Here is a 288358-nt window from a genome sequence, read left to right on the forward strand (position 1 = left end):
TTGCTTACGGCCATACCACCCTGAACACGCCCGATCTCGTCCGATCTCGGAAGCTAAGCAGGGTCGGGCCTGGTTAGTACTTGGATGGGAGACCGCCTGGGAATACCAGGTGCTGTAAGCTTTTTCATTTTGCCAGACTGAAGGAGCAATCGTCGTTTATGAGTGGCCGTGACAGAAGCACACACGATAGCAAGGGCCTCTGCTGGCCCATTAAGGCCTACCGGCTGCGGTTGACTGTCGCTCATGGCCATACCACCCTGAACACGCCCAATCTCGTCCGATCTCGGAAGCTAAGCAGGGTCGGGCCTGGTTAGTACTTGGATGGGAGACCGCCTGGGAATACCAGGTGCTGTAAGCTTTTTCATTTTGCCAGACTGAAGGAGCAATCGGTGTTTATGAGTGGCCGTGACAGAAGCACACACGATAGCAAGGGCCTCTGCTGGCCCATTAAGGCCTACCGGCTGCGGTTCACTGTCGCTTACGGCCATACCACCCTGAACACGCCCGATCTCGTCCGATCTCGGAAGCTAAGCAGGGTCGGGCCTGGTTAGTACTTGGATGGGAGACCGCCTGGGAATACCAGGTGCTGTAAGCTTTTTTTGTCCTTCTTTTTTTCCTTGTGGCAGACTGTTGTCAATGTGAAATATTGGACAACTTAGAGAAGCACCAGGGGGCGCCCACAGCGAAGAAAGCCCCGTTGGGCAGCAGGACACAGACCTAGACTTTACTTTGGCTCCAACTGGCCGACTGGAGTCCCCTTAGGTTGCCCCATTTTGGCGTGGGGAGCTCCCCAAAACGGCCACAATGCTTTGCCAAAAAGCTGGATTCGTACCACCAGGTCCCCGGCCTCGGTGCGCCCGCAGCTATTGGTAAAGGTTCCGGGAGGGTGGCTTAATAGTGGGTACCCGGGTTCGGCTGGAGAGCCGGGTTGTGAGTTTGACTGGGTTGTGGGCGGGCACCCCGGCTGGGTGACAAGGCTCCCCGGGGCCCCGCGGAGAGCCGGGCAAAACGGCACAAGCAGGTTTTTTTTTTTTTTCAGCAGCCCACACTTTGAAGATTTTTCACCTGTACCCCGGAATTAGTCTACTCCTCCCGTCGCCCCAACCCCCAACCACTTTGGGGGCGTTGGTTAACACAAATGGGGGGCACGGCCTAGGGGGCGGGGCGTAAACCACCGGGCACGCCGTTCAGAACGATAAGGTGCCCTTGTGTATGCGAGTTTCTTTCGACAAAGCAGAAGGAGGCGCACCGTTCCCAGCGGCACTGCAATGCCGGGTCGATGCGTGGAGTGAACGGAGCAAGCCCCTGTTTCAACTCCCGAGTCCAAAAATCCGTTTAATATGTAGTCCCCGTATAGGGGACGTATCAGATATTAAACTGATAAGAACAGATACTACACTTGATCTTAGCCAAAAGGCCGAGAAGCGATAACCCCTCAACTGACTGCCTGAACGACCGCAGCCTCTGCTGATGCTTTTCTCATCCGGTCTGACACCCGCCAGTCCCCTCCGCGTTAGCCTGACACTGGCATATGAGGCCTAGCGGCTGCTGCCTTACTTGCTTACGGCCATACCACCCTGAACACGCCCGATCTCGTCCGATCTCGGAAGCTAAGCAGGGTCGGGCCTGGTTAGTACTTGGATGGGAGACCGCCTGGGAATACCAGGTGCTGTAAGCTTTTTCATTTTGCCAGACTGAAGGAGCAATCGTCGTTTATGAGTGGCCGTGACAGAAGCACACACGATAGCAAGGGCCTCTGCTGGCCCATTAAGGCCTACCGGCTGCGGTTGACTGTCGCTCATGGCCATACCACCCTGAACACGCCCAATCTCGTCCGATCTCGGAAGCTAAGCAGGGTCGGGCCTGGTTAGTACTTGGATGGGAGACCGCCTGGGAATACCAGGTGCTGTAAGCTTTTTCATTTTGCCAGACTGAAGGAGCAATCGGTGTTTATGAGTGGCCGTGACAGAAGCACACACGATAGCAAGGGCCTCTGCTGGCCCATTAAGGCCTACCGGCTGCGGTTCACTGTCGCTTACGGCCATACCACCCTGAACACGCCCGATCTCGTCCGATCTCGGAAGCTAAGCAGGGTCGGGCCTGGTTAGTACTTGGATGGGAGACCGCCTGGGAATACCAGGTGCTGTAAGCTTTTTTTGTCCTTCTTTTTTTCCTTGTGGCAGACTGTTGTCAATGTGAAATATTGGACAACTTAGAGAAGCACCAGGGGGCGCCCACAGCGAAGAAAGCCCCGTTGGGCAGCAGGACACAGACCTAGACTTTACTTTGGCTCCAACTGGCCGACTGGAGTCCCCTTAGGTTGCCCCATTTTGGCGTGGGGAGCTCCCCAAAACGGCCACAATGCTTTGCCAAAAAGCTGGATTCGCACCACCAGGTCCCCGGCCTCGGTGCGCCCGCAGCTATTGGTAAAGGTTCCGGGAGGGTGGCTTAATAGTGGGTACCCGGGTTCGGCTGGAGAGCCGGGTTGTGAGTTTGACTGGGTTGTGGGCGGGCACCCCGGCTGGGTGACAAGGCTCCCCGGGGCCCCGCGGAGAGCCGGGCAAAACGGCACATGCAGGTTTTTTTTTTTTTTCAGCAGCCCACACTTTGAAGATTTTTCACCTGTACCCCGGAATTAGTCTACTCCTCCCGTCGCCCCAACCCCCAACCACTTTGGGGGCGTTGGTTAACACAAATGGGGGGCACGGCCTAGGGGGCGGGGCGTAAACCACCGGGCACGCCGTTCAGAACGATAAGGTGCCCTTGTGTATGCGAGTTTCTTTCGACAAAGCAGAAGGAGGCGCACCGTTCCCAGCGGCACTGCAATGCCGGGTCGATGCGTGGAGTGAACGGAGCAAGCCCCTGTTTCAACTCCCGAGTCCAAAAAGCCGTTTAATATGTAGTCCCCGTATAGGGGACGTATCAGATATTAAACTGATAAGAACAGATACTACACTTGATCTTAGCCAAAAGGCCGAGAAGCGATAACCCCTTAACTGACTGCCTGAACGACCGCAGCCTCTGCTGATGCTTTTCTCATCCGGTCTGACACCCGCCAGTCCCCTCCGCGTTAGCCTGACACTGGCATATGAGGCCTAGCGGCTGCTGCCTTACTTGCTTACGGCCATACCACCCTGAACACGCCCGATCTCGTCCGATCTCGGAAGCTAAGCAGGGTCGGGCCTGGTTAGTACTTGGATGGGAGACCGCCTGGGAATACCAGGTGCTGTAAGCTTTTTCATTTTGCCAGACTGAAGGAGCAATCGTCGTTTATGAGTGGCCGTGACAGAAGCACACACGATAGCAAGGGCCTCTGCTGGCCCATTAAGGCCTACCGGCTGCGGTTGACTGTCGCTCATGGCCATACCACCCTGAACACGCCCAATCTCGTCCGATCTCGGAAGCTAAGCAGGGTCGGGCCTGGTTAGTACTTGGATGGGAGACCGCCTGGGAATACCAGGTGCTGTAAGCTTTTTCATTTTGCCAGACTGAAGGAGCAATCGGTGTTTATGAGTGGCCGTGACAGAAGCACACACGATAGCAAGGGCCTCTGCTGGCCCATTAAGGCCTACCGGCTGCGGTTCACTGTCGCTTACGGCCATACCACCCTGAACACGCCCGATCTCGTCCGATCTCGGAAGCTAAGCAGGGTCGGGCCTGGTTAGTACTTGGATGGGAGACCGCCTGGGAATACCAGGTGCTGTAAGCTTTTTTTGTCCTTCTTTTTTTCCTTGTGGCAGACTGTTGTCAATGTGAAATATTGGACAACTTAGAGAAGCACCAGGGGGCGCCCACAGCGAAGAAAGCCCCGTTGGGCAGCAGGACACAGACCTAGACTTTACTTTGGCTCCAACTGGCCGACTGGAGTCCCCTTAGGTTGCCCCATTTTGGCGTGGGGAGCTCCCCAAAACGGCCACAATGCTTTGCCAAAAAGCTGGATTCGCACCACCAGGTCCCCGGCCTCGGTGCGCCCGCAGCTATTGGTAAAGGTTCCGGGAGGGTGGCTTAATAGTGGGTACCCGGGTTCGGCTGGAGAGCCGGGTTGTGAGTTTGACTGGGTTGTGGGCGGGCACCCCGGCTGGGTGACAAGGCTCCCCGGGGCCCCGCGGAGAGCCGGGCAAAACGGCACATGCAGGTTTTTTTTTTTTTTCAGCAGCCCACACTTTGAAGATTTTTCACCTGTACCCCGGAATTAGTCTACTCCTCCCGTCGCCCCAACCCCCAACCACTTTGGGGGCGTTGGTTAACACAAATGGGGGGCACGGCCTAGGGGGCGGGGCGTAAACCACCGGGCACGCCGTTCAGAACGATAAGGTGCCCTTGTGTATGCGAGTTTCTTTCGACAAAGCAGAAGGAGGCGCACCGTTCCCAGCGGCACTGCAATGCCGGGTCGATGCGTGGAGTGAACGGAGCAAGCCCCTGTTTCAACTCCCGAGTCCAAAAAGCCGTTTAATATGTAGTCCCCGTATAGGGGACGTATCAGATATTAAACTGATAAGAACAGATACTACACTTGATCTTAGCCAAAAGGCCGAGAAGCGATAACCCCTTAACTGACTGCCTGAACGACCGCAGCCTCTGCTGATGCTTTTCTCATCCGGTCTGACACCCGCCAGTCCCCTCCGCGTTAGCCTGACACTGGCATATGAGGCCTAGCGGCTGCTGCCTTACTTGCTTACGGCCATACCACCCTGAACACGCCCGATCTCGTCCGATCTCGGAAGCTAAGCAGGGTCGGGCCTGGTTAGTACTTGGATGGGAGACCGCCTGGGAATACCAGGTGCTGTAAGCTTTTTCATTTTGCCAGACTGAAGGAGCAATCGTCGTTTATGAGTGGCCGTGACAGAAGCACACACGATAGCAAGGGCCTCTGCTGGCCCATTAAGGCCTACCGGCTGCGGTTGACTGTCGCTCATGGCCATACCACCCTGAACACGCCCAATCTCGTCCGATCTCGGAAGCTAAGCAGGGTCGGGCCTGGTTAGTACTTGGATGGGAGACCGCCTGGGAATACCAGGTGCTGTAAGCTTTTTCATTTTGCCAGACTGAAGGAGCAATCGGTGTTTATGAGTGGCCGTGACAGAAGCACACACGATAGCAAGGGCCTCTGCTGGCCCATTAAGGCCTACCGGCTGCGGTTCACTGTCGCTTACGTCCATACCACCCTGAACACGCCCGATCTCGTCCGATCTCGGAAGCTAAGCAGGGTCGGGCCTGGTTAGTACTTGGATGGGAGACCGCCTGGGAATACCAGGTGCTGTAAGCTTTTTTTGTCCTTCTTTTTTTCCTTGTGGCAGACTGTTGTCAATGTGAAATATTGGACAACTTAGAGAAGCACCAGGGGGCGCCCACAGCGAAGAAAGCCCCGTTGGGCAGCAGGACACAGACCTAGACTTTACTTTGGCTCCAACTGGCCGACTGGAGTCCCCTTAGGTTGCCCCATTTTGGCGTGGGGAGCTCCCCAAAACGGCCACAATGCTTTGCCAAAAAGCTGGATTCGTACCACCAGGTCCCCGGCCTCGGTGCGCCCGCAGCTATTGGTAAAGGTTCCGGGAGGGTGGCTTAATAGTGGGTACCCGGGTTCGGCTGGAGAGCCGGGTTGTGAGTTTGACTGGGTTGTGGGCGGGCACCCCGGCTGGGTGACAAGGCTCCCCGGGGCCCCGCGGAGAGCCGGGCAAAACGGCACATGCAGGTTTTTTTTTTTTTTCAGCAGCCCACACTTTGAAGATTTTTCACCTGTACCCCGGAATTAGTCTACTCCTCCCGTCGCCCCAACCCCCAACCACTTTGGGGGCGTTGGTTAACACAAATGGGGGGCACGGCCTAGGGGGCGGGGCGTAAACCACCGGGCACGCCGTTCAGAACGATAAGGTGCCCTTGTGTATGCGAGTTTCTTTCGACAAAGCAGAAGGAGGCGCACCGTTCCCAGCGGCACTGCAATGCCGGGTCGATGCGTGGAGTGAACGGAGCAAGCCCCTGTTTCAACTCCCGAGTCCAAAAATCCGTTTAATATGTAGTCCCCGTATAGGGGACGTATCAGATATTAAACTGATAAGAACAGATACTACACTTGATCTTAGCCAAAAGGCCGAGAAGCGATAACCCCTTAACTGACTGCCTGAACGACCGCAGCCTCTGCTGATGCTTTTCTCATCCGGTCTGACACCCGCCAGTCCCCTCCGCGTTAGCCTGACACTGGCATATGAGGCCTAGCGGCTGCTGCCTTACTTGCTTACGGCCATACCACCCTGAACACGCCCGATCTCGTCCGATCTCGGAAGCTAAGCAGGGTCGGGCCTGGTTAGTACTTGGATGGGAGACCGCCTGGGAATACCAGGTGCTGTAAGCTTTTTCATTTTGCCAGACTGAAGGAGCAATCGTCGTTTATGAGTGGCCGTGACAGAAGCACACACGATAGCAAGGGCCTCTGCTGGCCCATTAAGGCCTACCGGCTGCGGTTGACTGTCGCTCATGGCCATACCACCCTGAACACGCCCAATCTCGTCCGATCTCGGAAGCTAAGCAGGGTCGGGCCTGGTTAGTACTTGGATGGGAGACCGCCTGGGAATACCAGGTGCTGTAAGCTTTTTTTGTCCTTCTTTTTTTCCTTGTGGCAGACTGTTGTCAATGTGAAATATTGGACAACTTAGAGAAGCACCAGGGGGCGCCCACAGCGAAGAAAGCCCCGTTGGGCAGCAGGACACAGACCTAGACTTTACTTTGGCTCCAACTGGCCGACTGGAGTCCCCTTAGGTTGCCCCATTTTGGCGTGGGGAGCTCCCCAAAACGGCCACAATGCTTTGCCAAAAAGCTGGATTCGTACCACCAGGTCCCCGGCCTCGGTGCGCCCGCAGCTATTGGTAAAGGTTCCGGGAGGGTGGCTTAATAGTGGGTACCCGGGTTCGGCTGGAGAGCCGGGTTGTGAGTTTGACTGGGTTGTGGGCGGGCACCCCGGCTGGGTGACAAGGCTCCCCGGGGCCCCGCGGAGAGCCGGGCAAAACGGCACATGCAGGTTTTTTTTTTTTTTCAGCAGCCCACACTTTGAAGATTTTTCACCTGTACCCCGGAATTAGTCTACTCCTCCCGTCGCCCCAACCCCCAACCACTTTGGGGGCGTTGGTTAACACAAATGGGGGGCACGGCCTAGGGGGCGGGGCGTAAACCACCGGGCACGCCGTTCAGAACGATAAGGTGCCCTTGTGTATGCGAGTTTCTTTCGACAAAGCAGAAGGAGGCGCACCGTTCCCAGCGGCACTGCAATGCCGGGTCGATGCGTGGAGTGAACGGAGCAAGCCCCTGTTTCAACTCCCGAGTCCAAAAATCCGTTTAATATGTAGTCCCCGTATAGGGGACGTATCAGATATTAAACTGATAAGAACAGATACTACACTTGATCTTAGCCAAAAGGCCGAGAAGCGATAACCCCTTAACTGACTGCCTGAACGACCGCAGCCTCTGCTGATGCTTTTCTCATCCGGTCTGACACCCGCCAGTCCCCTCCGCGTTAGCCTGACACTGGCATATGAGGCCTAGCGGCTGCTGCCTTACTTGCTTACGGCCATACCACCCTGAACACGCCCGATCTCGTCCGATCTCGGAAGCTAAGCAGGGTCGGGCCTGGTTAGTACTTGGATGGGAGACCGCCTGGGAATACCAGGTGCTGTAAGCTTTTTCATTTTGCCAGACTGAAGGAGCAATCGTCGTTTATGAGTGGCCGTGACAGAAGCACACACGATAGCAAGGGCCTCTGCTGGCCCATTAAGGCCTACCGGCTGCGGTTGACTGTCGCTCATGGCCATACCACCCTGAACACGCCCAATCTCGTCCGATCTCGGAAGCTAAGCAGGGTCGGGCCTGGTTAGTACTTGGATGGGAGACCGCCTGGGAATACCAGGTGCTGTAAGCTTTTTCATTTTGCCAGACTGAAGGAGCAATCGGTGTTTATGAGTGGCCGTGACAGAAGCACACACGATAGCAAGGGCCTCTGCTGGCCCATTAAGGCCTACCGGCTGCGGTTCACTGTCGCTTACGGCCATACCACCCTGAACACGCCCGATCTCGTCCGATCTCGGAAGCTAAGCAGGGTCGGGCCTGGTTAGTACTTGGATGGGAGACCGCCTGGGAATACCAGGTGCTGTAAGCTTTTTTTGTCCTTCTTTTTTTCCTTGTGGCAGACTGTTGTCAATGTGAAATATTGGACAACTTAGAGAAGCACCAGGGGGCGCCCACAGCGAAGAAAGCCCCGTTGGGCAGCAGGACACAGACCTAGACTTTACTTTGGCTCCAACTGGCCGACTGGAGTCCCCTTAGGTTGCCCCATTTTGGCGTGGGGAGCTCCCCAAAACGGCCACAATGCTTTGCCAAAAAGCTGGATTCGTACCACCAGGTCCCCGGCCTCGGTGCGCCCGCAGCTATTGGTAAAGGTTCCGGGAGGGTGGCTTAATAGTGGGTACCCGGGTTCGGCTGGAGAGCCGGGTTGTGAGTTTGACTGGGTTGTGGGCGGGCACCCCGGCTGGGTGACAAGGCTCCCCGGGGCCCCGCGGAGAGCCGGGCAAAACGGCACAAGCAGGTTTTTTTTTTTTTTCAGCAGCCCACACTTTGAAGATTTTTCACCTGTACCCCGGAATTAGTCTACTCCTCCCGTCGCCCCAACCCCCAACCACTTTGGGGGCGTTGGTTAACACAAATGGGGGGCACGGCCTAGGGGGCGGGGCGTAAACCACCGGGCACGCCGTTCAGAACGATAAGGTGCCCTTGTGTATGCGAGTTTCTTTCGACAAAGCAGAAGGAGGCGCACCGTTCCCAGCGGCACTGCAATGCCGGGTCGATGCGTGGAGTGAACGGAGCAAGCCCCTGTTTCAACTCCCGAGTCCAAAAATCCGTTTAATATGTAGTCCCCGTATAGGGGACGTATCAGATATTAAACTGATAAGAACAGATACTACACTTGATCTTAGCCAAAAGGCCGAGAAGCGATAACCCCTCAACTGACTGCCTGAACGACCGCAGCCTCTGCTGATGCTTTTCTCATCCGGTCTGACACCCGCCAGTCCCCTCCGCGTTAGCCTGACACTGGCATATGAGGCCTAGCGGCTGCTGCCTTACTTGCTTACGGCCATACCACCCTGAACACGCCCGATCTCGTCCGATCTCGGAAGCTAAGCAGGGTCGGGCCTGGTTAGTACTTGGATGGGAGACCGCCTGGGAATACCAGGTGCTGTAAGCTTTTTCATTTTGCCAGACTGAAGGAGCAATCGTCGTTTATGAGTGGCCGTGACAGAAGCACACACGATAGCAAGGGCCTCTGCTGGCCCATTAAGGCCTACCGGCTGCGGTTGACTGTCGCTCATGGCCATACCACCCTGAACACGCCCAATCTCGTCCGATCTCGGAAGCTAAGCAGGGTCGGGCCTGGTTAGTACTTGGATGGGAGACCGCCTGGGAATACCAGGTGCTGTAAGCTTTTTCATTTTGCCAGACTGAAGGAGCAATCGGTGTTTATGAGTGGCCGTGACAGAAGCACACACGATAGCAAGGGCCTCTGCTGGCCCATTAAGGCCTACCGGCTGCGGTTCACTGTCGCTTACGGCCATACCACCCTGAACACGCCCGATCTCGTCCGATCTCGGAAGCTAAGCAGGGTCGGGCCTGGTTAGTACTTGGATGGGAGACCGCCTGGGAATACCAGGTGCTGTAAGCTTTTTTTGTCCTTCTTTTTTTCCTTGTGGCAGACTGTTGTCAATGTGAAATATTGGACAACTTAGAGAAGCACCAGGGGGCGCCCACAGCGAAGAAAGCCCCGTTGGGCAGCAGGACACAGACCTAGACTTTACTTTGGCTCCAACTGGCCGACTGGAGTCCCCTTAGGTTGCCCCATTTTGGCGTGGGGAGCTCCCCAAAACGGCCACAATGCTTTGCCAAAAAGCTGGATTCGCACCACCAGGTCCCCGGCCTCGGTGCGCCCGCAGCTATTGGTAAAGGTTCCGGGAGGGTGGCTTAATAGTGGGTACCCGGGTTCGGCTGGAGAGCCGGGTTGTGAGTTTGACTGGGTTGTGGGCGGGCACCCCGGCTGGGTGACAAGGCTCCCCGGGGCCCCGCGGAGAGCCGGGCAAAACGGCACATGCAGGTTTTTTTTTTTTTTCAGCAGCCCACACTTTGAAGATTTTTCACCTGTACCCCGGAATTAGTCTACTCCTCCCGTCGCCCCAACCCCCAACCACTTTGGGGGCGTTGGTTAACACAAATGGGGGGCACGGCCTAGGGGGCGGGGCGTAAACCACCGGGCACGCCGTTCAGAACGATAAGGTGCCCTTGTGTATGCGAGTTTCTTTCGACAAAGCAGAAGGAGGCGCACCGTTCCCAGCGGCACTGCAATGCCGGGTCGATGCGTGGAGTGAACGGAGCAAGCCCCTGTTTCAACTCCCGAGTCCAAAAAGCCGTTTAATATGTAGTCCCCGTATAGGGGACGTATCAGATATTAAACTGATAAGAACAGATACTACACTTGATCTTAGCCAAAAGGCCGAGAAGCGATAACCCCTTAACTGACTGCCTGAACGACCGCAGCCTCTGCTGATGCTTTTCTCATCCGGTCTGACACCCGCCAGTCCCCTCCGCGTTAGCCTGACACTGGCATATGAGGCCTAGCGGCTGCTGCCTTACTTGCTTACGGCCATACCACCCTGAACACGCCCGATCTCGTCCGATCTCGGAAGCTAAGCAGGGTCGGGCCTGGTTAGTACTTGGATGGGAGACCGCCTGGGAATACCAGGTGCTGTAAGCTTTTTCATTTTGCCAGACTGAAGGAGCAATCGTCGTTTATGAGTGGCCGTGACAGAAGCACACACGATAGCAAGGGCCTCTGCTGGCCCATTAAGGCCTACCGGCTGCGGTTGACTGTCGCTCATGGCCATACCACCCTGAACACGCCCAATCTCGTCCGATCTCGGAAGCTAAGCAGGGTCGGGCCTGGTTAGTACTTGGATGGGAGACCGCCTGGGAATACCAGGTGCTGTAAGCTTTTTCATTTTGCCAGACTGAAGGAGCAATCGGTGTTTATGAGTGGCCGTGACAGAAGCACACACGATAGCAAGGGCCTCTGCTGGCCCATTAAGGCCTACCGGCTGCGGTTCACTGTCGCTTACGGCCATACCACCCTGAACACGCCCGATCTCGTCCGATCTCGGAAGCTAAGCAGGGTCGGGCCTGGTTAGTACTTGGATGGGAGACCGCCTGGGAATACCAGGTGCTGTAAGCTTTTTTTGTCCTTCTTTTTTTCCTTGTGGCAGACTGTTGTCAATGTGAAATATTGGACAACTTAGAGAAGCACCAGGGGGCGCCCACAGCGAAGAAAGCCCCGTTGGGCAGCAGGACACAGACCTAGACTTTACTTTGGCTCCAACTGGCCGACTGGAGTCCCCTTAGGTTGCCCCATTTTGGCGTGGGGAGCTCCCCAAAACGGCCACAATGCTTTGCCAAAAAGCTGGATTCGTACCACCAGGTCCCCGGCCTCGGTGCGCCCGCAGCTATTGGTAAAGGTTCCGGGAGGGTGGCTTAATAGTGGGTACCCGGGTTCGGCTGGAGAGCCGGGTTGTGAGTTTGACTGGGTTGTGGGCGGGCACCCCGGCTGGGTGACAAGGCTCCCCGGGGCCCCGCGGAGAGCCGGGCAAAACGGCACAAGCAGGTTTTTTTTTTTTTTCAGCAGCCCACACTTTGAAGATTTTTCACCTGTACCCCGGAATTAGTCTACTCCTCCCGTCGCCCCAACCCCCAACCACTTTGGGGGCGTTGGTTAACACAAATGGGGGGCACGGCCTAGGGGGCGGGGCGTAAACCACCGGGCACGCCGTTCAGAACGATAAGGTGCCCTTGTGTATGCGAGTTTCTTTCGACAAAGCAGAAGGAGGCGCACCGTTCCCAGCGGCACTGCAATGCCGGGTCGATGCGTGGAGTGAACGGAGCAAGCCCCTGTTTCAACTCCCGAGTCCAAAAATCCGTTTAATATGTAGTCCCCGTATAGGGGACGTATCAGATATTAAACTGATAAGAACAGATACTACACTTGATCTTAGCCAAAAGGCCGAGAAGCGATAACCCCTCAACTGACTGCCTGAACGACCGCAGCCTCTGCTGATGCTTTTCTCATCCGGTCTGACACCCGCCAGTCCCCTCCGCGTTAGCCTGACACTGGCATATGAGGCCTAGCGGCTGCTGCCTTACTTGCTTACGGCCATACCACCCTGAACACGCCCGATCTCGTCCGATCTCGGAAGCTAAGCAGGGTCGGGCCTGGTTAGTACTTGGATGGGAGACCGCCTGGGAATACCAGGTGCTGTAAGCTTTTTCATTTTGCCAGACTGAAGGAGCAATCGTCGTTTATGAGTGGCCGTGACAGAAGCACACACGATAGCAAGGGCCTCTGCTGGCCCATTAAGGCCTACCGGCTGCGGTTGACTGTCGCTCATGGCCATACCACCCTGAACACGCCCAATCTCGTCCGATCTCGGAAGCTAAGCAGGGTCGGGCCTGGTTAGTACTTGGATGGGAGACCGCCTGGGAATACCAGGTGCTGTAAGCTTTTTCATTTTGCCAGACTGAAGGAGCAATCGGTGTTTATGAGTGGCCGTGACAGAAGCACACACGATAGCAAGGGCCTCTGCTGGCCCATTAAGGCCTACCGGCTGCGGTTCACTGTCGCTTACGGCCATACCACCCTGAACACGCCCGATCTCGTCCGATCTCGGAAGCTAAGCAGGGTCGGGCCTGGTTAGTACTTGGATGGGAGACCGCCTGGGAATACCAGGTGCTGTAAGCTTTTTTTGTCCTTCTTTTTTTCCTTGTGGCAGACTGTTGTCAATGTGAAATATTGGACAACTTAGAGAAGCACCAGGGGGCGCCCACAGCGAAGAAAGCCCCGTTGGGCAGCAGGACACAGACCTAGACTTTACTTTGGCTCCAACTGGCCGACTGGAGTCCCCTTAGGTTGCCCCATTTTGGCGTGGGGAGCTCCCCAAAACGGCCACAATGCTTTGCCAAAAAGCTGGATTCGCACCACCAGGTCCCCGGCCTCGGTGCGCCCGCAGCTATTGGTAAAGGTTCCGGGAGGGTGGCTTAATAGTGGGTACCCGGGTTCGGCTGGAGAGCCGGGTTGTGAGTTTGACTGGGTTGTGGGCGGGCACCCCGGCTGGGTGACAAGGCTCCCCGGGGCCCCGCGGAGAGCCGGGCAAAACGGCACATGCAGGTTTTTTTTTTTTTTCAGCAGCCCACACTTTGAAGATTTTTCACCTGTACCCCGGAATTAGTCTACTCCTCCCGTCGCCCCAACCCCCAACCACTTTGGGGGCGTTGGTTAACACAAATGGGGGGCACGGCCTAGGGGGCGGGGCGTAAACCACCGGGCACGCCGTTCAGAACGATAAGGTGCCCTTGTGTATGCGAGTTTCTTTCGACAAAGCAGAAGGAGGCGCACCGTTCCCAGCGGCACTGCAATGCCGGGTCGATGCGTGGAGTGAACGGAGCAAGCCCCTGTTTCAACTCCCGAGTCCAAAAAGCCGTTTAATATGTAGTCCCCGTATAGGGGACGTATCAGATATTAAACTGATAAGAACAGATACTACACTTGATCTTAGCCAAAAGGCCGAGAAGCGATAACCCCTTAACTGACTGCCTGAACGACCGCAGCCTCTGCTGATGCTTTTCTCATCCGGTCTGACACCCGCCAGTCCCCTCCGCGTTAGCCTGACACTGGCATATGAGGCCTAGCGGCTGCTGCCTTACTTGCTTACGGCCATACCACCCTGAACACGCCCGATCTCGTCCGATCTCGGAAGCTAAGCAGGGTCGGGCCTGGTTAGTACTTGGATGGGAGACCGCCTGGGAATACCAGGTGCTGTAAGCTTTTTCATTTTGCCAGACTGAAGGAGCAATCGTCGTTTATGAGTGGCCGTGACAGAAGCACACACGATAGCAAGGGCCTCTGCTGGCCCATTAAGGCCTACCGGCTGCGGTTGACTGTCGCTCATGGCCATACCACCCTGAACACGCCCAATCTCGTCCGATCTCGGAAGCTAAGCAGGGTCGGGCCTGGTTAGTACTTGGATGGGAGACCGCCTGGGAATACCAGGTGCTGTAAGCTTTTTCATTTTGCCAGACTGAAGGAGCAATCGGTGTTTATGAGTGGCCGTGACAGAAGCACACACGATAGCAAGGGCCTCTGCTGGCCCATTAAGGCCTACCGGCTGCGGTTCACTGTCGCTTACGGCCATACCACCCTGAACACGCCCGATCTCGTCCGATCTCGGAAGCTAAGCAGGGTCGGGCCTGGTTAGTACTTGGATGGGAGACCGCCTGGGAATACCAGGTGCTGTAAGCTTTTTTTGTCCTTCTTTTTTTCCTTGTGGCAGACTGTTGTCAATGTGAAATATTGGACAACTTAGAGAAGCACCAGGGGGCGCCCACAGCGAAGAAAGCCCCGTTGGGCAGCAGGACACAGACCTAGACTTTACTTTGGCTCCAACTGGCCGACTGGAGTCCCCTTAGGTTGCCCCATTTTGGCGTGGGGAGCTCCCCAAAACGGCCACAATGCTTTGCCAAAAAGCTGGATTCGTACCACCAGGTCCCCGGCCTCGGTGCGCCCGCAGCTATTGGTAAAGGTTCCGGGAGGGTGGCTTAATAGTGGGTACCCGGGTTCGGCTGGAGAGCCGGGTTTTGAGTTTGACTGGGTTGTGGGCGGGCACCCCGGCTGGGTGACAAGGCTCCCCGGGGCCCCGCGGAGAGCCGGGCAAAACGGCACATGCAGGTTTTTTTTTTTTTTCAGCAGCCCACACTTTGAAGATTTTTCACCTGTACCCCGGAATTAGTCTACTCCTCCCGTCGCCCCAACCCCCAACCACTTTGGGGGCGTTGGTTAACACAAATGGGGGGCACGGCCTAGGGGGCGGGGCGTAAACCACCGGGCACGCCGTTCAGAACGATAAGGTGCCCTTGTGTATGCGAGTTTCTTTCGACAAAGCAGAAGGAGGCGCACCGTTCCCAGCGGCACTGCAATGCCGGGTCGATGCGTGGAGTGAACGGAGCAAGCCCCTGTTTCAACTCCCGAGTCCAAAAATCCGTTTAATATGTAGTCCCCGTATAGGGGACGTATCAGATATTAAACTGATAAGAACAGATACTACACTTGATCTTAGCCAAAAGGCCGAGAAGCGATAACCCCTTAACTGACTGCCTGAACGACCGCAGCCTCTGCTGATGCTTTTCTCATCCGGTCTGACACCCGCCAGTCCCCTCCGCGTTAGCCTGACACTGGCATATGAGGCCTAGCGGCTGCTGCCTTACTTGCTTACGGCCATACCACCCTGAACACGCCCGATCTCGTCCGATCTCGGAAGCTAAGCAGGGTCGGGCCTGGTTAGTACTTGGATGGGAGACCGCCTGGGAATACCAGGTGCTGTAAGCTTTTTCATTTTGCCAGACTGAAGGAGCAATCGTCGTTTATGAGTGGCCGTGACAGAAGCACACACGATAGCAAGGGCCTCTGCTGGCCCATTAAGGCCTACCGGCTGCGGTTGACTGTCGCTCATGGCCATACCACCCTGAACACGCCCAATCTCGTCCGATCTCGGAAGCTAAGCAGGGTCGGGCCTGGTTAGTACTTGGATGGGAGACCGCCTGGGAATACCAGGTGCTGTAAGCTTTTTCATTTTGCCAGACTGAAGGAGCAATCGGTGTTTATGAGTGGCCGTGACAGAAGCACACACGATAGCAAGGGCCTCTGCTGGCCCATTAAGGCCTACCGGCTGCGGTTCACTGTCGCTTACGGCCATACCACCCTGAACACGCCCGATCTCGTCCGATCTCGGAAGCTAAGCAGGGTCGGGCCTGGTTAGTACTTGGATGGGAGACCGCCTGGGAATACCAGGTGCTGTAAGCTTTTTTTGTCCTTCTTTTTTTCCTTGTGGCAGACTGTTGTCAATGTGAAATATTGGACAACTTAGAGAAGCACCAGGGGGCGCCCACAGCGAAGAAAGCCCCGTTGGGCAGCAGGACACAGACCTAGACTTTACTTTGGCTCCAACTGGCCGACTGGAGTCCCCTTAGGTTGCCCCATTTTGGCGTGGGGAGCTCCCCAAAACGGCCACAATGCTTTGCCAAAAAGCTGGATTCGTACCACCAGGTCCCCGGCCTCGGTGCGCCCGCAGCTATTGGTAAAGGTTCCGGGAGGGTGGCTTAATAGTGGGTACCCGGGTTCGGCTGGAGAGCCGGGTTGTGAGTTTGACTGGGTTGTGGGCGGGCACCCCGGCTGGGTGACAAGGCTCCCCGGGGCCCCGCGGAGAGCCGGGCAAAACGGCACATGCAGGTTTTTTTTTTTTTTCAGCAGCCCACACTTTGAAGATTTTTCACCTGTACCCCGGAATTAGTCTACTCCTCCCGTCGCCCCAACCCCCAACCACTTTGGGGGCGTTGGTTAACACAAATGGGGGGCACGGCCTAGGGGGCGGGGCGTAAACCACCGGGCACGCCGTTCAGAACGATAAGGTGCCCTTGTGTATGCGAGTTTCTTTCGACAAAGCAGAAGGAGGCGCACCGTTCCCAGCGGCACTGCAATGCCGGGTCGATGCGTGGAGTGAACGGAGCAAGCCCCTGTTTCAACTCCCGAGTCCAAAAAGCCGTTTAATATGTAGTCCCCGTATAGGGGACGTATCAGATATTAAACTGATAAGAACAAATACTACACTTGATCTTAGCCAAAAGGCCGAGAAGCGATAACCCCTTAACTGACTGCCTGAACGACCGCAGCCTCTGCTGATGCTTTTCTCATCCGGTCTGACACCCGCCAGTCCCCTCCGCGTTAGCCTGACACTGGCATATGAGGCCTAGCGGCTGCTGCCTTACTTGCTTACGGCCATACCACCCTGAACACGCCCGATCTCGTCCGATCTCGGAAGCTAAGCAGGGTCGGGCCTGGTTAGTACTTGGATGGGAGACCGCCTGGGAATACCAGGTGCTGTAAGCTTTTTCATTTTGCCAGACTGAAGGAGCAATCGTCGTTTATGAGTGGCCGTGACAGAAGCACACACGATAGCAAGGGCCTCTGCTGGCCCATTAAGGCCTACCGGCTGCGGTTGACTGTCGCTCATGGCCATACCACCCTGAACACGCCCAATCTCGTCCGATCTCGGAAGCTAAGCAGGGTCGGGCCTGGTTAGTACTTGGATGGGAGACCGCCTGGGAATACCAGGTGCTGTAAGCTTTTTCATTTTGCCAGACTGAAGGAGCAATCGGTGTTTATGAGTGGCCGTGACAGAAGCACACACGATAGCAAGGGCCTCTGCTGGCCCATTAAGGCCTACCGGCTGCGGTTCACTGTCGCTTACGTCCATACCACCCTGAACACGCCCGATCTCGTCCGATCTCGGAAGCTAAGCAGGGTCGGGCCTGGTTAGTACTTGGATGGGAGACCGCCTGGGAATACCAGGTGCTGTAAGCTTTTTTTGTCCTTCTTTTTTTCCTTGTGGCAGACTGTTGTCAATGTGAAATATTGGACAACTTAGAGAAGCACCAGGGGGCGCCCACAGCGAAGAAAGCCCCGTTGGGCAGCAGGACACAGACCTAGACTTTACTTTGGCTCCAACTGGCCGACTGGAGTCCCCTTAGGTTGCCCCATTTTGGCGTGGGGAGCTCCCCAAAACGGCCACAATGCTTTGCCAAAAAGCTGGATTCGTACCACCAGGTCCCCGGCCTCGGTGCGCCCGCAGCTATTGGTAAAGGTTCCGGGAGGGTGGCTTAATAGTGGGTACCCGGGTTCGGCTGGAGAGCCGGGTTGTGAGTTTGACTGGGTTGTGGGCGGGCACCCCGGCTGGGTGACAAGGCTCCCCGGGGCCCCGCGGAGAGCCGGGCAAAACGGCACATGCAGGTTTTTTTTTCTTTTTTCAGCAGCCCACACTTTGAAGATTTTTCACCTGTACCCCGGAATTAGTCTACTCCTCCCGTCGCCCCAACCCCCAACCACTTTGGGGGCGTTGGTTAACACAAATGGGGGGCACGGCCTAGGGGGCGGGGCGTAAACCACCGGGCACGCCGTTCAGAACGATAAGGTGCCCTTGTGTATGCGAGTTTCTTTCGACAAAGCAGAAGGAGGCGCACCGTTCCCAGCGGCACTGCAATGCCGGGTCGATGCGTGGAGTGAACGGAGCAAGCCCCTGTTTCAACTCCCGAGTCCAAAAATCCGTTTAATATGTAGTCCCCGTATAGGGGACGTATCAGATATTAAACTGATAAGAACAGATACTACACTTGATCTTAGCCAAAAGGCCGAGAAGCGATAACCCCTTAACTGACTGCCTGAACGACCGCAGCCTCTGCTGATGCTTTTCTCATCCGGTCTGACACCCGCCAGTCCCCTCCGCGTTAGCCTGACACTGGCATATGAGGCCTAGCGGCTGCTGCCTTACTTGCTTACGGCCATACCACCCTGAACACGCCCGATCTCGTCCGATCTCGGAAGCTAAGCAGGGTCGGGCCTGGTTAGTACTTGGATGGGAGACCGCCTGGGAATACCAGGTGCTGTAAGCTTTTTCATTTTGCCAGACTGAAGGAGCAATCGTCGTTTATGAGTGGCCGTGACAGAAGCACACACGATAGCAAGGGCCTCTGCTGGCCCATTAAGGCCTACCGGCTGCGGTTGACTGTCGCTCATGGCCATACCACCCTGAACACGCCCAATCTCGTCCGATCTCGGAAGCTAAGCAGGGTCGGGCCTGGTTAGTACTTGGATGGGAGACCGCCTGGGAATACCAGGTGCTGTAAGCTTTTTCATTTTGCCAGACTGAAGGAGCAATCGGTGTTTATGAGTGGCCGTGACAGAAGCACACACGATAGCAAGGGCCTCTGCTGGCCCATTAAGGCCTACCGGCTGCGGTTCACTGTCGCTTACGGCCATACCACCCTGAACACGCCCGATCTCGTCCGATCTCGGAAGCTAAGCAGGGTCGGGCCTGGTTAGTACTTGGATGGGAGACCGCCTGGGAATACCAGGTGCTGTAAGCTTTTTTTGTCCTTCTTTTTTTCCTTGTGGCAGACTGTTGTCAATGTGAAATATTGGACAACTTAGAGAAGCACCAGGGGGCGCCCACAGCGAAGAAAGCCCCGTTGGGCAGCAGGACACAGACCTAGACTTTACTTTGGCTCCAACTGGCCGACTGGAGTCCCCTTAGGTTGCCCCATTTTGGCGTGGGGAGCTCCCCAAAACGGCCACAATGCTTTGCCAAAAAGCTGGATTCGTACCACCAGGTCCCCGGCCTCGGTGCGCCCGCAGCTATTGGTAAAGGTTCCGGGAGGGTGGCTTAATAGTGGGTACCCGGGTTCGGCTGGAGAGCCGGGTTGTGAGTTTGACTGGGTTGTGGGCGGGCACCCCGGCTGGGTGACAAGGCTCCCCGGGGCCCCGCGGAGAGCCGGGCAAAACGGCACAAGCAGGTTTTTTTTTTTTTCAGCAGCCCACACTTTGAAGATTTTTCACCTGTACCCCGGAATTAGTCTACTCCTCCCGTCGCCCCAACCCCCAACCACTTTGGGGGCGTTGGTTAACACAAATGGGGGGCACGGCCTAGGGGGCGGGGCGTAAACCACCGGGCACGCCGTTCAGAACGATAAGGTGCCCTTGTGTATGCGAGTTTCTTTCGACAAAGCAGAAGGAGGCGCACCGTTCCCAGCGGCACTGCAATGCCGGGTCGATGCGTGGAGTGAACGGAGCAAGCCCCTGTTTCAACTCCCGAGTCCAAAAATCCGTTTAATATGTAGTCCCCGTATAGGGGACGTATCAGATATTAAACTGATAAGAACAGATACTACACTTGATCTTAGCCAAAAGGCCGAGAAGCGATAACCCCTCAACTGACTGCCTGAACGACCGCAGCCTCTGCTGATGCTTTTCTCATCCGGTCTGACACCCGCCAGTCCCCTCCGCGTTAGCCTGACACTGGCATATGAGGCCTAGCGGCTGCTGCCTTACTTGCTTACGGCCATACCACCCTGAACACGCCCGATCTCGTCCGATCTCGGAAGCTAAGCAGGGTCGGGCCTGGTTAGTACTTGGATGGGAGACCGCCTGGGAATACCAGGTGCTGTAAGCTTTTTCATTTTGCCAGACTGAAGGAGCAATCGTCGTTTATGAGTGGCCGTGACAGAAGCACACACGATAGCAAGGGCCTCTGCTGGCCCATTAAGGCCTACCGGCTGCGGTTGACTGTCGCTCATGGCCATACCACCCTGAACACGCCCAATCTCGTCCGATCTCGGAAGCTAAGCAGGGTCGGGCCTGGTTAGTACTTGGATGGGAGACCGCCTGGGAATACCAGGTGCTGTAAGCTTTTTCATTTTGCCAGACTGAAGGAGCAATCGGTGTTTATGAGTGGCCGTGACAGAAGCACACACGATAGCAAGGGCCTCTGCTGGCCCATTAAGGCCTACCGGCTGCGGTTCACTGTCGCTTACGTCCATACCACCCTGAACACGCCCGATCTCGTCCGATCTCGGAAGCTAAGCAGGGTCGGGCCTGGTTAGTACTTGGATGGGAGACCGCCTGGGAATACCAGGTGCTGTAAGCTTTTTTTGTCCTTCTTTTTTTCCTTGTGGCAGACTGTTGTCAATGTGAAATATTGGACAACTTAGAGAAGCACCAGGGGGCGCCCACAGCGAAGAAAGCCCCGTTGGGCAGCAGGACACAGACCTAGACTTTACTTTGGCTCCAACTGGCCGACTGGAGTCCCCTTAGGTTGCCCCATTTTGGCGTGGGGAGCTCCCCAAAACGGCCACAATGCTTTGCCAAAAAGCTGGATTCGTACCACCAGGTCCCCGGCCTCGGTGCGCCCGCAGCTATTGGTAAAGGTTCCGGGAGGGTGGCTTAATAGTGGGTACCCGGGTTCGGCTGGAGAGCCGGGTTGTGAGTTTGACTGGGTTGTGGGCGGGCACCCCGGCTGGGTGACAAGGCTCCCCGGGGCCCCGCGGAGAGCCGGGCAAAACGGCACATGCAGGTTTTTTTTTCTTTTTTCAGCAGCCCACACTTTGAAGATTTTTCACCTGTACCCCGGAATTAGTCTACTCCTCCCGTCGCCCCAACCCCCAACCACTTTGGGGGCGTTGGTTAACACAAATGGGGGGCACGGCCTAGGGGGCGGGGCGTAAACCACCGGGCACGCCGTTCAGAACGATAAGGTGCCCTTGTGTATGCGAGTTTCTTTCGACAAAGCAGAAGGAGGCGCACCGTTCCCAGCGGCACTGCAATGCCGGGTCGATGCGTGGAGTGAACGGAGCAAGCCCCTGTTTCAACTCCCGAGTCCAAAAATCCGTTTAATATGTAGTCCCCGTATAGGGGACGTATCAGATATTAAACTGATAAGAACAGATACTACACTTGATCTTAGCCAAAAGGCCGAGAAGCGATAACCCCTTAACTGACTGCCTGAACGACCGCAGCCTCTGCTGATGCTTTTCTCATCCGGTCTGACACCCGCCAGTCCCCTCCGCGTTAGCCTGACACTGGCATATGAGGCCTAGCGGCTGCTGCCTTACTTGCTTACGGCCATACCACCCTGAACACGCCCGATCTCGTCCGATCTCGGAAGCTAAGCAGGGTCGGGCCTGGTTAGTACTTGGATGGGAGACCGCCTGGGAATACCAGGTGCTGTAAGCTTTTTCATTTTGCCAGACTGAAGGAGCAATCGTCGTTTATGAGTGGCCGTGACAGAAGCACACACGATAGCAAGGGCCTCTGCTGGCCCATTAAGGCCTACCGGCTGCGGTTGACTGTCGCTCATGGCCATACCACCCTGAACACGCCCAATCTCGTCCGATCTCGGAAGCTAAGCAGGGTCGGGCCTGGTTAGTACTTGGATGGGAGACCGCCTGGGAATACCAGGTGCTGTAAGCTTTTTCATTTTGCCAGACTGAAGGAGCAATCGGTGTTTATGAGTGGCCGTGACAGAAGCACACACGATAGCAAGGGCCTCTGCTGGCCCATTAAGGCCTACCGGCTGCGGTTCACTGTCGCTTACGGCCATACCACCCTGAACACGCCCGATCTCGTCCGATCTCGGAAGCTAAGCAGGGTCGGGCCTGGTTAGTACTTGGATGGGAGACCGCCTGGGAATACCAGGTGCTGTAAGCTTTTTTTGTCCTTCTTTTTTTCCTTGTGGCAGACTGTTGTCAATGTGAAATATTGGACAACTTAGAGAAGCACCAGGGGGCGCCCACAGCGAAGAAAGCCCCGTTGGGCAGCAGGACACAGACCTAGACTTTACTTTGGCTCCAACTGGCCGACTGGAGTCCCCTTAGGTTGCCCCATTTTGGCGTGGGGAGCTCCCCAAAACGGCCACAATGCTTTGCCAAAAAGCTGGATTCGTACCACCAGGTCCCCGGCCTCGGTGCGCCCGCAGCTATTGGTAAAGGTTCCGGGAGGGTGGCTTAATAGTGGGTACCCGGGTTCGGCTGGAGAGCCGGGTTGTGAGTTTGACTGGGTTGTGGGCGGGCACCCCGGCTGGGTGACAAGGCTCCCCGGGGCCCCGCGGAGAGCCGGGCAAAACGGCACAAGCAGGTTTTTTTTTTTTTCAGCAGCCCACACTTTGAAGATTTTTCACCTGTACCCCGGAATTAGTCTACTCCTCCCGTCGCCCCAACCCCCAACCACTTTGGGGGCGTTGGTTAACACAAATGGGGGGCACGGCCTAGGGGGCGGGGCGTAAACCACCGGGCACGCCGTTCAGAACGATAAGGTGCCCTTGTGTATGCGAGTTTCTTTCGACAAAGCAGAAGGAGGCGCACCGTTCCCAGCGGCACTGCAATGCCGGGTCGATGCGTGGAGTGAACGGAGCAAGCCCCTGTTTCAACTCCCGAGTCCAAAAATCCGTTTAATATGTAGTCCCCGTATAGGGGACGTATCAGATATTAAACTGATAAGAACAGATACTACACTTGATCTTAGCCAAAAGGCCGAGAAGCGATAACCCCTCAACTGACTGCCTGAACGACCGCAGCCTCTGCTGATGCTTTTCTCATCCGGTCTGACACCCGCCAGTCCCCTCCGCGTTAGCCTGACACTGGCATATGAGGCCTAGCGGCTGCTGCCTTACTTGCTTACGGCCATACCACCCTGAACACGCCCGATCTCGTCCGATCTCGGAAGCTAAGCAGGGTCGGGCCTGGTTAGTACTTGGATGGGAGACCGCCTGGGAATACCAGGTGCTGTAAGCTTTTTCATTTTGCCAGACTGAAGGAGCAATCGTCGTTTATGAGTGGCCGTGACAGAAGCACACACGATAGCAAGGGCCTCTGCTGGCCCATTAAGGCCTACCGGCTGCGGTTGACTGTCGCTCATGGCCATACCACCCTGAACACGCCCAATCTCGTCCGATCTCGGAAGCTAAGCAGGGTCGGGCCTGGTTAGTACTTGGATGGGAGACCGCCTGGGAATACCAGGTGCTGTAAGCTTTTTCATTTTGCCAGACTGAAGGAGCAATCGGTGTTTATGAGTGGCCGTGACAGAAGCACACACGATAGCAAGGGCCTCTGCTGGCCCATTAAGGCCTACCGGCTGCGGTTCACTGTCGCTTACGTCCATACCACCCTGAACACGCCCGATCTCGTCCGATCTCGGAAGCTAAGCAGGGTCGGGCCTGGTTAGTACTTGGATGGGAGACAGCCTGGGAATACCAGGTGCTGTAAGCTTTTTTTGTCCTTCTTTTTTTCCTTGTGGCAGACTGTTGTCAATGTGAAATATTGGACAACTTAGAGAAGCACCAGGGGGCGCCCACAGCGAAGAAAGCCCCGTTGGGCAGCAGGACACAGACCTAGACTTTACTTTGGCTCCAACTGGCCGACTGGAGTCCCCTTAGGTTGCCCCATTTTGGCGTGGGGAGCTCCCCAAAACGGCCACAATGCTTTGCCAAAAAGCTGGATTCGTACCACCAGGTCCCCGGCCTCGGTGCGCCCGCAGCTATTGGTAAAGGTTCCGGGAGGGTGGCTTAATAGTGGGTACCCGGGTTCGGCTGGAGAGCCGGGTTGTGAGTTTGACTGGGTTGTGGGCGGGCACCCCGGCTGGGTGACAAGGCTCCCCGGGGCCCCGCGGAGAGCCGGGCAAAACGGCACAAGCAGGTTTTTTTTTTTTTTCAGCAGCCCACACTTTGAAGATTTTTCACCTGTACCCCGGAATTAGTCTACTCCTCCCGTCGCCCCAACCCCCAACCACTTTGGGGGCGTTGGTTAACACAAATGGGGGGCACGGCCTAGGGGGCGGGGCGTAAACCACCGGGCACGCCGTTCAGAACGATAAGGTGCCCTTGTGTATGCGAGTTTCTTTCGACAAAGCAGAAGGAGGCGCACCGTTCCCAGCGGCACTGCAATGCCGGGTCGATGCGTGGAGTGAACGGAGCAAGCCCCTGTTTCAACTCCCGAGTCCAAAAATCCGTTTAATATGTAGTCCCCGTATAGGGGACGTATCAGATATTAAACTGATAAGAACAGATACTACACTTGATCTTAGCCAAAAGGCCGAGAAGCGATAACCCCTTAACTGACTGCCTGAACGACCGCAGCCTCTGCTGATGCTTTTCTCATCCGGTCTGACACCCGCCAGTCCCCTCCGCGTTAGCCTGACACTGGCATATGAGGCCTAGCGGCTGCTGCCTTACTTGCTTACGGCCATACCACCCTGAACACGCCCGATCTCGTCCGATCTCGGAAGCTAAGCAGGGTCGGGCCTGGTTAGTACTTGGATGGGAGACCGCCTGGGAATACCAGGTGCTGTAAGCTTTTTCATTTTGCCAGACTGAAGGAGCAATCGTCGTTTATGAGTGGCCGTGACAGAAGCACACACGATAGCAAGGGCCTCTGCTGGCCCATTAAGGCCTACCGGCTGCGGTTGACTGTCGCTCATGGCCATACCACCCTGAACACGCCCAATCTCGTCCGATCTCGGAAGCTAAGCAGGGTCGGGCCTGGTTAGTACTTGGATGGGAGACCGCCTGGGAATACCAGGTGCTGTAAGCTTTTTCATTTTGCCAGACTGAAGGAGCAATCGGTGTTTATGAGTGGCCGTGACAGAAGCACACACGATAGCAAGGGCCTCTGCTGGCCCATTAAGGCCTACCGGCTGCGGTTCACTGTCGCTTACGTCCATACCACCCTGAACACGCCCGATCTCGTCCGATCTCGGAAGCTAAGCAGGGTCGGGCCTGGTTAGTACTTGGATGGGAGACCGCCTGGGAATACCAGGTGCTGTAAGCTTTTTTTGTCCTTCTTTTTTTCCTTGTGGCAGACTGTTGTCAATGTGAAATATTGGACAACTTAGAGAAGCACCAGGGGGCGCCCACAGCGAAGAAAGCCCCGTTGGGCAGCAGGACACAGACCTAGACTTTACTTTGGCTCCAACTGGCCGACTGGAGTCCCCTTAGGTTGCCCCATTTTGGCGTGGGGAGCTCCCCAAAACGGCCACAATGCTTTGCCAAAAAGCTGGATTCGTACCACCAGGTCCCCGGCCTCGGTGCGCCCGCAGCTATTGGTAAAGGTTCCGGGAGGGTGGCTTAATAGTGGGTACCCGGGTTCGGCTGGAGAGCCGGGTTGTGAGTTTGACTGGGTTGTGGGCGGGCACCCCGGCTGGGTGACAAGGCTCCCCGGGGCCCCGCGGAGAGCCGGGCAAAACGGCACATGCAGGTTTTTTTTTTTTTTCAGCAGCCCACACTTTGAAGATTTTTCACCTGTACCCCGGAATTAGTCTACTCCTCCCGTCGCCCCAACCCCCAACCACTTTGGGGGCGTTGGTTAACACAAATGGGGGGCACGGCCTAGGGGGCGGGGCGTAAACCACCGGGCACGCCGTTCAGAACGATAAGGTGCCCTTGTGTATGCGAGTTTCTTTCGACAAAGCAGAAGGAGGCGCACCGTTCCCAGCGGCACTGCAATGCCGGGTCGATGCGTGGAGTGAACGGAGCAAGCCCCTGTTTCAACTCCCGAGTCCAAAAATCCGTTTAATATGTAGTCCCCGTATAGGGGACGTATCAGATATTAAACTGATAAGAACAGATACTACACTTGATCTTAGCCAAAAGGCCGAGAAGCGATAACCCCTTAACTGACTGCCTGAACGACCGCAGCCTCTGCTGATGCTTTTCTCATCCGGTCTGACACCCGCCAGTCCCCTCCGCGTTAGCCTGACACTGGCATATGAGGCCTAGCGGCTGCTGCCTTACTTGCTTACGGCCATACCACCCTGAACACGCCCGATCTCGTCCGATCTCGGAAGCTAAGCAGGGTCGGGCCTGGTTAGTACTTGGATGGGAGACCGCCTGGGAATACCAGGTGCTGTAAGCTTTTTCATTTTGCCAGACTGAAGGAGCAATCGTCGTTTATGAGTGGCCGTGACAGAAGCACACACGATAGCAAGGGCCTCTGCTGGCCCATTAAGGCCTACCGGCTGCGGTTGACTGTCGCTCATGGCCATACCACCCTGAACACGCCCAATCTCGTCCGATCTCGGAAGCTAAGCAGGGTCGGGCCTGGTTAGTCCTTGGATGGGAGACCGCCTGGGAATACCAGGTGCTGTAAGCTTTTTCATTTTGCCAGACTGAAGGAGCAATCGGTGTTTATGAGTGGCCGTGACAGAAGCACACACGATAGCAAGGGCCTCTGCTGGCCCATTAAGGCCTACCGGCTGCGGTTCACTGTCGCTTACGGCCATACCACCCTGAACACGCCCGATCTCGTCCGATCTCGGAAGCTAAGCAGGGTCGGGCCTGGTTAGTACTTGGATGGGAGACCGCCTGGGAATACCAGGTGCTGTAAGCTTTTTTTGTCCTTCTTTTTTTCCTTGTGGCAGACTGTTGTCAATGTGAAATATTGGACAACTTAGAGAAGCACCAGGGGGCGCCCACAGCGAAGAAAGCCCCGTTGGGCAGCAGGACACAGACCTAGACTTTACTTTGGCTCCAACTGGCCGACTGGAGTCCCCTTAGGTTGCCCCATTTTGGCGTGGGGAGCTCCCCAAAACGGCCACAATGCTTTGCCAAAAAGCTGGATTCGTACCACCAGGTCCCCGGCCTCGGTGCGCCCGCAGCTATTGGTAAAGGTTCCGGGAGGGTGGCTTAATAGTGGGTACCCGGGTTCGGCTGGAGAGCCGGGTTGTGAGTTTGACTGGGTTGTGGGCGGGCACCCCGGCTGGGTGACAAGGCTCCCCGGGGCCCCGCGGAGAGCCGGGCAAAACGGCACAAGCAGGTTTTTTTTTTTTTTCAGCAGCCCACACTTTGAAGATTTTTCACCTGTACCCCGGAATTAGTCTACTCCTCCCGTCGCCCCAACCCCCAACCACTTTGGGGGCGTTGGTTAACACAAATGGGGGGCACGGCCTAGGGGGCGGGGCGTAAACCACCGGGCACGCCGTTCAGAACGATAAGGTGCCCTTGTGTATGCGAGTTTCTTTCGACAAAGCAGAAGGAGGCACACCGTTCCCAGCGGCACTGCAATGCCGGGTCGATGCGTGGAGTGAACGGAGCAAGCCCCTGTTTCAACTCCCGAGTCCAAAAATCCGTTTAATATGTAGTCCCCGTATAGGGGACGTATCAGATATTAAACTGATAAGAACAGATACTACACTTGATCTTAGCCAAAAGGCCGAGAAGCGATAACCCCTCAACTGACTGCCTGAACGACCGCAGCCTCTGCTGATGCTTTTCTCATCCGGTCTGACACCCGCCAGTCCCCTCCGCGTTAGCCTGACACTGGCATATGAGGCCTAGCGGCTGCTGCCTTACTTGCTTACGGCCATACCACCCTGAACACGCCCGATCTCGTCCGATCTCGGAAGCTAAGCAGGGTCGGGCCTGGTTAGTACTTGGATGGGAGACCGCCTGGGAATACCAGGTGCTGTAAGCTTTTTCATTTTGCCAGACTGAAGGAGCAATCGTCGTTTATGAGTGGCCGTGACAGAAGCACACACGATAGCAAGGGCCTCTGCTGGCCCATTAAGGCCTACCGGCTGCGGTTGACTGTCGCTCATGGCCATACCACCCTGAACACGCCCAATCTCGTCCGATCTCGGAAGCTAAGCAGGGTCGGGCCTGGTTAGTACTTGGATGGGAGACCGCCTGGGAATACCAGGTGCTGTAAGCTTTTTCATTTTGCCAGACTGAAGGAGCAATCGGTGTTTATGAGTGGCCGTGACAGAAGCACACACGATAGCAAGGGCCTCTGCTGGCCCATTAAGGCCTACCGGCTGCGGTTCACTGTCGCTTACGTCCATACCACCCTGAACACGCCCGATCTCGTCCGATCTCGGAAGCTAAGCAGGGTCGGGCCTGGTTAGTACTTGGATGGGAGACCGCCTGGGAATACCAGGTGCTGTAAGCTTTTTTTGTCCTTCTTTTTTTCCTTGTGGCAGACTGTTGTCAATGTGAAATATTGGACAACTTAGAGAAGCACCAGGGGGCGCCCACAGCGAAGAAAGCCCCGTTGGGCAGCAGGACACAGACCTAGACTTTACTTTGGCTCCAACTGGCCGACTGGAGTCCCCTTAGGTTGCCCCATTTTGGCGTGGGGAGCTCCCCAAAACGGCCACAATGCTTTGCCAAAAAGCTGGATTCGTACCACCAGGTCCCCGGCCTCGGTGCGCCCGCAGCTATTGGTAAAGGTTCCGGGAGGGTGGCTTAATAGTGGGTACCCGGGTTCGGCTGGAGAGCCGGGTTGTGAGTTTGACTGGGTTGTGGGCGGGCACCCCGGCTGGGTGACAAGGCTCCCCGGGGCCCCGCGGAGAGCCGGGCAAAACGGCACATGCAGGTTTTTTTTTTTTTTCAGCAGCCCACACTTTGAAGATTTTTCACCTGTACCCCGGAATTAGTCTACTCCTCCCGTCGCCCCAACCCCCAACCACTTTGGGGGCGTTGGTTAACACAAATGGGGGGCACGGCCTAGGGGGCGGGGCGTAAACCACCGGGCACGCCGTTCAGAACGATAAGGTGCCCTTGTGTATGCGAGTTTCTTTCGACAAAGCAGAAGGAGGCGCACCGTTCCCAGCGGCACTGCAATGCCGGGTCGATGCGTGGAGTGAACGGAGCAAGCCCCTGTTTCAACTCCCGAGTCCAAAAATCCGTTTAATATGTAGTCCCCGTATAGGGGACGTATCAGATATTAAACTGATAAGAACAGATACTACACTTGATCTTAGCCAAAAGGCCGAGAAGCGATAACCCCTTAACTGACTGCCTGAACGACCGCAGCCTCTGCTGATGCTTTTCTCATCCGGTCTGACACCCGCCAGTCCCCTCCGCGTTAGCCTGACACTGGCATATGAGGCCTAGCGGCTGCTGCCTTACTTGCTTACGGCCATACCACCCTGAACACGCCCGATCTCGTCCGATCTCGGAAGCTAAGCAGGGTCGGGCCTGGTTAGTACTTGGATGGGAGACCGCCTGGGAATACCAGGTGCTGTAAGCTTTTTCATTTTGCCAGACTGAAGGAGCAATCGTCGTTTATGAGTGGCCGTGACAGAAGCACACACGATAGCAAGGGCCTCTGCTGGCCCATTAAGGCCTACCGGCTGCGGTTGACTGTCGCTCATGGCCATACCACCCTGAACACGCCCAATCTCGTCCGATCTCGGAAGCTAAGCAGGGTCGGGCCTGGTTAGTCCTTGGATGGGAGACCGCCTGGGAATACCAGGTGCTGTAAGCTTTTTCATTTTGCCAGACTGAAGGAGCAATCGGTGTTTATGAGTGGCCGTGACAGAAGCACACACGATAGCAAGGGCCTCTGCTGGCCCATTAAGGCCTACCGGCTGCGGTTCACTGTCGCTTACGGCCATACCACCCTGAACACGCCCGATCTCGTCCGATCTCGGAAGCTAAGCAGGGTCGGGCCTGGTTAGTACTTGGATGGGAGACCGCCTGGGAATACCAGGTGCTGTAAGCTTTTTTTGTCCTTCTTTTTTTCCTTGTGGCAGACTGTTGTCAATGTGAAATATTGGACAACTTAGAGAAGCACCAGGGGGCGCCCACAGCGAAGAAAGCCCCGTTGGGCAGCAGGACACAGACCTAGACTTTACTTTGGCTCCAACTGGCCGACTGGAGTCCCCTTAGGTTGCCCCATTTTGGCGTGGGGAGCTCCCCAAAACGGCCACAATGCTTTGCCAAAAAGCTGGATTCGTACCACCAGGTCCCCGGCCTCGGTGCGCCCGCAGCTATTGGTAAAGGTTCCGGGAGGGTGGCTTAATAGTGGGTACCCGGGTTCGGCTGGAGAGCCGGGTTGTGAGTTTGACTGGGTTGTGGGCGGGCACCCCGGCTGGGTGACAAGGCTCCCCGGGGCCCCGCGGAGAGCCGGGCAAAACGGCACAAGCAGGTTTTTTTTTTTTTTCAGCAGCCCACACTTTGAAGATTTTTCACCTGTACCCCGGAATTAGTCTACTCCTCCCGTCGCCCCAACCCCCAACCACTTTGGGGGCGTTGGTTAACACAAATGGGGGGCACGGCCTAGGGGGCGGGGCGTAAACCACCGGGCACGCCGTTCAGAACGATAAGGTGCCCTTGTGTATGCGAGTTTCTTTCGACAAAGCAGAAGGAGGCACACCGTTCCCAGCGGCACTGCAATGCCGGGTCGATGCGTGGAGTGAACGGAGCAAGCCCCTGTTTCAACTCCCGAGTCCAAAAATCCGTTTAATATGTAGTCCCCGTATAGGGGACGTATCAGATATTAAACTGATAAGAACAGATACTACACTTGATCTTAGCCAAAAGGCCGAGAAGCGATAACCCCTCAACTGACTGCCTGAACGACCGCAGCCTCTGCTGATGCTTTTCTCATCCGGTCTGACACCCGCCAGTCCCCTCCGCGTTAGCCTGACACTGGCATATGAGGCCTAGCGGCTGCTGCCTTACTTGCTTACGGCCATACCACCCTGAACACGCCCGATCTCGTCCGATCTCGGAAGCTAAGCAGGGTCGGGCCTGGTTAGTACTTGGATGGGAGACCGCCTGGGAATACCAGGTGCTGTAAGCTTTTTCATTTTGCCAGACTGAAGGAGCAATCGTCGTTTATGAGTGGCCGTGACAGAAGCACACACGATAGCAAGGGCCTCTGCTGGCCCATTAAGGCCTACCGGCTGCGGTTGACTGTCGCTCATGGCCATACCACCCTGAACACGCCCAATCTCGTCCGATCTCGGAAGCTAAGCAGGGTCGGGCCTGGTTAGTACTTGGATGGGAGACCGCCTGGGAATACCAGGTGCTGTAAGCTTTTTCATTTTGCCAGACTGAAGGAGCAATCGGTGTTTATGAGTGGCCGTGACAGAAGCACACACGATAGCAAGGGCCTCTGCTGGCCCATTAAGGCCTACCGGCTGCGGTTCACTGTCGCTTACGTCCATACCACCCTGAACACGCCCGATCTCGTCCGATCTCGGAAGCTAAGCAGGGTCGGGCCTGGTTAGTACTTGGATGGGAGACCGCCTGGGAATACCAGGTGCTGTAAGCTTTTTTTGTCCTTCTTTTTTTCCTTGTGGCAGACTGTTGTCAATGTGAAATATTGGACAACTTAGAGAAGCACCAGGGGGCGCCCACAGCGAAGAAAGCCCCGTTGGGCAGCAGGACACAGACCTAGACTTTACTTTGGCTCCAACTGGCCGACTGGAGTCCCCTTAGGTTGCCCCATTTTGGCGTGGGGAGCTCCCCAAAACGGCCACAATGCTTTGCCAAAAAGCTGGATTCGTACCACCAGGTCCCCGGCCTCGGTGCGCCCGCAGCTATTGGTAAAGGTTCCGGGAGGGTGGCTTAATAGTGGGTACCCGGGTTCGGCTGGAGAGCCGGGTTGTGAGTTTGACTGGGTTGTGGGCGGGCACCCCGGCTGGGTGACAAGGCTCCCCGGGGCCCCGCGGAGAGCCGGGCAAAACGGCACAAGCAGGTTTTTTTTTTTTTTCAGCAGCCCACACTTTGAAGATTTTTCACCTGTACCCCGGAATTAGTCTACTCCTCCCGTCGCCCCAACCCCCAACCACTTTGGGGGCGTTGGTTAACACAAATGGGGGGCACGGCCTAGGGGGCGGGGCGTAAACCACCGGGCACGCCGTTCAGAACGATAAGGTGCCCTTGTGTATGCGAGTTTCTTTCGACAAAGCAGAAGGAGGCGCACCGTTCCCAGCGGCACTGCAATGCCGGGTCGATGCGTGGAGTGAACGGAGCAAGCCCCTGTTTCAACTCCCGAGTCCAAAAATCCGTTTAATATGTAGTCCCCGTATAGGGGACGTATCAGATATTAAACTGATAAGAACAGATACTACACTTGATCTTAGCCAAAAGGCCGAGAAGCGATAACCCCTTAACTGACTGCCTGAACGACCGCAGCCTCTGCTGATGCTTTTCTCATCCGGTCTGACACCCGCCAGTCCCCTCCGCGTTAGCCTGACACTGGCATATGAGGCCTAGCGGCTGCTGCCTTACTTGCTTACGGCCATACCACCCTGAACACGCCCGATCTCGTCCGATCTCGGAAGCTAAGCAGGGTCGGGCCTGGTTAGTACTTGGATGGGAGACCGCCTGGGAATACCAGGTGCTGTAAGCTTTTTCATTTTGCCAGACTGAAGGAGCAATCGTCGTTTATGAGTGGCCGTGACAGAAGCACACACGATAGCAAGGGCCTCTGCTGGCCCATTAAGGCCTACCGGCTGCGGTTGACTGTCGCTCATGGCCATACCACCCTGAACACGCCCAATCTCGTCCGATCTCGGAAGCTAAGCAGGGTCGGGCCTGGTTAGTACTTGGATGGGAGACCGCCTGGGAATACCAGGTGCTGTAAGCTTTTTCATTTTGCCAGACTGAAGGAGCAATCGGTGTTTATGAGTGGCCGTGACAGAAGCACACACGATAGCAAGGGCCTCTGCTGGCCCATTAAGGCCTACCGGCTGCGGTTCACTGTCGCTTACGTCCATACCACCCTGAACACGCCCGATCTCGTCCGATCTCGGAAGCTAAGCAGGGTCGGGCCTGGTTAGTACTTGGATGGGAGACCGCCTGGGAATACCAGGTGCTGTAAGCTTTTTTTGTCCTTCTTTTTTTCCTTGTGGCAGACTGTTGTCAATGTGAAATATTGGACAACTTAGAGAAGCACCAGGGGGCGCCCACAGCGAAGAAAGCCCCGTTGGGCAGCAGGACACAGACCTAGACTTTACTTTGGCTCCAACTGGCCGACTGGAGTCCCCTTAGGTTGCCCCATTTTGGCGTGGGGAGCTCCCCAAAACGGCCACAATGCTTTGCCAAAAAGCTGGATTCGTACCACCAGGTCCCCGGCCTCGGTGCGCCCGCAGCTATTGGTAAAGGTTCCGGGAGGGTGGCTTAATAGTGGGTACCCGGGTTCGGCTGGAGAGCCGGGTTGTGAGTTTGACTGGGTTGTGGGCGGGCACCCCGGCTGGGTGACAAGGCTCCCCGGGGCCCCGCGGAGAGCCGGGCAAAACGGCACAAGCAGGTTTTTTTTTTTTTTCAGCAGCCCACACTTTGAAGATTTTTCACCTGTACCCCGGAATTAGTCTACTCCTCCCGTCGCCCCAACCCCCAACCACTTTGGGGGCGTTGGTTAACACAAATGGGGGGCACGGCCTAGGGGGCGGGGCGTAAACCACCGGGCACGCCGTTCAGAACGATAAGGTGCCCTTGTGTATGCGAGTTTCTTTCGACAAAGCAGAAGGAGGCGCACCGTTCCCAGCGGCACTGCAATGCCGGGTCGATGCGTGGAGTGAACGGAGCAAGCCCCTGTTTCAACTCCCGAGTCCAAAAATCCGTTTAATATGTAGTCCCCGTATAGGGGACGTATCAGATATTAAACTGATAAGAACAGATACTACACTTGATCTTAGCCAAAAGGCCGAGAAGCGATAACCCCTTAACTGACTGCCTGAACGACCGCAGCCTCTGCTGATGCTTTTCTCATCCGGTCTGACACCCGCCAGTCCCCTCCGCGTTAGCCTGACACTGGCATATGAGGCCTAGCGGCTGCTGCCTTACTTGCTTACGGCCATACCACCCTGAACACGCCCGATCTCGTCCGATCTCGGAAGCTAAGCAGGGTCGGGCCTGGTTAGTACTTGGATGGGAGACCGCCTGGGAATACCAGGTGCTGTAAGCTTTTTCATTTTGCCAGACTGAAGGAGCAATCGTCGTTTATGAGTGGCCGTGACAGAAGCACACACGATAGCAAGGGCCTCTGCTGGCCCATTAAGGCCTACCGGCTGCGGTTGACTGTCGCTCATGGCCATACCACCCTGAACACGCCCAATCTCGTCCGATCTCGGAAGCTAAGCAGGGTCGGGCCTGGTTAGTACTTGGATGGGAGACCGCCTGGGAATACCAGGTGCTGTAAGCTTTTTCATTTTGCCAGACTGAAGGAGCAATCGGTGTTTATGAGTGGCCGTGACAGAAGCACACACGATAGCAGGGGCCTCTGCTGGCCCATTAAGGCCTACCGGCTGCGGTTCACTGTCGCTTACGTCCATACCACCCTGAACACGCCCGATCTCGTCCGATCTCGGAAGCTAAGCAGGGTCGGGCCTGGTTAGTACTTGGATGGGAGACCGCCTGGGAATACCAGGTGCTGTAAGCTTTTTTTGTCCTTCTTTTTTTCCTTGTGGCAGACTGTTGTCAATGTGAAATATTGGACAACTTAGAGAAGCACCAGGGGGCGCCCACAGCGAAGAAAGCCCCGTTGGGCAGCAGGACACAGACCTAGACTTTACTTTGGCTCCAACTGGCCGACTGGAGTCCCCTTAGGTTGCCCCATTTTGGCGTGGGGAGCTCCCCAAAACGGCCACAATGCTTTGCCAAAAAGCTGGATTCGTACCACCAGGTCCCCGGCCTCGGTGCGCCCGCAGCTATTGGTAAAGGTTCCGGGAGGGTGGCTTAATAGTGGGTACCCGGGTTCGGCTGGAGAGCCGGGTTGTGAGTTTGACTGGGTTGTGGGCGGGCACCCCGGCTGGGTGACAAGGCTCCCCGGGGCCCCGCGGAGAGCCGGGCAAAACGGCACAAGCAGGTTTTTTTTTTTTTTCAGCAGCCCACACTTTGAAGATTTTTCACCTGTACCCCGGAATTAGTCTACTCCTCCCGTCGCCCCAACCCCCAACCACTTTGGGGGCGTTGGTTAACACAAATGGGGGGCACGGCCTAGGGGGCGGGGCGTAAACCACCGGGCACGCCGTTCAGAACGATAAGGTGCCCTTGTGTATGCGAGTTTCTTTCGACAAAGCAGAAGGAGGCGCACCGTTCCCAGCGGCACTGCAATGCCGGGTCGATGCGTGGAGTGAACGGAGCAAGCCCCTGTTTCAACTCCCGAGTCCAAAAATCCGTTTAATATGTAGTCCCCGTATAGGGGACGTATCAGATATTAAACTGATAAGAACAGATACTACACTTGATCTTAGCCAAAAGGCCGAGAAGCGATAACCCCTTAACTGACTGCCTGAACGACCGCAGCCTCTGCTGATGCTTTTCTCATCCGGTCTGACACCCGCCAGTCCCCTCCGCGTTAGCCTGACACTGGCATATGAGGCCTAGCGGCTGCTGCCTTACTTGCTTACGGCCATACCACCCTGAACACGCCCGATCTCGTCCGATCTCGGAAGCTAAGCAGGGTCGGGCCTGGTTAGTACTTGGATGGGAGACCGCCTGGGAATACCAGGTGCTGTAAGCTTTTTCATTTTGCCAGACTGAAGGAGCAATCGTCGTTTATGAGTGGCCGTGACAGAAGCACACACGATAGCAAGGGCCTCTGCTGGCCCATTAAGGCCTACCGGCTGCGGTTGACTGTCGCTCATGGCCATACCACCCTGAACACGCCCAATCTCGTCCGATCTCGGAAGCTAAGCAGGGTCGGGCCTGGTTAGTACTTGGATGGGAGACCGCCTGGGAATACCAGGTGCTGTAAGCTTTTTCATTTTGCCAGACTGAAGGAGCAATCGGTGTTTATGAGTGGCCGTGACAGAAGCACACACGATAGCAAGGGCCTCTGCTGGCCCATTAAGGCCTACCGGCTGCGGTTCACTGTCGCTTACGGCCATACCACCCTGAACACGCCCGATCTCGTCCGATCTCGGAAGCTAAGCAGGGTCGGGCCTGGTTAGTACTTGGATGGGAGACCGCCTGGGAATACCAGGTGCTGTAAGCTTTTTTTGTCCTTCTTTTTTTCCTTGTGGCAGACTGTTGTCAATGTGAAATATTGGACAACTTAGAGAAGCACCAGGGGGCGCCCACAGCGAAGAAAGCCCCGTTGGGCAGCAGGACACAGACCTAGACTTTACTTTGGCTCCAACTGGCCGACTGGAGTCCCCTTAGGTTGCCCCATTTTGGCGTGGGGAGCTCCCCAAAACGGCCACAATGCTTTGCCAAAAAGCTGGATTCGTACCACCAGGTCCCCGGCCTCGGTGCGCCCGCAGCTATTGGTAAAGGTTCCGGGAGGGTGGCTTAATAGTGGGTACCCGGGTTCGGCTGGAGAGCCGGGTTGTGAGTTTGACTGGGTTGTGGGCGGGCACCCCGGCTGGGTGACAAGGCTCCCCGGGGCCCCGCGGAGAGCCGGGCAAAACGGCACAAGCAGGTTTTTTTTTTTTTTCAGCAGCCCACACTTTGAAGATTTTTCACCTGTACCCCGGAATTAGTCTACTCCTCCCGTCGCCCCAACCCCCAACCACTTTGGGGGCGTTGGTTAACACAAATGGGGGGCACGGCCTAGGGGGCGGGGCGTAAACCACCGGGCACGCCGTTCAGAACGATAAGGTGCCCTTGTGTATGCGAGTTTCTTTCGACAAAGCAGAAGGAGGCGCACCGTTCCCAGCGGCACTGCAATGCCGGGTCGATGCGTGGAGTGAACGGAGCAAGCCCCTGTTTCAACTCCCGAGTCCAAAAATCCGTTTAATATGTAGTCCCCGTATAGGGGACGTATCAGATATTAAACTGATAAGAACAGATACTACACTTGATCTTAGCCAAAAGGCCGAGAAGCGATAACCCCTCAACTGACTGCCTGAACGACCGCAGCCTCTGCTGATGCTTTTCTCATCCGGTCTGACACCCGCCAGTCCCCTCCGCGTTAGCCTGACACTGGCATATGAGGCCTAGCGGCTGCTGCCTTACTTGCTTACGGCCATACCACCCTGAACACGCCCGATCTCGTCCGATCTCGGAAGCTAAGCAGGGTCGGGCCTGGTTAGTACTTGGATGGGAGACCGCCTGGGAATACCAGGTGCTGTAAGCTTTTTCATTTTGCCAGACTGAAGGAGCAATCGTCGTTTATGAGTGGCCGTGACAGAAGCACACACGATAGCAAGGGCCTCTGCTGGCCCATTAAGGCCTACCGGCTGCGGTTGACTGTCGCTCATGGCCATACCACCCTGAACACGCCCAATCTCGTCCGATCTCGGAAGCTAAGCAGGGTCGGGCCTGGTTAGTACTTGGATGGGAGACCGCCTGGGAATACCAGGTGCTGTAAGCTTTTTCATTTTGCCAGACTGAAGGAGCAATCGGTGTTTATGAGTGGCCGTGACAGAAGCACACACGATAGCAAGGGCCTCTGCTGGCCCATTAAGGCCTACCGGCTGCGGTTCACTGTCGCTTACGGCCATACCACCCTGAACACGCCCGATCTCGTCCGATCTCGGAAGCTAAGCAGGGTCGGGCCTGGTTAGTACTTGGATGGGAGACCGCCTGGGAATACCAGGTGCTGTAAGCTTTTTTTGTCCTTCTTTTTTTCCTTGTGGCAGACTGTTGTCAATGTGAAATATTGGACAACTTAGAGAAGCACCAGGGGGCGCCCACAGCGAAGAAAGCCCCGTTGGGCAGCAGGACACAGACCTAGACTTTACTTTGGCTCCAACTGGCCGACTGGAGTCCCCTTAGGTTGCCCCATTTTGGCGTGGGGAGCTCCCCAAAACGGCCACAATGCTTTGCCAAAAAGCTGGATTCGTACCACCAGGTCCCCGGCCTCGGTGCGCCCGCAGCTATTGGTAAAGGTTCCGGGAGGGTGGCTTAATAGTGGGTACCCGGGTTCGGCTGGAGAGCCGGGTTGTGAGTTTGACTGGGTTGTGGGCGGGCACCCCGGCTGGGTGACAAGGCTCCCCGGGGCCCCGCGGAGAGCCGGGCAAAACGGCACAAGCAGGTTTTTTTTTTTTTTCAGCAGCCCACACTTTGAAGATTTTTCACCTGTACCCCGGAATTAGTCTACTCCTCCCGTTGCCCCAACCCCCAACCACTTTGGGGGCGTTGGTTAACACAAATGGGGGGCACGGCCTAGGGGGCGGGGCGTAAACCACCGGGCACGCCGTTCAGAACGATAAGGTGCCCTTGTGTATGCGAGTTTCTTTCGACAAAGCAGAAGGAGGCGCACCGTTCCCAGCAGCACTGCAATGCCGGGTCGATGCGTGGAGTGAACGGAGCAAGCCCCTGTTTCAACTCCCGAGTCCAAAAATCCGTTTAATATGTAGTCCCCGTATAGGGGACGTATCAGATATTAAACTGATAAGAACAGATACTACACTTGATCTTAGCCAAAAGGCCGAGAAGCGATAACCCCTCAACTGACTGCCTGAACGACCGCAGCCTCTGCTGATGCTTTTCTCATCCGGTCTGACACCCGCCAGTCCCCTCCGCGTTAGCCTGACACTGGCATATGAGGCCTAGCGGCTGCTGCCTTACTTGCTTACGGCCATACCACCCTGAACACGCCCGATCTCGTCCGATCTCGGAAGCTAAGCAGGGTCGGGCCTGGTTAGTACTTGGATGGGAGACCGCCTGGGAATACCAGGTGCTGTAAGCTTTTTCATTTTGCCAGACTGAAGGAGCAATCGTCGTTTATGAGTGGCCGTGACAGAAGCACACACGATAGCAAGGGCCTCTGCTGGCCCATTAAGGCCTACCGGCTGCGGTTGACTGTCGCTCATGGCCATACCACCCTGAACACGCCCAATCTCGTCCGATCTCGGAAGCTAAGCAGGGTCGGGCCTGGTTAGTACTTGGATGGGAGACCGCCTGGGAATACCAGGTGCTGTAAGCTTTTTCATTTTGCCAGACTGAAGGAGCAATCGGTGTTTATGAGTGGCCGTGACAGAAGCACACACGATAGCAAGGGCCTCTGCTGGCCCATTAAGGCCTACCGGCTGCGGTTCACTGTCGCTTACAGCCATACCACCCTGAACACGCCCGATCTCGTCCGATCTCGGAAGCTAAGCAGGGTCGGGCCTGGTTAGTACTTGGATGGGAGACCGCCTGGGAATACCAGGTGCTGTAAGCTTTTTTTGTCCTTCTTTTTTTCCTTGTGGCAGACTGTTGTCAATGTGAAATATTGGACAACTTAGAGAAGCACCAGGGGGCGCCCACAGCGAAGAAAGCCCCGTTGGGCAGCAGGACACAGACCTAGACTTTACTTTGGCTCCAACTGGCCGACTGGAGTCCCCTTAGGTTGCCCCATTTTGGCGTGGGGAGCTCCCCAAAACGGCCACAATGCTTTGCCAAAAAGCTGGATTCGTACCACCAGGTCCCCGGCCTCGGTGCGCCCGCAGCTATTGGTAAAGGTTCCGGGAGGGTGGCTTAATAGTGGGTACCCGGGTTCGGCTGGAGAGCCGGGTTGTGAGTTTGACTGGGTTGTGGGCGGGCACCCCGGCTGGGTGACAAGGCTCCCCGGGGCCCCGCGGAGAGCCGGGCAAAACGGCACAAGCAGGTTTTTTTTTTTTTTCAGCAGCCCACACTTTGAAGATTTTTCACCTGTACCCCGGAATTAGTCTACTCCTCCCGTCGCCCCAACCCCCAACCACTTTGGGGGCGTTGGTTAACACAAATGGGGGGCACGGCCTAGGGGGCGGGGCGTAAACCACCGGGCACGCCGTTCAGAACGATAAGGTGCCCTTGTGTATGCGAGTTTCTTTCGACAAAGCAGAAGGAGGCGCACCGTTCCCAGCGGCACTGCAATGCCGGGTCGATGCGTGGAGTGAACGGAGCAAGCCCCTGTTTCAACTCCCGAGTCCAAAAATCCGTTTAATATGTAGTCCCCGTATAGGGGACGTATCAGATATTAAACTGATAAGAACAGATACTACACTTGATCTTAGCCAAAAGGCCGAGAAGCGATAACCCCTTAACTGACTGCCTGAACGACCGCAGCCTCTGCTGATGCTTTTCTCATCCGGTCTGACACCCGCCAGTCCCCTCCGCGTTAGCCTGACACTGGCATATGAGGCCTAGCGGCTGCTGCCTTACTTGCTTACGGCCATACCACCCTGAACACGCCCGATCTCGTCCGATCTCGGAAGCTAAGCAGGGTCGGGCCTGGTTAGTACTTGGATGGGAGACCGCCTGGGAATACCAGGTGCTGTAAGCTTTTTCATTTTGCCAGACTGAAGGAGCAATCGTCGTTTATGAGTGGCCGTGACAGAAGCACACACGATAGCAAGGGCCTCTGCTGGCCCATTAAGGCCTACCGGCTGCGGTTGACTGTCGCTCATGGCCATACCACCCTGAACACGCCCAATCTCGTCCGATCTCGGAAGCTAAGCAGGGTCGGGCCTGGTTAGTACTTGGATGGGAGACCGCCTGGGAATACCAGGTGCTGTAAGCTTTTTCATTTTGCCAGACTGAAGGAGCAATCGGTGTTTATGAGTGGCCGTGACAGAAGCACACACGATAGCAGGGGCCTCTGCTGGCCCATTAAGGCCTACCGGCTGCGGTTCACTGTCGCTTACGTCCATACCACCCTGAACACGCCCGATCTCGTCCGATCTCGGAAGCTAAGCAGGGTCGGGCCTGGTTAGTACTTGGATGGGAGACCGCCTGGGAATACCAGGTGCTGTAAGCTTTTTTTGTCCTTCTTTTTTTCCTTGTGGCAGACTGTTGTCAATGTGAAATATTGGACAACTTAGAGAAGCACCAGGGGGCGCCCACAGCGAAGAAAGCCCCGTTGGGCAGCAGGACACAGACCTAGACTTTACTTTGGCTCCAACTGGCCGACTGGAGTCCCCTTAGGTTGCCCCATTTTGGCGTGGGGAGCTCCCCAAAACGGCCACAATGCTTTGCCAAAAAGCTGGATTCGTACCACCAGGTCCCCGGCCTCGGTGCGCCCGCAGCTATTGGTAAAGGTTCCGGGAGGGTGGCTTAATAGTGGGTACCCGGGTTCGGCTGGAGAGCCGGGTTGTGAGTTTGACTGGGTTGTGGGCGGGCACCCCGGCTGGGTGACAAGGCTCCCCGGGGCCCCGCGGAGAGCCGGGCAAAACGGCACAAGCAGGTTTTTTTTTTTTTTCAGCAGCCCACACTTTGAAGATTTTTCACCTGTACCCCGGAATTAGTCTACTCCTCCCGTCGCCCCAACCCCCAACCACTTTGGGGGCGTTGGTTAACACAAATGGGGGGCACGGCCTAGGGGGCGGGGCGTAAACCACCGGGCACGCCGTTCAGAACGATAAGGTGCCCTTGTGTATGCGAGTTTCTTTCGACAAAGCAGAAGGAGGCGCACCGTTCCCAGCGGCACTGCAATGCCGGGTCGATGCGTGGAGTGAACGGAGCAAGCCCCTGTTTCAACTCCCGAGTCCAAAAATCCGTTTAATATGTAGTCCCCGTATAGGGGACGTATCAGATATTAAACTGATAAGAACAGATACTACACTTGATCTTAGCCAAAAGGCCGAGAAGCGATAACCCCTCAACTGACTGCCTGAACGACCGCAGCCTCTGCTGATGCTTTTCTCATCCGGTCTGACACCCGCCAGTCCCCTCCGCGTTAGCCTGACACTGGCATATGAGGCCTAGCGGCTGCTGCCTTACTTGCTTACGGCCATACCACCCTGAACACGCCCGATCTCGTCCGATCTCGGAAGCTAAGCAGGGTCGGGCCTGGTTAGTACTTGGATGGGAGACCGCCTGGGAATACCAGGTGCTGTAAGCTTTTTCATTTTGCCAGACTGAAGGAGCAATCGTCGTTTATGAGTGGCCGTGACAGAAGCACACACGATAGCAAGGGCCTCTGCTGGCCCATTAAGGCCTACCGGCTGCGGTTGACTGTCGCTCATGGCCATACCACCCTGAACACGCCCAATCTCGTCCGATCTCGGAAGCTAAGCAGGGTCGGGCCTGGTTAGTACTTGGATGGGAGGCCGCCTGGGAATACCAGGTGCTGTAAGCTTTTTCATTTTGCCAGACTGAAGGAGCAATCGGTGTTTATGAGTGGCCGTGACAGAAGCACACACGATAGCAAGGGCCTCTGCTGGCCCATTAAGGCCTACCGGCTGCGGTTCACTGTCGCTTACGGCCATACCACCCTGAACACGCCCGATCTCGTCCGATCTCGGAAGCTAAGCAGGGTCGGGCCTGGTTAGTACTTGGATGGGAGACCGCCTGGGAATACCAGGTGCTGTAAGCTTTTTTTGTCCTTCTTTTTTTCCTTGTGGCAGACTGTTGTCAATGTGAAATATTGGACAACTTAGAGAAGCACCAGGGGGCGCCCACAGCGAAGAAAGCCCCGTTGGGCAGCAGGACACAGACCTAGACTTTACTTTGGCTCCAACTGGCCGACTGGAGTCCCCTTAGGTTGCCCCATTTTGGCGTGGGGAGCTCCCCAAAACGGCCACAATGCTTTGCCAAAAAGCTGGATTCGTACCACCAGGTCCCCGGCCTCGGTGCGCCCGCAGCTATTGGTAAAGGTTCCGGGAGGGTGGCTTAATAGTGGGTCCCCGGGTTCGGCTGGAGAGCCGGGTTGTGAGTTTGACTGGGTTGTGGGCGGGCACCCCGGCTGGGTGACAAGGCTCCCCGGGGCCCCGCGGAGAGCCGGGCAAAACGGCACAAGCAGGTTTTTTTTTTTTTTCAGCAGCCCACACTTTGAAGATTTTTCACCTGTACCCCGGAATTAGTCTACTCCTCCCGTCGCCCCAACCCCCAACCACTTTGGGGGCGTTGGTTAACACAAATGGGGGGCACGGCCTAGGGGGCGGGGCGTAAACCACCGGGCACGCCGTTCAGAACGATAAGGTGCCCTTGTGTATGCGAGTTTCTTTCGACAAAGCAGAAGGAGGCGCACCGTTCCCAGCAGCACTGCAATGCCGGGTCGATGCGTGGAGTGAACGGAGCAAGCCCCTGTTTCAACTCCCGAGTCCAAAAATCCGTTTAATATGTAGTCCCCGTATAGGGGACGTATCAGATATTAAACTGATAAGAACAGATACTACACTTGATCTTAGCCAAAAGGCAGAGAAGCGATAACTCCTCAACTGACTGCCTGAACGACCGCAGCCTCTGCTGATGCTTTTCTCATCCGGTCTGACACCCGCCAGTCCCCTCCGCGTTAGCCTGACACTGGCATATGAGGCCTAGCGGCTGCTGCCTTACTTGCTTACGGCCATACCACCCTGAACACGCCCGATCTCGTCCGATCTCGGAAGCTAAGCAGGGTCGGGCCTGGTTAGTACTTGGATGGGAGACCGCCTGGGAATACCAGGTGCTGTAAGCTTTTTCATTTTGCCAGACTGAAGGAGCAATCGTCGTTTATGAGTGGCCGTGACAGAAGCACACACGATAGCAAGGGCCTCTGCTGGCCCATTAAGGCCTACCGGCTGCGGTTGACTGTCGCTCATGGCCATACCACCCTGAACACGCCCAATCTCGTCCGATCTCGGAAGCTAAGCAGGGTCGGGCCTGGTTAGTACTTGGATGGGAGACCGCCTGGGAATACCAGGTGCTGTAAGCTTTTTCATTTTGCCAGACTGAAGGAGCAATCGGTGTTTATGAGTGGCCGTGACAGAAGCACACACGATAGCAAGGGCCTCTGCTGGCCCATTAAGGCCTACCGGCTGCGGTTCACTGTCGCTTACAGCCATACCACCCTGAACACGCCCGATCTCGTCCGATCTCGGAAGCTAAGCAGGGTCGGGCCTGGTTAGTACTTGGATGGGAGACCGCCTGGGAATACCAGGTGCTGTAAGCTTTTTTTGTCCTTCTTTTTTTCCTTGTGGCAGACTGTTGTCAATGTGAAATATTGGACAACTTAGAGAAGCACCAGGGGGCGCCCACAGCGAAGAAAGCCCCGTTGGGCAGCAGGACACAGACCTAGACTTTACTTTGGCTCCAACTGGCCGACTGGAGTCCCCTTAGGTTGCCCCATTTTGGCGTGGGGAGCTCCCCAAAACGGCCACAATGCTTTGCCAAAAAGCTGGATTCGTACCACCAGGTCCCCGGCCTCGGTGCGCCCGCAGCTATTGGTAAAGGTTCCGGGAGGGTGGCTTAATAGTGGGTACCCGGGTTCGGCTGGAGAGCCGGGTTGTGAGTTTGACTGGGTTGTGGGCGGGCACCCCGGCTGGGTGACAAGGCTCCCCGGGGCCCCGCGGAGAGCCGGGCAAAACGGCACAAGCAGGTTTTTTTTTTTTTTCAGCAGCCCACACTTTGAAGATTTTTCACCTGTACCCCGGAATTAGTCTACTCCTCCCGTCGCCCCAACCCCCAACCACTTTGGGGGCGTTGGTTAACACAAATGGGGGGCACGGCCTAGGGGGCGGGGCGTAAACCACCGGGCACGCCGTTCAGAACGATAAGGTGCCCTTGTGTATGCGAGTTTCTTTCGACAAAGCAGAAGGAGGCGCACCGTTCCCAGCGGCACTGCAATGCCGGGTCGATGCGTGGAGTGAACGGAGCAAGCCCCTGTTTCAACTCCCGAGTCCAAAAATCCGTTTAATATGTAGTCCCCGTATAGGGGACGTATCAGATATTAAACTGATAAGAACAGATACTACACTTGATCTTAGCCAAAAGGCCGAGAAGCGATAACCCCTTAACTGACTGCCTGAACGACCGCAGCCTCTGCTGATGCTTTTCTCATCCGGTCTGACACCCGCCAGTCCCCTCCGCGTTAGCCTGACACTGGCATATGAGGCCTAGCGGCTGCTGCCTTACTTGCTTACGGCCATACCACCCTGAACACGCCCGATCTCGTCCGATCTCGGAAGCTAAGCAGGGTCGGGCCTGGTTAGTACTTGGATGGGAGACCGCCTGGGAATACCAGGTGCTGTAAGCTTTTTCATTTTGCCAGACTGAAGGAGCAATCGTCGTTTATGAGTGGCCGTGACAGAAGCACACACGATAGCAAGGGCCTCTGCTGGCCCATTAAGGCCTACCGGCTGCGGTTGACTGTCGCTCATGGCCATACCACCCTGAACACGCCCAATCTCGTCCGATCTCGGAAGCTAAGCAGGGTCGGGCCTGGTTAGTACTTGGATGGGAGACCGCCTGGGAATACCAGGTGCTGTAAGCTTTTTCATTTTGCCAGACTGAAGGAGCAATCGGTGTTTATGAGTGGCCGTGACAGAAGCACACACGATAGCAAGGGCCTCTGCTGGCCCATTAAGGCCTACCGGCTGCGGTTCACTGTCGCTTACGGCCATACCACCCTGAACACGCCCGATCTCGTCCGATCTCGGAAGCTAAGCAGGGTCGGGCCTGGTTAGTACTTGGATGGGAGACCGCCTGGGAATACCAGGTGCTGTAAGCTTTTTTTGTCCTTCTTTTTTTCCTTGTGGCAGACTGTTGTCAATGTGAAATATTGGACAACTTAGAGAAGCACCAGGGGGCGCCCACAGCGAAGAAAGCCCCGTTGGGCAGCAGGACACAGACCTAGACTTTACTTTGGCTCCAACTGGCCGACTGGAGTCCCCTTAGGTTGCCCCATTTTGGCGTGGGGAGCTCCCCAAAACGGCCACAATGCTTTGCCAAAAAGCTGGATTCGTACCACCAGGTCCCCGGCCTCGGTGCGCCCGCAGCTATTGGTAAAGGTTCCGGGAGGGTGGCTTAATAGTGGGTACCCGGGTTCGGCTGGAGAGCCGGGTTGTGAGTTTGACTGGGTTGTGGGCGGGCACCCCGGCTGGGTGACAAGGCTCCCCGGGGCCCCGCGGAGAGCCGGGCAAAACGGCACAAGCAGGTTTTTTTTTTTTTTCAGCAGCCCACACTTTGAAGATTTTTCACCTGTACCCCGGAATTAGTCTACTCCTCCCGTCGCCCCAACCCCCAACCACTTTGGGGGCGTTGGTTAACACAAATGGGGGGCACGGCCTAGGGGGCGGGGCGTAAACCACCGGGCACGCCGTTCAGAACGATAAGGTGCCCTTGTGTATGCGAGTTTCTTTCGACAAAGCAGAAGGAGGCGCACCGTTCCCAGCGGCACTGCAATGCCGGGTCGATGCGTGGAGTGAACGGAGCAAGCCCCTGTTTCAACTCCCGAGTCCAAAAATCCGTTTAATATGTAGTCCCCGTATAGGGGACGTATCAGATATTAAACTGATAAGAACAGATACTACACTTGATCTTAGCCAAAAGGCCGAGAAGCGATAACCCCTCAACTGACTGCCTGAACGACCGCAGCCTCTGCTGATGCTTTTCTCATCCGGTCTGACACCCGCCAGTCCCCTCCGCGTTAGCCTGACACTGGCATATGAGGCCTAGCGGCTGCTGCCTTACTTGCTTACGGCCATACCACCCTGAACACGCCCGATCTCGTCCGATCTCGGAAGCTAAGCAGGGTCGGGCCTGGTTAGTACTTGGATGGGAGACCGCCTGGGAATACCAGGTGCTGTAAGCTTTTTCATTTTGCCAGACTGAAGGAGCAATCGTCGTTTATGAGTGGCCGTGACAGAAGCACACACGATAGCAAGGGCCTCTGCTGGCCCATTAAGGCCTACCGGCTGCGGTTGACTGTCGCTCATGGCCATACCACCCTGAACACGCCCAATCTCGTCCGATCTCGGAAGCTAAGCAGGGTCGGGCCTGGTTAGTACTTGGATGGGAGACCGCCTGGGAATACCAGGTGCTGTAAGCTTTTTCATTTTGCCAGACTGAAGGAGCAATCGGTGTTTATGAGTGGCCGTGACAGAAGCACACACGATAGCAAGGGCCTCTGCTGGCCCATTAAGGCCTACCGGCTGCGGTTCACTGTCGCTTACGGCCATACCACCCTGAACACGCCCGATCTCGTCCGATCTCGGAAGCTAAGCAGGGTCGGGCCTGGTTAGTACTTGGATGGGAGACCGCCTGGGAATACCAGGTGCTGTAAGCTTTTTTTGTCCTTCTTTTTTTCCTTGTGGCAGACTGTTGTCAATGTGAAATATTGGACAACTTAGAGAAGCACCAGGGGGCGCCCACAGCGAAGAAAGCCCCGTTGGGCAGCAGGACACAGACCTAGACTTTACTTTGGCTCCAACTGGCCGACTGGAGTCCCCTTAGGTTGCCCCATTTTGGCGTGGGGAGCTCCCCAAAACGGCCACAATGCTTTGCCAAAAAGCTGGATTCGTACCACCAGGTCCCCGGCCTCGGTGCGCCCGCAGCTATTGGTAAAGGTTCCGGGAGGGTGGCTTAATAGTGGGTACCCGGGTTCGGCTGGAGAGCCGGGTTGTGAGTTTGACTGGGTTGTGGGCGGGCACCCCGGCTGGGTGACAAGGCTCCCCGGGGCCCCGCGGAGAGCCGGGCAAAACGGCACATGCAGGTTTTTTTTTTTTTTCAGCAGCCCACACTTTGAAGATTTTTCACCTGTACCCCGGAATTAGTCTACTCCTCCCGTCGCCCCAACCCCCAACCACTTTGGGGGCGTTGGTTAACACAAATGGGGGGCACGGCCTAGGGGGCGGGGCGTAAACCACCGGGCACGCCGTTCAGAACGATAAGGTGCCCTTGTGTATGCGAGTTTCTTTCGACAAAGCAGAAGGAGGCGCACCGTTCCCAGCGGCACTGCAATGCCGGGTCGATGCGTGGAGTGAACGGAGCAAGCCCCTGTTTCAACTCCCGAGTCCAAAAATCCGTTTAATATGTAGTCCCCGTATAGGGGACGTATCAGATATTAAACTGATAAGAACAGATACTACACTTGATCTTAGCCAAAAGGCCGAGAAGCGATAACCCCTCAACTGACTGCCTGAACGACCGCAGCCTCTGCTGATGCTTTTCTCATCCGGTCTGACACCCGCCAGTCCCCTCCGCGTTAGCCTGACACTGGCATATGAGGCCTAGCGGCTGCTGCCTTACTTGCTTACGGCCATACCACCCTGAACACGCCCGATCTCGTCCGATCTCGGAAGCTAAGCAGGGTCGGGCCTGGTTAGTACTTGGATGGGAGACCGCCTGGGAATACCAGGTGCTGTAAGCTTTTTCATTTTGCCAGACTGAAGGAGCAATCGTCGTTTATGAGTGGCCGTGACAGAAGCACACACGATAGCAAGGGCCTCTGCTGGCCCATTAAGGCCTACCGGCTGCGGTTGACTGTCGCTCATGGCCATACCACCCTGAACACGCCCAATCTCGTCCGATCTCGGAAGCTAAGCAGGGTCGGGCCTGGTTAGTACTTGGATGGGAGACCGCCTGGGAATACCAGGTGCTGTAAGCTTTTTCATTTTGCCAGACTGAAGGAGCAATCGGTGTTTATGAGTGGCCGTGACAGAAGCACACACGATAGCAAGGGCCTCTGCTGGCCCATTAAGGCCTACCGGCTGCGGTTCACTGTCGCTTACGGCCATACCACCCTGAACACGCCCGATCTCGTCCGATCTCGGAAGCTAAGCAGGGTCGGGCCTGGTTAGTACTTGGATGAGAGACCGCCTGGGAATACCAGGTGCTGTAAGCTTTTTTTGTCCTTCTTTTTTTCCTTGTGGCAGACTGTTGTCAATGTGAAATATTGGACAACTTAGAGAAGCACCAGGGGGCGCCCACAGCGAAGAAAGCCCCGTTGGGCAGCAGGACACAGACCTAGACTTTACTTTGGCTCCAACTGGCCGACTGGAGTCCCCTTAGGTTGCCCCATTTTGGCGTGGGGAGCTCCCCAAAACGGCCACAATGCTTTGCCAAAAAGCTGGATTCGTACCACCAGGTCCCCGGCCTCGGTGCGCCCGCAGCTATTGGTAAAGGTTCCGGGAGGGTGGCTTAATAGTGGGTACCCGGGTTCGGCTGGAGAGCCGGGTTGTGAGTTTGACTGGGTTGTGGGCGGGCACCCCGGCTGGGTGACAAGGCTCCCCGGGGCCCCGCGGAGAGCCGGGCAAAACGGCACAAGCAGGTTTTTTTTTTTTTTCAGCAGCCCACACTTTGAAGATTTTTCACCTGTACCCCGGAATTAGTCTACTCCTCCCGTCGCCCCAACCCCCAACCACTTTGGGGGCGTTGGTTAACACAAATGGGGGGCACGGCCTAGGGGGCGGGGCGTAAACCACCGGGCACGCCGTTCAGAACGATAAGGTGCCCTTGTGTATGCGAGTTTCTTTAGACAAAGCAGAAGGAGGCGCACCGTTCCCAGCGGCACTGCAATGCCGGGTCGATGCGTGGAGTGAACGGAGCAAGCCCCTGTTTCAACTCCCGAGTCCAAAAATCCGTTTAATATGTAGTCCCCGTATAGGGGACGTATCAGATATTAAACTGATAAGAACAGATACTACACTTGATCTTAGCCAAAAGGCCGAGAAGCGATAACCCCTTAACTGACTGCCTGAACGACCGCAGCCTCTGCTGATGCTTTTCTCATCCGGTCTGACACCCGCCAGTCCCCTCCGCGTTAGCCTGACACTGGCATATGAGGCCTAGCGGCTGCTGCCTTACTTGCTTACGGCCATACCACCCTGAACACGCCCGATCTCGTCCGATCTCGGAAGCTAAGCAGGGTCGGGCCTGGTTAGTACTTGGATGGGAGACCGCCTGGGAATACCAGGTGCTGTAAGCTTTTTCATTTTGCCAGACTGAAGGAGCAATCGTCGTTTATGAGTGGCCGTGACAGAAGCACACACGATAGCAAGGGCCTCTGCTGGCCCATTAAGGCCTACCGGCTGCGGTTGACTGTCGCTCATGGCCATACCACCCTGAACACGCCCAATCTCGTCCGATCTCGGAAGCTAAGCAGGGTCGGGCCTGGTTAGTACTTGGATGGGAGACCGCCTGGGAATACCAGGTGCTGTAAGCTTTTTCATTTTGCCAGACTGAAGGAGCAATCGGTGTTTATGAGTGGCCGTGACAGAAGCACACACGATAGCAAGGGCCTCTGCTGGCCCATTAAGGCCTACCGGCTGCGGTTCACTGTCGCTTACGGCCATACCACCCTGAACACGCCCGATCTCGTCCGATCTCGGAAGCTAAGCAGGGTCGGGCCTGGTTAGTACTTGGATGGGAGACCGCCTGGGAATACCAGGTGCTGTAAGCTTTTTTTGTCCTTCTTTTTTTCCTTGTGGCAGACTGTTGTCAATGTGAAATATTGGACAACTTAGAGAAGCACCAGGGGGCGCCCACAGCGAAGAAAGCCCCGTTGGGCAGCAGGACACAGACCTAGACTTTACTTTGGCTCCAACTGGCCGACTGGAGTCCCCTTAGGTTGCCCCATTTTGGCGTGGGGAGCTTCCCAAAACGGCCACAATGCTTTGCCAAAAAGCTGGATTCGTACCACCAGGTCCCCGGCCTCGGTGCGCCCGCAGCTATTGGTAAAGGTTCCGGGAGGGTGGCTTAATAGTGGGTACCCGGGTTCGGCTGGAGAGCCGGGTTGTGAGTTTGACTGGGTTGTGGGCGGGCACCCCGGCTGGGTGACAAGGCTCCCCGGGGCCCCGCGGAGAGCCGGGCAAAACGGCACATGCAGGTTTTTTTTTTTTTTCAGCAGCCCACACTTTGAAGATTTTTCACCTGTACCCCGGAATTAGTCTACTCCTCCCGTCGCCCCAACCCCCAACCACTTTGGGGGCGTTGGTTAACACAAATGGGGGGCACGGCCTAGGGGGCGGGGCGTAAACCACCGGGCACGCCGTTCAGAACGATAAGGTGCCCTTGTGTATGCGAGTTTCTTTCGACAAAGCAGAAGGAGGCGCACCGTTCCCAGCGGCACTGCAATGCCGGGTCGATGCGTGGAGTGAACGGAGCAAGCCCCTGTTTCAACTCCCGAGTCCAAAAATCCGTTTAATATGTAGTCCCCGTATAGGGGACGTATCAGATATTAAACTGATAAGAACAGATACTACACTTGATCTTAGCCAAAAGGCCGAGAAGCGATAACCCCTCAACTGACTGCCTGAACGACCGCAGCCTCTGCTGATGCTTTTCTCATCCGGTCTGACACCCGCCAGTCCCCTCCGCGTTAGCCTGACACTGGCATATGAGGCCTAGCGGCTGCTGCCTTACTTGCTTACGGCCATACCACCCTGAACACGCCCGATCTCGTCCGATCTCGGAAGCTAAGCAGGGTCGGGCCTGGTTAGTACTTGGATGGGAGACCGCCTGGGAATACCAGGTGCTGTAAGCTTTTTCATTTTGCCAGACTGAAGGAGCAATCGTCGTTTATGAGTGGCCGTGACAGAAGCACACACGATAGCAAGGGCCTCTGCTGGCCCATTAAGGCCTACCGGCTGCGGTTGACTGTCGCTCATGGCCATACCACCCTGAACACGCCCAATCTCGTCCGATCTCGGAAGCTAAGCAGGGTCGGGCCTGGTTAGTACTTGGATGGGAGACCGCCTGGGAATACCAGGTGCTGTAAGCTTTTTCATTTTGCCAGACTGAAGGAGCAATCGGTGTTTATGAGTGGCCGTGACAGAAGCACACACGATAGCAAGGGCCTCTGCTGGCCCATTAAGGCCTACCGGCTGCGGTTCACTGTCGCTTACGGCCATACCACCCTGAACACGCCCGATCTCGTCCGATCTCGGAAGCTAAGCAGGGTCGGGCCTGGTTAGTACTTGGATGGGAGACCGCCTGGGAATACCAGGTGCTGTAAGCTTTTTTTGTCCTTCTTTTTTTCCTTGTGGCAGACTGTTGTCAATGTGAAATATTGGACAACTTAGAGAAGCACCAGGGGGCGCCCACAGCGAAGAAAGCCCCGTTGGGCAGCAGGACACAGACCTAGACTTTACTTTGGCTCCAACTGGCCGACTGGAGTCCCCTTAGGTTGCCCCATTTTGGCGTGGGGAGCTCCCCAAAACGGCCACAATGCTTTGCCAAAAAGCTGGATTCGTACCACCAGGTCCCCGGCCTCGGTGCGCCCGCAGCTATTGGTAAAGGTTCCGGGAGGGTGGCTTAATAGTGGGTACCCGGGTTCGGCTGGAGAGCCGGGTTGTGAGTTTGACTGGGTTGTGGGCGGGCACCCCGGCTGGGTGACAAGGCTCCCCGGGGCCCCGCGGAGAGCCGGGCAAAACGGCACATGCAGGTTTTTTTTTTTTTTCAGCAGCCCACACTTTGAAGATTTTTCACCTGTACCCCGGAATTAGTCTACTCCTCCCGTCGCCCCAACCCCCAACCACTTTGGGGGCGTTGGTTAACACAAATGGGGGGCACGGCCTAGGGGGCGGGGCGTAAACCACCGGGCACGCCGTTCAGAACGATAAGGTGCCCTTGTGTATGCGAGTTTCTTTCGACAAAGCAGAAGGAGGCGCACCGTTCCCAGCGGCACTGCAATGCCGGGTCGATGCGTGGAGTGAACGGAGCAAGCCCCTGTTTCAACTCCCGAGTCCAAAAATCCGTTTAATATGTAGTCCCCGTATAGGGGACGTATCAGATATTAAACTGATAAGAACAGATACTACACTTGATCTTAGCCAAAAGGCCGAGAAGCGATAACCCCTCAACTGACTGCCTGAACGACCGCAGCCTCTGCTGATGCTTTTCTCATCCGGTCTGACACCCGCCAGTCCCCTCCGCGTTAGCCTGACACTGGCATATGAGGCCTAGCGGCTGCTGCCTTACTTGCTTACGGCCATACCACCCTGAACACGCCCGATCTCGTCCGATCTCGGAAGCTAAGCAGGGTCGGGCCTGGTTAGTACTTGGATGGGAGACCGCCTGGGAATACCAGGTGCTGTAAGCTTTTTCATTTTGCCAGACTGAAGGAGCAATCGTCGTTTATGAGTGGCCGTGACAGAAGCACACACGATAGCAAGGGCCTCTGCTGGCCCATTAAGGCCTACCGGCTGCGGTTGACTGTCGCTCATGGCCATACCACCCTGAACACGCCCAATCTCGTCCGATCTCGGAAGCTAAGCAGGGTCGGGCCTGGTTAGTACTTGGATGGGAGACCGCCTGGGAATACCAGGTGCTGTAAGCTTTTTCATTTTGCCAGACTGAAGGAGCAATCGGTGTTTATGAGTGGCCGTGACAGAAGCACACACGATAGCAAGGGCCTCTGCTGGCCCATTAAGGCCTACCGGCTGCGGTTCACTGTCGCTTACGGCCATACCACCCTGAACACGCCCGATCTCGTCCGATCTCGGAAGCTAAGCAGGGTCGGGCCTGGTTAGTACTTGGATGAGAGACCGCCTGGGAATACCAGGTGCTGTAAGCTTTTTTTGTCCTTCTTTTTTTCCTTGTGGCAGACTGTTGTCAATGTGAAATATTGGACAACTTAGAGAAGCACCAGGGGGCGCCCACAGCGAAGAAAGCCCCGTTGGGCAGCAGGACACAGACCTAGACTTTACTTTGGCTCCAACTGGCCGACTGGAGTCCCCTTAGGTTGCCCCATTTTGGCGTGGGGAGCTCCCCAAAACGGCCACAATGCTTTGCCAAAAAGCTGGATTCGTACCACCAGGTCCCCGGCCTCGGTGCGCCCGCAGCTATTGGTAAAGGTTCCGGGAGGGTGGCTTAATAGTGGGTACCCGGGTTCGGCTGGAGAGCCGGGTTGTGAGTTTGACTGGGTTGTGGGCGGGCACCCCGGCTGGGTGACAAGGCTCCCCGGGGCCCCGCGGAGAGCCGGGCAAAACGGCACAAGCAGGTTTTTTTTTTTTTTCAGCAGCCCACACTTTGAAGATTTTTCACCTGTACCCCGGAATTAGTCTACTCCTCCCGTCGCCCCAACCCCCAACCACTTTGGGGGCGTTGGTTAACACAAATGGGGGGCACGGCCTAGGGGGCGGGGCGTAAACCACCGGGCACGCCGTTCAGAACGATAAGGTGCCCTTGTGTATGCGAGTTTCTTTCGACAAAGCAGAAGGAGGCGCACCGTTCCCAGCGGCACTGCAATGCCGGGTCGATGCGTGGAGTGAACGGAGCAAGCCCCTGTTTCAACTCCCGAGTCCAAAAATCCGTTTAATATGTAGTCCCCGTATAGGGGACGTATCAGATATTAAACTGATAAGAACAGATACTACACTTGATCTTAGCCAAAAGGCCGAGAAGCGATAACCCCTTAACTGACTGCCTGAACGACCGCAGCCTCTGCTGATGCTTTTCTCATCCGGTCTGACACCCGCCAGTCCCCTCCGCGTTAGCCTGACACTGGCATATGAGGCCTAGCGGCTGCTGCCTTACTTGCTTACGGCCATACCACCCTGAACACGCCCGATCTCGTCCGATCTCGGAAGCTAAGCAGGGTCGGGCCTGGTTAGTACTTGGATGGGAGACCGCCTGGGAATACCAGGTGCTGTAAGCTTTTTCATTTTGCCAGACTGAAGGAGCAATCGTCGTTTATGAGTGGCCGTGACAGAAGCACACACGATAGCAAGGGCCTCTGCTGGCCCATTAAGGCCTACCGGCTGCGGTTGACTGTCGCTCATGGCCATACCACCCTGAACACGCCCAATCTCGTCCGATCTCGGAAGCTAAGCAGGGTCGGGCCTGGTTAGTACTTGGATGGGAGACCGCCTGGGAATACCAGGTGCTGTAAGCTTTTTCATTTTGCCAGACTGAAGGAGCAATCGGTGTTTATGAGTGGCCGTGACAGAAGCACACACGATAGCAAGGGCCTCTGCTGGCCCATTAAGGCCTACCGGCTGCGGTTCACTGTCGCTTACGGCCATACCACCCTGAACACGCCCGATCTCGTCCGATCTCGGAAGCTAAGCAGGGTCGGGCCTGGTTAGTACTTGGATGGGAGACCGCCTGGGAATACCAGGTGCTGTAAGCTTTTTTTGTCCTTCTTTTTTTCCTTGTGGCAGACTGTTGTCAATGTGAAATATTGGACAACTTAGAGAAGCACCAGGGGGCGCCCACAGCGAAGAAAGCCCCGTTGGGCAGCAGGACACAGACCTAGACTTTACTTTGGCTCCAACTGGCCGACTGGAGTCCCCTTAGGTTGCCCCATTTTGGCGTGGGGAGCTTCCCAAAACGGCCACAATGCTTTGCCAAAAAGCTGGATTCGTACCACCAGGTCCCCGGCCTCGGTGCGCCCGCAGCTATTGGTAAAGGTTCCGGGAGGGTGGCTTAATAGTGGGTACCCGGGTTCGGCTGGAGAGCCGGGTTGTGAGTTTGACTGGGTTGTGGGCGGGCACCCCGGCTGGGTGACAAGGCTCCCCGGGGCCCCGCGGAGAGCCGGGCAAAACGGCACATGCAGGTTTTTTTTTTTTTTCAGCAGCCCACACTTTGAAGATTTTTCACCTGTACCCCGGAATTAGTCTACTCCTCCCGTCGCCCCAACCCCCAACCACTTTGGGGGCGTTGGTTAACACAAATGGGGGGCACGGCCTAGGGGGCGGGGCGTAAACCACCGGGCACGCCGTTCAGAACGATAAGGTGCCCTTGTGTATGCGAGTTTCTTTCGACAAAGCAGAAGGAGGCGCACCGTTCCCAGCGGCACTGCAATGCCGGGTCGATGCGTGGAGTGAACGGAGCAAGCCCCTGTTTCAACTCCCGAGTCCAAAAATCCGTTTAATATGTAGTCCCCGTATAGGGGACGTATCAGATATTAAACTGATAAGAACAGATACTACACTTGATCTTAGCCAAAAGGCCGAGAAGCGATAACCCCTCAACTGACTGCCTGAACGACCGCAGCCTCTGCTGATGCTTTTCTCATCCGGTCTGACACCCGCCAGTCCCCTCCGCGTTAGCCTGACACTGGCATATGAGGCCTAGCGGCTGCTGCCTTACTTGCTTACGGCCATACCACCCTGAACACGCCCGATCTCGTCCGATCTCGGAAGCTAAGCAGGGTCGGGCCTGGTTAGTACTTGGATGGGAGACCGCCTGGGAATACCAGGTGCTGTAAGCTTTTTCATTTTGCCAGACTGAAGGAGCAATCGTCGTTTATGAGTGGCCGTGACAGAAGCACACACGATAGCAAGGGCCTCTGCTGGCCCATTAAGGCCTACCGGCTGCGGTTGACTGTCGCTCATGGCCATACCACCCTGAACACGCCCAATCTCGTCCGATCTCGGAAGCTAAGCAGGGTCGGGCCTGGTTAGTACTTGGATGGGAGACCGCCTGGGAATACCAGGTGCTGTAAGCTTTTTCATTTTGCCAGACTGAAGGAGCAATCGGTGTTTATGAGTGGCCGTGACAGAAGCACACACGATAGCAAGGGCCTCTGCTGGCCCATTAAGGCCTACCGGCTGCGGTTCACTGTCGCTTACGGCCATACCACCCTGAACACGCCCGATCTCGTCCGATCTCGGAAGCTAAGCAGGGTCGGGCCTGGTTAGTACTTGGATGGGAGACCGCCTGGGAATACCAGGTGCTGTAAGCTTTTTTTGTCCTTCTTTTTTTCCTTGTGGCAGACTGTTGTCAATGTGAAATATTGGACAACTTAGAGAAGCACCAGGGGGCGCCCACAGCGAAGAAAGCCCCGTTGGGCAGCAGGACACAGACCTAGACTTTACTATGGCTCCAACTGGCCGACTGGAGTCCCCTTAGGTTGCCCCATTTTGGCGTGGGGAGCTCCCCAAAACGGCCACAATGCTTTGCCAAAAAGCTGGATTCGTACCACCAGGTCCCCGGCCTCGGTGCGCCCGCAGCTATTGGTAAAGGTTCCGGGAGGGTGGCTTAATAGTGGGTACCCGGGTTCGGCTGGAGAGCCGGGTTGTGAGTTTGACTGGGTTGTGGGCGGGCACCCCGGCTGGGTGACAAGGCTCCCCGGGGCCCCGCGGAGAGCCGGGCAAAACGGCACATGCAGGTTTTTTTTTTTTTTCAGCAGCCCACACTTTGAAGATTTTTCACCTGTACCCCGGAATTAGTCTACTCCTCCCGTCGCCCCAACCCCCAACCACTTTGGGGGCGTTGGTTAACACAAATGGGGGGCACGGCCTAGGGGGCGGGGCGTAAACCACCGGGCACGCCGTTCAGAACGATAAGGTGCCCTTGTGTATGCGAGTTTCTTTCGACAAAGCAGAAGGAGGCGCACCGTTCCCAGCGGCACTGCAATGCCGGGTCGATGCGTGGAGTGAACGGAGCAAGCCCCTGTTTCAACTCCCGAGTCCAAAAATCCGTTTAATATGTAGTCCCCGTATAGGGGACGTATCAGATATTAAACTGATAAGAACAGATACTACACTTGATCTTAGCCAAAAGGCCGAGAAGCGATAACCCCTTAACTGACTGCCTGAACGACCGCAGCCTCTGCTGATGCTTTTCTCATCCGGTCTGACACCCGCCAGTCCCCTCCGCGTTAGCCTGACACTGGCATATGAGGCCTAGCGGCTGCTGCCTTACTTGCTTACGGCCATACCACCCTGAACACGCCCGATCTCGTCCGATCTCGGAAGCTAAGCAGGGTCGGGCCTGGTTAGTACTTGGATGGGAGACCGCCTGGGAATACCAGGTGCTGTAAGCTTTTTCATTTTGCCAGACTGAAGGAGCAATCGTCGTTTATGAGTGGCCGTGACAGAAGCACACACGATAGCAAGGGCCTCTGCTGGCCCATTAAGGCCTACCGGCTGCGGTTGACTGTCGCTCATGGCCATACCACCCTGAACACGCCCAATCTCGTCCGATCTCGGAAGCTAAGCAGGGTCGGGCCTGGTTAGTACTTGGATGGGAGACCGCCTGGGAATACCAGGTGCTGTAAGCTTTTTCATTTTGCCAGACTGAAGGAGCAATCGGTGTTTATGAGTGGCCGTGACAGAAGCACACACGATAGCAAGGGCCTCTGCTGGCCCATTAAGGCCTACCGGCTGCGGTTCACTGTCGCTTACGGCCATACCACCCTGAACACGCCCGATCTCGTCCGATCTCGGAAGCTAAGCAGGGTCGGGCCTGGTTAGTACTTGGATGGGAGACCGCCTGGGAATACCAGGTGCTGTAAGCTTTTTTTGTCCTTCTTTTTTTCCTTGTGGCAGACTGTTGTCAATGTGAAATATTGGACAACTTAGAGAAGCACCAGGGGGCGCCCACAGCGAAGAAAGCCCCGTTGGGCAGCAGGACACAGACCTAGACTTTACTTTGGCTCCAACTGGCCGACTGGAGTCCCCTTAGGTTGCCCCATTTTGGCGTGGGGAGCTCCCCAAAACGGCCACAATGCTTTGCCAAAAAGCTGGATTCGTACCACCAGGTCCCCGGCCTCGGTGCGCCCGCAGCTATTGGTAAAGGTTCCGGGAGGGTGGCTTAATAGTGGGTACCCGGGTTCGGCTGGAGAGCCGGGTTGTGAGTTTGACTGGGTTGTGGGCGGGCACCCCGGCTGGGTGACAAGGCTCCCCGGGGCCCCGCGGAGAGCCGGGCAAAACGGCACAAGCAGGTTTTTTTTTTTTTTCAGCAGCCCACACTTTGAAGATTTTTCACCTGTACCCCGGAATTAGTCTACTCCTCCCGTCGCCCCAACCCCCAACCACTTTGGGGGCGTTGGTTAACACAAATGGGGGGCACGGCCTAGGGGGCGGGGCGTAAACCACCGGGCACGCCGTTCAGAACGATAAGGTGCCCTTGTGTATGCGAGTTTCTTTCGACAAAGCAGAAGGAGGCGCACCGTTCCCAGCGGCACTGCAATGCCGGGTCGATGCGTGGAGTGAACGGAGCAAGCCCCTGTTTCAACTCCCGAGTCCAAAAATCTGTTTAATATGTAGTCCCCGTATAGGGGACGTATCAGATATTAAACTGATAAGAACAGATACTACACTTGATCTTAGCCAAAAGGCCGAGAAGCGATAACCCCTCAACTGACTGCCTGAACGACCGCAGCCTCTGCTGATGCTTTTCTCATCCGGTCTGACACCCGCCAGTCCCCTCCGCGTTAGCCTGACACTGGCATATGAGGCCTAGCGGCTGCTGCCTTACTTGCTTACGGCCATACCACCCTGAACACGCCCGATCTCGTCCGATCTCGGAAGCTAAGCAGGGTCGGGCCTGGTTAGTACTTGGATGGGAGACCGCCTGGGAATACCAGGTGCTGTAAGCTTTTTCATTTTGCCAGACTGAAGGAGCAATCGTCGTTTATGAGTGGCCGTGACAGAAGCACACACGATAGCAAGGGCCTCTGCTGGCCCATTAAGGCCTACCGGCTGCGGTTGACTGTCGCTCATGGCCATACCACCCTGAACACGCCCAATCTCGTCCGATCTCGGAAGCTAAGCAGGGTCGGGCCTGGTTAGTACTTGGATGGGAGACCGCCTGGGAATACCAGGTGCTGTAAGCTTTTTCATTTTGCCAGACTGAAGGAGCAATCGGTGTTTATGAGTGGCCGTGACAGAAGCACACACGATAGCAAGGGCCTCTGCTGGCCCATTAAGGCCTACCGGCTGCGGTTCACTGTCGCTTACGGCCATACCACCCTGAACACGCCCGATCTCGTCCGATCTCGGAAGCTAAGCAGGGTCGGGCCTGGTTAGTACTTGGATGGGAGACCGCCTGGGAATACCAGGTGCTGTAAGCTTTTTTTGTCCTTCTTTTTTTCCTTGTGGCAGACTGTTGTCAATGTGAAATATTGGACAACTTAGAGAAGCACCAGGGGGCGCCCACAGCGAAGAAAGCCCCGTTGGGCAGCAGGACACAGACCTAGACTTTACTTTGGCTCCAACTGGCCGACTGGAGTCCCCTTAGGTTGCCCCATTTTGGCGTGGGGAGCTCCCCAAAACGGCCACAATGCTTTGCCAAAAAGCTGGATTCGTACCACCAGGTCCCCGGCCTCGGTGCGCCCGCAGCTATTGGTAAAGGTTCCGGGAGGGTGGCTTAATAGTGGGTACCCGGGTTCGGCTGGAGAGCCGGGTTGTGAGTTTGACTGGGTTGTGGGCGGGCACCCCGGCTGGGTGACAAGGCTCCCCGGGGCCCCGCGGAGAGCCGGGCAAAACGGCACAAGCAGGTTTTTTTTTTTTTCAGCAGCCCACACTTTGAAGATTTTTCACCTGTACCCCGGAATTAGTCTACTCCTCCCGTCGCCCCAACCCCCAACCACTTTGGGGGCGTTGGTTAACACAAATGGGGGGCACGGCCTAGGGGGCGGGGCGTAAACCACCGGGCACGCCGTTCAGAACGATAAGGTGCCCTTGTGTATGCGAGTTTCTTTCGACAAAGCAGAAGGAGGCGCACCGTTCCCAGCGGCACTGCAATGCCGGGTCGATGCGTGGAGTGAACGGAGCAAGCCCCTGTTTCAACTCCCGAGTCCAAAAATCCGTTTAATATGTAGTCCCCGTATAGGGGACGTATCAGATATTAAACTGATAAGAACAGATACTACACTTGATCTTAGCCAAAAGGCCGAGAAGCGATAACCCCTCAACTGACTGCCTGAACGACCGCAGCCTCTGCTGATGCTTTTCTCATCCGGTCTGACACCCGCCAGTCCCCTCCGCGTTAGCCTGACACTGGCATATGAGGCCTAGCGGCTGCTGCCTTACTTGCTTACGGCCATACCACCCTGAACACGCCCGATCTCGTCCGATCTCGGAAGCTAAGCAGGGTCGGGCCTGGTTAGTACTTGGATGGGAGACCGCCTGGGAATACCAGGTGCTGTAAGCTTTTTCATTTTGCCAGACTGAAGGAGCAATCGTCGTTTATGAGTGGCCGTGACAGAAGCACACACGATAGCAAGGGCCTCTGCTGGCCCATTAAGGCCTACCGGCTGCGGTTGACTGTCGCTCATGGCCATACCACCCTGAACACGCCCAATCTCGTCCGATCTCGGAAGCTAAGCAGGGTCGGGCCTGGTTAGTACTTGGATGGGAGACCGCCTGGGAATACCAGGTGCTGTAAGCTTTTTCATTTTGCCAGACTGAAGGAGCAATCGGTGTTTATGAGTGGCCGTGACAGAAGCACACACGATAGCAAGGGCCTCTGCTGGCCCATTAAGGCCTACCGGCTGCGGTTCACTGTCGCTTACGGCCATACCACCCTGAACACGCCCGATCTCGTCCGATCTCGGAAGCTAAGCAGGGTCGGGCCTGGTTAGTACTTGGATGGGAGACCGCCTGGGAATACCAGGTGCTGTAAGCTTTTTTTGTCCTTCTTTTTTTCCTTGTGGCAGACTGTTGTCAATGTGAAATATTGGACAACTTAGAGAAGCACCAGGGGGCGCCCACAGCGAAGAAAGCCCCGTTGGGCAGCAGGACACAGACCTAGACTTTACTTTGGCTCCAACTGGCCGACTGGAGTCCCCTTAGGTTGCCCCATTTTGGCGTGGGGAGCTCCCCAAAACGGCCACAATGCTTTGCCAAAAAGCTGGATTCGTACCACCAGGTCCCCGGCCTCGGTGCGCCCGCAGCTATTGGTAAAGGTTCCGGGAGGGTGGCTTAATAGTGGGTACCCGGGTTCGGCTGGAGAGCCGGGTTGTGAGTTTGACTGGGTTGTGGGCGGGCACCCCGGCTGGTTGACAAGGCTCCCCGGGGCCCCGCGGAGAGCCGGGCAAAACGGCACAAGCAGGTTTTTTTTTTTTTTCAGCAGCCCACACTTTGAAGATTTTTCACCTGTACCCCGGAATTAGTCTACTCCTCCCGTCGCCCCAACCCCCAACCACTTTGGGGGCGTTGGTTAACACAAATGGGGGGCACGGCCTAGGGGGCGGGGCGTAAACCACCGGGCACGCCGTTCAGAACGATAAGGTGCCCTTGTGTATGCGAGTTTCTTTCGACAAAGCAGAAGGAGGCGCACCGTTCCCAGCGGCACTGCAATGCCGGGTCGATGCGTGGAGTGAACGGAGCAAGCCCCTGTTTCAACTCCCGAGTCCAAAAATCTGTTTAATATGTAGTCCCCGTATAGGGGACGTATCAGATATTAAACTGATAAGAACAGATACTACACTTGATCTTAGCCAAAAGGCCGAGAAGCGATAACCCCTCAACTGACTGCCTGAACGACCGCAGCCTCTGCTGATGCTTTTCTCATCCGGTCTGACACCCGCCAGTCCCCTCCGCGTTAGCCTGACACTGGCATATGAGGCCTAGCGGCTGCTGCCTTACTTGCTTACGGCCATACCACCCTGAACACGCCCGATCTCGTCCGATCTCGGAAGCTAAGCAGGGTCGGGCCTGGTTAGTACTTGGATGGGAGACCGCCTGGGAATACCAGGTGCTGTAAGCTTTTTCATTTTGCCAGACTGAAGGAGCAATCGTCGTTTATGAGTGGCCGTGACAGAAGCACACACGATAGCAAGGGCCTCTGCTGGCCCATTAAGGCCTACCGGCTGCGGTTGACTGTCGCTCATGGCCATACCACCCTGAACACGCCCAATCTCGTCCGATCTCGGAAGCTAAGCAGGGTCGGGCCTGGTTAGTACTTGGATGGGAGACCGCCTGGGAATACCAGGTGCTGTAAGCTTTTTCATTTTGCCAGACTGAAGGAGCAATCGGTGTTTATGAGTGGCCGTGACAGAAGCACACACGATAGCAAGGGCCTCTGCTGGCCCATTAAGGCCTACCGGCTGCGGTTCACTGTCGCTTACGGCCATACCACCCTGAACACGCCCGATCTCGTCCGATCTCGGAAGCTAAGCAGGGTCGGGCCTGGTTAGTACTTGGATGGGAGACCGCCTGGGAATACCAGGTGCTGTAAGCTTTTTTTGTCCTTCTTTTTTTCCTTGTGGCAGACTGTTGTCAATGTGAAATATTGGACAACTTAGAGAAGCACCAGGGGGCGCCCACAGCGAAGAAAGCCCCGTTGGGCAGCAGGACACAGACCTAGACTTTACTTTGGCTCCAACTGGCCGACTGGAGTCCCCTTAGGTTGCCCCATTTTGGCGTGGGGAGCTCCCCAAAACGGCCACAATGCTTTGCCAAAAAGCTGGATTCGTACCACCAGGTCCCCGGCCTCGGTGCGCCCGCAGCTATTGGTAAAGGTTCCGGGAGGGTGGCTTAATAGTGGGTACCCGGGTTCGGCTGGAGAGCCGGGTTGTGAGTTTGACTGGGTTGTGGGCGGGCACCCCGGCTGGGTGACAAGGCTCCCCGGGGCCCCGCGGAGAGCCGGGCAAAACGGCACAAGCAGGTTTTTTTTTTTTTTCAGCAGCCCACACTTTGAAGATTTTTCACCTGTACCCCGGAATTAGTCTACTCCTCCCGTCGCCCCAACCCCCAACCACTTTGGGGGCGTTGGTTAACACAAATGGGGGGCACGGCCTAGGGGGCGGGGCGTAAACCACCGGGCACGCCGTTCAGAACGATAAGGTGCCCTTGTGTATGCGAGTTTCTTTCGACAAAGCAGAAGGAGGCGCACCGTTCCCAGCGGCACTGCAATGCCGGGTCGATGCGTGGAGTGAACGGAGCAAGCCCCTGTTTCAACTCCCGAGTCCAAAAATCTGTTTAATATGTAGTCCCCGTATAGGGGACGTATCAGATATTAAACTGATAAGAACAGATACTACACTTGATCTTAGCCAAAAGGCCGAGAAGCGATAACCCCTCAACTGACTGCCTGAACGACCGCAGCCTCTGCTGATGCTTTTCTCATCCGGTCTGACACCCGCCAGTCCCCTCCGCGTTAGCCTGACACTGGCATATGAGGCCTAGCGGCTGCTGCCTTACTTGCTTACGGCCATACCACCCTGAACACGCCCGATCTCGTCCGATCTCGGAAGCTAAGCAGGGTCGGGCCTGGTTAGTACTTGGATGGGAGACCGCCTGGGAATACCAGGTGCTGTAAGCTTTTTCATTTTGCCAGACTGAAGGAGCAATCGTCGTTTATGAGTGGCCGTGACAGAAGCACACACGATAGCAAGGGCCTCTGCTGGCCCATTAAGGCCTACCGGCTGCGGTTGACTGTCGCTCATGGCCATACCACCCTGAACACGCCCAATCTCGTCCGATCTCGGAAGCTAAGCAGGGTCGGGCCTGGTTAGTACTTGGATGGGAGACCGCCTGGGAATACCAGGTGCTGTAAGCTTTTTCATTTTGCCAGACTGAAGGAGCAATCGGTGTTTATGAGTGGCCGTGACAGAAGCACACACGATAGCAAGGGCCTCTGCTGGCCCATTAAGGCCTACCGGCTGCGGTTCACTGTCGCTTACGGCCATACCACCCTGAACACGCCCGATCTCGTCCGATCTCGGAAGCTAAGCAGGGTCGGGCCTGGTTAGTACTTGGATGGGAGACCGCCTGGGAATACCAGGTGCTGTAAGCTTTTTTTGTCCTTCTTTTTTTCCTTGTGGCAGACTGTTGTCAATGTGAAATATTGGACAACTTAGAGAAGCACCAGGGGGCGCCCACAGCGAAGAAAGCCCCGTTGGGCAGCAGGACACAGACCTAGACTTTACTTTGGCTCCAACTGGCCGACTGGAGTCCCCTTAGGTTGCCCCATTTTGGCGTGGGGAGCTCCCCAAAACGGCCACAATGCTTTGCCAAAAAGCTGGATTCGTACCACCAGGTCCCCGGCCTCGGTGCGCCCGCAGCTATTGGTAAAGGTTCCGGGAGGGTGGCTTAATAGTGGGTACCCGGGTTCGGCTGGAGAGCCGGGTTGTGAGTTTGACTGGGTTGTGGGCGGGCACCCCGGCTGGGTGACAAGGCTCCCCGGGGCCCCGCGGAGAGCCGGGCAAAACGGCACAAGCAGGTTTTTTTTTTTTTCAGCAGCCCACACTTTGAAGATTTTTCACCTGTACCCCGGAATTAGTCTACTCCTCCCGTCGCCCCAACCCCCAACCACTTTGGGGGCGTTGGTTAACACAAATGGGGGGCACGGCCTAGGGGGCGGGGCGTAAACCACCGGGCACGCCGTTCAGAACGATAAGGTGCCCTTGTGTATGCGAGTTTCTTTCGACAAAGCAGAAGGAGGCGCACCGTTCCCAGCGGCACTGCAATGCCGGGTCGATGCGTGGAGTGAACGGAGCAAGCCCCTGTTTCAACTCCCGAGTCCAAAAATCCGTTTAATATGTAGTCCCCGTATAGGGGACGTATCAGATATTAAACTGATAAGAACAGATACTACACTTGATCTTAGCCAAAAGGCCGAGAAGCGATAACCCCTCAACTGACTGCCTGAACGACCGCAGCCTCTGCTGATGCTTTTCTCATCCGGTCTGACACCCGCCAGTCCCCTCCGCGTTAGCCTGACACTGGCATATGAGGCCTAGCGGCTGCTGCCTTACTTGCTTACGGCCATACCACCCTGAACACGCCCGATCTCGTCCGATCTCGGAAGCTAAGCAGGGTCGGGCCTGGTTAGTACTTGGATGGGAGACCGCCTGGGAATACCAGGTGCTGTAAGCTTTTTCATTTTGCCAGACTGAAGGAGCAATCGTCGTTTATGAGTGGCCGTGACAGAAGCACACACGATAGCAAGGGCCTCTGCTGGCCCATTAAGGCCTACCGGCTGCGGTTGACTGTCGCTCATGGCCATACCACCCTGAACACGCCCAATCTCGTCCGATCTCGGAAGCTAAGCAGGGTCGGGCCTGGTTAGTACTTGGATGGGAGACCGCCTGGGAATACCAGGTGCTGTAAGCTTTTTCATTTTGCCAGACTGAAGGAGCAATCGGTGTTTATGAGTGGCCGTGACAGAAGCACACACGATAGCAAGGGCCTCTGCTGGCCCATTAAGGCCTACCGGCTGCGGTTCACTGTCGCTTACGGCCATACCACCCTGAACACGCCCGATCTCGTCCGATCTCGGAAGCTAAGCAGGGTCGGGCCTGGTTAGTACTTGGATGGGAGACCGCCTGGGAATACCAGGTGCTGTAAGCTTTTTTTGTCCTTCTTTTTTTCCTTGTGGCAGACTGTTGTCAATGTGAAATATTGGACAACTTAGAGAAGCACCAGGGGGCGCCCACAGCGAAGAAAGCCCCGTTGGGCAGCAGGACACAGACCTAGACTTTACTTTGGCTCCAACTGGCCGACTGGAGTCCCCTTAGGTTGCCCCATTTTGGCGTGGGGAGCTCCCCAAAACGGCCACAATGCTTTGCCAAAAAGCTGGATTCGTACCACCAGGTCCCCGGCCTCGGTGCGCCCGCAGCTATTGGTAAAGGTTCCGGGAGGGTGGCTTAATAGTGGGTACCCGGGTTCGGCTGGAGAGCCGGGTTGTGAGTTTGACTGGGTTGTGGGCGGGCACCCCGGCTGGTTGACAAGGCTCCCCGGGGCCCCGCGGAGAGCCGGGCAAAACGGCACAAGCAGGTTTTTTTTTTTTTTCAGCAGCCCACACTTTGAAGATTTTTCACCTGTACCCCGGAATTAGTCTACTCCTCCCGTCGCCCCAACCCCCAACCACTTTGGGGGCGTTGGTTAACACAAATGGGGGGCACGGCCTAGGGGGCGGGGCGTAAACCACCGGGCACGCCGTTCAGAACGATAAGGTGCCCTTGTGTATGCGAGTTTCTTTCGACAAAGCAGAAGGAGGCGCACCGTTCCCAGCGGCACTGCAATGCCGGGTCGATGCGTGGAGTGAACGGAGCAAGCCCCTGTTTCAACTCCCGAGTCCAAAAATCTGTTTAATATGTAGTCCCCGTATAGGGGACGTATCAGATATTAAACTGATAAGAACAGATACTACACTTGATCTTAGCCAAAAGGCCGAGAAGCGATAACCCCTCAACTGACTGCCTGAACGACCGCAGCCTCTGCTGATGCTTTTCTCATCCGGTCTGACACCCGCCAGTCCCCTCCGCGTTAGCCTGACACTGGCATATGAGGCCTAGCGGCTGCTGCCTTACTTGCTTACGGCCATACCACCCTGAACACGCCCGATCTCGTCCGATCTCGGAAGCTAAGCAGGGTCGGGCCTGGTTAGTACTTGGATGGGAGACCGCCTGGGAATACCAGGTGCTGTAAGCTTTTTCATTTTGCCAGACTGAAGGAGCAATCGTCGTTTATGAGTGGCCGTGACAGAAGCACACACGATAGCAAGGGCCTCTGCTGGCCCATTAAGGCCTACCGGCTGCGGTTGACTGTCGCTCATGGCCATACCACCCTGAACACGCCCAATCTCGTCCGATCTCGGAAGCTAAGCAGGGTCGGGCCTGGTTAGTACTTGGATGGGAGACCGCCTGGGAATACCAGGTGCTGTAAGCTTTTTCATTTTGCCAGACTGAAGGAGCAATCGGTGTTTATGAGTGGCCGTGACAGAAGCACACACGATAGCAAGGGCCTCTGCTGGCCCATTAAGGCCTACCGGCTGCGGTTCACTGTCGCTTACGGCCATACCACCCTGAACACGCCCGATCTCGTCCGATCTCGGAAGCTAAGCAGGGTCGGGCCTGGTTAGTACTTGGATGGGAGACCGCCTGGGAATACCAGGTGCTGTAAGCTTTTTTTGTCCTTCTTTTTTTCCTTGTGGCAGACTGTTGTCAATGTGAAATATTGGACAACTTAGAGAAGCACCAGGGGGCGCCCACAGCGAAGAAAGCCCCGTTGGGCAGCAGGACACAGACCTAGACTTTACTTTGGCTCCAACTGGCCGACTGGAGTCCCCTTAGGTTGCCCCATTTTGGCGTGGGGAGCTCCCCAAAACGGCCACAATGCTTTGCCAAAAAGCTGGATTCGTACCACCAGGTCCCCGGCCTCGGTGCGCCCGCAGCTATTGGTAAAGGTTCCGGGAGGGTGGCTTAATAGTGGGTACCCGGGTTCGGCTGGAGAGCCGGGTTGTGAGTTTGACTGGGTTGTGGGCGGGCACCCCGGCTGGGTGACAAGGCTCCCCGGGGCCCCGCGGAGAGCCGGGCAAAACGGCACAAGCAGGTTTTTTTTTTTTTCAGCAGCCCACACTTTGAAGATTTTTCACCTGTACCCCGGAATTAGTCTACTCCTCCCGTCGCCCCAACCCCCAACCACTTTGGGGGCGTTGGTTAACACAAATGGGGGGCACGGCCTAGGGGGCGGGGCGTAAACCACCGGGCACGCCGTTCAGAACGATAAGGTGCCCTTGTGTATGCGAGTTTCTTTCGACAAAGCAGAAGGAGGCGCACCGTTCCCAGCGGCACTGCAATGCCGGGTCGATGCGTGGAGTGAACGGAGCAAGCCCCTGTTTCAACTCCCGAGTCCAAAAATCCGTTTAATATGTAGTCCCCGTATAGGGGACGTATCAGATATTAAACTGATAAGAACAGATACTACACTTGATCTTAGCCAAAAGGCCGAGAAGCGATAACCCCTCAACTGACTGCCTGAACGACCGCAGCCTCTGCTGATGCTTTTCTCATCCGGTCTGACACCCGCCAGTCCCCTCCGCGTTAGCCTGACACTGGCATATGAGGCCTAGCGGCTGCTGCCTTACTTGCTTACGGCCATACCACCCTGAACACGCCCGATCTCGTCCGATCTCGGAAGCTAAGCAGGGTCGGGCCTGGTTAGTACTTGGATGGGAGACCGCCTGGGAATACCAGGTGCTGTAAGCTTTTTCATTTTGCCAGACTGAAGGAGCAATCGTCGTTTATGAGTGGCCGTGACAGAAGCACACACGATAGCAAGGGCCTCTGCTGGCCCATTAAGGCCTACCGGCTGCGGTTGACTGTCGCTCATGGCCATACCACCCTGAACACGCCCAATCTCGTCCGATCTCGGAAGCTAAGCAGGGTCGGGCCTGGTTAGTACTTGGATGGGAGACCGCCTGGGAATACCAGGTGCTGTAAGCTTTTTCATTTTGCCAGACTGAAGGAGCAATCGGTGTTTATGAGTGGCCGTGACAGAAGCACACACGATAGCAAGGGCCTCTGCTGGCCCATTAAGGCCTACCGGCTGCGGTTCACTGTCGCTTACGGCCATACCACCCTGAACACGCCCGATCTCGTCCGATCTCGGAAGCTAAGCAGGGTCGGGCCTGGTTAGTACTTGGATGGGAGACCGCCTGGGAATACCAGGTGCTGTAAGCTTTTTTTGTCCTTCTTTTTTTCCTTGTGGCAGACTGTTGTCAATGTGAAATATTGGACAACTTAGAGAAGCACCAGGGGGCGCCCACAGCGAAGAAAGCCCCGTTGGGCAGCAGGACACAGACCTAGACTTTACTTTGGCTCCAACTGGCCGACTGGAGTCCCCTTAGGTTGCCCCATTTTGGCGTGGGGAGCTCCCCAAAACGGCCACAATGCTTTGCCAAAAAGCTGGATTCGTACCACCAGGTCCCCGGCCTCGGTGCGCCCGCAGCTATTGGTAAAGGTTCCGGGAGGGTGGCTTAATAGTGGGTACCCGGGTTCGGCTGGAGAGCCGGGTTGTGAGTTTGACTGGGTTGTGGGCGGGCACCCCGGCTGGGTGACAAGGCTCCCCGGGGCCCCGCGGAGAGCCGGGCAAAACGGCACATGCAGGTTTTTTTTTTTTTCAGCAGCCCACACTTTGAAGATTTTTCACCTGTACCCCGGAATTAGTCTACTCCTCCCGTCGCCCCAACCCCCAACCACTTTGGGGGCGTTGGTTAACACAAATGGGGGGCACGGCCTAGGGGGCGGGGCGTAAACCACCGGGCACGCCGTTCAGAACGATAAGGTGCCCTTGTGTATGCGAGTTTCTTTCGACAAAGCAGAAGGAGGCGCACCGTTCCCAGCGGCACTGCAATGCCGGGTCGATGCGTGGAGTGAACGGAGCAAGCCCCTGTTTCAACTCCCGAGTCCAAAAATCCGTTTAATATGTAGTCCCCGTATAGGGGACGTATCAGATATTAAACTGATAAGAACAGATACTACACTTGATCTTAGCCAAAAGGCCGAGAAGCGATAACCCCTCAACTGACTGCCTGAACGACCGCAGCCTCTGCTGATGCTTTTCTCATCCGGTCTGACACCCGCCAGTCCCCTCCGCGTTAGCCTGACACTGGCATATGAGGCCTAGCGGCTGCTGCCTTACTTGCTTACGGCCATACCACCCTGAACACGCCCGATCTCGTCCGATCTCGGAAGCTAAGCAGGGTCGGGCCTGGTTAGTACTTGGATGGGAGACCGCCTGGGAATACCAGGTGCTGTAAGCTTTTTCATTTTGCCAGACTGAAGGAGCAATCGTCGTTTATGAGTGGCCGTGACAGAAGCACACACGATAGCAAGGGCCTCTGCTGGCCCATTAAGGCCTACCGGCTGCGGTTGACTGTCGCTCATGGCCATACCACCCTGAACACGCCCAATCTCGTCCGATCTCGGAAGCTAAGCAGGGTCGGGCCTGGTTAGTACTTGGATGGGAGACCGCCTGGGAATACCAGGTGCTGTAAGCTTTTTCATTTTGCCAGACTGAAGGAGCAATCGGTGTTTATGAGTGGCCGTGACAGAAGCACACACGATAGCAAGGGCCTCTGCTGGCCCATTAAGGCCTACCGGCTGCGGTTCACTGTCGCTTACGGCCATACCACCCTGAACACGCCCGATCTCGTCCGATCTCGGAAGCTAAGCAGGGTCGGGCCTGGTTAGTACTTGGATGGGAGACCGCCTGGGAATACCAGGTGCTGTAAGCTTTTTTTGTCCTTCTTTTTTTCCTTGTGGCAGACTGTTGTCAATGTGAAATATTGGACAACTTAGAGAAGCACCAGGGGGCGCCCACAGCGAAGAAAGCCCCGTTGGGCAGCAGGACACAGACCTAGACTTTACTTTGGCTCCAACTGGCCGACTGGAGTCCCCTTAGGTTGCCCCATTTTGGCGTGGGGAGCTCCCCAAAACGGCCACAATGCTTTGCCAAAAAGCTGGATTCGTACCACCAGGTCCCCGGCCTCGGTGCGCCCGCAGCTATTGGTAAAGGTTCCGGGAGGGTGGCTTAATAGTGGGTACCCGGGTTCGGCTGGAGAGCCGGGTTGTGAGTTTGACTGGGTTGTGGGCGGGCACCCCGGCTGGGTGACAAGGCTCCCCGGGGCCCCGCGGAGAGCCGGGCAAAACGGCACATGCAGGTTTTTTTTTTTTTTCAGCAGCCCACACTTTGAAGATTTTTCACCTGTACCCCGGAATTAGTCTACTCCTCCCGTCGCCCCAACCCCCAACCACTTTGGGGGCGTTGGTTAACACAAATGGGGGGCACGGCCTAGGGGGCGGGGCGTAAACCACCGGGCACGCCGTTCAGAACGATAAGGTGCCCTTGTGTATGCGAGTTTCTTTCGACAAAGCAGAAGGAGGCGCACCGTTCCCAGCGGCACTGCAATGCCGGGTCGATGCGTGGAGTGAACGGAGCAAGCCCCTGTTTCAACTCCCGAGTCCAAAAATCCGTTTAATATGTAGTCCCCGTATAGGGGACGTATCAGATATTAAACTGATAAGAACAGATACTACACTTGATCTTAGCCAAAAGGCCGAGAAGCGATAACCCCTTAACTGACTGCCTGAACGACCGCAGCCTCTGCTGATGCTTTTCTCATCCGGTCTGACACCCGCCAGTCCCCTCCGCGTTAGCCTGACACTGGCATATGAGGCCTAGCGGCTGCTGCCTTACTTGCTTACGGCCATACCACCCTGAACACGCCCGATCTCGTCCGATCTCGGAAGCTAAGCAGGGTCGGGCCTGGTTAGTACTTGGATGGGAGACCGCCTGGGAATACCAGGTGCTGTAAGCTTTTTCATTTTGCCAGACTGAAGGAGCAATCGTCGTTTATGAGTGGCCGTGACAGAAGCACACACGATAGCAAGGGCCTCTGCTGGCCCATTAAGGCCTACCGGCTGCGGTTGACTGTCGCTCATGGCCATACCACCCTGAACACGCCCAATCTCGTCCGATCTCGGAAGCTAAGCAGGGTCGGGCCTGGTTAGTACTTGGATGGGAGACCGCCTGGGAATACCAGGTGCTGTAAGCTTTTTCATTTTGCCAGACTGAAGGAGCAATCGGTGTTTATGAGTGGCCGTGACAGAAGCACACACGATAGCAAGGGCCTCTGCTGGCCCATTAAGGCCTACCGGCTGCGGTTCACTGTCGCTTACGGCCATACCACCCTGAACACGCCCGATCTCGTCCGATCTCGGAAGCTAAGCAGGGTCGGGCCTGGTTAGTACTTGGATGGGAGACCGCCTGGGAATACCAAGTGCTGTAAGCTTTTTTTGTCCTTCTTTTTTTCCTTGTGGCAGACTGTTGTCAATGTGAAATATTGGACAACTTAGAGAAGCACCAGGGGGCGCCCACAGCGAAGAAAGCCCCGTTGGGCAGCAGGACACAGACCTAGACTTTACTTTGGCTCCAACTGGCCGACTGGAGTCCCCTTAGGTTGCCCCATTTTGGCGTGGGGAGCTCCCCAAAACGGCCACAATGCTTTGCCAAAAAGCTGGATTCGTACCACCAGGTCCCCGGCCTCGGTGCGCCCGCAGCTATTGGTAAAGGTTCCGGGAGGGTGGCTTAATAGTGGGTACCCGGGTTCGGCTGGAGAGCCGGGTTGTGAGTTTGACTGGGTTGTGGGCGGGCACCCCGGCTGGGTGACAAGGCTCCCCGGGGCCCCGCGGAGAGCCGGGCAAAACGGCACAAGCAGGTTTTTTTTTTTTTTCAGCAGCCCACACTTTGAAGATTTTTCACCTGTACCCCGGAATTAGTCTACTCCTCCCGTCGCCCCAACCCCCAACCACTTTGGGGGCGTTGGTTAACACAAATGGGGGGCACGGCCTAGGGGGCGGGGCGTAAACCACCGGGCACGCCGTTCAGAACGATAAGGTGCCCTTGTGTATGCGAGTTTCTTTCGACAAAGCAGAAGGAGGCGCACCGTTCCCAGCGGCACTGCAATGCCGGGTCGATGCGTGGAGTGAACGGAGCAAGCCCCTGTTTCAACTCCCGAGTCCAAAAATCCGTTTAATATGTAGTCCCCGTATAGGGGACGTATCAGATATTAAACTGATAAGAACAGATACTACACTTGATCTTAGCCAAAAGGCCGAGAAGCGATAACCCCTCAACTGACTGCCTGAACGACCGCAGCCTCTGCTGATGCTTTTCTCATCCGGTCTGACACCCGCCAGTCCCCTCCGCGTTAGCCTGACACTGGCATATGAGGCCTAGCGGCTGCTGCCTTACTTGCTTACGGCCATACCACCCTGAACACGCCCGATCTCGTCCGATCTCGGAAGCTAAGCAGGGTCGGGCCTGGTTAGTACTTGGATGGGAGACCGCCTGGGAATACCAGGTGCTGTAAGCTTTTTCATTTTGCCAGACTGAAGGAGCAATCGTCGTTTATGAGTGGCCGTGACAGAAGCACACACGATAGCAAGGGCCTCTGCTGGCCCATTAAGGCCTACCGGCTGCGGTTGACTGTCGCTCATGGCCATACCACCCTGAACACGCCCAATCTCGTCCGATCTCGGAAGCTAAGCAGGGTCGGGCCTGGTTAGTACTTGGATGGGAGACCGCCTGGGAATACCAGGTGCTGTAAGCTTTTTCATTTTGCCAGACTGAAGGAGCAATCGGTGTTTATGAGTGGCCGTGACAGAAGCACACACGATAGCAAGGGCCTCTGCTGGCCCATTAAGGCCTACCGGCTGCGGTTCACTGTCGCTTACGGCCATACCACCCTGAACACGCCCGATCTCGTCCGATCTCGGAAGCTAAGCAGGGTCGGGCCTGGTTAGTACTTGGATGGGAGACCGCCTGGGAATACCAGGTGCTGTAAGCTTTTTTTGTCCTTCTTTTTTTCCTTGTGGCAGACTGTTGTCAATGTGAAATATTGGACAACTTAGAGAAGCACCAGGGGGCGCCCACAGCGAAGAAAGCCCCGTTGGGCAGCAGGACACAGACCTAGACTTTACTTTGGCTCCAACTGGCCGACTGGAGTCCCCTTAGGTTGCCCCATTTTGGCGTGGGGAGCTCCCCAAAACGGCCACAATGCTTTGCCAAAAAGCTGGATTCGTACCACCAGGTCCCCGGCCTCGGTGCGCCCGCAGCTATTGGTAAAGGTTCCGGGAGGGTGGCTTAATAGTGGGTACCCGGGTTCGGCTGGAGAGCCGGGTTGTGAGTTTGACTGGGTTGTGGGCGGGCACCCCGGCTGGGTGACAAGGCTCCCCGGGGCCCCGCGGAGAGCCGGGCAAAACGGCACATGCAGGTTTTTTTTTTTTTTCAGCAGCCCACACTTTGAAGATTTTTCACCTGTACCCCGGAATTAGTCTACTCCTCCCGTCGCCCCAACCCCCAACCACTTTGGGGGCGTTGGTTAACACAAATGGGGGGCACGGCCTAGGGGGCGGGGCGTAAACCACCGGGCACGCCGTTCAGAACGATAAGGTGCCCTTGTGTATGCGAGTTTCTTTCGACAAAGCAGAAGGAGGCGCACCGTTCCCAGCGGCACTGCAATGCCGGGTCGATGCGTGGAGTGAACGGAGCAAGCCCCTGTTTCAACTCCCGAGTCCAAAAATCCGTTTAATATGTAGTCCCCGTATAGGGGACGTATCAGATATTAAACTGATAAGAACAGATACTACACTTGATCTTAGCCAAAAGGCCGAGAAGCGATAACCCCTTAACTGACTGCCTGAACGACCGCAGCCTCTGCTGATGCTTTTCTCATCCGGTCTGACACCCGCCAGTCCCCTCCGCGTTAGCCTGACACTGGCATATGAGGCCTAGCGGCTGCTGCCTTACTTGCTTACGGCCATACCACCCTGAACACGCCCGATCTCGTCCGATCTCGGAAGCTAAGCAGGGTCGGGCCTGGTTAGTACTTGGATGGGAGACCGCCTGGGAATACCAGGTGCTGTAAGCTTTTTCATTTTGCCAGACTGAAGGAGCAATCGTCGTTTATGAGTGGCCGTGACAGAAGCACACACGATAGCAAGGGCCTCTGCTGGCCCATTAAGGCCTACCGGCTGCGGTTGACTGTCGCTCATGGCCATACCACCCTGAACACGCCCAATCTCGTCCGATCTCGGAAGCTAAGCAGGGTCGGGCCTGGTTAGTACTTGGATGGGAGACCGCCTGGGAATACCAGGTGCTGTAAGCTTTTTCATTTTGCCAGACTGAAGGAGCAATCGGTGTTTATGAGTGGCCGTGACAGAAGCACACACGATAGCAAGGGCCTCTGCTGGCCCATTAAGGCCTACCGGCTGCGGTTCACTGTCGCTTACGGCCATACCACCCTGAACACGCCCGATCTCGTCCGATCTCGGAAGCTAAGCAGGGTCGGGCCTGGTTAGTACTTGGATGGGAGACCGCCTGGGAATACCAGGTGCTGTAAGCTTTTTTTGTCCTTCTTTTTTTCCTTGTGGCAGACTGTTGTCAATGTGAAATATTGGACAACTTAGAGAAGCACCAGGGGGCGCCCACAGCGAAGAAAGCCCCGTTGGGCAGCAGGACACAGACCTAGACTTTACTTTGGCTCCAACTGGCCGACTGGAGTCCCCTTAGGTTGCCCCATTTTGGCGTGGGGAGCTCCCCAAAACGGCCACAATGCTTTGCCAAAAAGCTGGATTCGTACCACCAGGTCCCCGGCCTCGGTGCGCCCGCAGCTATTGGTAAAGGTTCCGGGAGGGTGGCTTAATAGTGGGTACCCGGGTTCGGCTGGAGAGCCGGGTTGTGAGTTTGACTGGGTTGTGGGCGGGCACCCCGGCTGGGTGACAAGGCTCCCCGGGGCCCCGCGGAGAGCCGGGCAAAACGGCACATGCAGGTTTTTTTTTTTTTTCAGCAGCCCACACTTTGAAGATTTTTCACCTGTACCCCGGAATTAGTCTACTCCTCCCGTCGCCCCAACCCCCAACCACTTTGGGGGCGTTGGTTAACACAAATGGGGGGCACGGCCTAGGGGGCGGGGCGTAAACCACCGGGCACGCCGTTCAGAACGATAAGGTGCCCTTGTGTATGCGAGTTTCTTTCGACAAAGCAGAAGGAGGCGCACCGTTCCCAGCGGCACTGCAATGCCGGGTCGATGCGTGGAGTGAACGGAGCAAGCCCCTGTTTCAACTCCCGAGTCCAAAAATCCGTTTAATATGTAGTCCCCGTATAGGGGACGTATCAGATATTAAACTGATAAGAACAGATACTACACTTGATCTTAGCCAAAAGGCCGAGAAGCGATAACCCCTTAACTGACTGCCTGAACGACCGCAGCCTCTGCTGATGCTTTTCTCATCCGGTCTGACACCCGCCAGTCCCCTCCGCGTTAGCCTGACACTGGCATATGAGGCCTAGCGGCTGCTGCCTTACTTGCTTACGGCCATACCACCCTGAACACGCCCGATCTCGTCCGATCTCGGAAGCTAAGCAGGGTCGGGCCTGGTTAGTACTTGGATGGGAGACCGCCTGGGAATACCAGGTGCTGTAAGCTTTTTCATTTTGCCAGACTGAAGGAGCAATCGTCGTTTATGAGTGGCCGTGACAGAAGCACACACGATAGCAAGGGCCTCTGCTGGCCCATTAAGGCCTACCGGCTGCGGTTGACTGTCGCTCATGGCCATACCACCCTGAACACGCCCAATCTCGTCCGATCTCGGAAGCTAAGCAGGGTCGGGCCTGGTTAGTACTTGGATGGGAGGCCGCCTGGGAATACCAGGTGCTGTAAGCTTTTTCATTTTGCCAGACTGAAGGAGCAATCGGTGTTTATGAGTGGCCGTGACAGAAGCACACACGATAGCAAGGGCCTCTGCTGGCCCATTAAGGCCTACCGGCTGCGGTTCACTGTCGCTTACGGCCATACCACCCTGAACACGCCCGATCTCGTCCGATCTCGGAAGCTAAGCAGGGTCGGGCCTGGTTAGTACTTGGATGGGAGACCGCCTGGGAATACCAGGTGCTGTAAGCTTTTTTTGTCCTTCTTTTTTTCCTTGTGGCAGACTGTTGTCAATGTGAAATATTGGACAACTTAGAGAAGCACCAGGGGGCGCCCACAGCGAAGAAAGCCCCGTTGGGCAGCAGGACACAGACCTAGACTTTACTTTGGCTCCAACTGGCCGACTGGAGTCCCCTTAGGTTGCCCCATTTTGGCGTGGGGAGCTCCCCAAAACGGCCACAATGCTTTGCCAAAAAGCTGGATTCGTACCACCAGGTCCCCGGCCTCGGTGCGCCCGCAGCTATTGGTAAAGGTTCCGGGAGGGTGGCTTAATAGTGGGTACCCGGGTTCGGCTGGAGAGCCGGGTTGTGAGTTTGACTGGGTTGTGGGCGGGCACCCCGGCTGGGTGACAAGGCTCCCCGGGGCCCCGCGGAGAGCCGGGCAAAACGGCACATGCAGGTTTTTTTTTTTTTTCAGCAGCCCACACTTTGAAGATTTTTCACCTGTACCCCGGAATTAGTCTACTCCTCCCGTCGCCCCAACCCCCAACCACTTTGGGGGCGTTGGTTAACACAAATGGGGGGCACGGCCTAGGGGGCGGGGCGTAAACCACCGGGCACGCCGTTCAGAACGATAAGGTGCCCTTGTGTATGCGAGTTTCTTTCGACAAAGCAGAAGGAGGCGCACCGTTCCCAGCGGCACTGCAATGCCGGGTCGATGCGTGGAGTGAACGGAGCAAGCCCCTGTTTCAACTCCCGAGTCCAAAAATCCGTTTAATATGTAGTCCCCGTATAGGGGACGTATCAGATATTAAACTGATAAGAACAGATACTACACTTGATCTTAGCCAAAAGGCCGAGAAGCGATAACCCCTTAACTGACTGCCTGAACGACCGCAGCCTCTGCTGATGCTTTTCTCATCCGGTCTGACACCCGCCAGTCCCCTCCGCGTTAGCCTGACACTGGCATATGAGGCCTAGCGGCTGCTGCCTTACTTGCTTACGGCCATACCACCCTGAACACGCCCGATCTCGTCCGATCTCGGAAGCTAAGCAGGGTCGGGCCTGGTTAGTACTTGGATGGGAGACCGCCTGGGAATACCAGGTGCTGTAAGCTTTTTCATTTTGCCAGACTGAAGGAGCAATCGTCGTTTATGAGTGGCCGTGACAGAAGCACACACGATAGCAAGGGCCTCTGCTGGCCCATTAAGGCCTACCGGCTGCGGTTGACTGTCGCTCATGGCCATACCACCCTGAACACGCCCAATCTCGTCCGATCTCGGAAGCTAAGCAGGGTCGGGCCTGGTTAGTACTTGGATGGGAGACCGCCTGGGAATACCAGGTGCTGTAAGCTTTTTCATTTTGCCAGACTGAAGGAGCAATCGGTGTTTATGAGTGGCCGTGACAGAAGCACACACGATAGCAAGGGCCTCTGCTGGCCCATTAAGGCCTACCGGCTGCGGTTCACTGTCGCTTACGGCCATACCACCCTGAACACGCCCGATCTCGTCCGATCTCGGAAGCTAAGCAGGGTCGGGCCTGGTTAGTACTTGGATGGGAGACCGCCTGGGAATACCAGGTGCTGTAAGCTTTTTTTGTCCTTCTTTTTTTCCTTGTGGCAGACTGTTGTCAATGTGAAATATTGGACAACTTAGAGAAGCACCAGGGGGCGCCCACAGCGAAGAAAGCCCCGTTGGGCAGCAGGACACAGACCTAGACTTTACTTTGGCTCCAACTGGCCGACTGGAGTCCCCTTAGGTTGCCCCATTTTGGCGTGGGGAGCTCCCCAAAACGGCCACAATGCTTTGCCAAAAAGCTGGATTCGTACCACCAGGTCCCCGGCCTCGGTGCGCCCGCAGCTATTGGTAAAGGTTCCGGGAGGGTGGCTTAATAGTGGGTACCCGGGTTCGGCTGGAGAGCCGGGTTGTGAGTTTGACTGGGTTGTGGGCGGGCACCCCGGCTGGGTGACAAGGCTCCCCGGGGCCCCGCGGAGAGCCGGGCAAAACGGCACAAGCAGGTTTTTTTTTTTTTTCAGCAGCCCACACTTTGAAGATTTTTCACCTGTACCCCGGAATTAGTCTACTCCTCCCGTCGCCCCAACCCCCAACCACTTTGGGGGCGTTGGTTAACACAAATGGGGGGCACGGCCTAGGGGGCGGGGCGTAAACCACCGGGCACGCCGTTCAGAACGATAAGGTGCCCTTGTGTATGCGAGTTTCTTTCGACAAAGCAGAAGGAGGCGCACCGTTCCCAGCGGCACTGCAATGCCGGGTCGATGCGTGGAGTGAACGGAGCAAGCCCCTGTTTCAACTCCCGAGTCCAAAAATCCGTTTAATATGTAGTCCCCGTATAGGGGACGTATCAGATATTAAACTGATAAGAACAGATACTACACTTGATCTTAGCCAAAAGGCCGAGAAGCGATAACCCCTTAACTGACTGCCTGAACGACCGCAGCCTCTGCTGATGCTTTTCTCATCCGGTCTGACACCCGCCAGTCCCCTCCGCGTTAGCCTGACACTGGCATATGAGGCCTAGCGGCTGCTGCCTTACTTGCTTACGGCCATACCACCCTGAACACGCCCGATCTCGTCCGATCTCGGAAGCTAAGCAGGGTCGGGCCTGGTTAGTACTTGGATGGGAGACCGCCTGGGAATACCAGGTGCTGTAAGCTTTTTCATTTTGCCAGACTGAAGGAGCAATCGTCGTTTATGAGTGGCCGTGACAGAAGCACACACGATAGCAAGGGCCTCTGCTGGCCCATTAAGGCCTACCGGCTGCGGTTGACTGTCGCTCATGGCCATACCACCCTGAACACGCCCAATCTCGTCCGATCTCGGAAGCTAAGCAGGGTCGGGCCTGGTTAGTACTTGGATGGGAGACCGCCTGGGAATACCAGGTGCTGTAAGCTTTTTCATTTTGCCAGACTGAAGGAGCAATCGGTGTTTATGAGTGGCCGTGACAGAAGCACACACGATAGCAAGGGCCTCTGCTGGCCCATTAAGGCCTACCGGCTGCGGTTCACTGTCGCTTACGGCCATACCACCCTGAACACGCCCGATCTCGTCCGATCTCGGAAGCTAAGCAGGGTCGGGCCTGGTTAGTACTTGGATGGGAGACCGCCTGGGAATACCAGGTGCTGTAAGCTTTTTTTGTCCTTCTTTTTTTCCTTGTGGCAGACTGTTGTCAATGTGAAATATTGGACAACTTAGAGAAGCACCAGGGGGCGCCCACAGCGAAGAAAGCCCCGTTGGGCAGCAGGACACAGACCTAGACTTTACTTTGGCTCCAACTGGCCGACTGGAGTCCCCTTAGGTTGCCCCATTTTGGCGTGGGGAGCTCCCCAAAACGGCCACAATGCTTTGCCAAAAAGCTGGATTCGTACCACCAGGTCCCCGGCCTCGGTGCGCCCGCAGCTATTGGTAAAGGTTCCGGGAGGGTGGCTTAATAGTGGGTACCCGGGTTCGGCTGGAGAGCCGGGTTGTGAGTTTGACTGGGTTGTGGGCGGGCACCCCGGCTGGGTGACAAGGCTCCCCGGGGCCCCGCGGAGAGCCGGGCAAAACGGCACAAGCAGGTTTTTTTTTTTTTTCAGCAGCCCACACTTTGAAGATTTTTCACCTGTACCCCGGAATTAGTCTACTCCTCCCGTCGCCCCAACCCCCAACCACTTTGGGGGCGTTGGTTAACACAAATGGGGGGCACGGCCTAGGGGGCGGGGCGTAAACCACCGGGCACGCCGTTCAGAACGATAAGGTGCCCTTGTGTATGCGAGTTTCTTTCGACAAAGCAGAAGGAGGCGCACCGTTCCCAGCGGCACTGCAATGCCGGGTCGATGCGTGGAGTGAACGGAGCAAGCCCCTGTTTCAACTCCCGAGTCCAAAAATCCGTTTAATATGTAGTCCCCGTATAGGGGACGTATCAGATATTAAACTGATAAGAACAGATACTACACTTGATCTTAGCCAAAAGGCCGAGAAGCGATAACCCCTTAACTGACTGCCTGAACGACCGCAGCCTCTGCTGATGCTTTTCTCATCCGGTCTGACACCCGCCAGTCCCCTCCGCGTTAGCCTGACACTGGCATATGAGGCCTAGCGGCTGCTGCCTTACTTGCTTACGGCCATACCACCCTGAACACGCCCGATCTCGTCCGATCTCGGAAGCTAAGCAGGGTCGGGCCTGGTTAGTACTTGGATGGGAGACCGCCTGGGAATACCAGGTGCTGTAAGCTTTTTCATTTTGCCAGACTGAAGGAGCAATCGTCGTTTATGAGTGGCCGTGACAGAAGCACACACGATAGCAAGGGCCTCTGCTGGCCCATTAAGGCCTACCGGCTGCGGTTGACTGTCGCTCATGGCCATACCACCCTGAACACGCCCAATCTCGTCCGATCTCGGAAGCTAAGCAGGGTCGGGCCTGGTTAGTACTTGGATGGGAGACCGCCTGGGAATACCAGGTGCTGTAAGCTTTTTCATTTTGCCAGACTGAAGGAGCAATCGGTGTTTATGAGTGGCCGTGACAGAAGCACACACGATAGCAAGGGCCTCTGCTGGCCCATTAAGGCCTACCGGCTGCGGTTCACTGTCGCTTACGGCCATACCACCCTGAACACGCCCGATCTCGTCCGATCTCGGAAGCTAAGCAGGGTCGGGCCTGGTTAGTACTTGGATGGGAGACCGCCTGGGAATACCAGGTGCTGTAAGCTTTTTTTGTCCTTCTTTTTTTCCTTGTGGCAGACTGTTGTCAATGTGAAATATTGGACAACTTAGAGAAGCACCAGGGGGCGCCCACAGCGAAGAAAGCCCCGTTGGGCAGCAGGACACAGACCTAGACTTTACTTTGGCTCCAACTGGCCGACTGGAGTCCCCTTAGGTTGCCCCATTTTGGCGTGGGGAGCTCCCCAAAACGGCCACAATGCTTTGCCAAAAAGCTGGATTCGTACCACCAGGTCCCCGGCCTCGGTGCGCCCGCAGCTATTGGTAAAGGTTCCGGGAGGGTGGCTTAATAGTGGGTACCCGGGTTCGGCTGGAGAGCCGGGTTGTGAGTTTGACTGGGTTGTGGGCGGGCACCCCGGCTGGGTGACAAGGCTCCCCGGGGCCCCGCGGAGAGCCGGGCAAAACGGCACAAGCAGGTTTTTTTTTTTTTTCAGCAGCCCACACTTTGAAGATTTTTCACCTGTACCCCGGAATTAGTCTACTCCTCCCGTCGCCCCAACCCCCAACCACTTTGGGGGCGTTGGTTAACACAAATGGGGGGCACGGCCTAGGGGGCGGGGCGTAAACCACCGGGCACGCCGTTCAGAACGATAAGGTGCCCTTGTGTATGCGAGTTTCTTTCGACAAAGCAGAAGGAGGCGCACCGTTCCCAGCGGCACTGCAATGCCGGGTCGATGCGTGGAGTGAACGGAGCAAGCCCCTGTTTCAACTCCCGAGTCCAAAAATCCGTTTAATATGTAGTCCCCGTATAGGGGACGTATCAGATATTAAACTGATAAGAACAGATACTACACTTGATCTTAGCCAAAAGGCCGAGAAGCGATAACCCCTCAACTGACTGCCTGAACGACCGCAGCCTCTGCTGATGCTTTTCTCATCCGGTCTGACACCCGCCAGTCCCCTCCGCGTTAGCCTGACACTGGCATATGAGGCCTAGCGGCTGCTGCCTTACTTGCTTACGGCCATACCACCCTGAACACGCCCGATCTCGTCCGATCTCGGAAGCTAAGCAGCGTCGGGCCTGGTTAGTACTTGGATGGGAGACCGCCTGGGAATACCAGGTGCTGTAAGCTTTTTCATTTTGCCAGACTGAAGGAGCAATCGTCGTTTATGAGTGGCCGTGACAGAAGCACACACGATAGCAAGGGCCTCTGCTGGCCCATTAAGGCCTACCGGCTGCGGTTGACTGTCGCTCATGGCCATACCACCCTGAACACGCCCAATCTCGTCCGATCTCGGAAGCTAAGCAGGGTCGGGCCTGGTTAGTACTTGGATGGGAGACCGCCTGGGAATACCAGGTGCTGTAAGCTTTTTCATTTTGCCAGACTGAAGGAGCAATCGGTGTTTATGAGTGGCCGTGACAGAAGCACACACGATAGCAAGGGCCTCTGCTGGCCCATTAAGGCCTACCGGCTGCGGTTCACTGTCGCTTACGGCCATACCACCCTGAACACGCCCGATCTCGTCCGATCTCGGAAGCTAAGCAGGGTCGGGCCTGGTTAGTACTTGGATGGGAGACCGCCTGGGAATACCAGGTGCTGTAAGCTTTTTTTGTCCTTCTTTTTTTCCTTGTGGCAGACTGTTGTCAATGTGAAATATTGGACAACTTAGAGAAGCACCAGGGGGCGCCCACAGCGAAGAAAGCCCCGTTGGGCAGCAGGACACAGACCTAGACTTTACTTTGGCTCCAACTGGCCGACTGGAGTCCCCTTAGGTTGCCCCATTTTGGCGTGGGGAGCTCCCCAAAACGGCCACAATGCTTTGCCAAAAAGCTGGATTCGTACCACCAGGTCCCCGGCCTCGGTGCGCCCGCAGCTATTGGTAAAGGTTCCGGGAGGGTGGCTTAATAGTGGGTACCCGGGTTCGGCTGGAGAGCCGGGTTGTGAGTTTGACTGGGTTGTGGGCGGGCACCCCGGCTGGGTGACAAGGCTCCCCGGGGCCCCGCGGAGAGCCGGGCAAAACGGCACAAGCAGGTTTTTTTTTTTTTTCAGCAGCCCACACTTTGAAGATTTTTCACCTGTACCCCGGAATTAGTCTACTCCTCCCGTCGCCCCAACCCCCAACCACTTTGGGGGCGTTGGTTAACACAAATGGGGGGCACGGCCTAGGGGGCGGGGCGTAAACCACCGGGCACGCCGTTCAGAACGATAAGGTGCCCTTGTGTATGCGAGTTTCTTTCGACAAAGCAGAAGGAGGCGCACCGTTCCCAGCGGCACTGCAATGCCGGGTCGATGCGTGGAGTGAACGGAGCAAGCCCCTGTTTCAACTCCCGAGTCCAAAAATCCGTTTAATATGTAGTCCCCGTATAGGGGACGTATCAGATATTAAACTGATAAGAACAGATACTACACTTGATCTTAGCCAAAAGGCCGAGAAGCGATAACCCCTCAACTGACTGCCTGAACGACCGCAGCCTCTGCTGATGCTTTTCTCATCCGGTCTGACACCCGCCAGTCCCCTCCGCGTTAGCCTGACACTGGCATATGAGGCCTAGCGGCTGCTGCCTTACTTGCTTACGGCCATACCACCCTGAACACGCCCGATCTCGTCCGATCTCGGAAGCTAAGCAGGGTCGGGCCTGGTTAGTACTTGGATGGGAGACCGCCTGGGAATACCAGGTGCTGTAAGCTTTTTCATTTTGCCAGACTGAAGGAGCAATCGTCGTTTATGAGTGGCCGTGACAGAAGCACACACGATAGCAAGGGCCTCTGCTGGCCCATTAAGGCCTACCGGCTGCGGTTGACTGTCGCTCATGGCCATACCACCCTGAACACGCCCAATCTCGTCCGATCTCGGAAGCTAAGCAGGGTCGGGCCTGGTTAGTACTTGGATGGGAGGCCGCCTGGGAATACCAGGTGCTGTAAGCTTTTTCATTTTGCCAGACTGAAGGAGCAATCGGTGTTTATGAGTGGCCGTGACAGAAGCACACACGATAGCAAGGGCCTCTGCTGGCCCATTAAGGCCTACCGGCTGCGGTTCACTGTCGCTTACGGCCATACCACCCTGAACACGCCCGATCTCGTCCGATCTCGGAAGCTAAGCAGGGTCGGGCCTGGTTAGTACTTGGATGGGAGACCGCCTGGGAATACCAGGTGCTGTAAGCTTTTTTTGTCCTTCTTTTTTTCCTTGTGGCAGACTGTTGTCAATGTGAAATATTGGACAACTTAGAGAAGCACCAGGGGGCGCCCACAGCGAAGAAAGCCCCGTTGGGCAGCAGGACACAGACCTAGACTTTACTTTGGCTCCAACTGGCCGACTGGAGTCCCCTTAGGTTGCCCCATTTTGGCGTGGGGAGCTCCCCAAAACGGCCACAATGCTTTGCCAAAAAGCTGGATTCGTACCACCAGGTCCCCGGCCTCGGTGCGCCCGCAGCTATTGGTAAAGGTTCCGGGAGGGTGGCTTAATAGTGGGTACCCGGGTTCGGCTGGAGAGCCGGGTTGTGAGTTTGACTGGGTTGTGGGCGGGCACCCCGGCTGGGTGACAAGGCTCCCCGGGGCCCCGCGGAGAGCCGGGCAAAACGGCACAAGCAGGTTTTTTTTTTTTTTCAGCAGCCCACACTTTGAAGATTTTTCACCTGTACCCCGGAATTAGTCTACTCCTCCCGTCGCCCCAACCCCCAACCACTTTGGGGGCGTTGGTTAACACAAATGGGGGGCACGGCCTAGGGGGCGGGGCGTAAACCACCGGGCACGCCGTTCAGAACGATAAGGTGCCCTTGTGTATGCGAGTTTCTTTCGACAAAGCAGAAGGAGGCGCACCGTTCCCAGCGGCACTGCAATGCCGGGTCGATGCGTGGAGTGAACGGAGCAAGCCCCTGTTTCAACTCCCGAGTCCAAAAATCCGTTTAATATGTAGTCCCCGTATAGGGGACGTATCAGATATTAAACTGATAAGAACAGATACTACACTTGATCTTAGCCAAAAGGCCGAGAAGCGATAACCCCTCAACTGACTGCCTGAACGACCGCAGCCTCTGCTGATGCTTTTCTCATCCGGTCTGACACCCGCCAGTCCCCTCCGCGTTAGCCTGACACTGGCATATGAGGCCTAGCGGCTGCTGCCTTACTTGCTTACGGCCATACCACCCTGAACACGCCCGATCTCGTCCGATCTCGGAAGCTAAGCAGGGTCGGGCCTGGTTAGTACTTGGATGGGAGACCGCCTGGGAATACCAGGTGCTGTAAGCTTTTTCATTTTGCCAGACTGAAGGAGCAATCGTCGTTTATGAGTGGCCGTGACAGAAGCACACACGATAGCAAGGGCCTCTGCTGGCCCATTAAGGCCTACCGGCTGCGGTTGACTGTCGCTCATGGCCATACCACCCTGAACACGCCCAATCTCGTCCGATCTCGGAAGCTAAGCAGGGTCGGGCCTGGTTAGTACTTGGATGGGAGACCGCCTGGGAATACCAGGTGCTGTAAGCTTTTTCATTTTGCCAGACTGAAGGAGCAATCGGTGTTTATGAGTGGCCGTGACAGAAGCACACACGATAGCAAGGGCCTCTGCTGGCCCATTAAGGCCTACCGGCTGCGGTTCACTGTCGCTTACGGCCATACCACCCTGAACACGCCCGATCTCGTCCGATCTCGGAAGCTAAGCAGGGTCGGGCCTGGTTAGTACTTGGATGGGAGACCGCCTGGGAATACCAGGTGCTGTAAGCTTTTTTTGTCCTTCTTTTTTTCCTTGTGGCAGACTGTTGTCAATGTGAAATATTGGACAACTTAGAGAAGCACCAGGGGGCGCCCACAGCGAAGAAAGCCCCGTTGGGCAGCAGGACACAGACCTAGACTTTACTTTGGCTCCAACTGGCCGACTGGAGTCCCCTTAGGTTGCCCCATTTTGGCGTGGGGAGCTCCCCAAAACGGCCACAATGCTTTGCCAAAAAGCTGGATTCGTACCACCAGGTCCCCGGCCTCGGTGCGCCCGCAGCTATTGGTAAAGGTTCCGGGAGGGTGGCTTAATAGTGGGTACCCGGGTTCGGCTGGAGAGCCGGGTTGTGAGTTTGACTGGGTTGTGGGCGGGCACCCCGGCTGGGTGACAAGGCTCCCCGGGGCCCCGCGGAGAGCCGGGCAAAACGGCACAAGCAGGTTTTTTTTTTTTTTCAGCAGCCCACACTTTGAAGATTTTTCACCTGTACCCCGGAATTAGTCTACTCCTCCCGTCGCCCCAACCCCCAACCACTTTGGGGGCGTTGGTTAACACAAATGGGGGGCACGGCCTAGGGGGCGGGGCGTAAACCACCGGGCACGCCGTTCAGAACGATAAGGTGCCCTTGTGTATGCGAGTTTCTTTCGACAAAGCAGAAGGAGGCGCACCGTTCCCAGCGGCACTGCAATGCCGGGTCGATGCGTGGAGTGAACGGAGCAAGCCCCTGTTTCAACTCCCGAGTCCAAAAATCCGTTTAATATGTAGTCCCCGTATAGGGGACGTATCAGATATTAAACTGATAAGAACAGATACTACACTTGATCTTAGCCAAAAGGCCGAGAAGCGATAACCCCTCAACTGACTGCCTGAACGACCGCAGCCTCTGCTGATGCTTTTCTCATCCGGTCTGACACCCGCCAGTCCCCTCCGCGTTAGCCTGACACTGGCATATGAGGCCTAGCGGCTGCTGCCTTACTTGCTTACGGCCATACCACCCTGAACACGCCCGATCTCGTCCGATCTCGGAAGCTAAGCAGGGTCGGGCCTGGTTAGTACTTGGATGGGAGACCGCCTGGGAATACCAGGTGCTGTAAGCTTTTTCATTTTGCCAGACTGAAGGAGCAATCGTCGTTTATGAGTGGCCGTGACAGAAGCACACACGATAGCAAGGGCCTCTGCTGGCCCATTAAGGCCTACCGGCTGCGGTTGACTGTCGCTCATGGCCATACCACCCTGAACACGCCCAATCTCGTCCGATCTCGGAAGCTAAGCAGGGTCGGGCCTGGTTAGTACTTGGATGGGAGGCCGCCTGGGAATACCAGGTGCTGTAAGCTTTTTCATTTTGCCAGACTGAAGGAGCAATCGGTGTTTATGAGTGGCCGTGACAGAAGCACACACGATAGCAAGGGCCTCTGCTGGCCCATTAAGGCCTACCGGCTGCGGTTCACTGTCGCTTACGGCCATACCACCCTGAACACGCCCGATCTCGTCCGATCTCGGAAGCTAAGCAGGGTCGGGCCTGGTTAGTACTTGGATGGGAGACCGCCTGGGAATACCAGGTGCTGTAAGCTTTTTTTGTCCTTCTTTTTTTCCTTGTGGCAGACTGTTGTCAATGTGAAATATTGGACAACTTAGAGAAGCACCAGGGGGCGCCCACAGCGAAGAAAGCCCCGTTGGGCAGCAGGACACAGACCTAGACTTTACTTTGGCTCCAACTGGCCGACTGGAGTCCCCTTAGGTTGCCCCATTTTGGCGTGGGGAGCTCCCCAAAACGGCCACAATGCTTTGCCAAAAAGCTGGATTCGTACCACCAGGTCCCCGGCCTCGGTGCGCCCGCAGCTATTGGTAAAGGTTCCGGGAGGGTGGCTTAATAGTGGGTACCCGGGTTCGGCTGGAGAGCCGGGTTGTGAGTTTGACTGGGTTGTGGGCGGGCACCCCGGCTGGGTGACAAGGCTCCCCGGGGCCCCGCGGAGAGCCGGGCAAAACGGCACAAGCAGGTTTTTTTTTTTTTTCAGCAGCCCACACTTTGAAGATTTTTCACCTGTACCCCGGAATTAGTCTACTCCTCCCGTCGCCCCAACCCCCAACCACTTTGGGGGCGTTGGTTAACACAAATGGGGGGCACGGCCTAGGGGGCGGGGCGTAAACCACCGGGCACGCCGTTCAGAACGATAAGGTGCCCTTGTGTATGCGAGTTTCTTTCGACAAAGCAGAAGGAGGCGCACCGTTCCCAGCGGCACTGCAATGCCGGGTCGATGCGTGGAGTGAACGGAGCAAGCCCCTGTTTCAACTCCCGAGTCCAAAAATCCGTTTAATATGTAGTCCCCGTATAGGGGACGTATCAGATATTAAACTGATAAGAACAGATACTACACTTGATCTTAGCCAAAAGGCCGAGAAGCGATAACCCCTTAACTGACTGCCTGAACGACCGCAGCCTCTGCTGATGCTTTTCTCATCCGGTCTGACACCCGCCAGTCCCCTCCGCGTTAGCCTGACACTGGCATATGAGGCCTAGCGGCTGCTGCCTTACTTGCTTACGGCCATACCACCCTGAACACGCCCGATCTCGTCCGATCTCGGAAGCTAAGCAGGGTCGGGCCTGGTTAGTACTTGGATGGGAGACCGCCTGGGAATACCAGGTGCTGTAAGCTTTTTCATTTTGCCAGACTGAAGGAGCAATCGTCGTTTATGAGTGGCCGTGACAGAAGCACACACGATAGCAAGGGCCTCTGCTGGCCCATTAAGGCCTACCGGCTGCGGTTGACTGTCGCTCATGGCCATACCACCCTGAACACGCCCAATCTCGTCCGATCTCGGAAGCTAAGCAGGGTCGGGCCTGGTTAGTACTTGGATGGGAGGCCGCCTGGGAATACCAGGTGCTGTAAGCTTTTTCATTTTGCCAGACTGAAGGAGCAATCGGTGTTTATGAGTGGCCGTGACAGAAGCACACACGATAGCAAGGGCCTCTGCTGGCCCATTAAGGCCTACCGGCTGCGGTTCACTGTCGCTTACGGCCATACCACCCTGAACACGCCCGATCTCGTCCGATCTCGGAAGCTAAGCAGGGTCGGGCCTGGTTAGTACTTGGATGGGAGACCGCCTGGGAATACCAGGTGCTGTAAGCTTTTTTTGTCCTTCTTTTTTTCCTTGTGGCAGACTGTTGTCAATGTGAAATATTGGACAACTTAGAGAAGCACCAGGGGGCGCCCACAGCGAAGAAAGCCCCGTTGGGCAGCAGGACACAGACCTAGACTTTACTTTGGCTCCAACTGGCCGACTGGAGTCCCCTTAGGTTGCCCCATTTTGGCGTGGGGAGCTCCCCAAAACGGCCACAATGCTTTGCCAAAAAGCTGGATTCGTACCACCAGGTCCCCGGCCTCGGTGCGCCCGCAGCTATTGGTAAAGGTTCCGGGAGGGTGGCTTAATAGTGGGTACCCGGGTTCGGCTGGAGAGCCGGGTTGTGAGTTTGACTGGGTTGTGGGCGGGCACCCCGGCTGGGTGACAAGGCTCCCCGGGGCCCCGCGGAGAGCCGGGCAAAACGGCACAAGCAGGTTTTTTTTTTTTTTCAGCAGCCCACACTTTGAAGATTTTTCACCTGTACCCCGGAATTAGTCTACTCCTCCCGTCGCCCCAACCCCCAACCACTTTGGGGGCGTTGGTTAACACAAATGGGGGGCACGGCCTAGGGGGCGGGGCGTAAACCACCGGGCACGCCGTTCAGAACGATAAGGTGCCCTTGTGTATGCGAGTTTCTTTCGACAAAGCAGAAGGAGGCGCACCGTTCCCAGCGGCACTGCAATGCCGGGTCGATGCGTGGAGTGAACGGAGCAAGCCCCTGTTTCAACTCCCGAGTCCAAAAATCCGTTTAATATGTAGTCCCCGTATAGGGGACGTATCAGATATTAAACTGATAAGAACAGATACTACACTTGATCTTAGCCAAAAGGCCGAGAAGCGATAACCCCTTAACTGACTGCCTGAACGACCGCAGCCTCTGCTGATGCTTTTCTCATCCGGTCTGACACCCGCCAGTCCCCTCCGCGTTAGCCTGACACTGGCATATGAGGCCTAGCGGCTGCTGCCTTACTTGCTTACGGCCATACCACCCTGAACACGCCCGATCTCGTCCGATCTCGGAAGCTAAGCAGGGTCGGGCCTGGTTAGTACTTGGATGGGAGACCGCCTGGGAATACCAGGTGCTGTAAGCTTTTTCATTTTGCCAGACTGAAGGAGCAATCGTCGTTTATGAGTGGCCGTGACAGAAGCACACACGATAGCAAGGGCCTCTGCTGGCCCATTAAGGCCTACCGGCTGCGGTTGACTGTCGCTCATGGCCATACCACCCTGAACACGCCCAATCTCGTCCGATCTCGGAAGCTAAGCAGGGTCGGGCCTGGTTAGTACTTGGATGGGAGACCGCCTGGGAATACCAGGTGCTGTAAGCTTTTTCATTTTGCCAGACTGAAGGAGCAATCGGTGTTTATGAGTGGCCGTGACAGAAGCACACACGATAGCAAGGGCCTCTGCTGGCCCATTAAGGCCTACCGGCTGCGGTTCACTGTCGCTTACGGCCATACCACCCTGAACACGCCCGATCTCGTCCGATCTCGGAAGCTAAGCAGGGTCGGGCCTGGTTAGTACTTGGATGGGAGACCGCCTGGGAATACCAGGTGCTGTAAGCTTTTTTTGTCCTTCTTTTTTTCCTTGTGGCAGACTGTTGTCAATGTGAAATATTGGACAACTTAGAGAAGCACCAGGGGGCGCCCACAGCGAAGAAAGCCCCGTTGGGCAGCAGGACACAGACCTAGACTTTACTTTGGCTCCAACTGGCCGACTGGAGTCCCCTTAGGTTGCCCCATTTTGGCGTGGGGAGCTCCCCAAAACGGCCACAATGCTTTGCCAAAAAGCTGGATTCGTACCACCAGGTCCCCGGCCTCGGTGCGCCCGCAGCTATTGGTAAAGGTTCCGGGAGGGTGGCTTAATAGTGGGTACCCGGGTTCGGCTGGAGAGCCGGGTTGTGAGTTTGACTGGGTTGTGGGCGGGCACCCCGGCTGGGTGACAAGGCTCCCCGGGGCCCCGCGGAGAGCCGGGCAAAACGGCACAAGCAGGTTTTTTTTTTTTTTCAGCAGCCCACACTTTGAAGATTTTTCACCTGTACCCCGGAATTAGTCTACTCCTCCCGTCGCCCCAACCCCCAACCACTTTGGGGGCGTTGGTTAACACAAATGGGGGGCACGGCCTAGGGGGCGGGGCGTAAACCACCGGGCACGCCGTTCAGAACGATAAGGTGCCCTTGTGTATGCGAGTTTCTTTCGACAAAGCAGAAGGAGGCGCACCGTTCCCAGCGGCACTGCAATGCCGGGTCGATGCGTGGAGTGAACGGAGCAAGCCCCTGTTTCAACTCCCGAGTCCAAAAATCCGTTTAATATGTAGTCCCCGTATAGGGGACGTATCAGATATTAAACTGATAAGAACAGATACTACACTTGATCTTAGCCAAAAGGCCGAGAAGCGATAACCCCTCAACTGACTGCCTGAACGACCGCAGCCTCTGCTGATGCTTTTCTCATCCGGTCTGACACCCGCCAGTCCCCTCCGCGTTAGCCTGACACTGGCATATGAGGCCTAGCGGCTGCTGCCTTACTTGCTTACGGCCATACCACCCTGAACACGCCCGATCTCGTCCGATCTCGGAAGCTAAGCAGGGTCGGGCCTGGTTAGTACTTGGATGGGAGACCGCCTGGGAATACCAGGTGCTGTAAGCTTTTTCATTTTGCCAGACTGAAGGAGCAATCGTCGTTTATGAGTGGCCGTGACAGAAGCACACACGATAGCAAGGGCCTCTGCTGGCCCATTAAGGCCTACCGGCTGCGGTTGACTGTCGCTCATGGCCATACCACCCTGAACACGCCCAATCTCGTCCGATCTCGGAAGCTAAGCAGGGTCGGGCCTGGTTAGTACTTGGATGGGAGACCGCCTGGGAATACCAGGTGCTGTAAGCTTTTTCATTTTGCCAGACTGAAGGAGCAATCGGTGTTTATGAGTGGCCGTGACAGAAGCACACACGATAGCAAGGGCCTCTGCTGGCCCATTAAGGCCTACCGGCTGCGGTTCACTGTCGCTTACGGCCATACCACCCTGAACACGCCCGATCTCGTCCGATCTCGGAAGCTAAGCAGGGTCGGGCCTGGTTAGTACTTGGATGGGAGACCGCCTGGGAATACCAGGTGCTGTAAGCTTTTTTTGTCCTTCTTTTTTTCCTTGTGGCAGACTGTTGTCAATGTGAAATATTGGACAACTTAGAGAAGCACCAGGGGGCGCCCACAGCGAAGAAAGCCCCGTTGGGCAGCAGGACACAGACCTAGACTTTACTTTGGCTCCAACTGGCCGACTGGAGTCCCCTTAGGTTGCCCCATTTTGGCGTGGGGAGCTCCCCAAAACGGCCACAATGCTTTGCCAAAAAGCTGGATTCGTACCACCAGGTCCCCGGCCTCGGTGCGCCCGCAGCTATTGGTAAAGGTTCCGGGAGGGTGGCTTAATAGTGGGTACCCGGGTTCGGCTGGAGAGCCGGGTTGTGAGTTTGACTGGGTTGTGGGCGGGCACCCCGGCTGGGTGACAAGGCTCCCCGGGGCCCCGCGGAGAGCCGGGCAAAACGGCACAAGCAGGTTTTTTTTTTTTTTCAGCAGCCCACACTTTGAAGATTTTTCACCTGTACCCCGGAATTAGTCTACTCCTCCCGTCGCCCCAACCCCCAACCACTTTGGGGGCGTTGGTTAACACAAATGGGGGGCACGGCCTAGGGGGCGGGGCGTAAACCACCGGGCACGCCGTTCAGAACGATAAGGTGCCCTTGTGTATGCGAGTTTCTTTCGACAAAGCAGAAGGAGGCGCACCGTTCCCAGCGGCACTGCAATGCCGGGTCGATGCGTGGAGTGAACGGAGCAAGCCCCTGTTTCAACTCCCGAGTCCAAAAATCCGTTTAATATGTAGTCCCCGTATAGGGGACGTATCAGATATTAAACTGATAAGAACAGATACTACACTTGATCTTAGCCAAAAGGCCGAGAAGCGATAACCCCTTAACTGACTGCCTGAACGACCGCAGCCTCTGCTGATGCTTTTCTCATCCGGTCTGACACCCGCCAGTCCCCTCCGCGTTAGCCTGACACTGGCATATGAGGCCTAGCGGCTGCTGCCTTACTTGCTTACGGCCATACCACCCTGAACACGCCCGATCTCGTCCGATCTCGGAAGCTAAGCAGGGTCGGGCCTGGTTAGTACTTGGATGGGAGACCGCCTGGGAATACCAGGTGCTGTAAGCTTTTTCATTTTGCCAGACTGAAGGAGCAATCGTCGTTTATGAGTGGCCGTGACAGAAGCACACACGATAGCAAGGGCCTCTGCTGGCCCATTAAGGCCTACCGGCTGCGGTTGACTGTCGCTCATGGCCATACCACCCTGAACACGCCCAATCTCGTCCGATCTCGGAAGCTAAGCAGGGTCGGGCCTGGTTAGTACTTGGATGGGAGACCGCCTGGGAATACCAGGTGCTGTAAGCTTTTTCATTTTGCCAGACTGAAGGAGCAATCGGTGTTTATGAGTGGCCGTGACAGAAGCACACACGATAGCAAGGGCCTCTGCTGGCCCATTAAGGCCTACCGGCTGCGGTTCACTGTCGCTTACGGCCATACCACCCTGAACACGCCCGATCTCGTCCGATCTCGGAAGCTAAGCAGGGTCGGGCCTGGTTAGTACTTGGATGGGAGACCGCCTGGGAATACCAGGTGCTGTAAGCTTTTTTTGTCCTTCTTTTTTTCCTTGTGGCAGACTGTTGTCAATGTGAAATATTGGACAACTTAGAGAAGCACCAGGGGGCGCCCACAGCGAAGAAAGCCCCGTTGGGCAGCAGGACACAGACCTAGACTTTACTTTGGCTCCAACTGGCCGACTGGAGTCCCCTTAGGTTGCCCCATTTTGGCGTGGGGAGCTCCCCAAAACGGCCACAATGCTTTGCCAAAAAGCTGGATTCGTACCACCAGGTCCCCGGCCTCGGTGCGCCCGCAGCTATTGGTAAAGGTTCCGGGAGGGTGGCTTAATAGTGGGTACCCGGGTTCGGCTGGAGAGCCGGGTTGTGAGTTTGACTGGGTTGTGGGCGGGCACCCCGGCTGGGTGACAAGGCTCCCCGGGGCCCCGCGGAGAGCCGGGCAAAACGGCACAAGCAGGTTTTTTTTTTTTTTCAGCAGCCCACACTTTGAAGATTTTTCACCTGTACCCCGGAATTAGTCTACTCCTCCCGTCGCCCCAACCCCCAACCACTTTGGGGGCGTTGGTTAACACAAATGGGGGGCACGGCCTAGGGGGCGGGGCGTAAACCACCGGGCACGCCGTTCAGAACGATAAGGTGCCCTTGTGTATGCGAGTTTCTTTCGACAAAGCAGAAGGAGGCGCACCGTTCCCAGCGGCACTGCAATGCCGGGTCGATGCGTGGAGTGAACGGAGCAAGCCCCTGTTTCAACTCCCGAGTCCAAAAATCCGTTTAATATGTAGTCCCCGTATAGGGGACGTATCAGATATTAAACTGATAAGAACAGATACTACACTTGATCTTAGCCAAAAGGCCGAGAAGCGATAACCCCTTAACTGACTGCCTGAACGACCGCAGCCTCTGCTGATGCTTTTCTCATCCGGTCTGACACCCGCCAGTCCCCTCCGCGTTAGCCTGACACTGGCATATGAGGCCTAGCGGCTGCTGCCTTACTTGCTTACGGCCATACCACCCTGAACACGCCCGATCTCGTCCGATCTCGGAAGCTAAGCAGGGTCGGGCCTGGTTAGTACTTGGATGGGAGACCGCCTGGGAATACCAGGTGCTGTAAGCTTTTTCATTTTGCCAGACTGAAGGAGCAATCGTCGTTTATGAGTGGCCGTGACAGAAGCACACACGATAGCAAGGGCCTCTGCTGGCCCATTAAGGCCTACCGGCTGCGGTTGACTGTCGCTCATGGCCATACCACCCTGAACACGCCCAATCTCGTCCGATCTCGGAAGCTAAGCAGGGTCGGGCCTGGTTAGTACTTGGATGGGAGGCCGCCTGGGAATACCAGGTGCTGTAAGCTTTTTCATTTTGCCAGACTGAAGGAGCAATCGGTGTTTATGAGTGGCCGTGATAGAAGCACACACGATAGCAAGGGCCTCTGCTGGCCCATTAAGGCCTACCGGCTGCGGTTCACTGTCGCTTACGGCCATACCACCCTGAACACGCCCGATCTCGTCCGATCTCGGAAGCTAAGCAGGGTCGGGCCTGGTTAGTACTTGGATGGGAGACCGCCTGGGAATACCAGGTGCTGTAAGCTTTTTTTGTCCTTCTTTTTTTCCTTGTGGCAGACTGTTGTCAATGTGAAATATTGGACAACTTAGAGAAGCACCAGGGGGCGCCCACAGCGAAGAAAGCCCCGTTGGGCAGCAGGACACAGACCTAGACTTTACTTTGGCTCCAACTGGCCGACTGGAGTCCCCTTAGGTTGCCCCATTTTGGCGTGGGGAGCTCCCCAAAACGGCCACAATGCTTTGCCAAAAAGCTGGATTCGTACCACCAGGTCCCCGGCCTCGGTGCGCCCGCAGCTATTGGTAAAGGTTCCGGGAGGGTGGCTTAATAGTGGGTACCCGGGTTCGGCTGGAGAGCCGGGTTGTGAGTTTGACTGGGTTGTGGGCGGGCACCCCGGCTGGGTGACAAGGCTCCCCGGGGCCCCGCGGAGAGCCGGGCAAAACGGCACAAGCAGGTTTTTTTTTTTTTTCAGCAGCCCACACTTTGAAGATTTTTCACCTGTACCCCGGAATTAGTCTACTCCTCCCGTCGCCCCAACCCCCAACCACTTTGGGGGCGTTGGTTAACACAAATGGGGGGCACGGCCTAGGGGGCGGGGCGTAAACCACCGGGCACGCCGTTCAGAACGATAAGGTGCCCTTGTGTATGCGAGTTTCTTTCGACAAAGCAGAAGGAGGCGCACCGTTCCCAGCGGCACTGCAATGCCGGGTCGATGCGTGGAGTGAACGGAGCAAGCCCCTGTTTCAACTCCCGAGTCCAAAAATCCGTTTAATATGTAGTCCCCGTATAGGGGACGTATCAGATATTAAACTGATAAGAACAGATTTTTTTTTTTTTTTTTTTTTTTTTTTTATTATTTAATACTTCAAACACACAATAATCACCATCAATCCAAAACATCTTCAACAAATGCCTCAAAACCAAAATCAAACAAAATCATTATGATTCATTTTCAACACCAAAATAATAAATCCATATCAATCATCATTTTTCAAAACCAAAAATATATGTCCATTTCAAACCAAAAATATATATAAGTACTTACTTGTAAAGAAAAACTTAAAAACAAAGCAATAACAAAAAAAACAAGCTCAAAAAAACATTTTTCAGCTGTACAATGAATCTATAACCTCCTTATCTAGTGGAGGAACTTCTTCTAGTGGAGGATCTGACTCACCCCAAGCCCCAGTCTTCTCCCCCCCACTCTTCTCCTCCTGACGAATACGTTCAATCACCTCCTCAAGTTCCGGCACAGGGGAAACCATAGGAGGCAACTCCATGTCCTGCCCCAGTGCCAGAACAGTGTCCATCTCCTGTCCCCCAGAGTCCCTCTGCGTTTCTTCCACCATCTCCTCAGCCCCCCCTCCCCCTGAAAATTCCAGCCCCTCCCCCAAAACCTCAACCCCCTTCCCCTCCCCATCCTTCAACCTTTTACTTGCCCTTGCCTCCTCACCTTGATTGTGTCCATTCCCCCCAGAAGTCCCCATCTTCTTCAGTTTCCTCGCCCCCCCTTTCTTTCTTCCAGTTGTCTTTTCCTTCAGTGCTGGGGGAACCTGCTCCTCCTTCCCATTGCCATCCTGACAAGGGTAATAAACATCCTGTGAGGGTTCCGTCTCCACACTCTGCTCCCCCTCTTCACTCTGCTGCTGACTCCTTGCAGACGTCTCCTCCTCAACCTCCACCTGAAAATCGACGTCAGGCAGATCTTCGGGAAGCCCTTCCTCCTCCTCACCTCCTGGGCTGGCCACCTCGGCGTAGGTTTGTGCCCTTTCCGGGCAGACCTTGATCATGTGGCCCATTTTCCCACAACCGCTGCATGCTTTGGGGAAGGGGCATTCCCTTGTCTCATGTCCATAACACCTGCAGACATTGCACCAGACGAAGCCGCATGCCCCCTCACTGTGTCCATGCTTCTTGCATTTCCTACAGAAAGGGGGCTGTCTGCTATAGAACAGGAACCCCCGATCCGCAGCCAGGCTGAAAAAGGCTGGGGGATGTTTCATTCCATCTATCCCACGTGGATCTTCCTTCAGAAGGACATGAAACTGGGTCCTCCCCGTCCAGAAACCCAAAGGATCCATGAGCCTCCTACTTCCAGGAAAAACTTCTCCATAGAAGGACAAAAACGCAACAATTTGCTCTCGTGTTACGTAGGGGTTGTACATATGTACAGTGATAACCCTAAAATTCGGTCTGTCCAAATTCAGCACTTCAAAGTCATCAAAGGGCCTCTCACCAGCTCTTGCTCCCGTAATCCTGAGTACATCATCAGCAACTCCTTGAGAACTGAAGGTGACGTCGTAGCTCTTTTCCTGCATGTTCGTCTGTAGGCAGAAGACGTGCTCCACTTTGAGCTTCAGCTGCCCCATCAGCATCAAACGTCCAAACACCTCCCTCTGCATCAGTGGGGTGTTCTTCTTTGTCCACCGGAAACGTACAGTGTTCCTCAGTCCGGCCTTTGGTGTTGTTGGTGCCGCCATGGAAGCCATTTTCTCCTGCCTCCACGACGGACAAAACGTCCTTTTTTCTAAATTGCTTATAGCTATCTGTGCCTCCTACAGCGCTTGACTCCAGATAGGTTTGATCTTAGCCAAAAGGCCGAGAAGCGATAACCCCTTAACTGACTGCCTGAACGACCGCAGCCTCTGCTGATGCTTTTCTCATCCGGTCTGACACCCGCCAGTCCCCTCCGCGTTAGCCTGACACTGGCATATGAGGCCTAGCGGCTGCTGCCTTACTTGCTTACGGCCATACCACCCTGAACACGCCCGATCTCGTCCGATCTCGGAAGCTAAGCAGGGTCGGGCCTGGTTAGTACTTGGATGGGAGACCGCCTGGGAATACCAGGTGCTGTAAGCTTTTTCATTTTGCCAGACTGAAGGAGCAATCGTCGTTTATGAGTGGCCGTGACAGAAGCACACACGATAGCAAGGGCCTCTGCTGGCCCATTAAGGCCTACCGGCTGCGGTTGACTGTCGCTCATGGCCATACCACCCTGAACACGCCCAATCTCGTCCGATCTCGGAAGCTAAGCAGGGTCGGGCCTGGTTAGTACTTGGATGGGAGGCCGCCTGGGAATACCAGGTGCTGTAAGCTTTTTCATTTTGCCAGACTGAAGGAGCAATCGGTGTTTATGAGTGGCCGTGACAGAAGCACACACGATAGCAAGGGCCTCTGCTGGCCCATTAAGGCCTACCGGCTGCGGTTCACTGTCGCTTACGGCCATACCACCCTGAACACGCCCGATCTCGTCCGATCTCGGAAGCTAAGCAGGGTCGGGCCTGGTTAGTACTTGGATGGGAGACCGCCTGGGAATACCAGGTGCTGTAAGCTTTTTTTGTCCTTCTTTTTTTCCTTGTGGCAGACTGTTGTCAATGTGAAATATTGGACAACTTAGAGAAGCACCAGGGGGCGCCCACAGCGAAGAAAGCCCCGTTGGGCAGCAGGACACAGACCTAGACTTTACTTTGGCTCCAACTGGCCGACTGGAGTCCCCTTAGGTTGCCCCATTTTGGCGTGGGGAGCTCCCCAAAACGGCCACAATGCTTTGCCAAAAAGCTGGATTCGTACCACCAGGTCCCCGGCCTCGGTGCGCCCGCAGCTATTGGTAAAGGTTCCGGGAGGGTGGCTTAATAGTGGGTACCCGGGTTCGGCTGGAGAGCCGGGTTGTGAGTTTGACTGGGTTGTGGGCGGGCACCCCGGCTGGGTGACAAGGCTCCCCGGGGCCCCGCGGAGAGCCGGGCAAAACGGCACAAGCAGGTTTTTTTTTTTTTTCAGCAGCCCACACTTTGAAGATTTTTCACCTGTACCCCGGAATTAGTCTACTCCTCCCGTCGCCCCAACCCCCAACCACTTTGGGGGCGTTGGTTAACACAAATGGGGGGCACGGCCTAGGGGGCGGGGCGTAAACCACCGGGCACGCCGTTCAGAACGATAAGGTGCCCTTGTGTATGCGAGTTTCTTTCGACAAAGCAGAAGGAGGCGCACCGTTCCCAGCGGCACTGCAATGCCGGGTCGATGCGTGGAGTGAACGGAGCAAGCCCCTGTTTCAACTCCCGAGTCCAAAAATCCGTTTAATATGTAGTCCCCGTATAGGGGACGTATCAGATATTAAACTGATAAGAACAGATACTACACTTGATCTTAGCCAAAAGGCCGAGAAGCGATAACCCCTTAACTGACTGCCTGAACGACCGCAGCCTCTGCTGATGCTTTTCTCATCCGGTCTGACACCCGCCAGTCCCCTCCGCGTTAGCCTGACACTGGCATATGAGGCCTAGCGGCTGCTGCCTTACTTGCTTACGGCCATACCACCCTGAACACGCCCGATCTCGTCCGATCTCGGAAGCTAAGCAGGGTCGGGCCTGGTTAGTACTTGGATGGGAGACCGCCTGGGAATACCAGGTGCTGTAAGCTTTTTCATTTTGCCAGACTGAAGGAGCAATCGTCGTTTATGAGTGGCCGTGACAGAAGCACACACGATAGCAAGGGCCTCTGCTGGCCCATTAAGGCCTACCGGCTGCGGTTGACTGTCGCTCATGGCCATACCACCCTGAACACGCCCAATCTCGTCCGATCTCGGAAGCTAAGCAGGGTCGGGCCTGGTTAGTACTTGGATGGGAGACCGCCTGGGAATACCAGGTGCTGTAAGCTTTTTCATTTTGCCAGACTGAAGGAGCAATCGGTGTTTATGAGTGGCCGTGACAGAAGCACACACGATAGCAAGGGCCTCTGCTGGCCCATTAAGGCCTACCGGCTGCGGTTCACTGTCGCTTACGGCCATACCACCCTGAACACGCCCGATCTCGTCCGATCTCGGAAGCTAAGCAGGGTCGGGCCTGGTTAGTACTTGGATGGGAGACCGCCTGGGAATACCAGGTGCTGTAAGCTTTTTTTGTCCTTCTTTTTTTCCTTGTGGCAGACTGTTGTCAATGTGAAATATTGGACAACTTAGAGAAGCACCAGGGGGCGCCCACAGCGAAGAAAGCCCCGTTGGGCAGCAGGACACAGACCTAGACTTTACTTTGGCTCCAACTGGCCGACTGGAGTCCCCTTAGGTTGCCCCATTTTGGCGTGGGGAGCTCCCCAAAACGGCCACAATGCTTTGCCAAAAAGCTGGATTCGTACCACCAGGTCCCCGGCCTCGGTGCGCCCGCAGCTATTGGTAAAGGTTCCGGGAGGGTGGCTTAATAGTGGGTACCCGGGTTCGGCTGGAGAGCCGGGTTGTGAGTTTGACTGGGTTGTGGGCGGGCACCCCGGCTGGGTGACAAGGCTCCCCGGGGCCCCGCGGAGAGCCGGGCAAAACGGCACAAGCAGGTTTTTTTTTTTTTTCAGCAGCCCACACTTTGAAGATTTTTCACCTGTACCCCGGAATTAGTCTACTCCTCCCGTCGCCCCAACCCCCAACCACTTTGGGGGCGTTGGTTAACACAAATGGGGGGCACGGCCTAGGGGGCGGGGCGTAAACCACCGGGCACGCCGTTCAGAACGATAAGGTGCCCTTGTGTATGCGAGTTTCTTTCGACAAAGCAGAAGGAGGCGCACCGTTCCCAGCGGCACTGCAATGCCGGGTCGATGCGTGGAGTGAACGGAGCAAGCCCCTGTTTCAACTCCCGAGTCCAAAAATCCGTTTAATATGTAGTCCCCGTATAGGGGACGTATCAGATATTAAACTGATAAGAACAGATACTACACTTGATCTTAGCCAAAAGGCCGAGAAGCGATAACCCCTTAACTGACTGCCTGAACGACCGCAGCCTCTGCTGATGCTTTTCTCATCCGGTCTGACACCCGCCAGTCCCCTCCGCGTTAGCCTGACACTGGCATATGAGGCCTAGCGGCTGCTGCCTTACTTGCTTACGGCCATACCACCCTGAACACGCCCGATCTCGTCCGATCTCGGAAGCTAAGCAGGGTCGGGCCTGGTTAGTACTTGGATGGGAGACCGCCTGGGAATACCAGGTGCTGTAAGCTTTTTCATTTTGCCAGACTGAAGGAGCAATCGTCGTTTATGAGTGGCCGTGACAGAAGCACACACGATAGCAAGGGCCTCTGCTGGCCCATTAAGGCCTACCGGCTGCGGTTGACTGTCGCTCATGGCCATACCACCCTGAACACGCCCAATCTCGTCCGATCTCGGAAGCTAAGCAGGGTCGGGCCTGGTTAGTACTTGGATGGGAGACCGCCTGGGAATACCAGGTGCTGTAAGCTTTTTCATTTTGCCAGACTGAAGGAGCAATCGGTGTTTATGAGTGGCCGTGACAGAAGCACACACGATAGCAAGGGCCTCTGCTGGCCCATTAAGGCCTACCGGCTGCGGTTCACTGTCGCTTACGGCCATACCACCCTGAACACGCCCGATCTCGTCCGATCTCGGAAGCTAAGCAGGGTCGGGCCTGGTTAGTACTTGGATGGGAGACCGCCTGGGAATACCAGGTGCTGTAAGCTTTTTTTGTCCTTCTTTTTTTCCTTGTGGCAGACTGTTGTCAATGTGAAATATTGGACAACTTAGAGAAGCACCAGGGGGCGCCCACAGCGAAGAAAGCCCCGTTGGGCAGCAGGACACAGACCTAGACTTTACTTTGGCTCCAACTGGCCGACTGGAGTCCCCTTAGGTTGCCCCATTTTGGCGTGGGGAGCTCCCCAAAACGGCCACAATGCTTTGCCAAAAAGCTGGATTCGTACCACCAGGTCCCCGGCCTCGGTGCGCCCGCAGCTATTGGTAAAGGTTCCGGGAGGGTGGCTTAATAGTGGGTACCCGGGTTCGGCTGGAGAGCCGGGTTGTGAGTTTGACTGGGTTGTGGGCGGGCACCCCGGCTGGGTGACAAGGCTCCCCGGGGCCCCGCGGAGAGCCGGGCAAAACGGCACATGCAGGTTTTTTTTTTTTTTCAGCAGCCCACACTTTGAAGATTTTTCACCTGTACCCCGGAATTAGTCTACTCCTCCCGTCGCCCCAACCCCCAACCACTTTGGGGGCGTTGGTTAACACAAATGGGGGGCACGGCCTAGGGGGCGGGGCGTAAACCACCGGGCACGCCGTTCAGAACGATAAGGTGCCCTTGTGTATGCGAGTTTCTTTCGACAAAGCAGAAGGAGGCGCACCGTTCCCAGCGGCACTGCAATGCCGGGTCGATGCGTGGAGTGAACGGAGCAAGCCCCTGTTTCAACTCCCGAGTCCAAAAATCCGTTTAATATGTAGTCCCCGTATAGGGGACGTATCAGATATTAAACTGATAAGAACAGATACTACACTTGATCTTAGCCAAAAGGCCGAGAAGCGATAACCCCTCAACTGACTGCCTGAACGACCGCAGCCTCTGCTGATGCTTTTCTCATCCGGTCTGACACCCGCCAGTCCCCTCCGCGTTAGCCTGACACTGGCATATGAGGCCTAGCGGCTGCTGCCTTACTTGCTTACGGCCATACCACCCTGAACACGCCCGATCTCGTCCGATCTCGGAAGCTAAGCAGGGTCGGGCCTGGTTAGTACTTGGATGGGAGACCGCCTGGGAATACCAGGTGCTGTAAGCTTTTTCATTTTGCCAGACTGAAGGAGCAATCGTCGTTTATGAGTGGCCGTGACAGAAGCACACACGATAGCAAGGGCCTCTGCTGGCCCATTAAGGCCTACCGGCTGCGGTTGACTGTCGCTCATGGCCATACCACCCTGAACACGCCCAATCTCGTCCGATCTCGGAAGCTAAGCAGGGTCGGGCCTGGTTAGTACTTGGATGGGAGACCGCCTGGGAATACCAGGTGCTGTAAGCTTTTTCATTTTGCCAGACTGAAGGAGCAATCGGTGTTTATGAGTGGCCGTGACAGAAGCACACACGATAGCAAGGGCCTCTGCTGGCCCATTAAGGCCTACCGGCTGCGGTTCACTGTCGCTTACGGCCATACCACCCTGAACACGCCCGATCTCGTCCGATCTCGGAAGCTAAGCAGGGTCGGGCCTGGTTAGTACTTGGATTGGAGACCGCCTGGGAATACCAGGTGCTGTAAGCTTTTTTTGTCCTTCTTTTTTTCCTTGTGGCAGACTGTTGTCAATGTGAAATATTGGACAACTTAGAGAAGCACCAGGGGGCGCCCACAGCGAAGAAAGCCCCGTTGGGCAGCAGGACACAGACCTAGACTTTACTTTGGCTCCAACTGGCCGACTGGAGTCCCCTTAGGTTGCCCCATTTTGGCGTGGGGAGCTCCCCAAAACGGCCACAATGCTTTGCCAAAAAGCTGGATTCGTACCACCAGGTCCCCGGCCTCGGTGCGCCCGCAGCTATTGGTAAAGGTTCCGGGAGGGTGGCTTAATAGTGGGTACCCGGGTTCGGCTGGAGAGCCGGGTTGTGAGTTTGACTGGGTTGTGGGCGGGCACCCCGGCTGGGTGACAAGGCTCCCCGGGGCCCCGCGGAGAGCCGGGCAAAACGGCACATGCAGGTTTTTTTTTTTTTTCAGCAGCCCACACTTTGAAGATTTTTCACCTGTACCCCGGAATTAGTCTACTCCTCCCGTCGCCCCAACCCCCAACCACTTTGGGGGCGTTGGTTAACACAAATGGGGGGCACGGCCTAGGGGGCGGGGCGTAAACCACCGGGCACGCCGTTCAGAACGATAAGGTGCCCTTGTGTATGCGAGTTTCTTTCGACAAAGCAGAAGGAGGCGCACCGTTCCCAGCGGCACTGCAATGCCGGGTCGATGCGTGGAGTGAACAGAGCAAGCCCCTGTTTCAACTCCCGAGTCCAAAAATCCGTTTAATATGTAGTCCCCGTATAGGGGACGTATCAGATATTAAACTGATAAGAACAGATACTACACTTGATCTTAGCCAAAAGGCCGAGAAGCGATAACCCCTTAACTGACTGCCTGAACGACCGCAGCCTCTGCTGATGCTTTTCTCATCCGGTCTGACACCCGCCAGTCCCCTCCGCGTTAGCCTGACACTGGCATATGAGGCCTAGCGGCTGCTGCCTTACTTGCTTACGGCCATACCACCCTGAACACGCCCGATCTCGTCCGATCTCGGAAGCTAAGCAGGGTCGGGCCTGGTTAGTACTTGGATGGGAGACCGCCTGGGAATACCAGGTGCTGTAAGCTTTTTCATTTTGCCAGACTGAAGGAGCAATCGTCGTTTATGAGTGGCCGTGACAGAAGCACACACGATAGCAAGGGCCTCTGCTGGCCCATTAAGGCCTACCGGCTGCGGTTGACTGTCGCTCATGGCCATACCACCCTGAACACGCCCAATCTCGTCCGATCTCGGAAGCTAAGCAGGGTCGGGCCTGGTTAGTACTTGGATGGGAGACCGCCTGGGAATACCAGGTGCTGTAAGCTTTTTCATTTTGCCAGACTGAAGGAGCAATCGGTGTTTATGAGTGGCCGTGACAGAAGCACACACGATAGCAAGGGCCTCTGCTGGCCCATTAAGGCCTACCGGCTGCGGTTCACTGTCGCTTACGGCCATACCACCCTGAACACGCCCGATCTCGTCCGATCTCGGAAGCTAAGCAGGGTCGGGCCTGGTTAGTACTTGGATGGGAGACCGCCTGGGAATACCAGGTGCTGTAAGCTTTTTTTGTCCTTCTTTTTTTCCTTGTGGCAGACTGTTGTCAATGTGAAATATTGGACAACTTAGAGAAGCACCAGGGGGCGCCCACAGCGAAGAAAGCCCCGTTGGGCAGCAGGACACAGACCTAGACTTTACTTTGGCTCCAACTGGCCGACTGGAGTCCCCTTAGGTTGCCCCATTTTGGCGTGGGGAGCTCCCCAAAACGGCCACAATGCTTTGCCAAAAAGCTGGATTCGTACCACCAGGTCCCCGGCCTCGGTGCGCCCGCAGCTATTGGTAAAGGTTCCGGGAGGGTGGCTTAATAGTGGGTACCCGGGTTCGGCTGGAGAGCCGGGTTGTGAGTTTGACTGGGTTGTGGGCGGGCACCCCGGCTGGGTGACAAGGCTCCCCGGGGCCCCGCGGAGAGCCGGGCAAAACGGCACATGCAGGTTTTTTTTTTTTTTCAGCAGCCCACACTTTGAAGATTTTTCACCTGTACCCCGGAATTAGTCTACTCCTCCCGTCGCCCCAACCCCCAACCACTTTGGGGGCGTTGGTTAACACAAATGGGGGGCACGGCCTAGGGGGCGGGGCGTAAACCACCGGGCACGCCGTTCAGAACGATAAGGTGCCCTTGTGTATGCGAGTTTCTTTCGACAAAGCAGAAGGAGGCGCACCGTTCCCAGCGGCACTGCAATGCCGGGTCGATGCGTGGAGTGAACGGAGCAAGCCCCTGTTTCAACTCCGGAGTCCAAAAATCCGTTTAATATGTAGTCCCCGTATAGGGGACGTATCAGATATTAAACTGATAAGAACAGATACTACACTTGATCTTAGCCAAAAGGCCGAGAAGCGATAACCCCTCAACTGACTGCCTGAACGACCGCAGCCTCTGCTGATGCTTTTCTCATCCGGTCTGACACCCGCCAGTCCCCTCCGCGTTAGCCTGACACTGGCATATGAGGCCTAGCGGCTGCTGCCTTACTTGCTTACGGCCATACCACCCTGAACACGCCCGATCTCGTCCGATCTCGGAAGCTAAGCAGGGTCGGGCCTGGTTAGTACTTGGATGGGAGACCGCCTGGGAATACCAGGTGCTGTAAGCTTTTTCATTTTGCCAGACTGAAGGAGCAATCGTCGTTTATGAGTGGCCGTGACAGAAGCACACACGATAGCAAGGGCCTCTGCTGGCCCATTAAGGCCTACCGGCTGCGGTTGACTGTCGCTCATGGCCATACCACCCTGAACACGCCCAATCTCGTCCGATCTCGGAAGCTAAGCAGGGTCGGGCCTGGTTAGTACTTGGATGGGAGACCGCCTGGGAATACCAGGTGCTGTAAGCTTTTTCATTTTGCCAGACTGAAGGAGCAATCGGTGTTTATGAGTGGCCGTGACAGAAGCACACACGATAGCAAGGGCCTCTGCTGGCCCATTAATGCCTACCGGCTGCGGTTCACTGTCGCTTACGGCCATACCACCCTGAACACGCCCGATCTCGTCCGATCTCGGAAGCTAAGCAGGGTCGGGCCTGGTTAGTACTTGGATGGGAGACCGCCTGGGAATACCAGGTGCTGTAAGCTTTTTCATTTTGCCAGACTGAAGGAGCAATCGTCGTTTATGAGTGGCCGTGACAGAAGCACACACGATAGCAAGGGCCTCTGCTGGCCCATTAAGGCCTACCGGCTGCGGTTGACTGTCGCTCATGGCCATACCACCCTGAACACGCCCAATCTCGTCCGATCTCGGAAGCTAAGCAGGGTCGGGCCTGGTTAGTACTTGGATGGGAGACCGCCTGGGAATACCAGGTGCTGTAAGCTTTTTCATTTTGCCAGACTGAAGGAGCAATCGGTGTTTATGAGTGGCCGTGACAGAAGCACACACGATAGCAAGGGCCTCTGCTGGCCCATTAAGGCCTACCGGCTGCGGTTCACTGTCGCTTACGGCCATACCACCCTGAACACGCCCGATCTCGTCCGATCTCGGAAGCTAAGCAGGGTCGGGCCTGGTTAGTACTTGGATGGGAGACCGCCTGGGAATACCAGGTGCTGTAAGCTTTTTTTGTCCTTCTTTTTTTCCTTGTGGCAGACTGTTGTCAATGTGAAATATTGGACAACTTAGAGAAGCACCAGGGGGCGCCCACAGCGAAGAAAGCCCCGTTGGGCAGCAGGACACAGACCTAGACTTTACTTTGGCTCCAACTGGCCGACTGGAGTCCCCTTAGGTTGCCCCATTTTGGCGTGGGGAGCTCCCCAAAACGGCCACAATGCTTTGCCAAAAAGCTGGATTCGTACCACCAGGTCCCCGGCCTCGGTGCGCCCGCAGCTATTGGTAAAGGTTCCGGGAGGGTGGCTTAATAGTGGGTACCCGGGTTCGGCTGGAGAGCCGGGTTGTGAGTTTGACTGGGTTGTGGGCGGGCACCCCGGCTGGGTGACAAGGCTCCCCGGGGCCCCGCGGAGAGCCGGGCAAAACGGCACAAGCAGGTTTTTTTTTTTTTTCAGCAGCCCACACTTTGAAGATTTTTCACCTGTACCCCGGAATTAGTCTACTCCTCCCGTCGCCCCAACCCCCAACCACTTTGGGGGCGTTGGTTAACACAAATGGGGGGCACGGCCTAGGGGGCGGGGCGTAAACCACCGGGCACGCCGTTCAGAACGATAAGGTGCCCTTGTGTATGCGAGTTTCTTTCGACAAAGCAGAAGGAGGCGCACCGTTCCCAGCGGCACTGCAATGCCGGGTCGATGCGTGGAGTGAACGGAGCAAGCCCCTGTTTCAACTCCGGAGTCCAAAAATCCGTTTAATATGTAGTCCCCGTATAGGGGACGTATCAGATATTAAACTGATAAGAACAGATACTACACTTGATCTTAGCCAAAAGGCCGAGAAGCGATAACCCCTCAACTGACTGCCTGAACGACCGCAGCCTCTGCTGATGCTTTTCTCATCCGGTCTGACACCCGCCAGTCCCCTCCGCGTTAGCCTGACACTGGCATATGAGGCCTAGCGGCTGCTGCCTTACTTGCTTACGGCCATACCACCCTGAACACGCCCGATCTCGTCCGATCTCGGAAGCTAAGCAGGGTCGGGCCTGGTTAGTACTTGGATGGGAGACCGCCTGGGAATACCAGGTGCTGTAAGCTTTTTCATTTTGCCAGACTGAAGGAGCAATCGTCGTTTATGAGTGGCCGTGACAGAAGCACACACGATAGCAAGGGCCTCTGCTGGCCCATTAAGGCCTACCGGCTGCGGTTGACTGTCGCTCATGGCCATACCACCCTGAACACGCCCAATCTCGTCCGATCTCGGAAGCTAAGCAGGGTCGGGCCTGGTTAGTACTTGGATGGGAGACCGCCTGGGAATACCAGGTGCTGTAAGCTTTTTCATTTTGCCAGACTGAAGGAGCAATCGGTGTTTATGAGTGGCCGTGACAGAAGCACACACGATAGCAAGGGCCTCTGCTGGCCCATTAATGCCTACCGGCTGCGGTTCACTGTCGCTTACGGCCATACCACCCTGAACACGCCCGATCTCGTCCGATCTCGGAAGCTAAGCAGGGTCGGGCCTGGTTAGTACTTGGATGGGAGACCGCCTGGGAATACCAGGTGCTGTAAGCTTTTTCATTTTGCCAGACTGAAGGAGCAATCGTCGTTTATGAGTGGCCGTGACAGAAGCACACACGATAGCAAGGGCCTCTGCTGGCCCATTAAGGCCTACCGGCTGCGGTTGACTGTCGCTCATGGCCATACCACCCTGAACACGCCCAATCTCGTCCGATCTCGGAAGCTAAGCAGGATCGGGCCTGGTTAGTACTTGGATGGGAGACCGCCTGGGAATACCAGGTGCTGTAAGCTTTTTCATTTTGCCAGACTGAAGGAGCAATCGGTGTTTATGAGTGGCCGTGACAGAAGCACACACGATAGCAAGGGCCTCTGCTGGCCCATTAAGGCCTACCGGCTGCGGTTCACTGTCGCTTACGGCCATACCACCCTGAACACGCCCGATCTCGTCCGATCTCGGAAGCTAAGCAGGGTCGGGCCTGGTTAGTACTTGGATGGGAGACCGCCTGGGAATACCAGGTGCTGTAAGCTTTTTTTGTCCTTCTTTTTTTCCTTGTGGCAGACTGTTGTCAATGTGAAATATTGGACAACTTAGAGAAGCACCAGGGGGCGCCCACAGCGAAGAAAGCCCCGTTGGGCAGCAGGACACAGACCTAGACTTTACTTTGGCTCCAACTGGCCGACTGGAGTCCCCTTAGGTTGCCCCATTTTGGCGTGGGGAGCTCCCCAAAACGGCCACAATGCTTTGCCAAAAAGCTGGATTCGTACCACCAGGTCCCCGGCCTCGGTGCGCCCGCAGCTATTGGTAAAGGTTCCGGGAGGGTGGCTTAATAGTGGGTACCCGGGTTCGGCTGGAGAGCCGGGTTGTGAGTTTGACTGGGTTGTGGGCGGGCACCCCGGCTGGGTGACAAGGCTCCCCGGGGCCCCGCGGAGAGCCGGGCAAAACGGCACAAGCAGGTTTTTTTTTTTTTTCAGCAGCCCACACTTTGAAGATTTTTCACCTGTACCCCGGAATTAGTCTACTCCTCCCGTCGCCCCAACCCCCAACCACTTTGGGGGCGTTGGTTAACACAAATGGGGGGCACGGCCTAGGGGGCGGGGCGTAAACCACCGGGCACGCCGTTCAGAACGATAAGGTGCCCTTGTGTATGCGAGTTTCTTTCGACAAAGCAGAAGGAGGCGCACCGTTCCCAGCGGCACTGCAATGCCGGGTCGATGCGTGGAGTGAACGGAGCAAGCCCCTGTTTCAACTCCCGAGTCCAAAAATCCGTTTAATATGTAGTCCCCGTATAGGGGACGTATCAGATATTAAACTGATAAGAACAGATACTACACTTGATCTTAGCCAAAAGGCCGAGAAGCGATAACCCCTTAACTGACTGCCTGAACGACCGCAGCCTCTGCTGATGCTTTTCTCATCCGGTCTGACACCCGCCAGTCCCCTCCGCGTTAGCCTGACACTGGCATATGAGGCCTAGCGGCTGCTGCCTTACTTGCTTACGGCCATACCACCCTGAACACGCCCGATCTCGTCCGATCTCGGAAGCTAAGCAGGGTCGGGCCTGGTTAGTACTTGGATGGGAGACCGCCTGGGAATACCAGGTGCTGTAAGCTTTTTCATTTTGCCAGACTGAAGGAGCAATCGTCGTTTATGAGTGGCCGTGACAGAAGCACACACGATAGCAAGGGCCTCTGCTGGCCCATTAAGGCCTACCGGCTGCGGTTGACTGTCGCTCATGGCCATACCACCCTGAACACGCCCAATCTCGTCCGATCTCGGAAGCTAAGCAGGGTCGGGCCTGGTTAGTACTTGGATGGGAGACCGCCTGGGAATACCAGGTGCTGTAAGCTTTTTCATTTTGCCAGACTGAAGGAGCAATCGGTGTTTATGAGTGGCCGTGACAGAAGCACACACGATAGCAAGGGCCTCTGCTGGCCCATTAAGGCCTACCGGCTGCGGTTCACTGTCGCTTACGGCCATACCACCCTGAACACGCCCGATCTCGTCCGATCTCGGAAGCTAAGCAGGGTCGGGCCTGGTTAGTACTTGGATGGGAGACCGCCTGGGAATACCAGGTGCTGTAAGCTTTTTTTGTCCTTCTTTTTTTCCTTGTGGCAGACTGTTGTCAATGTGAAATATTGGACAACTTAGAGAAGCACCAGGGGGCGCCCACAGCGAAGAAAGCCCCGTTGGGCAGCAGGACACAGACCTAGACTTTACTTTGGCTCCAACTGGCCGACTGGAGTCCCCTTAGGTTGCCCCATTTTGGCGTGGGGAGCTCCCCAAAACGGCCACAATGCTTTGCCAAAAAGCTGGATTCGTACCACCAGGTCCCCGGCCTCGGTGCGCCCGCAGCTATTGGTAAAGGTTCCGGGAGGGTGGCTTAATAGTGGGTACCCGGGTTCGGCTGGAGAGCCGGGTTGTGAGTTTGACTGGGTTGTGGGCGGGCACCCCGGCTGGGTGACAAGGCTCCCCGGGGCCCCGCGGAGAGCCGGGCAAAACGGCACAAGCAGGTTTTTTTTTTTTTTCAGCAGCCCACACTTTGAAGATTTTTCACCTGTACCCCGGAATTAGTCTACTCCTCCCGTCGCCCCAACCCCCAACCACTTTGGGGGCGTTGGTTAACACAAATGGGGGGCACGGCCTAGGGGGCGGGGCGTAAACCACCGGGCACGCCGTTCAGAACGATAAGGTGCCCTTGTGTATGCGAGTTTCTTTCGACAAAGCAGAAGGAGGCGCACCGTTCCCAGCGGCACTGCAATGCCGGGTCGATGCGTGGAGTGAACGGAGCAAGCCCCTGTTTCAACTCCCGAGTCCAAAAATCCGTTTAATATGTAGTCCCCGTATAGGGGACGTATCAGATATTAAACTGATAAGAACAGATACTACACTTGATCTTAGCCAAAAGGCCGAGAAGCGATAACCCCTTAACTGACTGCCTGAACGACCGCAGCCTCTGCTGATGCTTTTCTCATCCGGTCTGACACCCGCCAGTCCCCTCCGCGTTAGCCTGACACTGGCATATGAGGCCTAGCGGCTGCTGCCTTACTTGCTTACGGCCATACCACCCTGAACACGCCCGATCTCGTCCGATCTCGGAAGCTAAGCAGGGTCGGGCCTGGTTAGTACTTGGATGGGAGACCGCCTGGGAATACCAGGTGCTGTAAGCTTTTTCATTTTGCCAGACTGAAGGAGCAATCGTCGTTTATGAGTGGCCGTGACAGAAGCACACACGATAGCAAGGGCCTCTGCTGGCCCATTAAGGCCTACCGGCTGCGGTTGACTGTCGCTCATGGCCATACCACCCTGAACACGCCCAATCTCGTCCGATCTCGGAAGCTAAGCAGGGTCGGGCCTGGTTAGTACTTGGATGGGAGACCGCCTGGGAATACCAGGTGCTGTAAGCTTTTTCATTTTGCCAGACTGAAGGAGCAATCGGTGTTTATGAGTGGCCGTGACAGAAGCACACACGATAGCAAGGGCCTCTGCTGGCCCATTAAGGCCTACCGGCTGCGGTTCACTGTCGCTTACGGCCATACCACCCTGAACACGCCCGATCTCGTCCGATCTCGGAAGCTAAGCAGGGTCGGGCCTGGTTAGTACTTGGATGGGAGACCGCCTGGGAATACCAGGTGCTGTAAGCTTTTTTTGTCCTTCTTTTTTTCCTTGTGGCAGACTGTTGTCAATGTGAAATATTGGACAACTTAGAGAAGCACCAGGGGGCGCCCACAGCGAAGAAAGCCCCGTTGGGCAGCAGGACACAGACCTAGACTTTACTTTGGCTCCAACTGGCCGACTGGAGTCCCCTTAGGTTGCCCCATTTTGGCGTGGGGAGCTCCCCAAAACGGCCACAATGCTTTGCCAAAAAGCTGGATTCGTACCACCAGGTCCCCGGCCTCGGTGCGCCCGCAGCTATTGGTAAAGGTTCCGGGAGGGTGGCTTAATAGTGGGTACCCGGGTTCGGCTGGAGAGCCGGGTTGTGAGTTTGACTGGGTTGTGGGCGGGCACCCCGGCTGGGTGACAAGGCTCCCCGGGGCCCCGCGGAGAGCCGGGCAAAACGGCACATGCAGGTTTTTTTTTTTTTTCAGCAGCCCACACTTTGAAGATTTTTCACCTGTACCCCGGAATTAGTCTACTCCTCCCGTCGCCCCAACCCCCAACCACTTTGGGGGCGTTGGTTAACACAAATGGGGGGCACGGCCTAGGGGGCGGGGCGTAAACCACCGGGCACGCCGTTCAGAACGATAAGGTGCCCTTGTGTATGCGAGTTTCTTTCGACAAAGCAGAAGGAGGCGCACCGTTCCCAGCGGCACTGCAATGCCGGGTCGATGCGTGGAGTGAACGGAGCAAGCCCCTGTTTCAACTCCGGAGTCCAAAAATCCGTTTAATATGTAGTCCCCGTATAGGGGACGTATCAGATATTAAACTGATAAGAACAGATACTACACTTGATCTTAGCCAAAAGGCCGAGAAGCGATAACCCCTCAACTGACTGCCTGAACGACCGCAGCCTCTGCTGATGCTTTTCTCATCCGGTCTGACACCCGCCAGTCCCCTCCGCGTTAGCCTGACACTGGCATATGAGGCCTAGCGGCTGCTGCCTTACTTGCTTACGGCCATACCACCCTGAACACGCCCGATCTCGTCCGATCTCGGAAGCTAAGCAGGGTCGGGCCTGGTTAGTACTTGGATGGGAGACCGCCTGGGAATACCAGGTGCTGTAAGCTTTTTCATTTTGCCAGACTGAAGGAGCAATCGTCGTTTATGAGTGGCCATGACAGAAGCACACACGATAGCAAGGGCCTCTGCTGGCCCATTAAGGCCTACCGGCTGCGGTTGACTGTCGCTCATGGCCATACCACCCTGAACACGCCCAATCTCGTCCGATCTCGGAAGCTAAGCAGGGTCGGGCCTGGTTAGTACTTGGATGGGAGACCGCCTGGGAATACCAGGTGCTGTAAGCTTTTTCATTTTGCCAGACTGAAGGAGCAATCGGTGTTTATGAGTGGCCGTGACAGAAGCACACACGATAGCAAGGGCCTCTGCTGGCCCATTAATGCCTACCGGCTGCGGTTCACTGTCGCTTACGGCCATACCACCCTGAACACGCCCGATCTCGTCCGATCTCGGAAGCTAAGCAGGGTCGGGCCTGGTTAGTACTTGGATGGGAGACCGCCTGGGAATACCAGGTGCTGTAAGCTTTTTCATTTTGCCAGACTGAAGGAGCAATCGTCGTTTATGAGTGGCCGTGACAGAAGCACACACGATAGCAAGGGCCTCTGCTGGCCCATTAAGGCCTACCGGCTGCGGTTGACTGTCGCTCATGGCCATACCACCCTGAACACGCCCAATCTCGTCCGATCTCGGAAGCTAAGCAGGGTCGGGCCTGGTTAGTACTTGGATGGGAGACCGCCTGGGAATACCAGGTGCTGTAAGCTTTTTCATTTTGCCAGACTGAAGGAGCAATCGGTGTTTATGAGTGGCCGTGACAGAAGCACACACGATAGCAAGGGCCTCTGCTGGCCCATTAAGGCCTACCGGCTGCGGTTCACTGTCGCTTACGGCCATACCACCCTGAACACGCCCGATCTCGTCCGATCTCGGAAGCTAAGCAGGGTCGGGCCTGGTTAGTACTTGGATGGGAGACCGCCTGGGAATACCAGGTGCTGTAAGCTTTTTTTGTCCTTCTTTTTTTCCTTGTGGCAGACTGTTGTCAATGTGAAATATTGGACAACTTAGAGAAGCACCAGGGGGCGCCCACAGCGAAGAAAGCCCCGTTGGGCAGCAGGACACAGACCTAGACTTTACTTTGGCTCCAACTGGCCGACTGGAGTCCCCTTAGGTTGCCCCATTTTGGCGTGGGGAGCTCCCCAAAACGGCCACAATGCTTTGCCAAAAAGCTGGATTCGTACCACCAGGTCCCCGGCCTCGGTGCGCCCGCAGCTATTGGTAAAGGTTCCGGGAGGGTGGCTTAATAGTGGGTACCCGGGTTCGGCTGGAGAGCCGGGTTGTGAGTTTGACTGGGTTGTGGGCGGGCACCCCGGCTGGGTGACAAGGCTCCCCGGGGCCCCGCGGAGAGCCGGGCAAAACGGCACAAGCAGGTTTTTTTTTTTTTTCAGCAGCCCACACTTTGAAGATTTTTCACCTGTACCCCGGAATTAGTCTACTCCTCCCGTCGCCCCAACCCCCAACCACTTTGGGGGCGTTGGTTAACACAAATGGGGGGCACGGCCTAGGGGGCGGGGCGTAAACCACCGGGCACGCCGTTCAGAACGATAAGGTGCCCTTGTGTATGCGAGTTTCTTTCGACAAAGCAGAAGGAGGCGCACCGTTCCCAGCGGCACTGCAATGCCGGGTCGATGCGTGGAGTGAACGGAGCAAGCCCCTGTTTCAACTCCCGAGTCCAAAAATCCGTTTAATATGTAGTCCCCGTATAGGGGACGTATCAGATATTAAACTGATAAGAACAGATACTACACTTGATCTTAGCCAAAAGGCCGAGAAGCGATAACCCCTTAACTGACTGCCTGAACGACCGCAGCCTCTGCTGATGCTTTTCTCATCCGGTCTGACACCCGCCAGTCCCCTCCGCGTTAGCCTGACACTGGCATATGAGGCCTAGCGGCTGCTGCCTTACTTGCTTACGGCCATACCACCCTGAACACGCCCGATCTCGTCCGATCTCGGAAGCTAAGCAGGGTCGGGCCTGGTTAGTACTTGGATGGGAGACCGCCTGGGAATACCAGGTGCTGTAAGCTTTTTCATTTTGCCAGACTGAAGGAGCAATCGTCGTTTATGAGTGGCCGTGACAGAAGCACACACGATAGCAAGGGCCTCTGCTGGCCCATTAAGGCCTACCGGCTGCGGTTGACTGTCGCTCATGGCCATACCACCCTGAACACGCCCAATCTCGTCCGATCTCGGAAGCTAAGCAGGGTCGGGCCTGGTTAGTACTTGGATGGGAGACCGCCTGGGAATACCAGGTGCTGTAAGCTTTTTCATTTTGCCAGACTGAAGGAGCAATCGGTGTTTATGAGTGGCCGTGACAGAAGCACACACGATAGCAAGGGCCTCTGCTGGCCCATTAAGGTCTACCGGCTGCGGTTCACTGTCGCTTACGGCCATACCACCCTGAACACGCCCGATCTCGTCCGATCTCGGAAGCTAAGCAGGGTCGGGCCTGGTTAGTACTTGGATGGGAGACCGCCTGGGAATACCAGGTGCTGTAAGCTTTTTTTGTCCTTCTTTTTTTCCTTGTGGCAGACTGTTGTCAATGTGAAATATTGGACAACTTAGAGAAGCACCAGGGGGCGCCCACAGCGAAGAAAGCCCCGTTGGGCAGCAGGACACAGACCTAGACTTTACTTTGGCTCCAACTGGCCGACTGGAGTCCCCTTAGGTTGCCCCATTTTGGCGTGGGGAGCTCCCCAAAACGGCCACAATGCTTTGCCAAAAAGCTGGATTCGTACCACCAGGTCCCCGGCCTCGGTGCGCCCGCAGCTATTGGTAAAGGTTCCGGGAGGGTGGCTTAATAGTGGGTACCCGGGTTCGGCTGGAGAGCCGGGTTGTGAGTTTGACTGGGTTGTGGGCGGGCACCCCGGCTGGGTGACAAGGCTCCCCGGGGCCCCGCGGAGAGCCGGGCAAAACGGCACAAGCAGGTTTTTTTTTTTTTTCAGCAGCCCACACTTTGAAGATTTTTCACCTGTACCCCGGAATTAGTCTACTCCTCCCGTCGCCCCAACCCCCAACCACTTTGGGGGCGTTGGTTAACACAAATGGGGGGCACGGCCTAGGGGGCGGGGCGTAAACCACCGGGCACGCCGTTCAGAACGATAAGGTGCCCTTGTGTATGCGAGTTTCTTTCGACAAAGCAGAAGGAGGCGCACCGTTCCCAGCGGCACTGCAATGCCGGGTCGATGCGTGGAGTGAACGGAGCAAGCCCCTGTTTCAACTCCCGAGTCCAAAAATCCGTTTAATATGTAGTCCCCGTATAGGGGACGTATCAGATATTAAACTGATAAGAACAGATACTACACTTGATCTTAGCCAAAAGGCCGAGAAGCGATAACCCCTTAACTGACTGCCTGAACGACCGCAGCCTCTGCTGATGCTTTTCTCATCCGGTCTGACACCCGCCAGTCCCCTCCGCGTTAGCCTGACACTGGCATATGAGGCCTAGCGGCTGCTGCCTTACTTGCTTACGGCCATACCACCCTGAACACGCCCGATCTCGTCCGATCTCGGAAGCTAAGCAGGGTCGGGCCTGGTTAGTACTTGGATGGGAGACCGCCTGGGAATACCAGGTGCTGTAAGCTTTTTCATTTTGCCAGACTGAAGGAGCAATCGTCGTTTATGAGTGGCCGTGACAGAAGCACACACGATAGCAAGGGCCTCTGCTGGCCCATTAAGGCCTACCGGCTGCGGTTGACTGTCGCTCATGGCCATACCACCCTGAACACGCCCAATCTCGTCCGATCTCGGAAGCTAAGCAGGGTCGGGCCTGGTTAGTACTTGGATGGGAGACCGCCTGGGAATACCAGGTGCTGTAAGCTTTTTCATTTTGCCAGACTGAAGGAGCAATCGGTGTTTATGAGTGGCCGTGACAGAAGCACACACGATAGCAAGGGCCTCTGCTGCCCCATTAAGGCCTACCGGCTGCGGTTCACTGTCGCTTACGGCCATACCACCCTGAACACGCCCGATCTCGTCCGATCTCGGAAGCTAAGCAGGGTCGGGCCTGGTTAGTACTTGGATGGGAGACCGCCTGGGAATACCAGGTGCTGTAAGCTTTTTTTGTCCTTCTTTTTTTCCTTGTGGCAGACTGTTGTCAATGTGAAATATTGGACAACTTAGAGAAGCACCAGGGGGCGCCCACAGCGAAGAAAGCCCCGTTGGGCAGCAGGACACAGACCTAGACTTTACTTTGGCTCCAACTGGCCGACTGGAGTCCCCTTAGGTTGCCCCATTTTGGCGTGGGGAGCTCCCCAAAACGGCCACAATGCTTTGCCAAAAAGCTGGATTCGTACCACCAGGTCCCCGGCCTCGGTGCGCCCGCAGCTATTGGTAAAGGTTCCGGGAGGGTGGCTTAATAGTGGGTACCCGGGTTCGGCTGGAGAGCCGGGTTGTGAGTTTGACTGGGTTGTGGGCGGGCACCCCGGCTGGGTGACAAGGCTCCCCGGGGCCCCGCGGAGAGCCGGGCAAAACGGCACATGCAGGTTTTTTTTTTTTTTCAGCAGCCCACACTTTGAAGATTTTTCACCTGTACCCCGGAATTAGTCTACTCCTCCCGTCGCCCCAACCCCCAACCACTTTGGGGGCGTTGGTTAACACAAATGGGGGGCACGGCCTAGGGGGCGGGGCGTAAACCACCGGGCACGCCGTTCAGAACGATAAGGTGCCCTTGTGTATGCGAGTTTCTTTCGACAAAGCAGAAGGAGGCGCACCGTTCCCAGCGGCACTGCAATGCCGGGTCGATGCGTGGAGTGAACGGAGCAAGCCCCTGTTTCAACTCCCGAGTCCAAAAATCCGTTTAATATGTAGTCCCCGTATAGGGGACGTATCAGATATTAAACTGATAAGAACAGATACTACACTTGATCTTAGCCAAAAGGCCGAGAAGCGATAACCCCTTAACTGACTGCCTGAACGACCGCAGCCTCTGCTGATGCTTTTCTCATCCGGTCTGACACCCGCCAGTCCCCTCCGCGTTAGCCTGACACTGGCATATGAGGCCTGGCGGCTGCTGCCTTACTTGCTTACGGCCATACCACCCTGAACACGCCCGATCTCGTCCGATCTCGGAAGCTAAGCAGGGTCGGGCCTGGTTAGTACTTGGATGGGAGACCGCCTGGGAATACCAGGTGCTGTAAGCTTTTTCATTTTGCCAGACTGAAGGAGCAATCGTCGTTTATGAGTGGCCGTGACAGAAGCACACACGATAGCAAGGGCCTCTGCTGGCCCATTAAGGCCTACCGGCTGCGGTTGACTGTCGCTCATGGCCATACCACCCTGAACACGCCCAATCTCGTCCGATCTCGGAAGCTAAGCAGGGTCGGGCCTGGTTAGTACTTGGATGGGAGACCGCCTGGGAATACCAGGTGCTGTAAGCTTTTTCATTTTGCCAGACTGAAGGAGCAATCGGTGTTTATGAGTGGCCGTGACAGAAGCACACACGATAGCAAGGGCCTCTGCTGGCCCATTAAGGTCTACCGGCTGCGGTTCACTGTCGCTTACGGCCATACCACCCTGAACACGCCCGATCTCGTCCGATCTCGGAAGCTAAGCAGGGTCGGGCCTGGTTAGTACTTGGATGGGAGACCGCCTGGGAATACCAGGTGCTGTAAGCTTTTTTTGTCCTTCTTTTTTTCCTTGTGGCAGACTGTTGTCAATGTGAAATATTGGACAACTTAGAGAAGCACCAGGGGGCGCCCACAGCGAAGAAAGCCCCGTTGGGCAGCAGGACACAGACCTAGACTTTACTTTGGCTCCAACTGGCCGACTGGAGTCCCCTTAGGTTGCCCCATTTTGGCGTGGGGAGCTCCCCAAAACGGCCACAATGCTTTGCCAAAAAGCTGGATTCGTACCACCAGGTCCCCGGCCTCGGTGCGCCCGCAGCTATTGGTAAAGGTTCCGGGAGGGTGGCTTAATAGTGGGTACCCGGGTTCGGCTGGAGAGCCGGGTTGTGAGTTTGACTGGGTTGTGGGCGGGCACCCCGGCTGGGTGACAAGGCTCCCCGGGGCCCCGCGGAGAGCCGGGCAAAACGGCACATGCAGGTTTTTTTTTTTTTTCAGCAGCCCACACTTTGAAGATTTTTCACCTGTACCCCGGAATTAGTCTACTCCTCCCGTCGCCCCAACCCCCAACCACTTTGGGGGCGTTGGTTAACACAAATGGGGGGCACGGCCTAGGGGGCGGGGCGTAAACCACCGGGCACGCCGTTCAGAACGATAAGGTGCCCTTGTGTATGCGAGTTTCTTTCGACAAAGCAGAAGGAGGCGCACCGTTCCCAGCGGCACTGCAATGCCGGGTCGATGCGTGGAGTGAACGGAGCAAGCCCCTGTTTCAACTCCCGAGTCCAAAAATCCGTTTAATATGTAGTCCCCGTATAGGGGACGTATCAGATATTAAACTGATAAGAACAGATACTACACTTGATCTTAGCCAAAAGGCCGAGAAGCGATAACCCCTCAACTGACTGCCTGAACGACCGCAGCCTCTGCTGATGCTTTTCTCATCCGGTCTGACACCCGCCAGTCCCCTCCGCGTTAGCCTGACACTGGCATATGAGGCCTAGCGGCTGCTGCCTTACTTGCTTACGGCCATACCACCCTGAACACGCCCGATCTCGTCCGATCTCGGAAGCTAAGCAGGGTCGGGCCTGGTTAGTACTTGGATGGGAGACCGCCTGGGAATACCAGGTGCTGTAAGCTTTTTCATTTTGCCAGACTGAAGGAGCAATCGTCGTTTATGAGTGGCCGTGACAGAAGCACACACGATAGCAAGGGCCTCTGCTGGCCCATTAAGGCCTACCGGCTGCGGTTGACTGTCGCTCATGGCCATACCACCCTGAACACGCCCAATCTCGTCCGATCTCGGAAGCTAAGCAGGGTCGGGCCTGGTTAGTACTTGGATGGGAGACCGCCTGGGAATACCAGGTGCTGTAAGCTTTTTCATTTTGCCAGACTGAAGGAGCAATCGGTGTTTATGAGTGGCCGTGACAGAAGCACACACGATAGCAAGGGCCTCTGCTGGCCCATTAAGGCCTACCGGCTGCGGTTCACTGTCGCTTACGGCCATACCACCCTGAACACGCCCGATCTCGTCCGATCTCGGAAGCTAAGCAGGGTCGGGCCTGGTTAGTACTTGGATGGGAGACCGCCTGGGAATACCAGGTGCTGTAAGCTTTTTTTGTCCTTCTTTTTTTCCTTGTGGCAGACTGTTGTCAATGTGAAATATTGGACAACTTAGAGAAGCACCAGGGGGCGCCCACAGCGAAGAAAGCCCCGTTGGGCAGCAGGACACAGACCTAGACTTTACTTTGGCTCCAACTGGCCGACTGGAGTCCCCTTAGGTTGCCCCATTTTGGCGTGGGGAGCTCCCCAAAACGGCCACAATGCTTTGCCAAAAAGCTGGATTCGTACCACCAGGTCCCCGGCCTCGGTGCGCCCGCAGCTATTGGTAAAGGTTCCGGGAGGGTGGCTTAATAGTGGGTACCCGGGTTCGGCTGGAGAGCCGGGTTGTGAGTTTGACTGGGTTGTGGGCGGGCACCCCGGCTGGGTGACAAGGCTCCCCGGGGCCCCGCGGAGAGCCGGGCAAAACGGCACAAGCAGGTTTTTTTTTTTTTTCAGCAGCCCACACTTTGAAGATTTTTCACCTGTACCCCGGAATTAGTCTACTCCTCCCGTCGCCCCAACCCCCAACCACTTTGGGGGCGTTGGTTAACACAAATGGGGGGCACGGCCTAGGGGGCGGGGCGTAAACCACCGGGCACGCCGTTCAGAACGATAAGGTGCCCTTGTGTATGCGAGTTTCTTTCGACAAAGCAGAAGGAGGCGCACCGTTCCCAGCGGCACTGCAATGCCGGGTCGATGCGTGGAGTGAACGGAGCAAGCCCCTGTTTCAACTCCCGAGTCCAAAAATCCGTTTAATATGTAGTCCCCGTATAGGGGACGTATCAGATATTAAACTGATAAGAACAGATACTACACTTGATCTTAGCCAAAAGGCCGAGAAGCGATAACCCCTTAACTGACTGCCTGAACGACCGCAGCCTCTGCTGATGCTTTTCTCATCCGGTCTGACACCCGCCAGTCCCCTCCGCGTTAGCCTGACACTGGCATATGAGGCCTAGCGGCTGCTGCCTTACTTGCTTACGGCCATACCACCCTGAACACGCCCGATCTCGTCCGATCTCGGAAGCTAAGCAGGGTCGGGCCTGGTTAGTACTTGGATGGGAGACCGCCTGGGAATACCAGGTGCTGTAAGCTTTTTCATTTTGCCAGACTGAAGGAGCAATCGTCGTTTATGAGTGGCCGTGACAGAAGCACACACGATAGCAAGGGCCTCTGCTGGCCCATTAAGGCCTACCGGCTGCGGTTGACTGTCGCTCATGGCCATACCACCCTGAACACGCCCAATCTCGTCCGATCTCGGAAGCTAAGCAGGGTCGGGCCTGGTTAGTACTTGGATGGGAGACCGCCTGGGAATACCAGGTGCTGTAAGCTTTTTCATTTTGCCAGACTGAAGGAGCAATCGGTGTTTATGAGTGGCCGTGACAGAAGCACACACGATAGCAAGGGCCTCTGCTGCCCCATTAAGGCCTACCGGCTGCGGTTCACTGTCGCTTACGGCCATACCACCCTGAACACGCCCGATCTCGTCCGATCTCGGAAGCTAAGCAGGGTCGGGCCTGGTTAGTACTTGGATGGGAGACCGCCTGGGAATACCAGGTGCTGTAAGCTTTTTTTGTCCTTCTTTTTTTCCTTGTGGCAGACTGTTGTCAATGTGAAATATTGGACAACTTAGAGAAGCACCAGGGGGCGCCCACAGCGAAGAAAGCCCCGTTGGGCAGCAGGACACAGACCTAGACTTTACTTTGGCTCCAACTGGCCGACTGGAGTCCCCTTAGGTTGCCCCATTTTGGCGTGGGGAGCTCCCCAAAACGGCCACAATGCTTTGCCAAAAAGCTGGATTCGTACCACCAGGTCCCCGGCCTCGGTGCGCCCGCAGCTATTGGTAAAGGTTCCGGGAGGGTGGCTTAATAGTGGGTACCCGGGTTCGGCTGGAGAGCCGGGTTGTGAGTTTGACTGGGTTGTGGGCGGGCACCCCGGCTGGGTGACAAGGCTCCCCGGGGCCCCGCGGAGAGCCGGGCAAAACGGCACATGCAGGTTTTTTTTTTTTTTCAGCAGCCCACACTTTGAAGATTTTTCACCTGTACCCCGGAATTAGTCTACTCCTCCCGTCGCCCCAACCCCCAACCACTTTGGGGGCGTTGGTTAACACAAATGGGGGGCACGGCCTAGGGGGCGGGGCGTAAACCACCGGGCACGCCGTTCAGAACGATAAGGTGCCCTTGTGTATGCGAGTTTCTTTCGACAAAGCAGAAGGAGGCGCACCGTTCCCAGCGGCACTGCAATGCCGGGTCGATGCGTGGAGTGAACGGAGCAAGCCCCTGTTTCAACTCCCGAGTCCAAAAATCCGTTTAATATGTAGTCCCCGTATAGGGGACGTATCAGATATTAAACTGATAAGAACAGATACTACACTTGATCTTAGCCAAAAGGCCGAGAAGCGATAACCCCTCAACTGACTGCCTGAACGACCGCAGCCTCTGCTGATGCTTTTCTCATCCGGTCTGACACCCGCCAGTCCCCTCCGCGTTAGCCTGACACTGGCATATGAGGCCTAGCGGCTGCTGCCTTACTTGCTTACGGCCATACCACCCTGAACACGCCCGATCTCGTCCGATCTCGGAAGCTAAGCAGGGTCGGGCCTGGTTAGTACTTGGATGGGAGACCGCCTGGGAATACCAGGTGCTGTAAGCTTTTTCATTTTGCCAGACTGAAGGAGCAATCGTCGTTTATGAGTGGCCGTGACAGAAGCACACACGATAGCAAGGGCCTCTGCTGGCCCATTAAGGCCTACCGGCTGCGGTTGACTGTCGCTCATGGCCATACCACCCTGAACACGCCCAATCTCGTCCGATCTCGGAAGCTAAGCAGGGTCGGGCCTGGTTAGTACTTGGATGGGAGACCGCCTGGGAATACCAGGTGCTGTAAGCTTTTTCATTTTGCCAGACTGAAGGAGCAATCGGTGTTTATGAGTGGCCGTGACAGAAGCACACACGATAGCAAGGGCCTCTGCTGGCCCATTAAGGCCTACCGGCTGCGGTTCACTGTCGCTTACGGCCATACCACCCTGAACACGCCCGATCTCGTCCGATCTCGGAAGCTAAGCAGGGTCGGGCCTGGTTAGTACTTGGATGGGAGACCGCCTGGGAATACCAGGTGCTGTAAGCTTTTTTTGTCCTTCTTTTTTTCCTTGTGGCAGACTGTTGTCAATGTGAAATATTGGACAACTTAGAGAAGCACCAGGGGGCGCCCACAGCGAAGAAAGCCCCGTTGGGCAGCAGGACACAGACCTAGACTTTACTTTGGCTCCAACTGGCCGACTGGAGTCCCCTTAGGTTGCCCCATTTTGGCGTGGGGAGCTCCCCAAAACGGCCACAATGCTTTGCCAAAAAGCTGGATTCGTACCACCAGGTCCCCGGCCTCGGTGCGCCCGCAGCTATTGGTAAAGGTTCCGGGAGGGTGGCTTAATAGTGGGTACCCGGGTTCGGCTGGAGAGCCGGGTTGTGAGTTTGACTGGGTTGTGGGCGGGCACCCCGGCTGGGTGACAAGGCTCCCCGGGGCCCCGCGGAGAGCCGGGCAAAACGGCACAAGCAGGTTTTTTTTTTTTTTCAGCAGCCCACACTTTGAAGATTTTTCACCTGTACCCCGGAATTAGTCTACTCCTCCCGTCGCCCCAACCCCCAACCACTTTGGGGGCGTTGGTTAACACAAATGGGGGGCACGGCCTAGGGGGCGGGGCGTAAACCACCGGGCACGCCGTTCAGAACGATAAGGTGCCCTTGTGTATGCGAGTTTCTTTCGACAAAGCAGAAGGAGGCGCACCGTTCCCAGCGGCACTGCAATGCCGGGTCGATGCGTGGAGTGAACGGAGCAAGCCCCTGTTTCAACTCCCGAGTCCAAAAATCCGTTTAATATGTAGTCCCCGTATAGGGGACGTATCAGATATTAAACTGATAAGAACAGATACTACACTTGATCTTAGCCAAAAGGCCGAGAAGCGATAACCCCTTAACTGACTGCCTGAACGACCGCAGCCTCTGCTGATGCTTTTCTCATCCGGTCTGACACCCGCCAGTCCCCTCCGCGTTAGCCTGACACTGGCATATGAGGCCTAGCGGCTGCTGCCTTACTTGCTTACGGCCATACCACCCTGAACACGCCCGATCTCGTCCGATCTCGGAAGCTAAGCAGGGTCGGGCCTGGTTAGTACTTGGATGGGAGACCGCCTGGGAATACCAGGTGCTGTAAGCTTTTTCATTTTGCCAGACTGAAGGAGCAATCGTCGTTTATGAGTGGCCGTGACAGAAGCACACACGATAGCAAGGGCCTCTGCTGGCCCATTAAGGCCTACCGGCTGCGGTTGACTGTCGCTCATGGCCATACCACCCTGAACACGCCCAATCTCGTCCGATCTCGGAAGCTAAGCAGGGTCGGGCCTGGTTAGTACTTGGATGGGAGACCGCCTGGGAATACCAGGTGCTGTAAGCTTTTTCATTTTGCCAGACTGAAGGAGCAATCGGTGTTTATGAGTGGCCGTGACAGAAGCACACACGATAGCAAGGGCCTCTGCTGCCCCATTAAGGCCTACCGGCTGCGGTTCACTGTCGCTTACGGCCATACCACCCTGAACACGCCCGATCTCGTCCGATCTCGGAAGCTAAGCAGGGTCGGGCCTGGTTAGTACTTGGATGGGAGACCGCCTGGGAATACCAGGTGCTGTAAGCTTTTTTTGTCCTTCTTTTTTTCCTTGTGGCAGACTGTTGTCAATGTGAAATATTGGACAACTTAGAGAAGCACCAGGGGGCGCCCACAGCAAAGAAAGCCCCGTTGGGCAGCAGGACACAGACCTAGACTTTACTTTGGCTCCAACTGGCCGACTGGAGTCCCCTTAGGTTGCCCCATTTTGGCGTGGGGAGCTCCCCAAAACGGCCACAATGCTTTGCCAAAAAGCTGGATTCGTACCACCAGGTCCCCGGCCTCGGTGCGCCCGCAGCTATTGGTAAAGGTTCCGGGAGGGTGGCTTAATAGTGGGTACCCGGGTTCGGCTGGAGAGCCGGGTTGTGAGTTTGACTGGGTTGTGGGCGGGCACCCCGGCTGGGTGACAAGGCTCCCCGGGGCCCCGCGGAGAGCCGGGCAAAACGGCACATGCAGGTTTTTTTTTTTTTTCAGCAGCCCACACTTTGAAGATTTTTCACCTGTACCCCGGAATTAGTCTACTCCTCCCGTCGCCCCAACCCCCAACCACTTTGGGGGCGTTGGTTAACACAAATGGGGGGCACGGCCTAGGGGGCGGGGCGTAAACCACCGGGCACGCCGTTCAGAACGATAAGGTGCCCTTGTGTATGCGAGTTTCTTTCGACAAAGCAGAAGGAGGCGCACCGTTCCCAGCGGCACTGCAATGCCGGGTCGATGCGTGGAGTGAACGGAGCAAGCCCCTGTTTCAACTCCCGAGTCCAAAAATCCGTTTAATATGTAGTCCCCGTATAGGGGACGTATCAGATATTAAACTGATAAGAACAGATACTACACTTGATCTTAGCCAAAAGGCCGAGAAGCGATAACCCCTTAACTGACTGCCTGAACGACCGCAGCCTCTGCTGATGCTTTTCTCATCCGGTCTGACACCCGCCAGTCCCCTCCGCGTTAGCCTGACACTGGCATATGAGGCCTAGCGGCTGCTGCCTTACTTGCTTACGGCCATACCACCCTGAACACGCCCGATCTCGTCCGATCTCGGAAGCTAAGCAGGGTCGGGCCTGGTTAGTACTTGGATGGGAGACCGCCTGGGAATACCAGGTGCTGTAAGCTTTTTCATTTTGCCAGACTGAAGGAGCAATCGTCGTTTATGAGTGGCCGTGACAGAAGCACACACGATAGCAAGGGCCTCTGCTGGCCCATTAAGGCCTACCGGCTGCGGTTGACTGTCGCTCATGGCCATACCACCCTGAACACGCCCAATCTCGTCCGATCTCGGAAGCTAAGCAGGGTCGGGCCTGGTTAGTACTTGGATGGGAGACCGCCTGGGAATACCAGGTGCTGTAAGCTTTTTCATTTTGCCAGACTGAAGGAGCAATCGGTGTTTATGAGTGGCCGTGACAGAAGCACACACGATAGCAAGGGCCTCTGCTGGCCCATTAAGGCCTACCGGCTGCGGTTCACTGTCGCTTACGGCCATACCACCCTGAACACGCCCGATCTCGTCCGATCTCGGAAGCTAAGCAGGGTCGGGCCTGGTTAGTACTTGGATGGGAGACCGCCTGGGAATACCAGGTGCTGTAAGCTTTTTTTGTCCTTCTTTTTTTCCTTGTGGCAGACTGTTGTCAATGTGAAATATTGGACAACTTAGAGAAGCAACAGGGGGCGCCCACAGCGAAGAAAGCCCCGTTGGGCAGCAGGACACAGACCTAGACTTTACTTTGGCTCCAACTGGCCGACTGGAGTCCCCTTAGGTTGCCCCATTTTGGCGTGGGGAGCTCCCCAAAACGGCCACAATGCTTTGCCAAAAAGCTGGATTCGTACCACCAGGTCCCCGGCCTCGGTGCGCCCGCAGCTATTGGTAAAGGTTCCGGGAGGGTGGCTTAATAGTGGGTACCCGGGTTCGGCTGGAGAGCCGGGTTGTGAGTTTGACTGGGTTGTGGGCGGGCACCCCGGCTGGGTGACAAGGCTCCCCGGGGCCCCGCGGAGAGCCGGGCAAAACGGCACAAGCAGGTTTTTTTTTTTTTTCAGCAGCCCACACTTTGAAGATTTTTCACCTGTACCCCGGAATTAGTCTACTCCTCCCGTCGCCCCAACCCCCAACCACTTTGGGGGCGTTGGTTAACACAAATGGGGGGCACGGCCTAGGGGGCGGGGCGTAAACCACCGGGCACGCCGTTCAGAACGATAAGGTGCCCTTGTGTATGCGAGTTTCTTTCGACAAAGCAGAAGGAGGCGCACCGTTCCCAGCGGCACTGCAATGCCGGGTCGATGCGTGGAGTGAACGGAGCAAGCCCCTGTTTCAACTCCCGAGTCCAAAAATCCGTTTAATATGTAGTCCCCGTATAGGGGACGTATCAGATATTAAACTGATAAGAACAGATACTACACTTGATCTTAGCCAAAAGGCCGAGAAGCGATAACCCCTTAACTGACTGCCTGAACGACCGCAGCCTCTGCTGATGCTTTTCTCATCCGGTCTGACACCCGCCAGTCCCCTCCGCGTTAGCCTGACACTGGCATATGAGGCCTAGCGGCTGCTGCCTTACTTGCTTACGGCCATACCACCCTGAACACGCCCGATCTCGTCCGATCTCGGAAGCTAAGCAGGGTCGGGCCTGGTTAGTACTTGGATGGGAGACCGCCTGGGAATACCAGGTGCTGTAAGCTTTTTCATTTTGCCAGACTGAAGGAGCAATCGTCGTTTATGAGTGGCCGTGACAGAAGCACACACGATAGCAAGGGCCTCTGCTGGCCCATTAAGGCCTACCGGCTGCGGTTGACTGTCGCTCATGGCCATACCACCCTGAACACGCCCAATCTCGTCCGATCTCGGAAGCTAAGCAGGGTCGGGCCTGGTTAGTACTTGGATGGGAGACCGCCTGGGAATACCAGGTGCTGTAAGCTTTTTCATTTTGCCAGACTGAAGGAGCAATCGGTGTTTATGAGTGGCCGTGACAGAAGCACACACGATAGCAAGGGCCTCTGCTGGCCCATTAAGGCCTACCGGCTGCGGTTCACTGTCGCTTACGGCCATACCACCCTGAACACGCCCGATCTCGTCCGATCTCGGAAGCTAAGCAGGGTCGGGCCTGGTTAGTACTTGGATGGGAGACCGCCTGGGAATACCAGGTGCTGTAAGCTTTTTTTGTCCTTCTTTTTTTCCTTGTGGCAGACTGTTGTCAATGTGAAATATTGGACAACTTAGAGAAGCACCAGGGGGCGCCCACAGCGAAGAAAGCCCCGTTGGGCAGCAGGACACAGACCTAGACTTTACTTTGGCTCCAACTGGCCGACTGGAGTCCACTTAGGTTGCCCCATTTTGGCGTGGGGAGCTCCCCAAAACGGCCACAATGCTTTGCCAAAAAGCTGGATTCGTACCACCAGGTCCCCGGCCTCGGTGCGCCCGCAGCTATTGGTAAAGGTTCCGGGAGGGTGGCTTAATAGTGGGTACCCGGGTTCGGCTGGAGAGCCGGGTTGTGAGTTTGACTGGGTTGTGGGCGGGCACCCCGGCTGGGTGACAAGGCTCCCCGGGGCCCCGCGGAGAGCCGGGCAAAACGGCACATGCAGGTTTTTTTTTTTTTTCAGCAGCCCACACTTTGAAGATTTTTCACCTGTACCCCGGAATTAGTCTACTCCTCCCGTCGCCCCAACCCCCAACCACTTTGGGGGCGTTGGTTAACACAAATGGGGGGCACGGCCTAGGGGGCGGGGCGTAAACCACCGGGCACGCCGTTCAGAACGATAAGGTGCCCTTGTGTATGCGAGTTTCTTTCGACAAAGCAGAAGGAGGCGCACCGTTCCCAGCGGCACTGCAATGCCGGGTCGATGCGTGGAGTGAACGGAGCAAGCCCCTGTTTCAACTCCCGAGTCCAAAAATCCGTTTAATATGTAGTCCCCGTATAGGGGACGTATCAGATATTAAACTGATAAGAACAGATACTACACTTGATCTTAGCCAAAAGGCCGAGAAGCGATAACCCCTTAACTGACTGCCTGAACGACCGCAGCCTCTGCTGATGCTTTTCTCATCCGGTCTGACACCCGCCAGTCCCCTCCGCGTTAGCCTGACACTGGCATATGAGGCCTAGCGGCTGCTGCCTTACTTGCTTACGGCCATACCACCCTGAACACGCCCGATCTCGGAAGCTAAGCAGGGTCGGGCCTGGTTAGTACTTGGATGGGAGACCGCCTGGGAATACCAGGTGCTGTAAGCTTTTTCATTTTGCCAGACTGAAGGAGCAATCGTCGTTTATGAGTGGCCGTGACAGAAGCACACACGATAGCAAGGGCCTCTGCTGGCCCATTAAGGCCTACCGGCTGCGGTTGACTGTCGCTCATGGCCATACCACCCTGAACACGCCCAATCTCGTCCGATCTCGGAAGCTAAGCAGGGTCGGGCCTGGTTAGTACTTGGATGGGAGACCGCCTGGGAATACCAGGTGCTGTAAGCTTTTTCATTTTGCCAGACTGAAGGAGCAATCGGTGTTTATGAGTGGCCGTGACAGAAGCACACACGATAGCAAGGGCCTCTGCTGGCCCATTAAGGCCTACCGGCTGCGGTTAACTGTCGCTTACGGCCATACCACCCTGAACACGCCCGATCTCGTCCGATCTCGGAAGCTAAGCAGGGTCGGGCCTGGTTAGTACTTGGATGGGAGACCGCCTGGGAATACCAGGTGCTGTAAGCTTTTTTTGTCCTTCTTTTTTTCCTTGTGGCAGACTGTTGTCAATGTGAAATATTGGACAACTTAGAGAAGCACCAGGGGGCGCCCACAGCGAAGAAAGCCCCGTTGGGCAGCAGGACACAGACCTAGACTTTACTTTGGCTCCAACTGGCCGACTGGAGTCCCCTTAGGTTGCCCCATTTTGGCGTGGGGAGCTCCCCAAAACGGCCACAATGCTTTGCCAAAAAGCTGGATTCGTACCACCAGGTCCCCGGCCTCGGTGCGCCCGCAGCTATTGGTAAAGGTTCCGGGAGGGTGGCTTAATAGTGGGTACCCGGGTTCGGCTGGAGAGCCGGGTTGTGAGTTTGACTGGGTTGTGGGCGGGCACCCCGGCTGGGTGACAAGGCTCCCCGGGGCCCCGCGGAGAGCCGGGCAAAACGGCACATGCAGGTTTTTTTTTTTTTTCAGCAGCCCACACTTTGAAGATTTTTCACCTGTACCCCGGAATTAGTCTACTCCTCCCGTCGCCCCAACCCCCAACCACTTTGGGGGCGTTGGTTAACACAAATGGGGGGCACGGCCTAGGGGGCGGGGCGTAAACCACCGGGCACGCCGTTCAGAACGATAAGGTGCCCTTGTGTATGCGAGTTTCTTTCGACAAAGCAGAAGGAGGCGCACCGTTCCCAGCGGCACTGCAATGCCGGGTCGATGCGTGGAGTGAACGGAGCAAGCCCCTGTTTCAACTCCCGAGTCCAAAAATCCGTTTAATATGTAGTCCCCGTATAGGGGACGTATCAGATATTAAACTGATAAGAACAGATACTACACTTGATCTTAGCCAAAAGGCCGAGAAGCGATAACCCCTTAACTGACTGCCTGAACGACCGCAGCCTCTGCTGATGCTTTTCTCATCCGGTCTGACACCCGCCAGTCCCCTCCGCGTTAGCCTGACACTGGCATATGAGGCCTAGCGGCTGCTGCCTTACTTGCTTACGGCCATACCACCCTGAACACGCCCGATCTCGTCCGATCTCGGAAGCTAAGCAGGGTCGGGCCTGGTTAGTACTTGGATGGGAGACCGCCTGGGAATACCAGGTGCTGTAAGCTTTTTCATTTTGCCAGACTGAAGGAGCAATCGTCGTTTATGAGTGGCCGTGACAGAAGCACACACGATAGCAAGGGCCTCTGCTGGCCCATTAAGGCCTACCGGCTGCGGTTGACTGTCGCTCATGGCCATACCACCCTGAACACGCCCAATCTCGTCCGATCTCGGAAGCTAAGCAGGGTCGGGCCTGGTTAGTACTTGGATGGGAGACCGCCTGGGAATACCAGGTGCTGTAAGCTTTTTCATTTTGCCAGACTGAAGGAGCAATCGGTGTTTATGAGTGGCCGTGACAGAAGCACACACGATAGCAAGGGCCTCTGCTGGCCCATTAAGGCCTACCGGCTGCGGTTCACTGTCGCTTACGGCCATACCACCCTGAACACGCCCGATCTCGTCCGATCTCGGAAGCTAAGCAGGGTCGGGCCTGGTTAGTACTTGGATGGGAGACCGCCTGGGAATACCAGGTGCTGTAAGCTTTTTTTGTCCTTTTTTTCCTTGTGGCAGACTGTTGTCAATGTGAAATATTGGACAACTTAGAGAAGCACCAGGGGGCGCCCACAGCGAAGAAAGCCCCGTTGGGCAGCAGGACACAGACCTAGACTTTACTTTGGCTCCAACTGGCCGACTGGAGTCCCCTTAGGTTGCCCCATTTTGGCGTGGGGAGCTCCCCAAAACGGCCACAATGCTTTGCCAAAAAGCTGGATTCGTACCACCAGGTCCCCGGCCTCGGTGCGCCCGCAGCTATTGGTAAAGGTTCCGGGAGGGTGGCTTAATAGTGGGTACCCGGGTTCGGCTGGAGAGCCGGGTTGTGAGTTTGACTGGGTTGTGGGCGGGCACCCCGGCTGGGTGACAAGGCTCCCCGGGGCCCCGCGGAGAGCCGGGCAAAACGGCACATGCAGGTTTTTTTTTTTTTTCAGCAGCCCACACTTTGAAGATTTTTCACCTGTACCCCGGAATTAGTCTACTCCTCCCGTCGCCCCAACCCCCAACCACTTTGGGGGCGTTGGTTAACACAAATGGGGGGCACGGCCTAGGGGGCGGGGCGTAAACCACCGGGCACGCCGTTCAGAACGATAAGGTGCCCTTGTGTATGCGAGTTTCTTTCGACAAAGCAGAAGGAGGCGCACCGTTCCCAGCGGCACTGCAATGCCGGGTCGATGCGTGGAGTGAAGGGAGCAAGCCCCTGTTTCAACTCCCGAGTCCAAAAATCCGTTTAATATGTAGTCCCCGTATAGGGGACGTATCAGATATTAAACTGATAAGAACAGATACTACACTTGATCTTAGCCAAAAGGCCGAGAAGCGATAACCCCTTAACTGACTGCCTGAACGACCGCAGCCTCTGCTGATGCTTTTCTCATCCGGTCTGACACCCGCCAGTCCCCTCCGCGTTAGCCTGACACTGGCATATGAGGCCTAGCGGCTGCTGCCTTACTTGCTTACGGCCATACCACCCTGAACACGCCCGATCTCGTCCGATCTCGGAAGCTAAGCAGGGTCGGGCCTGGTTAGTACTTGGATGGGAGACCGCCTGGGAATACCAGGTGCTGTAAGCTTTTTCATTTTGCCAGACTGAAGGAGCAATCGTCGTTTATGAGTGGCCGTGACAGAAGCACACACGATAGCAAGGGCCTCTGCTGGCCCATTAAGGCCTACCGGCTGCGGTTGACTGTCGCTCATGGCCATACCACCCTGAACACGCCCAATCTCGTCCGATCTCGGAAGCTAAGCAGGGTCGGGCCTGGTTAGTACTTGGATGGGAGACCGCCTGGGAATACCAGGTGCTGTAAGCTTTTTCATTTTGCCAGACTGAAGGAGCAATCGGTGTTTATGAGTGGCCGTGACAGAAGCACACACGATAGCAAGGGCCTCTGCTGGCCCATTAAGGCCTACCGGCTGCGGTTCACTGTCGCTTACGGCCATACCACCCTGAACACGCCCGATCTCGTCCGATCTCGGAAGCTAAGCAGGGTCGGGCCTGGTTAGTACTTGGATGGGAGACCGCCTGGGAATACCAGGTGCTGTAAGCTTTTTTTGTCCTTCTTTTTTTCCTTGTGGCAGACTGTTGTCAATGTGAAATATTGGACAACTTAGAGAAGCACCAGGGGGCGCCCACAGCAAAGAAAGCCCCGTTGGGCAGCAGGACACAGACCTAGACTTTACTTTGGCTCCAACTGGCCGACTGGAGTCCCCTTAGGTTGCCCCATTTTGGCGTGGGGAGCTCCCCAAAACGGCCACAATGCTTTGCCAAAAAGCTGGATTCGTACCACCAGGTCCCCGGCCTCGGTGCGCCCGCAGCTATTGGTAAAGGTTCCGGGAGGGTGGCTTAATAGTGGGTACCCGGGTTCGGCTGGAGAGCCGGGTTGTGAGTTTGACTGGGTTGTGGGCGGGCACCCCGGCTGGGTGACAAGGCTCCCCGGGGCCCCGCGGAGAGCCGGGCAAAACGGCACATGCAGGTTTTTTTTTTTTTTCAGCAGCCCACACTTTGAAGATTTTTCACCTGTACCCCGGAATTAGTCTACTCCTCCCGTCGCCCCAACCCCCAACCACTTTGGGGGCGTTGGTTAACACAAATGGGGGGCACGGCCTAGGGGGCGGGGCGTAAACCACCGGGCACGCCGTTCAGAACGATAAGGTGCCCTTGTGTATGCGAGTTTCTTTCGACAAAGCAGAAGGAGGCGCACCGTTCCCAGCGGCACTGCAATGCCGGGTCGATGGGTGGAGTGAACGGAGCAAGCCCCTGTTTCAACTCCCGAGTCCAAAAATCCGTTTAATATGTAGTCCCCGTATAGGGGACGTATCAGATATTAAACTGATAAGAACAGATACTACACTTGATCTTAGCCAAAAGGCCGAGAAGCGATAACCCCTTAACTGACTGCCTGAACGACCGCAGCCTCTGCTGATGCTTTTCTCATCCGGTCTGACACCCGCCAGTCCCCTCCGCGTTAGCCTGACACTGGCATATGAGGCCTAGCGGCTGCTGCCTTACTTGCTTACGGCCATACCACCCTGAACACGCCCGATCTCGTCCGATCTCGGAAGCTAAGCAGGGTCGGGCCTGGTTAGTACTTGGATGGGAGACCGCCTGGGAATACCAGGTGCTGTAAGCTTTTTCATTTTGCCAGACTGAAGGAGCAATCGTCGTTTATGAGTGGCCGTGACAGAAGCACACACGATAGCAAGGGCCTCTGCTGGCCCATTAAGGCCTACCGGCTGCGGTTGACTGTCGCTCATGGCCATACCACCCTGAACACGCCCAATCTCGTCCGATCTCGGAAGCTAAGCAGGGTCGGGCCTGGTTAGTACTTGGATGGGAGACCGCCTGGGAATACCAGGTGCTGTAAGCTTTTTCATTTTGCCAGACTGAAGGAGCAATCGGTGTTTATGAGTGGCCGTGACAGAAGCACACACGATAGCAAGGGCCTCTGCTGGCCCATTAAGGCCTACCGGCTGCGGTTCACTGTCGCTTACGGCCATACCACCCTGAACACGCCCGATCTCGTCCGATCTCGGAAGCTAAGCAGGGTCGGGCCTGGTTAGTACTTGGATGGGAGACCGCCTGGGAATACCAGGTGCTGTAAGCTTTTTTTGTCCTTCTTTTTTTCCTTGTGGCAGACTGTTGTCAATGTGAAATATTGGACAACTTAGAGAAGCACCAGGGGGCGCCCACAGCGAAGAAAGCCCCGTTGGGCAGCAGGACACAGACCTAGACTTTACTTTGGCTCCAACTGGCCGACTGGAGTCCCCTTAGGTTGCCCCATTTTGGCGTGGGGAGCTCCCCAAAACGGCCACAATGCTTTGCCAAAAAGCTGGATTCGTACCACCAGGTCCCCGGCCTCGGTGCGCCCGCAGCTATTGGTAAAGGTTCCGGGAGGGTGGCTTAATAGTGGGTACCCGGGTTCGGCTGGAGAGCCGGGTTGTGAGTTTGACTGGGTTGTGGGCGGGCACCCCGGCTGGGTGACAAGGCTCCCCGGGGCCCCGCGGAGAGCCGGGCAAAACGGCACATGCAGGTTTTTTTTTTTTTTCAGCAGCCCACACTTTGAAGATTTTTCACCTGTACCCCGGAATTAGTCTACTCCTCCCGTCGCCCCAACCCCCAACCACTTTGGGGGCGTTGGTTAACACAAATGGGGGGCACGGCCTAGGGGGCGGGGCGTAAACCACCGGGCACGCCGTTCAGAACGATAAGGTGCCCTTGTGTATGCGAGTTTCTTTCGACAAAGCAGAAGGAGGCGCACCGTTCCCAGCGGCACTGCAATGCCGGGTCGATGCGTGGAGTGAACGGAGCAAGCCCCTGTTTCAACTCCCGAGTCCAAAAATCCGTTTAATATGTAGTCCCCGTATAGGGGACGTATCAGATATTAAACTGATAAGAACAGATACTACACTTGATCTTAGCCAAAAGGCCGAGAAGCGATAACCCCTTAACTGACTGCCTGAACGACCGCAGCCTCTGCTGATGCTTTTCTCATCCGGTCTGACACCCGCCAGTCCCCTCCGCGTTAGCCTGACACTGGCATATGAGGCCTAGCGGCTGCTGCCTTACTTGCTTACGGCCATACCACCCTGAACACGCCCGATCTCGTCCGATCTCGGAAGCTAAGCAGGGTCGGGCCTGGTTAGTACTTGGATGGGAGACCGCCTGGGAATACCAGGTGCTGTAAGCTTTTTCATTTTGCCAGACTGAAGGAGCAATCGTCGTTTATGAGTGGCCGTGACAGAAGCACACACGATAGCAAGGGCCTCTGCTGGCCCATTAAGGCCTACCGGCTGCGGTTGACTGTCGCTCATGGCCATACCACCCTGAACACGCCCAATCTCGTCCGATCTCGGAAGCTAAGCAGGGTCGGGCCTGGTTAGTACTTGGATGGGAGACCGCCTGGGAATACCAGGTGCTGTAAGCTTTTTCATTTTGCCAGACTGAAGGAGCAATCGGTGTTTATGAGTGGCCGTGACAGAAGCACACACGATAGCAAGGGCCTCTGCTGGCCCATTAAGGCCTACCGGCTGCGGTTCACTGTCGCTTACGGCCATACCACCCTGAACACGCCCGATCTCGTCCGATCTCGGAAGCTAAGCAGGGTCGGGCCTGGTTAGTACTTGGATGGGAGACCGCCTGGGAATACCAGGTGCTGTAAGCTTTTTTTGTCCTTCTTTTTTTCCTTGTGGCAGACTGTTGTCAATGTGAAATATTGGACAACTTAGAGAAGCACCAGGGGGCGCCCACAGCGAAGAAAGCCCCGTTGGGCAGCAGGACACAGACCTAGACTTTACTTTGGCTCCAACTGGCCGACTGGAGTCCCCTTAGGTTGCCCCATTTTGGCGTGGGGAGCTCCCCAAAACGGCCACAATGCTTTGCCAAAAAGCTGGATTCGTACCACCAGGTCCCCGGCCTCGGTGCGCCCGCAGCTATTGGTAAAGGTTCCGGGAGGGTGGCTTAATAGTGGGTACCCGGGTTCGGCTGGAGAGCCGGGTTGTGAGTTTGACTGGGTTGTGGGCGGGCACCCCGGCTGGGTGACAAGGCTCCCCGGGGCCCCGCGGAGAGCCGGGCAAAACGGCACATGCAGGTTTTTTTTTTTTTTCAGCAGCCCACACTTTGAAGATTTTTCACCTGTACCCCGGAATTAGTCTACTCCTCCCGTCGCCCCAACCCCCAACCACTTTGGGGGCGTTGGTTAACACAAATGGGGGGCACGGCCTAGGGGGCGGGGCGTAAACCACCGGGCACGCCGTTCAGAACGATAAGGTGCCCTTGTGTATGCGAGTTTCTTTCGACAAAGCAGAAGGAGGCGCACCGTTCCCAGCGGCACTGCAATGCCGGGTCGATGCGTGGAGTGAACGGAGCAAGCCCCTGTTTCAACTCCCGAGTCCAAAAATCCGTTTAATATGTAGTCCCCGTATAGGGGACGTATCAGATATTAAACTGATAAGAACAGATACTACACTTGATCTTAGCCAAAAGGCCGAGAAGCGATAACCCCTTAACTGACTGCCTGAACGACCGCAGCCTCTGCTGATGCTTTTCTCATCCGGTCTGACACCCGCCAGTCCCCTCCGCGTTAGCCTGACACTGGCATATGAGGCCTAGCGGCTGCTGCCTTACTTGCTTACGGCCATACCACCCTGAACACGCCCGATCTCGTCCGATCTCGGAAGCTAAGCAGGGTCGGGCCTGGTTAGTACTTGGATGGGAGACCGCCTGGGAATACCAGGTGCTGTAAGCTTTTTCATTTTGCCAGACTGAAGGAGCAATCGTCGTTTATGAGTGGCCGTGACAGAAGCACACACGATAGCAAGGGCCTCTGCTGGCCCATTAAGGCCTACCGGCTGCGGTTGACTGTCGCTCATGGCCATACCACCCTGAACACGCCCAATCTCGTCCGATCTCGGAAGCTAAGCAGGGTCGGGCCTGGTTAGTACTTGGATGGGAGACCGCCTGGGAATACCAGGTGCTGTAAGCTTTTTCATTTTGCCAGACTGAAGGAGCAATCGGTGTTTATGAGTGGCCGTGACAGAAGCACACACGATAGCAAGGGCCTCTGCTGGCCCATTAAGGCCTACCGGCTGCGGTTCACTGTCGCTTACGGCCATACCACCCTGAACACGCCCGATCTCGTCCGATCTCGGAAGCTAAGCAGGGTCGGGCCTGGTTAGTACTTGGATGGGAGACCGCCTGGGAATACCAGGTGCTGTAAGCTTTTTTTGTCCTTCTTTTTTTCCTTGTGGCAGACTGTTGTCAATGTGAAATATTGGACAACTTAGAGAAGCACCAGGGGGCGCCCACAGCAAAGAAAGCCCCGTTGGGCAGCAGGACACAGACCTAGACTTTACTTTGGCTCCAACTGGCCGACTGGAGTCCCCTTAGGTTGCCCCATTTTGGCGTGGGGAGCTCCCCAAAACGGCCACAATGCTTTGCCAAAAAGCTGGATTCGTACCACCAGGTCCCCGGCCTCGGTGCGCCCGCAGCTATTGGTAAAGGTTCCGGGAGGGTGGCTTAATAGTGGGTACCCGGGTTCGGCTGGAGAGCCGGGTTGTGAGTTTGACTGGGTTGTGGGCGGGCACCCCGGCTGGGTGACAAGGCTCCCCGGGGCCCCGCGGAGAGCCGGGCAAAACGGCACATGCAGGTTTTTTTTTTTTTTCAGCAGCCCACACTTTGAAGATTTTTCACCTGTACCCCGGAATTAGTCTACTCCTCCCGTCGCCCCAACCCCCAACCACTTTGGGGGCGTTGGTTAACACAAATGGGGGGCACGGCCTAGGGGGCGGGGCGTAAACCACCGGGCACGCCGTTCAGAACGAAAAGGTGCCCTTGTGTATGCGAGTTTCTTTCGACAAAGCAGAAGGAGGCGCACCGTTCCCAGCGGCACTGCAATGCCGGGTCGATGCGTGGAGTGAACGGAGCAAGCCCCTGTTTCAACTCCCGAGTCCAAAAATCCGTTTAATATGTAGTCCCCGTATAGGGGACGTATCAGATATTAAACTGATAAGAACAGATACTACACTTGATCTTAGCCAAAAGGCCGAGAAGCGATAACCCCTTAACTGACTGCCTGAACGACCGCAGCCTCTGCTGATGCTTTTCTCATCCGGTCTGACACCCGCCAGTCCCCTCCGCGTTAGCCTGACACTGGCATATGAGGCCTAGCGGCTGCTGCCTTACTTGCTTACGGCCATACCACCCTGAACACGCCCGATCTCGTCCGATCTCGGAAGCTAAGCAGGGTCGGGCCTGGTTAGTACTTGGATGGGAGACCGCCTGGGAATACCAGGTGCTGTAAGCTTTTTCATTTTGCCAGACTGAAGGAGCAATCGTCGTTTATGAGTGGCCGTGACAGAAGCACACACGATAGCAAGGGCCTCTGCTGGCCCATTAAGGCCTACCGGCTGCGGTTGACTGTCGCTCATGGCCATACCACCCTGAACACGCCCAATCTCGTCCGATCTCGGAAGCTATGCAGGGTCGGGCCTGGTTAGTACTTGGATGGGAGACCGCCTGGGAATACCAGGTGCTGTAAGCTTTTTCATTTTGCCAGACTGAAGGAGCAATCGGTGTTTATGAGTGGCCGTGACAGAAGCACACACGATAGCAAGGGCCTCTGCTGGCCCATTAAGGCCTACCGGCTGCGGTTCACTGTCGCTTACGGCCATACCACCCTGAACACGCCCGATCTCGTCCGATCTCGGAAGCTAAGCAGGGTCGGGCCTGGTTAGTACTTGGATGGGAGACCGCCTGGGAATACCAGGTGCTGTAAGCTTTTTTTGTCCTTCTTTTTTTCCTTGTGGCAGACTGTTGTCAATGTGAAATATTGGACAACTTAGAGAAGCACCAGGGGGCGCCCACAGCGAAGAAAGCCCCGTTGGGCAGCAGGACACAGACCTAGACTTTACTTTGGCTCCAACTGGCCGACTGGAGTCCCCTTAGGTTGCCCCATTTTGGCGTGGGGAGCTCCCCAAAACGGCCACAATGCTTTGCCAAAAAGCTGGATTCGTACCACCAGGTCCCCGGCCTCGGTGCGCCCGCAGCTATTGGTAAAGGTTCCGGGAGGGTGGCTTAATAGTGGGTACCCGGGTTCGGCTGGAGAGCCGGGTTGTGAGTTTGACTGGGTTGTGGGCGGGCACCCCGGCTGGGTGACAAGGCTCCCCGGGGCCCCGCGGAGAGCCGGGCAAAACGGCACATGCAGGTTTTTTTTTTTTTTCAGCAGCCCACACTTTGAAGATTTTTCACCTGTACCCCGGAATTAGTCTACTCCTCCCGTCGCCCCAACCCCCAACCACTTTGGGGGCGTTGGTTAACACAAATGGGGGGCACGGCCTAGGGGGCGGGGCGTAAACCACCGGGCACGCCGTTCAGAACGAAAAGGTGCCCTTGTGTATGCGAGTTTCTTTCGACAAAGCAGAAGGAGGCGCACCGTTCCCAGCGGCACTGCAATGCCGGGTCGATGCGTGGAGTGAACGGAGCAAGCCCCTGTTTCAACTCCCGAGTCCAAAAATCCGTTTAATATGTAGTCCCCGTATAGGGGACGTATCAGATATTAAACTGATAAGAACAGATACTACACTTGATCTTAGCCAAAAGGCCGAGAAGCGATAACCCCTTAACTGACTGCCTGAACGACCGCAGCCTCTGCTGATGCTTTTCTCATCCGGTCTGACACCCGCCAGTCCCCTCCGCGTTAGCCTGACACTGGCATATGAGGCCTAGCGGCTGCTGCCTTACTTGCTTACGGCCATACCACCCTGAACACGCCCGATCTCGTCCGATCTCGGAAGCTAAGCAGGGTCGGGCCTGGTTAGTACTTGGATGGGAGACCGCCTGGGAATACCAGGTGCTGTAAGCTTTTTCATTTTGCCAGACTGAAGGAGCAATCGTCGTTTATGAGTGGCCGTGACAGAAGCACACACGATAGCAAGGGCCTCTGCTGGCCCATTAAGGCCTACCGGCTGCGGTTGACTGTCGCTCATGGCCATACCACCCTGAACACGCCCAATCTCGTCCGATCTCGGAAGCTAAGCAGGGTCGGGCCTGGTTAGTACTTGGATGGGAGACCGCCTGGGAATACCAGGTGCTGTAAGCTTTTTCATTTTGCCAGACTGAAGGAGCAATCGGTGTTTATGAGTGGCCGTGACAGAAGCACACACGATAGCAAGGGCCTCTGCTGGCCCATTAAGGCCTACCGGCTGCGGTTCACTGTCGCTTACGGCCATACCACCCTGAACACGCCCGATCTCGTCCGATCTCGGAAGCTAAGCAGGGTCGGGCCTGGTTAGTACTTGGATGGGAGACCGCCTGGGAATACCAGGTGCTGTAAGCTTTTTTTGTCCTTCTTTTTTTCCTTGTGGCAGACTGTTGTCAATGTGAAATATTGGACAACTTAGAGAAGCACCAGGGGGCGCCCACAGCGAAGAAAGCCCCGTTGGGCAGCAGGACACAGACCTAGACTTTACTTTGGCTCCAACTGGCCGACTGGAGTCCCCTTAGGTTGCCCCATTTTGGCGTGGGGAGCTCCCCAAAACGGCCACAATGCTTTGCCAAAAAGCTGGATTCGTACCACCAGGTCCCCGGCCTCGGTGCGCCCGCAGCTATTGGTAAAGGTTCCGGGAGGGTGGCTTAATAGTGGGTACCCGGGTTCGGCTGGAGAGCCGGGTTGTGAGTTTGACTGGGTTGTGGGCGGGCACCCCGGCTGGGTGACAAGGCTCCCCGGGGCCCCGCGGAGAGCCGGGCAAAACGGCACATGCAGGTTTTTTTTTTTTTTCAGCAGCCCACACTTTGAAGATTTTTCACCTGTACCCCGGAATTAGTCTACTCCTCCCGTCGCCCCAACCCCCAACCACTTTGGGGGCGTTGGTTAACACAAATGGGGGGCACGGCCTAGGGGGCGGGGCGTAAACCACCGGGCACGCCGTTCAGAACGATAAGGTGCCCTTGTGTATGCGAGTTTCTTTCGACAAAGCAGAAGGAGGCAAACCGTTCCCAGCGGCACTGCAATGCCGGGTCGATGCGTGGAGTGAACGGAGCAAGCCCCTGTTTCAACTCCCGAGTCCAAAAATCCGTTTAATATGTAGTCCCCGTATAGGGGACGTATCAGATATTAAACTGATAAGAACAGATACTACACTTGATCTTAGCCAAAAGGCCGAGAAGCGATAACCCCTTAACTGACTGCCTGAACGACCGCAGCCTCTGCTGATGCTTTTCTCATCCGGTCTGACACCCGCCAGTCCCCTCCGCGTTAGCCTGACACTGGCATATGAGGCCTAGCGGCTGCTGCCTTACTTGCTTACGGCCATACCACCCTGAACACGCCCGATCTCGTCCGATCTCGGAAGCTAAGCAGGGTCGGGCCTGGTTAGTACTTGGATGGGAGACCGCCTGGGAATACCAGGTGCTGTAAGCTTTTTCATTTTGCCAGACTGAAGGAGCAATCGTCGTTTATGAGTGGCCGTGACAGAAGCACACACGATAGCAAGGGCCTCTGCTGGCCCATTAAGGCCTACCGGCTGCGGTTGACTGTCGCTCATGGCCATACCACCCTGAACACGCCCGATCTCGTCCGATCTCGGAAGCTAAGCAGGGTCGGGCCTGGTTAGTACTTGGATGGGAGACCGCCTGGGAATACCAGGTGCTGTAAGCTTTTTTTGTCCTTCTTTTTTTCCTTGTGGCAGACTGTTGTCAATGTGAAATATTGGACAACTTAGAGAAGCACCAGGGGGCGCCCACAGCAAAGAAAGCCCCGTTGGGCAGCAGGACACAGACCTAGACTTTACTTTGGCTCCAACTGGCCGACTGGAGTCCCCTTAGGTTGCCCCATTTTGGCGTGGGGAGCTCCCCAAAACGGCCACAATGCTTTGCCAAAAAGCTGGATTCGTACCACCAGGTCCCCGGCCTCGGTGCGCCCGCAGCTATTGGTAAAGGTTCCGGGAGGGTGGCTTAATAGTGGGTACCCGGGTTCGGCTGGAGAGCCGGGTTGTGAGTTTGACTGGGTTGTGGGCGGGCACCCCGGCTGGGTGACAAGGCTCCCCGGGGCCCCGCGGAGAGCCGGGCAAAACGGCACATGCAGGTTTTTTTTTTTTTTCAGCAGCCCACACTTTGAAGATTTTTCACCTGTACCCCGGAATTAGTCTACTCCTCCCGTCGCCCCAACCCCCAACCACTTTGGGGGCGTTGGTTAACACAAATGGGGGGCACGGCCTAGGGGGCGGGGCGTAAACCACCGGGCACGCCGTTCAGAACGATAAGGTGCCCTTGTGTATGCGAGTTTCTTTCGACAAAGCAGAAGGAGGCGCACCGTTCCCAGCGGCACTGCAATGCCGGGTCGATGCGTGGAGTGAACGGAGCAAGCCCCTGTTTCAACTCCCGAGTCCAAAAATCCGTTTAATATGTAGTCCCCGTATAGGGGACGTATCAGATATTAAACTGATAAGAACAGATACTACACTTGATCTTAGCCAAAAGGCCGAGAAGCGATAATCCCTTAACTGACTGCCTGAACGACCGCAGCCTCTGCTGATGCTTTTCTCATCCGGTCTGACACCCGCCAGTCCCCTCCGCGTTAGCCTGACACTGGCATATGAGGCCTAGCGGCTGCTGCCTTACTTGCTTACGGCCATACCACCCTGAACACGCCCGATCTCGTCCGATCTCGGAAGCTAAGCAGGGTCGGGCCTGGTTAGTACTTGGATGGGAGACCGCCTGGGAATACCAGGTGCTGTAAGCTTTTTCATTTTGCCAGACTGAAGGAGCAATCGTCGTTTATGAGTGGCCGTGACAGAAGCACACACGATAGCAAGGGCCTCTGCTGGCCCATTAAGGCCTACCGGCTGCGGTTGACTGTCGCTCATGGCCATACCACCCTGAACACGCCCAATCTCGTCCGATCTCGGAAGCTAAGCAGGGTCGGGCCTGGTTAGTACTTGGATGGGAGACCGCCTGGGAATACCAGGTGCTGTAAGCTTTTTCATTTTGCCAGACTGAAGGAGCAATCGGTGTTTATGAGTGGCCGTGACAGAAGCACACACGATAGCAAGGGCCTCTGCTGGCCCATTAAGGCCTACCGGCTGCGGTTCACTGTCGCTTACGGCCATACCACCCTGAACACGCCCGATCTCGTCCGATCTCGGAAGCTAAGCAGGGTCGGGCCTGGTTAGTACTTGGATGGGAGACCGCCTGGGAATACCAGGTGCTGTAAGCTTTTTTTGTCCTTTTTTTCCTTGTGGCAGACTGTTGTCAATGTGAAATATTGGACAACTTAGAGAAGCACCAGGGGGCGCCCACAGCGAAGAAAGCCCCGTTGGGCAGCAGGACACAGACCTAGACTTTACTTTGGCTCCAACTGGCCGACTGGAGTCCCCTTAGGTTGCCCCATTTTGGCGTGGGGAGCTCCCCAAAACGGCCACAATGCTTTGCCAAAAAGCTGGATTCGTACCACCAGGTCCCCGGCCTCGGTGCGCCCGCAGCTATTGGTAAAGGTTCCGGGAGGGTGGCTTAATAGTGGGTACCCGGGTTCGGCTGGAGAGCCGGGTTGTGAGTTTGACTGGGTTGTGGGCGGGCACCCCGGCTGGGTGACAAGGCTCCCCGGGGCCCCGCGGAGAGCCGGGCAAAACGGCACAAGCAGGTTTTTTTTTTTTTTCAGCAGCCCACACTTTGAAGATTTTTCACCTGTACCCCGGAATTAGTCTACTCCTCCCGTCGCCCCAACCCCCAACCACTTTGGGGGCGTTGGTTAACACAAATGGGGGGCACGGCCTAGGGGGCGGGGCGTAAACCACCGGGCACGCCGTTCAGAACGATAAGGTGCCCTTGTGTATGCGAGTTTCTTTCGACAAAGCAGAAGGAGGCGCACCGTTCCCAGCGGCACTGCAATGCCGGGTCGATGCGTGGAGTGAACGGAGCAAGCCCCTGTTTCAACTCCCGAGTCCAAAAATCCGTTTAATATGTAGTCCCCGTATAGGGGACGTATCAGATATTAAACTGATAAGAACAGATACTACACTTGATCTTAGCCAAAAGGCCGAGAAGCGATAACCCCTCAACTGACTGCCTGAACGACCGCAGCCTCTGCTGATGCTTTTCTCATCCGGTCTGACACCCGCCAGTCCCCTCCGCGTTAGCCTGACACTGGCATATGAGGCCTAGCGGCTGCTGCCTTACTTGCTTACGGCCATACCACCCTGAACACGCCCGATCTCGTCCGATCTCGGAAGCTAAGCAGGGTCGGGCCTGGTTAGTACTTGGATGGGAGACCGCCTGGGAATACCAGGTGCTGTAAGCTTTTTCATTTTGCCAGACTGAAGGAGCAATCGTCGTTTATGAGTGGCCGTGACAGAAGCACACACGATAGCAAGGGCCTCTGCTGGCCCATTAAGGCCTACCGGCTGCAGTTGACTGTCGCTCATGGCCATACCACCCTGAACACGCCCAATCTCGTCCGATCTCGGAAGCTAAGCAGGGTCGGGCCTGGTTAGTACTTGGATGGGAGACCGCCTGGGAATACCAGGTGCTGTAAGCTTTTTCATTTTGCCAGACTGAAGGAGCAATCGGTGTTTATGAGTGGCCGTGACAGAAGCACACACGATAGCAAGGGCCTCTGCTGGCCCATTAAGGCCTACCGGCTGCGGTTCACTGTCGCTTACGGCCATACCACCCTGAACACGCCCGATCTCGTCCGATCTCGGAAGCTAAGCAGGGTCGGGCCTGGTTAGTACTTGGATGGGAGACCGCCTGGGAATACCAGGTGCTGTAAGCTTTTTTTGTCCTTCTTTTTTTCCTTGTGGCAGACTGTTGTCAATGTGAAATATTGGACAACTTAGAGAAGCACCAGGGGGCGCCCACAGCGAAGAAAGCCCCGTTGGGCAGCAGGACACAGACCTAGACTTTACTTTGGCTCCAACTGGCCGACTGGAGTCCCCTTAGGTTGCCCCATTTTGGCGTGGGGAGCTCCCCAAAACGGCCACAATGCTTTGCCAAAAAGCTGGATTCGTACCACCAGGTCCCCGGCCTCGGTGCGCCCGCAGCTATTGGTAAAGGTTCCGGGAGGGTGGCTTAATAGTGGGTACCCGGGTTCGGCTGGAGAGCCGGGTTGTGAGTTTGACTGGGTTGTGGGCGGGCACCCCGGCTGGGTGACAAGGCTCCCCGGGGCCCCGCGGAGAGCCGGGCAAAACGGCACAAGCAGGTTTTTTTTTTTTTTCAGCAGCCCACACTTTGAAGATTTTTCACCTGTACCCCGGAATTAGTCTACTCCTCCCGTCGCCCCAACCCCCAACCACTTTGGGGGCGTTGGTTAACACAAATGGGGGGCACGGCCTAGGGGGCGGGGCGTAAACCACCGGGCACGCCGTTCAGAACGATAAGGTGCCCTTGTGTATGCGAGTTTCTTTCGACAAAGCAGAAGGAGGCGCACCGTTCCCAGCGGCACTGCAATGCCGGGTCGATGCGTGGAGTGAACGGAGCAAGCCCCTGTTTCAACTCCCGAGTCCAAAAATCCGTTTAATATGTAGTCCCCGTATAGGGGACGTATCAGATATTAAACTGATAAGAACAGATACTACACTTGATCTTAGCCAAAAGGCCGAGAAGCGATAACCCCTTAACTGACTGCCTGAACGACCGCAGCCTCTGCTGATGCTTTTCTCATCCGGTCTGACACCCGCCAGTCCCCTCCGCGTTAGCCTGACACTGGCATATGAGGCCTAGCGGCTGCTGCCTTACTTGCTTACGGCCATACCACCCTGAACACGCCCGATCTCGTCCGATCTCGGAAGCTAAGCAGGGTCGGGCCTGGTTAGTACTTGGATGGGAGACCGCCTGGGAATACCAGGTGCTGTAAGCTTTTTCATTTTGCCAGACTGAAGGAGCAATCGTCGTTTATGAGTGGCCGTGACAGAAGCACACACGATAGCAAGGGCCTCTGCTGGCCCATTAAGGCCTACCGGCTGCGGTTGACTGTCGCTCATGGCCATACCACCCTGAACACGCCCAATCTCGTCTGATCTCGGAAGCTAAGCAGGGTCGGGCCTGGTTAGTACTTGGATGGGAGACCGCCTGGGAATACCAGGTGCTGTAAGCTTTTTCATTTTGCCAGACTGAAGGAGCAATCGGTGTTTATGAGTGGCCGTGACAGAAGCACACACGATAGCAAGGGCCTCTGCTGGCCCATTAAGGCCTACCGGCTGCGGTTCACTGTCGCTTACGGCCATACCACCCTGAACACGCCCGATCTCGTCCGATCTCGGAAGCTAAGCAGGGTCGGGCCTGGTTAGTACTTGGATGGGAGACCGCCTGGGAATACCAGGTGCTGTAAGCTTTTTTTGTCCTTCTTTTTTTCCTTGTGGCAGACTGTTGTCAATGTGAAATATTGGACAACTTAGAGAAGCACCAGGGGGCGCCCACAGCGAAGAAAGCCCCGTTGGGCAGCAGGACACAGACCTAGACTTTACTTTGGCTCCAACTGGCCGACTGGAGTCCCCTCAGGTTGCCCCATTTTGGCGTGGGGAGCTCCCCAAAACGGCCACAATGCTTTGCCAAAAAGCTGGATTCGTACCACCAGGTCCCCGGCCTCGGTGCGCCCGCAGCTATTGGTAAAGGTTCCGGGAGGGTGGCTTAATAGTGGGTACCCGGGTTCGGCTGGAGAGCCGGGTTGTGAGTTTGACTGGGTTGTGGGCGGGCACCCCGGCTGGGTGACAAGGCTCCCCGGGGCCCCGCGGAGAGCCGGGCAAAACGGCACATGCAGGTTTTTTTTTTTTTCAGCAGCCCACACTTTGAAGATTTTTCACCTGTACCCCGGAATTAGTCTACTCCTCCCGTCGCCCCAACCCCCAACCACTTTGGGGGCGTTGGTTAACACAAATGGGGGGCACGGCCTAGGGGGCGGGGCGTAAACCACCGGGCACGCCGTTCAGAACGATAAGGTGCCCTTGTGTATGCGAGTTTCTTTCGACAAAGCAGAAGGAGGCGCACCGTTCCCAGCGGCACTGCAATGCCGGGTCGATGCGTGGAGTGAACGGAGCAAGCCCCTGTTTCAACTCCCGAGTCCAAAAATCCGTTTAATATGTAGTCCCCGTATAGGGGACGTATCAGATATTAAACTGATAAGAACAGATACTACACTTGATCTTAGCCAAAAGGCCGAGAAGCGATAACCCCTTAACTGACTGCCTGAACGACCGCAGCCTCTGCTGATGCTTTTCTCATCCGGTCTGACACCCGCCAGTCCCCTCCGCGTTAGCCTGACACTGGCATATGAGGCCTAGCGGCTGCTGCCTTACTTGCTTACGGCCATACCACCCTGAACACGCCCGATCTCGTCCGATCTCGGAAGCTAAGCAGGGTCGGGCCTGGTTAGTACTTGGATGGGAGACCGCCTGGGAATACCAGGTGCTGTAAGCTTTTTCATTTTGCCAGACTGAAGGAGCAATCGTCGTTTATGAGTGGCCGTGACAGAAGCACACACGATAGCAAGGGCCTCTGCTGGCCCATTAAGGCCTACCGGCTGCGGTTGACTGTCGCTCATGGCCATACCACCCTGAACACGCCCAATCTCGTCCGATCTCGGAAGCTAAGCAGGGTCGGGCCTGGTTAGTACTTGGATGGGAGACCGCCTGGGAATACCAGGTGCTGTAAGCTTTTTCATTTTGCCAGACTGAAGGAGCAATCGGTGTTTATGAGTGGCCGTGACAGAAGCACACACGATAGCAAGGGCCTCTGCTGGCCCATTAAGGCCTACCGGCTGCGGTTCACTGTCGCTTACGGCCATACCACCCTGAACACGCCCGATCTCGTCCGATCTCGGAAGCTAAGCAGGGTCGGGCCTGGTTAGTACTTGGATGGGAGACCGCCTGGGAATACCAGGTGCTGTAAGCTTTTTTTGTCCTTCTTTTTTTCCTTGTGGCAGACTGTTGTCAATGTGAAATATTGGACAACTTAGAGAAGCACCAGGGGGCGCCCACAGCGAAGAAAGCCCCGTTGGGCAGCAGGACACAGACCTAGACTTTACTTTGGCTCCAACTGGCCGACTGGAGTCCCCTTAGGTTGCCCCATTTTGGCGTGGGGAGCTCCCCAAAACGGCCACAATGCTTTGCCAAAAAGCTGGATTCGTACCACCAGGTCCCCGGCCTCGGTGCGCCCGCAGCTATTGGTAAAGGTTCCGGGAGGGTGGCTTAATAGTGGGTACCCGGGTTCGGCTGGAGAGCCGGGTTGTGAGTTTGACTGGGTTGTGGGCGGGCACCCCGGCTGGGTGACAAGGCTCCCCGGGGCCCCGCGGAGAGCCGGGCAAAACGGCACATGCAGGTTTTTTTTTTTTTTCAGCAGCCCACACTTTGAAGATTTTTCACCTGTACCCCGGAATTAGTCTACTCCTCCCGTCGCCCCAACCCCCAACCACTTTGGGGGCGTTGGTTAACACAAATGGGGGGCACGGCCTAGGGGGCGGGGCGTAAACCACCGGGCACGCCGTTCAGAACGATAAGGTGCCCTTGTGTATGCGAGTTTCTTTCGACAAAGCAGAAGGAGGCGCACCGTTCCCAGCGGCACTGCAATGCCGGGTCGATGCGTGGAGTGAACGGAGCAAGCCCCTGTTTCAACTCCCGAGTCCAAAAATCCGTTTAATATGTAGTCCCCGTATAGGGGACGTATCAGATATTAAACTGATAAGAACAGATACTACACTTGATCTTAGCCAAAAGGCCGAGAAGCGATAACCCCTTAACTGACTGCCTGAACGACCGCAGCCTCTGCTGATGCTTTTCTCATCCGGTCTGACACCCGCCAGTCCCCTCCGCGTTAGCCTGACACTGGCATATGAGGCCTAGCGGCTGCTGCCTTACTTGCTTACGGCCATACCACCCTGAACACGCCCGATCTCGTCCGATCTCGGAAGCTAAGCAGGGTCGGGCCTGGTTAGTACTTGGATGGGAGACCGCCTGGGAATACCAGGTGCTGTAAGCTTTTTCATTTTGCCAGACTGAAGGAGCAATCGTCGTTTATGAGTGGCCGTGACAGAAGCACACACGATAGCAAGGGCCTCTGCTGGCCCATTAAGGCCTACCGGCTGCGGTTGACTGTCGCTCATGGCCATACCACCCTGAACACGCCCAATCTCGTCCGATCTCGGAAGCTAAGCAGGGTCGGGCCTGGTTAGTACTTGGATGGGAGACCGCCTGGGAATACCAGGTGCTGTAAGCTTTTTCATTTTGCCAGACTGAAGGAGCAATCGGTGTTTATGAGTGGCCGTGACAGAAGCACACACGATAGCAAGGGCCTCTGCTGGCCCATTAAGGCCTACCGGCTGCGGTTCACTGTCGCTTACGGCCATACCACCCTGAACACGCCCGATCTCGTCCGATCTCGGAAGCTAAGCAGGGTCGGGCCTGGTTAGTACTTGGATGGGAGACCGCCTGGGAATACCAGGTGCTGTAAGCTTTTTTTGTCCTTCTTTTTTTCCTTGTGGCAGACTGTTGTCAATGTGAAATATTGGACAACTTAGAGAAGCACCAGGGGGCGCCCACAGCGAAGAAAGCCCCGTTGGGCAGCAGGACACAGACCTAGACTTTACTTTGGCTCCAACTGGCCGACTGGAGTCCCCTCAGGTTGCCCCATTTTGGCGTGGGGAGCTCCCCAAAACGGCCACAATGCTTTGCCAAAAAGCTGGATTCGTACCACCAGGTCCCCGGCCTCGGTGCGCCCGCAGCTATTGGTAAAGGTTCCGGGAGGGTGGCTTAATAGTGGGTACCCGGGTTCGGCTGGAGAGCCGGGTTGTGAGTTTGACTGGGTTGTGGGCGGGCACCCCGGCTGGGTGACAAGGCTCCCCGGGGCCCCGCGGAGAGCCGGGCAAAACGGCACATGCAGGTTTTTTTTTTTTTTCAGCAGCCCACACTTTGAAGATTTTTCACCTGTACCCCGGAATTTGTCTACTCCTCCCGTCGCCCCAACCCCCAACCACTTTGGGGGCGTTGGTTAACACAAATGGGGGGCACGGCCTAGGGGGCGGGGCGTAAACCACCTGGCACGCCGTTCAGAACGATAAGGTGCCCTTGTGTATGCGAGTTTCTTTCGACAAAGCAGAAGGAGGCGCACCGTTCCCAGCGGCACTGCAATGCCGGGTCGATGCGTGGAGTGAACGGAGCAAGCCCCTGTTTCAACTCCCGAGTCCAAAAATCCGTTTAATATGTAGTCCCCGTATAGGGGACGTATCAGATATTAAACTGATAAGAACAGATACTACACTTGATCTTAGCCAAAAGGCCGAGAAGCGATAACCCCTTAACTGACTGCCTGAACGACCGCAGCCTCTGCTGATGCTTTTCTCATCCGGTCTGACACCCGCCAGTCCCCTCCGCGTTAGCCTGACACTGGCATATGAGGCCTAGCGGCTGCTGCCTTACTTGCTTACGGCCATACCACCCTGAACACGCCCGATCTCGTCCGATCTCGGAAGCTAAGCAGGGTCGGGCCTGGTTAATACTTGGATGGGAGACCGCCTGGGAATACCAGGTGCTGTAAGCTTTTTCATTTTGCCAGACTGAAGGAGCAATCGTCGTTTATGAGTGGCCGTGACAGAAGCACACACGATAGCAAGGGCCTCTGCTGGCCCATTAAGGCCTACCGGCTGCGGTTGACTGTCGCTCATGGCCATACCACCCTGAACACGCCCAATCTCGTCCGATCTCGGAAGCTAAGCAGGGTCGGGCCTGGTTAGTACTTGGATGGGAGACCGCCTGGGAATACCAGGTGCTGTAAGCTTTTTCATTTTGCCAGACTGAAGGAGCAATCGGTGTTTATGAGTGGCCGTGACAGAAGCACACACGATAGCAAGGGCCTCTGCTGGCCCATTAAGGCCTACCGGCTGCGGTTCACTGTCGCTTACGGCCATACCACCCTGAACACGCCCGATCTCGTCCGATCTCGGAAGCTAAGCAGGGTCGGGCCTGGTTAGTACTTGGATGGGAGACCGCCTGGGAATACCAGGTGCTGTAAGCTTTTTTTGTCCTTCTTTTTTTCCTTGTGGCAGACTGTTGTCAATGTGAAATATTGGACAACTTAGAGAAGCACCAGGGGGCGCCCACAGCGAAGAAAGCCCCGTTGGGCAGCAGGACACAGACCTAGACTTTACTTTGGCTCCAACTGGCCGACTGGAGTCCCCTCAGGTTGCCCCATTTTGGCGTGGGGAGCTCCCCAAAACGGCCACAATGCTTTGCCAAAAAGCTGGATTCGTACCACCAGGTCCCCGGCCTCGGTGCGCCCGCAGCTATTGGTAAAGGTTCCGGGAGGGTGGCTTAATAGTGGGTACCCGGGTTCGGCTGGAGAGCCGGGTTGTGAGTTTGACTGGGTTGTGGGCGGGCACCCCGGCTGGGTGACAAGGCTCCCCGGGGCCCCGCGGAGAGCCGGGCAAAACGGCACATGCAGGTTTTTTTTTTTTTTCAGCAGCCCACACTTTGAAGATTTTTCACCTGTACCCCGGAATTAGTCTACTCCTCCCGTCGCCCCAACCCCCAACCACTTTGGGGGCGTTGGTTAACACAAATGGGGGGCACGGCCTAGGGGGCGGGGCGTAAACCACCGGGCACGCCGTTCAGAACGATAAGGTGCCCTTGTGTATGCGAGTTTCTTTCGACAAAGCAGAAGGAGGCGCACCGTTCCCAGCGGCACTGCAATGCCGGGTCGATGCGTGGAGTGAACGGAGCAAGCCCCTGTTTCAACTCCCGAGTCCAAAAATCCGTTTAATATGTAGTCCCCGTATAGGGGACGTATCAGATATTAAACTGATAAGAACAGATACTACACTTGATCTTAGCCAAAAGGCCGAGAAGCGATAACCCCTTAACTGACTGCCTGAACGACCGCAGCCTCTGCTGATGCTTTTCTCATCCGGTCTGACACCCGCCAGTCCCCTCCGCGTTAGCCTGACACTGGCATATGAGGCCTAGCGGCTGCTGCCTTACTTGCTTACGGCCATACCACCCTGAACACGCCCGATCTCGTCCGATCTCGGAAGCTAAGCAGGGTCGGGCCTGGTTAGTACTTGGATGGGAGACCGCCTGGGAATACCAGGTGCTGTAAGCTTTTTCATTTTGCCAGACTGAAGGAGCAATCGTCGTTTATGAGTGGCCGTGACAGAAGCACACACGATAGCAAGGGCCTCTGCTGGCCCATTAAGGCCTACCGGCTGCGGTTGACTGTCGCTCATGGCCATACCACCCTGAACACGCCCAATCTCGTCCGATCTCGGAAGCTAAGCAGGGTCGGGCCTGGTTAGTACTTGGATGGGAGACCGCCTGGGAATACCAGGTGCTGTAAGCTTTTTCATTTTGCCAGACTGAAGGAGCAATCGGTGTTTATGAGTGGCCGTGACAGAAGCACACACGATAGCAAGGGCCTCTGCTGGCCCATTAAGGCCTACCGGCTGCGGTTCACTGTCGCTTACGGCCATACCACCCTGAACACGCCCGATCTCGTCCGATCTCGGAAGCTAAGCAGGGTCGGGCCTGGTTAGTACTTGGATGGGAGACCGCCTGGGAATACCAGGTGCTGTAAGCTTTTTTTGTCCTTCTTTTTTTCCTTGTGGCAGACTGTTGTCAATGTGAAATATTGGACAACTTAGAGAAGCACCAGGGGGCGCCCACAGCGAAGAAAGCCCCGTTGGGCAGCAGGACACAGACCTAGACTTTACTTTGGCTCCAACTGGCCGACTGGAGTCCCCTCAGGTTGCCCCATTTTGGCGTGGGGAGCTCCCCAAAACGGCCACAATGCTTTGCCAAAAAGCTGGATTCGTACCACCAGGTCCCCGGCCTCGGTGCGCCCGCAGCTATTGGTAAAGGTTCCGGGAGGGTGGCTTAATAGTGGGTACCCGGGTTCGGCTGGAGAGCCGGGTTGTGAGTTTGACTGGGTTGTGGGCGGGCACCCCGGCTGGGTGACAAGGCTCCCCGGGGCCCCGCGGAGAGCCGGGCAAAACGGCACATGCAGGTTTTTTTTTTTTTTCAGCAGCCCACACTTTGAAGATTTTTCACCTGTACCCCGGAATTTGTCTACTCCTCCCGTCGCCCCAACCCCCAACCACTTTGGGGGCGTTGGTTAACACAAATGGGGGGCACGGCCTAGGGGGCGGGGCGTAAACCACCTGGCACGCCGTTCAGAACGATAAGGTGCCCTTGTGTATGCGAGTTTCTTTCGACAAAGCAGAAGGAGGCGCACCGTTCCCAGCGGCACTGCAATGCCGGGTCGATGCGTGGAGTGAACGGAGCAAGCCCCTGTTTCAACTCCCGAGTCCAAAAATCCGTTTAATATGTAGTCCCCGTATAGGGGACGTATCAGATATTAAACTGATAAGAACAGATACTACACTTGATCTTAGCCAAAAGGCCGAGAAGCGATAACCCCTTAACTGACTGCCTGAACGACCGCAGCCTCTGCTGATGCTTTTCTCATCCGGTCTGACACCCGCCAGTCCCCTCCGCGTTAGCCTGACACTGGCATATGAGGCCTAGCGGCTGCTGCCTTACTTGCTTACGGCCATACCACCCTGAACACGCCCGATCTCGTCCGATCTCGGAAGCTAAGCAGGGTCGGGCCTGGTTAATACTTGGATGGGAGACCGCCTGGGAATACCAGGTGCTGTAAGCTTTTTCATTTTGCCAGACTGAAGGAGCAATCGTCGTTTATGAGTGGCCGTGACAGAAGCACACACGATAGCAAGGGCCTCTGCTGGCCCATTAAGGCCTACCGGCTGCGGTTGACTGTCGCTCATGGCCATACCACCCTGAACACGCCCAATCTCGTCCGATCTCGGAAGCTAAGCAGGGTCGGGCCTGGTTAGTACTTGGATGGGAGACCGCCTGGGAATACCAGGTGCTGTAAGCTTTTTCATTTTGCCAGACTGAAGGAGCAATCGGTGTTTATGAGTGGCCGTGACAGAAGCACACACGATAGCAAGGGCCTCTGCTGGCCCATTAAGGCCTACCGGCTGCGGTTCACTGTCGCTTACGGCCATACCACCCTGAACACGCCCGATCTCGTCCGATCTCGGAAGCTAAGCAGGGTCGGGCCTGGTTAGTACTTGGATGGGAGACCGCCTGGGAATACCAGGTGCTGTAAGCTTTTTTTGTCCTTCTTTTTTTCCTTGTGGCAGACTGTTGTCAATGTGAAATATTGGACAACTTAGAGAAGCACCAGGGGGCGCCCACAGCGAAGAAAGCCCCGTTGGGCAGCAGGACACAGACCTAGACTTTACTTTGGCTCCAACTGGCCGACTGGAGTCCCCTCAGGTTGCCCCATTTTGGCGTGGGGAGCTCCCCAAAACGGCCACAATGCTTTGCCAAAAAGCTGGATTCGTACCACCAGGTCCCCGGCCTCGGTGCGCCCGCAGCTATTGGTAAAGGTTCCGGGAGGGTGGCTTAATAGTGGGTACCCGGGTTCGGCTGGAGAGCCGGGTTGTGAGTTTGACTGGGTTGTGGGCGGGCACCCCGGCTGGGTGACAAGGCTCCCCGGGGCCCCGCGGAGAGCCGGGCAAAACGGCACATGCAGGTTTTTTTTTTTTTTCAGCAGCCCACACTTTGAAGATTTTTCACCTGTACCCCGGAATTAGTCTACTCCTCCCGTCGCCCCAACCCCCAACCACTTTGGGGGCGTTGGTTAACACAAATGGGGGGCACGGCCTAGGGGGCGGGGCGTAAACCACCGGGCACGCCGTTCAGAACGATAAGGTGCCCTTGTGTATGCGAGTTTCTTTCGACAAAGCAGAAGGAGGCGCACCGTTCCCAGCGGCACTGCAATGCCGGGTCGATGCGTGGAGTGAACGGAGCAAGCCCCTGTTTCAACTCCCGAGTCCAAAAATCCGTTTAATATGTAGTCCCCGTATAGGGGACGTATCAGATATTAAACTGATAAGAACAGATACTACACTTGATCTTAGCCAAAAGGCCGAGAAGCGATAACCCCTTAACTGACTGCCTGAACGACCGCAGCCTCTGCTGATGCTTTTCTCATCCGGTCTGACACCCGCCAGTCCCCTCCGCGTTAGCCTGACACTGGCATATGAGGCCTAGCGGCTGCTGCCTTACTTGCTTACGGCCATACCACCCTGAACACGCCCGATCTCGTCCGATCTCGGAAGCTAAGCAGGGTCGGGCCTGGTTAGTACTTGGATGGGAGACCGCCTGGGAATACCAGGTGCTGTAAGCTTTTTCATTTTGCCAGACTGAAGGAGCAATCGTCGTTTATGAGTGGCCGTGACAGAAGCACACACGATAGCAAGGGCCTCTGCTGGCCCATTAAGGCCTACCGGCTGCGGTTGACTGTCGCTCATGGCCATACCACCCTGAACACGCCCAATCTCGTCCGATCTCGGAAGCTAAGCAGGGTCGGGCCTGGTTAGTACTTGGATGGGAGACCGCCTGGGAATACCAGGTGCTGTAAGCTTTTTCATTTTGCCAGACTGAAGGAGCAATCGGTGTTTATGAGTGGCCGTGACAGAAGCACACACGATAGCAAGGGCCTCTGCTGGCCCATTAAGGCCTACCGGCTGCGGTTCACTGTCGCTTACGGCCATACCACCCTGAACACGCCCGATCTCGTCCGATCTCCGAAGCTAAGCAGGGTCGGGCCTGGTTAGTACTTGGATGGGAGACCGCCTGGGAATACCAGGTGCTGTAAGCTTTTTTTGTCCTTCTTTTTTTCCTTGTGGCAGACTGTTGTCAATGTGAAATATTGGACAACTTAGAGAAGCACCAGGGGGCGCCCACAGCGAAGAAAGCCCCGTTGGGCAGCAGGACACAGACCTAGACTTTACTTTGGCTCCAACTGGCCGACTGGAGTCCCCTTAGGTTGCCCCATTTTGGCGTGGGGAGCTCCCCAAAACGGCCACAATGCTTTGCCAAAAAGCTGGATTCGTACCACCAGGTCCCCGGCCTCGGTGCGCCCGCAGCTATTGGTAAAGGTTCCGGGAGGGTGGCTTAATAGTGGGTACCCGGGTTCGGCTGGAGAGCCGGGTTGTGAGTTTGACTGGGTTGTGGGCGGGCACCCCGGCTGGGTGACAAGGCTCCCCGGGGCCCCGCGGAGAGCCGGGCAAAACGGCACATGCAGGTTTTTTTTTTTTTTCAGCAGCCCACACTTTGAAGATTTTTCACCTGTACCCCGGAATTAGTCTACTCCTCCCGTCGCCCCAACCCCCAACCACTTTGGGGGCGTTGGTTAACACAAATGGGGGGCACGGCCTAGGGGGCGGGGCGTAAACCACCGGGCACGCCGTTCAGAACGATAAGGTGCCCTTGTGTATGCGAGTTTCTTTCGACAAAGCAGAAGGAGGCGCACCGTTCCCAGCGGCACTGCAATGCCGGGTCGATGCGTGGAGTGAACGGAGCAAGCCCCTGTTTCAACTCCCGAGTCCAAAAATCCGTTTAATATGTAGTCCCCGTATAGGGGACGTATCAGATATTAAACTGATAAGAACAGATACTACACTTGATCTTAGCCAAAAGGCCGAGAAGCGATAACCCCTTAACTGACTGCCTGAACGACCGCAGCCTCTGCTGATGCTTTTCTCATCCGGTCTGACACCCGCCAGTCCCCTCCGCGTTAGCCTGACACTGGCATATGAGGCCTAGCGGCTGCTGCCTTACTTGCTTACGGCCATACCACCCTGAACACGCCCGATCTCGTCCGATCTCGGAAGCTAAGCAGGGTCGGGCCTGGTTAGTACTTGGATGGGAGACCGCCTGGGAATACCAGGTGCTGTAAGCTTTTTCATTTTGCCAGACTGAAGGAGCAATCGTCGTTTATGAGTGGCCGTGACAGAAGCACACACGATAGCAAGGGCCTCTGCTGGCCCATTAAGGCCTACCGGCTGCGGTTGACTGTCGCTCATGGCCATACCACCCTGAACACGCCCAATCTCGTCCGATCTCGGAAGCTAAGCAGGGTCGGGCCTGGTTAGTACTTGGATGGGAGACCGCCTGGGAATACCAGGTGCTGTAAGCTTTTTCATTTTGCCAGACTGAAGGAGCAATCGGTGTTTATGAGTGGCCGTGACAGAAGCACACACGATAGCAAGGGCCTCTGCTGGCCCATTAAGGCCTACCGGCTGCGGTTCACTGTCGCTTACGGCCATACCACCCTGAACACGCCCGATCTCGTCCGATCTCGGAAGCTAAGCAGGGTCGGGCCTGGTTAGTACTTGGATGGGAGACCGCCTGGGAATACCAGGTGCTGTAAGCTTTTTTTGTCCTTCTTTTTTTCCTTGTGGCAGACTGTTGTCAATGTGAAATATTGGACAACTTAGAGAAGCACCAGGGGGCGCCCACAGCGAAGAAAGCCCCGTTGGGCAGCAGGACACAGACCTAGACTTTACTTTGGCTCCAACTGGCCGACTGGAGTCCCCTTATGTTGCCCCATTTTGGCGTGGGGAGCTCCCCAAAACGGCCACAATGCTTTGCCAAAAAGCTGGATTCGTACCACCAGGTCCCCGGCCTCGGTGCGCCCGCAGCTATTGGTAAAGGTTCCGGGAGGGTGGCTTAATAGTGGGTACCCGGGTTCGGCTGGAGAGCCGGGTTGTGAGTTTGACTGGGTTGTGGGCGGGCACCCCGGCTGGGTGACAAGGCTCCCCGGGGCCCCGCGGAGAGCCGGGCAAAACGGCACATGCAGGTTTTTTTTTTTTTTCAGCAGCCCACACTTTGAAGATTTTTCACCTGTACCCCGGAATTAGTCTACTCCTCCCGTCGCCCCAACCCCCAACCACTTTGGGGGCGTTGGTTAACACAAATGGGGGGCACGGCCTAGGGGGCGGGGCGTAAACCACCGGGCACGCCGTTCAGAACGATAAGGTGCCCTTGTGTATGCGAGTTTCTTTCGACAAAGCAGAAGGAGGCGCACCGTTCCCAGCGGCACTGCAATGCCGGGTCGATGCGTGGAGTGAACGGAGCAAGCCCCTGTTTCAACTCCCGAGTCCAAAAATCCGTTTAATATGTAGTCCCCGTATAGGGGACGTATCAGATATTAAACTGATAAGAACAGATACTACACTTGATCTTAGCCAAAAGGCCGAGAAGCGATAACCCCTTAACTGACTGCCTGAACGACCGCAGCCTCTGCTGATGCTTTTCTCATCCGGTCTGACACCCGCCAGTCCCCTCCGCGTTAGCCTGACACTGGCATATGAGGCCTAGCGGCTGCTGCCTTACTTGCTTACGGCCATACCACCCTGAACACGCCCAATCTCGTCCGATCTCGGAAGCTAAGCAGGGTCGGGCCTGGTTAGTACTTGGATGGGAGACCGCCTGGGAATACCAGGTGCTGTAAGCTTTTTCATTTTGCCAGACTGAAGGAGCAATCGGTGTTTATGAGTGGCCGTGACAGAAGCACACACGATAGCAAGGGCCTCTGCTGGCCCATTAAGGCCTACCGGCTGCGGTTCACTGTCGCTTACGGCCATACCACCCTGAACACGCCCGATCTCGTCCGATCTCGGAAGCTAAGCAGGGTCGGGCCTGGTTAGTACTTGGATGGGAGACCGCCTGGGAATACCAGGTGCTGTAAGCTTTTTTTGTCCTTCTTTTTTTCCTTGTGGCAGACTGTTGTCAATGTGAAATATTGGACAACTTAGAGAAGCACCAGGGGGCGCCCACAGCGAAGAAAGCCCCGTTGGGCAGCAGGACACAGACCTAGACTTTACTTTGGCTCCAACTGGCCGACTGGAGTCCCCTTAGGTTGCCCCATTTTGGCGTGGGGAGCTCCCCAAAACGGCCACAATGCTTTGCCAAAAAGCTGGATTCGTACCACCAGGTCCCCGGCCTCGGTGCGCCCGCAGCTATTGGTAAAGGTTCCGGGAGGGTGGCTTAATAGTGGGTACCCGGGTTCGGCTGGAGAGCCGGGTTGTGAGTTTGACTGGGTTGTGGGCGGGCACCCCGGCTGGGTGACAAGGCTCCCCGGGGCCCCGCGGAGAGCCGGGCAAAACGGCACATGCAGGTTTTTTTTTTTTTTCAGCAGCCCACACTTTGAAGATTTTTCACCTGTACCCCGGAATTAGTCTACTCCTCCCGTCGCCCCAACCCCCAACCACTTTGGGGGCGTTGGTTAACACAAATGGGGGGCACGGCCTAGGGGGCAGGGCGTAAACCACCGGGCACGCCGTTCAGAACGATAAGGTGCCCTTGTGTATGCGAGTTTCTTTCGACAAAGCAGAAGGAGGCGCACCGTTCCCAGCGGCACTGCAATGCCGGGTCGATGCGTGGAGTGAACGGAGCAAGCCCCTGTTTCAACTCCCGAGTCCAAAAATCCGTTTAATATGTAGTCCCCGTATAGGGGACGTATCAGATATTAAACTGATAAGAACAGATACTACACTTGATCTTAGCCAAAAGGCCGAGAAGCGATAACCCCTTAACTGACTGCCTGAACGACCGCAGCCTCTGCTGATGCTTTTCTCATCCGGTCTGACACCCGCCAGTCCCCTCCGCGTTAGCCTGACACTGGCATATGAGGCCTAGCGGCTGCTGCCTTACTTGCTTACGGCCATACCACCCTGAACACGCCCGATCTCGTCCGATCTCGGAAGCTAAGCAGGGTCGGGCCTGGTTAGTACTTGGATGGGAGACCGCCTGGGAATACCAGGTGCTGTAAGCTTTTTCATTTTGCCAGACTGAAGGAGCAATCGTCGTTTATGAGTGGCCGTGACAGAAGCACACACGATAGCAAGGGCCTCTGCTGGCCCATTAAGGCCTACCGGCTGCGGTTGACTGTCGCTCATGGCCATACCACCCTGAACACGCCCAATCTCGTCCGATCTCGGAAGCTAAGCAGGGTCGGGCCTGGTTAGTACTTGGATGGGAGACCGCCTGGGAATACCAGGTGCTGTAAGCTTTTTCATTTTGCCAGACTGAAGGAGCAATCGGTGTTTATGAGTGGCCGTGACAGAAGCACACACGATAGCAAGGGCCTCTGCTGGCCCATTAAGGCCTACCGGCTGCGGTTCACTGTCGCTTACGGCCATACCACCCTGAACACGCCCGATCTCGTCCGATCTCGGAAGCTAAGCAGGGTCGGGCCTGGTTAGTACTTGGATGGGAGACCGCCTGGGAATACCAGGTGCTGTAAGCTTTTTTTGTCCTTCTTTTTTTCCTTGTGGCAGACTGTTGTCAATGTGAAATATTGGACAACTTAGAGAAGCACCAGGGGGCGCCCACAGCGAAGAAAGCCCCGTTGGGCAGCAGGACACAGACCTAGACTTTACTTTGGCTCCAACTGGCCGACTGGAGTCCCCTTAGGTTGCCCCATTTTGGCGTGGGGAGCTCCCCAAAACGGCCACAATGCTTTGCCAAAAAGCTGGATTCGTACCACCAGGTCCCCGGCCTCGGTGCGCCCGCAGCTATTGGTAAAGGTTCCGGGAGGGTGGCTTAATAGTGGGTACCCGGGTTCGGCTGGAGAGCCGGGTTGTGAGTTTGACTGGGTTGTGGGCGGGCACCCCGGCTGGGTGACAAGGCTCCCCGGGGCCCCGCGGAGAGCCGGGCAAAACGGCACATGCAGGTTTTTTTTTTTTTTCAGCAGCCCACACTTTGAAGATTTTTCACCTGTACCCCGGAATTAGTCTACTCCTCCCGTCGCCCCAACCCCCAACCACTTTGGGGGCGTTGGTTAACACAAATGGGGGGCACGGCCTAGGGGGCGGGGCGTAAACCACCGGGCACGCCGTTCAGAACGATAAGGTGCCCTTGTGTATGCGAGTTTCTTTCGACAAAGCAGAAGGAGGCGCACCGTTCCCAGCGGCACTGCAATGCCGGGTCGATGCGTGGAGTGAACGGAGCAAGCCCCTGTTTCAACTCCCGAGTCCAAAAATCCGTTTAATATGTAGTCCCCGTATAGGGGACGTATCAGATATTAAACTGATAAGAACAGATACTACACTTGATCTTAGCCAAAAGGCCGAGAAGCGATAACCCCTTAACTGACTGCCTGAACGACCGCAGCCTCTGCTGATGCTTTTCTCATCCGGTCTGACACCCGCCAGTCCCCTCCGCGTTAGCCTGACACTGGCATATGAGGCCTAGCGGCTGCTGCCTTACTTGCTTACGGCCATACCACCCTGAACACGCCCAATCTCGTCCGATCTCGGAAGCTAAGCAGGGTCGGGCCTGGTTAGTACTTGGATGGGAGACCGCCTGGGAATACCAGGTGCTGTAAGCTTTTTCATTTTGCCAGACTGAAGGAGCAATCGGTGTTTATGAGTGGCCGTGACAGAAGCACACACGATAGCAAGGGCCTCTGCTGGCCCATTAAGGCCTACCGGCTGCGGTTCACTGTCGCTTACGGCCATACCACCCTGAACACGCCCGATCTCGTCCGATCTCGGAAGCTAAGCAGGGTCGGGCCTGGTTAGTACTTGGATGGGAGACCGCCTGGGAATACCAGGTGCTGTAAGCTTTTTTTGTCCTTCTTTTTTTCCTTGTGGCAGACTGTTGTCAATGTGAAATATTGGACAACTTAGAGAAGCACCAGGGGGCGCCCACAGCGAAGAAAGCCCCGTTGGGCAGCAGGACACAGACCTAGACTTTACTTTGGCTCCAACTGGCCGACTGGAGTCCCCTTAGGTTGCCCCATTTTGGCGTGGGGAGCTCCCCAAAACGGCCACAATGCTTTGCCAAAAAGCTGGATTCGTACCACCAGGTCCCCGGCCTCGGTGCGCCCGCAGCTATTGGTAAAGGTTCCGGGAGGGTGGCTTAATAGTGGGTACCCGGGTTCGGCTGGAGAGCCGGGTTGTGAGTTTGACTGGGTTGTGGGCGGGCACCCCGGCTGGGTGACAAGGCTCCCCGGGGCCCCGCGGAGAGCCGGGCAAAACGGCACATGCAGGTTTTTTTTTTTTTTCAGCAGCCCACACTTTGAAGATTTTTCACCTGTACCCCGGAATTAGTCTACTCCTCCCGTCGCCCCAACCCCCAACCACTTTGGGGGCGTTGGTTAACACAAATGGGGGGCACGGCCTAGGGGGCGGGGCGTAAACCACCGGGCACGCCGTTCAGAACGATAAGGTGCCCTTGTGTATGCGAGTTTCTTTCGACAAAGCAGAAGGAGGCGCACCGTTCCCAGCGGCACTGCAATGCCGGGTCGATGCGTGGAGTGAACGGAGCAAGCCCCTGTTTCAACTCCCGAGTCCAAAAATCCGTTTAATATGTAGTCCCCGTATAGGGGACGTATCAGATATTAAACTGATAAGAACAGATACTACACTTGATCTTAGCCAAAAGGCCGAGAAGCGATAACCCCTTAACTGACTGCCTGAACGACCGCAGCCTCTGCTGATGCTTTTCTCATCCGGTCTGACACCCGCCAGTCCCCTCCGCGTTAGCCTGACACTGGCATATGAGGCCTAGCGGCTGCTGCCTTACTTGCTTACGGCCATACCACCCTGAACACGCCCGATCTCGTCCGATCTCGGAAGCTAAGCAGGGTCGGGCCTGGTTAGTACTTGGATGGGAGACCGCCTGGGAATACCAGGTGCTGTAAGCTTTTTCATTTTGCCAGACTGAAGGAGCAATCGTCGTTTATGAGTGGCCGTGACAGAAGCACACACGATAGCAAGGGCCTCTGCTGGCCCATTAAGGCCTACCGGCTGCGGTTGACTGTCGCTCATGGCCATACCACCCTGAACACGCCCAATCTCGTCCGATCTCGGAAGCTAAGCAGGGTCGGGCCTGGTTAGTACTTGGATGGGAGACCGCCTGGGAATACCAGGTGCTGTAAGCTTTTTCATTTTGCCAGACTGAAGGAGCAATCGGTGTTTATGAGTGGCCGTGACAGAAGCACACACGATAGCAAGGGCCTCTGCTGGCCCATTAAGGCCTACCGGCTGCGGTTCACTGTCGCTTACGGCCATACCACCCTGAACACGCCCGATCTCGTCCGATCTCGGAAGCTAAGCAGGGTCGGGCCTGGTTAGTACTTGGATGGGAGACCGCCTGGGAATACCAGGTGCTGTAAGCTTTTTTTGTCCTTCTTTTTTTCCTTGTGGCAGACTGTTGTCAATGTGAAATATTGGACAACTTAGAGAAGCACCAGGGGGCGCCCACAGCGAAGAAAGCCCCGTTGGGCAGCAGGACACAGACCTAGACTTTACTTTGGCTCCAACTGGCCGACTGGAGTCCCCTTATGTTGCCCCATTTTGGCGTGGGGAGCTCCCCAAAACGGCCACAATGCTTTGCCAAAAAGCTGGATTCGTACCACCAGGTCCCCGGCCTCGGTGCGCCCGCAGCTATTGGTAAAGGTTCCGGGAGGGTGGCTTAATAGTGGGTACCCGGGTTCGGCTGGAGAGCCGGGTTGTGAGTTTGACTGGGTTGTGGGCGGGCACCCCGGCTGGGTGACAAGGCTCCCCGGGGCCCCGCGGAGAGCCGGGCAAAACGGCACATGCAGGTTTTTTTTTTTTTTCAGCAGCCCACACTTTGAAGATTTTTCACCTGTACCCCGGAATTAGTCTACTCCTCCCGTCGCCCCAACCCCCAACCACTTTGGGGGCGTTGGTTAACACAAATGGGGGGCACGGCCTAGGGGGCGGGGCGTAAACCACCGGGCACGCCGTTCAGAACGATAAGGTGCCCTTGTGTATGCGAGTTTCTTTCGACAAAGCAGAAGGAGGCGCACCGTTCCCAGCGGCACTGCAATGCCGGGTCGATGCGTGGAGTGAACGGAGCAAGCCCCTGTTTCAACTCCCGAGTCCAAAAATCCGTTTAATATGTAGTCCCCGTATAGGGGACGTATCAGATATTAAACTGATAAGAACAGATACTACACTTGATCTTAGCCAAAAGGCCGAGAAGCGATAACCCCTTAACTGACTGCCTGAACGACCGCAGCCTCTGCTGATGCTTTTCTCATCCGGTCTGACACCCGCCAGTCCCCTCCGCGTTAGCCTGACACTGGCATATGAGGCCTAGCGGCTGCTGCCTTACTTGCTTACGGCCATACCACCCTGAACACGCCCAATCTCGTCCGATCTCGGAAGCTAAGCAGGGTCGGGCCTGGTTAGTACTTGGATGGGAGACCGCCTGGGAATACCAGGTGCTGTAAGCTTTTTCATTTTGCCAGACTGAAGGAGCAATCGGTGTTTATGAGTGGCCGTGACAGAAGCACACACGATAGCAAGGGCCTCTGCTGGCCCATTAAGGCCTACCGGCTGCGGTTCACTGTCGCTTACGGCCATACCACCCTGAACACGCCCGATCTCGTCCGATCTCGGAAGCTAAGCAGGGTCGGGCCTGGTTAGTACTTGGATGGGAGACCGCCTGGGAATACCAGGTGCTGTAAGCTTTTTTTGTCCTTCTTTTTTTCCTTGTGGCAGACTGTTGTCAATGTGAAATATTGGACAACTTAGAGAAGCACCAGGGGGCGCCCACAGCGAAGAAAGCCCCGTTGGGCAGCAGGACACAGACCTAGACTTTACTTTGGCTCCAACTGGCCGACTGGAGTCCCCTTAGGTTGCCCCATTTTGGCGTGGGGAGCTCCCCAAAACGGCCACAATGCTTTGCCAAAAAGCTGGATTCGTACCACCAGGTCCCCGGCCTCGGTGCGCCCGCAGCTATTGGTAAAGGTTCCGGGAGGGTGGCTTAATAGTGGGTACCCGGGTTCGGCTGGAGAGCCGGGTTGTGAGTTTGACTGGGTTGTGGGCGGGCACCCCGGCTGGGTGACAAGGCTCCCCGGGGCCCCGCGGAGAGCCGGGCAAAACGGCACATGCAGGTTTTTTTTTTTTTTCAGCAGCCCACACTTTGAAGATTTTTCACCTGTACCCCGGAATTAGTCTACTCCTCCCGTCGCCCCAACCCCCAACCACTTTGGGGGCGTTGGTTAACACAAATGGGGGGCACGGCCTAGGGGGCAGGGCGTAAACCACCGGGCACGCCGTTCAGAACGATAAGGTGCCCTTGTGTATGCGAGTTTCTTTCGACAAAGCAGAAGGAGGCGCACCGTTCCCAGCGGCACTGCAATGCCGGGTCGATGCGTGGAGTGAACGGAGCAAGCCCCTGTTTCAACTCCCGAGTCCAAAAATCCGTTTAATATGTAGTCCCCGTATAGGGGACGTATCAGATATTAAACTGATAAGAACAGATACTACACTTGATCTTAGCCAAAAGGCCGAGAAGCGATAACCCCTTAACTGACTGCCTGAACGACCGCAGCCTCTGCTGATGCTTTTCTCATCCGGTCTGACACCCGCCAGTCCCCTCCGCGTTAGCCTGACACTGGCATATGAGGCCTAGCGGCTGCTGCCTTACTTGCTTACGGCCATACCACCCTGAACACGCCCGATCTCGTCCGATCTCGGAAGCTAAGCAGGGTCGGGCCTGGTTAGTACTTGGATGGGAGACCGCCTGGGAATACCAGGTGCTGTAAGCTTTTTCATTTTGCCAGACTGAAGGAGCAATCGTCGTTTATGAGTGGCCGTGACAGAAGCACACACGATAGCAAGGGCCTCTGCTGGCCCATTAAGGCCTACCGGCTGCGGTTGACTGTCGCTCATGGCCATACCACCCTGAACACGCCCAATCTCGTCCGATCTCGGAAGCTAAGCAGGGTCGGGCCTGGTTAGTACTTGGATGGGAGACCGCCTGGGAATACCAGGTGCTGTAAGCTTTTTCATTTTGCCAGACTGAAGGAGCAATCGGTGTTTATGAGTGGCCGTGACAGAAGCACACACGATAGCAAGGGCCTCTGCTGGCCCATTAAGGCCTACCGGCTGCGGTTCACTGTCGCTTACGGCCATACCACCCTGAACACGCCCGATCTCGTCCGATCTCGGAAGCTAAGCAGGGTCGGGCCTGGTTAGTACTTGGATGGGAGACCGCCTGGGAATACCAGGTGCTGTAAGCTTTTTTTGTCCTTCTTTTTTTCCTTGTGGCAGACTGTTGTCAATGTGAAATATTGGACAACTTAGAGAAGCACCAGGGGGCGCCCACAGCGAAGAAAGCCCCGTTGGGCAGCAGGACACAGACCTAGACTTTACTTTGGCTCCAACTGGCCGACTGGAGTCCCCTTAGGTTGCCCCATTTTGGCGTGGGGAGCTCCCCAAAACGGCCACAATGCTTTGCCAAAAAGCTGGATTCGTACCACCAGGTCCCCGGCCTCGGTGCGCCCGCAGCTATTGGTAAAGGTTCCGGGAGGGTGGCTTAATAGTGGGTACCCGGGTTCGGCTGGAGAGCCGGGTTGTGAGTTTGACTGGGTTGTGGGCGGGCACCCCGGCTGGGTGACAAGGCTCCCCGGGGCCCCGCGGAGAGCCGGGCAAAACGGCACATGCAGGTTTTTTTTTTTTTTCAGCAGCCCACACTTTGAAGATTTTTCACCTGTACCCCGGAATTTCCCGTCGCCCCAACCCCCAACCACTTTGGGGGCGTTGGTTAACACAAATGGGGGGCACGGCCTAGGGGGCGGGGCGTAAACCACCGGGCACGCCGTTCAGAACGATAAGGTGCCCTTGTGTATGCGAGTTTCTTTCGACAAAGCAGAAGGAGGCGCACCGTTCCCAGCGGCACTGCAATGCCGGGTCGATGCGTGGAGTGAACGGAGCAAGCCCCTGTTTCAACTCCCGAGTCCAAAAATCCGTTTAATATGTAGTCCCCGTATAGGGGACGTATCAGATATTAAACTGATAAGAACAGATACTACACTTGATCTTAGCCAAAAGGCCGAGAAGCGATAACCCCTTAACTGACTGCCTGAACGACCGCAGCCTCTGCTGATGCTTTTCTCATCCGGTCTGACACCCGCCAGTCCCCTCCGCGTTAGCCTGACACTGGCATATGAGGCCTAGCGGCTGCTGCCTTACTTGCTTACGGCCATACCACCCTGAACACGCCCAATCTCGTCCGATCTCGGAAGCTAAGCAGGGTCGGGCCTGGTTAGTACTTGGATGGGAGACCGCCTGGGAATACCAGGTGCTGTAAGCTTTTTCATTTTGCCAGACTGAAGGAGCAATCGGTGTTTATGAGTGGCCGTGACAGAAGCACACACGATAGCAAGGGCCTCTGCTGGCCCATTAAGGCCTACCGGCTGCGGTTCACTGTCGCTTACGGCCATACCACCCTGAACACGCCCGATCTCGTCCGATCTCGGAAGCTAAGCAGGGTCGGGCCTGGTTAGTACTTGGATGGGAGACCGCCTGGGAATACCAGGTGCTGTAAGCTTTTTTTGTCCTTCTTTTTTTCCTTGTGGCAGACTGTTGTCAATGTGAAATATTGGACAACTTAGAGAAGCACCAGGGGGCGCCCACAGCGAAGAAAGCCCCGTTGGGCAGCAGGACACAGACCTAGACTTTACTTTGGCTCCAACTGGCCGACTGGAGTCCCCTTAGGTTGCCCCATTTTGGCGTGGGGAGCTCCCCAAAACGGCCACAATGCTTTGCCAAAAAGCTGGATTCGTACCACCAGGTCCCCGGCCTCGGTGCGCCCGCAGCTATTGGTAAAGGTTCCGGGAGGGTGGCTTAATAGTGGGTACCCGGGTTCGGCTGGAGAGCCGGGTTGTGAGTTTGACTGGGTTGTGGGCGGGCACCCCGGCTGGGTGACAAGGCTCCCCGGGGCCCCGCGGAGAGCCGGGCAAAACGGCACATGCAGGTTTTTTTTTTTTTTCAGCAGCCCACACTTTGAAGATTTTTCACCTGTACCCCGGAATTAGTCTACTCCTCCCGTCGCCCCAACCCCCAACCACTTTGGGGGCGTTGGTTAACACAAATGGGGGGCACGGCCTAGGGGGCGGGGCGTAAACCACCGGGCACGCCGTTCAGAACGATAAGGTGCCCTTGTGTATGCGAGTTTCTTTCGACAAAGCAGAAGGAGGCGCACCGTTCCCAGCGGCACTGCAATGCCGGGTCGATGCGTGGAGTGAACGGAGCAAGCCCCTGTTTCAACTCCCGAGTCCAAAAATCCGTTTAATATGTAGTCCCCGTATAGGGGACGTATCAGATATTAAACTGATAAGAACAGATACTACACTTGATCTTAGCCAAAAGGCCGAGAAGCGATAACCCCTTAACTGACTGCCTGAACGACCGCAGCCTCTGCTGATGCTTTTCTCATCCGGTCTGACACCCGCCAGTCCCCTCCGCGTTAGCCTGACACTGGCATATGAGGCCTAGCGGCTGCTGCCTTACTTGCTTACGGCCATACCACCCTGAACACGCCCGATCTCGTCCGATCTCGGAAGCTAAGCAGGGTCGGGCCTGGTTAGTACTTGGATGGGAGACCGCCTGGGAATACCAGGTGCTGTAAGCTTTTTCATTTTGCCAGACTGAAGGAGCAATCGTCGTTTATGAGTGGCCGTGACAGAAGCACACACGATAGCAAGGGCCTCTGCTGGCCCATTAAGGCCTACCGGCTGCGGTTGACTGTCGCTCATGGCCATACCACCCTGAACACGCCCAATCTCGTCCGATCTCGGAAGCTAAGCAGGGTCGGGCCTGGTTAGTACTTGGATGGGAGACCGCCTGGGAATACCAGGTGCTGTAAGCTTTTTCATTTTGCCAGACTGAAGGAGCAATCGGTGTTTATGAGTGGCCGTGACAGAAGCACACACGATAGCAAGGGCCTCTGCTGGCCCATTAAGGCCTACCGGCTGCGGTTCACTGTCGCTTACGGCCATACCACCCTGAACACGCCCGATCTCGTCCGATCTCGGAAGCTAAGCAGGGTCGGGCCTGGTTAGTACTTGGATGGGAGACCGCCTGGGAATACCAGGTGCTGTAAGCTTTTTTTGTCCTTCTTTTTTTCCTTGTGGCAGACTGTTGTCAATGTGAAATATTGGACAACTTAGAGAAGCACCAGGGGGCGCCCACAGCGAAGAAAGCCCCGTTGGGCAGCAGGACACAGACCTAGACTTTACTTTGGCTCCAACTGGCCGACTGGAGTCCCCTTAGGTTGCCCCATTTTGGCGTGGGGAGCTCCCCAAAACGGCCACAATGCTTTGCCAAAAAGCTGGATTCGTACCACCAGGTCCCCGGCCTCGGTGCGCCCGCAGCTATTGGTAAAGGTTCCGGGAGGGTGGCTTAATAGTGGGTACCCGGGTTCGGCTGGAGAGCCGGGTTGTGAGTTTGACTGGGTTGTGGGCGGGCACCCCGGCTGGGTGACAAGGCTCCCCGGGGCCCCGCGGAGAGCCGGGCAAAACGGCACATGCAGGTTTTTTTTTTTTTTCAGCAGCCCACACTTTGAAGATTTTTCACCTGTACCCCGGAATTAGTCTACTCCTCCCGTCGCCCCAACCCCCAACCACTTTGGGGGCGTTGGTTAACACAAATGGGGGGCACGGCCTAGGGGGCGGGGCGTAAACCACCGGGCACGCCGTTCAGAACGATAAGGTGCCCTTGTGTATGCGAGTTTCTTTCGACAAAGCAGAAGGAGGCGCACCGTTCCCAGCGGCACTGCAATGCCGGGTCGATGCGTGGAGTGAACGGAGCAAGCCCCTGTTTCAACTCCCGAGTCCAAAAATCCGTTTAATATGTAGTCCCCGTATAGGGGACGTATCAGATATTAAACTGATAAGAACAGATACTACACTTGATCTTAGCCAAAAGGCCGAGAAGCGATAACCCCTTAACTGACTGCCTGAACGACCGCAGCCTCTGCTGATGCTTTTCTCATCCGGTCTGACACCCGCCAGTCCCCTCCGCGTTAGCCTGACACTGGCATATGAGGCCTAGCGGCTGCTGCCTTACTTGCTTACGGCCATACCACCCTGAACACGCCCAATCTCGTCCGATCTCGGAAGCTAAGCAGGGTCGGGCCTGGTTAGTACTTGGATGGGAGACCGCCTGGGAATACCAGGTGCTGTAAGCTTTTTCATTTTGCCAGACTGAAGGAGCAATCGGTGTTTATGAGTGGCCGTGACAGAAGCACACACGATAGCAAGGGCCTCTGCTGGCCCATTAAGGCCTACCGGCTGCGGTTCACTGTCGCTTACGGCCATACCACCCTGAACACGCCCGATCTCGTCCGATCTCGGAAGCTAAGCAGGGTCGGGCCTGGTTAGTACTTGGATGGGAGACCGCCTGGGAATACCAGGTGCTGTAAGCTTTTTTTGTCCTTCTTTTTTTCCTTGTGGCAGACTGTTGTCAATGTGAAATATTGGACAACTTAGAGAAGCACCAGGGGGCGCCCACAGCGAAGAAAGCCCCGTTGGGCAGCAGGACACAGACCTAGACTTTACTTTGGCTCCAACTGGCCGACTGGAGTCCCCTTAGGTTGCCCCATTTTGGCGTGGGGAGCTCCCCAAAACGGCCACAATGCTTTGCCAAAAAGCTGGATTCGTACCACCAGGTCCCCGGCCTCGGTGCGCCCGCAGCTATTGGTAAAGGTTCCGGGAGGGTGGCTTAATAGTGGGTACCCGGGTTCGGCTGGAGAGCCGGGTTGTGAGTTTGACTGGGTTGTGGGCGGGCACCCCGGCTGGGTGACAAGGCTCCCCGGGGCCCCGCGGAGAGCCGGGCAAAACGGCACATGCAGGTTTTTTTTTTTTTTCAGCAGCCCACACTTTGAAGATTTTTCACCTGTACCCCGGAATTAGTCTACTCCTCCCGTCGCCCCAACCCCCAACCACTTTGGGGGCGTTGGTTAACACAAATGGGGGGCACGGCCTAGGGGGCGGGGCGTAAACCACCGGGCACGCCGTTCAGAACGATAAGGTGCCCTTGTGTATGCGAGTTTCTTTCGACAAAGCAGAAGGAGGCGCACCGTTCCCAGCGGCACTGCAATGCCGGGTCGATGCGTGGAGTGAACGGAGCAAGCCCCTGTTTCAACTCCCGAGTCCAAAAATCCGTTTAATATGTAGTCCCCGTATAGGGGACGTATCAGATATTAAACTGATAAGAACAGATACTACACTTGATCTTAGCCAAAAGGCCGAGAAGCGATAACCCCTTAACTGACTGCCTGAACGACCGCAGCCTCTGCTGATGCTTTTCTCATCCGGTCTGACACCCGCCAGTCCCCTCCGCGTTAGCCTGACACTGGCATATGAGGCCTAGCGGCTGCTGCCTTACTTGCTTACGGCCATACCACCCTGAACACGCCCGATCTCGTCCGATCTCGGAAGCTAAGCAGGGTCGGGCCTGGTTAGTACTTGGATGGGAGACCGCCTGGGAATACCAGGTGCTGTAAGCTTTTTCATTTTGCCAGACTGAAGGAGCAATCGTCGTTTATGAGTGGCCGTGACAGAAGCACACACGATAGCAAGGGCCTCTGCTGGCCCATTAAGGCCTACCGGCTGCGGTTGACTGTCGCTCATGGCCATACCACCCTGAACACGCCCAATCTCGTCCGATCTCGGAAGCTAAGCAGGGTCGGGCCTGGTTAGTACTTGGATGGGAGACCGCCTGGGAATACCAGGTGCTGTAAGCTTTTTCATTTTGCCAGACTGAAGGAGCAATCGGTGTTTATGAGTGGCCGTGACAGAAGCACACACGATAGCAAGGGCCTCTGCTGGCCCATTAAGGCCTACCGGCTGCGGTTCACTGTCGCTTACGGCCATACCACCCTGAACACGCCCGATCTCGTCCGATCTCGGAAGCTAAGCAGGGTCGGGCCTGGTTAGTACTTGGATGGGAGACCGCCTGGGAATACCAGGTGCTGTAAGCTTTTTTTGTCCTTCTTTTTTTCCTTGTGGCAGACTGTTGTCAATGTGAAATATTGGACAACTTAGAGAAGCACCAGGGGGCGCCCACAGCGAAGAAAGCCCCGTTGGGCAGCAGGACACAGACCTAGACTTTACTTTGGCTCCAACTGGCCGACTGGAGTCCCCTTATGTTGCCCCATTTTGGCGTGGGGAGCTCCCCAAAACGGCCACAATGCTTTGCCAAAAAGCTGGATTCGTACCACCAGGTCCCCGGCCTCGGTGCGCCCGCAGCTATTGGTAAAGGTTCCGGGAGGGTGGCTTAATAGTGGGTACCCGGGTTCGGCTGGAGAGCCGGGTTGTGAGTTTGACTGGGTTGTGGGCGGGCACCCCGGCTGGGTGACAAGGCTCCCCGGGGCCCCGCGGAGAGCCGGGCAAAACGGCACATGCAGGTTTTTTTTTTTTTTCAGCAGCCCACACTTTGAAGATTTTTCACCTGTACCCCGGAATTAGTCTACTCCTCCCGTCGCCCCAACCCCCAACCACTTTGGGGGCGTTGGTTAACACAAATGGGGGGCACGGCCTAGGGGGCGGGGCGTAAACCACCGGGCACGCCGTTCAGAACGATAAGGTGCCCTTGTGTATGCGAGTTTCTTTCGACAAAGCAGAAGGAGGCGCACCGTTCCCAGCGGCACTGCAATGCCGGGTCGATGCGTGGAGTGAACGGAGCAAGCCCCTGTTTCAACTCCCGAGTCCAAAAATCCGTTTAATATGTAGTCCCCGTATAGGGGACGTATCAGATATTAAACTGATAAGAACAGATACTACACTTGATCTTAGCCAAAAGGCCGAGAAGCGATAACCCCTTAACTGACTGCCTGAACGACCGCAGCCTCTGCTGATGCTTTTCTCATCCGGTCTGACACCCGCCAGTCCCCTCCGCGTTAGCCTGACACTGGCATATGAGGCCTAGCGGCTGCTGCCTTACTTGCTTACGGCCATACCACCCTGAACACGCCCAATCTCGTCCGATCTCGGAAGCTAAGCAGGGTCGGGCCTGGTTAGTACTTGGATGGGAGACCGCCTGGGAATACCAGGTGCTGTAAGCTTTTTCATTTTGCCAGACTGAAGGAGCAATCGGTGTTTATGAGTGGCCGTGACAGAAGCACACACGATAGCAAGGGCCTCTGCTGGCCCATTAAGGCCTACCGGCTGCGGTTCACTGTCGCTTACGGCCATACCACCCTGAACACGCCCGATCTCGTCCGATCTCGGAAGCTAAGCAGGGTCGGGCCTGGTTAGTACTTGGATGGGAGACCGCCTGGGAATACCAGGTGCTGTAAGCTTTTTTTGTCCTTCTTTTTTTCCTTGTGGCAGACTGTTGTCAATGTGAAATATTGGACAACTTAGAGAAGCACCAGGGGGCGCCCACAGCGAAGAAAGCCCCGTTGGGCAGCAGGACACAGACCTAGACTTTACTTTGGCTCCAACTGGCCGACTGGAGTCCCCTTAGGTTGCCCCATTTTGGCGTGGGGAGCTCCCCAAAACGGCCACAATGCTTTGCCAAAAAGCTGGATTCGTACCACCAGGTCCCCGGCCTCGGTGCGCCCGCAGCTATTGGTAAAGGTTCCGGGAGGGTGGCTTAATAGTGGGTACCCGGGTTCGGCTGGAGAGCCGGGTTGTGAGTTTGACTGGGTTGTGGGCGGGCACCCCGGCTGGGTGACAAGGCTCCCCGGGGCCCCGCGGAGAGCCGGGCAAAACGGCACATGCAGGTTTTTTTTTTTTTTCAGCAGCCCACACTTTGAAGATTTTTCACCTGTACCCCGGAATTAGTCTACTCCTCCCGTCGCCCCAACCCCCAACCACTTTGGGGGCGTTGGTTAACACAAATGGGGGGCACGGCCTAGGGGGCAGGGCGTAAACCACCGGGCACGCCGTTCAGAACGATAAGGTGCCCTTGTGTATGCGAGTTTCTTTCGACAAAGCAGAAGGAGGCGCACCGTTCCCAGCGGCACTGCAATGCCGGGTCGATGCGTGGAGTGAACGGAGCAAGCCCCTGTTTCAACTCCCGAGTCCAAAAATCCGTTTAATATGTAGTCCCCGTATAGGGGACGTATCAGATATTAAACTGATAAGAACAGATACTACACTTGATCTTAGCCAAAAGGCCGAGAAGCGATAACCCCTTAACTGACTGCCTGAACGACCGCAGCCTCTGCTGATGCTTTTCTCATCCGGTCTGACACCCGCCAGTCCCCTCCGCGTTAGCCTGACACTGGCATATGAGGCCTAGCGGCTGCTGCCTTACTTGCTTACGGCCATACCACCCTGAACACGCCCGATCTCGTCCGATCTCGGAAGCTAAGCAGGGTCGGGCCTGGTTAGTACTTGGATGGGAGACCGCCTGGGAATACCAGGTGCTGTAAGCTTTTTCATTTTGCCAGACTGAAGGAGCAATCGTCGTTTATGAGTGGCCGTGACAGAAGCACACACGATAGCAAGGGCCTCTGCTGGCCCATTAAGGCCTACCGGCTGCGGTTGACTGTCGCTCATGGCCATACCACCCTGAACACGCCCAATCTCGTCCGATCTCGGAAGCTAAGCAGGGTCGGGCCTGGTTAGTACTTGGATGGGAGACCGCCTGGGAATACCAGGTGCTGTAAGCTTTTTCATTTTGCCAGACTGAAGGAGCAATCGGTGTTTATGAGTGGCCGTGACAGAAGCACACACGATAGCAAGGGCCTCTGCTGGCCCATTAAGGCCTACCGGCTGCGGTTCACTGTCGCTTACGGCCATACCACCCTGAACACGCCCGATCTCGTCCGATCTCGGAAGCTAAGCAGGGTCGGGCCTGGTTAGTACTTGGATGGGAGACCGCCTGGGAATACCAGGTGCTGTAAGCTTTTTTTGTCCTTCTTTTTTTCCTTGTGGCAGACTGTTGTCAATGTGAAATATTGGACAACTTAGAGAAGCACCAGGGGGCGCCCACAGCGAAGAAAGCCCCGTTGGGCAGCAGGACACAGACCTAGACTTTACTTTGGCTCCAACTGGCCGACTGGAGTCCCCTTAGGTTGCCCCATTTTGGCGTGGGGAGCTCCCCAAAACGGCCACAATGCTTTGCCAAAAAGCTGGATTCGTACCACCAGGTCCCCGGCCTCGGTGCGCCCGCAGCTATTGGTAAAGGTTCCGGGAGGGTGGCTTAATAGTGGGTACCCGGGTTCGGCTGGAGAGCCGGGTTGTGAGTTTGACTGGGTTGTGGGCGGGCACCCCGGCTGGGTGACAAGGCTCCCCGGGGCCCCGCGGAGAGCCGGGCAAAACGGCACATGCAGGTTTTTTTTTTTTTTCAGCAGCCCACACTTTGAAGATTTTTCACCTGTACCCCGGAATTTCCCGTCGCCCCAACCCCCAACCACTTTGGGGGCGTTGGTTAACACAAATGGGGGGCACGGCCTAGGGGGCGGGGCGTAAACCACCGGGCACGCCGTTCAGAACGATAAGGTGCCCTTGTGTATGCGAGTTTCTTTCGACAAAGCAGAAGGAGGCGCACCGTTCCCAGCGGCACTGCAATGCCGGGTCGATGCGTGGAGTGAACGGAGCAAGCCCCTGTTTCAACTCCCGAGTCCAAAAATCCGTTTAATATGTAGTCCCCGTATAGGGGACGTATCAGATATTAAACTGATAAGAACAGATACTACACTTGATCTTAGCCAAAAGGCCGAGAAGCGATAACCCCTTAACTGACTGCCTGAACGACCGCAGCCTCTGCTGATGCTTTTCTCATCCGGTCTGACACCCGCCAGTCCCCTCCGCGTTAGCCTGACACTGGCATATGAGGCCTAGCGGCTGCTGCCTTACTTGCTTACGGCCATACCACCCTGAACACGCCCAATCTCGTCCGATCTCGGAAGCTAAGCAGGGTCGGGCCTGGTTAGTACTTGGATGGGAGACCGCCTGGGAATACCAGGTGCTGTAAGCTTTTTCATTTTGCCAGACTGAAGGAGCAATCGGTGTTTATGAGTGGCCGTGACAGAAGCACACACGATAGCAAGGGCCTCTGCTGGCCCATTAAGGCCTACCGGCTGCGGTTCACTGTCGCTTACGGCCATACCACCCTGAACACGCCCGATCTCGTCCGATCTCGGAAGCTAAGCAGGGTCGGGCCTGGTTAGTACTTGGATGGGAGACCGCCTGGGAATACCAGGTGCTGTAAGCTTTTTTTGTCCTTCTTTTTTTCCTTGTGGCAGACTGTTGTCAATGTGAAATATTGGACAACTTAGAGAAGCACCAGGGGGCGCCCACAGCGAAGAAAGCCCCGTTGGGCAGCAGGACACAGACCTAGACTTTACTTTGGCTCCAACTGGCCGACTGGAGTCCCCTTAGGTTGCCCCATTTTGGCGTGGGGAGCTCCCCAAAACGGCCACAATGCTTTGCCAAAAAGCTGGATTCGTACCACCAGGTCCCCGGCCTCGGTGCGCCCGCAGCTATTGGTAAAGGTTCCGGGAGGGTGGCTTAATAGTGGGTACCCGGGTTCGGCTGGAGAGCCGGGTTGTGAGTTTGACTGGGTTGTGGGCGGGCACCCCGGCTGGGTGACAAGGCTCCCCGGGGCCCCGCGGAGAGCCGGGCAAAACGGCACATGCAGGTTTTTTTTTTTTTTCAGCAGCCCACACTTTGAAGATTTTTCACCTGTACCCCGGAATTAGTCTACTCCTCCCGTCGCCCCAACCCCCAACCACTTTGGGGGCGTTGGTTAACACAAATGGGGGGCACGGCCTAGGGGGCGGGGCGTAAACCACCGGGCACGCCGTTCAGAACGATAAGGTGCCCTTGTGTATGCGAGTTTCTTTCGACAAAGCAGAAGGAGGCGCACCGTTCCCAGCGGCACTGCAATGCCGGGTCGATGCGTGGAGTGAACGGAGCAAGCCCCTGTTTCAACTCCCGAGTCCAAAAATCCGTTTAATATGTAGTCCCCGTATAGGGGACGTATCAGATATTAAACTGATAAGAACAGATACTACACTTGATCTTAGCCAAAAGGCCGAGAAGCGATAACCCCTTAACTGACTGCCTGAACGACCGCAGCCTCTGCTGATGCTTTTCTCATCCGGTCTGACACCCGCCAGTCCCCTCCGCGTTAGCCTGACACTGGCATATGAGGCCTAGCGGCTGCTGCCTTACTTGCTTACGGCCATACCACCCTGAACACGCCCGATCTCGTCCGATCTCGGAAGCTAAGCAGGGTCGGGCCTGGTTAGTACTTGGATGGGAGACCGCCTGGGAATACCAGGTGCTGTAAGCTTTTTCATTTTGCCAGACTGAAGGAGCAATCGTCGTTTATGAGTGGCCGTGACAGAAGCACACACGATAGCAAGGGCCTCTGCTGGCCCATTAAGGCCTACCGGCTGCGGTTGACTGTCGCTCATGGCCATACCACCCTGAACACGCCCAATCTCGTCCGATCTCGGAAGCTAAGCAGGGTCGGGCCTGGTTAGTACTTGGATGGGAGACCGCCTGGGAATACCAGGTGCTGTAAGCTTTTTCATTTTGCCAGACTGAAGGAGCAATCGGTGTTTATGAGTGGCCGTGACAGAAGCACACACGATAGCAAGGGCCTCTGCTGGCCCATTAAGGCCTACCGGCTGCGGTTCACTGTCGCTTACGGCCATACCACCCTGAACACGCCCGATCTCGTCCGATCTCGGAAGCTAAGCAGGGTCGGGCCTGGTTAGTACTTGGATGGGAGACCGCCTGGGAATACCAGGTGCTGTAAGCTTTTTTTGTCCTTCTTTTTTTCCTTGTGGCAGACTGTTGTCAATGTGAAATATTGGACAACTTAGAGAAGCACCAGGGGGCGCCCACAGCGAAGAAAGCCCCGTTGGGCAGCAGGACACAGACCTAGACTTTACTTTGGCTCCAACTGGCCGACTGGAGTCCCCTTAGGTTGCCCCATTTTGGCGTGGGGAGCTCCCCAAAACGGCCACAATGCTTTGCCAAAAAGCTGGATTCGTACCACCAGGTCCCCGGCCTCGGTGCGCCCGCAGCTATTGGTAAAGGTTCCGGGAGGGTGGCTTAATAGTGGGTACCCGGGTTCGGCTGGAGAGCCGGGTTGTGAGTTTGACTGGGTTGTGGGCGGGCACCCCGGCTGGGTGACAAGGCTCCCCGGGGCCCCGCGGAGAGCCGGGCAAAACGGCACATGCAGGTTTTTTTTTTTTTTCAGCAGCCCACACTTTGAAGATTTTTCACCTGTACCCCGGAATTAGTCTACTCCTCCCGTCGCCCCAACCCCCAACCACTTTGGGGGCGTTGGTTAACACAAATGGGGGGCACGGCCTAGGGGGCGGGGCGTAAACCACCGGGCACGCCGTTCAGAACGATAAGGTGCCCTTGTGTATGCGAGTTTCTTTCGACAAAGCAGAAGGAGGCGCACCGTTCCCAGCGGCACTGCAATGCCGGGTCGATGCGTGGAGTGAACGGAGCAAGCCCCTGTTTCAACTCCCGAGTCCAAAAATCCGTTTAATATGTAGTCCCCGTATAGGGGACGTATCAGATATTAAACTGATAAGAACAGATACTACACTTGATCTTAGCCAAAAGGCCGAGAAGCGATAACCCCTTAACTGACTGCCTGAACGACCGCAGCCTCTGCTGATGCTTTTCTCATCCGGTCTGACACCCGCCAGTCCCCTCCGCGTTAGCCTGACACTGGCATATGAGGCCTAGCGGCTGCTGCCTTACTTGCTTACGGCCATACCACCCTGAACACGCCCGATCTCGTCCGATCTCGGAAGCTAAGCAGGGTCGGGCCTGGTTAGTACTTGGATGGGAGACCGCCTGGGAATACCAGGTGCTGTAAGCTTTTTCATTTTGCCAGACTGAAGGAGCAATCGTCGTTTATGAGTGGCCGTGACAGAAGCACACACGATAGCAAGGGCCTCTGCTGGCCCATTAAGGCCTACCGGCTGCGGTTGACTGTCGCTCATGGCCATACCACCCTGAACACGCCCAATCTCGTCCGATCTCGGAAGCTAAGCAGGGTCGGGCCTGGTTAGTACTTGGATGGGAGACCGCCTGGGAATACCAGGTGCTGTAAGCTTTTTCATTTTGCCAGACTGAAGGAGCAATCGGTGTTTATGAGTGGCCGTGACAGAAGCACACACGATAGCAAGGGCCTCTGCTGGCCCATTAAGGCCTACCGGCTGCGGTTCACTGTCGCTTACGGCCATACCACCCTGAACACGCCCGATCTCGTCCGATCTCGGAAGCTAAGCAGGGTCGGGCCTGGTTAGTACTTGGATGGGAGACCGCCTGGGAATACCAGGTGCTGTAAGCTTTTTTTGTCCTTCTTTTTTCCTTGTGGCAGACTGTTGTCAATGTGAAATATTGGACAACTTAGAGAAGCACCAGGGGGCGCCCACAGCGAAGAAAGCCCCGTTGGGCAGCAGGACACAGACCTAGACTTTACTTTGGCTCCAACTGGCCGACTGGAGTCCCCTTAGGTTGCCCCATTTTGGCGTGGGGAGCTCCCCAAAACGGCCACAATGCTTTGCCAAAAAGCTGGATTCGTACCACCAGGTCCCCGGCCTCGGTGCGCCCGCAGCTATTGGTAAAGGTTCCGGGAGGGTGGCTTAATAGTGGGTACCCGGGTTCGGCTGGAGAGCCGGGTTGTGAGTTTGACTGGGTTGTGGGCGGGCACCCCGGCTGGGTGACAAGGCTCCCCGGGGCCCCGCGGAGAGCCGGGCAAAACGGCACATGCAGGTTTTTTTTTTTTTTCAGCAGCCCACACTTTGAAGATTTTTCACCTGTACCCCGGAATTAGTCTACTCCTCCCGTCGCCCCAACCCCCAACCACTTTGGGGGCGTTGGTTAACACAAATGGGGGGCACGGCCTAGGGGGCGGGGCGTAAACCACCGGGCACGCCGTTCAGAACGATAAGGTGCCCTTGTGTATGCGAGTTTCTTTCGACAAAGCAGAAGGAGGCGCACCGTTCCCAGCGGCACTGCAATGCCGGGTCGATGCGTGGAGTGAACGGAGCAAGCCCCTGTTTCAACTCCCGAGTCCAAAAATCCGTTTAATATGTAGTCCCCGTATAGGGGACGTATCAGATATTAAACTGATAAGAACAGATACTACACTTGATCTTAGCCAAAAGGCCGAGAAGCGATAACCCCTTAACTGACTGCCTGAACGACCGCAGCCTCTGCTGATGCTTTTCTCATCCGGTCTGACACCCGCCAGTCCCCTCCGCGTTAGCCTGACACTGGCATATGAGGCCTAGCGGCTGCTGCCTTACTTGCTTACGGCCATACCACCCTGAACACGCCCAATCTCGTCCGATCTCGGAAGCTAAGCAGGGTCGGGCCTGGTTAGTACTTGGATGGGAGACCGCCTGGGAATACCAGGTGCTGTAAGCTTTTTCATTTTGCCAGACTGAAGGAGCAATCGGTGTTTATGAGTGGCCGTGACAGAAGCACACACGATAGCAAGGGCCTCTGCTGGCCCATTAAGGCCTACCGGCTGCGGTTCACTGTCGCTTACGGCCATACCACCCTGAACACGCCCGATCTCGTCCGATCTCGGAAGCTAAGCAGGGTCGGGCCTGGTTAGTACTTGGATGGGAGACCGCCTGGGAATACCAGGTGCTGTAAGCTTTTTTTGTCCTTCTTTTTTTCCTTGTGGCAGACTGTTGTCAATGTGAAATATTGGACAACTTAGAGAAGCACCAGGGGGCGCCCACAGCGAAGAAAGCCCCGTTGGGCAGCAGGACACAGACCTAGACTTTACTTTGGCTCCAACTGGCCGACTGGAGTCCCCTTAGGTTGCCCCATTTTGGCGTGGGGAGCTCCCCAAAACGGCCACAATGCTTTGCCAAAAAGCTGGATTCGTACCACCAGGTCCCCGGCCTCGGTGCGCCCGCAGCTATTGGTAAAGGTTCCGGGAGGGTGGCTTAATAGTGGGTACCCGGGTTCGGCTGGAGAGCCGGGTTGTGAGTTTGACTGGGTTGTGGGCGGGCACCCCGGCTGGGTGACAAGGCTCCCCGGGGCCCCGCGGAGAGCCGGGCAAAACGGCACATGCAGGTTTTTTTTTTTTTCAGCAGCCCACACTTTGAAGATTTTTCACCTGTACCCCGGAATTAGTCTACTCCTCCCGTCGCCCCAACCCCCAACCACTTTGGGGGCGTTGGTTAACACAAATGGGGGGCACGGCCTAGGGGGCGGGGCGTAAACCACCGGGCACGCCGTTCAGCACGATAAGGTGACCTTGTGTATCAAGTTTCTTTCGACAAAGCAGAAGGAGTCGCACCGTTCCCAGCGGCACTGCAATGCCGGGTCAATGCGTGGAGTGAACGGAGCAAGCAACTTAAGTGGTTCATTGTTGCACCCCTAGGAACTTCCAATATGTACTAAAGCTATTACGTTGTCGGCAGGATTCGAACCTGCGCGGGGAGACCCCAATAGATTTCTAGTCTATCGCCTTAACCGCTCGGCCACGACAACCATTGCCCTTTCACGGGCCACTTCCGGCCACTTCCGGTTTGGTGAAGTTCATTTCTGATCACTTCCGGTCACTTCCTGTTTAGTGGAGGGCACTTCCGGTTTGGTGAAGTTCATTTCTTGTCACATCCGGTCACTTCCGGTTTGGTGTAGGGCACTTCAGGTTTGGTGAAGTTCATTTCCTGTCACTTCCGGTTTGGTGAAGGGTACTTCCGGTTATGTGAAGGGTACTTCCGGTTTGGTGAAGGGCACTTCCGGGCATTTCTGTTTTGTTGGAGGGTATTTCCGGTCACATCTTGTCACTTCCGGTTCGGGTTAGGGTTAGGGCAATCTGAGTTCCTAGAGGTTCTTTTTTTCGCCACTAGGGGGGCCAGAAGAACCTCTGGGCCAAAACTATGATATTCCTGGCCAGTAAGTTGTCCCAGGCTCAGAATCTGAGCTGGGACAATACAGGAAGTAGAGCCCTGTGCAAACCTTCAAAACATTCAGAATAGAAACCAACCAAAAACACTAGAACAATATGCAGCCCATGTTTGGGCGATAGTAGAAAACGTCCTATTCCTAACCCTATCCCTAACCCCACAACTGGAACCATGGAACCAATCAAGCTTAGATCCCAAATTACAGCACTTTGGAGGCATCGTAGAAAAAAAAAACTGACAATTTTCTGAATCAGCGGGACTTATATTAGCTGTGTACATCATCAAAACCCAATATATGCATATATGCCCATAAGGGTTAGGACTCTCAATCGCCCCTTATCGCCCACGGTGGGCGATAGTAGAAAAACGTCCTATTCCTAACCCTAACCCTAACCCCACAACTGGAACCATGGAACCAATCAAGCTTAGATCCCAAATTACAGCACTTTTGAGGCATCGTAGAAAAAAAAAACTGACAATTTTCTGAATCAGCGGGACCTATATTAGCTGTGTACAGCATCAAAACCCAATATATGCATATGCCCATAAGGGCTAGGACTCTCAATCGCCCCTTATCGCCCAAGGTGGGCGATAGTAGAAAAACGTCCTATTCCTAACCCTAACCCTAACCCTAACCCCACAACTGGAACCATGGAACCAATCAAGCTTAGATCCCAAATTACAGCACTTTGGAGGCATCGTAGAAAAAAAAACCTGACAATTTTCTGAATCAGCGGGACTTATATTAGCTGTGTACATCATCAAAACCCAATATATGCATATATGCCCATAAGGGTTAGGACTCTCAATCGCCCCTTATCGCCCACGGTGGGCGATAGTAGAAAAACGTCCTATTCCCAACCCTAACCCTAACCCTAACCCCACAACTGGAACCATGGAACCAATCAAGCTTAGAGCCCAAATTACAGCACTTTGGAGGCATCGTAGAAAAAAAAACCTGACAATTTTCTGAATCAGCGGGACCTATATTAGCTGTGTACAGCATCAAAACCCAATATATGCATATGCCCATTAGGGTTAGGACTCTCAATCGCCCCTTATCGCCCACGGTGGGCGATAGTAGAAAAACGTCCTATTCCTAACCCTAACCCTAACCCTAACCCCACAACTGGAACCATGGAACCAATCAAGCTTAGATCCCAAATTACAGCACTTTGGAGGCATCGTAGAAAAAAAAAAACTGACAATTTTCTGAATCAGCGGGACCTATATTAGCTGTGTACAGCATCAAAACCCAATATATGCATATGCCCATTAGGGTTAGGACTCTCAATCGCCCCTTATCGCCCACGGTGGGCGATAGTAGAAAAACGTCCTATTCCTAACCCTAACCCTAACCCCACAACTGGAACCATGGAACCAATCAAGCTTAGATCCCAAATTACAGCACTTTGGAGGCATCGTAGAAAAAAAAAAACTGACAATTTTCTGAATCAGCGGGACCTATATTAGCTGTGTACAGCATCAAAACCCAATATATGCATATGCCCATAAGGGTTAGGACTCTCAATCGCCCCTTATCGCCCACGGTGGGCGATAGTAGAAAAACGTCCTATTCCTAACCCTAACCCTAACCCCACAACTGGAACCATGGAACCAATCAAGCTTAAATCCCAAATTACAGCACTTTGGAGGCATCGTAGAAAAAAAAAACTGACAATTTTCTGAATCAGCGGAGCCTATATTAGCTGTGTACAGCATCAAAACCCAATATATGCATATGCCCATAAGGGTTAGGACTCTCAATCGCCCCTTATCACCCTCGGTGGGCAATAGTAGAAAAACGTCCTATTCCTAACCCTAACCCTAACCCTAACCCCACAACTGGAACCATGGAACCAATCAAGCTTAGATCCCAAATTACAGCACTTTGGAGGCATCGTAGAAAAAAAAAACTGACAATTTTCTGAATCAGCGGGACTTATATTAGCTGTGTACATCATCAAAACCCAATATATGCATATATGCCCATAAGGGTTAGGACTCTCAATCGCCCCTTATCGCCCACGGTGGGCGATAGTAGAAAAACGTCCTATTCCCAACCCTAACCCTAACCCTAACCCCACAACTGGAACCATGGAACCAATCAAGCTTAGATCCCAAATTACAGCACTTTGGAGGCATCGTAGAAAAAAAAACCTGACAATTTTCTGAATCAGCGGGACCTATATTAGCTGTGTACAGCATCAAAACCCAATATATGCATATGCCCATTAGGGTTAGGACTCTCAATCGCCCCTTATCGCCCACGGTGGGCGATAGTAGAAAAACGTCCTATTCCTAACCCTAACCCTAACCCTAACCCCACAACTGGAACCATGGAACCAATCAAGCTTAGATCCCAAATTACAGCACTTTGGAGGCATCGTAGAAAAAAAAAAACTGACAATTTTCTGAATCAGCGGGACCTATATTAGCTGTGTACAGCATCAAAACCCAATATATGCATATGCCCATAAGGGTTAGGACTCTCAATCGCCCCTTATCGCCCACGGTGGGCGATAGTAGAAAAACGTCCTATTCCTAACCCTAACCCTAACCCCACAACTGGAACCATGGAACCAATCAAGCTTAAATCCCAAATTACAGCACTTTGGAGGCATCGTAGAAAAAAAAAACTGACAATTTTCTGAATCAGCGGAGCCTATATTAGCTGTGTACAGCATCAAAACCCAATATATGCATATGCCCATAAGGGTTAGGACTCTCAATCGCCCCTTATCGCCCACGGTGGGCGATAGTAGAAAAACGTCCTTTTCCTATCCCTAACCCTAACCCTAACCCCACAACTGGAACCATGGAACCAATCAAGCTTAGATCCCAAATTACAGCACTTTGGAGGCATCGTAGAAAAAAAAAACTGACAATTTTCTGAATCATTGGAGCCTATATTAGCTGTGTACAGCATCAAAACCCAATATATGCATATGCCCATAAGGGTTAGGACTCTCAATCGCCCCTTATCGCCCACGGTGGGCGATAGTAGAAAAACGTCCTTTTCCTATCCCTAACCCTAACCCTAACCCCACAACTGGAACCATGGAACCAATCAAGCTTAGATCCCAAATTACAGCACTTTGGAGGCATCGTAGAAAAAAAACTGACAATTTTCTGAATCAGCGGGACCTATATTAGCTGTGTACAGCATCAAAACCCAATATATGCATATGCCCATAAGGGTTAGGACTCTCAATCGCCCCTTATCGCCCACGGTGGGCGATAGTAGAAAAACGTCCTATTCCTAACCCTAACTAACCCCACAACTGGAACCATGGAACCAATCAAGCTTAGATCCCAAATTACAGCACTTTGGAGGCATCGTAGAAAAAAAAACTGACAATTTTCTGAATCAGCGGGTCCTATATTAGCTGTGTACAGCATCAAAACCCAATATATGCATATGCCCATAAGGGTTAGGACTCTCAATCGCCCCTTATCGCCCACGGTGGGCGATAGTAGAAAAACGTCCTATTCCTAACCCTAACCCTAACCCTAACCCCACAACTGGAACCATGGAACCAATCAAGCTTAGATCCCAAATTACAGCACTTTGGAGGCATCGTAGAAAAAAAAATTACAATTTTCTGAATCAGCGGAGCCTATATTAGCTGTGTACAGCATCAAAACCCAATATATGCATATGCCCATAAGGGTTAGGACTCTCAATCGCCCCTTATCACCCTCGGTGGGCAATAGTAGAAAAACGTCCTATTCCTAACCCTAACCCTAACCCTAACGCCACAACTGGAACCATGGAACCAATCAAGCTTAGATCCCAAATTACAGCACTTTGGAGGAAAAAAACCCCAATATATGCATATGCCCATAAGGGTTAGGACTCTCAATCGCCCCTTATCGCCCACGGTGGGCGATAGTAGAAAAACGTCCTATTCCTAACCCTAACCCTAACCCTAACCCCACAACTGGAACCATGGAACCAATCTAGCTTAGATCCCAAATTACAGCACTTTGGAGGCATCGTAGAAAAAAAAAACTGACAATTTTCTGAATCATTGGAGCCTATATTAGCTGTGTACAGCATCAAAACCCAATATATGCATATGCCCATAAGGGTTAGGACTCTCAATCGCCCCTTATCGCCCACGGTGGGCGATAGTAGAAAAACGTCCTTTTCCTATCCCTAACCCTAACCCTAACCCCACAACTGGAACCATGGAACCAATCAAGCTTAGATCCCAAATTACAGCACTTTGGAGGCATCGTAGAAAAAAAACTGACAATTTTCTGAATCAGCGGGACCTATATTAGCTGTGTACAGCATCAAAACCCAATATATGCATATGCCCATAAGGGTTAGGACTCTCAATCGCCCCTTATCGCCCACGGTGGGCGATAGTAGAAAAACGTCCTATTCCTAACCCTAACTAACCCCACAACTGGAACCATGGAACCAATCAAGCTTAGATCCCAAATTACAGCACTTTGGAGGCATCGTAGAAAAAAAAACTGACAATTTTCTGAATCAGCGGGTCCTATATTAGCTGTGTACAGCATCAAAACCCAATATATGCATATGCCCATAAGGGTTAGGACTCTCAATCGCCCCTTATCGCCCACGGTGGGCGATAGTAGAAAAACGTCCTATTCCTAACCCTAACCCTAACCCTAACCCCACAACTGGAACCATGGAACCAATCAAGCTTAGATCCCAAATTACAGCACTTTGGAGGCATCGTAGAAAAAAAAACTGACAATTTTCTGAATCAGCGGGACCTATATTAGCTGTGTACAGCATCAAAACCCAATATATGCATATGCCCATAAGGGTTAGGACTCTCAATCGCCCCTTATCGCCCACGGTGGGCGATAGTAGAAAAACGTCCTATTCCTAACCCTAACCCTAACCCTAACCCCTCAACTGGAACCATGGAACCAATCAAGCTTAGATCCCAAATTACAGCACTTTGGAGGCATCGTAGAAAAAAAAACTGACAATTTTCTGAATCAGCGGAGCCTATATTAGCTGTGTACAGCATCAAAACCCAATATATGCATATGCCCATAAGGGTCAGGACTCTCAATCACCCCTTATCGCCCACGGTGGGCGATAGTAGAAAAACGTCCTATTCCTAACCCTAACCCTAACCCCACAACTGGAACCATGGAACCAATCTAGCTTAGATCCCAAATTACAGCACTTTGGAGGCATCGTAGAAAAAAAAACTGACAATTTTCTGAATCATTGGAGCCTATATTAGCTGTGTACAGCATCAAAACCCAATATATGCATATGCCCATAAGGGTTAGGACTCTCAATCGCCCCTTATCGCCCACGGTGGGCGATAGTAGAAAAACGTCCTATTCCTAACCCTAACCCTAACCCTAACCCCACAACTGGAACCATGGAACCAATCAAGCTTAGATCCCAAATTACAGCACTTTGTTGGCATCGTAGAAAAAAAAACTGACAATTTTCTGAATCAGCGGGACCTATATTAGCTGTGTACAGCATCAAAACCCAATATATGCATATGCCCATAAGGGTTAGGACTCTCAATCGCCCCTTATCGCCCACGGTGGGCGATAGTAGAAAAACGTCCTATTCCTAACCCTGACCCTAACCCTAACCCCACAACTGGAACCATGGAACCAATCAAGCTTAGATCCCAAATTACAGCACTTTGGAGGCATCGTAGAAAAAAAAAACCTGACAATTTTCTGAATCAGCGGGCCCTATATTAGCTGTGTACAGCATCAAAACCCAATATATGCATATGCCCATAAGGGTTAGGACTCTCAATCGCCCATTATCGCCCACGGTGGGCGATAGTAGAAAAACGTCCTATTCCTAACCCTAACTAACCCCACAACTGGAACCATGGAACCAATCAAGTTTAAATCCCAAATTACAGCACTTTGGAGGCATCGTAGAAAAAAAAAACTGACAATTTTCTGAATCAGCGGGACCTATATTAGCTGTGTACAGCATCAAAACCCAATATATGCATATGCCCATAAGGGTTAGGACTCTCAATCGCCCCTTATCACCCTCGGTGGGCAATAGTAGAAAAACGTCCTATTCCTAACCCTAACCCTAACCCTAACGCCACAACTGGAACCATGGAACCAATCAAGCTTAGATCCCAAATTACAGCACTTTGGAGGAAAAAAAACCCAATATATGCATATGCCCATAAGAGTTAGGACTCTCAATCGCCCCTTATCGCCCACGGTGGGCGATAGTAGAAAAACGTCCTATTCCTAACCCTAACCCTAACCCTAACCCCACAACTGGAACCATGGAACCAATCAAGCTTAGATCCCAAATTACAGCACTTTGGAGGAAAAAAAACCCAATATATGCATATGCCCATAAGGGTTAGGACTCTCAATCGCCCCTTATCGCCCACGGTGGGCGATAGTAGAAAAACGTCCTATTCCTAACCCTAACCCTAACCCCACAACTGGAACCATGGAACCAATCAAGCTTAAATCCCAAATTACAGCACTTTGGAGTATTCGTAGAAAAAAAAAACTGACAATTTTCTGAATCAGCGGAGCCTATATTAGCTGTGTACAGCATCAAAACCCAATATATGCAAATGCCCATAAGGGTTAGGACTCTCAATCGCCCCTTATCACCCTCGGTGGGCAATAGTAGAAAAACGTCCTATTCCTAACCCTAACCCTAACCCTAACCCCACAACTGGAACCATGGAACCAATCAAGCTTAGATCCCAAATTACAGCACTTTGTTGGCATCGTAGAAAAAAAAACTGACAATTTTCTGAATCAGCGGGACCTATATTAGCTGTGTACAGCATCAAAACCCAATATATGCATATGCCCATAAGGGTTAGGACTCTCAATCGCCCCTTATCGCCCACGGTGGGCGATAGTAGAAAAACGTCCTATTCCTAACCCTGACCCTAACCCTAACCCCACAACTGGAACCATGGAACCAATCAAGCTTAGATCCCAAATTACAGCACTTTGGAGGCATCGTAGAAAAAAAAAACCTGACAATTTTCTGAATCAGCGGGCCCTATATTAGCTGTGTACAGCATCAAAACCCAATATATGCATATGCCCATAAGGGTTAGGACTCTCAATCGCCCATTATCGCCCACGGTGGGCGATAGTAGAAAAACGTCCTATTCCTAACCCTAACTAACCCCACAACTGGAACCATGGAACCAATCAAGTTTAAATCCCAAATTACAGCACTTTGGAGGCATCGTAGAAAAAAAAAACTGACAATTTTCTGAATCAGCGGGACTTATAGTAGCTGTGTACAGCATCAAAACCCAATATATGCATATGCCCATAAGGGTTAGGACTCTCAATCGCCCCTTATCGCCCACGGTGGGCGATAGTAGAAAAACGTCCTATTCCCAACCCTAACCCTAACCCTAACCCCACAACTGGAACCATGGAACCAATCAAGCTTAGATCCCAAATTACAGCACTTTGGAGGCATCGTAGAAAAAAAAACCTGACAATTTTCTGAATCAGCGGGACCTATATTAGCTGTGTACAGCATCAAAACCCAATATATGCATATGCCCATTAGGGTTAGGACTCTCAATCGCCCCTTATCGCCCACGGTGGGCGATAGTAGAAAAACGTCCTATTCCTAACCCTAACCCTAACCCTAACCCCACAACTGGAACCATGGAACCAATCAAGCTTAGATCCCAAATTACAGCACTTTGGAGGCATCGTAGAAAAAAAAAAACTGACAATTTTCTGAATCAGCGGGACCTATATTAGCTGTGTACAGCATCAAAACCCAATATATGCATATGCCCATAAGGGTTAGGACTCTCAATCGCCCCTTATCACCCTCGGTGGGCAATAGTAGAAAAACGTCCTATTCCTAACCCTAACCCTAACCCTAACGCCACAACTGGAACCATGGAACCAATCAAGCTTAGATCCCAAATTACAGCACTTTGGAGGAAAAAAAACCCAATATATGCATATGCCCATAAGAGTTAGGACTCTCAATCGCCCCTTATCGCCCACGGTGGGCGATAGTAGAAAAACGTCCTATTCCTAACCCTAACCCTAACCCCACAACTGGAACCATGGAACCAATCAAGCTTAAATCCCAAATTACAGCACTTTGGAGGCATCGTAGAAAAAAAAAACTGACAATTTTCTGAATCAGCGGAGCCTATATTAGCTGTGTACAGCATCAAAACCCAATATATGCATATGCCCATAAGGGTTAGGACTCTCAATCGCCCCTTATCACCCTCGGTGGGCAATAGTAGAAAAACGTCCTATTCCTAACCCTAACCCTAACCCTAACCCCACAACTGGAACCATGGAACCAATCAAGCTTAGATCCCAAATTACAGCACTTTGTTGGCATCGTAGAAAAAAAAACTGACAATTTTCTGAATCAGCGGGACCTATATTAGCTGTGTACAGCATCAAAACCCAATATATGCATATGCCCATAAGGGTTAGGACTCTCAATCGCCCCTTATCGCCCACGGTGGGCGATAGTAGAAAAACGTCCTATTCCTAACCCTGACCCTAACCCTAACCCCACAACTGGAACCATGGAACCAATCAAGCTTAGATCCCAAATTACAGCACTTTGGAGGCATCGTAGAAAAAAAAAACCTGACAATTTTCTGAATCAGCGGGCCCTATATTAGCTGTGTACAGCATCAAAACCCAATATATGCATATGCCCATAAGGGTTAGGACTCTCAATCGCCCATTATCGCCCACGGTGGGCGATAGTAGAAAAACGTCCTATTCCTAACCCTAACTAACCCCACAACTGGAACCATGGAACCAATCAAGTTTAAATCCCAAATTACAGCACTTTGGAGGCATCGTAGAAAAAAAAAACTGACAATTTTCTGAATCAGCGGGACTTATAGTAGCTGTGTACAGCATCAAAACCCAATATATGCATATGCCCATAAGGGTTAGGACTCTCAATCGCCCCTTATCGCCCACGGTGGGCGATAGTAGAAAAACGTCCTATTCCCAACCCTAACCCTAACCCTAACCCCACAACTGGAACCATGGAACCAATCAAGCTTAGATCCCAAATTACAGCACTTTGGAGGCATCGTAGAAAAAAAAACCTGACAATTTTCTGAATCAGCGGGACCTATATTAGCTGTGTACAGCATCAAAACCCAATATATGCATATGCCCATTAGGGTTAGGACTCTCAATCGCCCCTTATCGCCCACGGTGGGCGATAGTAGAAAAACGTCCTATTCCTAACCCTAACCCTAACCCTAACCCCACAACTGGAACCATGGAACCAATCAAGCTTAGATCCCAAATTACAGCACTTTGGAGGCATCGTAGAAAAAAAAAACTGACAATTTTCTGAATCAGCGGGACCTATATTAGCTGTGTACAGCATCAAAACCCAATATATGCATATGCCCATAAGGGTTAGGACTCTCAATCGCCCCTTATCACCCTCGGTGGGCAATAGTAGAAAAACGTCCTATTCCTAACCCTAACCCTAACCCTAACGCCACAACTGGAACCATGGAACCAATCAAGCTTAGATCCTAAATTACAGCACTTTGGAGGAAAAAAAACCCAATATATGCATATGCCCATAAGGGTTAGGACTCTCAATCGCCCCTTATCGCCCACGGTGGGCGATAGTAGAAAAACGTCCTATTCCTAACCCTAACCCTAACCCTAACCCCACAACTGGAACCATGGAACCAATCAAGCTTAGATCCCAAATTACAGCACTTTGGAGGAAAAAAAACCCAATATATGCATATGCCCATAAGGGTTAGGACTCTCAATCGCCCCTTATCGCCCACGGTGGGCGATAGTAGAAAAACGTCCTATTCCTAACCCTAACCCTAACCCCACAACTGGAACCATGGAACCAATCAAGCTTAAATCCCAAATTACAGCACTTTGGAGGCATCGTAGAAAAAAAAAACTGACAATTTTCTGAATCAGCGGAGCCTATATTAGCTGTGTACAGCATCAAAACCCAATATATGCATATGCCCATAAGGGTTAGGACTCTCAATCGCCCCTTATCACCCTCGGTGGGCAATAGTAGAAAAACGTCCTATTCCTAACCCTAACCCTAACCCTAACCCCACAACTGGAACCATGGAACCAATCAAGCTTAGATCCCAAATTACAGCACTTTGGAGGCATCGTAGAAAAAAAAACCTGACAATTTTCTGAATCAGCGGGACTTATATTAGCTGTGTACATCATCAAAACCCAATATATGCATATATGCCCATAAGGGTTAGGACTCTCAATCGCCCCTTATCGCCCACGGTGGGCGATAGTAGAAAAACGTCCTATTCCCAACCCTAACCCTAACCCTAACCCCACAACTGGAACCATGGAACCAATCAAGCTTAGATCCCAAATTACAGCACTTTGGAGGCATCGTAGAAAAAAAAACCTGACAATTTTCTGAATCAGCGGGACCTATATTAGCTGTGTACAGCATCAAAACCCAATATATGCATATGCCCATTAGGGTTAGGACTCTCAATCGCCCCTTATCGCCCACGGTGGGCGATAGTAGAAAAACGTCCTATTCCTAACCCTAACCCTAACCCTAACCCCACAACTGGAACCATGGAACCAATCAAGCTTAAATCCCAAATTACAGCACTTTGGAGGCATCGTAGAAAAAAAAAACTGACAATTTTCTGAATCAGCGGAGCCTATATTAGCTGTGTACAGCATCAAAACCCAATATATGCATATGCCCATAAGGGTTAGGACTCTCAATCGCCCCTTATCACCCTCGGTGGGCAATAGTAGAAAAACGTCCTATTCCTAACCCTAACCCTAACCCTAACCCCACAACTGGAACCATGGAACCAATCAAGCTTAGATCCCAAATTACAGCACTTTGGAGGCATCGTAGAAAAAAAAACCTGACAATTTTCTGAATCAGCGGGACTTATATTAGCTGTGTACATCATCAAAACCCAATATATGCATATATGCCCATAAGGGTTAGGACTCTCAATCGCCCCTTATCGCCCACGGTGGGCGATAGTAGAAAAACGTCCTATTCCCAACCCTAACCCTAACCCTAACCCCACAACTGGAACCATGGAACCAATCAAGCTTAGATCCCAAATTACAGCACTTTGGAAGCATCGTAGAAAAAAAAACCTGACAATTTTCTGAATCAGCGGGACCTATATTAGCTGTGTACAGCATCAAAACCCAATATATGCATATGCCCATTAGGGTTAGGACTCTCAATCGCCCCTTATCGCCCACGGTGGGCGATAGTAGAAAAACGTCCTATTCCTAACCCTAACCCTAACCCTAACCCCACAACTGGAACCATGGAACCAATCAAGCTTAGATCCCAAATTACAGCACTTTGGAGGCATCGTAGAAAAAAAAAACTGACAATTTTCTGAATCAGCGGGACCTATATTAGCTGTGTACAGCATCAAAACCCAATATATGCATATGCCCATAAGGGTTAGGACTCTCAATCGCCCCTTATCGCCCACGGTGGGCGATAGTAGAAAAACGTCCTATTCCTAACCCTAACCCTAACCCCACAACTGGAACCATGGAACCAATCAAGCTTAAATCCCAAATTACAGCACTTTGGAGGCATCGTAGAAAAAAAAAACTGACAATTTTCTGAATCAGCGGAGCCTATATTAGCTGTGTACAGCATCAAAACCCAATATATGCATATGCCCATAAGGGTTAGGACTCTCAATCACCCCTTATCACCCTCGGTGGGCAATAGTAGAAAAACGTCCTATTCCTAACCCTAACCCTAACCCTAACCCCACAACTGGAACCATGGAACCAATCAAGCTTAGATCCCAAATTACAGCACTTTGGAGGCATCGTAGAAAAAAAAACCTGACAATTTTCTGAATCAGCGGGACTTATATTAGCTGTGTACATCATCAAAACCCAATATATGCATATATGCCCATAAGGGTTAGGACTCTCAATCGCCCCTTATCGCCCACGGTGGGCGATAGTAGAAAAACGTCCTATTCCCAACCCTAACCCTAACCCTAACCCCACAACTGGAACCATGGAACCAATCAAGCTTAGATCCCAAATTACAGCACTTTGGAGGCATCGTAGAAAAAAAAACCTGACAATTTTCTGAATCAGCGGGACCTATATTAGCTGTGTACAGCATCAAAACCCAATATATGCATATGCCCATTAGGGTTAGGACTCTCAATCGCCCCTTATCGCCCACGGTGGGCGATAGTAGAAAAACGTCCTATTCCTAACCCTAACCCTAACCCTAACCCCACAACTGGAACCATGGAACCAATCAAGCTTAGATCCCAAATTACAGCACTTTGGAGGCATCGTAGAAAAAAAAACTGACAATTTTCTGAATCAGCGGGACCTATATTAGCTGTGTACAGCATCAAAACCCAATATATGCATATGCCCATAAGGGTTAGGACTCTCAATCGCCCCTTATCGCCCACGGTGGGCGATAGTAGAAAAACGTCCTATTCCTAACCCTAACCCTAACCCCACAACTGGAACCATGGAACCAATCAAGCTTAGATCCCAAATTACAGCACTTTGGAGGCATCGTAGAAAAAAAAATTACAATTTTCTGAATCAGCGGAGCCTATATTAGCTGTGTACAGCATCAAAACCCAATATATGCATATGCCCATAAGGGTTAGGACTCTCAATCGCCCCTTATCACCCTCGGTGGGCAATAGTAGAAAAACGTCCTATTCCTAACCCTAACCCTAACCCTAACGCCACAACTGGAACCATGGAACCAATCAAGCTTAGATCCCAAATTACAGCACTTTGGAGGAAAAAAACCCCAATATATGCATATGCCCATAAGGGTTAGGACTCTCAATCGCCCCTTATCGCCCACGGTGGGCGATAGTAGAAAAACGTCCTATTCCTAACCCTAACCCTAACCCTAACCCCACAACTGGAACCATGGAACCAATCTAGCTTAGATCCCAAATTACAGCACTTTGGAGGCATCGTAGAAAAAAAAAACTGACAATTTTCTGAATCATTGGAGCCTATATTAGCTGTGTACAGCATCAAAACCCAATATATGCATATGCCCATAAGGGTTAGGACTCTCAATCGCCCCTTATCGCCCACGGTGGGCGATAGTAGAAAAACGTCCTATTCCTAACCCTAACCCTAACCCTAACCCCTCAACTGGAACCATGGAACCAATCAAGCTTAGATCCCAAATTACAGCACTTTGGAGGCATCGTAGAAAAAAAACCTGACAATTTTCTGAATCAGCGGAGCCTATATTAGCCTTGTACAGCATCAAAACCCAATATATGCATATGCCCATAAGGGTCAGGACTCTCAATAACCCCTTATCGCCCACGGTGGGCGATAGTAGAAAAACGTCCTATTCCTAACCCTAACCCTAACCCCACAACTGGAACCATGGAACCAATCTAGCTTAGATCCCAAATTACAGCACTTTGGAGGCATCGTAGAAAAAAAAAACTGACAATTTTCTGAATCATTGGAGCCTATATTAGCTGTGTACAGCATCAAAACCCAATATATGCATATGCCCATAAGGGTTAGGACTCTCAATCGCCCCTTATTGCCCACGGTGGGCGATAGTAGAAAAACGTCCTATTCCTAACCCTGACCCTAACCCTAACCCCACAACTGGAACCATGGAACCAATCAAGCTTAGATCCCAAATTACAGCACTTTGGAGGCATCGTAGAAAAAAAAAAACTGACAATTTTCTGAATCAGCGGGCCCTATATTAGCTGTGTACAGCATCAAAACCCAATATATGCATATGCCCATAAGGGTTAGGACTCTCAATCGCCCATTATCGCCCACGGTGGGCGATAGTAGAAAAACGTCCTATTCCTAACCCTAACTAACCCCACAACTGGAACCATGGAACCAATCAAGTTTAGATCCCAAATTACAGCACTTTGGAGGCATCGTAGAAAAAAAAACTGACAATTTTCTGAATCAGCGGGACCTATATTAGCTGTCTACAGCATCAAAACCCAATATATGCATATGCCCATAAGGGTTAGGACTCTCAATCGCCCCTTATCGCCCACGGTGGGCGATAGTAGAAAAACGTCCTATTCCTAACCCTAACCCTAACCCCACAACTGGAACCATGGAACCAATCAAGCTTAAATCCCAAATTACAGCACTTTGGAGGCATCGTAGAAAAAAAAATTACAATTTTCTGAATCAGCGGAGCCTATATTAGCTGTGTACAGCATCAAAACCCAATATATGCATATGCCCATAAGGGTTAGGACTCTCAATCGCCCCTTATCGCCCACGGTGGGCGATAGTAGAAAAACGTCCTATTCCTAACCCTAACCCTAACCCTAACCCCACAACTGGAACCATGGAACCAATCTAGCTTAGATCCCAAATTACAGCACTTTGGAGGCATCGTAGAAAAAAAAAACTGACAATTTTCTGAATCATTGGAGCCTATATTAGCTGTGTACAGCATCAAAACCCAATATATGCATATGCCCATAAGGGTTAGGACTCTCAATCGCCCCTTATCGCCCACGGTGGGCGATAGTAGAAAAACGTCCTTTTCCTATCCCTAACCCTAACCCTAACCCCACAACTGGAACCATGGAACCAATCAAGCTTAGATCCCAAATTACAGCACTTTGGAGGCATCGTAGAAAAAAAAACTGACAATTTTCTGAATCAGCGGGTCCTATATTAGCTGTGTACAGCATCAAAACCCAATATATGCATATGCCCATAAGGGTTAGGACTCTCAATCGCCCCTTATCGCCCACGGTGGGCGATAGTAGAAAAACGTCCTATTCCTAACCCTAACCCTAACCCTAACCCCACAACTGGAACCATGGAACCAATCAAGCTTAGATCCCAAATTACAGCACTTTGGAGGCATCGTAGAAAAAAAAACTGACAATTTTCTGAATCAGCGGGACCTATATTAGCTGTGTACAGCATCAAAACCCAATATATGCATATGCCCATAAGGGTTAGGACTCTCAATCGCCCCTTATCGCCCACGGTGGGCGATAGTAGAAAAACGTCCTATTCCTAACCCTAACCCTAACCCTAACCCCTCAACTGGAACCATGGAACCAATCAAGCTTAGATCCCAAATTACAGCACTTTGGAGGCATCGTAGAAAAAAAAACTGACAATTTTCTGAATCAGCGGAGCCTATATTAGCTGTGTACAGCATCAAAACCCAATATATGCATATGCCCATAAGGGTCAGGACTCTCAATAACCCCTTATCGCCCACGGTGGGCGATAGTAGAAAAACGTCCTATTCCTAACCCTAACCCTAACCCCACAACTGGAACCATGGAACCAATCTAGCTTAGATCCCAAATTACAGCACTTTGGAGGCATCGTAGAAAAAAAAAACTGACAATTTTCTGAATCATTGGAGCCTATATTAGCTGTGTACAGCATCAAAACCCAATATATGCATATGCCCATAAGGGTTAGGACTCTCAATCGCCCCTTATCGCCCACGGTGGGCGATAGTAGAAAAACGTCCTATTCCTAACCCTGACCCTAACCCTAACCCCACAACTGGAACCATGGAACCAATCAAGCTTAGATCCCAAATTACAGCACTTTGGAGGCATCGTAGAAAAAAAAACCTGACAATTTTCTGAATCAGCGGGACCTATATTAGCTGTGTACAGCATCAAAACCCAATATATGCATATGCCCATAAGGGTTAGGACTCTCAATCGCCCATTATCGCCCACGGTGGGCGATAGTAGAAAAACGTCCTATTCCTAACCCTAACTAACCCCACAACTGGAACCATGGAACCAATCAAGTTTAAATCCCAAATTACAGCACTTTGGAGGCATCGTAGAAAAAAAAACTGACAATTTTCTGAATCAGCGGGACTTATAGTAGCTGTGTACAGCATCAAAACCCAATATATGCATATGCCCATAAGGGTTAGGACTCTCAATCGCCCCTTATCGCCCACGGTGGGCGATAGTAGAAAAACGTCCTATTCCCAACCCTAACCCTAACCCTAACCCCACAACTGGAACCATGGAACCAATCAAGCTTAGATCCCAAATTACAGCACTTTGGAGGCATCGTAGAAAAAAAAACCTGACAATTTTCTGAATCAGCGGGACCTATATTAGCTGTGTACAGCATCAAAACCCAATATATGCATATGCCCATTAGGGTTAGGACTCTCAATCGCCCCTTATCGCCCACGGTGGGCGATAGTAGAAAAACGTCCTATTCCTAACCCTAACCCTAACCCTAACCCCACAACTGGAACCATGGAACCAATCAAGCTTAGATCCCAAATTACAGCACTTTGGAGGAAAAAAAACCCAATATATGCATATGCCCATAAGGGTTAGGACTCTCAATCGCCCCTTATCGCCCACGGTGGGCGATAGTAGAAAAACGTCCTATTCCTAACCCTAACCCTAACCCCACAACTGGAACCATGGAACCAATCAAGCTTAAATCCCAAATTACAGCACTTTGGAGGCATCGTAGAAAAAAAAAACTGACAATTTTCTGAATCAGCGGAGCCTATATTAGCTGTGTAAAGCATCAAAACCCAATATATGCATATGCCCATAAGGGTTAGGACTCTCAATCGCCCCTTATCGCCCACGGTGGGCGATAGTAGAAAAACGTCCTATTCCTAACCCCACAACTGGAACCATGGAACCAATCAAGCTTAGATCCCAAATTACAGCACTTTGGAGGCATCGTAGAAAAAAAAACCTGACAATTTTCTGAATCAGCGGGACTTATATTAGCTGTGTACATCATCAAAACCCAATATATGCATATATGCCCATAAGGGTTAGGACTCTCAATCGCCCCTTATCGCCCACGGTGGGCGATAGTAGAAAAACGTCTTATTCCCAACCCTAACCCTAACCCTAACCCCACAACTGGAACCATGGAACCAATCAAGCTTAGATCCCAAATTACAGCACTTTGGAGGCATCGTAGAAAAAAAAACCTGACAATTTTCTGAATCAGCGGGACCTATATTAGCTGTGTACAGCATCAAAACCCAATATATGCATATGCCCATTAGGGTTAGGACTCTCAATCGCCCCTTATCGCCCACGGTGGGCGATAGTAGAAAAACGTCCTATTCCTAACCCTAACCCTAACCCTAACCCCACAACTGGAACCATGGAACCAATCAAGCTTAGATCCCAAATTACAGCACTTTGGAGGCATCGTAGAAAGAAAAAAACTGACAATTTTCTGAATCAGCGGGACCTATATTAGCTGTGTACAGCATCAAAACCCAATATATGCATATGCCCATAAGGGTTAGGACTCTCAATCGCCCCTTATCGCCCACGGTGGGCGATAGTAGAAAAACGTCCTATTCCTAACCCTAACCCTAACCCCACAACTGGAACCATGGAACCAATCAAGCTTAAATCCCAAATTACAGCACTTTGGAGGCATCGTAGAAAAAAAAAACTGACAATTTTCTGAATCAGCGGAGCCTATATTAGCTGTGTACAGCATCAAAACCCAATATATGCATATGCCCATAAGGGTTAGGACTCTCAATCGCCCCTTATCACCCTCGGTGGGCAATAGTAGAAAAACGTCCTATTCCTAACCCTAACCCTAACCCTAACCCCACAACTGGAACCATGGAACCAATCGAGCTTAGATCCCAAATTACAGCACTTTGGAGGCATCGTAGAAAAAAAAAACTGACAATTTTCTGAATCAGCGGGACTTATATTAGCTGTGTACATCATCAAAACCCAATATATGCATATATGCCCATAAGGGTTAGGACTCTCAATCGCCCCTTATCGCCCACGGTGGGCGATAGTAGAAAAACGTCCTATTCCCAACCCTAACCCTAACCCTAACCCCACAACTGGAACCATGGAACCAATCAAGCTTAGATCCCAAATTACAGCACTTTGGAGGCATCGTAGAAAAAAAAACCTGACAATTTTCTGAATCAGCGGGACCTATATTAGCTGTGTACAGCATCAAAACCCAATATATGCATATGCCCATTAGGGTTAGGACTCTCAATCGCCCCTTATCGCCCACGGTGGGCGATAGTAGAAAAACGTCCTATTCCTAACCCTAACCCTAACCCTAACCCCACAACTGGAACCATGGAACCAATCTAGCTTAGATCCCAAATTACAGCACTTTGGAGGCATCGTAGAAAAAAAAAACTGACAATTTTCTGAATCATTGGAGCCTATATTAGCTGTGTACAGCATCAAAACCCAATATATGCATATGCCCATAAGGGTTAGGACTCTCAATCGCCCCTTATCGCCCACGGTGGGCGATAGTAGAAAAACGTCCTATTCCTAACCCTGACCCTAACCCTAACCCCACAACTGGAACCATGGAACCAATCAAGCTTAGATCCCAAATTACAGCACTTTGGAGGCATCGTAGAAAAAAAAAACTGACAATTTTCTGAATCAGCGGGCCCTATATTAGCTGTGTACAGCATCAAAACCCAATATATGCATATGCCCATAAGGGTTAGGACTCTCAATCGCCCATTATCGCCCACGGTGGGCGATAGTAGAAAAACGTCCTATTCCTAACCCTAACTAACCCCACAACTGGAACCATGGAACCAATCAAGTTTAAATCCCAAATTACAGCACTTTGGAGGCATCGTAGAAAAAAAAAACTGACAATTTTCTGAATCAGCGGGACTTATAGTAGCTGTGTACAGCATCAAAACCCAATATATGCATATGCCCATAAGGGTTAGGACTCTCAATCGCCCCTTATCGCCCACGGTGGGCGATAGTAGAAAAACGTCCTATTCCCAACCCTAACCCTAACCCTAACCCCACAACTGGAACCATGGAACCAATCAAGCTTAGATCCCAAATTACAGCACTTTGGAGGCATCGTAGAAAAAAAAACCTGACAATTTTCTGAATCAGCGGGACCTATATTAGCTGTGTACAGCATCAAAACCCAATATATGCATATGCCCATTAGGGTTAGGACTCTCAATCGCCCCTTATCGCCCACGGTGGGCGATAGTAGAAAAACGTCCTATTCCTAACCCTAACCCTAACCCTAACCCCACAACTGGAACCATGGAACCAATCAAGCTTAGATCCCAAATTACAGCACTTTGGAGGAAAAAAAACCCAATATATGCATATGCCCATAAGGGTTAGGACTCTCAATCGCCCCTTATCGCCCACGGTGGGCGATAGTAGAAAAACGTCCTATTCCTAACCCTAACCCTAACCCCACAACTGGAACCATGGAACCAATCAAGCTTAAATCCCAAATTACAGCACTTTGGAGGCATCGTAGAAAAAAAAAACTGACAATTTTCTGAATCAGCGGAGCCTATATTAGCTGTGTAAAGCATCAAAACCCAATATATGCATATGCCCATAAGGGTTAGGACTCTCAATCGCCCCTTATCGCCCACGGTGGGCGATAGTAGAAAAACGTCCTATTCCTAACCCCACAACTGGAACCATGGAACCAATCAAGCTTAGATCCCAAATTACAGCACTTTGGAGGCATCGTAGAAAAAAAAACCTGACAATTTTCTGAATCAGCGGGACTTATATTAGCTGTGTACATCATCAAAACCCAATATATGCATATATGCCCATAAGGGTTAGGACTCTCAATCGCCCCTTATCGCCCACGGTGGGCGATAGTAGAAAAACGTCCTATTCCCAACCCTAACCCTAACCCTAACCCCACAACTGGAACCATGGAACCAATCAAGCTTAGATCCCAAATTACAGCACTTTGGAGGCATCGTAGAAAAAAAAACCTGACAATTTTCTGAATCAGCGGGACCTATATTAGCTGTGTACAGCATCAAAACCCAATATATGCATATGCCCATTAGGGTTAGGACTCTCAATCGCCCCTTATCGCCCACGGTGGGCGATAGTAGAAAAACGTCCTATTCCTAACCCTAACCCTAACCCTAACCCCACAACTGGAACCATGGAACCAATCAAGCTTAGATCCCAAATTACAGCACTTTGGAGGCATCGTAGAAAAAAAAAACTGACAATTTTCTGAATCAGCGGAGCCTATATTAGCTGTGTACAGCATCAAAACCCAATATATGCATATGCCCATAAGGGTTAGGACTCTCAATCGCCCCTTATCACCCTCGGTGGGCAATAGTAGAAAAACGTCCTATTCCTAACCCTAACCCTAACCCTAACCCCACAACTGGAACCATGGAACCAATCGAGCTTAGATCCCAAATTACAGCACTTTGGAGGCATCGTAGAAAAAAAAAACTGACAATTTTCTGAATCAGCGGGACTTATATTAGCTGTGTACATCATCAAAACCCAATATATGCATATATGCCCATAAGGGTTAGGACTCTCAATCGCCCCTTATCGCCCACGGTGGGCGATAGTAGAAAAACGTCCTATTCCCAACCCTAACCCTAACCCTAACCCCACAACTGGAACCATGGAACCAATCAAGCTTAGATCCCAAATTACAGCACTTTGGAGGCATCGTAGAAAAAAAAACCTGACAATTTTCTGAATCAGCGGGACCTATATTAGCTGTGTACAGCATCAAAACCCAATATATGCATATGCCCATTAGGGTTAGGACTCTCAATCGCCCCTTATCGCCCACGGTGGGCGATAGTAGAAAAACGTCCTATTCCTAACCCTAACCCTAACCCTAACCCCACAACTGGAACCATGGAACCAATCAAGCTTAGATCCCAAATTACAGCACTTTGGAGGCATCGTAGAAAAAAAAACTGACAATTTTCTGAATCAGCGGGACCTATATTAGCTGTGTACAGCATCAAAACCCAATATATGCATATGCCCATAAGGGTTAGGACTCTCAATCGCCCCTTATCGCCCACGGTGGGCGATAGTAGAAAAACGTCCTATTCCTAACCCTAACCCTAACCCCACAACTGGAACCATGGAACCAATCAAGCTTAAATCCCAAATTACAGCACTTTGGAGGCATCGTAGAATTTTTTTTTTACAATTTTCTGAATCAGCGGAGCCTATATTAGCTGTGTACAGCATCAAAACCCAATATATGCATATGCCCATAAGGGTTAGGACTCTCAATCGCCCCTTATCACCCTCGGTGGGCAATAGTAGAAAAACTTCCTATTCCTAACCCTAACCCTAACCCTAACGCCACAACTGGAACCATGGAACCAATCAAGCTTAGATCCCAAATTACAGCACTTTGGAGGAAAAAAAACCCAATATATGCATATGCCCATAAGGGTTAGGACTCTCAATCGCCCCTTATCGCCCACGGTGGGCGATAGTAGAAAAACGTCCTATTCCTAACCCTAACCCTAACCCCACAACTGGAACCATGGAACCAATCTAGCTTAGATCCCAAATTACAGCACTTTGGAGGCATCGTAGAAAAAAAAAACTGACAATTTTCTGAATCATTGGAGCCTATATTAGCTGTGTACAGCATCAAAACCCAATATATGCATATGCCCATAAGGGTTAGGACTCTCAATCGCCCCTTATCGCCCACGGTGGGCGATAGTAGAAAAACGTCCTATTCCTAACCCTAACCCTAACCCCACAACTGGAACCATGGAACCAATCAAGCTTAGATCCCAAATTACAGCACTTTGTTGGCATCGTAGAAAAAAAAACTGACAATTTTCTGAATCAGCGGGACCTATATTAGCTGTGTACAGCATCAAAACCCAATATATGCATATGCCCATAAGGGTTAGGACTCTCAATCGCCCCTTATCGCCCACGGTGGGCGACAGTAGAAAAACGTCCTATTCCTAACCCTGACCCTAACCCTAACCCCACAACTGGAACCATGGAACCAATCAAGCTTAGATCCCAAATTACAGCACTTTGGAGGCATCGTAGAAAAAAAAAAACGGACAATTTTCTGAATCAGCGGGCCCTATATTAGCTGTGTACAGCATCAAAACCCAATATATGCATATGCCCATAAGGGTTAGGACTCTCAATCGCCCATTATCGCCCACGGTGGGCGATAGTAGAAAAACGTCCTATTCCTAACCCTAACTAACCCCACAACTGGAACCATGGAACCAATCAAGTTTAAATCCCAAATTACAGCACTTTGGAGGCATCGTAGAAAAAAAAACCTGACAATTTTCTGAATCAGCGGGACCTATATTAGCTGTGTACAGCATCAAAACCCAATATATGCATATGCCCATTAGGGTTAGGACTCTCAATCGCCCCTTATCGCCCACGGTGGGCGATAGTAGAAAAACGTCCTATTCCTAACCCTAACCCTAACCCTAACCCCACAACTGGAACCATGGAACCAATCAAGCTTAGATCCCAAATTACAGCACTTTGGAGGCATCGTAGAAAAAAAAACTGACAATTTTCTGAATCAGCGGGACCTATATTAGCTGTGTACAGCATCAAAACCCAATATATGCATATGCCCATAAGGGTTAGGACTCTCAATCGCCCCTTATCGCCCACGGTGGGCGATAGTAGAAAAACGTCCTATTCCTAACCCTAACCCTAACCCCACAACTGGAACCATGGAACCAATCAAGCTTAAATCCCAAATTACAGCACTTTGGAGGCATCGTAGAATTTTTTTTTTACAATTTTCTGAATCAGCGGAGCCTATATTAGCTGTGTACAGCATCAAAACCCAATATATGCATATGCCCATAAGGGTTAGGACTCTCAATCGCCCCTTATCACCCTCGGTGGGCAATAGTAGAAAAACTTCCTATTCCTAACCCTAACCCTAACCCTAACGCCACAACTGGAACCATGGAACCAATCAAGCTTAGATCCCAAATTACAGCACTTTGGAGGAAAAAAAACCCAATATATGCATATGCCCATAAGGGTTAGGACTCTCAATCGCCCCTTATCGCCCACGGTGGGCGATAGTAGAAAAACGTCCTATTCCTAACCCTAACCCTAACCCCACAACTGGAACCATGGAACCAATCTAGCTTAGATCCCAAATTACAGCACTTTGGAGGCATCGTAGAAAAAAAAAACTGACAATTTTCTGAATCATTGGAGCCTATATTAGCTGTGTACAGCATCAAAACCCAATATATGCATATGCCCATAAGGGTTAGGACTCTCAATCGCCCCTTATCGCCCACGGTGGGCGATAGTAGAAAAACGTCCTATTCCTAACCCTAACCCTAACCCCACAACTGGAACCATGGAACCAATCTAGCTTAGATCCCAAATTACAGCACTTTGGAGGCATCGTAGAAAAAAAAAACTGACAATTTTCTGAATCATTGGAGCCTATATTAGCTGTGTACAGCATCAAAACCCAATATATGCATATGCCCATAAGGGTTAGGACTCTCAATCGCCCCTTATCGCCCACGGTGGGCGATAGTAGAAAAACGTCCTATTCCTAACCCTAACCCTAACCCCACAACTGGAACCATGGAACCAATCAAGCTTAGATCCCAAATTACAGCACTTTGTTGGCATCGTAGAAAAAAAAACTGACAATTTTCTGAATCAGCGGGACCTATATTAGCTGTGTACAGCATCAAAACCCAATATATGCATATGCCCATAAGGGTTAGGACTCTCAATCGCCCCTTATCGCCCACGGTGGGCGACAGTAGAAAAACGTCCTATTCCTAACCCTGACCCTAACCCTAACCCCACAACTGGAACCATGGAACCAATCAAGCTTAGATCCCAAATTACAGCACTTTGGAGGCATCGTAGAAAAAAAAAAACGGACAATTTTCTGAATCAGCGGGCCCTATATTAGCTGTGTACAGCATCAAAACCCAATATATGCATATGCCCATAAGGGTTAGGACTCTCAATCGCCCATTATCGCCCACGGTGGGCGATAGTAGAAAAACGTCCTATTCCTAACCCTAACTAACCCCACAACTGGAACCATGGAACCAATCAAGTTTAAATCCCAAATTACAGCACTTTGGAGGCATCGTAGAAAAAAAAACCTGACAATTTTCTGAATCAGCGGGACCTATATTAGCTGTGTACAGCATCAAAACCCAATATATGCATATGCCCATTAGGGTTAGGACTCTCAATCGCCCCTTATCGCCCACGGTGGGCGATAGTAGAAAAACGTCCTATTCCTAACCCTAACCCTAACCCTAACCCCACAACTGGAACCATGGAACCAATCAAGCTTAGATCCCAAATTACAGCACTTTGGAGGCATCGTAGAAAAAAAAACTGACAATTTTCTGAATCAGCGGGACCTATATTAGCTGTGTACAGCATCAAAACCCAATATATGCATATGCCCATAAGGGTTAGGACTCTCAATCGCCCCTTATCGCCCACGGTGGGCGATAGTAGAAAAACGTCCTATTCCTAACCCTAACCCTAACCCCACAACTGGAACCATGGAACCAATCAAGCTTAAATCCCAAATTACAGCACTTTGGAGGCATCGTAGAATTTTTTTTTTACAATTTTCTGAATCAGCGGAGCCTATATTAGCTGTGTACAGCATCAAAACCCAATATATGCATATGCCCATAAGGGTTAGGACTCTCAATCGCCCCTTATCGCCCACGGTGGGCGATAGTAGAAAAACGTCCTATTCCTAACCCTAACCCTAACCCCACAACTGGAACCATGGAACCAATCTAGCTTAGATCCCAAATTACAGCACTTTGGAGGCATCGTAGAAAAAAAAAACTGACAATTTTCTGAATCATTGGAGCCTATATTAGCTGTGTACAGCATCAAAACCCAATATATGCATATGCCCATAAGGGTTAGGACTCTCAATCGCCCCTTATCGCCCACGGTGGGCGATAGTAGAAAAACGTCCTATTCCTAACCCTAACCCTAACCCCACAACTGGAACCATGGAACCAATCAAGCTTAGATCCCAAATTACAGCACTTTGTTGGCATCGTAGAAAAAAAAACTGACAATTTTCTGAATCAGCGGGACCTATATTAGCTGTGTACAGCATCAAAACCCAATATATTTATATGCCCATAAGGGTTAGGACTCTCAATCGCCCCTTATCGCCCACGGTGGGCGACAGTAGAAAAACGTCCTATTCCTAACCCTGACCCTAACCCTAACCCCACAACTGGAACCATGGAACCAATCAAGCTTAGATCCCAAATTACAGCACTTTGGAGGCATCGTAGAAAAAAAAAAACTGACAATTTTCTGAATCAGCGGGCCCTATATTAGCTGTGTACAGCATCAAAACCCAATATATGCATATGCCCATAAGGGTTAGGACTCTCAATCGCCCATTATCGCCCACGGTGGGCGATAGTAGAAAAACGTCCTATTCCTAACCCTAACTAACCCCACAACTGGAACCATGGAACCAATCAAGTTTAAATCCCAAATTACAGCACTTTGGAGGCATCGTAGAAAAAAAAACCTGACAATTTTCTGAATCAGCGGGACCTATATTAGCTGTGTACAGCATCAAAACCCAATATATGCATATGCCCATTAGGGTTAGGACTCTCAATCGCCCCTTATCGCCCACGGTGGGCGATAGTAGAAAAACGTCCTATTCCTAACCCTAACCCTAACCCTAACCCCACAACTGGAACCATGGAACCAATCAAGCTTAGATCCCAAATTACAGCACTTTGGAGGCATCGTAGAAAAAAAAAAACTGACAATTTTCTGAATCAGCGGGACCTATATTAGCTGTGTACAGCATCAAAACCCAATATATGCATATGCCCATAAGGGTTAGGACTCTCAATCGCCCCTTATCAGCCTCGGTGGGCAATAGTAGAAAAACGTCCTATTCCTAACCCTAACCCTAACCCTAACGCCACAACTGGAACCATGGAACCAATCAAGCTTAGATCCCAAATTACAGCACTTTGGAGGAAAAAAAACCCAATATATGCATATGCCCATAAGGGTTAGGACTCTCAATCGCCCCTTATCGCCCACGGTGGGCGATAGTAGAAAAACGTCCTATTCCTAACCCTAACCCTAACCCTAACCCCACAACTGGAACCATGGAACCAATCAAGCTTAGATCCCAAATTACAGCACTTTGGAGGCATCGTAGAAAAAAAACCTGACAATTTTCTGAATCAGCGGGACTTATATTAGCTGTGTACATCATCAAAACCCAATATATGCATATATGCCCATAAGGGTTAGGACTCTCAATCGCCCCTTATCGCCCACGGTGGGCGATAGTAGAAAAACGTCCTATTCCCAACCCTAACCCTAACCCTAACCCCACAACTGGAACCATGGAACCAATCAAGCTTAGATCCCAAATTACAGCACTTTGGAGGCATCGTAGAAAAAAAAACCTGACAATTTTCTGAATCAGCGGGACCTATATTAGCTGTGTACAGCATCAAAACCCAATATATGCATATGCCCATTAGGGTTAGGACTCTCAATCGCCCCTTATCGCCCACGGTGGGCGATAGTAGAAAAACGTCCTATTCCTAACCCTAACCCTAACCCTAACCCCACAACTGGAACCATGGAACCAATCAAGCTTAGATCCCAAATTACAGCACTTTGGAGGAAAAAAAACCCAATATATGCATATGCCCATAAGGGTTAGGACTCTCAATCGCCCCTTATCGCCCACGGTGGGCGATAGTAGAAAAACGTCCTATTCCTAACCCTAACCCTAACCCCACAACTGGAACCATGGAACCAATCTAGCTTAGATCCCAAATTACAGCACTTTGGAGGCATCGTAGAAAAAAAAAACTGACAATTTTCTGAATCATTGGAGCCTATATTAGCTGTGTACAGCATCAAAACCCAATATATGCATATGCCCATAAGGGTTAGGACTCTCAATCGCCCATTATCGCCCACGGTGGGCGATAGTAGAAAAACGTCCTATTCCTAACCCTAACTAACCCCACAACTGGAACCATGGAACCAATCAAGTTTAAATCCCAAATTACAGCACTTTGGAGGCATCGTAGAAAAAAAAACCTGACAATTTTCTGAATCAGCGGGACCTATATTAGCTGTGTACAGCATCAAAACCCAATATATGCATATGCCCATTAGGGTTAGGACTCTCAATCGCCCCTTATCGCCCACGGTGGGCGATAGTAGAAAAACGTCCTATTCCTAACCCTAACCCTAACCCTAACCCCACAACTGGAACCATGGAACCAATCAAGCTTAGATCCCAAATTACAGCACTTTGGAGGCATCGTAGAAAAAAAAAAACTGACAATTTTCTGAATCAGCGGGACCTATATTAGCTGTGTACAGCATCAAAACCCAATATATGCATATGCCCATAAGGGTTAGGACTCTCAATCGCCCCTTATCACCCTCGGTGGGCAATAGTAGAAAAACGTCCTATTCCTAACCCTAACCCTAACCCTAACGCCACAACTGGAACCATGGAACCAATCAAGCTTAGATCCCAAATTACAGCACTTTGGAGGAAAAAAAACCCAATATATGCATATGCCCATAAGGGTTAGGACTCTCAATCGCCCCTTATCGCCCACGGTGGGCGATAGTAGAAAAACGTCCTATTCCTAACCCTAACCCTAACCCTAACCCCACAACTGGAACCATGGAACCAATCAAGCTTAGATCCCAAATTACAGCACTTTGGAGGCATCGTAGAAAAAAAACCTGACAATTTTCTGAATCAGCGGGACTTATATTAGCTGTGTACATCATCAAAACCCAATATATGCATATATGCCCATAAGGGTTAGGACTCTCAATCGCCCCTTATCGCCCACGGTGGGCGATAGTAGAAAAACGTCCTATTCCCAACCCTAACCCTAACCCTAACCCCACAACTGGAACCATGGAACCAATCAAGCTTAGATCCCAAATTACAGCACTTTGGAGGCATCGTAGAAAAAAAAACCTGACAATTTTCTGAATCAGCGGGACCTATATTAGCTGTGTACAGCATCAAAACCCAATATATGCATATGCCCATTAGGGTTAGGACTCTCAATCGCCCCTTATCGCCCACGGTGGGCGATAGTAGAAAAACGTCCTATTCCTAACCCTAACCCTAACCCTAACCCCACAACTGGAACCATGGAACCAATCAAGCTTAGATCCCAAATTACAGCACTTTGGAGGAAAAAAAACCCAATATATGCATATGCCCATAAGGGTTAGGACTCTCAATCGCCCCTTATCGCCCACGGTGGGCGATAGTAGAAAAACGTCCTATTCCTAACCCTAACCCTAACCCCACAACTGGAACCATGGAACCAATCTAGCTTAGATCCCAAATTACAGCACTTTGGAGGCATCGTAGAAAAAAAAAACTGACAATTTTCTGAATCATTGGAGCCTATATTAGCTGTGTACAGCATCAAAACCCAATATATGCATATGCCCATAAGGGTTAGGACTCTCAATCGCCCCTTATCGCCCACGGTGGGCGATAGTAGAAAAACGTCCTATTCCTAACCCTAACCCTAACCCCACAACTGGAACCATGGAACCAATCAAGCTTAGATCCCAAATTACAGCACTTTGTTGGCATCGTAGAAAAAAAAACTGACAATTTTCTGAATCAGCGGGACCTATATTAGCTGTGTACAGCATCAAAACCCAATATATGCATATGCCCATAAGGGTTAGGACTCTCAATCGCCCCTTATCGCCCACGGTGGGCGATAGTAGAAAAACGTCCTATTCCTAACCCTGACCCTAACCCTAACCCCACAACTGGAACCATGGAACCAATCAAGCTTAGATCCCAAATTACAGCACTTTGGAGGCATCGTAGAAAAAAAAAACCTGACAATTTTCTGAATCAGCGGGCCCTATATTAGCTGTGTACAGCATCAAAACCCAATATATGCATATGCCCATAAGGGTTAGGACTCTCAATCGCCCATTATCGCCCACGGTGGGCGATAGTAGAAAAACGTCGTATTCCTAACCCTAACTAACCCCACAACTGGAACCATGGAACCAATCAAGTTTAAATCCCGAATTACAGCACTTTGGAGGCATCGTAGAAAAAAAAACCTGACAATTTTCTGAATCAGCGGGACCTATATTAGCTGTGTACAGCATCAAAACCCAATATATGCATATGCCCATTAGGGTTAGGACTCTCAATCGCCCCTTATCGCCCACGGTGGGCGATAGTAGAAAAACGTCCTATTCCTAACCCTAACCCTAACCCTAACCCCACAACTGGAACCATGGAACCAATCAAGCTTAGATCCCAAATTACAGCACTTTGGAGGCATCGTAGAAAAAAAAAAACTGACAATTTTCTGAATCAGCGGGACCTATATTAGCTGTGTACAGCATCAAAACCCAATATATGCATATGCCCATAAGGGTTAGGACTCTCAATCGCCCCTTATCACCCTCGGTGGGCAATAGTAGAAAAACGTCCTATTCCTAACCCTAACCCTAACCCTAACGCCACAACTGGAACCATGGAACCAATCAAGCTTAGATCCCAAATTACAGCACTTTGGAGGAAAAAAAACCCAATATATGCATATGCCCATAAGGGTTAGGACTCTCAATCGCCCCTTATCGCCCACGGTGGGCGATAGTAGAAAAACGTCCTATTCCTAACCCTAACCCTAACCCTAACCCCACAACTGGAACCATGGAACCAATCAAGCTTAGATCCCAAATTACAGCACTTTGGAGGCATCGTAGAAAAAAAACCTGACAATTTTCTGAATCAGCGGGACTTATATTAGCTGTGTACATCATCAAAACCCAATATATGCATATATGCCCATAAGGGTTAGGACTCTCAATCGCCCCTTATCGCCCACGGTGGGCGATAGTAGAAAAACGTCCTATTCCCAACCCTAACCCTAACCCTAACCCCACAACTGGAACCATGGAACCAATCAAGCTTAGATCCCAAATTACAGCACTTTGGAGGCATCGTAGAAAAAAAACCTGACAATTTTCTGAATCAGCGGGACCTATATTAGCTGTGTACAGCATCAAAACCCAATATATGCATATGCCCATTAGGGTTAGGACTCTCAATCGCCCCTTATCGCCCACGGTGGGCGATAGTAGAAAAACGTCCTATTCCTAACCCTAACCCTAACCCTAACCCCACAACTGGAACCATGGAACCAATCAAGCTTAGATCCCAAATTACAGCACTTTGGAGGCATCGTAGAAAAAAAAAACCTGACAATTTTCTGAATCAGCGGGCCCTATATTAGCTGTGTACAGCATCAAAACCCAATATATGCATATGCCCATAAGGGTTAGGACTCTCAATCGCCCATTATCGCCCACGGTGGGCGATAGTAGAAAAACGTCCTATTCCTAACCCTAACTAACCCCACAACTGGAACCATGGAACCAATCAAGTTTAAATCCCAAATTACAGCACTTTGGAGGCATCGTAGAAAAAAAAACCTGACAATTTTCTGAATCAGCGGGACCTATATTAGCTGTGTACAGCATCAAAACCCAATATATGCATATGCCCATTAGGGTTAGGACTCTCAATCGCCCCTTATCGCCCACGGTGGGCGATAGTAGAAAAACGTCCTATTCCTAACCCTAACCCTAACCCTAACCCCACAACTGGAACCATGGAACCAATCAAGCTTAGATCCCAAATTACAGCACTTTGGAGGCATCGTAGAAAAAAAAAAACTGACAATTTTCTGAATCAGCGGGACCTATATTAGCTGTGTACAGCATCAAAACCCAATATATGCATATGCCCATAAGGGTTAGGACTCTCAATCGCCCCTTATCAGCCTCGGTGGGCAATAGTAGAAAAACGTCCTATTCCTAACCCTAACCCTAACCCTAACGCCACAACTGGAACCATGGAACCAATCAAGCTTAGATCCCAAATTACAGCACTTTGGAGGAAAAAAAACCCAATATATGCATATGCCCATAAGGGTTAGGACTCTCAATCGCCCCTTATCGCCCACGGTGGGCGATAGTAGAAAAACGTCCTATTCCTAACCCTAACCCTAACCCTAACCCCACAACTGGAACCATGGAACCAATCAAGCTTAGATCCCAAATTACAGCACTTTGGAGGCATCGTAGAAAAAAAACCTGACAATTTTCTGAATCAGCGGGACTTATATTAGCTGTGTACATCATCAAAACCCAATATATGCATATATGCCCATAAGGGTTAGGACTCTCAATCGCCCCTTATCGCCCACGGTGGGCGATAGTAGAAAAACGTCCTATTCCCAACCCTAACCCTAACCCTAACCCCACAACTGGAACCATGGAACCAATCAAGCTTAGATCCCAAATTACAGCACTTTGGAGGCATCGTAGAAAAAAAAACCTGACAATTTTCTGAATCAGCGGGACCTATATTAGCTGTGTACAGCATCAAAACCCAATATATGCATATGCCCATTAGGGTTAGGACTCTCAATCGCCCCTTATCGCCCACGGTGGGCGATAGTAGAAAAACGTCCTATTCCTAACCCTAACCCTAACCCTAACCCCACAACTGGAACCATGGAACCAATCAAGCTTAGATCCCAAATTACAGCACTTTGGAGGAAAAAAAACCCAATATATGCATATGCCCATAAGGGTTAGGACTCTCAATCGCCCCTTATCGCCCACGGTGGGCGATAGTAGAAAAACGTCCTATTCCTAACCCTAACCCTAACCCCACAACTGGAACCATGGAACCAATCTAGCTTAGATCCCAAATTACAGCACTTTGGAGGCATCGTAGAAAAAAAAAACTGACAATTTTCTGAATCATTGGAGCCTATATTAGCTGTGTACAGCATCAAAACCCAATATATGCATATGCCCATAAGGGTTAGGACTCTCAATCGCCCATTATCGCCCACGGTGGGCGATAGTAGAAAAACGTCCTATTCCTAACCCTAACTAACCCCACAACTGGAACCATGGAACCAATCAAGTTTAAATCCCAAATTACAGCACTTTGGAGGCATCGTAGAAAACAAAACCTGACAATTTTCTGAATCAGCGGGACCTATATTAGCTGTGTACAGCATCAAAACCCAATATATGCATATGCCCATTAGGGTTAGGACTCTCAATCGCCCCTTATCGCCCACGGTGGGCGATAGTAGAAAAACGTCCTATTCCTAACCCTAACCCTAACCCTAACCCCACAACTGGAACCATGGAACCAATCAAGCTTAGATCCCAAATTACAGCACTTTGGAGGCATCGTAGAAAAAAAAAACTGACAATTTTCTGAATCAGCGGGACCTATATTAGCTGTGTACAGCATCAAAACCCAATATATGCATATGCCCATAAGGGTTAGGACTCTCAATCGCCCCTTATCACCCTCGGTGGGCAATAGTAGAAAAACGTCCTATTCCTAACCCTAACCCTAACCCTAACGCCACAACTGGAACCATGGAACCAATCAAGCTTAGATCCCAAATTACAGCACTTTGGAGGAAAAAAAAACCAATATATGCATATGCCCATAAGGGTTAGGACTCTCAATCGCCCCTTATCGCCCACGGTGGGCGATAGTAGAAAAACGTCCTATTCCTAACCCTAACCCTAACCCTAACCCCACAACTGGAACCATGGAACCAATCAAGCTTAGATCCCAAATTACAGCACTTTGGAGGCATCGTAGAAAAAAAACCTGACAATTTTCTGAATCAGCGGGACTTATATTAGCTGTGTACATCATCAAAACCCAATATATGCATATATGCCCATAAGGGTTAGGACTCTCAATCGCCCCTTATCGCCCACGGTGGGCGATAGTAGAAAAACGTCCTATTCCCAACCCTAACCCTAACCCTAACCCCACAACTGGAACCATGGAACCAATCAAGCTTAGATCCCAAATTACAGCACTTTGGAGGCATCGTAGAAAAAAAAAACCTGACAATTTTCTGAATCAGCGGGACCTATATTAGCTGTGTACAGCATCAAAACCCAATATATGCATATGCCCATTAGGGTTAGGACTCTCAATCGCCCCTTATCGCCCACGGTGGGCGATAGTAGAAAAACGTCCTATTCCTAACCCTAACCCTAACCCTAACCCCACAACTGGAACCATGGAACCAATCAAGCTTAGATCCCAAATTACAGCACTTTGGAGGAAAAAAAACCCAATATATGCATATGCCCATAAGGGTTAGGACTCTCAATCGCCCCTTATCGCCCACGGTGGGCGATAGTAGAAAAACGTCCTATTCCTAACCCTAACCCTAACCCCACAACTGGAACCATGGAACCAATCTAGCTTAGATCCCAAATTACAGCACTTTGGAGGCATCGTAGAAAAAAAAAACTGACAATTTTCTGAATCATTGGAGCCTATATTAGCTGTGTACAGCATCAAAACCCAATATATGCATATGCCCATAAGGGTTAGGACTCTCAATCGCCCCTTATCGCCCACGGTGGGCGATAGTAGAAAAACGTCCTATTCCTAACCCTAACCCTAACCCCACAACTGGAACCATGGAACCAATCAAGCTTAGATCCCAAATTACAGCACTTTGTTGGCATCGTAGAAAAAAAAACTGACAATTTTCTGAATCAGCGGGACCTATATTAGCTGTGTACAGCATCAAAACCCAATATATGCATATGCCCATAAGGGTTAGGACTCTCAATCGCCCCTTATCGCCCACGGTGGGCGATAGTAGAAAAACGTCCTATTCCTAACCCTGACCCTAACCCTAACCCCACAACTGGAACCATGGAACCAATCAAGCTTAGATCCCAAATTACAGCACTTTGGAGGCATCGTAGAAAAAAAAAACCTGACAATTTTCTGAATCAGCGGGCCCTATATTAGCTGTGTACAGCATCAAAACCCAATATATGCATATGCCCATAAGGGTTAGGACTCTCAATCGCCCATTATCGCCCACGGTGGGCGATAGTAGAAAAACGTCGTATTCCTAACCCTAACTAACCCCACAACTGGAACCATGGAACCAATCAAGTTTAAATCCCAAATTACAGCACTTTGGAGGCATCGTAGAAAAAAAAACCTGACAATTTTCTGAATCAGCGGGACCTATATTAGCTGTGTACAGCATCAAAACCCAATATATGCATATGCCCATTAGGGTTAGGACTCTCAATCGCCCCTTATCGCCCACGGTGGGCGATAGTAGAAAAACGTCCTATTCCTAACCCTAACCCTAACCCTAACCCCACAACTGGAACCATGGAACCAATCAAGCTTAGATCCCAAATTACAGCACTTTGGAGGCATCGTAGAAAAAAAAAAACTGACAATTTTCTGAATCAGCGGGACCTATATTAGCTGTGTACAGCATCAAAACCCAATATATGCATATGCCCATAAGGGTTAGGACTCTCAATCGCCCCTTATCACCCTCGGTGGGCAATAGTAGAAAAACGTCCTATTCCTAACCCTAACCCTAACCCTAACGCCACAACTGGAACCATGGAACCAATCAAGCTTAGATCCCAAATTACAGCACTTTGGAGGAAAAAAAACCCAATATATGCATATGCCCATAAGGGTTAGGACTCTCAATCGCCCCTTATCGCCCACGGTGGGCGATAGTAGAAAAACGTCCTATTCCTAACCCTAACCCTAACCCTAACCCCACAACTGGAACCATGGAACCAATCAAGCTTAGATCCCAAATTACAGCACTTTGGAGGCATCGTAGAAAAAAAACCTGACAATTTTCTGAATCAGCGGGACTTATATTAGCTGTGTACATCATCAAAACCCAATATATGCATATATGCCCATAAGGGTTAGGACTCTCAATCGCCCCTTATCGCCCACGGTGGGCGATAGTAGAAAAACGTCCTATTCCCAACCCTAACCCTAACCCTAACCCCACAACTGGAACCATGGAACCAATCAAGCTTAGATCCCAAATTACAGCACTTTGGAGGCATCGTAGAAAAAAAAACCTGACAATTTTCTGAATCAGCGGGACCTATATTAGCTGTGTACAGCATCAAAACCCAATATATGCATATGCCCATTAGGGTTAGGACTCTCAATCGCCCCTTATCGCCCACGGTGGGCGATAGTAGAAAAACGTCCTATTCCTAACCCTAACCCTAACCCTAACCCCACAACTGGAACCATGGAACCAATCAAGCTTAGATCCCAAATTACAGCACTTTGGAGGCATCGTAGAAAAAAAAAACTGACAATTTTCTGAATCAGCGGGACCTATATTAGCTGTGTACAGCATCAAAACCCAATATATGCATATGCCCATAAGGGTTAGGACTCTCAATCGCCCCTTATCGCCCACGGTGGGCGATAGTAGAAAAACGTCCTATTCCTAACCCTAACCCTAACCCCACAACTGGAACCATGGAACCAATCAAGCTTAAATCCCAAATTACAGCACTTTGGAGGCATCGTAGAAAAAAAAAACTGACAATTTTCTGAATCAGCGGAGCCTATATTAGCTGTGTACAGCATCAAAACCCAATATATGCATATGCCCATAAGGGTTAGGACTCTCAATCGCCCCTTATCACCCTCGGTGGGCAATAGTAGAAAAACGTCCTATTCCTAACCCTAACCCTAACCCTAACCCCACAACTGGAACCATGGAACCAATCAAGCTTAGATCCCAAATTACAGCACTTTGGAGGCATCGTAGAAAAAAAAACCTGACAATTTTCTGAATCAGCGGGACTTATATTAGCTGTGTACATCATCAAAACCCAATATATGCATATATGCCCATAAGGGTTAGGACTCTCAATCGCCCCTTATCGCCCACGGTGGGCGATAGTAGAAAAACGTCCTATTCCCAACCCTAACCCTAACCCTAACCCCACAACTGGAACCATGGAACCAATCAAGCTTAGATCCCAAATTACAGCACTTTGGAGGCATCGTAGAAAAAAAAACCTGACAATTTTCTGAATCAGCGGGACCTATATTAGCTGTGTACAGCATCAAAACCCAATATATGCATATGCCCATAAGGGTTAGGACTCTCAATCGCCCCTTATCACCCACGGTGGGCGATAGTAGAAAAACGTCCTATTCCTAACCCTAACCCTAACCCTAACCCCACAACTGGAACCATGGAACCAATCAAGCTTAGATCCCAAATTACAGCACTTTGGAGGCATCGTAGAAAAAAAAACTGACAATTTTCTGAATCAGCGGGACCTATATTAGCTGTGTACAGCATCAAAACCCAATATATGCATATGCCCATAAGGGTTAGGACTCTCAATCGCCCCTTATCGCCCACGGTGGGCGATAGTAGAAAAACGTCCTATTCCTAACCCTAACCCTAACCCTAACCCCACAACTGGAACCATGGAACCAATCTAGCTTAGATCCCAAATTACAGCACTTTGGAGGCATCGTAGAAAAAAAAACTGACAATTTTCTGAATCATTGGAGCCTATATTAGCTGTGTACAGCTTCAAAACCCAATATATGCATATGCCCATAAGGGTTAGGACTCTCAATCGCCCCTTATCGCCCACGGTGGGCGATAGTAGAAAAACGTCCTTTTCCTATCCCTAACCCTAACCCTAACCCCACAACTGGAACCATGGAACCAATCAAGCTTAGATCCCAAATTACAGCACTTTGGAGGCATCGTAGAAAAAAAACTGACAATTTTCTGAATCAGCGGGACCTATATTAGCTGTGTACAGCATCAAAACCCAATATATGCATATGCCCATAAGGGTTAGGACTCTCAATCGCCCCTTATCGCCCACGGTGGGCGATAGTAGAAAAACGTCCTATTCCTAACCCTAACTAACCCCACAACTGGAACCATGGAACCAATCAAGCTTAGATCCCAAATTACAGCACTTTGGAGGCATCGTAGAAAAAAAAACTGACAATTTTCTGAATCAGCGGGTCCTATATTAGCTGTGTACAGCATCATAACCCAATATATGCATATGCCCATAAGGGTTAGGACTCTCAATCGCCCCTTATCGCCCACGGTGGGCGATAGTAGAAAAACGTCCTTTTCCTATCCCTAACCCTAACCCTAACCCCACAACTGGAACCATGGAACCAATCAAGCTTAGATCCCAAATTACAGCACTTTGGAGGCATCGTAGAAAAAAAAAACTGACAATTTTCTGAATCATTGGAGCCTATATTAGCTGTGTACAGCATCAAAACCCAATATATGCATATGCCCATAAGGGTTAGGACTCTCAATCGCCCCTTATCGCCCACGGTGGGCGATAGTAGAAAAACGTCCTTTTCCTATCCCTAACCCTAACCCTAACCCCACAACTGGAACCATGGAACCAATCAAGCTTAGATCCCAAATTACAGCACTTTGGAGGCATCGTAGAAAAAAAACTGACAATTTTCTGAATCAGCGGGACCTATATTAGCTGTGTACAGCATCAAAACCCAATATATGCATATGCCCATAAGGGTTAGGACTCTCAATCGCCCCTTATCGCCCACGGTGGGCGATAGTAGAAAAACGTCCTATTCCTAACCCTAACTAACCCCACAACTGGAACCATGGAACCAATCAAGCTTAGATCCCAAATTACAGCACTTTGGAGGCATCGTAGAAAAAAAAACTGACAATTTTCTGAATCAGCGGGTCCTATATTAGCTGTGTACAGCATCAAAACCCAATATATGCATATGCCCATAAGGGTTAGGACTCTCAATCGCCCCTTATCGCCCACGGTGGGCGATAGTAGAAAAACGTCCTATTCCTAACCCTAACCCTAACCCTAACCCCACAACTGGAACCATGGAACCAATCAAGCTTAGATCCCAAATTACAGCACTTTGGAGGCATCGTAGAAAAAAAAATTACAATTTTCTGAATCAGCGGAGCCTATATTAGCTGTGTACAGCATCAAAACCCAATATATGCATATGCCCATAAGGGTTAGGACTCTCAATCGCCCCTTATCACCCTCGGTGGGCAATAGTAGAAAAACGTCCTATTCCTAACCCTAACCCTAACCCTAACGCCACAACTGGAACCATGGAACCAATCAAGCTTAGATCCCAAATTACAGCACTTTGGAGGAAAAAAAACCCAATATATGCATATGCCCATAAGGGTTAGGACTCTCAATCGCCCCTTATCGCCCACGGTGGGCGATAGTAGAAAAACGTCCTATTCCTAACCCTAACCCTAACCCTAACCCCACAACTGGAACCATGGAACCAATCTAGCTTAGATCCCAAATTACAGCACTTTGGAGGCATCGTAGAAAAAAAAAACTGACAATTTTCTGAATCATTGGAGCCTATATTAGCTGTGTACAGCATCAAAACCCAATATATGCATATGCCCATAAGGGTTAGGACTCTCAATCGCCCCTTATCGCCCACGGTGGGCGATAGTAGAAAAACGTCCTTTTCCTATCCCTAACCCTAACCCTAACCCCACAACTGGAACCATGGAACCAATCAAGCTTAGATCCCAAATTACAGCACTTTGGAGGCATCGTAGAAAAAAAACTGACAATTTTCTGAATCAGCGGGACCTATATTAGCTGTGTACAGCATCAAAACCCAATATATGCATATGCCCATAAGGGTTAGGACTCTCAATCGCCCCTTATCGCCCACGGTGGGCGATAGTAGAAAAACGTCCTATTCCTAACCCTAACTAACCCCACAACTGGAACCATGGAACCAATCAAGCTTAGATCCCAAATTACAGCACTTTGGAGGCATCGTAGAAAAAAAAACTGACAATTTTCTGAATCAGCGGGTCCTATATTAGCTGTGTACAGCATCAAAACCCAATATATGCATATGCCCATAAGGGTTAGGACTCTCAATCGCCCCTTATCGCCCACGGTGGGCGATAGTAGAAAAACGTCCTATTCCTAACCCTAACCCTAACCCTAACCCCACAACTGGAACCATGGAACCAATCAAGCTTATATCCCAAATTACAGCACTTTGGAGGCATCGTAGAAAAAAAAACTGACAATTTTCTGAATCAGCGGGACCTATATTAGCTGTGTACAGCATCAAAACCCAATATATGCATATGCCCATAAGGGTTAGGACTCTCAATCGCCCCTTATCGCCCACGGTGGGCGATAGTAGAAAAACGTCCTATTCCTAACCCTAACCCTAACCCTAACCCCTCAACTGGAACCATGGAACCAATCAAGCTTAGATCCCAAATTACAGCACTTTGGAGGCATCGTAGAAAAAAAAACTGACAATTTTCTGAATCAGCGGAGCCTATATTAGCTGTGTACAGCATCAAAACCCAATATATGCATATGCCCATAAGGGTCAGGACTCTCAATCACCCCTTATCGCCCACGGTGGGCGATAGTAGAAAAACGTCCTATTCCTAACCCTAACCCTAACCCCACAACTGGAACCATGGAACCAATCTAGCTTAGATCCCAAATTACAGCACTTTGGAGGCATCGTAGAAAAAAAAAACTGACAATTTTCTGAATCATTGGAGCCTATATTAGCTGTGTACAGCATCAAAACCCAATATATGCATATGCCCATAAGGGTTAGGACTCTCAATCGCCCCTTATCGCCCACGGTGGGCGATAGTAGAAAAACGTCCTATTCCTAACCCTAACCCTAACCCTAACCCCACAACTGGAACCATGGAACCAATCAAGCTTAGATCCCAAATTACAGCACTTTGTTGGCATCGTAGAAAAAAAAACTGACAATTTTCTGAATCAGCGGGACCTATATTAGCTGTGTACAGCATCAAAACCCAATATATGCATATGCCCATAAGGGTTAGGACTCTCAATCGCCCCTTATCGCCCACGGTGGGCGATAGTAGAAAAACGTCCTATTCCTAACCCTGACCCTAACCCTAACCCCACAACTGGAACCATGGAACCAATCAAGCTTAGATCCCAAATTACAGCACTTTGGAGGCATCGTAGAAAAAAAAAACCTGACAATTTTCTGAATCAGCGGGCCCTATATTAGCTGTGTACAGCATCAAAACCCAATATATGCATATGCCCATAAGGGTTAGGACTCTCAATCGCCCCTTATCACCCTCGGTGGGCAATAGTAGAAAAACGTCCTATTCCTAACCCTAACCCTAACCCTAACGCCACAACTGGAACCATGGAACCAATCAAGCTTAGATCCCAAATTACAGCACTTTGGAGGAAAAAAAACCCAATATATGCATATGCCCATAAGAGTTAGGACTCTCAATCGCCCCTTATCGCCCACGGTGGGCGATAGTAGAAAAACGTCCTATTCCTAACCCTAACCCTAACCCTAACCCCACAACTGGAACCATGGAACCAATCAAGCTTAGATCCCAAATTACAGCACTTTGGAGGAAAAAAAACCCAATATATGCATATGCCCATAAGGGTTAGGACTCTCAATCGCCCCTTATCGCCCACGGTGGGCGATAGTAGAAAAACGTCCTATTCCTAACCCTAACCCTAACCCCACAACTGGAACCATGGAACCAATCAAGCTTAAATCCCAAATTACAGCACTTTGGAGGCATCGTAGAAAAAAAAAACTGACAATTTTCTGAATCAGCGGAGCCTATATTAGCTGTGTACAGCATCAAAACCCAATATATGCATATGCCCATAAGGGTTAGGACTCTCAATCGCCCCTTATCACCCTCGGTGGGCAATAGTAGAAAAACGTCCTATTCCTAACCCTAACCCTAACCCTAACCCCACAACTGGAACCATGGAACCAATAAAGCTTAGATCCCAAATTACAGCACTTTGTTGGCATCGTAGAAAAAAAAACTGACAATTTTCTGAATCAGCGGGACCTATATTAGCTGTGTACAGCATCAAAACCCAATATATGCATATGCCCATAAGGGTTAGGACTCTCAATCGCCCCTTATCGCCCACGGTGGGCGATAGTAGAAAAACGTCCTATTCCTAACCCTGACCCTAACCCTAACCCCACAACTGGAACCATGGAACCAATCAAGCTTAGATCCCAAATTACAGCACTTTGGAGGCATCGTAGAAAAAAAAAAACTGACAATTTTCTGAATCAGCGGGCCCTATATTAGCTGTGTACAGCATCAAAACCCAATATATGCATATGCCCATAAGGGTTAGGACTCTCAATCGCCCATTATCGCCCACGGTGGGCGATAGTAGAAAAACGTCCTATTCCTAACCCTAACTAACCCCACAACTGGAACCATGGAACCAATCAAGTTTAAATCCCAAATTACAGCACTTTGGAGGCATCGTAGAAAAAAAAAACTGACAATTTTCTGAATCAGCGGGACTTATAGTAGCTGTGTACAGCATCAAAACCCAATATATGCATATGCCCATAAGGGTTAGGACTCTCAATCGCCCCTTATCGCCCACGGTGGGCGATAGTAGAAAAACGTCCTATTCCCAACCCTAACCCTAACCCTAACCCCACAACTGGAACCATGGAACCAATCAAGCTTAGATCCCAAATTACAGCACTTTGGAGGCATCGTAGAAAAAAAAACCTGACAATTTTCTGAATCAGCGGGACCTATATTAGCTGTGTACAGCATCAAAACCCAATATATGCATATGCCCATTAGGGTTAGGACTCTCAATCGCCCCTTATCGCCCACGGTGGGCGATAGTAGAAAAACGTCCTATTCCTAACCCTAACCCTAACCCTAACCCCACAACTGGAACCATGGAACCAATCAAGCTTAGATCCCAAATTACAGCACTTTGGAGGCATCGTAGAAAAAAAAAAACTGACAATTTTCTGAATCAGCGGGACCTATATTAGCTGTGTACAGCATCAAAACCCAATATATGCATATGCCCATAAGGGTTAGGACTCTCAATCGCCCCTTATCACCCTCGGTGGGCAATAGTAGAAAAACGTCCTATTCCTAACCCTAACCCTAACCCTAACGCCACAACTGGAACCATGGAACCAATCAAGCTTAGATCCCAAATTACAGCACTTTGGAGGAAAAAAAACCCAATATATGCATATGCCCATAAGAGTTAGGACTCTCAATCGCCCCTTATCGCCCACGGTGGGCGATAGTAGAAAAACGTCCTATTCCTAACCCTAACCCTAACCCTAACCCCACAACTGGAACCATGGAACCAATCAAGCTTAGATCCCAAATTACAGCACTTTGGAGGAAAAAAAACCCAATATATGCATATGCCCATAAGGGTTAGGACTCTCAATCGCCCCTTATCGCCCACGGTGGGCGATAGTAGAAAAACGTCCTATTCCTAACCCTAACCCTAACCCCACAACTGGAACCATGGAACCAATCAAGCTTAAATCCCAAATTACAGCACTTTGGAGGCATCGTAGAAAAAAAAAACTGACAATTTTCTGAATCAGCGGAGCCTATATTAGCTGTGTAAAGCATCAAAACCCAATATATGCATATGCCCATAAGGGTTAGGACTCTCAATCGCCCCTTATCGCCCACGGTGGGCGATAGTAGAAAAACGTCCTATTCCTAACCCCACAACTGGAACCATGGAACCAATCAAGCTTAGATCCCAAATTACAGCACTTTGGAGGCATCGTAGAAAAAAAAACCTGACAATTTTCTGAATCAGCGGGACTTATATTAGCTGTGTACATCATCAAAACCCAATATATGCATATATGCCCATAAGGGTTAGGACTCTCAATCGCCCCTTATCGCCCACGGTGGGCGATAGTAGAAAAACGTCCTATTCCCAACCCTAACCCTAACCCTAACCCCACAACTGGAACCATGGAACCAATCAAGCTTAGATCCCAAATTACAGCACTTTGGAGGCATCGTAGAAAAAAAAACCTGACAATTTTCTGAATCAGCGGGACCTATATTAGCTGTGTACAGCATCAAAACCCAATATATGCATATGCCCATTAGGGTTAGGACTCTCAATCGCCCCTTATCGCCCACGGTGGGCGATAGTAGAAAAACGTCCTATTCCTAACCCTAACCCTAACCCTAACCCCACAACTGGAACCATGGAACCAATCAAGCTTAGATCCCAAATTACAGCACTTTGGAGGAAAAAAAACCCAATATATGCATATGCCCATAAGGGTTAGGACTCTCAATCGCCCCTTATCGCCCACGGTGGGCGATAGTAGAAAAACGTCCTATTCCTAACCCTAACCCTAACCCCACAACTGGAACCATGGAACCAATCTAGCTTAGATCCCAAATTACAGCACTTTGGAGGCATCGTAGAAAAAAAAAACTGACAATTTTCTGAATCATTGGAGCCTATATTAGCTGTGTACAGCATCAAAACCCAATATATGCATATGCCCATAAGGGTTAGGACTCTCAATCGCCCCTTATCGCCCACGGTGGGCGATAGTAGAAAAACGTCCTATTCCTAACCCTAACCCTAACCCCACAACTGGAACCATGGAACCAATCAAGCTTAGATCCCAAATTACAGCACTTTGTTGGCATCGTAGAAAAAAAAACTGACAATTTTCTGAATCAGCGGGACCTATATTAGCTGTGTACAGCATCAAAACCCAATATATGCATATGCCCATAAGGGTTAGGACTCTCAATCGCCCCTTATCGCCCACGGTGGGCGATAGTAGAAAAACGTCCTATTCCTAACCCTAACCCTAACCCCACAACTGGAACCATGGAACCAATCAAGCTTAAATCCCAAATTACAGCACTTTGGAGGCATCGTAGAAAAAAAAACCTGACAATTTTCTGAATCAGCGGAGCCTATATTAGCTGTGTACAGCATCAAAACCCAATATATGCATATGCCCATAAGGGTTAGGACTCTCAATCGCCCCTTATCGCCCACGGTGGGCGATAGTAGAAAAACGTCCTTTTCCTATCCCTAACCCTAACCCTAACCCCACAACTGGAACCATGGAACCAATCAAGCTTAGATCCCAAATTACAGCACTTTGGAGGCATCGTAGAAAAAAAAAACTGACAATTTTCTGAATCATTGGAGCCTATATTAGCTGTGTACAGCATCAAAACCCAATATATGCATATGCCCATAAGGGTTAGGACTCTCAATCGCCCCTTATCGCCCACGGTGGGCGATAGTAGAAAAACGTCCTTTTCCTATCCCTAACCCTAACCCTAACCCCACAACTGGAACCATGGAACCAATCAAGCTTAGATCCCAAATTACAGCACTTTGGAGGCATCGTAGAAAAAAAACTGACAATTTTCTGAATCAGCGGGACCTATATTAGCTGTGTACAGCATCAAAATCCAATATATGCATATGCCCATAAGGGTTAGGACTCTCAATCGCCCCTTATCGCCCACGGTGGGCGATAGTAGAAAAACGTCCTATTCCTAACCCTAACTAACCCCACAACTGGAACCATGGAACCAATCAAGCTTAGATCCCAAATTACAGCACTTTGGAGGCATCGTAGAAAAAAAAACTGACAATTTTCTGAATCAGCGGGTCCTATATTAGCTGTGTACAGCATCAAAACCCAATATATGCATATGCCCATAAGGGTTAGGACTCTCAATCGCCCCTTATCGCCCACGGTGGGCGATAGTAGAAAAACGTCCTATTCCTAACCCTAACCCTAACCCTAACCCCACAACTGGAACCATGGAACCAATCAAGCTTAGATCCCAAATTACAGCACTTTGGAGGCATCGTAGAAAAAAAAACTGACAATTTTCTGAATCAGCGGGACCTATATTAGCTGTGTACAGCATCAAAACCCAATATATGCATATGCCCATAAGGGTTAGGACTCTCAATCGCCCCTTATCGCCCACGGTGGGCGATAGTAGAAAAACGTCCTATTCCTAACCCTAACCCTAACCCTAACCCCTCAACTGGAACCATGGAACCAATCAAGCTTAGATCCCAAATTACAGCACTTTGGAGGCATCGTAGAAAAAAAAACTGACAATTTTCTGAATCAGCGGAGCCTATATTAGCTGTGTACAGCATCAAAACCCAATATATGCATATGCCCATAAGGGTCAGGACTCTCAATCACCCCTTATCGCCCACGGTGGGCGATAGTAGAAAAACGTCCTATTCCTAACCCTAACCCTAACCCCACAACTGGAACCATGGAACCAATCTAGCTTAGATCCCAAATTACAGCACTTTGGAGGCATCGTAGAAAAAAAAAACTGACAATTTTCTGAATCATTGGAGCCTATATTAGCTGTGTACAGCATCAAAACCCAATATATGCATATGCCCATAAGGGTTAGGACTCTCAATCGCCCCTTATCGCCCACGGTGGGCGATAGTAGAAAAACGTCCTATTCCTAACCCTAACCCTAACCCTAACCCCACAACTGGAACCATGGAACCAATCAAGCTTAGATCCCAAATTACAGCACTTTGGAGGCATCGTAGAAAAAAAAAACTGACAATTTTCTGAATCATTGGAGCCTATATTAGCTGTGTACAGCATCAAAACCCAATATATGCATATGCCCATAAGGGTTAGGACTCTCAATCGCCCCTTATCGCCCACGGTGGGCGATAGTAGAAAAACGTCCTTTTCCTATCCCTAACCCTAACCCTAACCCCACAACTGGAACCATGGAACCAATCAAGCTTAGATCCCAAATTACAGCACTTTGGAGGCATCGTAGAAAAAAAACTGACAATTTTCTGAATCAGCGGGACCTATATTAGCTGTGTACAGCATCAAAATCCAATATATGCATATGCCCATAAGGGTTAGGACTCTCAATCGCCCCTTATCGCCCACGGTGGGCGATAGTAGAAAAACGTCCTATTCCTAACCCTAACTAACCCCACAACTGGAACCATGGAACCAATCAAGCTTAGATCCCAAATTACAGCACTTTGGAGGCATCGTAGAAAAAAAAACTGACAATTTTCTGAATCAGCGGGTCCTATATTAGCTGTGTACAGCATCAAAACCCAATATATGCATATGCCCATAAGGGTTAGGACTCTCAATCGCCCCTTATCGCCCACGGTGGGCGATAGTAGAAAAACGTCCTATTCCTAACCCTAACCCTAACCCTAACCCCACAACTGGAACCATGGAACCAATCAAGCTTAGATCCCAAATTACAGCACTTTGGAGGCATCGTAGAAAAAAAAACTGACAATTTTCTGAATCAGCGGGACCTATATTAGCTGTGTACAGCATCAAAACCCAATATATGCATATGCCCATAAGGGTTAGGACTCTCAATCGCCCCTTATCGCCCACGGTGGGCGATAGTAGAAAAACGTCCTATTCCTAACCCTAACCCTAACCCTAACCCCTCAACTGGAACCATGGAACCAATCAAGCTTAGATCCCAAATTACAGCACTTTGGAGGCATCGTAGAAAAAAAAACTGACAATTTTCTGAATCAGCGGAGCCTATATTAGCTGTGTACAGCATCAAAACCCAATATATGCATATGCCCATAAGGGTCAGGACTCTCAATCACCCCTTATCGCCCACGGTGGGCGATAGTAGAAAAACGTCCTATTCCTAACCCTAACCCTAACCCCACAACTGGAACCATGGAACCAATCTAGCTTAGATCCCAAATTACAGCACTTTGGAGGCATCGTAGAAAAAAAAAACTGACAATTTTCTGAATCATTGGAGCCTATATTAGCTGTGTACAGCATCAAAACCCAATATATGCATATGCCCATAAGGGTTAGGACTCTCAATCGCCCCTTATCGCCCACGGTGGGCGATAGTAGAAAAACGTCCTATTCCTAACCCTAACCCTAACCCTAACCCCACAACTGGAACCATGGAACCAATCAAGCTTAGATCCCAAATTACAGCACTTTGTTGGCATCGTAGAAAAAAAAACTGACAATTTTCTGAATCAGCGGGACCTATATTAGCTGTGTACAGCATCAAAACCCAATATATGCATATGCCCATAAGGGTTAGGACTCTCAATCGCCCCTTATCGCCCACGGTGGGCGATAGTAGAAAAACGTCCTATTCCTAACCCTGACCCTAACCCTAACCCCACAACTGGAACCATGGAACCAATCAAGCTTAGATCCCAAATTACAGCACTTTGGAGGCATCGTAGAAAAAAAAAACCTGACAATTTTCTGAATCAGCGGGCCCTATATTAGCTGTGTACAGCATCAAAACCCAATATATGCATATGCCCATAAGGGTTAGGACTCTCAATCGCCCCTTATCACCCTCGGTGGGCAATAGTAGAAAAACGTCCTATTCCTAACCCTAACCCTAACCCTAACGCCACAACTGGAACCATGGAACCAATCAAGCTTAGATCCCAAATTACAGCACTTTGGAGGAAAAAAAACCCAATATATGCATATGCCCATAAGAGTTAGGACTCTCAATCGCCCCTTATCGCCCACGGTGGGCGATAGTAGAAAAACGTCCTATTCCTAACCCTAACCCTAACCCTAACCCCACAACTGGAACCATGGAACCAATCAAGCTTAGATCCCAAATTACAGCACTTTGGAGGAAAAAAAACCCAATATATGCATATGCCCATAAGGGTTAGGACTCTCAATCGCCCCTTATCGCCCACGGTGGGCGATAGTAGAAAAACGTCCTATTCCTAACCCTAACCCTAACCCCACAACTGGAACCATGGAACCAATCAAGCTTAAATCCCAAATTACAGCACTTTGGAGGCATCGTAGAAAAAAAAAACTGACAATTTTCTGAATCAGCGGAGCCTATATTAGCTGTGTACAGCATCAAAACCCAATATATGCATATGCCCATAAGGGTTAGGACTCTCAATCGCCCCTTATCACCCTCGGTGGGCAATAGTAGAAAAACGTCCTATTCCTAACCCTAACCCTAACCCTAACCCCACAACTGGAACCATGGAACCAATAAAGCTTAGATCCCAAATTACAGCACTTTGTTGGCATCGTAGAAAAAAAAACTGACAATTTTCTGAATCAGCGGGACCTATATTAGCTGTGTACAGCATCAAAACCCAATATATGCATATGCCCATAAGGGTTAGGACTCTCAATCGCCCCTTATCGCCCACGGTGGGCGATAGTAGAAAAACGTCCTATTCCTAACCCTGACCCTAACCCTAACCCCACAACTGGAACCATGGAACCAATCAAGCTTAGATCCCAAATTACAGCACTTTGGAGGCATCGTAGAAAAAAAAAACCTGACAATTTTCTGAATCAGCGGGCCCTATATTAGCTGTGTACAGCATCAAAACCCAATATTTGCATATGCCCATAAGGGTTAGGACTCTCAATCGCCCATTATCGCCCACGGTGGGCGATAGTAGAAAAACGTCCTATTCCTAACCCTAACTAACCCCACAACTGGAACCATGGAACCAATCAAGTTTAAATCCCAAATTACAGCACTTTGGAGGCATCGTAGAAAAAAAAAACTGTCAATTTTCTGAATCAGCGGGACTTATAGTAGCTGTGTACAGCATCAAAACCCAATATATGCATATGCCCATAAGGGTTAGGACTCTCAATCGCCCCTTATCGCCCACGGTGGGCGATAGTAGAAAAACGTCCTATTCCCAACCCTAACCCTAACCCTAACCCCACAACTGGAACCATGGAACCAATCAAGCTTAGATCCCAAATTACAGCACTTTGGAGGCATCGTAGAAAAAAAAACCTGACAATTTTCTGAATCAGCGGGACCTATATTAGCTGTGTACAGCATCAAAACCCAATATATGCATATGCCCATTAGGGTTAGGACTCTCAATCGCCCCTTATCGCCCACGGTGGGCGATAGTAGAAAAACGTCCTATTCCTAACCCTAACCCTAACCCTAACCCCACAACTGGAACCATGGAACCAATCAAGCTTAGATCCCAAATTACAGCACTTTGGAGGCATCGTAGAAAAAAAAAAACTGACAATTTTCTGAATCAGCGGGACCTATATTAGCTGTGTACAGCATCAAAACCCAATATATGCATATGCCCATAAGGGTTAGGACTCTCAATCGCCCCTTATCACCCTCGGTGGGCAATAGTAGAAAAACGTCCTATTCCTAACCCTAACCCTAACCCTAACGCCACAACTGGAACCATGGAACCAATCAAGCTTAGATCCCAAATTACAGCACTTTGGAGGAAAAAAAAACCAATATATGCAAATGCCCATAAGAGTTAGGACTCTCAATCGCCCCTTATCGCCCACGGTGGGCGATAGTAGAAAAACGTCCTATTCCTAACCCTAACCCTAACCCTAACCCCACAACTGGAACCATGGAACCAATCAAGCTTAGATCCCAAATTACAGCACTTTGGAGGAAAAAAAACCCAATATATGCATATGCCCATAAGGGTTAGGACTCTCAATCGCCCCTTATCGCCCACGGTGGGCGATAGTAGAAAAACGTCCTATTCCTAACCCTAACCCTAACCCCACAACTGGAACCATGGAACCAATCAAGCTTAAATCCCAAATTACAGCACTTTGGAGGCATCGTAGAAAAAAAAAACTGACAATTTTCTGAATCAGCGGAGCCTATATTAGCTGTGTACAGCATCAAAACCCAATATATGCATATGCCCATAAGGGTTAGGACTCTCAATCGCCCCTTATCACCCTCGGTGGGCAATAGTAGAAAAACGTCCTATTCCTAACCCTAACCCTAACCCTAAACCCACAACTGGAACCATGGAACCAATCAAGCTTAGATCCCAAATTACAGCACTTTGTTGGCATCGTAGAAAAAAAAACTGACAATTTTCTGAATCAGCGGGACCTATATTAGCTGTGTACAGCATCAAAACCCAATATATGCATATGCCCATAAGGGTTAGGACTCTCAATCGCCCCTTATCGCCCACGGTGGGCGATAGTAGAAAAACGTCCTATTCCTAACCCTGACCCTAACCCTAACCCCACAACTGGAACCATGGAACCAATCAAGCTTAGATCCCAAATTACAGCACTTTGGAGGCATCGTAGAAAAAAAAAACCTGACAATTTTCTGAATCAGCGGGCCCTATATTAGCTGTGTACAGCATCAAAACCCAATATATGCATATGCCCATAAGGGTTAGGACTCTCAATCGCCCATTATCGCCCACGGTGGGCGATAGTAGAAAAACGTCCTATTCCTAACCCTAACTAACCCCACAACTGGAACCATGGAACCAATCAAGTTTAAATCCCAAATTACAGCACTTTGGAGGCATCGTAGAAAAAAAAAACTGACAATTTTCTGAATCAGCGGGACTTATAGTAGCTGTGTACAGCATCAAAACCCAATATATGCATATGCCCATAAGGGTTAGGACTCTCAATCGCCCCTTATCGCCCACGGTGGGCGATAGTAGAAAAACGTCCTATTCCCAACCCTAACCCTAACCCTAACCCCACAACTGGAACCATGGAACCAATCAAGCTTAGATCCCAAATTACAGCACTTTGGAGGCATCGTAGAAAAAAAAACCTGACAATTTTCTGAATCAGCGGGACCTATATTAGCTGTGTACAGCATCAAAACCCAATATATGCATATGCCCATTAGGGTTAGGACTCTCAATCGCCCCTTATCGCCCACGGTGGGCGATAGTAGAAAAACGTCCTATTCCTAACCCTAACCCTAACCCTAACCCCACAACTGGAACCATGGAACCAATCAAGCTTAGATCCCAAATTACAGCACTTTGGAGGCATCGTAGAAAAAAAAAACTGACAATTTTCTGAATCAGCGGGACCTATATTAGCTGTGTACAGCATCAAAACCCAATATATGCATATGCCCATAAGGGTTAGGACTCTCAATCGCCCCTTATCGCCCACGGTGGGCGATAGTAGAAAAACGTCCTATTCCTAACCCTAACCCTAACCCCACAACTGGAACCATGGAACCAATCAAGCTTAAATCCCAAATTACAGCACTTTGGAGGCATCGTAGAAAAAAAAAACTGACAATTTTCTGAATCAGCGGAGCCTATATTAGCTGTGTACAGCATCAAAACCCAATATATGCATATGCCCATAAGGGTTAGGACTCTCAATCGCCCCTTATCACCCTCGGTGGGCAATAGTAGAAAAACGTCCTATTCCTAACCCTAACCCTAACCCTAACCCCACAACTGGAACCATGGAACCAATCAAGCTTAGATCCCAAATTACAGCACTTTGTTGGCATCGTAGAAAAAAAAACTGACAATTTTCTGAATCAGCGGGACCTATATTAGCTGTGTACAGCATCAAAACCCAATATATGCATATGCCCATAAGGGTTAGGACTCTCAATCGCCCCTTATCGCCCACGGTGGGCGATAGTAGAAAAACGTCCTATTCCTAACCCTGACCCTAACCCTAACCCCACAACTGGAACCATGGAACCAATCAAGCTTAGATCCCAAATTACAGCACTTTGGAGGCATCGTAGAAAAAAAAAAACTGACAATTTTCTGAATCAGCGGGCCCTATATTAGCTGTGTACAGCATCAAAACCCAATATATGCATATGCCCATAAGGGTTAGGACTCTCAATCGCCCATTATCGCCCACGGTGGGCGATAGTAGAAAAACGTCCTATTCCTAACCCTAACTAACCCCACAACTGGAACCATGGAACCAATCAAGTTTAAATCCCAAATTACAGCACTTTGGAGGCATCGTAGAAAAAAAAAACTGACAATTTTCTGAATCAGCGGGACTTATAGTAGCTGTGTACAGCATCAAAACCCAATATATGCATATGCCCATAAGGGTTAGGACTCTCAATCGCCCCTTATCGCCCACGGTGGGCGATAGTAGAAAAACGTCCTATTCCCAACCCTAACCCTAACCCTAACCCCACAACTGGAACCATGGAACCAATCAAGCTTAGATCCCAAATTACAGCACTTTGGAGGCATCGTAGAAAAAAAAACCTGACAATTTTCTGAATCAGCGGGACCTATATTAGCTGTGTACAGCATCAAAACCCAATATATGCATATGCCCATTAGGGTTAGGACTCTCAATCGCCCCTTATCGCCCACGGTGGGCGATAGTAGAAAAACGTCCTATTCCTAACCCTAACCCTAACCCTAACCCCACAACTGGAACCATGGAACCAATCAAGCTTAGATCCCAAATTACAGCACTTTGGAGGCATCGTAGAAAAAAAAAACTGACAATTTTCTGAATCAGCGGGACCTATATTAGCTGTGTACAGCATCAAAACCCAATATATGCATATGCCCATAAGGGTTAGGACTCTCAATCGCCCCTTATCACCCTCGGTGGGCAATAGTAGAAAAACGTCCTATTCCTAACCCTAACCCTAACCCTAACGCCACAACTGGAACCATGGAACCAATCAAGCTTAGATCCCAAATTACAGCACTTTGGAGGAAAAAAAACCCAATATATGCATATGCCCATAAGGGTTAGGACTCTCAATCGCCCCTTATCGCCCACGGTGGGCGATAGTAGAAAAACCTCCTATTCCTAACCCTAACCCTAACCCTAACCCCACAACTGGAACCATGGAACCAATCAAGCTTAGATCCCAAATTACAGCACTTTGGAGGAAAAAAAACCCAATATATGCATATGCCCATAAGGGTTAGGACTCTCAATCGCCCCTTATCGCCCACGGTGGGCGATAGTAGAAAAACGTCCTATTCCTAACCCTAACCCTAACCCCACAACTGGAACCATGGAACCAATCAAGCTTAAATCCCAAATTACAGCACTTTGGAGGCATCGTAGGAAAAAAAAACTGACAATTTTCTGAATCAGCGGAGCCTATATTAGCTGTGTACAGCATCAAAACCCAATATATGCATATGCCCATAAGGGTTAGGACTCTCAATCGCCCCTTATCACCCTCGGTGGGCAATAGTAGAAAAACGTCCTATTCCTAACCCTAACCCTAACCCTAACCCCACAACTGGAACCATGGAACCAATCAAGCTTAGATCCCAAATTACAGCACTTTGGAGGCATCGTAGAAAAAAAAACCTGACAATTTTCTGAATCAGCGGGACTTATATTAGCTGTGTACATCATCAAAACCCAATATATGCATATATGCCCATAAGGGTTAGGACTCTCAATCGCCCCTTATCGCCCACGGTGGGCGATAGTAGAAAAACGTCCTATTCCCAACCCTAACCCTAACCCTAACCCCACAACTGGAACCATGGAACCAATCAAGCTTAGATCCCAAATTACAGCACTTTGGAGGCATCGTAGAAAAAAAAACCTGACAATTTTCTGAATCAGCGGGACCTATATTAGCTGTGTACAGCATCAAAACCCAATATATGCATATGCCCATTAGGGTTAGGACTCTCAATCGCCCCTTATCGCCCACGGTGGGCGATAGTAGAAAAACGTCCTATTCCTAACCCTAACCCTAACCCTAACCCCACAACTGGAACCATGGAACCAATCAAGCTTAAATCCCAAATTACAGCACTTTGGAGGCATCGTAGAAAAAAAAAACTGACAATTTTCTGAATCAGCGGAGCCTATATTAGCTGTGTACAGCATCAAAACCCAATATATGCATATGCCCATAAGGGTTAGGACTCTCAATCGCCCCTTATCACCCTCGGTGGGCAATAGTAGAAAAACGTCCTATTCCTAACCCTAACCCTAACCCTAACCCCACAACTGGAACCATGGAACCAATCAAGCTTAGATCCCAAATTACAGCACTTTGGAGGCATCGTAGAAAAAAAAACCTGACAATTTTCTGAATCAGCGGGACTTATATTAGCTGTGTACATCATCAAAACCCAATATATGCATATATGCCCATAAGGGTTAGGACTCTCAATCGCCCCTTATCGCCCACGGTGGGCGATAGTAGAAAAACGTCCTATTCCCAACCCTAACCCTAACCCTAACCCCACAACTGGAACCATGGAACCAATCAAGCTTAGATCCCAAATTACAGCACTTTGGAAGCATCGTAGAAAAAAAAACCTGACAATTTTCTGAATCAGCGGGACCTATATTAGCTGTGTACAGCATCAAAACCCAATATATGCATATGCCCATTAGGGTTAGGACTCTCAATCGCCCCTTATCGCCCACGGTGGGCGATAGTAGAAAAACGTCCTATTCCTAACCCTAACCCTAACCCTAACCCCACAACTGGAACCATGGAACCAATCAAGCTTAGATCCCAAATTACAGCACTTTGGAGGCATCGTAGAAAAAAAAAACTGACAATTTTCTGAATCAGCGGGACCTATATTAGCTGTGTACAGCATCAAAACCCAATATATGCATATGCCCATAAGGGTTAGGACTCTCAATCGCCCCTTATCGCCCACGGTGGGCGATAGTAGAAAAACGTCCTATTCCTAACCCTAACCCTAACCCCACAACTGGAACCATGGAACCAATCAAGCTTAAATCCCAAATTACAGCACTTTGGAGGCATCGTAGAAAAAAAAAACTGACAATTTTCTGAATCAGCGGAGCCTATATTAGCTGTGTACAGCATCAAAACCCAATATATGCATATGCCCATAAGGGTTAGGACTCTCAATCACCCCTTATCACCCTCGGTGGGCAATAGTAGAAAAACGTCCTATTCCTAACCCTAACCCTAACCCTAACCCCACAACTGGAACCATGGAACCAATCAAGCTTAGATCCCAAATTACAGCACTTTGGAGGCATCGTAGAAAAAAAAACCTGACAATTTTCTGAATCAGCGGGACTTATATTAGCTGTGTACATCATCAAAACCCAATATATGCATATATGCCCATAAGGGTTAGGACTCTCAATCGCCCCTTATCGCCCACGGTGGGCGATAGTAGAAAAACGTCCTATTCCCAACCCTAACCCTAACCCTAACCCCACAACTGGAACCATGGAACCAATCAAGCTTAGATCCCAAATTACAGCACTTTGGAGGCATCGTAGAAAAAAAAAACTGACAATTTTCTGAATCAGCGGGACCTATATTAGCTGTGTACAGCATCAAAACCCAATATATGCATATGCCCATTAGGGTTAGGACTCTCAATCGCCCCTTATCGCCCACGGTGGGCGATAGTAGAAAAACGTCCTATTCCTAACCCTAACCCTAACCCTAACCCCACAACTGGAACCATGGAACCAATCAAGCTTAGATCCCAAATTACAGCACTTTGGAGGCATCGTAGAAAAAAAAACTGACAATTTTCTGAATCAGCGGGACCTATATTAGCTGTGTACAGCATCAAAACCCAATATATGCATATGCCCATAAGGGTTAGGACTCTCAATCGCCCCTTATCGCCCACGGTGGGCGATAGTAGAAAAACGTCCTATTCCTAACCCTAACCCTAACCCCACAACTGGAACCATGGAACCAATCAAGCTTAGATCCCAAATTACAGCACTTTGGAGGCATCGTAGAAAAAAAAATTACAATTTTCTGAATCAGCGGAGCCTATATTAGCTGTGTACAGCATCAAAACCCAATATATGCATATGCCCATAAGGGTTAGGACTCTCAATCGCCCCTTATCACCCTCGGTGGGCAATAGTAGAAAAACGTCCTATTCCTAACCCTAACCCTAACCCTAACGCCACAACTGGAACCATGGAACCAATCAAGCTTAGATCCCAAATTACAGCACTTTGGAGGAAAAAAACCCCAATATATGCATATGCCCATAAGGGTTAGGACTCTCAATCGCCCCTTATCGCCCACGGTGGGCGATAGTAGAAAAACGTCCTATTCCTAACCCTAACCCTAACCCTAACCCCACAACTGGAACCATGGAACCAATCTAGCTTAGATCCCAAATTACAGCACTTTGGAGGCATCGTAGAAAAAAAAAACTGACAATTTTCTGAATCATTGGAGCCTATATTAGCTGTGTACAGCATCAAAACCCAATTTATGCATATGCCCATAAGGGTTAGGACTCTCAATCGCCCCTTATCGCCCACGGTGGGCGATAGTAGAAAAACGTCCTTTTCCTATCCCTAACCCTAACCCTAACCCCACAACTGGAACCATGGAACCAATCAAGCTTAGATCCCAAATTACAGCACTTTGGAGGCATCGTAGAAAAAAAAACTGACAATTTTCTGAATCAGCGGAGCCTATATTAGCTGTGTACAGCATCAAAACCCAATATATGCATATGCCCATAAGGGTTAGGACTCTCAATCGCCCCTTATCGCCCACGGTGGGCGATAGTAGAAAAACGTCCTATTCCTAACCCTAACCCTAACCCTAACCCCTCAACTGGAACCATGGAACCAATCAAGCTTAGATCCCAAATTACAGCACTTTGGAGGCATCGTAGAAAAAAAAACTGACAATTTTCTGAATCAGCGGAGCCTATATTAGCTGTGTACAGCATCAAAACCCAATATATGCATATGCCCATAAGGGTCAGGACTCTCAATAACCCCTTATCGCCCACGGTGGGCGATAGTAGAAAAACGTCCTATTCCTAACCCTAACCCTAACCCCACAACTGGAACCATGGAACCAATCTAGCTTAGATCCCAAATTACAGCACTTTGGAGGCATCGTAGAAAAAAAATTACAATTTTCTGAATCAGCGGAGCCTATATTAGCTGTGTACAGCATCAAAACCCAATATATGCATATGCCCATAAGGGTTAGGACTCTCAATCGCCCCTTATCACCCTCGGTGGGCAATAGTAGAAAAACGTCCTATTCCTAACCCTAACCCTAACCCTAACGCCACAACTGGAACCATGGAACCAATCAAGCTTAGATCCCAAATTACAGCACTTTGGAGGCATCGTAGAAAAAAAAATTACAATTTTCTGAATCAGCGGAGCCTATATTAGCTGTGTACAGCATCAAAACCCAATATATGCATATGCCCATAAGGGTTAGGACTCTCAATCGCCCCTTATCACCCTCGGTGGGCAATAGTAGAAAAACGTCCTATTCCTAACCCTAACCCTAACCCTAACGCCACAACTGGAACCATGGAACCAATCAAGCTTAGATCCCAAATTACAGCACTTTGGAGGAAAAAAAACCCAATATATGCATATGCCCATAAGGGTTAGGACTCTCAATCGCCCCTTATCGCCCACGGTGGGCGATAGTAGAAAAACGTCCTATTCCTAACCCTAACCCTAAGCCTAACCCCACAACTGGAACCATGGAACCAATCTAGCTTAGATCCCAAATTACAGCACTTTGGAGGCATCGTAGAAAAAAAAAACTGACAATTTTCTGAATCATTGGAGCCTATATTAGCTGTGTACAGCATCAAAACCCAATATATGCATATGCCCATAAGGGTTAGGACTCTCAATCGCCCCTTATCGCCCACGGTGGGCGATAGTAGAAAAACGTCCTTTTCCTATCCCTAACCCTAACCCTAACCCCACAACTGGAACCATGGAACCAATCAAGCTTAGATCCCAAATTACAGCACTTTGGAGGCATCGTAGAAAAAAAACTGACAATTTTCTGAATCAGCGGGACCTATATTAGCTGTGTACAGCATCAAAACCCAATATATGCATATGCCCATAAGGGTTAGGACTCTCAATCGCCCCTTATCGCCCACGGTGGGCGATAGTAGAAAAACGTCCTATTCCTAACCCTAACTAACCCCACAACTGGAACCATGGAACCAATCAAGCTTAGATCCCAAATTACAGCACTTTGGAGGCATCGTAGAAAAAAAAACTGACAATTTTCTGAATCAGCGGGACCTATATTAGCTGTGTACAGCATCAAAACCCAATATATGCATATGCCCATAAGGGTTAGGACTCTCAATCGCCCCTTATCGCCCACGGTGGGCGATAGTAGAAAAACGTCCTATTCCTAACCCTAACCCTAACCCTAACCCCTCAACTGGAACCATGGAACCAATCAAGCTTAGATCCCAAATTACAGCACTTTGGAGGCATCGTAGAAAAAAAAACTGACAATTTTCTGAATCAGCGGAGCCTATATTAGCTGTGTACAGCATCAAAACCCAATATATGCATATGCCCATAAGGGTCAGGACTCTCAATCACCCCTTATCGCCCACGGTGGGCGATAGTAGAAAAACGTCCTATTCCTAACCCTAACCCTAACCCCACAACTGGAACCATGGAACCAATCTAGCTTAGATCCCAAATTACAGCACTTTGGAGGCATCGTAGAAAAAAAAAACTGACAATTTTCTGAATCATTGGAGCCTATATTAGCTGTGTACAGCATCAAAACCCAATATATGCATATGCCCATAAGGGTTAGGACTCTCAATCGCCCCTTATCGCCCACGGTGGGCGATAGTAGAAAAACGTCCTATTCCTAACCCTAACCCTAACCCTAACCCCACAACTGGAACCATGGAACCAATCAAGCTTAGATCCCAAATTACAGCACTTTGTTGGCATCGTAGAAAAAAAAACTGACAATTTTCTGAATCAGCGGGACCTATATTAGCTGTGTACAGCATCAAAACCCAATATATGCATATGCCCATAAGGGTTAGGACTCTCAATCGCCCCTTATCGCCCACGGTGGGCGATAGTAGAAAAACGTCCTATTCCTAACCCTGACCCTAACCCTAACCCCACAACTGGAACCATGGAACCAATCAAGCTTAGATCCCAAATTACAGCACTTTGGAGGCATCGTAGAAAAAAAAAACCTGACAATTTTCTGAATCAGCGGGCCCTATATTAGCTGTGTACAGCATCAAAACCCAATATATGCATATGCCCATAAGGGTTAGGACTCTCAATCGCCCATTATCACCCTCGGTGGGCAATAGTAGAAAAACGTCCTATTCCTAACCCTAACCCTAACCCTAACGCCACAACTGGAACCATGGAACCAATCAAGCTTAGATCCCAAATTACAGCACTTTGGAGGAAAAAAAACCCAATATATGCATATGCCCATAAGAGTTAGGACTCTCAATCGCTCCTTATCGCCCACGGTGGGCGATAGTAGAAAAACGTCCTATTCCTAACCCTAACCCTAACCCTAACCCCACAACTGGAACCATGGAACCAATCAAGCTTAGATCCCAAATTACAGCACTTTGGAGGAAAAAAAACCCAATATATGCATATGCCCATAAGGGTTAGGACTCTCAATCGCCCCTTATCGCCCACGGTGGGCGATAGTAGAAAAACGTCCTATTCCTAACCCTAACCCTAACCCCACAACTGGAACCATGGAACCAATCAAGCTTAAATCCCAAATTACAGCACTTTGGAGGCATCGTAGAAAAAAAAAACTGACAATTTTCTGAATCAGCGGAGCCTATATTAGCTGTGTACAGCATCAAAACCCAATATATGCATATGCCCATAAGGGTTAGGACTCTCAATCGCCCCTTATCACCCTCGGTGGGCAATAGTAGAAAAACGTCCTATTCCTAACCCTAACCCTAACCCTAACCCCACAACTGGAACCATGGAACCAATCAAGCTTAGATCCCAAATTACAGCACTTTGTTGGCATCGTAGAAAAAAAAACTGACAATTTTCTGAATCAGCGGGACCTATATTAGCTGTGTACAGCATCAAAACCCAATATATGCATATGCCCATAAGGGTTAGGACTCTCAATCGCCCCTTATCGCCCACGGTGGGCGATAGTAGAAAAACGTCCTATTCCTAACCCTGACCCTAACCCTAACCCCACAACTGGAACCATGGAACCAATCAAGCTTAGATCCCAAATTACAGCACTTTGGAGGCATCGTAGAAAAAAAAAACCTGACAATTTTCTGAATCAGCGGGCCCTATATTAGCTGTGTACAGCATCAAAACCCAATATATGCATATGCCCATAAGGGTTAGGACTCTCAATCGCCCATTATCGCCCACGGTGGGCGATAGTAGAAAAACGTCCTATTCCTAACCCTAACTAACCCCACAACTGGAACCATGGAACCAATCAAGTTTAAATCCCAAATTACAGCACTTTGGAGGCATCGTAGAAAAAAAAAACTGACAATTTTCTGAATCAGCGGGACTTATAGTAGCTGTGTACAGCATCAAAACCCAATATATGCATATGCCCATAAGGGTTAGGACTCTCAATCGCCCCTTATCGCCCACGGTGGGCGATAGTAGAAAAACGTCCTATTCCCAACCCTAACCCTAACCCTAACCCCACAACTGGAACCATGGAACCAATCAAGCTTAGATCCCAAATTACAGCACTTTGGAGGCATCGTAGAAAAAAAAACCTGACAATTTTCTGAATCAGCGGGACCTATATTAGCTGTGTACAGCATCAAAACCCAATATATGCATATGCCCATTAGGGTTAGGACTCTCAATCGCCCCTTATCGCCCACGGTGGGCGATAGTAGAAAAACGTCCTATTCCTAACCCTAACCCTAACCCTAACCCCACAACTGGAACCATGGAACCAATCAAGCTTAGATCCCAAATTACAGCACTTTGGAGGCATCGTAGAAAAAAAAAACTGACAATTTTCTGAATCAGCGGGACCTATATTAGCTGTGTACAGCATCAAAACCCAATATATGCATATGCCCATAAGGGTTAGGACTCTCAATCGCCCCTTATCACCCTCGGTGGGCAATAGTAGAAAAACGTCCTATTCCTAACCCTAACCCTAACCCTAACGCCACAACTGGAACCATGGAACCAATCAAGCTTAGATCCCAAATTACAGCACTTTGGAGGAAAAAAAACCCAATATATGCATATGCCCATAAGGGTTAGGACTCTCAATCGCCCCTTATCACCCTCGGTGGGCAATAGTAGAAAAACGTCCTATTCCTAACCCTAACCCTAACCCTAACCCCACAACTGGAACCATGGAACCAATCAAGCTTAGATCCCAAATTACAGCACTTTGGAGGCATCGTAGAAAAAAAAACCTGACAATTTTCTGAATCAGCGGGACTTATATTAGCTGTGTACATCATCAAAACCCAATATATGCATATATGCCCATAAGGGTTAGGACTCTCAATCGCCCCTTATCGCCCACGGTGGGCGATAGTAGAAAAACGTCCTATTCCCAACCCTAACCCTAACCCTAACCCCACAACTGGAACCATGGAACCAATCAAGCTTAGATCCCAAATTACAGCACTTTGGAAGCATCGTAGAAAAAAAAACCTGACAATTTTCTGAATCAGCGGGACCTATATTAGCTGTGTACAGCATCAAAACCCAATATATGCATATGCCCATTAGGGTTAGGACTCTCAATCGCCCCTTATCGCCCACGGTGGGCGATAGTAGAAAAACGTCCTATTCCTAACCCTAACCCTAACCCTAACCCCACAACTGGAACCATGGAACCAATCAAGCTTAGATCCCAAATTACAGCACTTTGGAGGCATCGTAGAAAAAAAAAACTGACAATTTTCTGAATCAGCGGGACCTATATTAGCTGTGTACAGCATCAAAACCCAATATATGCATATGCCCATTAGGGTTAGGACTCTCAATCGCCCCTTATCGCCCACGGTGGGCGATAGTAGAAAAACGTCCTATTCCTAACCCTAACCCTAACCCTAACCCCACAACTGGAACCATGGAACCAATCAAGCTTAGATCCCAAATTACAGCACTTTGGAGGCATCGTAGAAAAAAAAAAACTGACAATTTTCTGAATCAGCGGGACCTATATTAGCTGTGTACAGCATCAAAACCCAATATATGCATATGCCCATAAGGGTTAGGACTCTCAATCGCCCCTTATCACCCTCGGTGGGCAATAGTAGAAAAACGTCCTATTCCTAACCCTAACCCTAACCCTAACGCCACAACTGGAACCATGGAACCAATCAAGCTTAGATCCCAAATTACAGCACTTTGGAGGAAAAAAAACCCAATATATGCATATGCCCATAAGGGTTAGGACTCTCAATCGCCCCTTATCACCCTCGGTGGGCAATAGTAGAAAAACGTCCTATTCCTAACCCTAACCCTAACCCTAACCCCACAACTGGAACCATGGAACCAATCAAGCTTAGATCCCAAATTACAGCACTTTGGAGGCATCGTAGAAAAAAAAACCTGACAATTTTCTGAATCAGCGGGACTTATATTAGCTGTGTACATCATCAAAACCCAATATATGCATATATGCCCATAAGGGTTAGGACTCTCAATCGCCCCTTATCGCCCACGGTGGGCGATAGTAGAAAAACGTCCTATTCCCAACCCTAACCCTAACCCTAACCCCACAACTGGAACCATGGAACCAATCAAGCTTAGATCCCAAATTACAGCACTTTGGAAGCATCGTAGAAAAAAAAACCTGACAATTTTCTGAATCAGCGGGACCTATATTAGCTGTGTACAGCATCAAAACCCAATATATGCATATGCCCATTAGGGTTAGGACTCTCAATCGCCCCTTATCGCCCACGGTGGGCGATAGTAGAAAAACGTCCTATTCCTAACCCTAACCCTAACCCTAACCCCACAACTGGAACCATGGAACCAATCAAGCTTAGATCCCAAATTACAGCACTTTGGAGGCATCGTAGAAAAAAAAAACTGACAATTTTCTGAATCAGCGGGACCTATATTAGCTGTGTACAGCATCAAAACCCAATATATGCATATGCCCATAAGGGTTAGGACTCTCAATCGCCCCTTATCGCCCACGGTGGGCGATAGTAGAAAAACGTCCTATTCCTAACCCTAACCCTAACCCCACAACTGGAACCATGGAACCAATCAAGCTTAAATCCCAAATTACAGCACTTTGGAGGCATCGTAGAAAAAAAAAACTGACAATTTTCTGAATCAGCGGAGCCTATATTAGCTGTGTACAGCATCAAAACCCAATATATGCATATGCCCATAAGGGTTAGGACTCTCAATCACCCCTTATCACCCTCGGTGGGCAATAGTAGAAAAACGTCCTATTCCTAACCCTAACCCTAACCCTAACCCCACAACTGGAACCATGGAACCAATCAAGCTTAGATCCCAAATTACAGCACTTTGGAGGCATCGTAGAAAAAAAAACCTGACAATTTTCTGAATCAGCGGGACTTATATTAGCTGTGTACATCATCAAAACCCAATATATGCATATATGCCCATAAGGGTTAGGACTCTCAATCGCCCCTTATCGCCCACGGTGGGCGATAGTAGAAAAACGTCCTATTCCCAACCCTAACCCTAACCCTAACCCCAAAACTGGAACCATGGAACCAATCAAGCTTAGATCCCAAATTACAGCACTTTGGAGGCATCGTAGAAAAAAAAACCTGACAATTTTCTGAATCAGCGGGACCTATATTAGCTGTGTACAGCATCAAAACCCAATATATGCATATGCCCATTAGGGTTAGGACTCTCAATCGCCCCTTATCGCCCACGGTGGGCGATAGTAGAAAAACGTCCTATTCCTAACCCTAACCCTAACCCTAACCCCACAACTGGAACCATGGAACCAATCAAGCTTAGATCCCAAATTACAGCACTTTGGAGGCATCGTAGAAAAAAAAACTGACAATTTTCTGAATCAGCGGGACCTATATTAGCTGTGTACAGCATCAAAACCCAATATATGCATATGCCCATAAGGGTTAGGACTCTCAATCGCCCCTTATCGCCCACGGTGGGCGATAGTAGAAAAACGTCCTATTCCTAACCCTAACCCTAACCCCACAACTGGAACCATGGAACCAATCAAGCTTAGATCCCAAATTACAGCACTTTGGAGGCATCGTAGAAAAAAAAATTACAATTTTCTGAATCAGCGGAGCCTATATTAGCTGTGTACAGCATCAAAACCCAATATATGCATATGCCCATAAGGGTTAGGACTCTCAATCGCCCCTTATCACCCTCGGTGGGCAATAGTAGAAAAACGTCCTATTCCTAACCCTAACCCTAACCCTAACGCCACAACTGGAACCATGGAACCAATCAAGCTTAGATCCCAAATTACAGCACTTTGGAGGAAAAAAACCCCAATATATGCATATGCCCATAAGGGTTAGGACTCTCAATCGCCCCTTATCGCCCACGGTGGGCGATAGTAGAAAAACGTCCTATTCCTAACCCTAACCCTAACCCTAACCCCACAACTGGAACCATGGAACCAATCTAGCTTAGATCCCAAATTACAGCACTTTGGAGGCATCGTAGAAAAAAAAAACTGACAATTTTCTGAATCATTGGAGCCTATATTAGCTGTGTACAGCATCAAAACCCAATATATGCATATGCCCATAAGGGTTAGGACTCTCAATCGCCCCTTATCGCCCACGGTGGGCGATAGTAGAAAAACGTCCTTTTCCTATCCCTAACCCTAACCCTAACCCCACAACTGGAACCATGGAACCAATCAAGCTTAGATCCCAAATTACAGCACTTTGGAGGCATCGTAGAAAAAAAAACTGACAATTTTCTGAATCAGCGGGACCTATATTAGCTGTGTACAGCATCAAAACCCAATATATGCATATGCCCATAAGGGTTAGGACTCTCAATCGCCCCTTATCGCCCACGGTGGGCGATAGTAGAAAAACGTCCTATTCCTAACCCTAACCCTAACCCTAACCCCTCAACTGGAACCATGGAACCAATCAAGCTTAGATCCCAAATTACAGCACTTTGGAGGCATCGTAGAAAAAAAAACTGACAATTTTCTGAATCAGCGGAGCCTATATTAGCTGTGTACAGCATCAAAACCCAATATATGCATATGCCCATAAGGGTCAGGACTCTCAATAACCCCTTATCGCCCACGGTGGGCGATAGTAGAAAAACGTCCTATTCCTAACCCTAACCCTAACCCCACAACTGGAACCATGGAACCAATCTAGCTTAGATCCCAAATTACAGCACTTTGGAGGCATCGTAGAAAAAAAAATTACAATTTTCTGAATCAGCGGAGCCTATATTAGCTGTGTACAGCATCAAAACCCAATATATGCATATGCCCATAAGGGTTAGGACTCTCAATCGCCCCTTATCACCCTCGGTGGGCAATAGTAGAAAAACGTCCTATTCCTAACCCTAACCCTAACCCTAACGCCACAACTGGAACCATGGAACCAATCAAGCTTAGATCCCAAATTACAGCACTTTGGAGGAAAAAAAACCCAATATATGCATATGCCCATAAGGGTTAGGACTCTCAATCGCCCCTTATCGCCCACGGTGGGCGATAGTAGAAAAACGTCCTATTCCTAACCCTAACCCTAACCCTAACCCCACAACTGGAACCATGGAACCAATCTAGCTTAGATCCCAAATTACAGCACTTTGGAGGCATCGTAGAAAAAAAAAACTGACAATTTTCTGAATCATTGGAGCCTATATTAGCTGTGTACAGCATCAAAACCCAATATATGCATATGCCCATAAGGGTTAGGACTCTCAATCGCCCCTTATCGCCCACGGTGGGCGATAGTAGAAAAACGTCCTTTTCCTATCCCTAACCCTAACCCTAACCCCACAACTGGAACCATGGAACCAATCAAGCTTAGATCCCAAATTACAGCACTTTGGAGGCATCGTAGAAAAAAAACTGACAATTTTCTGAATCAGCGGGACCTATATTAGCTGTGTACAGCATCAAAACCCAATATATGCATATGCCCATAAGGGTTAGGACTCTCAATCGCCCCTTATCGCCCACGGTGGGCGATAGTAGAAAAACGTCCTATTCCTAACCCTAACTAACCCCACAACTGGAACCATGGAACCAATCAAGCTTAGATCCCAAATTACAGCACTTTGGAGGCATCGTAGAAAAAAAAACTGACAATTTTCTGAATCAGCGGGTCCTATATTAGCTGTGTACAGCATCAAAACCCAATATATGCATATGCCCATAAGGGTTAGGATTCTCAATCGCCCCTTATCGCCCACGGTGGGCGATAGTAGAAAAACGTCCTATTCCTAACCCTAACCCTAACCCTAACCCCACAACTGGAACCATGGAACCAATCAAGCTTAGATCCCAAATTACAGCACTTTGGAGGCATCGTAGAAAAAAAAACTGACAATTTTCTGAATCAGCGGGACCTATATTAGCTGTGTACAGCATCAAAACCCAATATATGCATATGCCCATAAGGGTTAGGACTCTCAATCGCCCCTTATCGCCCACGGTGGGCGATAGTAGAAAAACGTCCTATTCCTAACCCTAACCCTAACCCTAACCCCTCAACTGGAACCATGGAACCAATCAAGCTTAGATCCCAAATTACAGCACTTTGGAGGCATCGTAGAAAAAAAAACTGACAATTTTCTGAATCAGCGGAGCCTATATTAGCTGTGTACAGCATCAAAACCCAATATATGCATATGCCCATAAGGGTCAGGACTCTCAATCACCCCTTATCGCCCACGGTGGGCGATAGTAGAAAAACGTCCTATTCCTAACCCTAACCCTAACCCCACAACTGGAACCATGGAACCAATCTAGCTTAGATCCCAAATTACAGCACTTTGGAGGCATCGTAGAAAAAAAAAACTGACAATTTTCTGAATCATTGGAGCCTATATTAGCTGTGTACAGCATCAAAACCCAATATATGCATATGCCCATAAGGGTTAGGACTCTCAATCGCCCCTTATCGCCCACGGTGGGCGATAGTAGAAAAACGTCCTATTCCTAACCCTAACCCTAACCCTAACCCCACAACTGGAACCATGGAACCAATCAAGCTTAGATCCCAAATTACAGCACTTTGTTGGCATCGTAGAAAAAAAAACTGACAATTTTCTGAATCAGCGGGACCTATATTAGCTGTGTACAGCATCAAAACCCAATATATGCATATGCCCATAAGGGTTAGGACTCTCAATCGCCCCTTATCGCCCACGGTGGGCGATAGTAGAAAAACGTCCTATTCCTAACCCTGACCCTAACCCTAACCCCACAACTGGAACCATGGAACCAATCAAGCTTAGATCCCAAATTACAGCACTTTGGAGGCATCGTAGAAAAAAAAAAACTGACAATTTTCTGAATCAGCGGGCCCTATATTAGCTGTGTACAGCATCAAAACCCAATATATGCATATGCCCATAAGGGTTAGGACTCTCAATCGCCCATTATCACCCTCGGTGGGCAATAGTAGAAAAACGTCCTATTCCTAACCCTAACCCTAACCCTAACGCCACAACTGGAACCATGGAACCAATCAAGCTTAGATCCCAAATTACAGCACTTTGGAGGAAAAAAAACCCAATATATGCATATGCCCATAAGAGTTAGGACTCTCAATCGCCCCTTATCGCCCACGGTGGGCGATAGTAGAAAAACGTCCTATTCCTAACCCTAACCCTAACCCTAACCCCACAACTGGAACCATGGAACCAATCAAGCTTAGATCCCAAATTACAGCACTTTGGAGGAAAAAAAACCCAATATATGCATATGCCCATAAGGGTTAGGACTCTCAATCGCCCCTTATCGCCCACGGTGGGCGATAGTAGAAAAACGTCCTATTCCTAACCCTAACCCTAACCCAACAACTGGAACCATGGAACCAATCAAGCTTAAATCCCAAATTACAGCACTTTGGAGGCATCGTAGAAAAAAAAAACTGACAATTTTCTGAATCAGCGGAGCCTATATTAGCTGTGTACAGCATCAAAACCCAATATATGCATATGCCCATAAGGGTTAGGACTCTCAATCGCCCCTTATCACCCTCGGTGGGCAATAGTAGAAAAACGTCCTATTCCTAACCCTAACCCTAACCCTAACCCCACAACTGGAACCATGGAACCAATCAAGCTTAGATCCCAAATTACAGCACTTTGTTGGCATCGTAGAAAAAAAAACTGACAATTTTCTGAATCAGCGGGACCTATATTAGCTGTGTACAGCATCAAAACCCAATATATGCATATGCCCATAAGGGTTAGGACTCTCAATCGCCCCTTATCGCCCACGGTGGGCGATAGTAGAAAAACGTCCTATTCCTAACCCTGACCCTAACCCTAACCCCACAACTGGAACCATGGAACCAATCAAGCTTAGATCCCAAATTACAGCACTTTGGAGGCATCGTAGAAAAAAAAAACCTGACAATTTTCTGAATCAGCGGGCCCTATATTAGCTGTGTACAGCATCAAAACCCAATATATGCATATGCCCATAAGGGTTAGGACTCTCAATCGCCCATTATCGCCCACGGTGGGCGATAGTAGAAAAACGTCCTATTCCTAACCCTAACTAACCCCACAACTGGAACCATGGAACCAATCAAGTTTAAATCCCAAATTACAGCACTTTGGAGGCATCGTAGAAAAAAAAAACTGACAATTTTCTGAATCAGCGGGACTTATAGTAGCTGTGTACAGCATCAAAACCCAATATATGCATATGCCCATAAGGGTTAGGACTCTCAATCGCCCCTTATCGCCCACGGTGGGCGATAGTAGAAAAACGTCCTATTCCCAACCCTAACCCTAACCCTAACCCCACAACTGGAACCATGGAACCAATCAAGCTTAGATCCCAAATTACAGCACTTTGGAGGCATCGTAGAAAAAAAAACCTGACAATTTTCTGAATCAGCGGGACCTATATTAGCTGTGTACAGCATCAAAACCCAATATATGCATATGCCCATTAGGGTTAGGACTCTCAATCGCCCCTTATCGCCCACGGTGGGCGATAGTAGAAAAACGTCCTATTCCTAACCCTAACCCTAACCCTAACCCCACAACTGGAACCATGGAACCAATCAAGCTTAGATCCCAAATTACAGCACTTTGGAGGCATCGTAGAAAAAAAACTGACAATTTTCTGAATCAGCGGGACCTATATTAGCTGTGTACAGCATCAAAACCCAATATATGCATATGCCCATAAGGGTTAGGACTCTCAATCGCCCCTTATCACCCTCGGTGGGCAATAGTAGAAAAACGTCCTATTCCTAACCCTAACCCTAACCCTAACGCCACAACTGGAACCATGGAACCAATCAAGCTTAGATCCCAAATTACAGCACTTTGGAGGAAAAAAAACCCAATATATGCATATGCCCATAAGAGTTAGGACTCTCAATCGCCCCTTATCGCCCACGGTGGGCGATAGTAGAAAAACGTCCTATTCCTAACCCTAACCCTAACCCTAACCCCACAACTGGAACCATGGAACCAATCAAGCTTAGATCCCAAATTACAGCACTTTGGAGGAAAAAAAACCCAATATATGCATATGCCCATAAGGGTTAGGACTCTCAATCGCCCCTTATCGCCCACGGTGGGCGATAGTAGAAAAACGTCCTATTCCTAACCCTAACCCTAACCCCACAACTGGAACCATGGAACCAATCAAGCTTAAATCCCAAATTACAGCACTTTGGAGGCATCGTAGAAAAAAAAAACTGACAATTTTCTGAATCAGCGGAGCCTATATTAGCTGTGTACAGCATCAAAACCCAATATATGCATATGCCCATAAGGGTTAGGACTCTCAATCGCCCCTTATCGCCCACGGTGGGCGATAGTAGAAAAACGTCCTATTCCTAACCCTAACCCTAACCCTAACCCCACAACTGGAACCATGGAACCAATCAAGCTTAGATCCCAAATTACAGCACTTTGTTGGCATCGTAGAAAAAAAAACTGACAATTTTCTGAATCAGCGGGACCTATATTAGCTGTGTACAGCATCAAAACCCAATATATGCATATGCCCATAAGGGTTAGGACTCTCAATCGCCCCTTATCGCCCACGGTGGGCGATAGTAGAAAAACGTCCTATTCCTAACCCTGACCCTAACCCTAACCCCACAACTGGAACCATGGAACCAATCAAGCTTAGATCCCAAATTACAGCACTTTGGAGGCATCGTAGAAAAAAAAAACCTGACAATTTTCTGAATCAGCGGGCCCTATATTAGCTGTGTACAGCATCAAAACCCAATATATGCATATGCCCATAAGGGTTAGGACTCTCAATCGCCCATTATCGCCCACGGTGGGCGATAGTAGAAAAACGTCCTATTCCTAACCCTAACTAACCCCACAACTGGAACCATGGAACCAATCAAGTTTAAATCCCAAATTACAGCACTTTGGAGGCATCGTAGAAAAAAAAAACTGACAATTTTCTGAATCAGCGGGACTTATAGTAGCTGTGTACAGCATCAAAACCCAATATATGCATATGCCCATAAGGGTTAGGACTCTCAATCGCCCCTTATCGCCCACGGTGGGCGATAGTAGAAAAACGTCCTATTCCCAACCCTAACCCTAACCCTAACCCCACAACTGGAACCATGGAACCAATCAAGCTTAGATCCCAAATTACAGCACTTTGGAGGCATCGTAGAAAAAAAAACCTGACAATTTTCTGAATCAGCGGGACCTATATTAGCTGTGTACAGCATCAAAACCCAATATATGCATATGCCCATTAGGGTTAGGACTCTCAATCGCCCCTTATCGCCCACGGTGGGCGATAGTAGAAAAACGTCCTATTCCTAACCCTAACCCTAACCCTAACCCCACAACTGGAACCATGGAACCAATCAAGCTTAGATCCCAAATTACAGCACTTTGGAGGCATCGTAGAAAAAAAAAACTGACAATTTTCTGAATCAGCGGGACCTATATTAGCTGTGTACAGCATCAAAACCCAATATATGCATATGCCCATAAGGGTTAGGACTCTCAATCGCCCCTTATCGCCCACGGTGGGCGATAGTAGAAAAACGTCCTATTCCTAACCCTAACCCTAACCCCACAACTGGAACCATGGAACCAATCAAGCTTAAATCCCAAATTACAGCACTTTGGAGGCATCGTAGAAAAAAAAAACTGACAATTTTCTGAATCAGCGGAGCCTATATTAGCTGTGTACAGCATCAAAACCCAATATATGCATATGCCCATAAGGGTTAGGACTCTCAATCGCCCCTTATCACCCTCGGTGGGCAATAGTAGAAAAACGTCCTATTCCTAACCCTAACCCTAACCCTAACCCCACAACTGGAACCATGGAACCAATCAAGCTTAGATCCCAAATTACAGCACTTTGTTGGCATCGTAGAAAAAAAAACTGACAATTTTCTGAATCAGCGGGACCTATATTACCTGTGTACAGCATCAAAACCCAATATATGCATATGCCCATAAGGGTTAGGACTCTCAATCGCCCCTTATCGCCCACGGTGGGCGATAGTAGAAAAACGTCCTATTCCTAACCCTGACCCTAACCCTAACCCCACAACTGGAACCATGGAACCAATCAAGCTTAGATCCCAAATTACAGCACTTTGGAGGCATCGTAGAAAAAAAAAACCTGACAATTTTCTGAATCAGCGGGCCCTATATTAGCTGTGTACAGCATCAAAACCCAATATATGCATATGCCCATAAGGGTTAGGACTCTCAATCGCCCATTATCGCCCAAGGTGGGCGATAGTAGAAAAACGTCCTATTCCTAACCCTAACTAACCCCACAACTGGAACCATGGAACCAATCAAGTTTAAATCCCAAATTACAGCACTTTGGAGGCATCGTAGAAAAAAAAAACTGACAATTTTCTGAATCAGCGGGACTTATAGTAGCTGTGTACAGCATCAAAACCCAATATATGCATATGCCCATAAGGGTTAGGACTCTCAATCGCCCCTTATCGCCCACGGTGGGCGATAGTAGAAAAACGTCCTATTCCCAACCCTAACCCTAACCCTAACCCCACAACTGGAACCATGGAACCAATCAAGCTTAGATCCCAAATTACAGCACTTTGGAGGCATCGTAGAAAAAAAAACCTGACAATTTTCTGAATCAGCGGGACCTATATTAGCTGTGTACAGCATCAAAACCCAATATATGCATATGCCCATTAGGGTTAGGACTCTCAATCGCCCCTTATCGCCCACGGTGGGCGATAGTAGAAAAACGTCCTATTCCTAACCCTAACCCTAACCCTAACCCCACAACTGGAACCATGGAACCAATCAAGCTTAGATCCCAAATTACAGCACTTTGGAGGAAAAAAAACCCAATATATGCATATGCCCATAAGGGTTAGGACTCTCAATCGCCCCTTATCGCCCACGGTGGGCGATAGTAGAAAAACGTCCTATTCCTAACCCTAACCCTAACCCCACAACTGGAACCATGGAACCAATCAAGCTTAAATCCCAAATTACAGCACTTTGGAGGCATCGTAGAAAAAAAAAACTGACAATTTTCTGAATCAGCGGAGCCTATATTAGCTGTGTACAGCATCAAAACCCAATATATGCATATGCCCATAAGGGTTAGGACTCTCAATCGCCCCTTATCACCCTCGGTGGGCAATAGTAGAAAAACGTCCTATTCCTAACCCTAACCCTAACCCTAACCCCACAACTGGAACCATGGAACCAATCAAGCTTAGATCCCAAATTACAGCACTTTGGAGGCATCGTAGAAAAAAAAACCTGACAATTTTCTGAATCAGCGGGACTTATATTAGCTGTGTACATCATCAAAACCCAATATATGCATATATGCCCATAAGGGTTAGGACTCTCAATCGCCCCTTATCGCCCACGGTGGGCGATAGTAGAAAAACGTCCTATTCCCAACCCTAACCCTAACCCTAACCCCACAACTGGAACCATGGAACCAATCAAGCTTAGATCCCAAATTACAGCACTTTGGAGGCATCGTAGAAAAAAAAACCTGACAATTTTCTGAATCAGCGGGACCTATATTAGCTGTGTACAGCATCAAAACCCAATATATGCATATGCCCATTAGGGTTAGGACTCTCAATCGCCCCTTATCGCCCACGGTGGGCGATAGTAGAAAAACGTCCTATTCCTAACCCTAACCCTAACCCTAACCCCACAACTGGAACCATGGAACCAATCAAGCTTAAATCCCAAATTACAGCACTTTGGAGGCATCGTAGAAAAAAAAAACTGACAATTTTCTGAATCAGCGGAGCCTATATTAGCTGTGTACAGCATCAAAACCCAATATATGCATATGCCCATAAGGGTTAGGACTCTCAATCGCCCCTTATCACCCTCGGTGGGCAATAGTAGAAAAACGTCCTATTCCTAACCCTAACCCTAACCCTAACCCCACAACTGGAACCATGGAACCAATCAAGCTTAGATCCCAAATTACAGCACTTTGTTGGCATCGTAGAAAAAAAAACTGACAATTTTCTGAATCAGCGGGACCTATATTAGCTGTGTACAGCATCAAAACCCAATATATGCATATGCCCATAAGGGTTAGGACTCTCAATCGCCCCTTATCGCCCACGGTGGGCGATAGTAGAAAAACGTCCTATTCCTAACCCTGACCCTAACCCTAACCCCACAACTGGAACCATGGAACCAATCAAGCTTAGATCCCAAATTACAGCACTTTGGAGGCATCGTAGAAAAAAAAAACCTGACAATTTTCTGAATCAGCGGGCCCTATATTAGCTGTGTACAGCATCAAAACCCAATATATGCATATGCCCATAAGGGTTAGGACTCTCAATCGCCCATTATCGCCCACGGTGGGCGATAGTAGAAAAACGTCCTATTCCTAACCCTAACTAACCCCACAACTGGAACCATGGAACCAATCAAGTTTAAATCCCAAATTACAGCACTTTGGAGGCATCGTAGAAAAAAAAAACTGACAATTTTCTGAATCAGCGGGACTTATAGTAGCTGTGTACAGCATCAAAACCCAATATATGCATATGCCCATAAGGGTTAGGACTCTCAATCGCCCCTTATCGCCCACGGTGGGCGATAGTAGAAAAACGTCCTATTCCCAACCCTAACCCTAACCCTAACCCCACAACTGGAACCATGGAACCAATCAAGCTTAGATCCCAAATTACAGCACTTTGGAGGCATCGTAGAAAAAAAAACCTGACAATTTTCTGAATCAGCGGGACCTATATTAGCTGTGTACAGCATCAAAACCCAATATATGCATATGCCCATTAGGGTTAGGACTCTCAATCGCCCCTTATCGCCCACGGTGGGCGATAGTAGAAAAACGTCCTATTCCTAACCCTAACCCTAACCCTAACCCCACAACTGGAACCATGGAACCAATCAAGCTTAGATCCCAAATTACAGCACTTTGGAGGAAAAAAAACCCAATATATGCATATGCCCATAAGGGTTAGGACTCTCAATCGCCCCTTATCGCCCACGGTGGGCGATAGTAGAAAAACGTCCTATTCCTAACCCTAACCCTAACCCCACAACTGGAACCATGGAACCAATCAAGCTTAAATCCCAAATTACAGCACTTTGGAGGCATCGTAGAAAAAAAAAACTGACAATTTTCTGAATCAGCGGAGCCTATATTAGCTGTGTACAGCATCAAAACCCAATATATGCATATGCCCATAAGGGTTAGGACTCTCAATCGCCCCTTATCACCCTCGGTGGGCAATAGTAGAAAAACGTCCTATTCCTAACCCTAACCCTAACCCTAACCCCACAACTGGAACCATGGAACCAATCAAGCTTAGATCCCAAATTACAGCACTTTGGAGGCATCGTAGAAAAAAAAACCTGACAATTTTCTGAATCAGCGGGACTTATATTAGCTGTGTACATCATCAAAACCCAATATATGCATATATGCCCATAAGGGTTAGGACTCTCAATCGCCCCTTATCGCCCACGGTGGGCGATAGTAGAAAAACGTCCTATTCCCAACCCTAACCCTAACCCTAACCCCACAACTGGAACCATGGAACCAATCAAGCTTAGATCCCAAATTACAGCACTTTGGAGGCATCGTAGAAAAAAAAACCTGACAATTTTCTGAATCAGCGGGACCTATATTAGCTGTGTACAGCATCAAAACCCAATATATGCATATGCCCATTAGGGTTAGGACTCTCAATCGCCCCTTATCGCCCACGGTGGGCGATAGTAGAAAAACGTCCTATTCCTAACCCTAACCCTAACCCTAACCCCACAACTGGAACCATGGAACCAATCAAGCTTAAATCCCAAATTACAGCACTTTGGAGGCATCGTAGAAAAAAAAAACTGACAATTTTCTGAATCAGCGGAGCCTATATTAGCTGTGTACAGCATCAAAACCCAATATATGCATATGCCCATAAGGGTTAGGACTCTCAATCGCCCCTTATCACCCTCGGTGGGCAATAGTAGAAAAACGTCCTATTCCTAACCCTAACCCTAACCCTAACCCCACAACTGGAACCATGGAACCAATCAAGCTTAGATCCCAAATTACAGCACTTTGGAGGCATCGTAGAAAAAAAAACCTGACAATTTTCTGAATCAGCGGGACTTATATTAGCTGTGTACATCATCAAAACCCAATATATGCATATATGCCCATAAGGGTTAGGACTCTCAATCGCCCCTTATCGCCCACGGTGGGCGATAGTAGAAAAACGTCCTATTCCCAACCCTAACCCTAACCCTAACCCCACAACTGGAACCATGGAACCAATCAAGCTTAGATCCCAAATTACAGCACTTTGGAAGCATCGTAGAAAAAAAAACCTGACAATTTTCTGAATCAGCGGGACCTATATTAGCTGTGTACAGCATCAAAACCCAATATATGCATATGCCCATTAGGGTTAGGACTCTCAATCGCCCCTTATCGCCCACGGTGGGCGATAGTAGAAAAACGTCCTATTCCTAACCCTAACTAACCCCACAACTGGAACCATGGAACCAATCAAGTTTAAATCCCAAATTACAGCACTTTGGAGGCATCGTAGAAAAAAAAAACTGACAATTTTCTGAATCAGCGGGACTTATAGTAGCTGTGTACAGCATCAAAACCCAATATATGCATATGCCCATAAGGGTTAGGACTCTCAATCGCCCCTTATCGCCCACGGTGGGCGATAGTAGAAAAACGTCCTATTCCCAACCCTAACCCTAACCCTAACCCCACAACTGGAACCATGGAACCAATCAAGCTTAGATCCCAAATTACAGCACTTTGGAGGCATCGTAGAAAAAAAAACCTGACAATTTTCTGAATCAGCGGGACCTATATTAGCTGTGTACAGCATCAAAACCCAATATATGCATATGCCCATTAGGGTTAGGACTCTCAATCGCCCCTTATCGCCCACGGTGGGCGATAGTAGAAAAACGTCCTATTCCTAACCCTAACCCTAACCCTAACCCCACAACTGGAACCATGGAACCAATCAAGCTTAGATCCCAAATTACAGCACTTTGGAGGAAAAAAAACCCAATATATGCATATGCCCATAAGGGTTAGGACTCTCAATCGCCCCTTATCGCCCACGGTGGGCGATAGTAGAAAAACGTCCTATTCCTAACCCTAACCCTAACCCCACAACTGGAACCATGGAACCAATCAAGCTTAAATCCCAAATTACAGCACTTTGGAGGCATCGTAGAAAAAAAAAACTGACAATTTTCTGAATCAGCGGAGCCTATATTAGCTGTGTACAGCATCAAAACCCAATATATGCATATGCCCATAAGGGTTAGGACTCTCAATCGCCCCTTATCACCCTCGGTGGGCAATAGTAGAAAAACGTCCTATTCCTAACCCTAACCCTAACCCTAACCCCACAACTGGAACCATGGAACCAATCAAGCTTAGATCCCAAATTACAGCACTTTGGAGGCATCGTAGAAAAAAAAACCTGACAATTTTCTGAATCAGCGGGACTTATATTAGCTGTGTACATCATCAAAACCCAATATATGCATATATGCCCATAAGGGTTAGGACTCTCAATCGCCCCTTATCGCCCACGGTGGGCGATAGTAGAAAAACGTCCTATTCCCAACCCTAACCCTAACCCTAACCCCACAACTGGAACCATGGAACCAATCAAGCTTAGATCCCAAATTACAGCACTTTGGAGGCATCGTAGAAAAAAAAACCTGACAATTTTCTGAATCAGCGGGACCTATATTAGCTGTGTACAGCATCAAAACCCAATATATGCATATGCCCATTAGGGTTAGGACTCTCAATCGCCCCTTATCGCCCACGGTGGGCGATAGTAGAAAAACGTCCTATTCCTAACCCTAACCCTAACCCTAACCCCACAACTGGAACCATGGAACCAATCAAGCTTAAATCCCAAATTACAGCACTTTGGAGGCATCGTAGAAAAAAAAAACTGACAATTTTCTGAATCAGCGGAGCCTATATTAGCTGTGTACAGCATCAAAACCCAATATATGCATATGCCCATAAGGGTTAGGACTCTCAATCGCCCCTTATCACCCTCGGTGGGCAATAGTAGAAAAACGTCCTATTCCTAACCCTAACCCTAACCCTAACCCCACAACTGGAACCATGGAACCAATCAAGCTTAGATCCCAAATTACAGCACTTTGGAGGCATCGTAGAAAAAAAAACCTGACAATTTTCTGAATCAGCGGGACTTATATTAGCTGTGTACATCATCAAAACCCAATATATGCATATATGCCCATAAGGGTTAGGACTCTCAATCGCCCCTTATCGCCCACGGTGGGCGATAGTAGAAAAACGTCCTATTCCCAACCCTAACCCTAACCCTAACCCCACAACTGGAACCATGGAACCAATCAAGCTTAGATCCCAAATTACAGCACTTTGGAAGCATCGTAGAAAAAAAAACCTGACAATTTTCTGAATCAGCGGGACCTATATTAGCTGTGTACAGCATCAAAACCCAATATATGCATATGCCCATTAGGGTTAGGACTCTCAATCGCCCCTTATCGCCCACGGTGGGCGATAGTAGAAAAACGTCCTATTCCTAACCCTAACCCTAACCCTAACCCCACAACTGGAACCATGGAACCAATCAAGCTTAGATCCCAAATTACAGCACTTTGGAGGCATCGTAGAAAAAAAAAACTGACAATTTTCTGAATCAGCGGGACCTATATTAGCTGTGTACAGCATCAAAACCCAATATATGCATATGCCCATAAGGGTTAGGACTCTCAATCGCCCCTTATCGCCCACGGTGGGCGATAGTAGAAAAACGTCCTATTCCTAACCCTAACCCTAACCCCACAACTGGAACCATGGAACCAATCAAGCTTAAATCCCAAATTACAGCACTTTGGAGGCATCGTAGAAAAAAAAAACTGACAATTTTCTGAATCAGCGGAGCCTATATTAGCTGTGTACAGCATCAAAACCCAATATATGCATATGCCCATAAGGGTTAGGACTCTCAATCACCCCTTATCACCCTCGGTGGGCAATAGTAGAAAAACGTCCTATTCCTAACCCTAACCCTAACCCTAACCCCACAACTGGAACCATGGAACCAATCAAGCTTAGATCCCAAATTACAGCACTTTGGAGGCATCGTAGAAAAAAAAACCTGACAATTTTCTGAATCAGCGGGACTTATATTAGCTGTGTACATCATCAAAACCCAATATATGCATATATGCCCATAAGGGTTAGGACTCTCAATCGCCCCTTATCGCCCACGGTGGGCGATAGTAGAAAAACGTCCTATTCCCAACCCTAACCCTAACCCTAACCCCACAACTGGAACCATGGAACCAATCAAGCTTAGATCCCAAATTACAGCACTTTGGAGGCATCGTAGAAAAAAAAACCTGACAATTTTCTGAATCAGCGGGACCTATATTAGCTGTGTACAGCATCAAAACCCAATATATGCATATGCCCATTAGGGTTAGGACTCTCAATCGCCCCTTATCGCCCACGGTGGGCGATAGTAGAAAAACGTCCTATTCCTAACCCTAACCCTAACCCTAACCCCACAACTGGAACCATGGAACCAATCAAGCTTAGATCCCAAATTACAGCACTTTGGAGGCATCGTAGAAAAAAAAACTGACAATTTTCTGAATCAGCGGGACCTATATTAGCTGTGTACAGCATCAAAACCCAATATATGCATATGCCCATAAGGGTTAGGACTCTCAATCGCCCCTTATCGCCCACGGTGGGCGATAGTAGAAAAACGTCCTATTCCTAACCCTAACCCTAACCCCACAACTGGAACCATGGAACCAATCAAGCTTAGATCCCAAATTACAGCACTTTGGAGGCATCGTAGAAAAAAAAATTACAATTTTCTGAATCAGCGGAGCCTATATTAGCTGTGTACAGCATCAAAACCCAATATATGCATATGCCCATAAGGGTTAGGACTCTCAATCGCCCCTTATCACCCTCGGTGGGCAATAGTAGAAAAACGTCCTATTCCTAACCCTAACCCTAACCCTAACGCCACAACTGGAACCATGGAACCAATCAAGCTTAGATCCCAAATTACAGCACTTTGGAGGAAAAAAACCCCAATATATGCATATGCCCATAAGGGTTAGGACTCTCAATCGCCCCTTATCGCCCACGGTGGGCGATAGTAGAAAAACGTCCTATTCCTAACCCTAACCCTAACCCTAACCCCACAACTGGAACCATGGAACCAATCTAGCTTAGATCCCAAATTACAGCACTTTGGAGGCATCGTAGAAAAAAAAAACTGACAATTTTCTGAATCATTGGAGCCTATATTAGCTGTGTACAGCATCAAAACCCAATATATGCATATGCCCATAAGGGTTAGGACTCTCAATCGCCCCTTATCGCCCACGGTGGGCGATAGTAGAAAAACGTCCTTTTCCTATCCCTAACCCTAACCCTAACCCCACAACTGGAACCATGGAACCAATCAAGCTTAGATCCCAAATTACAGCACTTTGGAGGCATCGTAGAAAAAAAAACTGACAATTTTCTGAATCAGCGGGACCTATATTAGCTGTGTACAGCATCAAAACCCAATATATGCATATGCCCATAAGGGTTAGGACTCTCAATCGCCCCTTATCGCCCACGGTGGGCGATAGTAGAAAAACGTCCTATTCCTAACCCTAACCCTAACCCTAACCCCTCAACTGGAACCATGGAACCAATCAAGCTTAGATCCCAAATTACAGCACTTTGGAGGCATCGTAGAAAAAAAAACTGACAATTTTCTGAATCAGCGGAGCCTATATTAGCTGTGTACAGCATCAAAACCCAATATATGCATATGCCCATAAGGGTCAGGACTCTCAATAACCCCTTATCGCCCACGGTGGGCGATAGTAGAAAAACGTCCTATTCCTAACCCTAACCCTAACCCCACAACTGGAACCATGGAACCAATCTAGCTTAGATCCCAAATTACAGCACTTTGGAGGCATCGTAGAAAAAAAAAAACTGACAATTTTCTGAATCATTGGAGCCTATATTAGCTGTGTACAGCATCAAAACCCAATATATGCATATGCCCATAAGGGTTAGGACTCTCAATCGCCCCTTATTGCCCACGGTGGGCGATAGTAGAAAAACGTCCTATTCCTAACCCTGACCCTAACCCTAACCCCACAACTGGAACCATGGAACCAATCAAGCTTAGATCCCAAATTACAGCACTTTGGAGGCATCGTAGAAAAAAAAAAACTGACAATTTTCTGAATCAGCGGGCCCTATATTAGCTGTGTACAGCATCAAAACCCAATATATGCATATGCCCATAAGGGTTAGGACTCTCAATCGCCCATTATCGCCCACGGTGGGCGATAGTAGAAAAACGTCCTATTCCTAACCCTAACTAACCCCACAACTGGAACCATGGAACCAATCAAGTTTAGATCCCAAATTACAGCACTTTGGAGGCATCGTAGAAAAAAAAACTGACAATTTTCTGAATCAGCGGGACCTATATTAGCTGTGTACAGCATCAAAACCCAATATATGCATATGCCCATAAGGGTTAGGACTCTCAATCGCCCCTTATCGCCCACGGTGGGCGATAGTAGAAAAACGTCCTATTCCTAACCCTAACCCTAACCCCACAACTGGAACCATGGAACCAATCAAGCTTAAATCCCAAATTACAGCACTTTGGAGGCATCGTAGAAAAAAAAATTACAATTTTCTGAATCAGCGGAGCCTATATTAGCTGTGTACAGCATCAAAACCCAATATATGCATATGCCCATAAGGGTTAGGACTCTCAATCGCCCCTTATCGCCCACGGTGGGCGATAGTAGAAAAACGTCCTATTCCTAACCCTAACCCTAACCCTAACCCCACAACTGGAACCATGGAACCAATCTAGCTTAGATCCCAAATTACAGCACTTTGGAGGCATCGTAGAAAAAAAAAACTGACAATTTTCTGAATCATTGGAGCCTATATTAGCTGTGTACAGCATCAAAACCCAATATATGCATATGCCCATAAGGGTTAGGACTCTCAATCGCCCCTTATCGCCCACGGTGGGCGATAGTAGAAAAACGTCCTTTTCCTATCCCTAACCCTAACCCTAACCCCACAACTGGAACCATGGAACCAATCAAGCTTAGATCCCAAATTACAGCACTTTGGAGGCATCGTAGAAAAAAAAACTGACAATTTTCTGAATCAGCGGGTCCTATATTAGCTGTGTACAGCATCAAAACCCAATATATGCATATGCCCATAAGGGTTAGGACTCTCAATCGCCCCTTATCGCCCACGGTGGGCGATAGTAGAAAAACGTCCTATTCCTAACCCTAACCCTAACCCTAACCCCACAACTGGAACCATGGAACCAATCAAGCTTAGATCCCAAATTACAGCACTTTGGAGGCATCGTAGAAAAAAAAACTGACAATTTTCTGAATCAGCGGGACCTATATTAGCTGTGTACAGCATCAAAACCCAATATATGCATATGCCCATAAGGGTTAGGACTCTCAATCGCCCCTTATCGCCCACGGTGGGCGATAGTAGAAAAACGTCCTATTCCTAACCCTAACCCTAACCCTAACCCCTCAACTGGAACCATGGAACCAATCAAGCTTAGATCCCAAATTACAGCACTTTGGAGGCATCGTAGAAAAAAAAACTGACAATTTTCTGAATCAGCGGAGCCTATATTAGCTGTGTACAGCATCAAAACCCAATATATGCATATGCCCATAAGGGTCAGGACTCTCAATAACCCCTTATCGCCCACGGTGGGCGATAGTAGAAAAACGTCCTATTCCTAACCCTAACCCTAACCCCACAACTGGAACCATGGAACCAATCTAGCTTAGATCCCAAATTACAGCACTTTGGAGGCATCGTAGAAAAAAAAAACTGACAATTTTCTGAATCAGCGGAGCCTATATTAGCTGTGTACAGCATCAAAACCCAATATATGCATATGCCCATAAGGGTTAGGACTCTCAATCGCCCCTTATCGCCCACGGTGGGCGATAGTAGAAAAACGTCCTATTCCTAACCCTAACCCTAACCCTAACCCCACAACTGGAACCATGGAACCAATCTAGCTTAGATCCCAAATTACAGCACTTTGGAGGCATCGTAGAAAAAAAAAACTGACAATTTTCTGAATCATTGGAGCCTATATTAGCTGTGTACAGCATCAAAACCCAATATATGCATATGCCCATAAGGGTTAGGACTCTCAATCGCCCCTTATCGCCCACGGTGGGCGATAGTAGAAAAACGTCCTTTTCCTATCCCTAACCCTAACCCTAACCCCACAACTGGAACCATGGAACCAATCAAGCTTAGATCCCAAATTACAGCACTTTGGAGGCATCGTAGAAAAAAAAACTGACAATTTTCTGAATCAGCGGGTCCTATATTAGCTGTGTACAGCATCAAAACCCAATATATGCATATGCCCATAAGGGTTAGGACTCTCAATCGCCCCTTATCGCCCACGGTGGGCGATAGTAGAAAAACGTCCTATTCCTAACCCTAACCCTAACCCTAACCCCACAACTGGAACCATGGAACCAATCAAGCTTAGATCCCAAATTACAGCACTTTGGAGGCATCGTAGAAAAAAAAACTGACAATTTTCTGAATCAGCGGGACCTATATTAGCTGTGTACAGCATCAAAACCCAATATATGCATATGCCCATAAGGGTTAGGACTCTCAATCGCCCCTTATCGCCCACGGTGGGCGATAGTAGAAAAACGTCCTATTCCTAACCCTAACCCTAACCCTAACCCCTCAACTGGAACCATGGAACCAATCAAGCTTAGATCCCAAATTACAGCACTTTGGAGGCATCGTAGAAAAAAAAACTGACAATTTTCTGAATCAGCGGAGCCTATATTAGCTGTGTACAGCATCAAAACCCAATATATGCATATGCCCATAAGGGTCAGGACTCTCAATAACCCCTTATCGCCCACGGTGGGCGATAGTAGAAAAACGTCCTATTCCTAACCCTAACCCTAACCCCACAACTGGAACCATGGAACCAATCTAGCTTAGATCCCAAATTACAGCACTTTGGAGGCATCGTAGAAAAAAAAAACTGACAATTTTCTGAATCATTGGAGCCTATATTAGCTGTGTACAGCATCAAAACCCAATATATGCATATGCCCATAAGGGTTAGGACTCTCAATCGCCCCTTATCGCCCACGGTGGGCGATAGTAGAAAAACGTCCTATTCCTAACCCTGACCCTAACCCTAACCCCACAACTGGAACCATGGAACCAATCAAGCTTAGATCCCAAATTACAGCACTTTGGAGGCATCGTAGAAAAAAAAAACTGACAATTTTCTGAATCAGCGGGCCCTATATTAGCTGTGTACAGCATCAAAACCCAATATATGCATATGCCCATAAGGGTTAGGACTCTCAATCGCCCATTATCGCCCACGGTGGGCGATAGTAGAAAAACGTCCTATTCCCAACCCTAACCCTAACCCTAACCCCACAACTGGAACCATGGAACCAATCAAGCTTAGATCCCAAATTACAGCACTTTGGAGGCATCGTAGAAAAAAAAAACTGACAATTTTCTGAATCAGCGGGACCTATATTAGCTGTGTACAGCATCAAAACCCAATATATGCATATGCCCATTAGGGTTAGGACTCTCAATCGCCCCTTATCGCCCACGGTGGGCGATAGTAGAAAAACGTCCTATTCCTAACCCTAACCCTAACCCTAACCCCACAACTGGAACCATGGAACCAATCAAGCTTAGATCCCAAATTACAGCACTTTGGAGGAAAAAAAACCCAATATATGCATATGCCCATAAGGGTTAGGACTCTCAATCGCCCCTTATCGCCCACGGTGGGCGATAGTAGAAAAACGTCCTATTCCTAACCCTAACCCTAACCCCACAACTGGAACCATGGAACCAATCAAGCTTAAATCCCAAATTACAGCACTTTGGAGGCATCGTAGAAAAAAAAAACTGACAATTTTCTGAATCAGCGGAGCCTATATTAGCTGTGTAAAGCATCAAAACCCAATATATGCATATGCCCATAAGGGTTAGGACTCTCAATCGCCCCTTATCGCCCACGGTGGGCGATAGTAGAAAAACGTCCTATTCCTAACCCCACAACTGGAACCATGGAACCAATCAAGCTTAGATCCCAAATTACAGCACTTTGGAGGCATCGTAGAAAAAAAAACCTGACAATTTTCTGAATCAGCGGGACTTATATTAGCTGTGTACATCATCAAAACCCAATATATGCATATATGCCCATAAGGGTTAGGACTCTCAATCGCCCCTTATCGCCCACGGTGGGCGATAGTAGAAAAACGTCCTATTCCCAACCCTAACCCTAACCCTAACCCCACAACTGGAACCATGGAACCAATCAAGCTTAGATCCCAAATTACAGCACTTTGGAGGCATCGTAGAAAAAAAAACCTGACAATTTTCTGAATCAGCGGGACCTATATTAGCTGTGTACAGCATCAAAACCCAATATATGCATATGCCCATTAGGGTTAGGACTCTCAATCGCCCCTTATCGCCCACGGTGGGCGATAGTAGAAAAACGTCCTATTCCTAACCCTAACCCTAACCCTAACCCCACAACTGGAACCATGGAACCAATCAAGCTTAGATCCCAAATTACAGCACTTTGGAGGCATCGTAGAAAGAAAAAAACTGACAATTTTCTGAATCAGCGGGACCTATATTAGCTGTGTACAGCATCAAAACCCAATATATGCATATGCCCATAAGGGTTAGGACTCTCAATCGCCCCTTATCGCCCACGGTGGGCGATAGTAGAAAAACGTCCTATTCCTAACCCTAACCCTAACCCCACAACTGGAACCATGGAACCAATCAAGCTTAAATCCCAAATTACAGCACTTTGGAGGCATCGTAGAAAAAAAAAACTGACAATTTTCTGAATCAGCGGAGCCTATATTAGCTGTGTACAGCATCAAAACCCAATATATGCATATGCCCATAAGGGTTAGGACTCTCAATCGCCCCTTATCACCCTCGGTGGGCAATAGTAGAAAAACGTCCTATTCCTAACCCTAACCCTAACCCTAACCCCACAACTGGAACCATGGAACCAATCGAGCTTAGATCCCAAATTACAGCACTTTGGAGGCATCGTAGAAAAAAAAAACTGACAATTTTCTGAATCAGCGGGACTTATATTAGCTGTGTACATCATCAAAACCCAATATATGCATATATGCCCATAAGGGTTAGGACTCTCAATCGCCCCTTATCGCCCACGGTGGGCGATAGTAGAAAAACGTCCTATTCCCAACCCTAACCCTAACCCTAACCCCACAACTGGAACCATGGAACCAATCAAGCTTAGATCCCAAATTACAGCACTTTGGAGGCATCGTAGAAAAAAAAACCTGACAATTTTCTGAATCAGCGGGACCTATATTAGCTGTGTACAGCATCAAAACCCAATATATGCATATGCCCATTAGGGTTAGGACTCTCAATCGCCCCTTATCGCCCACGGTGGGCGATAGTAGAAAAACGTCCTATTCCTAACCCTAACCCTAACCCTAACCCCACAACTGGAACCATGGAACCAATCTAGCTTAGATCCCAAATTACAGCACTTTGGAGGCATCGTAGAAAAAAAAAACTGACAATTTTCTGAATCATTGGAGCCTATATTAGCTGTGTACAGCATCAAAACCCAATATATGCATATGCCCATAAGGGTTAGGACTCTCAATCGCCCCTTATCGCCCACGGTGGGCGATAGTAGAAAAACGTCCTATTCCTAACCCTGACCCTAACCCTAACCCCACAACTGGAACCATGGAACCAATCAAGCTTAGATCCCAAATTACAGCACTTTGGAGGCATCGTAGAAAAAAAAAACTGACAATTTTCTGAATCAGCGGGCCCTATATTAGCTGTGTACAGCATCAAAACCCAATATATGCATATGCCCATAAGGGTTAGGACTCTCAATCGCCCATTATCGCCCACGGTGGGCGATAGTAGAAAAACGTCCTATTCCTAACCCTAACTAACCCCACAACTGGAACCATGGAACCAATCAAGTTTAAATCCCAAATTACAGCACTTTGGAGGCATCGTAGAAAAAAAAAACTGACAATTTTCTGAATCAGCGGGACTTATAGTAGCTGTGTACAGCATCAAAACCCAATATATGCATATGCCCATAAGGGTTAGGACTCTCAATCGCCCCTTATCGCCCACGGTGGGCGATAGTAGAAAAACGTCCTATTCCCAACCCTAACCCTAACCCTAACCCCACAACTGGAACCATGGAACCAATCAAGCTTAGATCCCAAATTACAGCACTTTGGAGGAAAAAAAAACCAATATATGCATATGCCCATAAGGGTTAGGACTCTCAATCGCCCCTTATCGCCCACGGTGGGCGATAGTAGAAAAACGTCCTATTCCTAACCCTAACCCTAACCCCACAACTGGAACCATGGAACCAATCAAGCTTAAATCCCAAATTACAGCACTTTGGAGGCATCGTAGAAAAAAAAACTGACAATTTTCTGAATCAGCGGAGCCTATATTAGCTGTGTAAAGCATCAAAACCCAATATATGCATATGCCCATAAGGGTTAGGACTCTCAATCGCCCCTTATCGCCCACGGTGGGCGATAGTAGAAAAACGTCCTATTCCTAACCCCACAACTGGAACCATGGAACCAATCAAGCTTAGATCCCAAATTACAGCACTTTGGAGGCATCGTAGAAAAAAAAACCTGACAATTTTCTGAATCAGCGGGACTTATATTAGCTGTGTACATCATCAAAACCCAATATATGCATATATGCCCATAAGGGTTAGGACTCTCAATCGCCCCTTATCGCCCACGGTGGGCGATAGTAGAAAAACGTCCTATTCCCAACCCTAACCCTAACCCTAACCCCACAACTGGAACCATGGAACCAATCAAGCTTAGATCCCAAATTACAGCACTTTGGAGGCATCGTAGAAAAAAAAACCTGACAATTTTCTGAATCAGCGGGACCTATATTAGCTGTGTACAGCATCAAAACCCAATATATGCATATGCCCATTAGGGTTAGGACTCTCAATCGCCCCTTATCGCCCACGGTGGGCGATAGTAGAAAAACGTCCTATTCCTAACCCTAACCCTAACCCTAACCCCACAACTGGAACCATGGAACCAATCAAGCTTAGATCCCAAATTACAGCACTTTGGAGGAAAAAAACCCCAATATATGCATATGCCCATAAGGGTTAGGACTCTCAATCGCCCCTTATCGCCCACGGTGGGCGATAGTAGAAAAACGTCCTATTCCTAACCCTAACCCTAACCCCACAACTGGAACCATGGAACCAATCTAGCTTAGATCCCAAATTACAGCACTTTGGAGGCATCGTAGAAAAAAAAAACTGACAATTTTCTGAATCATTGGAGCCTATATTAGCTGTGTACAGCATCAAAACCCAATATATGCATATGCCCATAAGGGTTAGGACTCTCAATCGCCCCTTATCGCCCACGGTGGGCGATAGTAGAAAAACGTCCTATTCCTAACCCTAACCCTAACCCCACAACTGGAACCATGGAACCAATCAAGCTTAGATCCCAAATTACAGCACTTTGTTGGCATCGTAGAAAAAAAAACTGACAATTTTCTGAATCAGAAAATATTAGCTGTGTACAGCATCAAAACCCAATATATGCATATGCCCATAAGGGTTAGGACTCTCAATCGCCCCTTATCGCCCACGGTGGGCGATAGTAGAAAAACGTCCTATTCCTAACCCTGACCCTAACCCTAACCCCACAACTGGAACCATGGAACCAATCAAGCTTAGATCCCAAATTACAGCACTTTGGAGGCATCGTAGAAAAAAAAAACCTGACAATTTTCTGAATCAGCGGGCCCTATATTAGCTGTGTACAGCATCAAAACCCAATATATGCATATGCCCATAAGGGTTAGGACTCTCAATCGCCCATTATCGCCCACGGTGGGCGATAGTAGAAAAACGTCGTATTCCTAACCCTAACTAACCCCACAACTGGAACCATGGAACCAATCAAGTTTAAATCCCAAATTACAGCACTTTGGAGGCATCGTAGAAAAAAAAACCTGACAATTTTCTGAATCAGCGGGACCTATATTAGCTGTGTACAGCATCAAAACCCAATATATGCATATGCCCATTAGGGTTAGGACTCTCAATCGCCCCTTATCGCCCACGGTGGGCGATAGTAGAAAAACGTCCTATTCCTAACCCTAACCCTAACCCTAACCCCACAACTGGAACCATGGAACCAATCAAGCTTAGATCCCAAATTACAGCACTTTGGAGGCATCGTAGAAAAAAAAAACTGACAATTTTCTGAATCAGCGGGACCTATATTAGCTGTGTACAGCATCAAAACCCAATATATGCACATGCCCATAAGGGTTAGGACTCTCAATCGCCCCTTATCACCCTCGGTGGGCAATAGTAGAAAAACGTCCTATTCCTAACCCTAACCCTAACCCTAACGCCACAACTGGAACCATGGAACCAATCAAGCTTAGATCCCAAATTACAGCACTTTGGAGGAAAAAAAACCCAATATATGCATATGCCCATAAGGGTTAGGACTCTCAATCGCCCCTTATCGCCCACGGTGGGCGATAGTAGAAAAACGTCCTATTCCTAACCCTAACCCTAACCCTAACCCCACAACTGGAACCATGGAACCAATCAAGCTTAGATCCCAAATTACAGCACTTTGGAGGCATCGTAGAAAAAAAACCTGTCAATTTTCTGAATCAGCGGGACTTATATTAGCTGTGTACATCATCAAAACCCAATATATGCATATATGCCCATAAGGGTTAGGACTCTCAATCGCCCCTTATCGCCCACGGTGGGCGATAGTAGAAAAACGTCCTATTCCCAACCCTAACCCTAACCCCACAACTGGAACCATGGAACCAATCAAGCTTAGATCCCAAATTACAGCACTTTGGAGGCATCGTAGAAAAAAAAACCTGACAATTTTCTGAATCAGCGGGACCTATATTAGCTGTGTACAGCATCAAAACCCAATATATGCATATGCCCATTAGGGTTAGGACTCTCAATCGCCCCTTATCGCCCACGGTGGGCGATAGTAGAAAAACGTCCTATTCCTAACCCTAACCCTAACCCTAACCCCACAACTGGAACCATGGAACCAATCAAGCTTAGATCCCAAATTACAGCACTTTGGAGGCATCGTAGAAAAAAAAAACTGACAATTTTCTGAATCAGCGGGACCTATATTAGCTGTGTACAGCATCAAAACCCAATATATGCATATGCCCATAAGGGTTAGGACTCTCAATCGCCCCTTATCGCCCACGGTGGGCGATAGTAGAAAAACGTCCTATTCCTAACCCTAACCCTAACCCCACAACTGGAACCATGGAACCAATCAAGCTTAAATCCCAAATTACAGCACTTTGGAGGCATCGTAGAAAAAAAAAACTGACAATTTTCTGTATCAGCGGAGCCTATATTAGCTGTGTACAGCATCAAAACCCAATATATGCATATGCCCATAAGGGTTAGGACTCTCAATCGCCCCTTATCACCCTCGGTGGGCAATAGTAGAAAAACGTCCTATTCCTAACCCTAACCCTAACCCTAACCCCACAACTGGAACCATGGAACCAATCAAGCTTAGATCCCAAATTACAGCACTTTGGAGGCATCGTAGAAAAAAAAACCTGACAATTTTCTGAATCAGCGGGACTTATATTAGCTGTGTACATCATCAAAACCCAATATATGCATATATGCCCATAAGGGTTAGGACTCTCAATCGCCCCTTATCGCCCACGGTGGGCGATAGTAGAAAAACGTCCTATTCCCAACCCTAACCCTAACCCTAACCCCACAACTGGAACCATGGAACCAATCAAGCTTAGATCCCAAATTACAGCACTTTGGAGGCATCGTAGAAAAAAAAACCTGACAATTTTCTGAATCAGCGGGACCTATATTAGCTGTGTACAGCATCAAAACCCAATATATGCATATGCCCATTAGGGTTAGGACTCTCAATCGCCCCTTATCACCCACGGTGGGCGATAGTAGAAAAACGTCCTATTCCTAACCCTAACCCTAACCCTAACCCCACAACTGGAACCATGGAACCAATCAAGCTTAGATCCCAAATTACAGCACTTTGGAGGCATCGTAGAAAAAAAAACTGACAATTTTCTGAATCAGCGGGACCTATATTAGCTGTGTACAGCATCAAAACCCAATATATGCATATGCCCATAAGGGTTAGGACTCTCAATCGCCCCTTATCGCCCACGGTGGGCGATAGTAGAAAAACGTCCTATTCCTAACCCTAACCCTAACCCTAACCCCACAACTGGAACCATGGAACCAATCTAGCTTAGATCCCAAATTACAGCACTTTGGAGGCATCGTAGAAAAAAAAAACTGACAATTTTCTGAATCATTGGAGCCTATATTAGCTGTGTACAGCTTCAAAACCCAATATATGCATATGCCCATAAGGGTTAGGACTCTCAATCGCCCCTTATCGCCCACGGTGGGCGATAGTAGAAAAACGTCCTTTTCCTATCCCTAACCCTAACCCTAACCCCACAACTGGAACCATGGAACCAATCAAGCTTAGATCCCAAATTACAGCACTTTGGAGGCATCGTAGAAAAAAAACTGACAATTTTCTGAATCAGCGGGACCTATATTAGCTGTGTACAGCATCAAAACCCAATATATGCATATGCCCATAAGGGTTAGGACTCTCAATCGCCCCTTATCGCCCACGGTGGGCGATAGTAGAAAAACGTCCTATTCCTAACCCTAACTAACCCCACAACTGGAACCATGGAACCAATCAAGCTTAGATCCCAAATTACAGCACTTTGGAGGCATCGTAGAAAAAAAAACTGACAATTTTCTGAATCAGCGGGTCCTATATTAGCTGTGTACAGCATCAAAACCCAATATATGCATATGCCCATAAGGGTTAGGACTCTCAATCGCCCCTTATCACCCTCGGTGGGCAATAGTAGAAAAACGTCCTATTCCTAACCCTAACCCTAACCCTAACGCCACAACTGGAACCATGGAACCAATCAAGCTTAGATCCCAAATTACAGCACTTTGGAGGAAAAAAAACCCAATATATGCATATGCCCATAAGGGTTAGGACTCTCAATCGCCCCTTATCGCCCACGGTGGGCGATAGTAGAAAAACGTCCTATTCCTAACCCTAACCCTAACCCTAACCCCACAACTGGAACCATGGAACCAATCTAGCTTAGATCCCAAATTACAGCACTTTGGAGGCATCGTAGAAAAAAAAAACTGACAATTTTCTGAATCATTGGAGCCTATATTAGCTGTGTACAGCATCAAAACCCAATATATGCATATGCCCATAAGGGTTAGGACTCTCAATCGCCCCTTATCGCCCACGGTGGGCGATAGTAGAAAAAACGTCCTTTTCCTATCCCTAACCCTAACCCTAACCCCACAACTGGAACCATGGAACCAATCAAGCTTAGATCCCAAATTACAGCACTTTGGAGGCATCGTAGAAAAAAAACTGACAATTTTCTGAATCAGCGGGACCTATATTAGCTGTGTACAGCATCAAAACCCAATATATGCATATGCCCATAAGGGTTAGGACTCTCAATCGCCCCTTATCGCCCACGGTGGGCGATAGTAGAAAAACGTCCTATTCCTAACCCTAACTAACCCCACAACTGGAACCATGGAACCAATCAAGCTTAGATCCCAAATTACAGCACTTTGGAGGCATCGTAGAAAAAAAAACTGACAATTTTCTGAATCAGCGGGTCCTATATTAGCTGTGTACAGCATCAAAACCCAATATATGCATATGCCCATAAGGGTTAGGACTCTCAATCGCCCCTTATCGCCCACGGTGGGCGATAGTAGAAAAACGTCCTATTCCTAACCCTAACCCTAACCCTAACCCCACAACTGGAACCATGGAACCAATCAAGCTTAGATCCCAAATTACAGCACTTTGGAGGCATCGTAGAAAAAAAAATTACAATTTTCTGAATCAGCGGAGCCTATATTAGCTGTGTACAGCATCAAAACCCAATATATGCATATGCCCATAAGGGTTAGGACTCTCAATCGCCCCTTATCACCCTCGGTGGGCAATAGTAGAAAAACGTCCTATTCCTAACCCTAACCCTAACCCTAACGCCACAACTGGAACCATGGAACCAATCAAGCTTAGATCCCAAATTACAGCACTTTGGAGGAAAAAAACCCCAATATATGCATATGCCCATAAGGGTTAGGACTCTCAATCGCCCCTTATCGCCCACGGTGGGCGATAGTAGAAAAACGTCCTATTCCTAACCCTAACCCTAACCCTAACCCCACAACTGGAACCATGGAACCAATCTAGCTTAGATCCCAAATTACAGCACTTTGGAGGCATCGTAGAAAAAAAAAACTGACAATTTTCTGAATCAGCGGGACCTATATTAGCTGTGTACAGCATCAAAACCCAATATATGCATATGCCCATAAGGGTTAGGACTCTCAATCGCCCCTTATCGCCCACGGTGGGCGATAGTAGAAAAACGTCCTATTCCTAACCCTAACTAACCCCACAACTGGAACCATGGAACCAATCAAGCTTAGATCCCAAATTACAGCACTTTGGAGGCATCGTAGAAAAAAAAACTGACAATTTTCTGAATCAGCGGGTCCTATATTAGCTGTGTACAGCATCAAAACCCAATATATGCATATGCCCATAAGGGTTAGGACTCTCAATCGCCCCTTATCGCCCACGGTGGGCGATAGTAGAAAAACGTCCTATTCCTAACCCTAACCCTAACCCTAACCCCACAACTGGAACCATGGAACCAATCAAGCTTAGATCCCAAATTACAGCACTTTGGAGGCATCGTAGAAAAAAAAACTGACAATTTTCTGAATCAGCGGGACCTATATTAGCTGTGTACAGCATCAAAACCCAATATATGCATATGCCCATAAGGGTTAGGACTCTCAATCGCCCCTTATCGCCCACGGTGGGCGATAGTAGAAAAACGTCCTATTCCTAACCCTAACCCTAACCCTAACCCCACAACTGGAACCATGGAACCAATCAAGCTTAGATCCCAAATTACAGCACTTTGGAGGCATCGTAGAAAAAAAAAATACAATTTTCTGAATCAGCGGAGCCTATATTAGCTGTGTACAGCATCAAAACCCAATATATGCATATGCCCATAAGGGTTAGGACTCTCAATCGCCCCTTATCACCCTCGGTGGGCAATAGTAGAAAAACGTCCTATTCCTAACCCTAACCCTAACCCTAACGCCACAACTGGAACCATGGAACCAATCAAGCTTAGATCCCAAATTACAGCACTTTGGAGGAAAAAAACCCCAATATATGCATATGCCCATAAGGGTTAGGACTCTCAATCGCCCCTTATCGCCCACGGTGGGCGATAGTAGAAAAACGTCCTATTCCTAACCCTAACCCTAACCCTAACCCCACAACTGGAACCATGGAACCAATCAAGCTTAGATCCCAAATTACAGCACTTTGGAGGCATCGTAGAAAAAGAACTGACAATTTTCTGAATCAGCGGGACCTATATTAGCTGTGTACAGCATCAAAACCCAATATATGCATATGCCCATAAGGGTTAGGACTCTCAATCGCCCCTTATCGCCCACGGTGGGCGATAGTAGAAAAACGTCCTATTCCTAACCCTAACTAACCCCACAACTGGAACCATGGAACCAATCAAGCTTAGATCCCAAATTACAGCACTTTGGAGGCATCGTAGAAAAAAAACTGACAATTTTCTGAATCAGCGGGTCCTATATTAGCTGTGTACAGCATCAAAACCCAATATATGCATATGCCCATAAGGGTTAGGACTCTCAATCGCCCCTTATCGCCCACGGTGGGCGATAGTAGAAAAACGTCCTATTCCTAACCCTAACCCTAACCCTAACCCCACAACTGGAACCATGGAACCAATCAAGCTTAGATCCCAAATTACAGCACTTTGGAGGCATCGTAGAAAAAAAAATTACAATTTTCTGAATCAGCGGAGCCTATATTAGCTGTGTACAGCATCAAAACCCAATATATGCATATGCCCATTAGGGTTAGGACTCTCAATCGCCCCTTATCGCCCACGGTGGGCGATAGTAGAAAAACGTCCTATTCCTAACCCTAACCCTAACCCTAACCCCACAACTGGAACCATGGAACCAATCAAGCTTAGATCCCAAATTACAGCACTTTGGAGGCATCGTAGAAAAAAAAAAACTGACAATTTTCTGAATCAGCGGGACCTATATTAGCTGTGTACAGCATCAAAACCCAATATATGCATATGCCCATAAGGGTTAGGACTCTCAATCGCCCCTTATCACCCTCGGTGGGCAATAGTAGAAAAACGTCCTATTCCTAACCCTAACCCTAACCCTAACCCCACAACTGGAACCATGGAACCAATCAAGCTTAGATCCCAAATTACAGCACTTTGGAGGCATCGTAGAAAAAAAAACTGACAATTTTCTGAATCAGCGGGACCTATATTAGCTGTGTACAGCATCAAAACCCAATATATGCATATGCCCATAAGGGTTAGGACTCTCAATCGCCCCTTATCGCCCACGGTGGGCGATAGTAGAAAAACGTCCTATTCCTAACCCTAACCCTAACCCTAACCCCACAACTGGAACCATGGAACCAATCTAGCTTAGATCCCAAATTACAGCACTTTGGAGGCATCGTAGAAAAAAAAAACTGACAATTTTCTGAATCATTGGAGCCTATATTAGCTGTGTACAGCTTCAAAACCCAATATATGCATATGCCCATAAGGGTTAGGACTCTCAATCGCCCCTTATCGCCCACGGTGGGCGATAGTAGAAAAACGTCCTTTTCCTATCCCTAACCCTAACCCTAACCCCACAACTGGAACCATGGAACCAATCAAGCTTAGATCCCAAATTACAGCACTTTGGAGGCATCGTAGAAAAAAAACTGACAATTTTCTGAATCAGCGGGACCTATATTAGCTGTGTACAGCATCAAAACCCAATATATGCATATGCCCATAAGGGTTAGGACTCTCAATCGCCCCTTATCGCCCACGGTGGGCGATAGTAGAAAAACGTCCTATTCCTAACCCTAACTAACCCCACAACTGGAACCATGGAACCAATCAAGCTTAGATCCCAAATTACAGCACTTTGGAGGCATCGTAGAAAAAAAAACTGACAATTTTCTGAATCAGCGGGTCCTATATTAGCTGTGTACAGCATCAAAACCCAATATATGCATATGCCCATAAGGGTTAGGACTCTCAATCGCCCCTTATCACCCTCGGTGGGCAATAGTAGAAAAACGTCCTATTCCTAACCCTAACCCTAACCCTAACGCCACAACTGGAACCATGGAACCAATCAAGCTTAGATCCCAAATTACAGCACTTTGGAGGAAAAAAAACCCAATATATGCATATGCCCATAAGGGTTAGGACTCTCAATCGCCCCTTATCGACCACGGTGGGCGATAGTAGAAAAACTTCCTATTCCTAACCCTAACCCTAACCCTAACCCCACAACTGGAACCATGGAACCAATCTAGCTTAGATCCCAAATTACAGCACTTTGGAGGCATCGTAGAAAAAAAAAACTGACAATTTTCTGAATCATTGGAGCCTATATTAGCTGTGTACAGCATCAAAACCCAATATATGCATATGCCCATAAGGGTTAGGACTCTCAATCGCCCCTTATCGCCCACGGTGGGCGATAGTAGAAAAAACGTCCTTTTCCTATCCCTAACCCTAACCCTAACCCCACAACTGGAACCATGGAACCAATCAAGCTTAGATCCCAAATTACAGCACTTTGGAGGCATCGTAGAAAAAAAACTGACAATTTTCTGAATCAGCGGGACCTATATTAGCTGTGTACAGCATCAAAACCCAATATATGCATATGCCCATAAGGGTTAGGACTCTCAATCGCCCCTTATCGCCCACGGTGGGCGATAGTAGAAAAACGTCCTATTCCTAACCCTAACTAACCCCACAACTGGAACCATGGAACCAATCAAGCTTAGATCCCAAATTACAGCACTTTGGAGGCATCGTAGAAAAAAAAACTGACAATTTTCTGAATCAGCGGGTCCTATATTAGCTGTGTACAGCATCAAAACCCAATATATGCATATGCCCATAAGGGTTAGGACTCTCAATCGCCCCTTATCGCCCACGGTGGGCGATAGTAGAAAAACGTCCTATTCCTAACCCTAACCCTAACCCTAACCCCACAACTGGAACCATGGAACCAATCAAGCTTAGATCCCAAATTACAGCACTTTGGAGGCATCGTAGAAAAAAAAATTACAATTTTCTGAATCAGCGGAGCCTATATTAGCTGTGTACAGCATCAAAACCCAATATATGCATATGCCCATAAGGGTTAGGACTCTCAATCGCCCCTTATCACCCTCGGTGGGCAATAGTAGAAAAACGTCCTATTCCTAACCCTAACCCTAACCCTAACGCCACAACTGGAACCATGGAACCAATCAAGCTTAGATCCCAAATTACAGCACTTTGGAGGAAAAAAACCCCAATATATGCATATGACCATAAGGGTTAGGACTCTCAATCGCCCCTTATCGCCCACGGTGGGCGATAGTAGAAAAACGTCCTATTCCTAACCCTAACCCTAACCCTAACCCCACAACTGGAACCATGGAACCAATCTAGCTTAGATCCCAAATTACAGCACTTTGGAGGCATCGTAGAAAAAAAAAACTGACAATTTTCTGAATCAGCGGGACCTATATTAGCTGTGTACAGCATCAAAACCCAATATATGCATATGCCCATAAGGGTTAGGACTCTCAATCGCCCCTTATCGCCCACGGTGGGCGATAGTAGAAAAACGTCCTATTCCTAACCCTAACTAACCCCACAACTGGAACCATGGAACCAATCAAGCTTAGATCCCAAATTACAGCACTTTGGAGGCATCGTAGAAAAAAAAACTGACAATTTTCTGAATCAGCGGGTCCTATATTAGCTGTGTACAGCATCAAAACCCAATATATGCATATGCCCATAAGGGTTAGGACTCTCAATCGCCCCTTATCACCCTCGGTGGGCAATAGTAGAAAAACGTCCTATTCCTAACCCTAACCCTAACCCTAACGCCACAACTGGAACCATGGAACCAATCAAGCTTAGATCCCAAATTACAGCACTTTGGAGGAAAAAAAACCCAATATATGCATATGCCCATAAGGGTTAGGACTCTCAATCGCCCCTTATCGCCCACGGTGGGCGATAGTAGAAAAACGTCCTATTCCTAACCCTAACCCTAACCCTAACCCCACAACTGGAACCATGGAACCAATCTAGCTTAGATCCCAAATTACAGCACTTTGGAGGCATCGTAGAAAAAAAAAACTGACAATTTTCTGAATCAGCGGGACCTATATTAGCTGTGTACAGCATCAAAACCCAATATATGCATATGCCCATAAGGGTTAGGACTCTCAATCGCCCCTTATCGCCCACGGTGGGCGATAGTAGAAAAACGTCCTATTCCTAACCCTAACTAACCCCACAACTGGAACCATGGAACCAATCAAGCTTAGATCCCAAATTACAGCACTTTGGAGGCATCGTAGAAAAAAAACTGACAATTTTCTGAATCAGCGGGTCCTATATTAGCTGTGTACAGCATCAAAACCCAATATATGCATATGCCCATAAGGGTTAGGACTCTCAATCGCCCCTTATCGCCCACGGTGGGCGATAGTAGAAAAACGTCCTATTCCTAACCCTAACCCTAACCCTAACCCCACAACTGGAACCATGGAACCAATCAAGCTTAGATCCCAAATTACAGCACTTTGGAGGCATCGTAGAAAAAAAAATTACAATTTTCTGAATCAGCGGAGCCTATATTAGCTGTGTACAGCATCAAAACCCAATATATGCATATGCCCATTAGGGTTAGGACTCTCAATCGCCCCTTATCGCCCACGGTGGGCGATAGTAGAAAAACGTCCTATTCCTAACCCTAACCCTAACCCTAACCCCACAACTGGAACCATGGAACCAATCAAGCTTAGATCCCAAATTACAGCACTTTGGAGGCATCGTAGAAAAAAAAAACTGACAATTTTCTGAATCAGCGGGACCTATATTAGCTGTGTACAGCATCAAAACCCAATATATGCATATGCCCATAAGGGTTAGGACTCTCAATCGCCCCTTATCACCCTCGGTGGGCAATAGTAGAAAAACGTCCTATTCCTAACCCTAACCCTAACCCTAACGCCACAACTGGAACCATGGAACCAATCAAGCTTAGATCCCAAATTACAGCACTTTGGAGGAAAAAAAACCCAATATATGCATATGCCCATAAGGGTTAGGACTCTCAATCGCCCCTTATCGCCCACGGTGGGCGATAGTAGAAAAACGTCCTATTCCTAACCCTAACCCTAACCCTAACCCCACAACTGGAACCATGGAACCAATCAAGCTTAGATCCCAAATTACAGCACTTTGGAGGCATCGTAGAAAAAAAACCTGACAATTTTCTGAATCAGCGGGACTTATATTAGCTGTGTACATCATCAAAACCCAATATATGCATATATGCCCATAAGGGTTAGGACTCTCAATCGCCCCTTATCGCCCACGGTGGGCGATAGTAGAAAAACGTCCTATTCCCAACCCTAACCCTAACCCTAACCCCACAACTGGAACCATGGAACCAATCAAGCTTAGATCCCAAATTACAGCACTTTGGAGGCATCGTAGAAAAAAAAACCTGACAATTTTCTGAATCAGCGGGACCTATATTAGCTGTGTACAGCATCAAAACCCAATATATGCATATGCCCATTAGGGTTAGGACTCTCAATCGCCCCTTATCGCCCACGGTGGGCGATAGTAGAAAAACGGCCTATTCCTAACCCTAACCCTAACCCTAACCCCACAACTGGAACCATGGAACCAATCAAGCTTAGATCCCAAATTACAGCACTTTGGAGGCATCGTAGAAAAAAAAAACTGACAATTTTCTGAATCAGCGGGACCTATATTAGCTGTGTACAGCATCAAAACCCAATATATGCATATGCCCATAAGGGTTAGGACTCTCAATCGCCCCTTATCGCCCACGGTGGGCGATAGTAGAAAAACGTCCTATTCCTAACCCTAACCCTAACCCCACAACTGGAACCATGGAACCAATCAAGCTTAAATCCCAAATTACAGCACTTTGGAGGCATCGTAGAAAAAAAAAACTGACAATTTTCTGAATCAGCGGAGCCTATATTAGCTGTGTACAGCATCAAAACCCAATATATGCATATGCCCATAAGGGTTAGGACTCTCAATCGCCCCTTATCACCCTCGGTGGGCAATAGTAGAAAAACGTCCTATTCCTAACCCTAACCCTAACCCTAACCCCACAACTGGAACCATGGAACCAATCAAGCTTAGATCCCAAATTACAGCACTTTGGAGGCATCGTAGAAAAAAAAACCTGACAATTTTCTGAATCAGCGGGACTTATATTAGCTGTGTACATCATCAAAACCCAATATATGCATATATGCCCATAAGGGTTAGGACTCTCAATCGCCCCTTATCGCCCACGGTGGGCGATAGTAGAAAAACGTCCTATTCCCAACCCTAACCCTAACCCTAACCCCACAACTGGAACCATGGAACCAATCAAGCTTAGATCCCAAATTACAGCACTTTGGAGGCATCGTAGAAAAAAAAACCTGACAATTTTCTGAATCAGCGGGACCTATATTAGCTGTGTACAGCATCAAAACCCAATATATGCATATGCCCATTAGGGTTAGGACTCTCAATCGCCCCTTATCACCCACGGTGGGCGATAGTAGAAAAACGTCCTATTCCTAACCCTAACCCTAACCCTAACCCCACAACTGGAACCATGGAACCAATCAAGCTTAGATCCCAAATTACAGCACTTTGGAGGCATCGTAGAAAAAAAAACTGACAATTTTCTGAATCAGCGGGACCTATATTAGCTGTGTACAGCATCAAAACCCAATATATGCATATGCCCATAAGGGTTAGGACTCTCAATCGCCCCTTATCGCCCACGGTGGGCGATAGTAGAAAAACGTCCTATTCCTAACCCTAACCCTAACCCCACAACTGGAACCATGGAACCAATCAAGCTTAAATCCCAAATTACAGCACTTTGGAGGCATCGTAGAATTTTTTTTTAACAATTTTCTGAATCAGCGGAGCCTATATTAGCTGTGTACAGCATCAAAACCCAATATATGCATATGCCCATAAGGGTTAGGACTCTCAATCGCCCCTTATCACCCTCGGTGGGCAATAGTAGAAAAACGTCCTATTCCTAACCCTAACCCTAACCCTAACGCCACAACTGGAACCATGGAACCAATCAAGCTTAGATCCCAAATTACAGCACTTTGGAGGAAAAAAACCCCAATATATGCATATGCCCATAAGGGTTAGGACTCTCAATCGCCCCTTATCGCCCACGGTGGGCGATAGTAGAAAAACGTCCTATTCCTAACCCTAACCCTAACCCTAACCCCACAACTGGAACCATGGAACCAATCTAGCTTAGATCCCAAATTACAGCACTTTGGAGGCATCGTAGAAAAAAAAACGGACAATTTTCTGAATCATTGGAGCCTATATTAGCTTTGTACAGCTTCAAAACCCAATATATGCATATGCCCATAAGGGTTAGGACTCTCAATCGCCCCTTATCGCCCACGGTGGGCGATAGTAGAAAAACGTCCTTTTCCTATCCCTAACCCTAACCCTAACCCCACAACTGGAACCATGGAACCAATCAAGCTTAGATCCCAAATTACAGCACTTTGGAGGCATCGTAGAAAAAAAACTGACAATTTTCTGAATCAGCGGGACCTATATTAGCTGTGTACAGCATCAAAACCCAATATATGCATATGCCCATAAGGGTTAGGACTCTCAATCGCCCCTTATCGCCCACGGTGGGCGATAGTAGAAAAACGTCCTATTCCTAACCCTAACTAACCCCACAACTGGAACCATGGAACCAATCAAGCTTAGATCCCAAATTACAGCACTTTGGAGGCATCGTAGAAAAAAAAACTGACAATTTTCTGAATCAGCGGGTCCTATATTAGCTGTGTACAGCATCAAAACCCAATATATGCATATGCCCATAAGGGTTAGGACTCTCAATCGCCCCTTATCGCCCACGGTGGGCGATAGTAGAAAAACGTCCTATTCCCAACCCTAACCCTAACCCTAACCCCACAACTGGAACCATGGAACCAATCAAGCTTAGATCCCAAATTACAGCACTTTGGAGGCATCGTAGAAAAAAAAACTGACAATTTTCTGAATCAGCGGGACCTATATTAGCTGTGTACAGCATCAAAACCCAATATATGCATATGCCCATAAGGGTTAGGACTCTCAATCGCCCCTTATCACCCTCGGTGGGCAATAGTAGAAAAACGTCCTATTCCTAACCCTAACCCTAACCCTAACGCCACAACTGGAACCATGGAACCAATCAAGCTTAGATCCCAAATTACAGCACTTTGGAGGAAAAAAAAACCCAATATATGCATATGCCCATAAGGGTTAGGACTCTCAATCGCCCCTTATCGCCCACGGTGGGCGATAGTAGAAAAACGTCCTATTCCTAACCCTAACCCTAACCCTAACCCCACAACTGGAACCATGGAACCAATCTAGCTTAGATCCCAAATTACAGCACTTTGGAGGCATCGTAGAAAAAAAAAACTGACAATTTTCTGAATCATTGGAGCCTATATTAGCTGTGTACAGCATCAAAACCCAATATATGCATATGCCCATAAGGGTTAGGACTCTCAATCGCCCCTTATCGCCCACGGTGGGCGAAAGTAGAAAAACGTCCTTTTCCTATCCCTAACCCTAACCCTAACCCCACAACTGGAACCATGGAACCAATCAAGCTTAGATCCCAAATTACAGCACTTTGGAGGCATCGTAGAAAAAAAACTGACAATTTTCTGAATCAGCGGGACCTATATTAGCTGTGTACAGCATCAAAACCCAATATATGCATATGCCCATAAGGGTTAGGACTCTCAATCGCCCCTTATCGCCCACGGTGGGCGATAGTAGAAAAACGTCCTATTCCTAACCCTAACTAACCCCACAACTGGAACCATGGAACCAATCAAGCTTAGATCCCAAATTACAGCACTTTGGAGGCATCGTAGAAAAAAAAACTGACAATTTTCTGAATCAGCGGGTCCTATATTAGCTGTGTACAGCATCAAAACCCAATATATGCATATGCCCATAAGGGTTAGGACTCTCAATCGCCCCTTATCGCCCACGGTGGGCGATAGTAGAAAAACGTCCTATTCCTAACCCTAACCCTAACCCTAACCCCACAACTGGAACCATGGAACCAATCAAGCTTAGATCCCAAATTACAGCACTTTGGAGGCATCGTAGAAAAAAAAATTACAATTTTCTGAATCAGCGGAGCCTATATTAGCTGTGTACAGCATCAAAACCCAATATATGCATATGCCCATAAGGGTTAGGACTCTCAATCGCCCCTTATCACCCTCGGTGGGCAATAGTAGAAAAACGTCCTATTCCTAATCCTAACCCTAACCCTAACGCCACAACTGGAACCATGGAACCAATCAAGCTTAGATCCCAAATTACAGCACTTTGGAGGAAAAAAACCCCAATATATGCATATGCCCATAAGGGTTAGGACTCTCAATCGCCCCTTATCGCCCACGGTGGGCGATAGTAGAAAAACGTCCTATTCCTAACCCTAACCCTAACCCTAACCCCACAACTGGAACCATGGAACCAATCTAGCTTAGATCCCAAATTACAGCACTTTGGAGGCATCGTAGAAAAAAAAAACTGACAATTTTCTGAATCAGCGGGACCTATATTAGCTGTGTACAGCATCAAAACCCAATATATGCATATGCCCATAAGGGTTAGGACTCTCAATCGCCCCTTATCGCCCACGGTGGGCGATAGTAGAAAAACGTCCTATTCCTAACCCTAACTAACCCCACAACTGGAACCATGGAACCAATCAAGCTTAGATCCCAAATTACAGCACTTTGGAGGCATCGTAGAAAAAAAAACTGACAATTTTCTGAATCAGCGGGTCCTATATTAGCTGTGTACAGCATCAAAACCCAATATATGCATATGCCCATAAGGGTTAGGACTCTCAATCGCCCCTTATCGCCCACGGTGGGCGATAGTAGAAAAACGTCCTATTCCTAACCCTAACCCTAACCCTAACCCCACAACTGGAACCATGGAACCAATCAAGCTTAGATCCCAAATTACAGCACTTTGGAGGCATCGTAGAAAAAAAAACTGACAATTTTCTGAATCAGCGGGACCTATATTAGCTGTGTACAGCATCAAAACCCAATATATGCATATGCCCATAAGGGTTAGGACTCTCAATCGCCCCTTATCGCCCACGGTGGGCGATAGTAGAAAAACGTCCTATTCCTAACCCTAACCCTAACCCTAACCCCACAACTGGAACCATGGAACCAATCAAGCTTAGATCCCAAATTACAGCACTTTGGAGGCATCGTAGAAAAAAAAATTACAATTTTCTGAATCAGCGGAGCCTATATTAGCTGTGTACAGCATCAAAACCCAATATATGCATATGCCCATAAGGGTTAGGACTCTCAATCGCCCCTTATCACCCTCGGTGGGCAATAGTAGAAAAACGTCCTATTCCTAACCCTAACCCTAACCCTAACGCCACAACTGGAACCATGGAACCAATCAAGCTTAGATCCCAAATTACAGCACTTTGGAGGAAAAAAACCCCAATATATGCATATGCCCATAAGGGTTAGGACTCTCAATCGCCCCTTATCGCCCACGGTGGGCGATAGTAGAAAAACGTCCTATTCCTAACCCTAACCCTAACCCTAACCCCACAACTGGAACCATGGAACCAATCTAGCTTAGATCCCAAATTACAGCACTTTGGAGGCATCGTAGAAAAAAAAAACTGACAATTTTCTGAATCATTGGAGCCTATATTAGCTGTGTACAGCTTCAAAACCCAATATATGCATATGCCCATAAGGGTTAGGACTCTCAATCGCCCCTTATCGCCCACGGTGGGCGATAGTAGAAAAACATCCTATTCCTAACCCTAACCCTAACCCCACAACTGGAACCATGGAACCAATCAAGCTTAAATCCCAAATTACAGCACTTTGGAGGCATCGTAGAATTTTTTTTTTACAATTTTCTGAATCAGCGGAGCCTATATTAGCTGTGTACAGCATCAAAACCCAATATATGCATATGCCCATAAGGGTTAGGACTCTCAATCGCCCCTTATCGCCCACGGTGGGCGATAGTAGAAAAACGTCCTATTCCTAACCCTAACCCTAACCCTAACCCCACAACTGGAACCATGGAACCAATCAAGCTTAGATCCCAAATTACAGCACTTTGGAGGCATCGTAGAAAAAAAACTGACAATTTTCTGAATCAGCGGGACCTATATTAGCTGTGTACAGCATCAAAACCCAATATATGCATATGCCCATAAGGGTTAGGACTCTCAATCGCCCCTTATCGCCCACGGTGGGCGATAGTAGAAAAACGTCCTATTCCTAACCCTAACCCTAACCCCACAACTGGAACCATGGAACCAATCAAGCTTAAATCCCAAATTACAGCACTTTGGAGGCATCGTAGAATTTTTTTTTTACAATTTTCTGAATCAGCGGAGCCTATATTAGCTGTGTACAGCATCAAAACCCAATATATGCATATGCCCATAAGGGTTAGGACTCTCAATCGCCCCTTATCGCCCACGGTGGGCGATAGTAGAAAAACGTCCTATTCCTAACCCTAACCCTAACCCTAACCCCACAACTGGAACCATGGAACCAATCAAGCTTAGATCCCAAATTACAGCACTTTGGAGGCATCGTAGAAAAAAAACTGACAATTTTCTGAATCAGCGGGACCTATATTAGCTGTGTACAGCATCAAAACCCAATATATGCATATGCCCATAAGGGTTAGGACTCTCAATCGCCCCTTATCGCCCACGGTGGGCGATAGTAGAAAAACGTCCTATTCCTAACCCTAACCCTAACCCCACAACTGGAACCATGGAACCAATCAAGCTTAAATCCCAAATTACAGCACTTTGGAGGCATCGTAGAATTTTTTTTTTACAATTTTCTGAATCAGCGGGTCCTATATTAGCTGTGTACAGCATCAAAACCCAATATATGCATATGCCCATAAGGGTTAGGACTCTCAATCGCCCCTTATCGCCCACGGTGGGCGATAGTAGAAAAACGTCCTATTCCTAACCCTAACCCTAACCCTAACCCCACAACTGGAACCATGGAACCAATCAAGCTTAGATCCCAAATTACAGCACTTTGGAGGCATCGTAGAAAAAAAACTGACAATTTTCTGAATCAGCGGGACCTATATTAGCTGTTTACAGCATCAAAACCCAATATATGCATATGCCCATAAGGGTTAGGACTCTCAATCGCCCCTTATCGCCCACGGTGGGCGATAGTAGAAAAACGTCCTATTCCTAACCCTAACTAACCCCACAACTGGAACCATGGAACCAATCAAGCTTAGATCCCAAATTACAGCACTTTGGAGGCATCGTAGAAAAAAAACTGACAATTTTCTGAATCAGCGGGTCCTATATTAGCTGTGTACAGCATCAAAACCCAATATATGCATATGCCCATAAGGGTTAGGACTCTCAATCGCCCCTTATCGCCCACGGTGGGCGATAGTAGAAAAACGTCCTATTCCTAACCCTAACCCTAACCCTAACCCCACAACTGGAACCATGGAACCAATCAAGCTTAGATCCCAAATTACAGCACTTTGGAGGCATCGTAGAAAAAAAAACTGACAATTTTCTGAATCAGCGGGACCTATATTAGCTGTGTACAGCATCAAAACCCAATATATGCATATGCCCATAAGGGTTAGGACTCTCAATCGCCCCTTATCGCCCACGGTGGGCGATAGTAGAAAAACGTCCTATTCCTAACCCTAACCCTAACCCCACAACTGGAACCATGGAACCAATCAAGCTTAAATCCCAAATTACAGCACTTTGGAGGCATCGTAGAATTTTTTTTTTACAATTTTCTGAATCAGCGGAGCCTATATTAGCTGTGTACAGCATCAAAACCCAATATATGCATATGCCCATAAGGGTTAGGACTCTCAATCGCCCCTTATCACCCTCGGTGGGCAATAGTAGAAAAACGTCCTATTCCTAACCCTAACCCTAACCCTAACGCCACAACTGGAACCATGGAACCAATCAAGCTTAGATCCCAAATTACAGCACTTTGGAGGAAAAAAACCCCAATATATGCATATGCCCATAAGGGTTAGGACTCTCAATCGCCCCTTATCGCCCACGGTGGGCGATAGTAGAAAAACGTCCTATTCCTAACCCTAACCCTAACCCTAACCCCACAACTGGAACCATGGAACCAATCTAGCTTAGATCCCAAATTACAGCACTTTGGAGGCATCGTAGAAAAAAAAAACTGACA

This window comes from Nannobrachium achirus (genome assembly GCF_963921795.1).
Source record: "Nannobrachium achirus genome assembly, chromosome: 11".
In the NCBI taxonomy this organism is placed as follows: Eukaryota; Metazoa; Chordata; class Actinopteri; order Myctophiformes; family Myctophidae; genus Nannobrachium; species Nannobrachium achirus.